At 45.5% G+C, this 246,420-nt stretch overlaps 2 protein-coding genes and 1 long non-coding RNA gene across 4 annotated transcripts; 2 read left to right on the top strand and 1 right to left on the bottom strand.

The window, feature by feature from the left end:
- The first annotated feature begins 28,119 nt into the window (after positions 1 to 28,119).
- Positions 28,120 to 223,171, top strand: LOC143764989 (uncharacterized). Its single transcript, XR_013213308.1, has 4 exons — positions 28,120 to 28,243; positions 29,069 to 29,151; positions 211,901 to 212,113; positions 219,492 to 223,171. It is a non-coding gene; the product is annotated as an uncharacterized LOC143764989 (long non-coding RNA).
- LOC143768964 (uncharacterized) lies at positions 197,229 to 201,083 on the bottom strand. Its single transcript, XM_077257573.1, has 3 exons — positions 199,601 to 201,083; positions 197,867 to 197,915; positions 197,229 to 197,454 (listed from the first exon to the last, which is right to left on the bottom strand). Exon 1 carries the CDS (start codon positions 201,019 to 201,021, stop codon positions 199,816 to 199,818), a length of 1,206 nt encoding a protein of 401 aa, XP_077113688.1. The 5' UTR covers positions 201,022 to 201,083; the 3' UTR covers positions 197,229 to 197,454; positions 197,867 to 197,915; positions 199,601 to 199,815.
- LOC143768963 (uncharacterized) lies at positions 205,890 to 209,692 on the top strand. Of its 2 annotated transcripts, none has more exons than XM_077257572.1 (3): positions 205,890 to 207,379; positions 209,071 to 209,114; positions 209,532 to 209,692. In XM_077257572.1, the coding sequence occupies exon 1, from the start codon at positions 205,959 to 205,961 to the stop codon at positions 207,162 to 207,164; it is 1,206 nt and encodes a 401-aa protein (XP_077113687.1). In that variant the 5' UTR covers positions 205,890 to 205,958; the 3' UTR covers positions 207,165 to 207,379; positions 209,071 to 209,114; positions 209,532 to 209,692. The 2 variants fall into 2 exon arrangements, with proteins under 2 accessions (XP_077113687.1, XP_077113686.1); XM_077257571.1 differs by having other exon boundaries at positions 209,071 to 209,119.
- Positions 223,172 to 246,420: the final 23,249 nt, after the last annotated feature.

Raw genomic sequence — 246,420 nt, 5'->3', positions numbered from 1 at the left:
TGTGTCATCAAACTATTAGTCTTCACAGAACACCGGTATCTGAGGTTAGATAATTCAGTAGACAAACACTGCGTAATACAGGCACTTTATATTAGTACTACTACGGTATGTATTGAGGTACTATATAATAGGCATCTTATGGTCTCTATCTATCTATCTATCTATCTATCTATCTATCTATCTATGTATATAAAATATAGACAGAGGGTTTTTAGTTTTGAGAACACCCCTGTTCTTCAGCTGCAGTTCTGTTTTAACCACAAAGCTGTGCCTTACTCACCCTTACTGGGTCCAGTGCTTATACTTCATTGCCACTTCCAGTGTCAGTTATAGCTTACAGCGCTAACATCACATTACTTTAACAATGCTGCGGGCAATCAATGGCTCATGCCGTCTACTCGGGCAGAGCTGCTGAGCTCACTGATTGGCCGCAGCGCCATTGACTTTATGTCAGCTCTCTAAGCAATAACAGACCCCGGGAGTTGCATCGTAAACTCATCGGTGGACTCAGAGACGTGAAGAAAACATAGCTTGTATGTTGTTTTAAACAAACCGCGCCTGGGGAGTGAACGTCTCAGAAAACAGACAATCCCTCTAACTTGAAATTCAATGGCTTGTGCTGGGATGAGATTTAGTTTCATTCTTACTAATTTTCCCTACATAGTGTAGCTAAAAAATATTAACAGAGAATGCTCGTACAATACCGATATCCACTGTCCAAGCAAAGCTCCCATTTAGTGCCTAAAAATAGTGCCATACAACGCCTGAAATAATACCGCCATACCGGGCCCATACTGCCATACATAAAGCAGGTTACGGCCTTGAGCAGTTTTCCAACCTCTAAAACTGACCTCGCATGACTTGTCTTCTTGTAAAATATCCACATTATGGCCACATAGGAAAATCTGTGATAGGACATTTTGCTACATTTGCCGAATTTGGCTCTGGTGCACATGTAGCAGCGGCTGGCAATCTTTGGTTTTGGAGGCAGAGATGAAAAACTGAAGGGTATGAGGATATAAGAGGGCTGAGGTCAGTGCTTAGAGAGCAAAGAAAGAGACCAGATTTCTTCTGAGCGAGGAGCAGAGGAGTGCAGCCTAGTGGTTCACCACCGATGGTCGCGAGACTCGTTTTGGAGGCATTAATGTGATTAGTCTTTTTGAAAATACTTTTGTTCCCCAACGTTCGCAGATTTTGGCAAAGCAAATTCTGTGCATGGAGTGGGCAAATGGCAACTAAACAGTTGCTGAGGCTTCTTAGATTTAATCCAAGATGTAGCCGAAAGCCACCGAGTGGGATGACAAAATCTCTACCAAAATCCCTTGTGCCCAGGAGACATGTGTCACGCGACAGCAATTCCTAGATAGTCAGACAAGAAAAACATCTGTGCAGCTTCTCTGCAACTACAGTTGGCGACTATCCTAGAGCTCTGATTTTGCTGTAAATAAATTGCACGGGAGTCACATGTCTCCTGCATTGAAGCCTATGGTAAGTGTGCCACATGTGACTTGTGACCAGCCATAGAAAACATTTGGAAACATTCACAACTTTGTGTATGTTGCAGGTCACAACGCGGCACTGTGTCACCATATTAAATGTTGCAATGTGTCAATGGGAATTTGTCATATCCAGAAATGGATCTAAGGGTAATCTGCAAGTAAATAGAGTTTAAACCCTGTGTAACCGGCTTACTGGAGCAGCGGCTATAGGAAGAAAGTGAAGTTCTATTCTCCCTGCGGCCACCCATATCCAGTCATCAGGGTGGTGCAGGGAGTGGTTACAGTCAACACTCACTACATAGTGAGCGCGGGTATAATCAATCTGGCACTTTGACTGGCAGTGTGCTCTGCAAACTCACTATCACAGGCTGCAGGGCTGGCTGGCAGTCAATCACTGTGCCGGGGAGGGATTACAGAGACTCACTGTGTAGTGAGCAGTGACTGTATCCGCTCCATGCACCGCTCCAATGACTGGAAGTGAGCTGCTGCAGGGAGAGTAAAACTTCATTTTTTTCCCTGTAGGCGCTGCTCCAGTAAGCCAGCTCGATAGGAATGAAATGCTATTTACCTGCTATTATGCCTATATCTGCGGGAAATTAGAATTTCTAGACATGACAGATTCTCTTCAATAGCTAAGCCATAAAGGGATACTTTTAGCTTAACTCTCTCCAGTATCTACAGAGGTTAAATAGGATTCATCGTAGGTTGGCTACTGACTTTTGCTTAAAATGAATTGACCTAAAAAGGCAAATATGAGCCTAGAGAGTCAGACTTCCTACAACAGCAAAGCCTACCTTGCTTCACACGGCTGCACCAGCCACTTGTATACGATGCCCTGTCGTCTCCAAACTTGTCTGCAACTGCTAAGTCACTAATGACAATAAACCTGGCAACTGACCATGCGTTCTTTGTAGCATCCATTTACACTAAGGAGCATCCGTTATTCTCATAGTCCAAGACCAAAGTTCTCAGTGTGACACTTAAGCAGGTCATACTCAAAAGGTAGCTGTCAGCCAAACGTTCTTGAGCAGACAGCTATCTCTACTGATTCTTGAAAACAAAATGATCAAGAGCTTGAATTCCAAGTTCTCACCATGAATCGGTGGACTTTCATCTAATATGTATAGGCAGGGGCTTATGATCATAGTCACAAAGAAAGATCGCAAATGTGACCAGGCCCATGCAGGTGGCGGCCAGTGCAGGTGAGCGGGCTGCCGACACCACCAGAAACTTCAACTGGATGTGCGTCCTTAAACCCACAACCAGTTGAAGTTTATTGCTTTGCTCAGACCTGATGGGTCTGTGCATGGCAATACACGCTGCGGCCAATCAGAGGCTATCAGCTGACGTGCACGTGACTGGGGGCGCATGGCAGTGACGTCATTCACTCCCGTCGCTTGCACGCTAAAGTCAGCTGCTGGTATGAGAAGAGAATGAACGGAGGGTAGGTGAGTATAATGGTTTATTTTTTTTCAATGTATTACAGAACAGCGTCAGAACGGGGAACATATACCAGCATGGGGACCAGGATCAGGGACATATACCAGGATAAAGGACATATTACCAGGATGGGGCCCAGGATAAGGGACATATACCAGGATAAGAAACATATTACCAGGATGGGGAATTTATATATATCAGAATGGGGCCTGGGATAATGGACATATAAAGGAGGAATGGGGATATACAGTATATATATACCAGGCTGGAGGATGTATATACTGTACATATCAGGATGAGGGGGCAAGTCCAAATCCTGCACTGGGGCTTCTATTAGATCAGGGCGCCTGCCCAGCGCTAACCAAATGCACCCCATGTGAACAGACACCACAGTTTACAGATTTTTGGAGGATCTCCGAATCCTCTTTTTGTGCTCTTGCTATTTAGAATTAGGACTCATGAGCGTGGGGACCCTTGACGCGGGTCATGAGCTTCCGTATTTTGGCCAAAATATCAACTAATACCTCACATAAAAAAAAAAATTTATGTGTTTTTTGCACTTTTTTCCGGGGTGCAGTTGGGCCCATTTTTGTCTTGTAAACTGTGGTGTCTGTGCACATGGGGTGCATTTGGTTAGCGCTGGGCAGGCCCGCCTGATCTAATAGAACGGTGTCACTACTAGACCTGCCTGGATGCTGTGCATCTCCATTGTGTGAACAGCGCCACATACAAGTCATACAAGTCTCTTATGTGCAGCAATGTGCCAGCAATGTGCCAGGCAGCCACCCCCTCCATTAGTTTGGCAGGTCGTGAGTGGCTGCCTCATCGGTTATGCTACACCTGTGTTTTTTCTATCTTAACCACATGGGTCCACTGCATCCTGATAGTGCATTTGTTTGGAGGCCTAGGCAGGTAAGCATCTCTGCCTTGTTTTGCTGTTTTTTCTAATTTTTGGAGGATCTCTGAATCCTCTTTTTGTGCTCTTGCAAAGGAGAAGTAAGGTAACATTTTATAATGTAGGATCCCATTAATGGGTGTTGACTTGTAGTGGCAGACGGAAACACCCAAATTTGCTAGTTTGTGCGCAAAATACCTCAATTCTATGAATATAATCTATATAGCAGTAATTCAGTTCAAAATTGATATATTCAGATTGTATAAACCTAAAACCTACACGACTCGAGTAACCAGTTTTCAGCAGGCTCCTTATTATCAGAGGCAGGATTATAATGACAGGTAATATCTCTATACACAGCTAATAATGCAGAATACACCATTTATAAAACAGTGCCTTGCGAAAGTATTTGGCCCCCTGGAACTTTTCATCCTTTTCCCACATATCATGCTTCAAACATAAAGATACCAAATGTAAATTTTTGTTGAAGAATCAACAACAAGTGGAACACAGTTGTGAAGTTGAATGAAATGTATTGGTTACTTAAAATTTTTGAGAAAATTCAAAAACTGAAAAGTGGGGCGTGCAATATTATTCGGCCCCTTTACTTTCAGTGCAGCAAACTCACTCCAGAAGTTCATTGTGGATCTCTGAATGATCCTATGTTGTCCTAAATGCCTAATGATGATAAATATAATCCACCTGTGTGTAATAAAGTCTCCGTATAAATGCACCTGCTCTGTGATAGTCTCAGGGTTTAGAGCATCATGAAGACCAAGGAACACAACAGGCAGGTCCGTGATACTGTTATGGAGAAGTTTAAAGCCGGATTTGGATACAAAATTATTTCCAAAACTTTAAACATCCCAAGGAGCACTGTGCAAGCGATCATATTGAAATGGAAGGAGTATCATGCCACTGCAAATCTACCAAGACCCGGCCGTCCCTCTAAACTTTCATCGCAAACAATGAGAAGACTGATCAGAGATGCAGCCAAGAGGCCCATGATCACTCTGGATGAACTGCTGAGATCTACAGCTGAGGTGGGACAGTCTGTCCATCGGACAACAATCAGTCATACAATGCACAAATCTGGCCTTTATGGAAGATTGGAAGAAGAAAGCTATTTCTCAAAGATATTCATAAAAAGTGTCCCTTAGAGTTTGCAACAAGCCACCTTGGAGACACACCAAACATGTGGAAGAAGGTGCTCTGGTCAGATGACACCATAATCGAACTTTTTGGCAACAATGCCAAACGATATGTTTGGCATAAAGGCAACACAGCTCATCAACCTGAACACACCATCCCCACTGTCAAACATGGTGGTGGCAGCATCATGGTTTGGGCCTGCTTTTCGTCAGCAGGGACGAAGATGGTTAAAATTGATGGGAAGATGGATGGAGCTAAAATACAGGACCAGTCTTGAAGATAACCTGTTGGAGTCTGCAAAAGACCTGAGACTGGGACGGAGATTTGTCTTCCAACAAGACAATAATTCCAAACATAAAGCAAAATCTACAATGGAATGGTTCACAAAAAAACGTATCCAGGTGTTAGAATGGCCAAGTCAAAGTCCAGACCTCAATCCAATCGAGAATCTGTGGAAAGAGCTGAAAACTGCTATTCACAAACGATCTCCATCAAACCTCACTGAGCTTGAGCTGTTTGCCAAGGAAGAATGGGCAAGAATTTCAGTCTCTCAATGTACAAAACTGATAGAGACATACCCCAAGTGACTTGCAGCTGTAATTGCAGCAAAAGGTGGCGCAACAAAGTATTAAGTTAAAGGGGCCGAATAATATTGCACGTCCCTTTTCAGTTTTTGAATTTCCACAAAAATTTAAAATAACCAATAAATTTAGTTCAACTTCACAATTGTGTTCCACTTGTTGTTGATTCTTCACCAAAAATTTACATTTGGTATCTTTTTGTTTGAAGCATGATATGTGGGAAAAGGTTGAAAAGTTCCAGGGGGCCGAATACTTTCGCAAGACACTGTAGGTGATGTCACATCTGACCCCACTCTTCCACCCTTCACAAGGACCATTACATTCCATCATTAGATGTTTCACTCCAAAAGATAGAATCTGAGTCAGCCTATTGTTAGTAATATACAGTACAGACCAAAAGTTTGGACACACCTTCTCATTTAACGATTTTTCTGTATTTTCATGACTATGAAAATTGTACATTCACACTGAAGGCATCAAAACAATGAATTAACACATGTGGAATTATATACAATTATATGAAAAAGTTTGGGCACCCCTATTAATCTTAAGCTTAATGTTTTATAAAAATTGTTTTTTTTTTGCAACAGCTATTTCAGTTTCATATATCTAATAACTGTTGGTGTTCTGTCTCCGCCATCTAATTTGTTACCTCCAATTATCTGTTTGCATAATTTGCAGTTTCTCAGCCAGTATACAGGACTTGATATATTCATACCTTTATTTGTAGTGCTTTGGCTCCCTCTAGCGGTCAGAGTCATGTTGACAGTTGTATTTTTCTGTTATGTATTTTTTATGTCTGATTCTCCTCCTCCTTTGCAATGCATTATGGTAGCTCAGCCTACATTTCCCTCCATTATCATTTCACTTCCAGTTTGCCTTCCAGGAAAGAAGCTTACACTTCATCCCCCTTGCAATTGCATTGCCGGTATGTCTTTATGCTCTCTGTAGATATTTCTGCTCTATATTAGCCTAGCTTAACCAGTTGCACTCCTAGTTCAGTTACTAGCCTTCTAAATGTAATGCATAACGTTTATCATGTGTAGTATGTATTTGTTCCCTACCATGCACTGATTCTATGTATATCATTGTTCACAGTTTCACCGCATCAATATACCACTACGTTTAATAAAGCACAGACTCAACCACAGTCTCCTTATTGGACCCCGGTATAGCGGTTTAGCTGACTGGATAGCTACTTGGGCCTGTCTCATTTAGTGAGGACAGAACAGTTGGACACAGTAATGTTTCTGCCTTGAAATGAGGTTAATTGTACTAACAGAAAATGTGCAATCTGCATTCAAACAAAATTTGACAGGTGCATAAGTATGGGCACTCTTATCATTTTCTTGTTTTAAATACTCCTACCTACTTTTTACTGACTTACTAAAGCACTTTTTTTGGTTTTGTAACCCCATTGAGCTTTGAACTTCATAGCCAGGTGTATGCAATCATGAGAAAAGCTACTTAAAGTGGCCACTTGCAAGTTGTTCTCCTGTTTGAATCTCCTCTGAGGAGTGGCATCATGGGCTCCTCAAAACAACTGTCAAATGATGTGAAAACAAAGATTAGTCAACATAGTTGTTCAGGGGAAGGATACAAAAAGCTGTCTCAGATTTAACCTGTCAATTTCCACTGTGAGGAACATAGTAAGGAAATGGAAGAACACAGGTACAGTCCTTGTTAAGGCCAGAAGTGGCAGGCCAAGAAAAACATCAGAAAGGCAGAGAAGAAGAATGGTGAGATCAGTCAAGGACAATCCTCAGACCACCTCCAGAGAGCTGCAGCATCAACTTGCTTCAGATGGTGTCACTGTGCATTGGTCAACTATACAACGCACTTTGCACAAGGAGAAGCTGTATGGGAGAGTGATGCGAAAGAAGCCGTTTCTGCAAGCACGCCACAAACAGAGTCGGCTGAGGTATGCAAAAGCACATTTGGAGAAGCCAATTTCTTTTTGGAAGAAGGTCCTGTGGACTGATGAAACCAAGATTGAGTTGTTTGGTCATACAAAAAGGCGTTATGCATGGCGGCCAAAAAACACAGCATTCCAAGAAAAACACTTGCTACCCACAGTAAAATTTGGTGGAGGTTCCATCATGCTTTGGGGCTGTGTGGCCAATGCCAGCACCGGGAATCTTGTTAAAGTTGAGGGATGCATGGATTCCTCTCAGTACCAGCAGATTCTTGACAATAATGTTCATGAATCAGTGACAAAGTTGAAGTTACGCAGGGGATGGATCTTTCAGCAAGACAATGATCCAAAACACCGCTCCAAATCTACTCAGGCATTCATGCAGAGGAACAATTACACTGTTCTGGAATGGCCATCCCAGTCCCCAGACCTGAATATCATTGAACATCTGTGGGATCATTTGAAGAGGGCTGTCCATGCTCGGCGACCATCAAACTTAACTGAACTGGACTTGTTTTGTAAAGAGGAATGGTCAAAAATACCTTCATCCAGGATCCAGGAACTCATTAAAAGCTACAGGAAGCGACTAGAGGCTGTTATTTTTGCAAAAGGAGGATCTACTAAACATTAATGTCACTTTTCTGGTGAGGTGCCCATACTTATGCACCTGTCAAATTTTATTTGAATGCAGATTGCACATTCTCTGTTAGCACAATAAACCTCATTTCAAGGCAGAAACATTACTTTGTCCAACAGTTATTAGATATATGAAACTGAAATAGCTGTTGCAAAAAAAACAATTTTTATAAAACATTAAGCTTAAGATTAATAGGGGTGCCCAAACTTTTTCATATAACTGTACTTAACAAAAAAATGTGAAACAACTGAAATTATGTCTTACATTCTAGGTTCTTCAAAGTAGCCACCTTTTGCTTTGATGACGGCTTCGCACACTCTTGGCATTCTCTTGATGAGCTTCAAGAGGTAGTCACCGGGAATGGTTTTCATTTCACAGCTGTGCCCTATCAGGTTTAATTAGTGGGATTTCTTGCCTTATAAATGGGGTTGGGACCATCAGTTGTGTTGTGCAGAAGTCTGGTGGATAAACAGCTGATAGTCCTACTGAATAGACTGTTAGAATTTGTATTATGGCAAGAAAAAAGCAGCTAAGTAAATAAAAACGAGTGGCCATCATTACTTTAAGAAATGAAGGTCAGTCCGAAAAATTGGGCAAACTTTGAAAGTGTCTCCTAGTGCAGTGGCAAAAAACATCAAGCGCTACAAAGAAACTGGCTCACATGAGGACCGCCCTAGGAAAGGAAGACCAAGAATCACCTCTGCTTCTGAGGATACGTTTATCCGAGTCACCAGCCTCAGAAATCACAGGTTAACAGCAGCTCAGATTAGAGACCAGGTCAATGCCACACAGAGTTCTAGCAGCAGACACATCTCTACAACAACTGTTAAGAGGAGACTTTGTGCAGCAGGCCTTCATGGTAAAATAGCTGCTAGGAAACCACTGCTAAGGACAGGCAACAAGCAGAAAAGACTTGTTTGGGTTAAAGAACACAAGGAATGGACATTAGACCAGTGGAAATCTGTGCTTTGGTCTGATGAGTCCAAATTTGAGATCTTTGGTTCCAACCACCATGTCTTTGTGCGATGCAGAAAAGGTGAACGGATGGACTCTACATGCCTGGTTCCCACCGTGAAGCATGGAGGAGGAGGTGTGATGGTGTGGGGGTGCTTTGCTGGTGACACTGTCAGGGATTTATTCCAAATTGAAGGCATACTGAACCAGCATGGCTACAACAGCAACTTGCAGCGGCATGCTATTCCATCCGGTTTGCGTTTACAGTAGTTGGACCATCATTTATTTTTCAACAGGACAATGACCCCAAACACACCTCCAGGCTGTGTAAAGGCGATTTGACCAAGAAGGAGAGTGATGGGGTGCTACGCCACATGACCTGGCCTCCACAGTCACCAGACCTGAACCCAATCGAGATGGTTTGGGGTGAGCTGGACCGCAGAGTGAAGGCAAAAGGGCCAACAAGTGCTAAGCATCTCTGGGAACTCCTTAAAGATTGTTGGAAGACCATTCCCGGTGACTACCTCTTAAAGCTCATCAAGTGAATGCCAAGAGTGTGCAAAGCAGTCATCAAAGCAAAAGGTGGCTACTTTGAAGAACCTAGAATATAAGACATAATTTCAGTTGTTTCACACTTTTTGTTAAGTATATAATTCCACATGTGTTAATTCATAGTTTTGATGCCTTCAGTGTGAATGTACAATTTTCATAGTCATAAAAATACAGAAAAATCTTTAACCCCTTCGCGCCATGCGCCGTACTAGTAATGCGCTGCCGGCACTGCATTTGTGCCAGCCGCAGTACTAGTACGGCGCACCGATCACCGCGGCCTCGCGCTGAGCGCCGCGGTGATCGGCTGCGGGTGTCAGCTGTATATGACAGCTGACACCCCGCAGCAAAGCCCACGATCGGCGCTAGCGCCGATCGCGGGCATTTAACACCTCTGATGCCGCTGTCAGTAGTGACAGCGGCATAGAGGGGGATCGTGCAGGGACGGGGGCTCCCTGCGCTCTCCCACTGGAGCAATGCGATGAGATCGCATTGCTCCGGTGATCCGGAAGGAGTCCCCGGATCCAAGATGGCCGCGAGACTCCTTCCGGGTCATGAAATGACCTGGCTAGCCGGCGCCTGCTGAGAGTTGCTAAGAGCAGGCGCCGGAAAGCCTCCTGATCTTGCCTGTCAGATCGCTGATCTGACAGAGTGCTATGCACACTGTCAGATCAGCGATCTGATCTAATACAGTGATGTCCCACCCTGGGACAATGGTAGAAATTAAAAAAAAAAAAATAGAATGTATAAAAAAAAAAAAAATCCCCAAATAAAGAAAAAAAAACATTTCACAGTAAATCCATTTATTTATGTAAATTAAAAAAAATAATAAAAGTACACATATTTGGTATCACCGCGTCCGTAAAGACCCGCTCTATAAAACTATCCCACTAGTTAACCCCTTCAGTGAACACCGCAAAAAAAAAAAAAAAAAAACAAGGCAAAAAACAACGCTTTATTATCATACAGGCGAACAAAAAGTGGAATAACACGCGATCAAAATGACGGATATAAAAAACCATGGTACCGCTGAAAACGTCATCTTGTCCCGCAAAAAAAAAGCCACCATACAGCATCATCAGAAGAAAAATAAAAAAGTTATAGCTCTCAGAATAAAGCGATGCAAAAACAATTATTTTTTTATATAAAATAGTTTTTATTGTGCAAAAGCGCCAAAACATAAAAAAATTACATAAATGAAGTATCACTGTAATCGTACTGACCTGAAGAATAAAGCTACTTTGTCAATTTTACCACACATGGAAAGGTATAAACGCCCCCCCTAAAAGAATTTCAGGAATTGCTGGTTTTTGTTCATTCCGCCTCCCAAAAATCAGAATAAAAAGCGATCAAAAAATGTCATGTGCCTGAAAATGGGACCAATAAAAATGTCAACTCGTCCCGCAAAAAATAAGATCTCACATGACTGTGAGCCAAAATATGGATAAATTATAGCTCTCAAAATGTGGTGATGCAAAAACTATTTTTTGCAATAAAAAGCGTCTTTTAGTGTGTGATGGCTGCCAACCATAAAAATCCGCCAAAAAAACGCTATAAAAGTAAATCAAACCCCCCTTCATCACCCCCTTAGTTAGGGAAAAATAATAACATTTTAAAAAATGTATTTATTTCCATTTTCCCATTAGGGATAGGGTTAGGGCTAGGGTTAGGGTTAGGGTTGGGGTTAGGGCTAGGGTTAGGGCTGGGGTTAGGGTTGGGGTTAGGGTTTCAGTTTGGGGGAGTTTCCACTGTTTAGGTACATCAGGGGCTCTCCAAACGCAACATGGCGTCCGATCTCAATTCCAGCCAATTCTGCTTTGAAAAGCTAAAACAGTGATCCTTCCCTTCCAAGTTCTCCTGTGCGCCCAAACAGTGGTTCCCCCCAACATATGGGGTATCAGCGTTCTCAGGACAAGTTGGACAACAACTTTTGGGGTCCAATTTGTCCTGTTACCCTTGGGAAAATAAAAACGTGGGGGCTAAAATATCATTTTGGTGGGAAAAAAATATTTTTTATTTTCACGGCTCTGCGTTATAAACTGTAGTGAAACACTTGTTGGTTCAAAGTTCTCACAACACATCTAGATAAGTTCCTTGGGGGGTCTAGTTTCCAATATGGGGTCACTTGTGGGGGGTTTCTACTGTTTAGGTACATCAGGGGCTCTGCAAATGCAACATGACACCTGCAGACCAATCCATCTAAGTCTGCATTTCAAACGGCGCTCCTTCCCTTCCGAGCTCTGCCGTGCGCCCAAACAGTGGTTCCCCCCATGTATGGGGTATCAGCGTACTCAGGACAAATTGGACAATAACTTTTGTGGTCAAATTTCTCCTGTTACCCTTGGGAAAAAAAAATTGCGGGCTAAAACATCATTTTGTGGAAAGAAAAAAAGATGTTTTAATTTTCACAGCGCTACATTCTAAACTTTAGTGAATCAATTGGGGGTTAAAAGTGCTCAAGTCACCGCACATCTAGATAAGTTCCTTAGGGGGTCTTCTTTCCAAAATGGGGTCACTTGTGGGGGCTTTCCACTGTTTAGGCACGTCAGGGGCTCTCCAAACGCGACATGGGTTCCGATCTCAATTCCAGCCAATTTTGCATTGAAAAGTCAAACTGCGCTCCTTCCCTTCCGAGCTCTTCCATGCGCTCAAACAGTGGTTTATCCCCATATATGAAGTATCAGCGTACTCAGGACAAATTGCACAACGACTTTTGGGGTCCAATTTATCCTGTTACCCTTGGTAAAATAAAACAAATTGGATCTGAAGTAAAAATTTTGTGAAATAAAATAGAGACATCACTGTATCAGAAGCCAATCGACCGTCCAACATACCTTAAATGGGACAGTTTCCATCCAAAACACATAAAAAACTCCATTGTCTACAGCCAAGCCATCAGATACAATCATATATGTTCCAACCCAATGGATAGAGATGAACCATTTGGTCACCTCAGAAAGACCTTTTTGAATCAGGGCTACCATCCAAGAACAATTGAAAATCAGATCACAAGAGCCACCAGAATATCAAGGAATCGCCTGCTACATTACAAAACTAAAGAAGAAAATAACCGGGTACCTCTAGTAGTTACCTACAATCCAAATCTGGAGGCGCTAAGGGGAGCTGCACGGAAATTACAACCTTTACTGCAAAAAGATGCCCGACTACAAGCAATTTTTCCAGACCCCCCACTACTGTGTTTTAGGCAGCCCCCAAATCTAAGAAGCATCATTGTCAAGAGCTCCCTGTCCTCTCCAACAGCTGCAGGTACCTTTCCTTGCAACCAGAAAAAATGTAAAACCTGTCCATTTATAATGACCACGGACAAGATAAAGATCCCCAATTCACATCAGGACTACAAGATACCAGGTACATTCAGCTGCGTCACTTCTAATGTGGTGTACTTAATTATTTGTACTAAATGTCCAACTGGAGGTCTGTATGTAGGGGAGACAGGGCAGAAACTGAGATCAAGGATGAACTCTCATCGCCATACAATAAGAGAAAAAAGAATGGATATACCTGTGGCAATACATTTCTGTCTCCCAAATCATAACATCATGGACATGAAATTTCTTGTATTAAATGGTAACTTCAAATCGCAGAAAGACAGGAGAGTCTGGGAATATAAACTGATGACGACCTTTGAAACTCTAAATGCAGGAATGAATGTGTCACACGGATTTATGTCTTTTTACATCAACTAATGAACTTGCCCATCAGACCATGTGGGGTCATCACAACAGAACCAGACCCTAATCACAGGACAATAAAACAATCCTTATCTAAGAATTGGCCCAATATTTATGGACGTAACTGTTTATCACCCATGGTAATTCTGCTTCATGTCACCTGGCTTATCCATGGTTTTTTTCCCCTCTCCCTTTTTTTTTTCTATACTATGTTGTGCATAAATATGTGATTCTTCAGAATTTGTTTTAGTCTTTGCCTGATGAAGAGACCTGTGTAGTCTTGAAAGCTTGCAATTTGTTACCATCTTTTCAGTTAGCCATTAAAAGGTATCAACCACTGAGGACTCTCAATTCTAAACAATTTTTTTTAAACATTCCAAAAATTCCTGTGAAGCACCTGAAGGGTTAATAAACTTTTTGAATGTGGTTTTGAGTACCTTGAGGGGTGCAGTTTTTAGAATGGTGTCACTTTTGGGCATTTTCTGTCATATAGACCCCTCAAAGTCACTTCAAGTGTGAGGTGGTTCGTAAAAAAAAATGGTTTTGCAAATTTTGTTGCAAAAATGAGAAATCGCTGGTCAACTTTTAACCCTTATAACTCCCTAACAAAAAAAAATTATGTTTCCAAAATTGTGCTGATGTAAAGCAGACATGTGGGAAATGTTGTTTATTAACTATATTATGTGATATAACTCTCTAATTTAAGGGCATAAAAACTAAAAGTTTGAAAATTGCTAAATTTTCATAATTTTCGACAAATTTTTTGTTTTTTTCACAAATAAATGCAAGTCATATCGAAGAAGTTTTACCACTATCATGAAGTACAATATGTCACGAGAAAACAATGTCAGAATCACCGGGATCCGTTGAAGCGTTTCAGAGTTATGACCTCATAAAGTGACAGTGGTCAGAATTGTAAAAATTGGCCCTGTCACTTAGGTGAAAACAGGCTTCGGGGTGAAGGGGTTAAATGAGAAGGTGTGTCCAAACTTTTGGTCTGTACTGTACATGTCAATCTCCTGAAACAACAAATAAATATGGACTAAAATATTCCCAGTGGTCAGTGTTAAAATTGCAAGATTTCTCATTTTCATGTTTCATACCGATTGTGATATGTAAACAAAATGTTGCCAAAAATACATTTAACACAAAAAAAGCTGATTTAAACCAAAAAACATTTTCAGATGGCACATTCCCTTTAAATCACTTGTCCTTGAAACAGTAAAGATTTAGAGTGATTTTTACATAATCCTTGAGAAATTTTAAAATAACCTTGGTGACCAAATTATTCAAAAAGACAACACCAAAGAAGTTAAGTAACATAAATTATTGTGAAAATGGCAAATATTGGCCAACATACATTTTAGAATCTCTCTTAATTAAGAGGTCTCCTAGCTCGATTGTCCAGGAAACCTTTAATATATCCATGGGAACCTCCAGACTGTCTTAGTGGCTACAAAGAGCCTCTATATTTCACTTGTAATGCCTTGAGCATTGCAGCTGAGTTCCACAGAAGTAAATTATGTTAAAATCATTTTATTGAATCTTTAATCTTTTGATTAAAGCTCTTTTGAATTGATATTTTCCGTCTTTTAGTGTCAGCAGGCATTTTTATACATTGAGGAAATACCCCTTTTATCTTTTGGAAATGTAGTACTCCTATCTTACCTGCACTTGCCGCGGTATTGAGCAATTGCCCTCATTAATAATGTCTGCACTAGTGTTTGCCCAGATCTATGATGGTGCCATCCGGGCTGGTGCGCATGCGTGGTGTGTGCGGCAGCGGTCACGTCACTGAAGGTCTCTTTATCTGTTGCCGTGGTAACTGACGTCACTGGGGATTTCTCCTCACGGCGGTATCAGAGTGAGGCCAGATGTGACGCGTCTCTCCTGCAGGTGATCCACCGATCAATAATTGTTGATTGGGACCCTTTTTAAAGACAGGACAATGCACATTTCTTTAAGGCCCCCTGATGAAGCCCACGCGAAACGCGCGTTGGGGCTGCGCAAACGGTATCCTCCAGTGGAGATCATGGGTAAGAGCAGCTGTTAGCATTCATCAGTACGCACTCGTTCCCTTAAAGCGGTACACACATGTTTCACTTGAATTGAATACTATGCTTAGGTGATTCTCTTTGCCTCTTTTCACTTTCTTCCCCCATCTCTTGGCAGCACCCTATATGATTTAGTATTTTTCAATTAATTTAGTAAAGATTTTTTGGTGGCTAGCTTGAGGTGGTATATTTTTTTAAATTTTTGGGGCACATTGAATTCTTTACAGACTTCTGGGTGAACAAAATATTTACCATTAGCAATTGCTTTGTTCTCCTACTGCTATCTTCTGCTTCTTCCCACCACCTAACGTAGGTGGACACCGTGTTTTACACCTAAAATGTCATTTATTCCACTTTTTCTTTGACTTGCCTATGAATTTATTTTTGTTATGTTTTACATGTTTTTTTAATAAAATTTGATACCTTTTTATGTTATGGGATGTTTTTGTGCTCCTTTCTTCCTTTTGGTTATGTCGTACATTTTATTGAAAGTCTATCCTTTGGATAGGCCATCAATATCTCACTGGGGAGGGTGCAACTCTGGGCACCCCTATGAATCCTATGTTACTGGCACTGGATGCACCTGGTAGTTCTCGGATGCATGCAGAAGACAGGAGTTCCATAATTTCCATGGTGGCAATGGCTGGGTAGTGCAGACCCACCCCCTATTATGATTATTAAGGAGTTAATGTGTAGCACCCGGACACTGCAACCCCAGTTTTGATGTAGCTTCTGTGTTCCCGCAGCATCCAAAAGCTCCATGTGAAGTGGGCAGGCGCTGTTTGTTGTCTCTATCAAAGACTGCCATAAACCATTGGTGTTATCCTAGACAATTTCGAGCCTAGTATGTCTGAATTGGACAGTATGGTATTTGGGTTTTATATTTTTATCTGAAGAACACTTCTGCATTTTTTAGCACCACTCACCATTGCCTCTGTAACTGCCATGGGTTTACCACAACACAGTGGAACCAGAAGACTGCAGCATCTGATTTCTTCTACTCCTGCACTGTTTAGAAGCACTTCACCTTCATATTAAACTGTGCAGGTTTCTTTTAGCAGTGTAGGGGTTAATCTCCTCAGTTGAGAGCTCTTGGAATCTTTCCTACATTAAAGCTCTTAGCTGTTCACTGTTAGCCACTCCCATCTCCTATATAATCTGGGCCCTGGTTAGGGCCAGGAGATGGTTTGGGAAGGCGTTTGGTGGATTTATCTTAGACTGTTGCTAGGGTTTGTGTGTGTGCTAATTCCCCTCCTCCTACTTTGGTTTTACCCCATCCTCCACTCCTCGGTCTTTACTTCTGTTATGTGTGTGTGTATATTTGTGTGATTGGCATTTTCCTTTATCCCTGTTTGTATTACCTTGTTAGTCTGTTTGATGTTTTACTTTACACTACTACTCCCCTCTTCCTTGGGTGGGGGAATGGTAGAGACGGAGGGCAGATTCAGGAGCTAAGACAAAGTACGTAGTAACTTCACCATCAGAAGTTATCCAGGGAACAGGGCGAGTTATGATGCCCCAAGCGTTAGGGTCAGGGAAGGAGCCCCTGGTCCCGGGACACCCAACAACAGAGTCGTCACAGTACCCATCTCAGCTTCACATATACCTTGGAGTGTGAATTATACCTCGGATTTTGATGAGCTATTGCACTTTCAGTGGCTCAGGTTCAGGTTAAGAAGAACCAGAGGTGGAGCTCAAGGGGAGAAGAATGATCTTTTTGGTGCATTTTCCAGTTGTATTTCAATATCAGGGCTGGTCCAGAAATTATTAGTTGGTTTAGAAAGGTGCTTAAAAACAATTCACAATGGGTGTCAACACTGGCCAACAGTGAAAATGTTTCTGAAATGAAAATAGCTGGTTTGTAATAATTTTAGCATCCTAAAAACGAATATGTTACTTAAAAATCATTATTAGCTCTTGTTGCTGAGATACAGGTCATTTAAGATTATTATGCAGGAAAATAGGGAAATTTTGAATTTTCAACAAATGTGTATTGGTAAACCTGATTACAGACCTGTTGAACCAATGTCAGCCATTTTATAAATTGTGTCTGCATAGTTTGTACTAATTGAAGTCTCTTTCTCTTGTTGCAGTAATTTTGTGGAGAGAATTTACACTTTGAAAATGCCTCGTAAATGTGCAAATATTGTTAACAATTTTTGTTACGTGTGTGGTTATGTGACATTTGCCAACCAAAGAAGACCAATTACTCCACTTGTGAAGACTGCTTACCATCATTACTTTGCTTATACGTGGCACTTAAATACGTGGCACTTATACGTGGCACTTAAATACGTGGCACTTATATACGTGGCATTTTGAGACCTATAATTTTTCCACATTTTGGTCCACAGAGTCATGTGAGGTCTTGTTTTTTGCGGGACGAGTTGACGTTTTTATTGGTAACATTTTCGGACACGTGACCATTTTTTATCACTTTTTATTCCGTTTTTTGTGAGGCAGAATAACCAAAAACCAGCTATTCATGAATTTCTTTATACCGTTCTGCGTTTGGTAAAATTGATAAAGCAGTTTTATTCGTCGGGTCAGTACGATTACAGCGATACCTCATTTATATCATTTTTTAATGTTTTGGCGCTTTTATACGATAAAAACTATTTTATAGAAAAAATAATTATTTTGGCATCGCTTTATTCTGAGGACTATAACTTTTTTATTTTTTTGCTGATGATGCTGTATGGCGGCTTGTTTTTTGCGGGACAAGATGACGTTTTCAGCGGTACCATGGTTATTTATATCCATCTTTTTGATCGCGTGTTATTCCACTTTTTGTTCGGCGGTATGGTAATAAAGCGTTGTTTTTTGCCTCGTTTTTTTTTTTTTTTTCTTACGGTGTTTACTGAAGGGGTTAACTAGTGGGACAGTTTTATAGGTTGGGTCGTTACGGACGCGGCGATACTAAATATGTGTACTGTACTGTGCAATTTATACTCTTGTAATGAATTCTTCTCGCTACCTACAGCACATACTTCCATGGCGTGTATCTAAAAAACGAGAGCTAATTAAACAATTCTGTGGGTATATTTGAGTTTCTCGACCCAAAATTAGTAATATTTGCCTATTTTCATCAAAGAAACATAAAAAAAGTTGTTTTTTGTTGGCCTGTGTTATTGGATGGTCAGGATCTCATGGGGAGGTTCAACTGTTGGCTCGCCCTGATATTACCAAGTCTTTCGAATTCTATAGGCCATGAAATGTTTGACAGAGAAGTCTTTAGATTCAAGATGGCCAAACACATTGGTTCTGTTGTGAAGTATCATTCAGGATTTACAGTTAGTGTTTTCTTCTAGCTATGAGACTAAACTGTTTACTGCTGTCATTTCTTTTGACGTTTTTAAATCAAAGGGCATAGACTTTTTGGGACTCTTTCCAGCACTGCCTAGGAACAACATTCTTAGTGCCAGCCCTACACATCTTAACTCTAATATCTCTTAACTACACATGAGTTAATTTTGGCCCATTATTTATTCACGCTGGCAGCACCCTCCTCACCTGATTTCTACCTTTCATGGTGCTTAGGAAACAATTATTTTGAGGGTGCCACAATTACAGACTTTGCGATCCATTCTTTCAGAATCTGTGCCACTCCAGAAAGCTACTAGCTGTCCTTGGGGTATTGGAGAGTTGTTAGCCACATTGGATTTCAGCACCTATAAACATGTTTACGTGAATATGAATTGCAGTTAATCTCAGTGTTTGTTGACTGTTCTGCATTTTTAATGTTGGCCTTCCTTTGTGCTTCTCTAAGATGTATTTCACAGCCTGAAAATACAATTTATTTTTCTACTTGGTGCAAAGGAGAGCTGCAGTGGCATGGGATGACCAGTGGCTGGCCTCTAGAGTTGAGCTGGACATCTACTACATGTTGGGTGTCAATTGTGGGGAAGTTAGTGGGCATCTTGAACACTGCAGATGACCTTTTCCTCCATGCTATAAAAAAATGATTTGGGGTAAGTCACAAATGGACTTGATTAAAGAATAAAGATGTTAAGCTAACATTGGCAGAACCTACCTATCGATGGGCATGCCAAACAGTCTAATGTATGGGAAGGCCTCCCAACTCATCTCTGACAGCTGATGATGTGGGAGATAATTATCTAGCAAGTCTAGAACTGACAATCCCTTTGTTATTGGCAAGATAAGCAGCCAGATTCCACAGAAGCTTTTAACAGAGCAAGCAATCAGCCCAACCATCCTTTGGCCAAGAGCTATCTATTTGGACTCCTAAAGGTACCTTCACACTCAGCAACTTTACAAGGAGAACGACAACGATCCGTGACGTTGCAGCGTCCTGGTTAGCGATCTCATTGTGTTTGACATGCAGCAGCGATCTGGATCCCGCTGTGATATCGCTGGTCGGAGCTAGAAGGCCAGAACTTTATTTTGTCGTCAGGTCGGTGTGTATCGTCGTGTTTGACAGCAAAAGCAACGACGCCAGCAATGTTTTACATGGAGCTAACGACCTGTGAGAACGATAAGTGAGTCACCGTTACGTCACAGGATCGCTCCTGCATCGTTCTGGAGCTGCTGTGTTTGACGTCTCTACAGCGACCTAAACAGCGACGCTGCAGCGATCGGCTCGTTGTCTATATCGCTGCAGCGTCGCTGAGTGTGACGGTACCTTAAGACTTGGAATGTTTGGTGGCACTCTTGCTTAGAGCCTGACTGATGTGGAAGTAAATAGTTCCATGTATGGTCTAGTAGTAGTTTGACCAATAATACTAATTCAGCTCCAAGGCAAGGTGAATAAAAAGTTGTCTTTTAATATTTAAATCTATGACGTCAATTGACAAGAATGATGCAACTGAGCAATTTCATTACAATGTGCTTTATCTGACTGAATTTGGTTTGGACATTTTTATGTAAAGGTTAGAGTTTGTTCAAATCGACTAGGAGGACTACATCCAGTGGCCACAACAGTAATGTTGTAGCTATGTGAGGACTTGAGGATATTGAGCTACGTGAGGACTTGTATTTTGCGTGGCATACTAACAGCGTTATTTTTACCAATTTGGGGTACAATGTTTTGATTGTGTGTTATATCATTTGGTGGTGTGATGATCAAAAAGCCAGAATTCTGTAATTTTGAATTTTTGTTTCTTCACATCATTTACTGCATAGTTTATTGGATTTTATATTTTGATAGATTAGACTTTAATGGATGCAACAATACCAAATATGTTTTTTTTTGTATTGCCGAAAAAGGCAATGTTTCAAAATTTTATATTTTTTAAGTTTTTTTTTTGCTTTTTAAAACTTTTTTGCATTATACTTTATTTTTTAGTCCTGTTAGATACTGTAGCTCAAACCTGCAATTGTCTGATTGTTTATATAGCAATGCCACAGTATTGCAGTACATAGTGTAAATTGAGGTTCTTCTATGAAGATCAGCCTGTGGCTAAGCTGTACAAGAGTATCAGGATGGCAATGCCATGGTAACCTATCGATGCCCTAGGATCACATAGCTGATGGGCCGATACACGCTTCCTGCAACTGCCACATATAAATTCAGCTGTCAGAGAAGGCATGTATAGTGGTAGCAGGAGCGATCGGAGTTCAGCTCTGGCTGCTGATGTAAGAGACAGATGCCCGCTATCTATTTATATAATTGCCTTGTAATGTTGTCATTTCCTGTTCTGTCCAGATGCCACCATATCCCAGAATTCCAAGCGGAGGAAGTTCACCGACCGCCATATTGGGACACCCAAGTGATGGGTGCCTCAATATGGAAACTGCTGCTGGTACCAACCTATTGCGCGGTACCACCAGCGGAACACCGTCGCACCACACACACTCTATATGCCGTACGCACCACACACACACACACACTCACTCACACTCACACAGCCTCTTGCGCGGTACCACCAGCGGAACACAGTCGCGAACACGCCACCGCTGGGATAAGCCGAATGATTCACTGACTGCCGCCATCTTTGTACAGGAGGAGCGCATGCACAGTTTTAATGTGACCGCTGCTATCTGTCTGCACAAAGATGGCGGCGGTCTGATTTACTTTGCAAATTACGAGCAAGTGCAGTGAATCATTTGGCTGATCCCAGCGGCAGATGCACGACATGTCTACAAGCAGAAGTCGGTCACATTAAAGTGGTTTTCCCATGAACAAAAGTTAATTTTAAAAATTGACTGTGTCTGACCGTGTACGGAGCATACCACATCTCCTGGGCAGAAGAGGAAGCAAAAGACAATACTGACATTACAGCAGGGGATCACAGTGGATTCATTTTGTGAGGTAAAGTATTTCACTGACAGTTTAAAAAAAATATTTTACCTCACAAAATGTATCCTCTGCGATCTCCTGCTGTAATGTCAGTATTGTCTTTTGCTTTCTCCCCTGCCCAGGAGATGTGGTATGCTCCGTACACGGTCAGACACAGTCAATTTTTAAAATTAACTTTTGTTTGTGGGAAAACCCCTTTAAAAAGCAAATATCAGACAATGACAATGAAAGGAAAGCAGCAAAAGCAGAACGTCGAAGACAACAACGGGAAAATGAGACTCTTGAAGAGCAACAGCATCACTGGGACAAAAACAATGCATATAAGCATAGACATCAAGCAGATGAGTCCCCGATGCAAAAGTCATTCGATTATCACAAGATGCCATTAGGCAACAACAGCGCCGCATGCCTGCCCCCATCATGACATTACCACTCTCCCGATGCGATAGCATCAGGCCTCCATCTAGTTTAATATATATGTCATCCTATCTCATCTCTTAAAGGGAACCTGTCACCCCCCCAGGCGTTTGTAACTAAAAGAGCTACCTTGTGCGGTACTAATGCTGCATTCTGACAAGGTGGCTCTTTTAGTTCTTGTTCCTGCCACTGCTGAAATAATTGTTTATGAAATTTGTCCCTCATACCTTGAAATCGTGTGGGGGGCAGGTCTTTCCCCCCTAATACAGACACACCACAGCCGTCAGTTACGTCCTCATTTATTCTGGGTGCCGCCTCCTCAGCATTATTGAATTGTCCCGGGGCCTGTGCTGTGATCTTAGGCCTTGGGCATGCGCAGTTAGCACTGCCCGTCCACTGACATCACTTGATGTCTTTCTTATTGCGCCTGCGTGAACCCCGCCCCGCAGTCTCATCTGATTTATTCACACTGCGGGGCGGGATCTCAGGCCGCGCGTCCACGCAGGCGCAATAAGAAAGACAACAAGTGATGTCAGTGGATGGGCAGCGCTAACTGCGCATGCATGCCCAAGGCCTAAGATCACAGCGCAGGCGCTGGGACAATTCAATAACGCTGAGGAGGCGGCGCCCAGAATAAATGAGGAAGTAACTGATGGCTGTGGTGCGTCTGTGTTAGGGGGGAAAGACCTGCCCCCTGGACGATTTCAAGGTATGAGGGACAAATTTCATAAACGATTATTTCAGCAGTGGCAGGAACAAGAACTAAAAGAGCCACCTTGTCAGAATGCAGCATTAGTGCTGCACAAGTTGGCTCTTTTAGTTACAAACACCTGGGGGGTGACAGGTTCCCTTTAAGCCCCCTCCACACATGCTGACCCCAGCACTGACTTTCAGATCATAGATAGATAGATAGATAGATAGATAGATAGATAGATAGATAGATAGATAGATAATACAGGTCCTTCTCAAAAAATTAGCATATAGTGTTAAATTTCATTATTTACCATAATGTAATGATTACAATTAAACTTTCATATATTATAGATTCATTATCCACCAACTGAAATTTGTCAGGTCTTTTATTGTTTTAATACTGATGATTTTGGCATACAACTCCTGATAACCCAAAAAACCTGTCTCAATAAATTAGCATATCAAGAAAAGGTTCTCTAAACGACCTATTACCCTAATCTTCTGAATCAACTAATTAACTCTAAACACATGCAAAAGATACCTGAGGCTTTTAAAAACTCCCTGCCTGGTTCATTACTCAAAACCCCCATCATGGGTAAGACTAGCGACCTGACAGATGTCAAGAAGGCCATCATTGACACCCTCAAGCAAGAGGGTAAGATCCAGAAAGAAATTTCTCAACAAATAGGCTGTTCCCAGAGTGCTGTATCAAGGCACCTCAATGGTAAGTCTGTTGGAAGGAAAAAATGTGGCAGAAAACGCTGTACAACGAGAAGAGGTGACCGGACCCTGATGAAGATTGTGGAGAAGGACCGATTCCAGACCTTGGGGAACCTGAGGAAGCAGTGGACTGAGTCTGGTGTTGAAACATCCAGAGCCACCGTGCACAGGCGTGTGCAGGAAATGGGCTACAGGTGCCGCATTCCCCAGGTAAAGCCACTTTTGAACCATAAACAGTGGCAGAAGCGCCTGACCTGGGCTACAGAGAAGCAGCACTGGACTGTTGCTAAGTGGTCCCAAGTACTTTTTTCTGATGAAAGCAAATTTTGCATGTCATTCGGAAATCAAGGTGCCAGAGTCTGGAGGAAGACTGGGGAGAAGGAAATGCCAAAATGCCTGAAGTCCAGTGTCAAGTACCCACAGTCAGTGATGGTGTGGGGTGCCATTTCAGCTGCTGGTGTTGGTCCACTGTGTTTCATCAAGGGCAGGGTCAATGCAGCTAGCTATCAGGAGATTTTGGAGCACTTCATGCTTCCATCGGCTGAAATGCTTTATGGAGATGAAGATTTCATTTTTCAGCACGACCTGGCACCTGCTCACAGTGCCAAAACCACTGGTAAATGGTTTACTGACCATGGTATTACTGTGCTCAATTGGCCTGCCAACTCTCCTGACCTGAACCCCATAGAGAATCTGTGGGATATTGTGAAGAGAAAGTTGAGAGACGCAAGACCCAACACTCTGGATGAGCTTAAGGCCGCTATTGAAGCATCCTGGGCCTCCATAACATCTCAGCAGTGTCACAGGCTGATTGCCTCCATGCCACGCCGCATTGAAGCAGTCATTTCTGCCAAAGGATTCCCGACCAAGTATTGAGTGCATAACTGAACATTATTATTTGATGGTTTTTTTGTTTGTTATTAAAAAACACTTTTATTTGATTGGACGGGTGAAATATGCTAATTTATTGAGACAGGTTTTTTGGGTTATCAGGAGTTGTATGCCAAAATCATCAGTATTAAAACAATAAAAGACCTGACAAATTTCAGTTGGTGGATAATGAATCTATAATATATGAAAGTTTAATTGTAATCATTACATTATGGTAAATAATGAAATTTAACACTATATGCTAATTTTTTGAGAAGGACCTGTAGATGGAGAGATAGATAAGTGGATGGAGAGATAGATATGTGATATGTGATAGATAGATACTAAATAGATGGATAGATATAGATTATAGATGATAGATTGATAGATAAATAGATGACAGAAAGATAGATAGATAGATAGATAACAGATAGATAGATAGATAAACAGATAGATAATGGATGGAGATATATATATATATATATATATATATATATATATATATATATATATATATATATATATACCAGAGGTGTGTCTAGGGTTTCTGGCACCCGGGGCAAGAATTCATTTTAATGCCCCCCCCCCCAAGGACATGTGCGATTTTCACACTTAGTCATGTACCCACAATCTCCTCTCCCTAATGCTCTCAATATTCAGTGAAAAACTGGGAGAAGCAAGAGGAGAAGCTTGTTGTCACAGGACCATAAGTATGAAAGTCACATATGAGTGAAGTGTCCATGTGACGGCTACTGGAACCTGCAGAGCTGAATCCTGACATTGCAGGCTTCTGAATTCTCACAACTAATGCACTGCACACTTTTAGGATTCTCCCTGGCCGGTGGACAGTCATGTCAGCACAAGCATGTGATTTGTATACCTCTGACCACGTTCTCACTAGACGTGCCCGGCCTCACTCAGTTCATTTTCATTGAGTGAGGCCACACATGTCTAGTCAGCGCATGGCCGCATGTATGTAAATCGCAAGCACGAGAGAATTCTGACAGTGTGCAGTGCACACTGTGAGAATTCAGAAGTCTGCAGTCACAAAGAATGACTGCAGACTCATTACAAACCTGGACATTCCCTTTAATGCTACTAACATAAATAAAAACATGAGAGTTAGTCAGTATCACAAATAACATTTATTCCAGGTACCTTATAGATGATGTCGTCTCTGGAGGCGTTCTCCTTCTTTTCTTCATCTTGTCCAGACCCCATGATGAGGTTTCTCATCCACAGCTCATCTCTGCAGACTTCCATCTTCTCTGCTCTTTTGCAGAAAATTTCCACATGATGCCCTTAAAGATACAAGTGTCATTATAATGTTCCTGAATAAAAAATTGCCCCTCACTATATTGTCTGTACAAAATATGACCCCCGCACTGTCCCTCTTATGGTATATGCTCTTCACACTGACCTCTCCTTTCCATACCGGCCCCCTCTTCACACTGTCCTCTCATACTGTGTCCCCCCTATAGGGCCCAGTATTTATACTGTACTCTCTCATCACACTCCCCCTCCTTGGTATACTGTCCCCTCCTGGCTGTGCCCTTACACTGTCCCTCCATGCTACGCCCCCACTACTCAGTTTCTATTCTTTGCCCACTCACTTTTCTCCCCCCTTACTGTCTCCTCACACTATTCCCCTCCCTCCTCATACTGTCTCCTCTCACATCCCCCTGTTCATCATACTGTCTCCTCATATATTTCCCCCCTCACTTTCTATACTGCCTGCTCACCTGACTCCCCATACTGTGTCTTCACACATCCCATCACCTTCACTCCCCGTACTCTGTCCACATACATTTTTCACCTTGTTACTCATACTGTGTCTGCATACATTCCCCTGTTCGCTCCTCATACTGTCTGCCCCATCCCCAATACTGTTTCCTCATATATGCCCCCCATTCCCCCATACTGTTTCCTCAGATATGCCCCCCATTCACCCATACTGTTTCAGATATGCCCCCATTCCTCTGTACTGTTTCCTCATACATGCCCTCATTCTCCCATATTGTTTCCTCATACATGCCCCCATTTCCCAGTACTGTTTCCTCATACATGCCCCCCATTCCCTTGTACTGTTTCCTCATACATGCCCTCATTCTCCCATATTGTTTCCTCATACATGCCCCCCATTCCCCGCTACTGTTTCCTCATACATGCCCCCAATTCCCCCATACTGTTTCCTCTTACATACCCCCATTCCCCAGTACTGTTTCCTCATACATGCCCCCCATTCCCCTATACTGTTTCCTCATACATGCCCCCAATTTCCCTGTACTGTTTCCTCATACATGCCCCCATTCCCCTGTACTATTTCCTCATACATGCCCCCAATTCCCCCGTACTGTTTCCTCATACATGTCCCCCATTCCCCTGTACTGTTTCCTCATACATGTCCCCCATTCCCCTGTACTGTTTCCTCATACATGCCCCCAATTCCCCAGTACTGTTTCCTCATACATGCCCCCCATTCCCCTGTACTGTTTCCTCATACATGACCCCCATCTCCCCCTTTGCTCTTCATTTTGTGTCCTCAAATCTCCCACACACATTATATCCCCCAATCTCCACTACAAATCTGCCCACACACAATAAATAACCACATCCCTACTCCAAATCTCACCCCACACATAATGTCCTGATTTCTGCCCCCATAATGTCCTGATTTCTGCCCCCATAATGTCCTCAGATTTCTGCCCCCATCTCCCCCATATGTTCCTCAGAATTCTCCACCACATGCAACTGCACCCATCCTGCCCCCTGGCCTTGCTTCAGTCCTCACACACTGTCAATTTACTCCCCCTGCTCCCTCCCTATCCTTGTGTCTGCAGCCATATAGTGTCCCTGACCCCAAACATCTCTTCCTATCCCCCTTAAATTTCCACCATTAATCTTCGGTGTCTTCAGCTCCATTACCCCACCGTGTGGAGCTGGAGCACTTACCACCAACCGAAACGCTGCCTGCGCCCTGTGTCTTCGCCTCTGAAGAGCCGGCGAGTGACGTCAGCAGCGTGATCATGTGACCTGATCACGCTGCTGGTGCTTCACTGATGCGGAAGTGCCGGCGGTGGTCAGGGCTTAGATCAAGGGTACTAGCATCTGAAGACGCTAGTACATCCTTGGGAACCAATGCGCAGCACTTTCTGTGAGCCGGCTGTCAATTTGACAGCCGGCTCAGAGAACGGGAGAATCCCAGTGTGGGGGCGGCAGAATGCCGCAGACGGGGAGCCCCCTCCTTGGACCGCCGCATCAGGCGGCCCGCTGGCGCCCCCCTGTCGGCTGCACCCGAGGCACATGCCCCAGCTCCCCCTCCTGGATACGCCACTGATATATGCAATAGAGGGATGATAGATAGATAGATAGATAGATAGATAGATAGATAGATAGATAGAGATAGATAATGGAGAGATAGATAAATAGATAGATAGATAATGGATGGAGAGATAGATATATGGATATGTGATAGATGATAAATAGATGATAGATAGATAGATAGATAGATAGATAGATAGATAGATAGATAGATAGATAGATAGATAGATAGAAGGTGTAACACAACCACACCTCCCATCAGTCTGCATGCTCAAATAATCCTTTGGGATTTTTAGCGTTTCTGACTAAGCGTGCCTGAAAGATGAGAGTAGGGAATGGGAGGAGGGAGTCTCTCTGCCACGTATATAAGATCTGGAATCTGCATATCCAGAAGTCCCTTTTGCCCAAGCACAGATGGTATGATCCAGGGAGCTGCAGTCTGATTATTATTATGAGCCTGTAGTTGTCCTGGCATGTTCCTCCAGCCCACATTCGCCAGTGGTAGAAGATGTCTTTGCATTTTACATCTCCTATGATTTCTTCTACTTTTATGCTACATAATTTAACCCTTTGTACCACAAGAAATTGAAAACAGGTTTGTGTTTAAATCCTTTTATTTAATTCAGAAATCATAATATAGCTTTGGGCTTGTGCTCTGTGTCTTCTTCAAGACAGAATCTCAGGAGAATCGTCCGCATTGGGAAGCTAATGCCGTCAGTGTTTGAGCACTTGGATGCTTTTCTTCATATGGGTGAAACATTGATGAAAGGCTCCAGGCTGACTGCAGTGTCTGATGGAAGTCTGAGGTGGTATGAGCTGCATGTCTAGTCTGATCAGAGTGATTTTTACCATTAAAACAAAAAATGAATCACATAAACTAAAAGCAACAACACCATCACACATCTACAAAATCCTTAGAGGGCTTTTTATTTTTTTGTAAAACACCTTGGCTGCTTTTTGTTTTGAAAAAAACAAACTGTACTTTTAGCGTGGAGTCCCCACAACTGCTCCCAGTGTCTGTTATTGTCTGCAGCGCTGATGTCATGTTGACAGCACTGCAGCCAAACAGTGACCTCAGTGGCTCTGTGTGGCTTGTGCCACCTACTCAAGCAGAATGGTAGAGTAAGTGACCCACAGGTTTTTAATAAATGAATTGCAGCCGGGGACAGAGGTTTTCTTAAACAGGAAATCTTGTAAATTGGTTCAAGATCAGACTGGCCGCGGCTCTTCCGACCCGAATCTGACAGCTTCATAGGAATATATGTAGCTGTCACGCTCGGGTCTGGGGTCCCTCAGCCAGTCTGTGTATTGAGATCCAATCTCGGACCGATTTGTACAGACTGAATGCACCCTTAGACTCAATCTGTGAATTTCTTCAACGTACACTATAGATATTGTCCATGTATTTTCTTGTTTATAGGGAAGTCCTAATTCTGCATAGTACTGGCCCTATACAATTGGACGTTTTTCAGTCTTCCCCTTAAAGGATAGACAGCTGCCAAGGTAAGGTCTACTATCATCTTGTTGCACTATTCAAAGGGGTTTTCTGCATTGGGCAATTACTGCTATGATAGATACCTGAACTATACACATCTCAAAGTGTCAACTCTCAGCGATCATCTGTAATCTGCACCACCAACACAGGTGAAATAAGGTATTACACTATGCCTTTTCACATTGACGGGTTGTCTGTGTGGCGCCCCAGGGTCCTGGTCATCACAGTAGCATTGCTTTCCTCTCGGGGAGAGTGATGTTACGTTTGGAAGCGATGAAGGATAACTCTTATCAGGTAACTACCATACACACAACATGTTCACATTCCAGGCCACAAGGGGGAGCTTTTGATCCTATTTCATAGGTGACTCCCCTATATATATTGTGGTTTGGAGGGAAAGAAAGTGTCATACAGAGAACAGACCGACATAGAGTGTCAGAAGGTCTGAAGTACTACAGCTCCTGGATAGAGACATACAGAAAGCCGAACATTGTTCAGTGAGCATGCAGGAGAGTGAAGCACAGGAGAGGAACATCAGGGGAGACCAGCTAAGAGCAGGCTGCCTCCCTCTGAGGCGCAGATAACCGGTAGCCGGACCACCGAGGTTGTAAAGGACTCTATGACTTACAGCAGAAACCTGCAGGACAGCTGAACCGCAAGTTACCTGTCCGCCACACACACTTGAGACACAGTAACACATAGAGCTCAGGGAGTGCTAGAGTCCTTGTAAACAGGCTCGCGTTACCTGTCATGCAGGTATTGTCCTATCCTATAAGGGGGACAGAGAGAAGAACTGTGAGGACCTTATCTGAAGCCATAGGCAGAAAGGGACTACAACACCACCGCACTAGAGAAAGGCTTTTAACTCCACCTGGTAAAGGGGACTCTGGATTCGCTTCCAAGCCGGCCGGACCCTGCCTACCCTGTGATCTGGTGCCCTGGACTGTGGCTGCCTGAAGTCTTCAGTAAACCAGGTAACGTGACGTCACAGAAGGAAGGAAAAGCGCGCATTTTAAGCAAAGAACGCTGCCGGTTCCCTCGGTGAGGTCCAGGCTGCGTCGGAGAGGTGAGTATAGCAATATTTTTTATTTTAATTCTTTATTTTACACATTAATATGGTTCCCAGGGCCTGAAGGAGAGTTTCCTCTCCTTCAGACCCTGGGAACCATCAGGGATACCGTCCGATACATGAGTCCCATTGACTTGTATTGGTATCGGGTATCGGTATCGGATTAGATCCGATACTTTGCCGGTATCGGCCGATACTTTCCGATTCCGATACTTTCAAGTATCGGACGGTATCGCTCAACACTACAGATGAGCCATTAGCGATAAATCACTTAATGTAAATATGTATTCTATCTAGTAGAAATAGAAGAAAATACTTAACTGCATCAAAAATTATATTTTAAAAAGTGGATATCCTTGAGAGAAAGTTTATTACCGGGTGTAAAACTGGGCAACGGCCGTTCTGCGTTCAAACATTATTGCATATAAAGGAAGACGTTTTTAGACAGTTTGCTGAGTGTCGTATTTTCTTCTATTCATTTTGGACTTTATTGCTTTCTTCAAACAGTTATAGAGCACCACCATGACTGTTATCTCCTCAGCCCCAGTTTATATTTTGTTTGCTGAATGCTATAGTAACCGGTGCCAATCGCTATTTTCTTTTGATGAATATTTATTCTATATCTATATTGTATGATTTTCAGGAAAATTATTGTTTTGTTAAACTACCTTCCTTATTATGAATAGTGTCGTCACTTATTATATAAGGTCCCCTCTTATGTATAGCACCATCATCTTAGTATATAGTGTACTTTCTTTTTATGTATAGTGCCATCTCTCCATCTCTTATTACAAAGTGTTCTCTTTTATTGGGTATATCACCGTCACATATAACATAACGTCCTGTATTACATGTATAGCATCGTCCCTTATTACATAGCGTCTTCCCTTTTTATTTATATCTTAACAATGCCCCATTATTACACAGCATCCTCACTAATTACAGTGAAGGAAATAATTATTTGATCCCTTGCTGATTTTGTAAGTTCGCCCACTGACAAATACATGAACAGTCTGTAATTTTAAGGGTAGGTTAATTTTAACATTGAGAGATAGAATATCAAAAATGAAATCCAGAAAATCACAGAAATTATATAAATGTAATCACATTTTTCAGTGAAAAATAAGTATTTGATCCCTCTGGCCAAAAAGACATAATACTTGGTGGCAAAAAACTTGTTGGCAAGCACAGTAGTCAGACATTTTTGTAGTTGATGATGAGGTTTGCGCACATGTCAGGAGAAATTTTGGTCCACTCCTCTTTGCAGATCATCTCTAACTCATTATGATTTTGAGGCTGTCACTTGGCAACTCGGAGCTTCACCCCCACTCTATAAATTTCTGTCTCATCTGACCACAGCACCTTCTCCCAATCACTCACAGAATCATCCAGGTGTTCATTGGCAAACTTCAGATGGGCCTGCATATGTGCCTTCTTGAGCAGTGGGACCTTGCAGGTACTGCAGGATTTTAAACCTTTATGGCGTAATGTGTTACCAATAGTGTTGAGCATTCCGATACCGCAAGTATCGGGTATCGGCCGATACTTGCGGGTATCGGAATTCCGATACCGAGATCCGATACTTTTGTGGTATCGGGTATTGGTATCGAAACAACATTAATGTAAAAATGTGTAAAAGAGAGAATTAAAATAAAAAATATTGCTATACTCACCTCTCCGACGCAGCCTGCACCTTACCGAGGGAAGCGGCAGCGTTCTTTGTTTAAAATTCGCGCTTTTCTTTCCTTACGTGAAGTCCCGGCTTGTGATTGGTCGCATGCCGCCCATGTGGCGGCGACGCAACCAATCACAGCAAGCCGTGACGTAATTTCAGGTCATTCAGTATTTTAAAATTACGCTCCGGCTTTGTGATTGGTTGCGTCGCAGTCACATGGGCGACGCAACCAATCACAGCAAGCCGTGACGTAATTTCAGGTCCTTAAGGATTTTAAAATTACGTCCCGGCTTTGTGATTGGTTGCGTCGCAGTCACATGGGCGCCGCAACCAATCACAAGCCGTGACGTCACGGGAGGCTGGACACGCGCGCATTTTAAAATGGGCGCGTGTCCAGCCTCCCGTGACGAACCGGCTTGTGATTGGTTGCGGCGCGGTCAACCAATCACAAGCCGGGAGGCTGGACACGCGCGCATTTTAAAATGGGCGCGTGTCCAGCCTCCCGTGACGTCCCGGCTTGTGATTGGTTGCGGCGCGGTCAACCAATCACAAGCCGGGAGGCTGGACACGCGCGCATTTTAAAATGGGCGCGTGTCCAGCCTCCCGTGACGTCCCGGCTTGTGATTGGTTGCGGCGCGGTCAACCAATCACAAGCCGGGAGGCTGGACACGCGCGCATTTTAAAATGGGCGCGTGTCCAGCCTCCCGTGACGTCCCGGCTTGTGATTGGTTGCGGCGCGGTCAACCAATCACAAGCCGGGACGTCACGGGAGGCTGGACACGCGCCCATTTTAAAATGCGCGCGTGTCCAGCCTCCCGTGACGTCACGGCTTGTGATTGGTTGCGGCGCCCATGTGACTGCGACGCAACCAATCACAAAGCCGGGACGTAATTTTAAAATCCTTAAGGACCTGAAATTACGTCACGGCTTGCTGTGATTGGTTGCGTCGCTCATGTGACTGCGACGCAACCAATCACAAAGCCGGAGCGTAATTTTAAAATACTGAATGACCTGAAATTACATCACGGCTTGCTGTGATTGGTTGCGTTGCCGCCACATGGGCGGCATGCGACCAATCACAAGCCGGGACTTCACGTAAGGAAAGAAAAGCGCGAATTTTAAACAAAGAACGCTGCCGCTTCCCTCGGTAAGGTGCAGGCTGCGTCGGAGAGGTGAGTATAGCAATATTTTTTATTTTAATTCTTTCTTTTACACATTAAAATGGATCCCAGGGCCTGAAGGAGAGTTTCCTCTCCTTCAGACCCTGAGAACCATCAGGAATACCGTCCGATACTTGAGTCCCATTGACTTGTATTGGTATCGGGTATCGGTATCGGATTGGATCCGATACTTTGCCGGTATCGGCCGATACTTTCCGATACCGATACTTTCAAGTATCGGACGGTATCGCTCAACACTAGTTACCAATGGTTTTCTTGGTGACTGTGCTCCCAGCTGCCTTGAGATCATTAACAAGTTCCCCCCGTGTAGTTTTAGGCTGATCTCTCACCTTAATATTTCAGCAAGGGCCTTATTGTAAATCCGAAAAATTATATATAGGAGTAGCAACGGATCTTATTTCAAATATTAAAACATAACTTTTACTAGATTATTTTAAAATATCTAACCTAAGGTGCATGTAAACCGTGCAGTAAAAGGGTGCTAAGTGCAACACAAATACACAAGTGAAATAAAAAGGCAGTATAAAAAGATGGATACCACTAATATGTTATAAGTTATGTCATAGAGGACTTATTTTTACCAGAGTATCCCTCAAATAATCCAGGTGAATGGGACACTTAGTCAAATATATAAAGTCCTTTTAATAGTTGCTGTATATATCAGGGTTTATTGTGTTTCATTAGGTGTATAACCAGTATACCATCAAAACCTGGTCACTGCAAACCACCCTTTTTATCAGAATTATTCAACTTCGGTGTACAATTCACCTGAAAATCCTCTCCTTTGATCCTGATATATCAGCACAGCTCCAATGCTTTATGTAGCTAGTCCCATATCGGGGAGGGATTGATCGCTATCTTCGATCTAGTATATATATAGTATTCATAAGCTATAAACATTTAGTGGTATAATTGACATGCTCGTCTGCATATTGTTACAGAGATGTACCATCATTCACATCTCAATCGCGCAATCTTTGTTCACTATATATATGAATACATCAAATGCCAGTACATATAGCATGGGTTCAGATAGTGGACCAAAGTTTTTGCGTTATCAATATACTCATCTGGGTTCGCAAAGTTACTTGCTGAGAAACCCTTAGGTACAAATAGGATCATCACCGGCCATATTCATTATGGTATTGCTACACGGTTCTCTTGTACCGCAATGTCTCCCTGATCTCTCACCTTCCTCATGATCAGGGATAGCCTACGAGGTGAGATTTTGCATGATGCCCCAGTTCGATGTCAATTGACAGTCATTTTGTATTTCTTCCATTTTCTTACTATGGCACCAAAAGTTATCTCCATCTCACCCAGTGTCTTACTTTTGGTTTTGTAGCCCATTCCAACTTTGTGCAGGTCTATGATCTTGTCTCTGACATCCTTATAAAGCTCTTTGGTCTTGCCCATGTTGTAGAGGTTAGATTCTGACTGATTAATTGAGTCTGTGGACAGTAGTCTTTTATAAAGGTGACTATGTAAGACAGCAGTCTTTAATACAGGTAACGAGTTGATTAGGAGCATCTAACTGGTCTGTAGGAGCCAGAATTCTTAATAGTTGGTAGGAGATCAAATACATCTCACTGCAAAATGCAAATAAATTTATATAATTTATTCAATGTGATTTTCTGGATATTATTTTTGATATTCTATCTTTCAATGTTAAAATTAACCTCAAGGTTCTATTCTAGGACCCCTACTCTTCTCCATCTACACCTTCGGCCTGGGACAGCTCATAGAATCCCACGGTATGCAGGGCCGCGCTTAGTAACCTGATGTTTACCCTGGTTACCAGCGTAAAAGTAAAAATCAAACAAACCGTACATACTCACATTCCGGTGTCCTTCAGGTCCCTTGCCGTCTGCTTCCCGCTCTGACTGACTGCCGCCGTAAAGTGAAAGCAGATCACAGCGGTGACGTCACCGCTGTGCTCTGTACTGCCTTACGGCCGGGAGTCAGTCAGAGCGGGAAGCAGACTGCAAGGGACCTGACGGACACCGGAATGTGAGTATGTACGGTTTGTTTGTTTTTTTACTTTTACGCTGGTAACCAGGGTAAACATCGGGTTACTAAGCGCGGCCCTGCGCTTAGTAACCCGATGTTTACCCTGGTTACAAGCGAACGCATCGCTGGATCGCTGTCACACACAACGATCCAGCGATGACAGCGGGAGATCCAGCGACTAAATAAAGTTCCAAACGATCTGCTATGACGTACAATTCTCAGCAGGGTCCCTGATCGCTGCTGCGTGTCAGACACAGCGATATCGTATGGATATCACTGGAACCTCACAGATCGTACCGTCATAGCGATCAAAGTGCCACTGTGTGACAGTACCCTAAGTCTGTAATAGTGACTGTACATAGGGTGTGTTAAGCTTTGTTTATTGATGTGTGCTGATATGCTAATAGCGCATTATATTCTGGAACCAGCTTGGTGACTTCAAAAGCAAAGAGGGAAAGACTGTACAAATAGATTGAATGGTCAAATAGTGCTACTTGATCCCATCACCATTGTTTACCTTATCTTGATGTTGGACTGAAGGACCCTGGGTAATTCTAAAAATAACTTACAGGCCTCTGGTATAAAAGAGACTTCTTTTCTTCTGGTAGGAGACTCTTCAGGATCTTAGCCGAGGGTCTGTCAGACCCGGCTGAAGAACACAGGACTGCTCTCGGATATCTCCCTACGCTTGACATTACCTCCTCTCTGCGTGCATACCACATGTGGAATAGCAACCCTGGGAGCTCTGACATCATGTCAACTGGCTTTTGACCTTCTACGGACTCTATGGACTGTTCTCTGTCATCTTCCTACGCTTGTCGATATCTCTTTTCTGTGTGTATATCACAGGTGAAATAGCGACCCTGGGAGCTCTGATATAACCTCTACCATTATCCCGGCGAGACAACGGAAGAGTAAGACCCTGTCATGTGCACTATGTTGGGGTAATTGCTGAGATTGTTCTGTTTGCCATTGTGTGTTGTGGTTCAATAAAGTATTGCCACACTGTTTTACATTAACCCTGTGTTGTCTGTGTAGTGTACTGCCCACCGGGAGATAGAGCAGATGTTCAGTGGTATGAGCCCTAGTCCATGCAGTCTTGCTAAAGACAGCCGGGCCAGCGAACGAGAGCACCCACTGACCTCGTTTCTCCACAATTGGTGGCAGCAGTGGGACACTACTCAGCCTGGGGGAACCGGGGGAGCTGCAGGGGACTGGTGTTCGTAGACACCATCCAGGGCTTCACAACCAGGGAGCCATACAGACAGACCCAGCAGACCATTGATGAGGCATACATAGTAGGTTTCAGACGCCACCATGTCCAACCCCACCAACTCGGCCTTGGGAAGATGACCAGAGTGGATTTATAGCCGTAACAAGAAACGACAACTACAGGAGCTGTGTGTTATGATCCCAATGGCAGAGGATCTCAGAGATTACAGCAAAGTCTGCAAACATAAATACCAGCTCATAGGGAAGTGGTAACTAGGCTGACCATATACCTGATCCTAGCACAAACAACTAACAGTAGCCGGGGAACGTGCCTACGTCGATTCTAGATGTCTCGCGCCAGCCGGAGAACTAACTAACCCTATCAGGGAAAATAAGACCTCTCTTGCCTCCAGAGAAAAGACCCCAAAGTTATAATACAAGCCCCCAACAAATAATAACGGTGAGGTAAGAAGAAAAGACAAACGTAAGAATGAACTAGATTTTAGCAAAGAGAGGCCCACTGACTAATAGCAGAAGATAGTAAGATGACTTATATGGTCAGCAAAAAACCCTGCAAAATATCCACGCTGAATATCCAAGAACCCCCGAACCGACTAACGGTGAGGGGGGAGAATATCAGCCCCCTAGAGCTTCCAGCGATATCAGGAATCACATTTAGTACAAGCTGGACAAAAATATGAACAATGCAAATAAACAAAAATAAGAAAGCAGGACTTAGCTTATCTTGCAAAGAACCAGGACCTGAAGACAGGAGCAAACAGAAATGAACTGATTACAACGATGCCAGGCACTGGACTGAGAATCCAGGAAGTTTAAATAGCAACACCCCAGGCCTAACGAACCAGGTGAGTACCAACCTGGGAAAAGACAATCCAAGTGCCAAACCACTAGTGACCACAAGAGGGAGCCAAGAAGTATAGTTCACAACAGCTGTGCCAGCTTCGACCGATTGAATACCAGACCACAGACTCTAGCTCGGATTTGATGAAGGAACTAGTTTGTTGGGATGCCCAGAATGTTGTGGAGGATGATGAAGACTCTGCTAAGATGGACCCAGTGGAATTACCAGAGCCAGAACCCTGTGCCGGTCTGGAATCTACCCAGTCACCTGCAGCCCAAATCCAGGAGTTGTTGGTTGTATTGGGACATGGAGCCTCAAGTGGTGTAAGAGCTTGTATTATGGAATCAGTTTTGGGAGTTCCAGTACCCCTACAGCCAGCATCGGACCCTAACCCCATGGTAATCTCCCAACAAGGAACACAGCTCCGCTACAGAGATGTGCCAGTGTTTAATGAGTCCAATACCGAAGTCGATGAACATTTTGCAAGATTTTGAGACTTTAATGCTGATGCACCAGGTGCCCATAGCTGACTGGGCTAAATACATGTGGATTAGTTTGACTGGTCGGGCACGGGATGCTGCCCGGTCACTTGGGCCTCAATACTGCCAGGATTATGGAACTATTAAGGACAACCGGCTGGCACTTTTTACCATCACCCCCGAGAGGTATCGCACCAAGTTCCGGACATTGTCTCGCCAGGGGGTCTCCTATATAGAATTTGGCAGTCAACTCCAGAGACACTGCAACCGCTGGCTTGACAGTAGGGCTGCCCACTCTGTTGCTGCCCTTCGGGACGTGATCATGCTTGAGCAACTTACGGAGAAGATGGCCCCAGAAATTCCAGAGTGGGTAGCCGACCGGAAGCCTGAAACTCCAGAGCAAGCAGCCTGATTGGCTGATGAATTTGCAGCCAACTGACCCCGCTGGAGACCCAATATGTCCACCAATCCAAGAAGACCCTTCAACCAAAGTTTTGACCGACAACCAGAACCAAGGGTTACCAACAGTACCCGTGAGTTGCCCAACCCACTGCGCTGCTATGCATGTGGGCGCCTTGGACACACTGCCAAAGATTGTTCCCAGGGCTGGGGCCCCGCCTAGAGCCCGATTGCCAGCACAACTGGTCAACATCTGCCAACACGAGCCAGCAAGTTTGGAGGGATGCTATTCCCAGGATACACCAGCAACAGTGATATATCCTGTCCATACTACACAGCGGGTTGGCCAGCCTACACCAGCCAACCTCCTACGCCACATCCAGCCAGTCAAGGTTGGTGATATCCAGGCCCTGGGACTTCGGGACACTGGGTCCTCCATCACACTGGTTAGCCCAGATATTGTCCCACCTGAACACCATTTACCAGGTCGCCAAGTGACCATCTCCCTGGCTGGAGGTCAGCGCTCGGACATCCCTCTAGCCCGTGTGCAGCTGGACTGGGGTACTGACCAGGGAGAGGTTGAAGTGGGACTCATGGATGGCCTCCCCACACCTTTTATTTTGGGGAATGACCTCGGACAAGGACTGTCCAGCCAATTTGTTACTGTCATCACCCGAAGGCAAGCCAAGAAACACCCTGATGTGGATCCTTCTGCCATCCATCCAGAAGATACCCAACACTCCAAGCCCCCATCAACCCCCTCTGAGCCGACGGCGGTAAGTACACTTGACCAGACTCTTGTCATTGACTGGGGTGAGACAGATCGCAAAGAGTTTAGGGAAGCCAAACTCACAGACCCCACCCTAGAATTTGCCCGCAGTACAGCTGCTCGACCTGGGGAAACAAATCAGGGAGAGATGTATAGATGGGAATATGGACTGCTACATAGGGAAAAGCCCGTATCATGCCCAGAGAAACCCTGGACCCATGTCCATCAGCTCTTGGTGCCTCAGCAGTATCGGCCCCAACTCCTACGCTTGACACATGACGTTTCTGCAGCTGGGCACATGGGGGTGAGAAAGACCCGGGCTTGACTACTGCATAGTTTCTTTTGGCCAAAGGTTGCTCAAGAGGTGTGGAAATACCAAGCCTCTTGTCCAATTTGTCAACGGATAGGGGGAGCACCCTGTTGTGCCCTGCTCCAATCCATGCCCTTGATAGGTGAACCGTTCCAGAGGGTTGCCATCGATTTAGTGGGTCCTTTAGCTATCCCCAGCCGCAGCGGAAAGAGGTTCATCCTCACCCTGGTTGACTTTGCCGCCCGCTATCCGGAGGCCGTTGCCCTGTCATCCATAGATGCAGAGCACGTGGCTCAAGCTCTACTGGACATTTTTAGTCGAGTAGGGTTTCCACAGGAGGTATTGACTGACCAGGGGACCCAGTTCCAAAGTGAGCTGATTCAGACCCTCTGGGAGAAACATGGTGTCCGCCCCATGTGTACCACCCCCTACCACCCCGAAACTAATGGGCTGTGTGAACATTTCAATGGAACGCTCAAGCAGCTCATTAGTCGGTATGTGGAATCCGAGGGAGGGGACTGGGAGAAAAACCTGCAGCAGCTCCTGTTCGCCTACCGGGAGGTGCCGCAGGATTCTACCGGGTTCTCTCCTTTTGAATTGCTGTATGGCCGAAAAGTACGAGGGCCGTTAGAGCTAGTAAGAGAGAGTTGGGAGGGCACTTTTCCCACAGAAGAGGTTCCCATTCTGGAGTATGTTCAAAATTTTAGGGAGAAGATGAGGTACCTCATGGCCTTAGCCAATGGGAATTTAGAAATAGCTCAGGAAAGACAACAACGGTATTACAACCATACTGCCAGAGTGCGAGAATTTACCTGTGGTCAGAAAGTTCTAGTACTAGATCCAGTACACAAAAACAAGCTGCAAGCCATGTGGGCAAGTCCGTTCACCATCACCAGAAAATGCGGGGAGACTAACGACACTGTAGCTTTGGATCGAGCGAGTGTTCGTGACCCATCATGTTAACAGGCTAGAAGCTTATGAGGAAAGGGAAGTTACCAATCTAGTAGTTTGTTGTCCTCATTTAGATGACCCAGATCTGGACCAGATCCCTGGCTTATTGGTGGAATCCAAAAGAGGAATGGGGGTAGCGGATGTCCCATTGGGGGAGTGGCTTGGTCCATCACAGAAGCAAGAAATAACAGAACTGCTTGGAACATATGGCTCCCTGTTCACGAGTCAGCCTGGTCGAACTCTCTTGGTCCAGCATCATGTCAACACTGAGGCAGCCACACCACTCAGACAACCGGCCTACCGGGTGACACCTCCAGTGTTAGCAATGATAAAGGCCGAAGTGGATGACATATTGAATATGGGGGTCATAGTTCCATCCCATAGCCCATGGGCAGCCAGTGTAGTGTTGGTGCCTAAGAAAGACAAGAGTAGTCGCTTCTGTGTGGACTATAGGCGACTCAATGAGGTCACCGTTACTGATGCGTACCCCATGCCTTGGGTGGATGAACTACTAGACAGATTAGGTGGATCTCGGTTCATATCTACCATCGATTTGAGCAAGGGATACTGGCAGATACCACTCACAAAGAAGGCTCAAGAGAAGTCGGCATTCATCACCCCTTTTGGCCTCTATGAATTTACCAGCATGCCCTTTGGGATGAAGAATGCCCCGGCTACCTTCCAAAGGATGGTGGATCAGTTACTAGAGGGATGTCAGGGGTATGCCCAAGCCTACCTGTCATGATCTCTGCAGGCAGAGATCATAGCAAGCCTATAGAGGGACAAGCTCTCGGAAGATGGAACTATACTGACCATGAACTAAGCCTGCCGCGCAACTAGAAATAGCCAGGTAGCATATCCTATTTATCGCTAGATGCCCAGCTCTGGCCTAAGACCTAAATAGCTAGCAGAGGGAAATATAAGACCTGGCTCACCTCTAGAGAAATATTCCAAAGAAGACAGTAGCCCCCCACATATAATGACGGTGAGTTCAGATGAAACAACAAACGCAGCAGGAAAATAGTCTTAGCAAATTTGAGGTCCGCTTACTAGATAGCAGAAGACAGATAGTATACTTTCATGGTCAGCAGAAAAACACTAACAAAACACCATCCAAAGATTACCTTAAACTCTGGCATTAACTCATAACGCCAGAGTAGCAATCCCTGATCAACGAGAGCTTTCCAGACACAGTAACAAAACTTCAGCTGTGAACTGGAACAAATAGGCAAAACAAAACATGGACAAAAGTCCAACTTATCTAGTAGTTGTCTAGCAGCAGGAACAAGCACTGAGAGGCATCAGATAACATTGTTGACCGGCAAGAAACCACCAGAGAAATGAGCTTAAATAGCGACACCCACTACTGATGGAACCAGGTGAAACAGGAAAGAGGATGACAAGTCCAATTCCACAAGCGGCCACCGGGGGAGCCCAGAATCCAAATTCACAACAGTACCCCCCCCTCAAGGAGGGGGCACCGAACCCTCACCAGATCCACCAGGGCGACCAGGATGAGCCCTATGGAAGGCACGAACAAGATCAGAAGCATGAACATCAGATGCATTGACCCAAGAATTATCCTCCTGGCCGTAACCCTTCCAGTTGACCAGATACTGGAGTCTCCGTCTGGAAACACGAGAGTCCAAAATTTTCTCCACAACGTACTCCAACTCACCCTCAACCAACACCGGAGCAGGAGGCTCAACTGAAGGTACAACAGGTACCTCATACCTGCGCAATAACGACCGATGAAAAACGTTATGAATGGAAAAGGACGCAGGGAGGTCCAAACGGAAAGAAACAGGATTAAGAATCTCCAATATTCTATAAGGGCCGATGAACCGAGGTTTAAACTTAGGAGAAGAGACCCTCATAGGGACAAAACGAGAAGACAACCACACCAAATCTCCAACACAAAGCCGAGAACCAACACGACGATGACGGTTGGCAAAACGCTGAGTCTTCTCCTGGGACAACTTCAAATTGTCCATAACCTGCCCCCAGATGTGATGCAATCTCTCCACCACCGCATCCACTCCAGGACAATCCGAGGATTCCACCTGACCGGAGGAAAATCGAGGGTGAAACCCCGAATTACAGAAAAACGGGGACACCAAGGTGGAAGAGCTGGCCCGATTATTGAGGGCGAACTCTGCCAATGGCAAAAAAGCAACCCAATCATCCTGGTCAGCAGAGACAAAACACCTCAGATATGTCTCCAGGGTCTGATTAGTCCGCTCGGTCTGGCCATTAGTCTGAGGGTGAAAAGCAGACGAAAAAGACAAATCTATGCCCATCCTAGCACAGAATGCCCGCCAAAATCTAGACACAAATTGGGTACCTCTGTCAGAAACAATATTCTCAGGAATACCGTGCAATCGGACAACATTCTGAAAAAACAGAGGAACCAACTCAGAAGAAGAAGGCAACTTGGGCAGAGGAACCAAATGGACCATTTTAGAGAAACGGTCACAGACCACCCAGATGACAGACATCTTCTGGGAAACAGGCAGATCTGAAATAAAATCCATCGAGATGTGTGTCCAAGGCCTCTTAGGAATAGGCAAGGGCAACAGCAGTCCGCTAGCCCGAGAACTACAAGACTTGGCCCGAGCACAAATGTCACATGACTGCACAAAGACTCGCACATCTCGTGACAGGGAAGGCCACCAGAAGGATCTTGCCACCAAATCCCTGGTACCAAAAATTCCGGGATGACCTGCCAATGCAGAAGAATGTACCTCAGAGATGACTCTGCTGGTCCAATCATCCGGAACAAACAGTCTATCAGGCGGACAACGATCCGGTCTATCCGCCTGAAACTCTTGCAAGGACCGCCGCAGATCAGGAGAAACGGCCGACAAAATTACTCCCTCCCTAAGGATACCTGTGGGTTCAGAATTACCAGGAGAGTCCGGGTCAAAACTCCTAGAAAGGGCATCTGCCTTAACATTCTTAGAACCCGGTATGTATGACACCACAAAATTAAAGCGAGAAAAAAATAAAGACCAGCGCGCCTGTCTAGGATTCAGGCGTCTGGCAGTCTCAAGATAAATCAAATTTTTGTGGTCAGTCAATACCACCACCTGATGCCTAGCCCCCTCGAGCCAATGGCGCCACTCCTCAAACGCCCACTTCATGGCCAAAAGCTCCCGATTCCCAACATCATAATTCCGCTCTGCGGGCGAAAATTTGCGAGAAAAGAAGGCACAAGGCCTAATGACGGAGCAGTCGGAACCTTTCTGCGACAACACTGCCCCAGCTCCGATCTCCGAAGCGTCAACCTCAACCTGAAAAGGCAGATTCACATCAGGCTGACGCAACACAGGGGCAGAGGCAAAACGGTGCTTAAGCTCCTGAAAGGCCTCCACAGCATGAGGGGACCAATTAGCAACATCAGCGCCTTGTCTGGTCAAATCAGTCAGTGGTTTAACGACATCCGAAAAACCAGCAATAAATCGGCGGTAAAAGTTGGCAAAGCCCAAAAATCTCTGAAGACCCTTAAGAGAGGAGGGCTGAGTCCAGTCACAAATAGCTTGCACCTTGACGGGATCCATCTCAATGGAAGAGGGAGAAAAAATATACCCCAAAAAGGAAATTTTCTGGACCCCAAAAACGCACTTAGACCCCTTCACACATAAAGAATTAGACCGCAGAACCTGAAAAACTCTCCTGACCTGCTGGACATGAGAGTCCCAGTCATCAGAAAAAATAAGAATATCATCCAGATATATTATCATAAATTTATCCAGAAAATCGCGGAAAATATCATGCATAAAAGACTGGAAAACTGAAGGGGCATTAGAAAGACCAAAAGGCATGACCAAATACTCAAAGTGGCCCTCGGGCGTATTAAATGCGGTCTTCCACTCATCCCCCTGCCTGATCCGCACCAAATTATACGCCCCACGAAGATCAATTTTAGAGAACCACTTAGCACCCTCTATACGAGCAAACAAATCAGTAAGCAATGGCAATGGGTATTGATACTTAACAGTGATCTTATTCAGAAGCCGATAATCAATACATGGTCTCAAAGAGCCGTCTTTTTTTGAGACAAAGAAAAACCCAGCTCCCAAGGGAGAAGAAGATGGACGAATATGTCCCTTTTCCAAAGACTCCTTTATATATTCCCGCATAGCAGCATGTTCCGGCACAGACAGATTAAACAAACGACCCTTTGGATATTTACAACCCGGTATCAAATCTATGGCACAATCGCACTCACGGTGCGGAGGTAACGACCCAAGCTTGGGTTCGTCAAAGACGTCTTGATAATCAGAGAGGAACTCAGGGACTTCAGAGGGAATGGACGACGAAATAGAAACCAAAGGTAAGTCCCCATGAATACCCTTACATCCCCAGCTCAACACAGACATTGCTCTCCAGTCCAAGACTGGGTTGTGAGACTGCAACCATGGCAATCCCAGTACCAAATCGTCATGTAAATTATACAGCACCAGGAAACGAATAATCTCCCGGTGATCCGGATTGATACGCATGGTTACTTGTGTCCAGTATTGTGGTTTATTATTAGCCAATGGGGTGGAGTCAATCCCCTTCAGAGGAATAAGAGTCTCCAAAGGCTCTAAATCAAAACCACAACGATTGGCAAAGGACCAATCCATAAGACTCAGAGCGGCGCCAGAGTCAACATAGGCGTCCGTGGCAATGGATGACAAAGAGCAAATCAGGGTTACAGACAAAATAAACTTAGACTGAATGGTGCCAATGGAAACAGACTTATCAAGCTTCTTTGTACGCCTAGAGCATGCTGATATAACATGAGTAGAATCCCCACAATAGAAACACAATCCATTCTTCCGTCTAAAATTCTGTCGCTCGCTCCTGGACAGAATTCTATCACACTGCATACTTTCTGGCGTCTTTTCCATAGACACCGCCAGATGGTGCACCGGTTTGCGCTCCCGCAGACGCCTATCAATCTGAATAGCCATTGTCATGGACTCATTCAGACCTGCAGGCACAGGGAACCCCACCATAACATCCTTAACGGCATCAGAGAGTCCTTCTCTGAAAGTTGCCGCCAAGGCGCACTCATTCCACTGAGTAAGCACAGACCATTTACGGAATTTTTGGCAGTAAACTTCAGCTTCGTCTTGCCCCTGAGATAGTGCCATCAAAGTTTTTTCCGCCTGAAGTTCCAAATGAGGTTCCTCATAAAGCAAGCCCAAGGCCAGAAAAAACGCATCCACATCGCGTAACGCAGGATCCCCTGCTGGCAATGAGAAGGCCCAATCTTGAGGGTCACCCCTGAGCAAGGAAATCACAATCCTAACCTGCTGAGCAGGGTCTCCAGCTGAACGAGACTTCAGGGACAAATAAAGCTTACAATTATTTCGGAAATTCTGGAAGCTAGCTCTATTCCCTGTGAAGAACTCCGGCCAAGGAATTCTCGGCTCAGATACCGGAGCATGTACCACAAAATCTTGTAAATTTTGTACTTTCGTGATGAGATTATTCAAACCCGCAGTTACACTCTGAAGATCCATTATTGTCAGGTGCACACAGAGCCATACAGAGATTAGGAGGAGAGAGAGAAAAAAGACTGCAGCAAGGCAGACTGGAGGAAAAAAAAAAAAAAAAAAATTCCAGCAGACTTCTTATAACTCTCCTTTCTCAACCTGGGTCTTTAACACTTTATTGGCCGGTCAAACTGTCATGATCTCTGCAGGCAGAGATCATAGCAAGCCTATAGAGGGACAAGCTCTCGGAAGATGGAACTATACTGACCATGAACTAAGCCTGCCGCGCAACTAGAAATAGCCAGGTAGCATATCCTATTTATCGCTAGATGCCCAGCTCTGGCCTAAGACCTAAATAGCTAGCAGAGGGAAATATAAGACCTGGCTCACCTCTAGAGAAATATTCCAAAGAAGACAGTAGCCCCCCACATATAATGACGGTGAGTTCAGATGAAACAACAAACGCAGCAGGAAAATAGTCTTAGCAAATTTGAGGTCCGCTTACTAGATAGCAGAAGACAGATAGTATACTTTCATGGTCAGCAGAAAAACACTAACAAAACACCATCCAAAGATTACCTTAAACTCTGGCATTAACTCATAACGCCAGAGTAGCAATCCCTGATCAACGAGAGCTTTCCAGACACAGTAACAAAACTTCAGCTGTGAACTGGAACAAATAGGCAAAACAAAACATGGACAAAAGTCCAACTTATCTAGTAGTTGTCTAGCAGCAGGAACAAGCACTGAGAGGCATCAGATAACATTGTTGACCGGCAAGAAACCACCAGAGAAATGAGCTTAAATAGCGACACCCACTACTGATGGAACCAGGTGAAACAGGAAAGAGGATGACAAGTCCAATTCCACAAGCGGCCACCGGGGGAGCCCAGAATCCAAATTCACAACACCTACCTGGATGACATCGCTATCTTCAGAGATACCTGGGAAGAGCATCTTCAACATGTGTCATAGGTGCTGCAAAGGGTAGCAAAAGCCCATCTTACATCCGACCTGACAAGTGCCAAGTGGGGTTGGCCGAGGTACTATACCTTGGACATCGGGTAGGAAGTGGGTGCATTCATCCTGAACCTGCAAAAGTAGAAGCCATTACCCAGTGGCCTCGCCTCGCCCAGCCAACCAAAAACAGGTACAAGCCTTTCTAGGGACCGCAAACCATTATCGAAAGTTTATCCCCAATTACAGTACAGTAGCAAAACCTCTCACAGACCTAACCACCAAACGATATGCCCGCAATCTCATCTGGACCCCAGAGTGCGAGTCTGCATTCCTCCATTTGAAAACCCAGCTAGCCCAAAGCCCAGTCCTGACTGCTCCTGACTTCCGTCGTCGGTTCATTGTCCAAACAGATGCATCGGACACCGGATTGGGAGCCTTACTCAGTCAAGTGGGGACAATGGTCAGGAACACCCGGCTGTTTACGTTTCCCAGAAACTGTTGGACCGGGAGAAAGCATATGCCACAGTAGAAAAAGGCTGCTTGGCCATAATCTGGGCCTTAAAGAAATTGCAGCCCTACCTATATGGCAAGGAATTCACGGTCATAACTGACCATAATCCTTTAAGTTGGCTAAATCGGACTGCTGGGGACAATGGACGTTTACTCAGGTGGAGTTTAGCCTTACAGTCCTATAATTTTTCTGTCTCCCATAAAAAGGGCAAAGATCATAGAAATGCCGATGGACTGTCCCGACAAGTAGAGAAGGATGACTGGAAGCCTATCATGTCTGGTTAATTAAGATGGGGGAGCAATGTGAAGAAACCAGATTGAATCTAAATTTCCCAGGCAACCATGTTTTTGTAAACCAAAAAGAACTGACTTTTTATCTGTATATTGGCTTGTAAATTTAAGTGTTTATGGCTGGTGGGTCAAGAAGACAGACTTGCCAACTGATATACTATCTAACATACTGTGTAAGTCTGTAATAGTGACTGTACATAGGGTGTGTTAAGCTTTGTTTATTGATGTGTGCTGATATGCTAATAGTGCATTATATTCCGAAACCAGTTTGGTGACTTCGAAAGCAGAGAGGCAAAGACTGTACAAATAGATTGAATGGTCAAATAGTGCTACTTGATCCCATCACCATTGTTTACCTTATCTTGATGTTAGACTGAAGGACCCTGGGTAATTCTAAAAATAGCTTACAGGCCCCAGTTTACTACTCCACACTGATGAGGGGCAATACCCTGAAACAGCTGTCTGTGGATGGATACCATGTTTTGGCATAGGTGGTTTTCCTTTATTGGATGCTGCCCTTCCCGTGGTTGTTCCTTCCCGGTGAAAGACCTGGCTACTCATTGCTTGCATTGAGAAACACGTGATGGTGTCTCCGCGGCTTTTCTACATGCATTCAGGTATAAAAGAGACTTCTTTTCTTCTAGTAGGAGACTCTTCAGGATCTTAGCTGAGGGTCTGTCAGAACCGGCTGAAGAACACAGGACTGCTCTCGGATATCTCCCTACGCTTGGCGTTACCTCCTCTCTGCGTGCATACCACAGGTGGAATAGCGGCCCCGGGAGCTCTGACATCATATCAACTGGCTTTGGCCTTGTACGTACTCTATGGACCGTTCTCTGTCATCTTCCTACGCTTGTCGATATCTCTTCTCTGTGTGTATATCACAGGTGGAATAGTGACCCTGGGAGCTCTGATATAACCTCTACCATTATCGCGGCGAGACAACGGAAGAGTAAGACCCTGTCATGTGCACTATGTTGGGGTAATTGCTGAGATTGTTCTGTTTGCTATTGTGTGTTGTGGTTCAATAAAGTATTGCCATACTGTTTTACCTTAGCCCTGTGTTGTCTGTGTAGTGTATTGCCCGCCGGGAGATAGAGCGGGTGTTCAGTGGTATGAGCCATGGTCCATGCAGTCTTGCTAAAGACAGCCGGACCAGCGGACGAGAGCACCCACTGACCTTGTTTCTCCACACCTCCTCTTTAGTTATGTATAGCGCCATCTCTTATTACACATTGTCCTTTCTTGTTATTTATAGCACCCTCCCTTTATGTATAGTGTCCTCTCTTGTAATATGTAAAATAAAATGACTGCTGATGGAGGATCATGTGACCAACCGAGGCCATCATCCTTTGCAAAACTAGCACTTTACTGGAAAACCTTGCTTCATTTTGCAAAACCTTGCTTGCATACTCTGCTGCCTGTAGTTCAAGCAGCTATAATCTATGATAGATCATGACAGTAAGTGTTCAATTTTCCTGCAGCACCAGCACAGCTCATGTTTACATCCTTACCGTTAACAACAATGGGATGTCCATGTAATGGAGAAAGAGCTTCTCTATTTAGCTGCTCACTGTAAATAAAGAGGGTGGGTAGCAAATGAGAGTGTTGACTTAGTCAGCCTCCCCACTACTAACTCAAAATCTCTTTATAAATTTCTTTATAAGGCATATGGACACAGAGGGATTTTCCATGTTTAAAAAAGTAGACTCCAACCGATTAGATAGCAGTAAAAAAAAAAAAAAAATGAAATAATATTCACTCTCTCTTAGTCAAGCACTGGTTACCAGCTACTGTTCTGGTGTAAGTGATTTGGCTGCAGCACTAAAGTTATGACTACAGTGTACATAACCACTGCAGTATTTCACTAAGCTCAGCAGCTGTCCTATTGATGGCATGAGTCAATGAGCTCAGTAATTGACTGTAGTAGCATTGATGTGCGTCGTAGTAGTGACATCATCACTACTGCCAAAACACATACACCAAAGCAATGGCAGGGAACTGTTACTGAACTGAGGGAGTGTAAGTATTATCTCTGTATGTTTTTTACTATTTGACTAGGGTATTGAAAAGCGTCTACAACATTAACAAATATGACAAATGTGACTTAACACTGATTGACGTGAAAATATATGGCCACTAGTGCGTGCGTGCTCTCCACTGGTCTATACTCGATTGAGATTATGGGTGCTTGGGTATACTTGTTACTCCTACAAGTATTGTGGGTTCTCGAGCTCCATGCACAAGTCTCTACTCCGCATGTTACGTGCCTGTTAGACAGCCAATAAACATGCAGCATAACTCCCAACCGTTTCTTATACTGTGGGACTGTCCCGATTTAGAAGCTGTGCCCCGCAGTCCAGCACGGGACTCTACTTCCCCCGCACAGCCAGCAGGAGAAGCAGCCGACACCCCCCTCTTGTATTAGGCCACGTCCCTCAGTATATTCGTATATTCTTCCGGGGCGGTGGTTCAGAGAGGGAGAGAGGACATTCTGAGGTACGTGTGTGTGTGTGTGTGTACTGCACACATACATACAGCTGGCCCTGCTCTACTGTGCTTACAGTACAAGGCATTATAATCAGGAATAGTGGCAGCAGTTAGAGCAATCCAGTGCAGCCTGTTAGTCATAGGCACAGTATATATACAGGGTGGGCTATTTATATGGATACACCTAAATAAAATGGGAATGGTTAGTGATATCAACTTCCTGTTTGTGTCACATTAGTATATGGGAGGGGGAAAACTTTTCAAGATGGGTGGTGACCATGGCGGCCATTTTGAAGTTGGCCATTTTGGATCCAACTTTATTTTTTTCAATGGGAAGAGGGTCATGTGACACATCAAACATATTGAGAATTTCACAAGAAAAAAAATGGTGTGCTTAGTTTTAAAGTAAATTTATTCTTTCATGAGTTATTTACAAGTTTATGACAACTTATAAAATGTGTTCAAAGTGCTGCCCATTGTGTTGGATTGTCAATGCAACCCTCTTCTCCCACTCTTGACACACTGATAGCAACACCACAGAAGAAATGCTAGCACAGGCTTCCAGTATCTGTTGTTTCAGATGCTGCACATCTCGTATTTTCACAGCATAGACACTTGCCTTCAGATGACCCGAAAGATAAAAGTCTAAGGGGGTCAGATCGGGTGACCTTGGTGGCTATTCAACTGGCCCACGATGACCAATCCACTTTCCAGGAAACTGTTCATGTAGGAATGCTCAGACCTGACACCCAAGTTGGTGCACCACGACATTATGGGTGTCGGGTCCAAGCATTCCTACATGAACAGTTATGGTTATCAGTTCCTATATGACCCTCGTCCAGCAGCATCCCGGGACACCAAAGCGGGAAGGACAAGGTGAGTAGCGGGGGACCGAGCAACCACAGTCCTAGCAGTACCCCATCTCTTACATCCCCCTTTCCTAAGATCTCTTTAGAATACAGAGTGCATCAATGTTCTCCCATGGCTCCAAAGATCTCTCTTCACGACCAAAACCCTTCCAATCAATCAAGAAGAACGTTTTTCCCCTAACCTTCTTAATGGCAAGTATATCCCTTACCTCAAAAACGTTATCAGTACTAACCAGTTGAGGAACTAAGCCGGGTGAAGAATGGAATCGATTAAGTACCACGGGTTTAAGGAGAGACACATGGAAGGTGTTGGGAACACGGAGCGAGGCAGGCAACTTCAATTTATAGGCAATGTCCTTGATACATCTTAGGATCTCGAAGGGACCGATGTATTGGGGACCCAATTTGTAGGAGGGAATCTTCAGTCTGACATACCTGGAAGAGAGCCAAACCTTATCGCCAGGGACGTAAGGAGGAGAGTCCAAGCGCCTTTTATCAGCATGTCTTTTCATCCCTCTCAAGCGCTCCCTTGGTCTCATTCCAAATCTTGGAAAATTCCACAGATAAAGAGTCGGCTGCTGGCACACCGGACATTGAGGACATGGGAAGAGGCATACCAGAATGTTGCCCAAATATGATGAAAAAAGGTGACTTAATAGAACACTTATTATAAGCAAATTTTGCCCAGGGAAGAAGGTCGACCCAATCATCTTGATGAGCATTGGAAAAATGTTGAATGTAAGACATTAGAACCTGGTTAGTTCGCTCTACTTGAACGTTGGTCTGAGGATGATAAGCAGAGGAGAAATCCAAAGACACATCCATAAGCCTGCAAAGAGCTCTCCAGAACCGGGAAGTGAACTGAACTCCTTGGTCAGACACGATGTGTCGAGGGAATCTGTGGAGTCTGAAGATATGATGAATAAAAATCTTCGATAATGAGCTGAAGGCAGACCAGGTAGAGGAACAAAATGAGCCATTTTAGAGAAATGGTCCACGACCACCAAAATAACTGAGCAACCAGAGGAACGGGGAAGGTCGGTGATAAAATTCATGGCTATATGTTGCCAGGGAACCGATGGAACCAGAAGAGGAAGCAGAAGACCAGAGGGTAAATGTCTAGGAACTTTATTCTTGGCACTGGAGGGACAAGAAGCAGTGAATTCTTCAACATCTTGGCAAAGAGAGGGCCACCAGTAGAAGCGAGAGATAAGGGAGAGTCTTCTTAGTCGCGGCATGACCAGCGACTTTAGAGGAATGTCCCAAACGTAACACTCTTCCTCTGTCACCCTCAGACACAAAGGTCTTACCCTGTGGTACAGAAACGAGATTTAAGTGAGCCTCAGTTATGATTTTGGTAGGATCAATAATATGCAAGGGTCTTCTACTGCATCGGATAGCTGAAAGGACCTAGACAGCGATCAGCCTTGACATTTTTATTGTCAGGCCGGAAATGGAGCTCGAAGTCAAAACAGGCAAAAAATAGTGACAACCTGGCTTGCCGGGGGTTGAGCCTCTGTACAGATCAGATATAGGCCAAGTTCTTATGGTCAGTGAAGATTATAAAGGGGTGAACAACTCCCTTGAGAAGATATCACCACTCCTCTAGAGCCAACTTTATGGCCAATAGCTCACAGTCTCCGATAGAGTAATATCATTCTGATGTAGAAAACGCTTTGGAGAAAAATCTACAGGTGACTAACTGACCAGACGAAGACCTTTGAGAAAGTACTGAACCGGCTCCCGTGGAAGAGGCATCCACCTCGAGATTGAATGGTTTGCTAGCCTGTGGTCAATGTAGCACTGGAGCTGCCACAAAGGATTGCTTCAGGGTCAGAAATGCGTTCTCGGCCTCCGAGGTCCAGACATTGGGATTAGCTCCTTTTCAGATGAGAGAAGAGATGGGCTTGGTTACCGAGGAAAAGTGAGGAATGAATTGCCTGTAATAATTTGCAAAGCCAAGGAACCGTTGGATGGACTTAACTCCAACAGGATGCGGCAATTTGAGAATGGTGGACAGTTTCTCGGGATCCATCCTCAATCCAGAGTCGGAGATAATACACCCTAAAAAGGGTAAGGAAGTCTGTTAAAAAATGTACTTCTCGATCTTGGCATAAAGGCGATTCTCCCGCAAATGTTGTAGTACTTCTATGGGAAGAAAGATCAGAAGAGAAAACGAGGATGTCCTCCAGGTACACCACGACACAAGAATATAGCAGGACCCAGAAGATATCGTTAAGAAACTCCTGAAAAACTGCGGAGCATTGCAGAGGCTGAAGGGCATGACCAAATACTCGTAGTGGCCATCCAGTGTGTTAAAGACGGTCTTCCACTTGTCCCCGAAGCGATTACGGATCAGATTGTAAGCACCACGAAGATCCAGTTTGGAAAAAATATGGGCCCCTCTTAAATAGTCAAAGAGCTCTGGAATGAGCGGCAGAGGATACTTGTTTTTGACCGTGATGTCATTCAGACCTCTGTAGTCTATACAAGGACGAAGAGATCTGTCCTTCTTTTTGACAAAGAAAAATCCGGCGCCTGCAGGAGAAGAAGACTTCCGTATAAACCCCTTGGTCAGATTCTCCTGGATATAATCAGACATGGCCATGGTTTCAGCAGGAGTCAACGGATAGATTCTACCCCTAGGTGGAGTAGTACCGGGTATTAGCTCAATCGGGCAGTCATATGGTCGATGCGGAGGAAGGCTCTCTGCCTCCTTCTTGTCAAAGACATCTGCAAATGTCCAATAGGTGGAAGGCAGCCCAATGGGAACAGAAGAAGGCCATAGAAATCTTGGTGGGTGAACTGACTGCAGACATCGTTCATGACAAGAGTGTCCCCCAACGAAGGACCTCACCTGAGCGCCAATCGAGGACTGGCTCATGTGCCCTTAACCAGGGAACACTGAGAAGCAGTGTGTGAGACAGGTTAGGCAGCACGTAAAGGCTATCTCCTCCATTTGCAGGGCTCCCACTTGCAGCACCACCTCCTCTGTAACCATAGTGACGGTCTCTTGCAGGGTTTTACTATCCACTGAGGCAATCAGACATGGACTCTTCAGGGTTATAACAGGAATCCGATGTCTATTAACCTCTTCGAGCCTGATAAAGTTCCCTGCCGTGTCCAAATCCACATAAGCCACCTCAGAGCAGCGTCTCTGACCAAGAATCACAAGGACAGAAAAAGTAAGGGGTAGAGAGTAGTGTTGAGCATTCCGATACCGCAAGTATCGGGTATCGGCCGATACTTGCGGTATCGGAATTCCGATACCGGGATTCCGATACTTGCCGCGTATCGGATACCGGAATCGGAAGTTCTAAGATTCAAAAAGCAGAAATTCAGCCAATGAGATTGATTCCAAGTGTGGGCACATCCTGTTTAGCATGGAGGGCATGAAACTACTGGCAAGGCTGTGATTGGCTGGTGTAATGATGTCATGATGCAGTTTAAAAGTCGCTGGCGCCATTTTGCGATCACTCTGCTGTGAATTCAGTTAGTGACAGGACGCTGTTTGCTGACTGAGGGACAGTTTAGAGATAGCGATTTGCTTCTTTGTGCTTTCCAAAGGCTAATTTAGCAACCGCTGTGTTCACCTACTATTCACCTTGCTTTTGCCTTGTAGCGCTGTTTTCACAGCGATCTGCAGGGTCTGTGTGTGTGTGTGTGTGAGTGCAGCCCAGTCTCCAGTCTGAGTGCAGCCACATAGGCCATCCATAGTTGGTTGTATTCAGTTCAGGGAGGGTGGTTCATTGCCTCATACTGTTCCTTTTTTTTTTTTTTTCCCAAGTAGTGTAGTCTGCTGCTAATTTATTCAAAAAAATCCTATTAGTGTCTTTCCACCCGTCTCCAGCTAATTTGTGGAAAAACACTACATAGGATAAAGTAGAGGAGGGTTTTTGGGCCTTGCAGCGCCGTTTACGGCTGTCTGCACGGTCTCCGTGTGACTGCAGCTCGCCCTGTAGTCTGTGAGCAGCCGTAGCCTGGTTGTCTCCAGCTCAGGGTTTTTCACTGCGTCATACCGCCAAATCAATTTTCTTTTTTTTCAAAGTAGTGTAGTCTGCTGCTAATTAATTTTAAAAAATCCTATTAGTGTCTTTCCACCCGTCTACAGCTAATTTGTGGAAAAACACTACATAGGATAAAGTAGAGGAGGGTTTTTGGGCCTTGCAGCGCCGTTTACGGCTGTCTGCACGGTCTCCGTGTGACTGCAGCTCGCCCTGTAATCTGTGAGCAGCTGTAGCCTGGTTGTCTCCAGCTCAGGGTTTTTCACTGCGTCATACCGCCAAATCAATTTTCTTTTTTTTCAAAGTAGTGTAGTCTGCTGCTAATTAATTTAAAAAAATCCTATTAGTGTCTTTCCACCCGTCTCCAGCTAATTTGTGGAAAAACACTACATAGGATAAAGTAGAGGAGGGTTTTTGGGCCTTGCAGCGCCGTTTACGGCTGTCTGCACGGTCTCCGTGTGACTGCAGCTCGCCCTGTAATCTGTGAGCAGCTATAGCCTGGTTGTCTCCAGCTCAGGGTTTTTCACTGCGTCATACTGCCAAATCAATTTTCTTTTTTTTCAAAGTAGTGTAGTCTGCTGCTAATTAATTTAAAAAAATCCTATTAGTGTCTTTCCACCCGTCTCCAGCTAATTTGTGGAAAAACACTACATAGGATAAAGTAGAGGAGGGTTTTTGGGCCTTGCAGCGCCGTTTACGGCTGTCTGCACGGTCTCCGTGTGACTGCAGCTCGCCCTGTAATCTGTGAGCAGCTATAGCCTGGTTGTCTCCAGCTCAGGGTTTTTCACTGCGTCATACCGCCAAATCAATTTTCTTTTTTTTCCAAATAGTGTAGTCTGCTGCTAATTTATTCAAAAAAATCCTATTAGTGTCTTTCCACCCGTCTCCAGCTAATTTGTGGAAAAACACTACATAGGATAAAGTAGAGGAGGGTTTTTGGGCCTTGTAGCGCCGTTTACGTCTGTCTGCACGGTCTCCGTGTGACTGCAGCTCTATCTGTTGTCAGTTCAGCCCCCAAAAAATAAATAAATAATAAAGTTCACCAAACACACCAGTTACACCACTTTACATTTCTGTAGGCCACATTAGCTCATATTAAAGTCTAGTCCACACTTTAGATAATTAGTGCTTCTTATACCTGTTAGGAGGAGTTGCTCAGGAATAAGCACACAAATCCGTTAGTACTTTTCTGCTTATCTTTATCAGTCAACCAAGATGAAGAAGGCAGTGAGTAAGGCACGTGGGCGTGGGCGTGGGCGCGGAGCAGGGAGGGGACGTGGGGATTCTGTGCCTACTGCGGGCACCGGTGACTCATCAGCACCCACTTTCACCAGGCAACAGTCGTTCATGCGAAGCTTTGTGTCCGAGCGCCGTACACCGCTGCTGCGTGAAGAACAAATTGAAGCTGTTGTCGGATGGATGGCAGCTAATGCATCAACTTCCATTAGTGCCACATCCTCTCAGACACAGAGCACTGGAGAGCAGCCATCTGTCTCTTCACCACCTGCCAAATTGCCCAGGCAGACAGAGAGCCCAGGACAGGAGCCGTCTCTACTTCTGTTCTCTGAATCTCTTGGCTTGGAAACAGGGGGCCAGCCAAGCAGCATTGGAGAAATGGAAGAAGAGGCAGGGTGCAGTGATGCCCAACAGCTTTTTCTGTCTTCCTCTGAAGAGGCGGGTGGGCCAGTGGCTCCGGTCACCACATCGCAGGCCGCATCAGCTGATGATGACACTCAGGTGCCACTTACTGGTGCGTGCTCTGCTGCTGAGACTACCCAGGAGGAGCAGTTGGGGGCAGAGGGTAGTGTAGATGATGAGGTCCTCGACCCATCTTGGCGTGAGGGACAGGAAGGTGGTGGGAGCAGCTCTGAGGAAGAGATTCCCCGTACGGCCCAAAGAGGGAGAGGGAGGGGGAAGACTGCGGATCCTGCAGCCTCCGCTTTGGCACCCGTTAGGAGCATGTCTCTTCCAAAAGCCAAAAAGGGCGCTCCCAAGACTTGCAGTGCCTGGTCCTTTTTTGACACAGTTGCAGATGACATTTGCTATGTCAGATGCAACGTGTGTCATCAAAAAGTCAAAAGAGGGAAAAATGTCAGCAACCTCAATACCTCCAACATGTGGAAACATGTGCGCAACAGGCACCCGGCGGAGTTAGAAAAACACACTGAAGAGGTAGGCCAACCAACAGCGGCAGCTACCACCTCTTCAGCTCGTGTTGCCTCTTCCTCTAGCTCACACGCAGCTGGTTCGGCTTCCTCCCAGGATCGCCGTGGAAGAACCTCTGCCCCTGTTGTCCAGAGACCCGCTGTCATTCCACCCGCAGCGCCACTTTCCCAGTCATCCACACACTCCCAGCCCAGTCTACAGCCATCGGTAGTACAGGCATGGGAGAAAAGGCGGCCTTTCTCGTCAAACCACCCACGAGCACAGGCTCTGACTGCAGGCATTGCCAAACTTCTGTCACTGGAAATGCTGTCATTCAGGCTGGTGGAGACTGACAGCTTCCGTGACTTGATGTCATTGGCAGTCCCACAGTACAATGTGCCCAGCCGCTTTTACTTCAGCAGGCAAGCCGTCCCTGCCCTGCAGAAGCATGTGGAGGGACACATAAAACACGCGCTACTGAACGCCGTCAGTAGCAAGGTCCACCTCACCACCGATGCGTGGACCAGTCAACATGGACAGGGGCGATACCTTTCCCTCACTGCCCATTGGGTTAATGTCGTTGAGCCGGGTACAGACCGTGCGAGTGGCGCAGGACGTGTCCTGCCCACTCCAAGGATTGCAGGAATCCATTCTGTACGCATTGACTCCTCCTCTTACACCAGTTCCTCAGAATCATCGCTGCAGGAGCCGTCACAGTCCACCTCCACATGGACCCGTGATGAACGTGTACCTGTTACGACCGACATGAGCACAGCCGTGGCCAAACGTCAACAGGCCGTCTTGAAATTAATTTTCTTGGGGAATCGTAGCCACACAGCGCAGGAGCTCTGGAATGCCATCAAGCAGGAGAGCGATGTGTGGTTTGTGCCAGCGAATCTCCAGCCAGGCATGGTAGTGTGTGATAATGGCCGAAATCTGGTGGCAGCTCTGGGCCTCGGCAACCTCACTCACATCCCATGTCTGGCACATGTGCTCAATTTGGTCGTGCAGAGCTTTTTGAGGGACTATCCGGATCTTGATGCACTGCTGCACAAGGTCCGCCTAGAGTGTGCTCACTTGCGGCGTTCCAGCACGGCAAAAGCGCGCATTGCGGCTCTGCAGCGCCGACACCGCCTGCCGGAACATCGCATCATATGTGACCTACCTACCAGGTGGAATTCCACGTTACATATGTTGGAGCGGTTGTGTGAGCAGCAGCAAGCTGTTATGGAGTACCAGCTGCTTCAGGCGCAAAAAAGTCGCAGTCAGCGCCGTACAGACTTCACAACCACAGAGTGGGCCACTATGAATGACGTCTGCCAGGTTTTGCGTCCCTTTGATTATTCCACGCGGATGGCGAGTGCAGATGATGCACTAGTCAGCATGACTGTCCCCCTTATCTGCCTGCTTGAAAAATCACTGCAAGCGCTAAGGGATGATGTTGTGGAAGAGGTGGAGGATGAGGATTCACCATTTCCATCATCTTCTGGACAGTCAGCGCCACGTGGTTCCTCACAAACGCGTAGGCAGGGGACCGTTTGTGAGGAGGATGAGGAGGAGTCAATGGAGGAGGAAGACATCCGTCCAGAGGAGGGAGTTACACAATTGTCCAGTAGTCAGTGTGTACAGCGAGGGTGGGGTGATGACGAGCGGGCAGAGATCACGCCTCCAGCAGGGGACAGCGTTTCTTGGGCAGTTGGCAGTCTGCAGCACATGGTGGATTACATGCTGCAGTGCCTGAGAAACGACCGCCGCATCGCCCACATTCTCAACATGTCTGATTATTGGGTGTTCACCCTCCTCGATCCTCGCTACCGGGACAACGTAGAAAGCCTCATCACACCGTTGAACCGGGAGCGAAAAATGCGGGAGTACCAAGACACACTGGTCAATTCCATCATCTTCTCCATTCCAACTGAGAGAAGTGCTGCTAGTGCATTCCAAAGCAGCTCAGTGCGTCCAGGCCGTGGTGGAGGCTCTGCACAAAGAGGGAGCAGAAGCAGTGCCTCTGCCCAAGGCAAGACCAGTATGGCCGAACTGTGGCACAGTTTTCTGTGCCCGCCACAAAAGTCTACACCATCACAGACGGCTCCAGTCAGCAGGAGGCAACGGTTCCGTCAGATGGTGACAGACTACATGTCTTGCCCTCTTGCTGTACTCCCAGACGGCTCTTCCCCTTTCAAGTTTTGGGTCTCAAAGCTGGATACATGGCCAGAGCTAAGCCAGTATGCATTGGAGGTGCTGTCTTGCCCTGCGGCCAGTGTATTATCGGAACGTGTCTTTAGTGCTGCAGGTGGTGTACTAACTGACCGTCGCATGCGACTATCCTCCGATAACGTTGACCGGCTTACTTTCCTGAAAATGAACAAGGCCTGGATCTCGCCGGAATTTGCCACTCCTCCTCCTGATTGAATAATTAGGTCACTGTATACGTTATCCAGGTCTCCTGTTGTGTTCATCTTTCTACCACCTGAACTTAAATTCCTGGGCTCCAACACCGCCAGTTGAGGCTCAGACGTGCCGTCTGCACAGTCAAAACATACGACCCAGTGTTATTGGGTTTCAGTAACGTCAGCTGATCCCCAGCTGTGTAGCCGGCAATGTGTCATGCGACCGCCACGCTGACACAACAACTGAAATGTAAGGGAATCTGTCCCCCCCCCCCCAAGGCGTTTGTTACTGAAAGAGCCACCTTGTGCAGCAGTAATGCTGCCCAAGGAAAAGGTAGCTATTTTTGTTTAGCTCCTTGCACACGCAGAACTTAACACTTATAAAATGTGTCCACTGATACCGTAAAACCGTCCCGGAGGTGGGACTTTCCTTCGTAATGTGACGCAGCCCAGCCGTCATTCCTACCCCCCCGGCGCCGCGCACCGGCTCCTCAGCGTTGTTTTATTCCGTCCAGGAGCCTGCGCTGTTATGTTATCCCGTGGCCAGGCACACTTAGCGCTGCCCGTCTTCTGGCATCATTTGGTGTCTGGATGGCTGCGCCTGTGCGGCCGCGCTGGCAGAGAGCCCGCCTCGCAGTGTCTTCTGATTTAATCCCACTGGGGGCCTGGGATCCATGGACATGCGCAGTGCATATCTGAACCTCCACCTCTCACTCATTTCCCTATGGCTTCTTCAGACTGTTCGGTGTCAGCTGGTCCCTAACAGCATGCCACGGCCGTGACACCGCACAGTCTGAAGAAGCCATAGGGAGATGAGTGAGAGGTGGAGGTTCAGATATGCACTGCGCATGTCCATGGATCCCAGGCCCCCAGTGGGATTAAATCAGAAGACACTGCGAGGCGGGCTCTCTGCCAGCGCGGCCGCACAGGCGCAGCCATCCAGACACCAAATGATGCCAGAAGACGGGCAGCGCTAAGTGTGCCTGGCCACGGGATAACATAACAGCGCAGGCTCCTGGACGGAATAAAACAACGCTGAGGAGCCGGTGCGCGGCGCCGGGGGGGTAGGAATGACGGCTGGGCTGCGTCACATTACGAAGGAAAGTCCCACCTCCGGGACGGTTTTACGGTTGCAGGGGACACATTTTATAAGTGTTTAGTTCTGTGTTTGCAAGGAGCATGATGAAAAGAGCCACCTTTTCCTTTTGCATCTTTTGTGCTGCACAAGCTGGCTCTTTCAGCTACAAACGCCTTGGGGGGGGGTTAAAGGTTCCCTTTCGACTTTCTCAGGCTTCGGCCTACATTGTGTTCCTCTGCTTTTCCACCTGTCCCTGGGCTCCAACACCGCTAGTTGTTGCCTGGTAGTGCTGTACGCACAGTCCCAACAGTCGCTCCTCTGTTATTGGGGTTCAGTAACGTCAGCTGTTCCCCTGCTGTGTGTGTGGCAATCCCTCCTACCTCCTCCAACCTCCTCCTCCTCCACCTGTCCCTGGGCTCCAACACCGCCAGTTGCCGTCCAGAAGTGCTGTACGCACAGTCAACAGTCGCTCCTCTGTTATTGGGGTTCAGTAACGTCAGCTGTTCCCCTGCTGTGTGTGTGGCAATCCCTCCTACCTCCTCCTACCTCCTCCAACCTCCTCCTCCTGTCCCTGGGCTCCAACACCGCCAGTTGCCGTCCAGAAGTGCTGTACGCACAGTCAACAGTCCCTCCTCTGTTATTGGGGTTCAGTAACGTCAGCTGTTCCCCTGCTGTGTGTGTGGCAATCCCTCCTACCTCCTCCTACCTCCTCCAACGTCCTCCTCCTCCACCTGTCCCTGGGCTCCAACACCGCCAGTTGCCGTCCAGAAGTGCTGTACGCACAGTCAACAGTCGCTCCTCTGTTATTGGGGTTCAGTAACGTCAGCTGTTCCCCTGCTGTGTGTGTGGCAATCCCTCCTACCTCCTCCAACCTCCTCCTCCTCCACCTGTCCCTGGGCTCCAACACCGCCAGTTGCCGTCCAGAAGTGCTGTACGCACAGTCAACAGTCCCTCCTCTGTTATTGGGGTTCAGTAACGTCAGCTGTTCCCCTGCTGTGTGTGTGGCAATCCCTCCTACCTCCTCCAACCTCCTCCTCCTCCACCTGTCCCTGGGCTCCAACACCGCCAGTTGCCGTCCAGAAGTGCTGTACGCACAGTCAACAGTCCCTCCTCTGTTATTGGGGTTCAGTAACGTCAGCTGTTCCCCTGCTGTGTGTGTGGCAATCCCTCCTACCTCCTCCAACCTCCTCCTCCTCCACCTGTCCCTGGGCTCCAACACCGCCAGTTGCCGTCCAGAAGTGCTGTACGCACAGTCAACAGTCCCTCCTCTGTTATTGGGGTTCAGTAACGTCAGCTGTTCCCCTGCTGTGTGTGTGGCAATCCCTCCTACCTCCTCCAACCTCCTCCTCCTCCACCTGTCCCTGGGCTCCAACACCGCCAGTTGCCGTCCAGAAGTGCTGTACGCACAGTCAACAGTCCCTCCTCTGTTATTGGGGTTCAGTAACGTCAGCTGTTCCCCTGCTGTGTGTGTGGCAATCCCTCCTACCTCCTCCAACCTCCTCCTCCTCCACCTGTCCCTGGGCTCCAACACCGCCAGTTGCCGTCCAGAAGTGCTGTACGCACAGTCAACAGTCCCTCCTCTGTTATTGGGGTTCAGTAACGTCAGCTGTTCCCCTGCTGTGTGTGTGGCAATCCCTCCTACCTCCTCCAACCTCCTCCTCCTCCACCTGTCCCTGGGCTCCAACACCGCCAGTTGCCGTCCAGAAGTGCTGTACGCACAGTCAACAGTCCCTCCTCTGTTATTGGGGTTCAGTAACGTCAGCTGTTCCCCTGCTGTGTGTGTGGCAATCCCTCCTACCTCCTCCTACCTCCTCCAACCTCCTCCTCCTCCACCTGTCCCTGGGCTCCAACACCGCCAGTTGCCGTCCAGAAGTGCTGTACGCACAGTCAACAGTCGCTCCTCTGTTATTGGGGTTCAGTAACGTCAGCTGTTCCCCTGCTGTGTGTGTGGCAATCCCTCCTACCTCCTCCTACCTCCTCCAACCTCCTCCTCCTCCACCTGTCCCTGGGCTCCAACACCGCCAGTTGCCGTCCAGAAGTGCTGTACGCACAGTCAACAGTCCCTCCTCTGTTATTGGGGTTCAGTAACGTCAGCTGTTCCCCTGCTGTGTGTGTGGCAATCCCTCCTACCTCCTCCTACCTCCTCCAACGTCCTCCTCCTCCACCTGTCCCTGGGCTCCAACACCGCCAGTTGCCGTCCAGAAGTGCTGTACGCACAGTCAACAGTCGCTCCTCTGTTATTGGGGTTCAGTAACGTCAGCTGTTCCCCTGCTGTGTGTGTGGCAATCCCTCCTACCTCCTCCAACCTCCTCCTCCTCCACCTGTCCCTGGGCTCCAACACCGCCAGTTGCCGTCCAGAAGTGCTGTACGCACAGTCAACAGTCCCTCCTCTGTTATTGGGGTTCAGTAACGTCAGCTGTTCCCCTGCTGTGTGTGTGGCAATCCCTCCTACCTCCTCCAACCTCCTCCTCCTCCACCTGTCCCTGGGCTCCAACACCGCCAGTTGCCGTCCAGAAGTGCTGTACGCACAGTCAACAGTCCCTCCTCTGTTATTGGGGTTCAGTAACGTCAGCTGTTCCCCTGCTGTGTGTGTGGCAATCCCTCCTACCTCCTCCAACCTCCTCCTCCTCCACCTGTCCCTGGGCTCCAACACCGCCAGTTGCCGTCCAGAAGTGCTGTACGCACAGTCAACAGTCCCTCCTCTGTTATTGGGGTTCAGTAACGTCAGCTGTTCCCCTGCTGTGTGTGTGGCAATCCCTCCTACCTCCTCCAACCTCCTCCTCCTCCACCTGTCCCTGGGCTCCAACACCGCCAGTTGCCGTCCAGAAGTGCTGTACGCACAGTCAACAGTCCCTCCTCTGTTATTGGGGTTCAGTAACGTCAGCTGTTCCCCTGCTGTGTGTGTGGCAATCCCTCCTACCTCCTCCAACCTCCTCCTCCTCCACCTGTCCCTGGGCTCCAACACCGCCAGTTGCCGTCCAGAAGTGCTGTACGCACAGTCAACAGTCCCTCCTCTGTTATTGGGGTTCAGTAACGTCAGCTGTTCCCCTGCTGTGTGTGTGGCAATCCCTCCTACCTCCTCCAACCTCCTCCTCCTCCACCTGTCCCTGGGCTCCAACACCGCCAGTTGCCGTCCAGAAGTGCTGTACGCACAGTCAACAGTCCCTCCTCTGTTATTGGGGTTCAGTAACGTCAGCTGTTCCCCTGCTGTGTGTGTGGCAATCCCTCCTACCTCCTCCTACCTCCTCCAACCTCCTCCTCCTCCACCTGTCCCTGGGCTCCAACACCGCCAGTTGCCGTCCAGAAGTGCTGTACGCACAGTCAACAGTCCCTCCTCTGTTATTGGGGTTCAGTAACGTCAGCTGTTCCCCTGCTGTGTGTGTGGCAATCCCTCCTACCTCCTCCTACCTCCTCCAACCTCCTCCTCCTCCACCTGTCCCTGGGCTCCAACACCGCCAGTTGCCGTCCAGAAGTGCTGTACGCACAGAGCCAAACACCTCGCCAATGTGTTAGTGGGGTTCAGCACCGCCAGCTGTTCCCCTGCTGTGTATACGGCAACGTGTACTGCGACCGCCACGCAGACACAACAAGTTAAATGTAAGGGAACCTGACACCCCCCCCCCCAGGCGTTTGTTACTGAAGGAGCCACCTTGTGCAGCAGTAATGATGATGCAAAGGGAAAAAGTGCCTCTTTTCGTGATGCTCCTTGCACATGCTGAACCAAACACTTATGAAATGTGTCCCCACACAGCGTTACACCGTCCGGTAGGTGGAACTTTCCTTTGTCGTGTGACGCAGCACAGCCATCATTTTTACCCCCTTGGCGCCGTGCGCCCCGTCCTCAGCGTTGTTTGAATCTGTCCCGGAGCCTGCGCTGTTAGGTTAGCCCTTGGCCATGCACACATGTTGCGCTGCCCGTCTTCTGACCTCATTTGGTGTCAGGCTGGCTGCGCCTGTGCGGGTGCGCTGGCCGAGATCCCGCCTCGCAGTGTCGTCTAATGTAATCCCACCGCGGGCCTGTGATCCGTGCCCGTGCGCAGTGCATATCCTCTCCTCTCACTCCCCTCCCTACGGCTTCTTCAGACTGTGCGATGTCAGCTGGTCCCTAATAGCATGCCACGGCCGTGACACCGCACAGTCTGAAAAAGCCGTAGGGAGGGGAGTGAGAGGAGAGGATATGCACTGCGCACGGGCACGGATCACAGGCCCGCGGTGGGATTACATGAGACGACACTGCGAGGCGGGATCTCGGCCAGCGCACCCGCACAGGCGCAGCCAGCCTGACACCAAATGAGGTCAGAAGACGGGCAGCGCAACATGTGTGCATAGCCATGGGCTAACCTAACAGCGCAGGCTCCGGGACAGATTCAAACAACGCTGAGGAGGGGGCGAACGGCGACAAGGGGGTAAAAATGATGGCTGTGCTGCGTCACACGACAAAGGAAAGTTCCACCTATCGGACGGTTTAACGCTGTGTGGGGACACATTTCATAAATGTTAGGTTCCGCATGTACAAGGACCATAATTAAAAGAGCTAAGTTTACCTTTTCCAGCATTAGTGCTGTACACAATGGCTCTTTCAGCTACAAACGCCTGGGGGGGGGGGGGGTTAAAGGTTTCCTTTCAACTTGCTCGAGTGCAGGCTTCGGCCTACACTCCGCTCCCCCTGCTCCTCCTGCTGACCCTGGGCTCTAACACCGCCAGTTTTTGCCCAGATGTGCTAGCTGCACAGAGAAAAACACCAGCCAATGTGTCAGTGGGGTCCAGCACCGCCAGCTCTTCCCCTGCTGTGTAGCCGGCAACGTGTCCTGCGACCGCCACGCAGACACAAGAACTGAAATTGAAGGGAACCTGTCCCCCCTCCCCCAGGTGTTTCTATGTTTTACAGCTACCTTGAACAGCAGTAATGCTGCATGTGTTCAAGGTGGCTCAGAAACTTATTCTCCTTGCCCATGTTGAAGTGAACACGTCTAAAATGTGTCCTCTGTGACCATTAAAACGTCCCTCAGGTGTGATTTGACTTTGTATTGACACACGCAACAAGCTCCTTGGTAACGCTGCCCGTCTTCTGGCATCATTGTTTGGCTGGCTGCGCTTCTGCGGCCGCCCTGACCCACACAACAGCCCTCGTTGTCTTATTTAATGGGACTGCGAGGGTGTGATTGATGGGCAGGATCAGTGCATCAGTTCGCCTGTCCCTCCTCTCCTTCCGCCTTCTTCGGACTGTGCGGCTTCATGGCCGTGGCATGCGATAAGGGATCAGATGACGCCGCACAGTCTGAAGCGGGTGTAAGGACCCGAGTGTGAGAGGCGAACATATGTGCTGCGCCAGGCCCTGAATCCCAGCCCCGCAGTGTTTTAACAATGTTAAGACACTGCGGGGCTGGGATTCATGGTCATCGCGAACCGCACCGGCCGACATTACATGATGCCAGAAGATGGGCAGCGCTAACGGCGCTAGGCCAGGGGATAACACGACAGCGCAGACTCCTGTACAGCAAATAACAACGCTCGGGAGGCTGCACCCAGCACCAAGGTGGGATTCTTGACACCTGTGCTGCGTCTCATTACAAAGGGAACTCTCGCCTCCATTACACAGTTTGACTGTATAAAGGGCTAAATGTTATACGTGTTCCATTCAGCGTGTGCAAGGAGAGAAATTACAAGAGCAACCTTTGACTTGCGCAGCACTGCTGCTGCATAAGCTGTGGCTCTTCTACTTTCTAACCCCTGAGGGGGGGTTAAAGGTGACTTTTGAAATCGGTTCAATTAGGCTTCGGCCTACACTCTGCTCCACCTGCAGAGCCCGGGCTCCAACAACGCTAGTTGCTGTCCGGAAGTGCTGGCTGCACAGAGCCAAACACCTCGCCAATGTGTCAGTGGGGTCCAGCACCGCCAGCTGTTCCCCTGCTGTGTAGCCGGCAACGTGTCCTGCAAAAGCCACGCAGACACAACACACCCAAAGCTGCCGCCTGTGCAGGCTTCGGCCTACACTCCCCTCCCCCTGCTCCTCCTCCTCCTGCTCCTCCTCCTGCTGTCCCTGGGCTCTAACACACCGCCAGTTTTTGCCCAGATGTGCTAGCTGCACAGAGAAAAACACCAGCCAATGTGTCAGTGGGGTCCAGCACCGCCAGCTGTTCCCCTGCTGTGCAGCCGGCAACGTGTCCTGCAAAAGCCACGCAGACACAAGAACTGAAATTGAAGGGAACCTGTCCCCCCTCCCCCAGGCGTTTTTACGTTATCCAGCCACCTTGTACAGCGGTAATGCTGCATGTGTGCAAGGTGGCTCAGAAACGTATTCTCCTCGCACATGTGGAACTGAAAACACGTCTAAAATGTGTCCTCTGTGTGACCATTTAACCGTCCCGGTGGTGTGACTTTCCTTTGTAATGACACGCTGCAACCCCCTTGGTAGCGCTGCCCGTCTTCTGGCATCATGGTTTGGCTGCCTGCGCCTCTGCGGCCGCCCTGACCCACACAACGCCCCTCGGTGTCTTATTTATTGGGACTGCGAGGGTGTGATTGATGGGCAGGATCAGTGCATCAGTTCGCCTGTCCCTCCTCTCCTTCCGCCTTCTTCGGACTGTGCGGCTTCATGGCCGTGGCATGCGATAAGGGATCAGATGACGCCGCACAGTCTGAAGCGGGTGTAAGGACCCGAGTGTGAGAGGCGAACATATGTGCTGCGCCAGGCCCTGAATCCCAGCCCCGCAGTGTTTTAACAATGTTAAGACACTGCGGGGCTGGGATTCATGGTCATCGCGAACTGCACCGGCCGACATTACATGATGCCAGAAGATGGGCAGCGCTAACGGCGCTAGGCCAGGGGATAACACGACAGCGCAGACTCCTGTACAGCAAATAACAACGCTCGGGAGGCTGCACCCAGCACCAAGGTGGGATTCTTGACACCTGTGCTGCGTCTCATTACAAAGGGAACTCTCGCCTCCATTACACAGTTTGACTGTATAAAGGGCTAAATGTTATACGTGTTTCATTCAGCGTGTGCAAGGAGCGAAATTAAAAGAGCAACCTTTGACTTGTGCAGCACTACTGCTGCATAAGCTGTGGCTCTTCTACTTTCTAACCCCTGAGGGGGGGTTAAAGGTTACCTTTGAAATTGGTTCAAGTAGGCTTCGGCCTACACTCTGCTCCCCCTGCAGAGCCCGGGCTACAACACCGCTCGTTGCTGTCCGGAAGTGCTGGCTGCACAGAGCCAAACACCTCGCCAATGTGTCAGTGGGGTCCAGCACCGCCAGCTGTTCCCCTGCTGTGCAGCCGGCAACGTGTCCTGCAAAAGCCACGCAGACACTTGCTCTTGTACCTTCTGCTCCCCATCCTGGTTCCAGTACCGTCAGCTGGTTCCGGGCAGAGCCTTTGGCTTAGGTGCCTCCCTCTGGGTATCCGAGTTCCACCAACGTCAGGTGGTCCTTGGTAGTGCTTTCAGGCACGGGTACCTCCTGCTTAGTAACCGGGTTCCAGTAACGTCAGCTGGTCCTCGGTAGTTCCATTGGCTCTTGGACCTTCGGCTACCCATCCGGGTTCCAGCACCGTCAGCTGGTTCTCGGCAGTGTCTTTTGCTCTTGTACCTTCTGCTCCCCATCCTGGTTCCAGTACCGTCAGCTGGTTCCGGGCAGAGCCTTTGGCTTAGGTGCCTCCCTCTGGGTATCCGAGTTCCACCAACGTCAGGTGGTCCTTGGTAGTGCTTTCAGGCACGGGTACCTCCTGCTTAGTAACCGGGTTCCAGTAACGTCAGCTGGTCCTCGGTAGTTCCATTGGCTCTTGGACCTTCGGGTAGCCATCCGAGTTCCAGTTCCATCAGCTGGTTCTCGGCATTTTCTCAGCCTTCTTGTACCTTCTGCTACATTTCCAAGTTCAAGAGACTAAACACGATGACCCGGAAGAACACCCCTAAGATGACGACGACACCAGAGACGACAACCACCGTGATGACGACGACCCTGGAGACGATGACCCTGAAGACCACCCCGATGACGACGACCCCGGAGACCACCCCGATGACGACGACCCCGGAGACGACGACCCTGGAGACGACGACGACCTGGAAGACCGAGAAGCAGAAGAACAAGAGGCTGCAGAACAAAGAGCAGAAGGACATTAAGCATAACACAAAATATCAGAGCAAAAAAATATTATGTAAATTATAAGCAGAAGAAGACTAAGCAGTGTATGGGGGTGAGTCCGTTCCTCCTCGTGGTGCCCCTGGATAAAGCCTGATGCTGCAGGCCAAACTGAACGCGGACAAATGTAACTGGTTTGTGACAGGCAGAACGGAAGGTGTAATCTTCAAACTTTTATAGATAACAACTACAGGAATGCCTGTCACAAATAAGAATATGATGAAGAAGTTGAATATGATGAAGATAATAGTAAAATAAAAAGAATATGAACAATGTAACCCAAAAAATAATAGGTAGAAGATGAAGAAGAAGATGAATAAGGTGAAGAAGTTGATGTCAAAGAAGCTGATGATGAGGATAATTAAGAAGAAAGCGTGGGAGAAGTAAAAAAGAAGGTGAAGGGCGTGGAAGTAGTGAAACATCAATATCTGACATAAAAAAAAAAAAAAATAACATAGTCAAATTCTTTCTAACGCCGAACTTCATAAAAAAAAATTAAAAATCCTGCTATTCTATTACATTGGGCTAAACCTCTGTCCCTTTAATATCTCCGCCACGTCCCCCAATACATCCTACATTATTCTTAGTTGTTTTCCTTCATGTAGAATGAACCTACAAGTTTATAAAGGGTTTATTTTAATTCCGATATTTTCGTCCCATTGACTTGCATTGGGATCGGGTATCGGTATCGGATTGGATCCGATATTTTGACGGTATCGGCCGATACTTTCCGATACCGATACTTTCCGATATCGGAAAGTATCGCTCAACACTAGTAGAGAGGAGTCAAACACACCAAGGAAGACTTCACTTACCTGCCCTAGGTGGAAGAGTCTCCTGGCCTCTCAGGACAGGAACGAAGGAGTAAATGAGAAGCTCCTCCGCAATAGAAGCACAAGCCTTGCACAAGTCTCTGTCTCCGCGGTTGATCCGCTATTTTGAGCCGATCCACTTGCATCGGCTCTGGTGCGGAACCCGAGTGTCACGGTCAGCTGCAGCCGCTGATGCGGCCCAGGCCATGGATGCCCCCAAGCCGACCAACCTCAGAAGGCACGGGGACGCAATATGGACCCTTTATACCGTATGATCGAAAAAAGGATGTGGAAACCACAAACAAACACGTGACCATATAGTCCAATAAATAAAATATAAACTTTATTAGGAACATTCAATTATAGGTGTATGACAAGGACAGTACAGCATGGAGTGCTAACATCAAAAAACGTGCAATATTAAAAAGGATACCCCAGCCCATAACATTATCATGACATGTGTCTGATGCAATCCAATATATATGTAAATAGAGTCAGATAGCCCCTATAAACGGGCTTAACAAATGCTCTCAAAGTAATATAAAAATATCAGGGTCCATGAGGCCCACACGGCGCCACAGAATCCATGGAGGATATATAGTAAACAGCGGTATTTGATTATTTACCTCCTTAGTGTGGCACACCGGGATTGCAGGGCAAGCGCATCACCCCGACTCGCGTTTCGGATGTCCTTCGTCAGGGACAATGACAAATGGAGCAAAACCGGGGATATAAATATCCGCCGGACCGGAAATAGTATGGCCGTGGACCGGAAGTGATGCATCCACAAGCATAGCAACCCGAGACTCCACGCTGCGTCGACTTCATGTGCAGGCGGGGCACGGTGAAAACACCATAACAACCGCCCACACATATAGATGCCGAAGGCAGCAAGGAGTCCCGGAGCAAGGCGTGCATGCGTACAGGGCCGCGGCACTGTAGCAGGAGCTATATAGGATTTATTGATTAGTAGTATTTTGTCCTTGATATAATCCAAGATCATATATTTACACTAAACTAGCAGTGCAATCCAGCACAAGTGATAATGGCCATTATAAAAGACTAATTGAATTAGTTTAATGGATTTATTATGACTATAAAAATACATATAATTCAATAGCCACCATCACAAATGCGATCACACTGCTATGCATCAGTCATCCAGCACATAAGCTGGAATAGTAGACATGTTAATGACACTGTAGTCAAAAAAGTGTATAATCACTATATATTCAAATTGCCTCTTCTGAGAAAAAGAGGACTTAAACTCTATAGCTATAGACACTTTTTGTCTTCGTATTATGTGTTTACTCATCGTCCAGACCGTGATGCTGTGTTTGTTCTTTGATATTTCTTCAGGGCATCACTGCATTTCATATATGCAAAATGATCCATTTGATATGACACTATGTATATTCTTTTCAGTGTAATGTTGTGATATGATTTGTAGTCATGTGTGGATATATATTTAAAAATTGTTATTAAGGTGAATAAGTTTTGAGATATTGGTGTACATGCATCTATAGTGAGTATACACTTTTTTGACTACAGTGTCACTAACATTAAAGACTCCAGTAGCGCTTCAGAAACTGTGAATCCTGCATCAGATACAAATACAGTGCCACCCTTCTGTATTAGTAGCTATAAACAGGTATATATATAAAAATGATCCGCGCTGGGTTCTCCAGTTTTGTAGCCACTAGATACCTCCAAAAAACAATAAGTATTTGCACCTTTTATATGACTTTAAAAACTATTAAAAAATATATTTGTGTTGTGTTTTAAAATAACTCCACCGTGGAGCACGACATTACCATAAGAAAATTCTGAGCAAGATAATAAATTGAATTTTTACCTGGTGCGGTACAGTCGATAATGTCCACAGTTCCCTTTAATCGGTCTTTGTAAAAGTCCAAATGTGGAAAAATGCGGCTTCGGTGGAGTTTTTTTTCTTTTTTCTCTTTTGCTTTCACTTGAGCGGGCTCCAGGCAGTGCCCCGGCCGGCGGCAAAACAGCCCTATGCTCGCTCACTGCTAGTAGCGACTATGCGCTGTTGTGCAGCTCTCGGTTCTCTGCCTCTGCAGGACCTTGCGTGACGTCACGGTCATGTGATTGCTCACGTGACTTGCTACAGATAGCACAGTGGACCAATTTCCTACTAGTTTCGGAATAGGACGTATTCCTTCATCAGGGATGGTCCGTTCTAGATGTCCTCCACCTATATAGCCCGCATTGGTCATGTGTCCACATCATATATTAAAGGCAAAAAGCTCAATCTCACTATTCAAGCCCTTCGGTACTAGAGTGTCCAGTTGAAATATCATTTTTGTTTCCTCCCTGGACATCTGCTGAATATAATTTCCTCTCCGCCAGCTTTTATTAACGACTTTAAGGCCTGTGATTAGAATATCCACACTTGCGCCATTATGATGAGTGAAAAAATGTTTCGACAGCGGGTGGCCTTGAAATTTTTTATTAATGTTTCTCAAATGTTCATTGATCCTTATTTTCAAAGGTCGTTTAGTTCGACCTATATATAATTTGTTGCAGGGGCATTTAATAGAGTAAATAACCCCTGTCGTATTGCAAGATATAAAATCTTTTATTCGCCACTCCGTGCTTCCATTAGTAAGTGAGAGTTGTTTTTTTGTTCTTAATAATTTACACGCTTTACACTTCATGCAGGGATAGAACCCATGACCTCTGGACATGTGAGGATATTTGTTTGCACCATGGACGTGTGGAACCGTAGGAGCTATTGTATTTCCCAGATTGCTAGCCTTTCTGTAGATAAACAGAGGGTGCTCAGGAAGTTTGTCCCCCAAAATTTTATCTTCTTTAACCCCTTCACCCCCGGAGCTTTTTCCGTTTTTCCGTTTTCGTTTTTCGCTCCCTTCCTTCCCAGAGCCATAACTTTTTTATTTTTTCGTCAATTTGGCCATGTGAGGGCTTATTTTTTGCGGGACGAGTTGTACTTTTGAACGACATCATTGGTTTTAGCATGTCGTGTACTAGAAAACGGGAAAAAAATTCCAAGTGCAGTGAAATTGCAAAAAAAGTGCAATCCCACACTTGTTTTTTGCTTGCCTATTTTGCTAGGTTCACTAAATGCTAAAACTGACCTGCCATTATGATTCTCCAGGTCACTACGAGTTCATAGACACCTAACATGACTAGGTTATTTTTCACCTAAGTGGTGAAAAAAAATTCCAAACTTTGCAAAAAACAAAACAAAACAAAATTGCGCCATTTTCCGATACTCGTAGCGTCTCCATTTTTCGTGATCTGGGGTCAGGTGAGGGCTTATTTTTTGCGCGCCGAGCTGGCGTTTTTAATGATAGCATTTTGGTGTAGATACGTTCTTTTGATCGCCCGTTATTGCATTTTAATGCAATGTCGTGGCGACCAAAAAAACGTAAATCTGGCGTTTCGAATTTTTTTCTCATTACGCCATTTAGCGATCAGGTTAATGCTTTTTTTTAATTGATAGATCGGGCGATTCTGAACGCGGCGATACCAAATATGTGTAGGTTTTTTTTTTTTTTAATTGATTTATTTTGATTGGGGCGAAAGGGGGGTGATTTAAACTTTTATGTTTTTTTTATTTTTTTCACATTTTTAAAAACTTTTTTTTTTTACTTTTGCCATGCTTCTATAGCCTCCATGGGAGGCTAGAAGCAGGCACAGCCCGATCGGCTCTGCTACATAACAGCGATCATCAGATCGCTGTTATGTAGCTAAAATGCAGGTGTGCTGTGAGCGCCGACCACAGGGGGGCGCTCACAGCCACCGGCAATCAGTAACCATAGAGGTCTCAAGGACCTCTATGGTTACAATGGAGGAGCATCGCCGACCCCCGATCATGTGACAGGGGTCGGCGATGCGCTCATATCCGGCCGCACGGCCGGATGCGGTAGTTAAATGCCGCTGTCTGCGTTTGACAGCGGCATTTAACTAGTTAATAGCGGCGGGTGATCGCGATTTCACCCGCCGCTATTGCGCGCACATGTCAGCTGTAAAAAACAGCTGACATGTCGCGACTTTGATGTGCGCTCACCGCCGGAGCGCACATCAAAGCGGGGGTCCCGACATGTGACGTACTATACCGTCACATGTCGGGAAGGGGTTAAGAATGTCCCAATGTCTTTTTACTATCTTCCTAAGAAGATGCGTATTTGCATTATACTGTGTAATAATGGGGACTGTTTCTAGAGGTGACTGTTTTTCACTTCTTCCTTTTATTTGAAGTAGTTTTGATCTGGGTATCTCCTCCACTGTGTTTTTTGCCAAAGATAAGGAGCACGGAGAGTAGCCTTTTTTCATGAATTTATTGGTGAGAAATTCTGCTTCTTGATTAAAATCATGAGTTTGAGAACAATTCCTATGTGCCCTAATTAGCTGGCTCTTGGGTATATTCAAAAGCCAGCTAGGAAGATGACAGCTGTCTAGCGAAATGTAATTATTAGTGTCCGTGGGCTTGTGAAAAATCTTGGTATGAATTTTCCCATTGCTAATAAAAATATTAAGATCTAAAAAATTTATGGATTCAGTACTGGTGGTACCAGAAAATTTTAAAAAATATGAATTTTTATTTAAATTAGCAATAAAATCTAGTAATAAATTTGGACCACCAGACCAGATAAAAACAATATCGTCGATAAATCTTTGCCAGAGTACCAGATTCGCACCAAGATGCCCCCTATCATAGATGGCATGATGTTCCCATCTACCTACGTATAGATTAGCATAACTTGGCGCGAACCTGGTACCCATAGCAGTACCCCACTGCTGGGAGTAGTAGTTCGCTTCATATTTAAAATAATTGTGAGTCAATATAAAGTGCATACATTCTAAAATAAAAGAGACCTGTTTTTTGGGGAGAATTCCCTGTTGTTCCATAAAGAATTTTGCCGCCTCACACCCTTTCTCATGTTGAATGACGGTATACAAAGAAGTAATGTCCAATGTACCCATGATGTAATGCTCTTTCCATTCTATCTCATCCAGAATTTTCAAAATATGTGTACTATCTTTCAGGTAAGATGGAAGTCCCGGGACCAATTTTTGTAGATGACAGTCTACATATTTTGACATATTTGCTGTCAAACAACCTATACCTGATATAATAGGTCTCCCGGGGGGATTGGTTTGATTTTTATGAATTTTAGGAAGATAATAGAAGTAGGGTATCCTTGGATGCTCTGTATTTATAAAAGTGAACTCTTGTTTATTAAGGATACCTTGTTCCCGACCTCTTTTAGTCAAATCCTTCAATTCTTGGATGTACCTATTTGTTGGATCTCTTGGTAAGAGGCTATAGGTCTGCTGATCACCAAGTAGGCGTAGGGATTCTTTCGTATAGTCTACCGAATTTAGAATGACTATACTTCCCCCTTTGTCGGCTGGTATAATTGTTATTGCCTTATTGTCTTGAATTTGTTTTAAAGCCTTACGTTCATTATATGTTAGGTTATTTCTAAAATTTGAGCACCTCTTGTCTGAAATTTTTCTAATATCTCGTATGACGTTCTTTTGAAATGCTTCAAAAGATTCAGAGTACTCTTGAACTGGGTTGAAATTCGATTTAACCCTTAATGAAGTGTGTATGGAGCGCCCCCACACCGCCGCAGGGCCGAGTGGTACCCGGAGCCGGGCCTCTAGTTCTCAGTCTCGGGGTTGTCACGGTGGCTAGGCCCGGTCCGTGGCCCTGTCCGTCAGTGGGGGACGTCCGGTGAGATAGGTGATAGTAATGGTAGCGATGTAGCGGTGCGGTTGTGGGGTGTAAGTCGCGGTAAATAACGAGGACACCAGGTTGCAGTCTCTTTACCTCTTTACTGGAGATCTCTGAGTCCTCAGTCCAGAACACGGTTCACCAGGCTACGCAAGTCCGGCCGGTCCAATGGCACCTCCAGAGTTCTCCTCTCAGGTGGAAATCTGTGCCTTCCTTCTAGCGCTATGTGTTGTAGTCCTTCCCTGCTGTGCTTACGGAAAGTAACCCCACAACGGTTGTGTCTGTTTCTTAAGTTCCCTCACAACTCGATTTGATGTTCCTCTGTAATCCACCCCTTCCCTGTATTCAGGTTGGAATGGCACCCGTTTGTCAGGTAGGCCTGGAGTTCTTCCGGGACCCTAGAGTCGCCCCTCTCCCGCAATTGCCCCCCAAGACTTCATAGGTGATATGTGGTAGACAGCCCGCCTGAGACCGACTGTCCTGCTGCTGTTTGGAGTATGGCTTGAAGCTGTATTCTAATCCACTCCCTCGGCGTTCCGGCCACCGGTATTGCGCCTCAGCAGGGTGCTGCCTCTTTCAACAAAACCCCTGCTGGTATTCTCCTTCTGCTTGATCTCGTTTCTCACTCAGCACAATCTATCTCGCTTCTAGTCCTTTCCTGAGTCCCGCCGCTTCCAGGAGCCTGCGCGGACCCGTTACGTTCTTTCAATGCCAAGCCTCTGCCAGGATCCCACCCCTGGCAGAGACCCTACAGTCTCTCCCTTCACAACACCCCCTGCCACAGGGTGTTGCTCCGTTCAATCCCGTCAGCGTTCTCAACTAACTTCCTGCCTGACCCCCAGTTTACCCACTATGGTGGGGAGTGGCCTAATGAATAGCACCCTTAGCTCCCCCCGGAGGCCCAGCTGTGAAACATATTGGTGTCTGTGATACCTGATTGGAGGAACTCCTTCGGTGCCATCGAACGTACCATGGCTCCCCTTAGCGGCGAAGCCACAGCACTGCAACGACCAGGACTCTGGGGCGCTGCACTCCCCCCTGGTTAAACACAGTACTCCGGGACTGGGAAGAAAAACAACAATACAGATTAGCAAAAAGACATACAATTTTGTTGAGTGCAAAACAATAAGTATACTTGAACAGGCTTCCCTTTATGGGAGGTGAGGACACTTTTAACGTTACAAACATAGTCAACATTATAAATTACAGGCTATACATAACTCCTGTTACCCAACCGGGTATTCTACTTAGTGCAAATTCTGGAACAATAAATTAACATTGCCTTTAAGAAACATACACTCTTAGTTTACCAAAGGCCTTCCTATAATCACATTACAGGGTAAGGTAACTTCACATTCTCCTACTTTGAACCTGCAGGACCGCCTGTCCCTATGGCACCAGACCTACTGCCTCTCCTTTCTTTTACAGGACCGCCCCGTTCAGCCAGGGCCTACTGCCTTTCGCTACTATACATAGTATAGACATAACATTCCTTTCGTTTAAAGAACTCTGAGCCCGCTCTTCTCGGCTCCTTTAAGGACTCACTCTCTAACCCCTACGGGTTCACTTTCTGTCCTTAGTAACAAAGTAACTTTCTATGGGGACGCAGGGTTTACCTTCTATCCTCACCTTCATCATTACTTCTTTACTTTCAACTATGCAGATCTCTACTTCTACCCCTACGGGCTCTCTGCACCTTTCAAAACATTATTCAGGTTTCACATTTCAAACAATTTAAACACATATAACTTTTCATGTAAAACAGTTACATTTCTTTTCAAAGCATTATTATAGCTTTACTGTTCTGCAACAGTATCTCTCTCAAGTTCAATTCTTCACATCCCCTTTAAGAGGGGACCAAGTCTCTCTGAGGTAGCTCGTTCTCTCAGCCTACCAGCCCACGCAAAGGTTCCAGTATGGTATCTTCGCAAAGTGTCTTTAACTAGAACCGGTAGAAAAGGTATCTTCACAAAGTGTCTCTGGCTCAAACCAATAGGGCAAATATCTTCGCAAAGTGTCTTTGGCTAAAACCAGTAGGAAGCACCTTTAAGAAGGTGCAAACTATTTACAAAGGAAGTTCGAATCATGCACAGTCCATGATTTCTGCAGTTCTTTAAACTTGTGCAAAATTTCAGAAAAAGGAAAACAAACAAAGGGGATCCCGGATCAACAGAGGGATCCATTAACCCTGGACGGGTTTTAGCAGCAAACAGGAACAGTTAAAGGAAAACTATTTACATCTTTCAGGTTTCCGAGGTTTACTCTTTTTCAGGCGGCTCGGGCTCCTGCCCCCCAGCCACCGTGGTGCCAGCGTCCGCGGTTCGAACGTGAAGATGAACTCGACTGGCCAACTCGGTGGCCGCAACCAGGCGCACCGTTGCAATGGCGACAAGATCGGGTGCTCCTGGGACCAGGTCCGAGGCGGTAAGGGTCGCGGCTCCAGACATACACCGCCGAACATTCCGTGCATACCACCCGAGCGGGTTCTGGTGGCGGCTGTAGGTCACCGAATCCCCCTTTTGCAATGGTTCTCCACTTCGGCCACAGCAGGGAGCCCTCACGTTACAGTGCGCAACAAAAACGTCAGTATCCAATCCTGGCTCGTGTATGAGGCCCCAACCTCTTCTTGCATGGTAGGCCAACACAGTGCCCCGCCTTGTCACGTCTCTGTCATCCCATGCCGGAGGGAATTGTTGTATTCTCGATGGACCCATCGGCTCGGCCTCTTTCCGGCCTTTCCACTGTAGAATCAAGCACTGTCTATATTGTTCCCACGTAAGCACCGCAAGAGTGGTCCCGTTCTCCTGGGATCCATCTGTCCCAACCCAGGGGCTGTCCCACCGAAGAACTACTCCATCTAGACTCACATCCATGGGCTCTCCCACTCTAGTCGACAGCGGTGGCACCATCCTCCCCAGGTCACCAGGGGATAACACCATTAACCCTGCCGAGAAGGGTCGCCCTTTACTAAGATGGAGGTGGGTCGTGGAAGCGGACTCGTGAGGGGGAGCAGGGGCGTCTTCCGTACCTACGCCTGATGTGGTTCCACCGATGTCGATCCGGTCCGCTGACAAGAACGCTGGAGTCGGCTGCTGCTCGGACCGCGGCTCTTCCAATGCGGCCCCCAAACGCTGCTCCGCTCGCTGTGGTTCCTCCTCCTCTAACTCCGAGGTCGGGATTGGTGGACGTAGCTCCGCTGTCAGGTCCGCAGGCTCCCGGTCCGTCTCTGGTGAAGGAGAGCAGGCCGGGATCGCTCCTTCCTTGCTCAGGCACTCGCTGCTCATCATCGCTGCCTGATAGTCGGTGGCAGTGCATGCACCTGACTCCGCCATTTCTCCGAGGTCGGGCTTCTCCGTCCCCAGCCCCTCGCTGTTGCATATCAAGGGGTGTTTCTCTTCTGCTTTGGGGCAGGTCATTCCTCTGCAGCCAGAAGTGCAGGGGGCGGTAGCCATTTCTCGCGCCACACTGGGAGTCTCCGCCCATAACACGCCCTCCTTCCCCTTGGGTGTAGCAATGGCGGCGCCTTTTGGCGGGAACTTTTGGCGGCTAATGGCGCAGCACAGTCTTACAATAAAGTACAATCCAAGCACAACAAATCACAGTCTCTAGGCACACATGACCTGATTCTTCAGGCTTAAGTAGATCCTGTTCGTGACGCCAAGTTGGAGCGCCCCCACACCGCCGCAGGGCCGAGGGGTACCCGGAGCCGGGCCTCTAGTTCTCAGTCTCGGGGTTGTCACGGTGGCTAGGCCTGGTCCGTGGCCCTGTCCGTCAGTGGGGGACGTCCGGTGAGATAGGTGATAGTAATGGTAGCGATGTAGCGGTGCGGTTGTGGGGTGTAAGTCGCGGTAAATAACGAGGACACCAGGTTGCAGTCTCTTTACCTCTTTACTGGAGATCTCTGAGTCCTCAGTCCAGAACACGGTTCACCAGGCTACGCAAGTCCGGCCGGTCCAATGGCACCTCCAGAGTTCTCCTCTCAGGTGGAAATCTGTGCCTTCCTTCTAGCGCTATGTGTTGTAGTCCTTCCCTGCTGTGCTTACGGAAAGTAACCCCACAACGGTTGTGTCTGTTTCTTAAGTTCCCTCACAACTCGATTTGATGTTCCTCTGTAATCCACCCCTTCCCTGTATTCAGGTTGGAATGGCACCCGTTTGTCAGGTAGGCCTGGAGTTCTTCCGGGACCCTAGAGTCGCCCCTCTCCCGCAATTGCCCCCCAAGACTTCATAGGTGATATGTGGTAGACAGCCCGCCTGAGACCGACTGTCCTGCCGCTGTTTGGAGTATGGCTTGAAGCTGTATTCTAATCCACTCCCTCGGCGTTCCGGCCACCGGTATTGCGCCTCAGCAGGGTGCTGCCTCTTTCAACAAAACCCCTGCTGGTATTCTCCTTCTGCTTGATCTCGTTTCTCACTCAGCACAATCTATCTCGCTTCTAGTCCTTTCCTGAGTCCCGCCGCTTCCAGGAGCCTGCGCGGACCCGTTACGTTCTTTCAATGCCAAGCCTCTGCCAGGATCCCACCCCTGGCAGAGACCCTACAGTCTCTCCCTTCACAACACCCCCTGCCACAGGGTGTTGCTCCGTTCAATCCCGTCAGCGTTCTCAACTAACTTCCTGCCTGACCCCCAGTTTACCCACTATGGTGGGGAGTGGCCTAATGAATAGCACCCTTAGCTCCCCCCGGAGGCCCAGCTGTGAAACATATTGGTGTCTGTGATACCTGATTGGAGGAACTCCTTCGGTGCCATCGAACGTACCATGGCTCCCCTTAGCGGCGAAGCCACAGCACTGCAACGACCAGGACTCTGGGGCGCTGCATGTACAATGGGGTCCACCTGGAAAGAGGGAGGACTAGTAGCACTACTACTGGTATCTTTAGTTTTTAAAAAATGTTTTTTAATGGCTAGTTGCCTCATAAATAATTTAATGCCAATGAAGGCCTGGAATTTGTCAAATTTTGTGTTTGGAGCATACTTCAATCCTTTGTTTAATAGAGAGATTTCATTTTTCTCCAATCTATGTTTACTTAGATTGAATATTTTTTGTTGTTGTTCCTCCTCCCCTTTGTCTAGTTCTTTTTTGTTGTTCTGTTTTTTCTCTTTTGCTTTCACTTGAGCGGGCTCCGGGCAGTGCCCCGGCCGGCGGCAAAACAGCCCTATGCTCGCTCACTGCTAGTAGCGACTATGCGCTGTTGTGCAGCTCTCGGTTCTCTGCCTCTGCAGGACCTTGCGTGACGTCACGGTCATGTGATTGCTCACGTGACTTGCTACAGATAGCACAGTGGACCAATTTACAAGTGGGCAGGAGACCCTGCATCAAAACAACGAGACCAATTCCCCCATATCAACTCCCTTTAGGAAAAATTTGAGAAAAACTTCAAAAAAAACATTAACAAAATCAAATATACACACCCGCTCCTCTGATCAAATTTTACCTAAAAATAAACGTGACAATCACCCTTTTTTTCAATTAGGTCAAAAAAAAGTAGGAAAAGAGGCTGTAGGGGCGGGAAACTTACCCAAAAAAAGAGGGAACAGAACAACAAAAAAGAACTAGACAAAGGGGAGGAGGAACAACAACAAAAAATATTCAATCTAAGTAAACATAGATTGGAGAAAAATGAAATCTCTCTATTAAACAAAGGATTGAAGTATGCTCCAAACACAAAATTTGACAAATTCCAGGCCTTCATTGGCATTAAATTATTTATGAGGCAACTAGCCATTAAAAAACATTTTTTAAAAACTAAAGATACCAGTAGTAGTGCTACTAGTCCTCCCTCTTTCCAGGTGGACCCCATTGTACACACTTCATTAAGGGTTAAATCGAATTTCAACCCAGTTCAAGAGTACTCTGAATCTTTTGAAGCATTTCAAAAGAACGTCATACGAGATATTAGAAAAATTTCAGACAAGAGGTGCTCAAATTTTAGAAATAACCTAACATATAATGAACGTAAGGCTTTAAAACAAATTCAAGACAATAAGGCAATAACAATTATACCAGCCGACAAAGGGGGAAGTATAGTCATTCTAAATTCGGTAGACTATACGAAAGAATCCCTACGCCTACTTGGTGATCAGCAGACCTATAGCCTCTTACCAAGAGATCCAACAAATAGGTACATCCAAGAATTGAAGGATTTGACTAAAAGAGGTCGGGAACAAGGTATCCTTAATAAACAAGAGTTCACTTTTATAAATACAGAGCATCCAAGGATACCCTACTTCTATTATCTTCCTAAAATTCATAAAAATCAAACCAATCCCCCCGGGAGACCTATTATATCAGGTATAGGTTGTTTGACAGCAAATATGTCAAAATATGTAGACTGTCATCTACAAAAATTGGTCCCGGGACTTCCATCTTACCTGAAAGATAGTACACATATTTTGAAAATTCTGGATGAGATAGAATGGAAAGAGCATTACATCATGGGTACATTGGACATTACTTCTTTGTATACCGTCATTCAACATGAGAAAGGGTGTGAGGCGGCAAAATTCTTTATGGAACAACAGGGAATTCTCCCCAAAAAACAGGTCTCTTTTATTTTAGAATGTATGCACTTTATATTGACTCACAATTATTTTAAATATGAAGCGAACTACTACTCCCAGCAGTGGGGTACTGCTATGGGTACCAGGTTCGCGCCAAGTTATGCTAATCTATACGTAGGTAGATGGGAACATCATGCCATCTATGATAGGGGGCATCTTGGTGCGAATCTGGTACTCTGGCAAAGATTTATCGACGATATTGTTTTTATCTGGTCTGGTGGTCCAAATTTATTACTAGATTTTATTGCTAATTTAAATAAAAATTCATATTTTTTAAAATTTTCTGGTACCACCAGTACTGAATCCATAAATTTTTTAGATCTTAATATTTTTATTAGCAATGGGAAAATTCATACCAAGACTTTTCACAAGCCCACGGACACTAATAATTACATTTCGCTAGACAGCTGTCATCTTCCTAGCTGGCTTTTGAATATACCCAAGAGCCAGCTAATTAGGGCACATAGGAATTGTTCTCAAACTCATGATTTTAATCAAGAAGCAGAATTTCTCACCAATAAATTCATGAAAAAAGGCTACTCTCCGTGCTCCTTATCTTTGGCAAAAAACACAGTGGAGGAGATACCCAGATCAAAACTACTTCAAATAAAAGGAAGAAGTGAAAAACAGTCACCTCTAGAAACAGTCCCCATTATTACACAGTATAATGCAAATACGCATCTTCTTAGGAAGATAGTAAAAAGACATTGGGACATTCTTAAAGAAGATAAAATTTTGGGGGACAAACTTCCTGAGCACCCTCTGTTTATCTACAGAAAGGCTAGCAATCTGGGAAATACAATAGCTCCTACGGTTCCACACGTCCATGGTGCAAACAAATATCCTCACATGTCCAGAGGTCATGGGTTCTATCCCTGCATGAAGTGTAAAGCGTGTAAATTATTAAAAACAAAAAAACAACTCTCACTTACTAATGGAAGCACGGAGTGGCGAATAAAAGATTTTATATCTTGCAATACGACAGGGGTTATTTACTCTATTAAATGCCCCTGCAACAAATTATATATAGGTCGAACTAAACGACCTTTGAAAATAAGGATCAATGAACATTTGAGAAACATTAATAAAAAATTTCAAGGCCACCCGCTGTCGAAACATTTTTTCACTCATCATAATGGCGCAAGTGTGGATATTCTAATCACAGGCCTTAAAGTCGTTAATAAAAGCTGGCGGAGAGGAAATTATATTCAGCAGATGTCCAGGGAGGAAACAAAAATGATATTTCAACTGGACACTCTAGTACCGAAGGGCTTGAATAGTGAGATTGAGCTTTTTGCCTTTAATATATGATGTGGACACATGACCAATGCGGGCTATATAGGTGGAGGACATCTAGAACGGACCATCCCTGATGAAGGAATACGTCCTATTCCGAAACTAGTAGGAAATTGGTCCACTGTGCTATCTGTAGCAAGTCACGTGAGCAATCACATGACCGTGACGTCACGCAAGGTCCTGCAGAGGCAGAGAACCGAGAGCTGCACAACAGCGCATAGTCGCTACTAGCAGTGAGCGAGCATAGGGCTGTTTTGCCGCCGGCCGGGGCACTGCCTGGAGCCCGCTCAAGTGAAAGCAAAAGAGAAAAAAGAAAAAAAACTCCACCGAAGCCGCATTTTTCCACATTTGGACTTTTACAAAGACCGATTAAAGGGAACTGTGGACATTATCGACTGTACCGCACCAGGTAAAAATTCAATTTATTATCTTGCTCAGAATTTTCTTATGGTAATGTCGTGCTCCACGGTGGAGTTATTTTAAAACACAACACAAATATATTTTTTAATAGTTTTTAAAGTCATATAAAAGGTGCAAATACTTATTGTTTTTTGGAGGTATCTAGTGGCTACAAAACTGGAGAACCCAGCGCGGATCATTTTTATATATATACCAGTGTCACTAACATGTCTACTATTCCAGCTTATGTGCTGGATGACTGATGCATAGCAGTGTGATCGCATTTGTGATGGTGGCCATTGAATTATATGTATTTTTATAGTGATAATAAATCCATTAAACTAATTCAATTAGTCTTTTATGATGACCATTATCACTTGTGCAGCATCGCACTGCTAGTTTAGTGTAAATATATGATCTTGGATTATATCAAGGATATAAGCGTCTATATGTGTGGGCGGTTGTCATGGTGTTTTCACCATGCTCCGTCTGCACATGACGTCGACGTAGTGTGGAGTCCCGGGTTGCTATGGCTGTGGATGTGTCACTTCCGGTCCACGGCCATACTACTTCCGGTCTGGCAGGTATTTATAGTCCCAGTTTTGCTCCATTTGTCATACCTCCTGACAAAGGTTACAAGAGACTCAAAGTCACAGGGTGTGAGGCTCCAGATGCAGAGGGATTCCAGGAATATAATCACAGCAGACACAGTTCAGACAGATTCAGGTACAGGATCATTGATTCGGGCCTGGATATACCGCCTCTCGGACAGGCGCCAGAACAGGACAAAACAGGAATCAAGGCAAGGACTTTGGTACCAAAACATAGACAGGAGAGGTGCAGGAACACAAACACACATAGCAAAGTTCAGGAGCTTTGTGAGTAGCTCAGGCCCCGCCCATAGGGCAGGGGATCTTTATATAGGAGCTGCCCCTCAGCAATTGGCTGGGGACAGCATTTCAAGTACACACACTAACCCTGATAAAAGCAGGGAAGGTGTGTCCGCACACGCCCTTAGCACAAACAGAAACCATTACAGCACAATCAGTGCAGGAACTTGGCTTAGGGCACCTGGCTGTGACTGCACGCACTGACACACGTGGAAAGTCCTGCACCAGCTTCAAATGACCTCGCAACCCACGGACAGCTTCCACAGCGGCAACTAGAGACCGCACAAGCGGATGGTCATGCAGAAGAGCAAAGACCCAACCACCCATGTACAGCTACGCAACAAAGCAGGGAACTGAGAAGGCTCCATACAAGTAACAGCCAACAGTATTCAAGCTCAATTAGGGGAAAGGAGCAAAGGGTTAAAGCAAAGACATGCATTGTCATGCCGAAAACCAGATACAGACAGAACGGCGTGACACCGAGGGTGCTATGATTGGTCTCGGACTGGGTGGCGTGTGAATGGAAGGAGACGGTCTGAAAGATTTCCTCTCTCTAGCTGACTTGCAAGAGCTCTCCTGGAAATGCACGTGGCTAAGAGATTAGATCCTCCAAAGAAGCTGAGGTATCACGACCTGCAAGTTCATCCTTTATTTTCCTTTATTTTGCCTGGAAGTCCACACCAAAAAGCTCTGACCAATGCCTCATTATTCCACCCCAACTTGGAGGACAAAGTACAGAAGCAAGTTGCGTACTGGCCGACCGTGATACCACCCTGGTGAAGATTAAAGAGTGACTCAGTAGTGGAAGCCAGACGACCCGGTTCATCAAAAACTCTATGAAAAGTATCCAATAAGGTCGGCAGCCGAGAAACTATGGGGTCATCACGGTGCCATAGAGGATTTACCCAAGTCAGGGCCTCACCCTCCAGGTGAGAGACTATGAATGCCACCCTAACTTGGTTGGTGGGGTTTTGCTGGGATAGCAGTTCAAAGTGAAGGTGGCACTGGTTCAGGAAGCCTCTACAAAGTTTGGGTTCACACTATACCTTGGTGGTTTCCCAAGGCGTGGTGGAGGATGCAGAACAGAGACAGAATCTGGATCATGGGATAGAGCCTGAGCAGAAGCAGTTGCAGCAGACTGTAGATTATACAAACGGTCGTCCACATAAGCCATATAGCTCAGCATGCGTGATGATAGCATGTCTCGCTGCTGAGAAAGCTCCTACTGAAGGCTAGCAAGCTAAATGGCCTTTAACGGGTCAGAGGCCTGTAAAGAAGATAGTCTAGACTCCATAGACTGCATAAAGGACATTATACGATTTTCATTCTCGCGCAAAAAGGTCAATTCTTTCTCAGCGGAGAAAGCTGCATTGGTGGGGTTCATGGCCTGATTATACTGTAATGCCTTGGAGACCTTCCTAGAGTGGACCTCTGGGTCAAAATCTCCAACCTCCTCTGGGTGAACTTTTCAGGTGAAACTGACCCCTATACAGGGATCGTTAGGAGCAGGCCCAGAGAAACGGGAAAGAACAAAAGTACATAGAACCGCGAAAACTAAAGATCTAAGAAAAAAGATTCGGACGGGAAGAAGACAGATTACTATGAGCTACTGGAGAGGAGCAGAAGAAAGAGGACAGGATCCAAGGACCGAGGAACCAATGGGAGTAAGCGGATACAGGAGACCACCAGGGACAGGTAGTGAGACAGGAGCTGTAGGAGAGACAAGGGGGGAAAAAACGGGTAATCACGGGATAGACTATGGCACAGGGAAATGCACAGAGGGGAGCCTAAGTACTGGTACAAGGTAATACACAATAATCAGGCGCTTCCACTAAGAGGAGATGCCTGATATACCTGGTGCCCCTGCCCCATTGACTGAGCGGTGCTTCCGCGTCAGGACACCGCTGATCCACGAAGTGTGGGCGACGCACACAGCCACATCCTAAGGCACATGCGGGAAGAGTGAAGTCCCACCGCCTATCGCGAGACCGGCGGCCCTGGAGAGATGCGCCGCGACCCTCATCCAGCAGCATGCTGGGACACCAAAGCGGGAAGGACAAGGTGAGTAGCGGGGGACCGGGCGGCCACAGTCCTAGCACTTATTTCCAATGACATAAGTCTTTCCTGCAAATGACATGGTATGAGAAAGGAATGCACATGGATGAAACTGCATCTTCTACTTATCTCCCAGACAAAATTTGTGTGAGATTGTAAGCCCCTCTTAGATCGAATTTGGTAAAAATCTTGGCAGAAAGCAGTCTCTCCAGCATCTCAGGAATTAAGAGGAGTGGGTAGTGATTTTTAATGGTAATTTTATTAATTTCCCTGTAATCAATACATGGCCGCAGTGTCGAGTCCTTCTTTTTTACATAAGGGTACTGTCACACAGTGCCATTTTGATCGCTACGACGGCACGATCCGTGACGTCGCAGCGATCGTATGATTATCGCTCCAGCGTCGTAGACTGCGGTCACACGTTGCAATCACGGCGCTGGAGCAATGCCGAAGTCCCCGGGTAACCAGGGTAAACATCGGGTTACTAAGCGCAGGGCCGCGCTTAGTAACCCGATGTTTACCCTGGTTACCAGTGTAAACGTAAAAAAAACAAACAGTACATACTCACATTCCGGTGTCTGTCCCCCGGCGTCTCAGCTTCTCTGCACTGTGTAAGCACAGCGGCCGGAAAGCAGAGCGGTGATGTCAGACGTCACCGCTGTGCTCGCTTTCTGGCTGGCCGGCGCTCACAGTGCAGAGAAGCTGAGACGCCGGAGGACAGACACCGGAATGTGAGTATGTACTGTTTGGTTTTTTTACGTTTACACTGGTAACCACGGTAAACATCGGGTTACTAAGTGCGGCCCTGCGCTTAGTTACCCGATGTTTACCCTGGTTACAAGCGAACACATCGCTGGATCGCTGTCACACACAACGATCCAGCGATGTCAGCGGGAGATCAAGCGACGAAAGAAAGTTCCAAACGATCTGCTATGACGTACGATTCTCAGCAGGGTCCCTGATCGCTGCTGCGTGTCAGACACTGCGATATCGTAACGATATCGCTAGAACGTCACGAATCGTACCGTCGTAGCGATCAAAATTGCACTGTGTGACAGTACCCTAAGGTGAGGTCCATGCAAGAGCCTTATCAGTCAGGAGAGTAACAATGGAAAGAACCTTTTTACTGTCACTGGTAAATGGAGAAGGTTGTATCTGGAAATAAATACGACATTAAGGAATCCACGATAATGATAACGATCCCCACTGCATTTTTCTGGGCAGCATCATGCATGCATTTGATTCCGAGCCGGAGTAGAGCGAATCCAGAAGTTGCCTCTGCAACTCAAATTTCCTTTTGGTGACCCAACACTTGTGTTTGCAACTTAGAAAATTTTTCTTGGTATGTGGCACCAAAATTTTGAAGTTCAGCGACTTTTACCTCAGTTGGGCTGCAACAGATTCCATTTTGTGTGCGAGATTATTCTGTTAAGGACTGACCTGAGTTTGAGTAGTAATATTGCAACCAGAAGGGGCAGCACAGGCAGGATATAACCAGAGGTCAGTACACGGAGCAGCAGTGTAGTTGGAAGGATAAGCAGTAATCATAGTCAGGATATAGCCAGAGGTCAGTACACGGAGCAACAATAGGATCTTGAGGATAAGCGGTAATCGGAGTCAGGATATAGCCAGAGGTTGGTACACGGAGCAGCAACAGGATCTTGAGAATAAGCAGTAGGTGGGAAGAAGCTAGACTACAGGCTGAAAGCTCAATAATTTTGCAATGAAGGAAGTGCCAGGTATAAGTAGGGTGCTCAATATGGAGATCACAAGGGTGAGCTAATCAGGAACTTGGGGTGGAGACATCAGGAACTCTGGTTGGAAACACAGGTACTAGTATCTGAAGGTGCTGTCCAGCAAGCTGAATAGCTCAGAGGGAAGAGCTGCTGCCTGGTGCACAAGTTGCTGGGTTTGAATTCTGACACCCACTCTGTAAAATGGGAAGACATGTTTTCTGAGGCCCTCCTCTTCATGTCTTCCAGGGTGTATTGCAGTGCCCCCTTTCAATTTTTGACAGCCGTTTCACTTAGTGCATAGCCTTTATGAGTCTAGTTGTCCAATCTGCAATGTTCACAGCAGGAACTAAACCACAACTCAATAATGAGAGGTCACCATATCTCCCATGTGACCACAACCTCATTAATCAAGGCCATATCTGACCTACTGACTCCCAGCTGCAAAGACATAGCTATGACATAATTCAAAAAAAATCACACTATTGCAAGAATTTTTTTTTTTACAAAAAACATAAGGGCAGGTAGGCAGTTTTTTTCACTGGTCCTGAATCCGCAGGGAATACAATGGTCCATTGCTCCTCCTATTATTTTTTATGGCACCATCTGATTCCCCACCCCTCAAAACTTACTACCTAATTCTAAACTAAATACCACCCCACCCCACCCCATGTGATGTATAACTCTGACCCACACTTTCTTTTGTGAATGTGCCAAACTTGTTATTAATAGTGATGAGCATGAATATATTCGTTACCCGAGATTTCTCGAGCACGCCCGGGGGTCCTCCGAGTATTTTTTAGTGCTCGGAGATTTAGTTTTTCTTGCTGCAGCTGAATGATTTACATCTGTTATCCAGCATAAGTACATGTGGGGGTTGCCTGGTTGCTAGGGAATCCCCACATGTACTTATGTTGGCTGACAGATGTAAATCATTCAGCTGTGGCAAGAAAAACTAAATCTCCAAGCACTAAAAAATACTCGGAGGACCCCCGAGCTTGCTCGAGAAAACTCGAGTAACGAGAATATTCGCTCATCACTAGCTATTAACCCTTTTGTGGACTCCTCCTTCCATGTCCAGGCCTACACTCCAGCTACACCAACACTCCAGCTACATCTACACTCCAGCTATACCTTCACTCTGTGAATGCCTGTTGCTGCCTTAGCTATCTGGTAGGTTGGGATCCACTTTTCTTAGGGTATGTGCACACGATCATTAAATGTTGCGTACTTGTGCAGCGTCCAACCGGCAGCATCCAGATGTTACAGCATAGTGGATGGGATTTTAAGAAAACCCATGTCCACTATGTGTCCACAGATGCCCGCTGTTCACCCGCCGAGTTGGACATGCGGCACGTCTTTCCTGACCTCAGCATGTCAGTTTCTCTTGCAAAGACGCAATTCTCCACTGGAGAAATTCCACAAATACAATCTATTGAACGCGGAGAATCCGCACGGTTCAGTGAACACATGCGGATTCACCTGCGTTCAATAGATGGCAGCGCTTTGGATGCAGCGAACATGCGTGGCAAACTTGTTTTAGTACAGAAGTGAAAATATGTTATCTGAAATTAACCTAAACTGAGAGGCTAGATGGATGGCAAGGTCATGTAAATAAGAAAGAGGATGAAATTCACAAAATATATTTCCCAAATGACAAGTATAATGCTTATTATGCAAATTATTGTATAACAAATAAGGAAGTTGGGGGTGGCGGTGGCATGGGGGGGGGGGTTAGAACAATTAATAATTTAAGAAAGAATAGAGGTGCAGAGAGATACATAAAGTGCATGTATACTAATGCCAGAAGCCTCGCCAACAAAATGGACGAATTAGAATTAATGTTGCTGGAGCATAATTATGACATGGTGGGGATATCTGAGACGTGGCTGGATGAGAGCCATCACTGGGCTGTTAACTTGCAGGGTTATAGTCTGATCAGAAATGACTGAAAGGATAAGCGAGGGGGAGGTGTGTGCCTATATGTAAAATCATCCTTAAAACCCACCCTGCATGATAATATAGGTGAATCTATTGAAAATGTAGAGTCCCTGTGGGTGGAGATAAGGGGAGGGGGAAAATATAATAAATTACTGATAGAGGTTTGTTATAAGTCTCCAAAAATAATGGAAGCAACGGAGAATATCCTCGTAAAGAAAGTAGATGAAGCTGCGACTCAAGGAGAAGTCATTATTATGGGGGACTTCAACTACCCTGAAATAGATTGGGGAACAGAAACCTGCAGTTCCAGCAAAGGTAATCGGTTTTTGACAACTATGAGAGACAATTACCTTTCACAACTGGTTCAGGACCCAACAAGAAGGGGGGCACTGCTAGACCTAGTATTAACCAACAGACCAGACCGCATATCAAATATAAGGGTTGGGGGTCACTTGGGGAATAGTGATCACAAAATAATAAGTTTTCATGTATCCTTTAATAAGATGTGTAGTAGAGGGTTGACAAGGACACTAAACTTCAGGAGGGCAAATTTGCAACGGATGAGAGAGGATCTTGGTGCAATTAACTGGGACGATATCCTGAGACATAAAAATACACAAAGAAAGTGGGAGACATTTATTAGCATCCTGGATAGGACCCTTGCACAGTATATACCGTATGGGAATAAACATACTAGAAATAGGAGGAAACCAATATGGCTAAATAGAGCTGTAAGGGGCGCAATAAGTGACAAAAAGAAAGCATTTAGAGAATTAAAGGAAGAAGGTAGTGATGAGGCATTAAATAAATACAGACAATTAAATAAATCCTGTAATAAATCCACCTCTTCCGACAAGCCTACAACCTGCAGTAACCACCGATCAACCAACCGCTACATGATCAGCTCTATCCTCACCTACTGTATTCTCACTCATCCCTTGTAGATTGTGAGCCTTCGCGGGCAGGGTCCTCACTCCTCCTGTACCAGTTATGACTTGTATTGTTTAAGATTATTGTACTTGTTTTTATTATGTATACCCCTCCTCACTTGTAAAGCGCCATGGAATAAATGGCGCTATAACAATAAATAATAATAATAATAATAATAAAAAGCAAATCAAGGCCGCAAAAATTGAGACAGAGAGACTCATTGCCAGAGAGAGTAAAAATAATCCCCAAATATTCTTTAACTACGTAAATAGTAAGGCCATGTTCACACTTTGCGGCGTCCCTCTGCGGGTTCTCCCGCAGTGAAATTGATAAATCTGCAGGGCAAAACCACTGCGGTTATCCCTGCAGATTTATCGCGGTTTGTTCCGTGATTTCCGCTGTGGGATTACTCCTATACTATTGATGCTGCATATGCAGCAATATGCAGCATCAATGGTAATATTAAAAATAATAAAATTTGGCTATACTCACCCTCTGATGTCCGGATCTCCTGGGCGCTGCACCCGGCGCTCCGGTTCCAAAGATGCTGTGCCGAGAAGGACCCTTCGTGACGTCACGGTCATGTGACCGCGACGTCACCGCAGGTCCTGTTCGCACAGCCACTCTGACCGGACGGCCGCGTGCAGCGCTGAGAGGTGAGTATAACATGATTTTTTATTTTTATTCTTTTTTTTTACCCCAAATATGGTTCCCAGGGCCTGGAGGAGTGTCTCCTCTCCTCCACCCCGGGTACCACCCGCACATTAACCGCTTACTTCCCGCAACGTGGGCACAGCCCCATGCGGGAAGTAAGCGGTTCAATGCATTTCTATGTGTGCAGAATCGCTGCGATTCTGCACAAAGAAGTGACATGCTGCAGGTTTTAAACCGCTGCGTTTCTGCGCGGTTTTTCCCGCAGCATGTGCACAGCGGTTTGCGGTTTCCATAGGGTTTACATGTAAATGGAAACGCTATGGAAACTGCTGCGGACCCGCAGCATCAAAATCGCCGCGGATCCGCGGTAAAAACCGCTATGTGTGAACATGGCCTAAGAAACTAAGAAATGATAGTGCTGGCCCCCTTAAAAATAGTCTGGGTGAAATGGTGGATGAGGATGAGGAAAAAGCCAATATGCTAAATGACTTTTTTTCATCAGTATTTACACAAGAAAATCCCATGGCAGACAAAATGACTAGTGATTAGTGTTGAGCGATACCGTCCGATACTTGAAAGTATCGGTATCGGAAAGTATCGGCCGATACCGGCAAAGTATCGGATCTGATCCGATACCGATACCCGATACCAATACAAGTGAATGGGACTCAAGTACTGGAAGGTATCCCTGATGGTTCCCAGGGTCTGAAGGAGAGGAAACTCTCCTTCAGGCCCTGGGATCCATATTAATGTGTAAAATAAAGAATTAAAATAAAAAATATTGATATACTCACCTCTCCGATGCAGCCTGGACCTTACCGCTGTGAACCGGCAGCCTTCTTGGCTTAAAATGAGCGCGTTTATGGCCTTCCATGACGTCATGGCTTCTGATTGGTCGCGTGCCGCTCATGTGACCGCCACGCGACCAATCACAAGCCGTGACGTTATTCTCAGGTCCTAAATTACTAGAATTAGGAATTTAGGACCTGAGAATTACGTCACGGCTTGTGATTGGTCGCGTGGCGGTCACATGAGCGGCACGCGACCAATCAGAAACCATGACGTCATGGAAGGCCATAAACGCGCTCATTTTAAGCAAAGAAGGCTGCCGGTTACCAGCGGTGATGTCCAGGGGCCTCCGGACAGGTGAGTATATAAATATTTTTTATTTTAATTCTTTATTTTACACATTAATGTTGTTTCGATACCGATTCCCGATACCACAAAAGTATCAGATCTCGGTATCGGAATTCCGATACCGCAAGTATCGGCCGATACCCGATACTTGCGGTATCGGAATGCTCAACACTACTAGTGATAAAAATTCCCAATTAAATGTCACATGCTTAACCCAGCAGGAAGTATGGCGGCATCTAAAAATCACTAAAATTGACAAATCTCCGGGCCCGGATGGGATACACCCCCGAGTACTGCAGGAATTAAGTACAGTCATTGATAGACCATTATTTTTAATCTTTAAAGACTCCATAATAACAGGGTCTGTACCAAAGGACTGGCGTATAGCAAATGTGGTGCCAATATTCAAAAAAGGGACAAAAACTGAGCTCAGAAATTATACACCAGGAAGCTTAACCCCTACTGTGGGTAAAATCCTGGAGGGCATTCTAAGGGATGCTATGCTGGAGTATCTGAAGAGGAATAACCTCATGACCCAATATGAACATGGGTTTACTAGGGACCGTTCCTGTTAGACTAATCTGATCAATTTCTATGAAGAGGTAAGTTCCGGACTGGACCAAGGTAACCCAGTGGACATAGTGTATATGGACTTTTCAAAAGCTTTTGATACGGTGCCACACAAAAGGTTGATACATAAAATGAGAATAATGGGGATAGGGGAAAATATGTGGAAGTGGGTTAAAAGCTGGCTCAGGGATAGGAAACAAAGGGTGCTTATTAATGGAGCACACCCGGACTGGGTCACGGTTAGCAATGGGATACCACAGGGGTCAGTATTGGGCCCTCTTCTTTTTAACATATTTATTAATGATCTTGTAGGGGGCATACAGAGTAAAATTTCAATATTTGCAGATGACACTAAACTCTGCAAGGGTAATCAATACAGTGGAGGATGATTTATGTAAACTAGAAGCTTGGGCTGACCAATGGCAAATGAGCTTTAATGGGGATAAATGTAAGGTCATGCACTTGGGTAGAAGTAAAAAGATTTATAACTATGCTTAATTCTAAAACTCTGGGCAAAACCGTCAATGAAAAAGATCTGGGTGTATGGGTGGATGACAAACTCATATTCAGTGGCCAGAGTCAGGCAGCTGCTACAAAGGCAAATAAAATAATGGGATGCATTAAAAGAGGCATAGATGCTCATGAGGAGAACATAATTTTACCTCTATACAAGTCACTAGTGCGACCACACTTAGAATACTGTGCACAGTTCTGGTCTCCGGTGTATAAGAAAGACATAGCTGAACTAGAGCGGGTGCAGAGAAGAGCGACCAAGGTTATTAGAGGACTGGGTGGTCTGCAATACCAAGATAGGTTATTACACTTGGGGCTATTTAGTTTGGAAAAACGAAGGCTAAGGGGTGATGTTATTTTAATGTATAAATATATGAGGGGACAGTACAAAGACCTTTCTGATGATCTTTTTAATCATGGACCTGAGACAGGGACAAGGGGGCATCCTCTACGTCTGGAGGAAATAAGGTTTAAGCATAATAGCAGACGCGGATTCTTTACTGTAAGAGCAGTGAGACTATGGAACTCTCTGCCGTATGATGTTGCAATGAGTGATTAATTACTTAAATTTAAGAGGGGACTGGATACCTTTCTGGAAAAGTATAATGTTACAGGTTATACAGTATATACTAGATTCCTTGATAGGGCGTTGATCCAGGGAACTAGTCTGATTGCCTTTTTTGGGTCGGGAAGGAAATTTTTTCCCTAATGTGGAGCTTACTCTTTTCCACATGGGTTTTTTTTTGCCTTCCTCTGGATCAACATGTTAGGGCATGTTAGGTTAGGCTATGGGTTGAACTAGATGGACTTAAAGTCTTCCTTCAACCTTAATAACTATGTTACTATGTTAACATCCTCATAAATATATCTTGTGACGTTCGTAATAATGATATGACAGCAAAAATGTAACAGCTCCAGATATATATTTTCCAAAACATAAAGAGCCCCTCTCATTAAGTTTTTAATTCATTAAATGTGTGTACATGTACAATTGCAAAAATTACTACATTTCTGGGTTTTTTTTCAGTCAAGATGGGGTGCAGAGTGTACATTAATGAGAAAAAAATGAACTTTGTTTCATTGCAGCAATTTGGTAAATTAAAAAAAGAGTAAAAAATGTAAAGAGGTCTGAATACGTTCCGTACCCACTGTATGTAATGCAATGTAGTGTAAGTGTATTAATATACTCACCTACTGCTGCTCTCTCCAGTATCCAGCGCTGCTCTTCTCCTCTTCTCTGGGACATCACCACTCTACAGATTGTCCGGGTCACACTGCACTCTGTGTGACCCAGAAGTGGCTTTTACAATATTAAGCCAGTTTACAAATTGATAGACCGAGACCCAATAGGATTTTATTGTAAAAGGGACTTCCTGCTCACGCCTAGAGTATAGAGGGAGTCGGCTAGCCTGTGGTGATGTCACTGAGAAAAAGAGCAGAATGGCGGTGGATCCAGAAGACAGTAGCGGTAGGCGAGTATATTAATACAGTCACACTACATTACATGCACATACACACATATTTAATGAATAAAATACCTATCAGGAGTGTTTCTTTAATAAAGAGTTAACCGGCGCCAAACAATGATACAAATTCTGAAAAGAAAAATGTTAATGGTACATAAAAGTTTTTTTGTGTCATTGTTTTGCAGTATTATTTAGATTTTTTTAATGGTTGTGTGATTTTTCCAGTATATTATTGGCAAAGTATGGAGATATTAGTTGAGATGTGTATTATTTTATTCATTGTATGGTGGTATTATTTGAGAAGAGTTTGATGGTATCATTTTGAGCTAAATATGACAGTATTTTTTTCCAGCAGTCTGATGAAAATTGCTTTGCTGTGATTAGATCTTTTACTATCCAATATAGAATCAATAAAGAAACCCCCCAAAAATGGTCAATAATCCCAGATGAACGTATCTACCAAAACGCACATCGGGATGAGCCCCACACTTGTGGAATAGAGATGTACTGTACATAGACTGGAAGGTACACTTTCAGCACTCTATTTTTCTAGCTATGTTGCTTTAATAGATACTTTCAATGTGTCTTTATGGTCAGTACTAACAGTGTACTTTTATACCTTATTGGCTCCCCTTGCATATGTCATTTTATGTACCTGTTTTTTAATTGTTTTTAATCTAGTTTTAGTTGTATATTATTTTACTATCCAAGCAGTTTCCCTGGTGGATAATTGTAATTCTAATAAAAATTATTATTATCTTTATAGCGCCAACATAATTCGCAGCACTTTACATTACAGAGGGTAAAATAATCTTAGGATGCATACTCCTGTAGTGATCGCGTTGAGTTGTTCTTGTTTTTTTTTTTCAGAAAAATCACCACGTTTTTGACACAATTTTCGAATATTGTGACAAATGGCACAGTTTTTTTGGCATGGCTATAGCTAAAAAAAAGTACCGCTACTGTAATGTGTTAACACAGCCTGAACTTTTAGCTATGTTTAGAATTAGATAACCCATTAGAAAATAAACTTTTTCACAGGCCAAAGCAAATATATAAAATAACTCTAATGTATATAAGTAAACACAAATAAATATTAAAAGCATATGTATATGACAAAATAACATAGATGAGGCTAATGATGGGTACACCTGGAAAGAGGGTGTATATATCCTACACAGTCATAGTGTATACGGTATAATAAATTCTGCAAATCAATAATAAAAATAATAATAACAACCCATAAATCACCTGGACGAAGCATTTCAGAGCAAAGTGCGCATTGGGTTCCCAGGACATATAATACCCCAAAGGTAATATTTCTCTGCTTTTACTCTGCATCAATGGATATTTAATATCAAATATACTTGAGAATTTAATTCACTGGATGACCTTGGATGGTTTTGGTGCATATACTGTATGCATACATTTTCCGATTTCGAAGCTGTTTATGAATGGCATATTCAATTTAGTACTTGCCATAATTCTCATTTTTTTGCTCTGTCTATGGAAATGTTGAGTCCTTATCCGTCCCTGGCTTTCTGATGTAGAGAGATCCAAGTAATAACACACAGCACAAGAGATGTGTATTCATATGCAGGGATCGCCCAGGAGCTCGCCTCTGACTCACTGGGACTCACCCCTCCTTTTTATATAGCAAAGAGATAAGCATTTACAGACATGCGTACAAGCGCTCATATTCTCTAACAAAGAGTATCTATTCTACTGATAACGTTCACTTCTGGAATGTAAGTTACAATATCACAAAGGAATGCGTCCATAAAAGGAAATGTCTATTTTGCTCAAGTCTTCCTCATATTAAGCCAGACGTCTCTGAAAAGGAAGACAAAATGGATTCTTCAATCTGATCTCCACAATTCCCCCCTTTGACATATTCCTTTTATGATCTATCACAAATCCCCTTTAACATATCCATATTTTAGATTACCACAGGGCCAAAGACAAAGCCTTTATTTTTGGTATTACACATGTACACGCTTATATCATTAATAAGAGAATCAAATCTAGTATCAATTCTTCCGTTTAACTCTCACAACCTTTTCTTTGTTTTGCAATAAGTATATATTCGGGTCTATATAATGACATCAGGTGGGTCCGTCAAATCTTGGTTCAAGAGCCTTTCTGGTGTGTCTTTTTACATAGACTTGATCACCTGGTTCCAACTTGTGACTTCCTTCAGTGTTGTCAGGATCTGGAAGAGAAGCAAAAACTTGTGCATGCACCTTAGTTAATTGTTTCTGAAGATTTTGCACATAAGAAGTCAATGACTCAATATTTAACACAAGTTGCTGTGGAAAATAACATCCTAAATTGGCAGTCCTGCCAAACAAAATTTCATATGGAGACAGTTTAGTCTTACCCCTTGGGGTATTGCGTATTGAGTAAAGGGCCAGTGGAAGGCATTCTGTCCAAGGCTTTCCTGTTTCAGCCATGGCTTTCTGTATTTTTAATTTTAAAGTTCCATTCATGCGTTCCACCTTACCAGAACTTTGAGGATGGTACGGAGTGTGTAACTGACTTTCAACACCCAACATTTTCAGTACATTTTGAAATATTTCTCCAGTGAAATGAGTACCCCTATCTGACTCGATCACTTCAGGGAGACCGTAACGGGGTATCAGTTCGGCAACTAGCTTTACAGCAGTGTTTTTAGCTGAAGCCTTCCGAACTGGATAGGCCTCTGGCCACCCTGAGAACATGTCCACACACACCAACACATACTCATACCCATTACTTTTTGGCAGCTGGATAAAGTCTATCTGTAATCGCTGGAACGGATAGAGAGGTCGGACGTGATACTTCATAGGGGTCTTTGTTGTCTGTCCGGGATTATGTGCCAGGCATATGACGCATGCAGCACAATAGTCTCTTGCATAGTTGCCAAAACCTGGAGCCAACCAGACTTGCTTTGCCAGTAGTGTCATTGCATTTGCAGACACATGAGTAGGGTGGTGCAGTCCACCAACTACAATCGGGTACCAGGCTCTAGGTAGACATATTAGTCCATCTTTCTTCCAAATTCCTGCTTGTTCTTCTGCCCCTTCCTTTTTCCACCTGTCCCTCTCCTCTTCTCCTGCATCTTCCTGTGCTTGTCTCAGTCTATCTTCAGTATTTTCTGTGGGGTTTACAGTATGAACCTGCTGTAAGGGTTTGACCGCTGCTGCCTTGGCTGCTTTATCAGCCCTATCATTTCCCCTAGATTCCCTAGTGTCGAGTCTCACATGTGCAGCTACCTTAATTACTGCTACTTCTTTTGTTTCTTGTGCAGCCTCTAAGATCTGTTTGATCAGAGAAGCATGTTTTACAGGTTATCCTGACGCTGTCATGTAACCTCTAGCTCTCCAGATTACTCCAAAGTCAAACACAATACCATGTGCATACCTAGAATCAGTGTATATATTAGCTGTCTGATTCTCAGCTATTTTTAGCGCTTCAATCAATGCTGTTAGTTCTGCTTCTTGTGCAGACTGTTTCGGTGGAAGAGGTTCTGCTTTGAGAGTTTCAGATTCTGACACAACTGCATACCCTGTATGGAAGTTACCTGTGTCATCTGCAAACCTACTACCATCTATAAACAGCTCTAAATCTGGATTTTGAAGTGGTGTTTCGGATACATTGGGTAAGCCTGCCGTTTCTTGTAAAATGAGCTCTGTACAATCATGTGTGTCTGTAGGGAAAAAATTTGCATGTGGATCAGTGTCCTTATTCCCCCCTTCAGACTCGAGAGGTAGCAGTGTTGCTAAATTAAGAGTCTGAAGCCTTACAAATGTGATAGTCTGGTAGCCCTAACGCTGGAGCTGAAACAAGGGCATCTTTTAATTGTTGAAACGAAATCTGACCTTCTTTTGTCAACAAATAAGGTTCACTTTTTACACAGTCATACAGTGGTTGCATTAGTTGACTGGCATGTATAATCCATTGTCTACAATGAGACACTATTCCTAAAAATGCTCGTAGCTGTTTATGATTTCTAGGCTCATTCATTTGTCTTATTGCTTCAGTTCTTTGAGGTGTAAGATGCTTTTTACCTTGAGAAATGCAATGACCTAGAAAGACCACTTTGATCTGACAAACTTGTAGCTTTTGTCTATTCACTTTACACCCTTCTTTTTCTAGAAAACATAGTAAACTCACAGTAGACCTTTCTGCGGTTTTTAGATCTGGGCAGCAAAGTAGTATGTCATCCACATACTGCAAAATTACTACCTGTGTTTCAGGTCCAAACCTTTGAAGAACTGTTTGTAGGGCATTTGAATAAAGAGTAGGGGAGTGTATCATTCCCTGTGGAAGGCGTGTCCACGCCAACTGTTTGCCCTTAAATGTAAATGCAAACAAATGCCAACTATCTTGGTGTAAAGGAACCGAGAAAAATGCATTTGAAAGATCTATTACAGTAAACACTTGAGAACTGGCTGGTATCTGTGATAGTAACGTATGAGGATTGGGTACAACTGGGGTGATAGGATCTAGAACTTTGTTTATTTCTCTTAGATCATGTACCATACGATATTTGGGCATAGAACTCTTATCAAGAGTTCTCTTTTTGACTGGATACAGAGGGGTGTTAGCAGGTGATTGTATCTCTACCAAAACTCCTTTCTCTCTATATCCCTCTATCTGTTTTGTAATTGCTAATTCCTGCTGGGCACTCACAGGGTATTGTCTGAGCTGTGGGAGAACAGCTCCTGGTTGCACAGATAATTTTACAGGAGAAATATGCAATAATCCCACATCAGTGTCACCCTGTGCCCACAGTGTTTCTGGGACCGTTGAGAGATCTAGATCTGTGGTGTACTCTTTTTCTTCAGTATAATCCTCAAAAGCCTGAATTCTGACATATTGTTCTAATGATTCTGCATCATCAGGGATAGTCAACATAACTGTGCCATCTTCCCTAAAATTGATGTTAGCTTCTAATTTCTTTAGTACATCAGTTCCTAACAGACATGTTGGGGCACCTCTGGCATACAAAAATCTGGATGCAAAACATTTAGGTCCTAATGAGACCTCTAGGGGCACAGTATATGGCAGTGTTCGAATTACCCCATCATAACCCTCAGCAAAAGTTGTTTGTTCTGAAATATCTTCCGGATTCGGAAGAAAATCTTGATTCAAAATTGAGGAAGTTGCACCTGTATCTATCAAAAATGGAATCTCTCTCCCCCCCCACATTCACCTGTATCATAGGTCTCCTAGCTGGTAGGGAAGTTTGTAACACATCGAGTCAATCTGAATCTGGTATGGGACCATCTACGATAGTAGATTTCTGCTGGTTGTCCGTTTGGAGAGGGTTATTTCTGGGAACAAATTTGCCTGACTTTATATCTGCCAACTTCTTCCTGCACTCTTTTTGGAAATGACCTGGCTTTTTACAGTAGTGGCAAGGAAAATTGTGTCTCACTCTTCCTCCTGTATTAGCTTGTGCTATTCTAACAGGCTTACGATTCTCTCTCATATCCATGGCTATTCCTAAACATCGTTGTTTCACAATATTTGGTTGTTCAATTGTTCTCCAATCTGGAGTAGAGGATTTAAATTTTTCTCTGATTTTCGGATCTAGCCCCTCTATTAATTGTTTTGTAAAAAGTCTCCTTACTGAAGCATCAGTCAAATCCAATCCTTCATCCCTAAAGCTATTTTCTAGTTCTTGACTATATTCTTCAATACTTTGCCCAAATTTCTGCATAATCACACCTGTTGACCCCCTTTCCCTCTGTTTTCCTCCTTCTGTTCTTCCAGATGGTACAAATGATTGGGCTTTTGGATCTAGGTAAGGTGGTGGGATTATGTCACAACTTTTTCCCTTTCCCATGATCCATTTGGAAGTGTCTGGATCATACTTCCAATTCTCCTCTTTAGCTGTTTTTGAGACCTCTATCATACAGTGTATGATTTCTTCCCACCCATTGTCTTTAATAATTCCACCTCGTTCTTTACTCAGTCTTTCCCATTCTGTACTGAACATAAGTGCTTCTGAAATTCCCAATTTTTCTCTCACTCTTCTAATCTGACTTCTGACTGCCTTTCCACATCTTTCCTGTATGATATCTGCTGCTTCCACTTGTCCTAAGACGGTTTTGGTCTGTTTATTTCTCATTTTAGCTATTTCTACCCCAGGTGACGTTTGGACAATCACTGTGGTGATGTCTCGTTGCCTTCTCTCCTAGGGAGCTAAAATATCCTTTCAATATTTGCTATTTCTACCCCAGGTGACGTTTGGACAACCACTTCCTCTGTTGGTGGCGTCTCGTTGCCTTCTCTCCTAGGGAGCTAAAATATTGAAGGGCTTGTCTGCTCTGTTTCTTCTAATATGCAGGACGTACTTAAGTGCTATTATGCACACAGACCCAGCAACACCATACAGATCACAAAACTTTCTGTGTCAGTTAGCATACTTGTCCCAGGCTCATGAAAACCGCGTCCTGGGCTCATTCTATCACACCTTATCCAGGGAATGTAGAAACAAGTTCTATAGGAGAGTCAAGCATGGGCGGAGGTCTCCCAGAAGGACGCAACCACATGACCCAGTTAGGCTGACTTCACCAATAACCTTGTTCTAACAATCGTGGCTTATTGTTCTACGTACTTCTATTCTTCTTTCACAACATGTCACAACCTTCACACTGCTCACACACTGTTCACACACTGTTCACACACTGTTCACACACTGCCAGGGACTAGACTCATAAATCTATACAATATGGTAACCCGAGTTCTATAGGTATCTACTCACTACTAGACTAACCCAGCATGACACGGCTCATAGAGATCTTTCGGATAATACAGGGCAGATAAAAGAGAACTAATAATGTCTCTTACCTAGCCAGGTTTTTTTCATTTGCCGTCCATTATCCCAGATCTCCGTTGTCCGTATCCGCAGGTAAATCTTGAGTAAATACTCTCGCCTCGGGTCCCTGTTCGGGCGGCCAGAAATGTTGAGTCCTTATCCGTCCCTGGCTTTCTGATGTAGAGAGATCCAAGTAATAACACACAGCACAAGAGATGTGTATTCATATGCAGGGATCGCCCAGGAGCTCGCCTCTGACTCACTGGGACTCACCCCTCCTTTATATATAGCAAAGAGATAAGCATTTACAGACATGCGTACAAGCGCTCATATTCTCTAACAAAGAGTATCTATTCTACTGATAACGTTCACTTCTGGAATGTAAGTTACAATATCACAAAGGAATGCGTCCATAAAAGGAAATGTCTATTTTGCTCAAGTCTTCCTCATATTAAGCCAGACGTCTCTGAAAAGGAAGACAAAATGGATTCTTCAATCTGATCTCCACAAGAATATAATGCTTTATGTACGGTGTGCGGTATAGATTATTTTATCGGTTAATATATTGATTTTTGATTTGTCATATATACTATGACTGTCTTTGTAGGATATATACACTCTCTTTCCAGGTGTACCTGTAAGGGGTGTACAAAGACTGGTTTGCACCCCACTCCCGTTGCCCGGGTTTCTATGTCCCTGAGAAGCTGGTATTTTTAATATGTCCTAAAATGCTGCTATATTGTGTATGCCAGATATGTGGTATATGTATTATAAATAATATTGCTATACTGTGTAATGTATTGCATATATATATATATATATATATATATATATATATATATATATATATATATATATATATTCTTAGTATTGTGTAAACATAGGGGAAGTATAGGATTCAGATTAGCCCGCTAGAGGGGGCACAAGAGAATAGAGTAAGTGAGGAATTAGATAGAAGAATAGGATTTCGTTAACTAGGAGGGGCCAACTAAAAGTAAGTTAGGGTACTGTCACACAGTGCAATTTTGATCGCTACGACGGTACGATTCGTGACGTTCTAGCGATATCCATACGATATCGCAGTGTCTGACACGCAGCAGCGATCAGGGACCCTGCTGAGAATCGTACGTCGTAGCAGATCGTTTGGAACTTTCTTTCGTCGCTTGATCACCCGCTGACATCGCTGGATCGTTGTGTGTGACAGCGATCCAGCGATGTGTTCGCTTGTAACCAGGGTAAACATCGGGTAACTAAGCGCAGGGCCGCGCTTAGTAACCCGATGTTTACCGTGGTTACCAGCGTAAACGTAAAAAAACCAAACAGTACATACTCACATTCCGGTGTCTGTTCTCCGGCGTCTCAGCTTCTCTGCACTGTGAGCGCCGGCCAGCCAGAAAGCGAGCACAGCGGTGACGTCTGACGTCACCGCTCTGCTTTCCGGCCGCTGTGCTTACACAGTGCAGAGAAGCTGAGACGCCGGGGGACAGACACCGGAATGTGAGTATGTAGTGTTTGTTTTTTTTACGTTTACGCTGGTAACCAGGGTAAACATCGGGTTACTAAGCGCGGCCCTGCGCTTAGTAACCCGATGTTTACCCTGGTTACCCGGGGACTTCGGCATCGCTCCAGCGCCGTGATTGCACCGTGTGACCGCAGTCTACGACGCTGGAGCGATAATCATACGACGCTGCGACGTCACGGATCGTGCCGTCGTAGCGATCAAAATGGCACTGTGTGACAGTACCCTTAGGGAGCTTCCTGGAGTTAGTCAGAGAAGGCTGGGAGCCAGGACAGAACAGTTGTGTCCCATAACGTTGAAGCTGGGGAGCCCAGCTGTCCAGGGCCTATGGGCTGATAGTCACATGGTGGTGGAGGAATACAGGGCAGCATAAAAATGGTAGCAGTTAATTTCATGGGAACTATCCTAAATGTCCAGGGCAAAAGGGATGGAGAACTCCAGAAGCGAGTTAGGCTGGCCAGTCAGGAAGCTGTGGTACTGAAGGCGAAGGTACGACCCTGCGATATTCCTGGAGAAGTGAGGGACAGTACAGGGAATGGAAGATTAATGATCTGTAAGGAACCTTGTGCTGTTTCTGTGACTGAACTGGATGGACTGAGTAAAGTTGTTTTGTTGAAACTGGAATTGGACTCTGCCTGTCAGTACCTGGTGCTTAAAGGAAATGACCTCCAGCAGACCGAGAAGGACCCTAATGTTTAAGTAAGTGGACCACCAAATGTACCACAGAAGGGACAATATTTTAATGAGATGGAGGGCCAGGGTATGCCAGTACTGCCACCCTCTGCCACGACTACCCCCTGGCCTCCGTTTCATTTGGTGTAGTATGGCACGATTTGGAAAATTTGCAATGTGAAGATGCCTTTAATGTGACAAAGAAACGTGCTCGAGATGTGATAGATTTCCTGAATGTGACAGGTACCCTGAATGTAGTAGCGTAGATGATCAGCACAGCCCAAGGTGGAGGTGCATGAAAATAGGTGCCCAGACCTTAAGAAGTAATATAGAAATATATTCAGCACATTCCGAAAGATGTCTGATTCCATGGACCTGCGGTGGATGCCGCGTCCTCTACCCCTGGATTCTGAGTGTTTATGACCTGCTATTTTTAGCCCTCTCTTCAGGAGCCTGAGATATCTCCTGTGTTGGACCGGCTAGTGTCAGCCCTCCATGTATAAACTGCATTCCTTGCTACAATTAACATTTTGATGCAAAACTGTATAATTTTTACGGCTGTACAATAGAGCATACTGATGAAGGTCTTTTGTTGACCGAAACGTTTGTAACTGTGAATACTGTATGTATTAAAACACCCTCTTTTGCATCAGACATCTTTCGGAGTGTGCTGAATATATTTCTATATTAGGTACCCTGAATGTGGCACATAGTCTGAATGTGACAAAGATGGCAGAAAATGGTACGAAAACTGAAGACAACTCCAACCCCACCCCTCGTAGGCGTTCTGACCTGTAAATGGCACAACATTCCGTCTGGCAGAGACAGTGGCCCAAGCCTGAGATGCAACCTCCAGTGAGTGGTGCCCACTCATGGTGGGAGCGATGGAAGAAAAGAAAGCCTCGCCCCTTGCAGCAGATTCCCGAAGAAGGGGTGGAGTCCGAGACCGAATGGGTGGATACGGCTCCACCCTGGAACGGGTGGGGTCTGGAAGAAAATCCCGTGTGCAGCTGCGCAGCACCATTGCAGGATACGGCACCGGCAGCAATGGCACACTCCTGTACCCATTGCTGTGGTGGCATCGGCCTCATCGAGTGGAAATAAGACCCAATGCGGAAGGCTGTGGGGAGTTGCCGATGAGTATTGGCTCACCGGGTTCCTCGTACCTGTGGAGGAGCGGTGCTGGCGGCTGCCAGAACCGGAGCACTGTCATAGCAAGATGGAGGTGGCAGGTGAACCAGAAACAGAACCTCACCTGGAGGTGCCAGAGCCAAAAGTGGAGGAGCCTGAACTGGAGGGCACAGCAGCTATGGCTGAGGAATCGGACGGTCGCAAAATCATCGCGGCAGGGATACTGGAGTGGCAGGAGCAGGATAACGGGCAGATGATAGTGATTGAACTCTGGTCCCAAGCTCCGGAGTATCGGTTTGTGTTCAGTGGCGCCCAATCCATCGGTCTGTCCCTTTACCTTTCCGGAGCAGAGGGTCCCTTCCCATCCCCTGGGCAGGCAGCATGGATTGTGGGGGTAATTGAGTGAAAGAAACAATGGAAGAAGGAGACCTGGGTGGAACTGCGCCGACCAGGAGGGGGCGCAATGGCTGGATGGCGTACCCGCGGCCTGCTCGTATATACTAACCTATCACATGGATACGGTTTCATCTGCGAGGTGGGTACAGATGACAAAATATATGTTAATGCCAGTTCCATAAAGTTTGAGAGACCACTGAAGGAAGGAGACTGGGTCTCTTTTATTAAAGAGGATGGACCTCGTGGGTATTTTGCTGTGGCCATCAGTTTGTGACAGGAGGATGACCTGGAGATATATGCGGGCCCAGAACAGGCGCAGTTGGCCCCCCGTTCATTGAACAACCAAGTCCTGCCCCTCCCCTGCGGCTGGGTAATGTGACACCTGTGGCTGCAGAGTTGTCATTGTAGGATGCTAGCAGGTGCGTAGGATGCAGTGACACACAGGGGGCAGAGCAAGGGTTAACAGGTTCTTTATATATAGAAACAGTAATGGTACAAGCAGGAGGGTAAAGGATGTAGACTGGAGGATATGGGAAAGTCAAATGCAAGAGTATAACAGGTTAACTTATCAGTCTCTGTGCGGTGGAGGAAGGTGGCTGGAAGATCCCTCGGCGGCGCCGCAGGTGGCGTGAGATGTATCCGATCCGGTCCCGCAGATGAGCGATGCACTTTCTCCTTGGATGACGAATCCTCTGGGTTTTTCGGCACGTGATCTCCTGATCCAGGCACACGATGGGGTAGAGGTGATGGTCAGCAGCACAGAAGAAGAAGCAGAAAGTTCAGTAGGCAAGGCCGCAGTAGAAGCACAAAGTCCAGTGGACACAGCCACAGGCACGGGCCGATCCTTAGCAGGCACCGCAAGGATAGGACTAAGCTGTGCCTCCGCGGTGGTGAGCGGAGCCAAGGTATGCACTACATCTTGGTCACTACCCGGTGCGGATGTCTCGCTAGGCTCAGGGTGGTCTGTATCACTAGCCGGGTGTGCAGTCACAGCTAGCTGGCATGGGTGCGTCGAAAGGGAGTTAACTGTCTCACTGCTCTCAGGCTCGTTCCCCACCAAGAGTCCCGTCTTCCCGCTCAGACTGCTATTTATATCGGACCCGCCCCAATCAGTCAGGTGTCCTGAACTGCTCCGGTCAGAAATCTGTTCCCCCTGAAATAACGGTGACAGCCCCGACAGTTCCGGCCCAGACATGCAAAGGGAGCCATTAGCCTGGTTCTCCTCCCTACATCATCATCTACTGGAGCATGGGCGTGGAGCCCGATGTGGGATAGAGTGGCACGGGACACGTGCCGCTTGGACAATATATGACATTGTCCTCTGAAAAAAAAGTGTTGTGCTTGTTGCACCAGATCAAAAAAGAATGGGACTGTTCCGCACCCTATGGATAGAGGAGCCCTGCAGCATCGGAGTCGGGTGCAGTGTGGCCCGTACGGGCCACTGTTGAACATTGTTTTTCTTTCCCTCACCAAGTTTTGTTGTGCATGTTGCGCTTTCCCTGCTGGATTGCAGGACTTTAACCCTGCGGGGCGTTGGGCCCTTAGACTGTAAACGGACTGTGTGTGACTGCAGCACAGGTGTGTATTTTAAAAGTTGATATGCGCAACCTGCATATATATTTCTAGGAAAGCGCAGCATACATGTGTTTAGAGGGCCATATTCTGTGCAAAGGAGGGAGAGGGAAGACCTCCAAAAAATTGAGAACCTGTTAAAGCTGGTTAGAACAATTTAATATGGACTGTAATTGCTGAAACTGTGTACATGCTCGGGTTCTGAAACTAAAAGAGACAGGTGTCATTTGAACTTGGTGCTAGCTGGACGACTGTAACCAGGCACCTGTGTCAAGGTGCTAAAGAAAAAACAACAAAAAACGGACTCTTACTTAGAGCCAAAAGACTTTCTCCAGATGTAAAAAGTTTTGTAAGAATTAAAATGTGTGTTTTATGGACTCTCCTGTTGAGCTGAAAGACTTACCTCATATATCCCTGCATAGAATATTCCTATTGTAAAATAAAAGTTGTATTCTGCCAGCACTGCATGGTCGGGGATGACCACATTTAAAGGAGGGAGGTGTGTAAGGGGTGTACAAGGACTGGTTTGTGCCCCTCTCCCGTGTTTCTACATCTCTGAGAAGCTGGTACTTTTAATATGTCCTATAATGCTGCTATATTATGTATGTATGATATGTGGTATGTGTATTATAATATTGCTATACTGTGTAATGTGTTGCACATACCGTATGTATATATACTGTATATATATAGATTTATATTCCTTGTATTGTATAAACGTAGGGAAAGTATAGGATTCAGATTAGCCCACTAAAGAGGGCACAAGAGAATAGAGTAAGTGAGGAATTAGATAGAAGAATAGGATTTAGTTAACTACAGTAGGAGGGGCCAACTGAGAATAAGTTAGGGAGCTTCCTGGAGTTAGCCAGGATGTGTCCCGTAACTTTCAAGCTGGGGAGCCCAGCCGTCCAGGACCTATGGCGAGTTAGGCTGGCTAGTCAGGAAGCTGTGGAACCGAAGGCAATGGTACAACCCTGCGATATTCCTGGAGAAGTGAGGGACAGTACAGGGAACGGAAGATTGATGATCTGTAAGGAACCTTGTGCTGTTTCTGTGACTGAACTGGACGGACCGAGTAAAGTTGTTTTGTTGAAACTGGAATTGGACTCTGCCTGTCATTACCTGGTGCTTAAAGGAAAGGACCCCCAGCAGACCGAGAAGGACCTTAATGTTCAAGTAAGTGGACAACTAAGTGTACCACAGAAGGGACAATATGTTTGAAATGGAGGGCCAGGGTGTGCCAGTACTGCCACCCTTTGCCATGACTAACCCCTGACCTCTGTTTCATACCCATCATCAGCCTCATCTATGGTGACTTGCTATACACATATGTTTTTAATATTTGCTTATGTTTACTTGTATAAATAAAGGTATACAGATGATTATCACAAAATTAGAATATCATCAAAAAGTTAATTTATTTGAGTTCTTCAACGCAAAAAGTGAAACTCATATATTATATAGATTCATTACAGAGGGATCTATTTCAAGTGTTTATTTCTGTTAATGTTGATGATTATGGCTTACATCCAATGAAAACCCAGAAGTCATTATCTCAGTAAATTAGAATGATTAACAAAAAACACCTGCAAAGGCTTCCCAAGAGTTTAAAAAGGTCCCTTAGCCTGTTTCAGTAGGCTCCACAATCATGGGGAAGACTGCTGACTTGACAGATGTCTGACAGTCATTGACACACTCTTCAAGGAGGGTAAGCCACAAAAGGTCATTGCTCAAAAAGCTGGCTGTTCACAGAGTGCTGTATCCAAGCATATTAATGGAAAGTTGAGTGGTAGGAAAAAGTGTAGTAGAAAAAGTTGCACAATTAACCCAGATAAACGCAGCCTTGAAAGTATTGTTAAGATAAGGCCATTCAAAAATTTGGAGGTGATTCACAAGGAGTGGACTGCTGCTGGAGTCATTGCTTCAAGAGCCACCACACACAGACGTATCCAGGACATGGGCTACAAGTGTCACATTCCTTGTGTCCAGCCACTCATGACCAAAAGGCAATGCCAGAAGCATCTTACCTGGGCCAAGGAGAAAAAGAACTGGACTGCTGCTCAGTGGTCCAAGGTGTTGTTTTCAGATTAAAGCAAATTTTTCATTTCATTTGGAAATCAAGGTCCCAGAGTCAGGAGGATGAGTGGAGAGGCACAAAATCCAAGCTAGTGAGGTCTAGTGTGAAGTTTCCACAATCAGTTTGGGGAGCCATGTCATCTGCGGGTGTGTGTGTTTATATATATACAGTATATATTAATAATAATTTGGCCTGTGAAAAAGTTTAATTTCTATTGATGTTGTATATAGTTATGCTTTTTGGCCCAGTTGTATGAATTGTGGCTTTAAGAGTTTTTTTATGTTTAGAATTAGGAAAAAAATCCCAATTAATATTTAAGAACTGGTCCAGAATTAGGCATCAGGTTTGCACTTCAAATTATATTTTTTAGCCTTTTATAAAGCAATTTGCTTAAATTGTCATTTATTCCCAATGCAACAATCAAATCCAATCACCTGTGCACAATTCTGCTCCGTCCCAGTGAACATTTGGCCTCTGGGCACATTGAGGAGGAACATGAATGTTCTGCGTGCGTAGAACGGAGATGTCGTGACTGCATTATGCTTCTTTCTGCATTGATGTGGAAAACAGGTCGCCTGGACTGTTGGCGGGTAGAGATTATGTCCAAAGGTAGCTCTGCATTCTAGTTTGTACACATTATTTTATTAAATGCATATGGTAAAAGTGTTTTAGTCCAATTTTTTAAGGTCTGGAAATCCTAATAATACAGTAAGCAATAAACTAAATCTGGTCTTACACAATAGATAGCTGCTGGACTAACTATTCTTGGCTTCACCACTATCTGTCACTGTAGGGGCACAGTGGAGGTCCCTTACACATTAGATGTTTGGTTACCTTTTTCCAATGTGCAAGGGGCCCTTTAATTCAATAACAGATTGACAAAAATTAACTTAAAATGGAACTGTACTTTTAACAAATTTTTCATGAGTCAATAGTACAGGAGAACCCCACCAAAGGACTGAAACATAATGCATATTCTGTGAGAGGATCTTTTGTTAAATAAATCACCAGTATTTCTTCATTTACTACGAGTGCCAAATTCTATGTCTATTGCATACAGGAAAAACTGACAATTAGGAGAATAGGACTGCCCACTATACTCATATTCATACAGTCACCTGGGATTTCAAGGTGACTATATGCATAATGTATGTCAACTGCTCTACAACATCGTGCCTGCAGATCAGTTACAATTGTCAACATGACAGGTTCCCCTTAAAACAGATCATCTGACGCTTTTGACTGAATCCATATCCATCCTACACAGATATATTTGAATACTGTGAATGAGCAAAGAGCCGCTGGCTTTCTTCCCCGCCATTTGCTCTTGTAGAACACTTGACACTGATATTGTCGATCTTCCGGTGAAATAACCGCATGGCGGCCATTAACGCCCCCAACCCACGCCCCCCCAAAATGTGATTTTCCAATAAAAACTGTGACACTGTAGTTTGGATAATTTTGGCCACAAGAGCCTTTATTTAAACAAACAGATAATAAATTTAATTTTTATATAATAATGGTAGGGTCCTTGAAGCTCCCAAAATCTGGTGATTACCAAAAGCGAAACCATAAACCTTAATTACTCCCAGCCATTACCCCACTGGCTCGGGAACACCATAACTCAAAGAGTTCCTTTGTACATTTAAACTTCCAGGTGACCTGACATTCCATTGCCATAAGTCCCCCCAAAATTCTCCAGATCAACAACCATCTTTTTCCAATTGAGGAAACCATATCTTAATGGATCTCCCAGTCCAATTTAGAACCAACTTCAAAGACCTCCCAACCGCCACAATGAGGGGACTTTGAATATCTCAAATGCCCGAGACCCCCTTACATCGAAATGCTATGGCCCTTTCAATCCCTTCCTGCAAACCCAATGCCCAAGGGTTACTGCCTACCCCTTTCAAGTAAACAACATCCGCTAACCAAAAATCATCCTCCCTTTTTCCAAATCAAAATGGCAAACAACAACACCCTCATTTTGATTATCAAAATTAGACACTGCCCTATTCACTTTTATCTGTGCCTTATTAATCTTTTTGACTGACTGAGCGTTCCGCCAGCACTTTCGTGGCATGATCTCAGACCAAACTGTAATTGTCTCCAAAAAATGACATCCAAAGGTGTATCAAGTCATGTTTAATATCCTTGATCAAGTCTCTAAAAGGGCGCACTCCGAGGTTGTTACCCCCCACCTGTAACACCAAAATATCAGAAGCCCTATCCAATTGAGTGCTGCGATGCACTTCTTGTAAAACTCTGCTCCAACACATGCCCCTGAAACCAAGCCATCTGATCAACGCCGTGTTCCTGGAAAACCTTAGCTGTCTAACCTCCTTCCTCACATCAGCCCGCAGCGCTCCCCAATGGATGTATGAATGGCCCAGGATCAATATCAAAAGAAGATTGGAACCTGAAATGAAACACAATCTTTTAACAACATTAAACGAACCATTAAGTCCAACCGTCGCTGCACCCTAATGAGGTAGCTTCAAAACAAAACCATGAGGTCAAATGTATTCCTGATGACACTTGGTCTCCCAGTGGCAGATGCACTGTACTCAGGGCCGTATTTAGAGTTTCTGCTGCCCTAGGCACTTTTAGTGCTGCCTCCCCCTTTGGTGAGTATGACACTATCGGCAGTGACTTTGGCAAGAATCGCTGATGTGAAAGTCACCTTTTGCAGCAGATCCGGCAGTTTTTCTGCTTGTGCCGCGTAACGGATCACTTACAGCAACACTGCGTTCGGCCTCATTCATTCCCTATGGGATTTACGGCACTTGCCGTGATCTGTCAAATGCGGTACCATACCTCCCAACTTTTGAAGAAGGGAAGGAGGTATAAAGTTTGCGGCGCGCGTAGTGCGCTGCTGCAAATTTTAGGCCACACCTCTGACCACACCCATTTCACAACTAGTCACACCCATATCCACGTCCCAACCACAGCCATTTAGCAATGCTGATCACACTGTTTTATATACAATAATTATAAACAAAAAAATATGGCGACATAGTGCTCCATACTGTATAATGGCCACACATGATGCTCAATACTGTATAATGGCCACATATGATGCTCCATAGTGTATAATGGCCACACATGATGCTCCTTAATGTATAATGGCCACACAGTGCTCCATACTGTATAATGGCCACACATAGTGCTCCATACTGTATAATGGCCACACATAGTGCTCCATACTGTATAATGGCCACACATAGTGCTCCATACTGTATAATGGCCACACACAGTTCTCCATACTGTATAATGATCCCACATGATGCTCAATACTGTATAATGGCTGCACATGATGCTCCATACTGTATAACGGCCACACATGATGCTCCATACTGTATAATGGACATTGGCCACACATGATGCTCCATACTGTATAACGGCCACACATGATGCTCAATACTGTATAATGGCCACACACAGTTCTCCATACTGTATAATGATCCCACATGATGCTCAATACTGTATAATGACCCCCCTCCTGTATGCATGGCTCATCTCCCTCCCATCCCATATGCATGGCTCATATCCCCCCCTCCTGTATGCATGGCTCATATTCCCCCTCCTGTATGCATGGCTCATATTCCCCCCCTGTATGCATGGCTTATATTCCCCCCCTGTATGCATGGCTCATATTCCCCCCCTGTATGCATGGCTCATATTCCCCTCCTGTATGCATGGCTCATATTCCCCCCTGTATGCATGGATCATATTCCCCCTGTATGCATGGCTCATATCCCCCCTGAATGCATGGCTCATATTTCCCCCCTGTATACATGGCTCATATTCCCCCCGTATGCATGGCTCATATTCCCCCCCTGTATGAATGGCTCATATTCCCCCCCTGTATGCATGGCTCATCTCTCCACCCCCCTGCTCCCATCTTGCATGGCGTGGCTTACCGTCCTCCTTCATCCCCCCTCCCTTGTCCCCCTGTCCCTCATACTCACCTGTCCCACACTGCACGGCGGTGCCGACATCCCTCTGGCTTTGTCCCGACTCTCGGTGCAGCACCTTCTTCCTGCGTGAGCGGTCATGTGATACTGCTCATTAAGGTCATGAATATGCACATATTCATGACCTTAATGAGCGGTACCACGTGACCGCTCATTCAGGACGAGCTGCAGACGCCGAGACCAGGCATCGCTGGAGCAGGGTGAGTATTGTCTTCAAAGAGGGTGGGTGGGAGGCGGGCGGGCGGCCGGGGGGGGGCAGTCGGTTGGGAGGTGACGCAGCCCAGGACTTATAAAAAAAGAACAAAAAAAACAAACCTTGCTCAGGTGCCGCCCCCTGCATTGTCCCCACCCTAGGCACGTGCCCTCAAGTGCCTAGTGGCAAATACGGCCCTGACTGTACTGTTTCAGTGCTAAGCTCACACACTGCTGCTTCTGTCACTGCCCCGATATGAAATGAGTGTGGCTCAAGACGAGATAAATCCAGACCCCAAAACTGTAAACACTTACAAAACACTGCAGTAAACCAGTATTTAGACAACAAGGACCCATCTGCGTGACACCCAGACACCCAAACTAGGCTTGAAACCATTGAAAAGCTGCAAAACAACATAATGGACACATCGCGGATTCCGGAACCGCTCCTAAAACTATCCATTTTACCCTTCCTTCTTGATCATTTTTTTATTTTTGGATGCAGAATTCTATCCCCTGCATTGTAGCAACAATATCCACAGCTAAAATCCCCCAATCACTTTTTTGCTATGAGACACAATATCCCTCCCCCTTAGTGCACCAAAGAAAGCAAGCGAAAAAGTTAAAAAGTTAAATGAAAAAGACAGACCTCAAACTCTGAACTACAAATAGAACCCAGTACCCCACCTAACCTTTCCAGGATCCCAAATTAAACCGGACATCTAGTATCCTTGCGACCACTCCACCTATGAAACCCCTTCAATGCATGTTTAATTAAAAAACATTTTGTAAAATCTCTCTGACCACGCAACTTGAAGCCGAAAGCCAATGCTGCAGTAACCAGAGAAACCTTTGCTGATGACCATCCTACAGACGCTCCCTGACTTAGCCACATCAACAGCATGCTTACTTGATCCTCGTCATTTAAACTATAACCAAAAGGGGCCAATCAACCCTTCCATAAGAACCATACTGACTGATAAGCAGCCCACGTGCCAGCGGCCAAGGAAGACCTAATCAGAGATTCTGTAGCTTGGAGACCATGATCCAAAGGTCCGACGGGCAATCCAACCCCTTGTCCTTCGCTTCCGGGCCAACAGCCAAAAGTGCTTCCACTGAAAATGAGAAAGTAAGTCAGCAATGGAATTCTGCACACCTGTCACGTGAGATGCTGAAACATAAGCATTTATGGAGAGACATGTCAACACTAACTGCCGGAGTGTGCAAATCACCAAAGGTGAAGATGCAGTAATACTGTTAATTGTACAAACTACTCCCATATTATCACGGTTGAAACATACCCTCCTATTCGGAAGCTACTGTCTCCATAAATAAACTGCCACCAAAATGGGGAAAATCTCCAGCAACAAAATATTTTTTACCAGGCCTGATGAAAACTTTTCCTTTGGCCATTTAGATGCACACCACTGACCCTAAAAGTAGGCTCTGAAACCAAAACTACCCGCAGCATCTGTGTACAAATCAAACGCACAATTATCCACCACTAGTGTTGAGCGATACCTTCCGATATTCAAAAGTATCGGTATCGGATTGGATCGGCCGATAGCCAAAAAATATCGGATATCGCCGATACCGATACCCGATACCAATACAAGTCAATGGGACACAAATATCGGAAGGTATCCTGGATGGTTCCCAGGGTCTGAAGGAGAGGAAACTCTCCTTCAGGCCCTGGGATCCATATTCATGTAAAAAATAAAGAATAAAAATAAAAAATATGGATATACTCACCCCTCCGACGGACCCTGGACCTTAGCGGTGCAACCGGCAGCCTCCTTTCCTAAGAATGCAGTGAGTGAAGGACCTTCGATGACATCGCGGTCATGTGAGCGGTCACATGAGCGGTCACGCGACCAATCACAAGACCGCGACGTCATCGCAGGTCCTGTACACTCACTGCATTCTTAGGAACGGAGGCTGCCGGTTGCACCGCTAAGGTCCAGGGTCCGTCGGAGGGGTGAGTATATCCATATTTTTTATTTTTATTCTTTATTATTACATGAATATGGATCCCAGGGCCTGAAGTAGAGTCTCCTCTCCTCCAGACCCTGGTAACCATACACTGGGAACTTCCGATTCCGATTTCCGATATCACAAAAATATCGGAACTCGGTATCAGAATTCCGATACAGCGAATATCGGCCGATACCCGATATTTGCAGTATTGGAATGCTCAACATTATCCACCACTTCTTCCATAAGCAACGATCGGCCTTTATATATTGCTTTAAAAAGTTCCTCCACACTACCAGATCTGCCCTGTGTCCTGCAGACATCTGAACATAATGATGGGGAGCTCACACTCCAGTGGTAGCAATCATCAACAACAGTCTAGAAAAAACCCTCTCCGTAAGGATGCGGCACTCGAAGTTAAGTTTTCCAAGAAGCGACTATAGTTCCCTCAACGTCAATTACTTCACCTACTGAGCCCTGGCTACCTCTTCCCTCAACACTACCACCTTCGCTTCTGGCAGCCGAAATTCCTATTTCAGAGAGTCAATACCAATTCCCCCAAAAAACAAATACTTGTGGTCAAACCCTTCATTTTACCTGGTGCTAAAGGGACCCTGATATGCTCCACCATTCACTCAATTGCTCTAAGAATGGTTTCACAACAAGCAGAATTATTGGAGCTGATACGTAAAAAATCATCCCGTCTTAGCCATGAATGCTCCCCTCCCACAACTCCTAACCCAACATGCTGCTTCATCAAATGAAGTATAGACCATGGAACAAAGCTCTAGGAAAATCTAATCATTTACAGACTTCCCCCAAGGATAAAACAGATGGTGAATGAGCCGAAACACTCTCTGGATGAACTGCCAATAACGAAAATGCAGATCCAATGTCCATCTTAGCCATCAATGCTTCCCTCCTACAACTACTAACTCAACATCCTGCTTCATCAAATGAAGTATAGACCATGGAATAAATGTCTGGGTAAATCCTGTCATTTACAGACATTCCCCGAGAATAAGACAGATGGTGAAGGAGCAGAACTTTATTCAGCTCTTTCTTAGGTACAATCCCGAAAGAAGAAACCACAAGGTCAGCAAAAGGAGGTTCTCAAAACGGCCCAGACATATGTCCCAAAGCTACTTCCTTACCCAACTTTTCAGAGATCACTGCCATTTACTGGTCTGCTGATTTAAGATTCTTAAGTACACGGGTAATTTTGAATAGAGGAGAAGGAATTTTAAAATCTTCCTCAAAATCAGAGAACAACAATACAACCTTTTTCCTATTGGGAAATATATCTAGATAAGGTAGTCAGTCTCCCTGGTGTCTTCCCCATGGTATTACTGATAACTGACTTTGCCTTATTCTTTTTGAAGCACTTGGCAGCACCGTAGGAAGAACCACTGCAATAAGAGCAGAGATGCTTGAATTTGCATTTAGCACCAAGCATTTACTCTGACTTTTCTTGAATTGCCAGCATAAACCTGTCTTTTGTAATTCCGGCTGACCTGATTGGCCCCCTGCGTTCCTGACTAGCTAATGAACTGTCTGGCAGCACCGCCCTCCCCGTGAAAGAAATGACTGAATCTGGCGGGAGCCATCACCCGTAACCAGAGAGATCGATGTCCTTTTGATCCCACCTTATAGTGGGACGAATAGCTTTCGGTTGACGGAACTGCTCGTTATAGCGAAACCATGCTTGTCCCTCATAAATCCTATGGGCCTCACTAATGGAGCCCATATAGCAGAATAGAGGAGAGCAGTTCCCCAGAGCTTTTTCCCCTATAACACTAGCTAAAACAGCAAACGCCTAAAGTCAGTTAACAAGCGTTTGAGGAATCAAGCCTCATCTTCACTTCTCCTCATCCTCCTTCTTTCTGTCATCCTTTTCACTTTTGTCCAAATTAAATTTTTCTAATGGTAAAAGGGAAAAAATTTCGACGTACTCGTCCTTCCAAATTTTTTCCCTTATTCCTTTTTTAAGATGGGCTCCTAGGGGACCTTTAAAACACACATTCACTTCTCCATGTGCCCTGTTATCTAAATGAATCCTATGCTCCATCTCCTTTTCACAGATAATGGGTCAGACACCCGACAAAATCCTTATCCCGCTAAGCAAATCACTCTAACCTGTGGACTGATCCAGGAGGCTAAATGCCCCGGAGTCGACACGCCCCCTTCTAAACGAATCAATAAATTCCAGCACATCTCTAACCCCATCACTGACCATATCTGACAGACCCTTAAATACCTGACCCGATGTTAACGAGCCTACCCCCTGACTATCCCTCATTCCTGAAGACATAAAATTAGGAGGAAACGGATACAGGTTGGTGGCTACTCACTCACTTCTTTCCAAGCGCCATGCCTGGAGGGTCCAGGGAGGAGCTCCTGCACGGGTGCTGAGTCTGGGGAGCAAAGTCGGGCGACAGCCTAGATGGAGGCCGTGACCAACAGGAACGCCACTCTAGCATGGATGACCCCACCATCAATCCCCGCTCCCCCTCTAATGATGCCAACCACCTGTGCCTCCAGCCAGCCAGGTGGCTGAGACTCCACTGTGGCCCTCAAACTTTCCAGGAGCTGGACTGTGGAATCCATCCTGAAGTAAGCTCCTATACTATGCAGGGGAACTGTTCTTGATCCCTGAGAGTGGGATAAAGCAGGACCCCTCCCCTTCTTGTCCGTACAAATCCTCCAAATGTGGGCCCTCCATCTAACTGAAACACTCCCACTCTCTCCTACCCTTTATCATGCCAGTCTCCATCAACACTGGAGGGGGTTTCGGCTGTACTCTGGCCTCTCCTTTTACTGTGTTAAGGTTTACTTAGGGGACATTCAAAGAGCACTTTTACAGTATTGGGATTTGCTAAAGGGACAAAATATCTTTGGGAAATGTTAAAATGCACTTTTATTTTGTAGGTAGTGCAATGGGAAATGTTTTACCAAGTGGGAGCACTAAGAATGCATTATTACTATATAGGGGCAGTAAGGGAACACAAATCGCACTAAGGGGACACCAAAACTGAACTGAGTCTACTCAGGGTGCACTGTTAATGTACTGAGCACAAAGACAGGTATATTTTGTGTGGAGAACGGTGAGAGTATAAAATGTCTGGTTCTGTTCTTTTTTATTCCTTTTTAGGTAACCATAGTTATAATACCAAGAATTCATTTGATGATTACATGGTGATATTATTTATTTGCCCATTGTACAGTGGTATTACATGGTAACTACATGACTGTATTTGTAGAGGTTACCGTTATACTGTCGACTGAATAGTTTTTGTGACACGGCAAATTGTTTGGGGGCAGGTAGTAATGATCGAGTACTAAAAGGCTTGAGAGTACAGCACTCGATTCAAGCAGGTCGGACGATCAGACCAGCTCGACTCGAGTAACGAGTATAAATGAAGTCAATGGGAAACGCAAGCATTTTTCCGGAAGACTCTAACAGGAGGACTGGGAGGGCAGGAAGATCGCTGAAATGGATCAACACAGGGCTCAAATAGAATGCAGCATAGAACAGAATGGGGAAGACACCTTAAAGCATCTATGACTGCCATCTCGCTGCTGGGAACAATTCTGTCAGCGTATTATTCCACTTTTACGGACTGACAATAACACATACAAAGCCAAAGATAAAAATGGATTTTACAGGGAAAAATGTCAGGAAACATTCTTTCCTCTGTAATGACTTGTATATAAGACAAAATTAAAAAGAAAAAAAGCCACCTCCACCCCTTAATAGCCGGGCCATCTGTCACCGTATTTCTCGTCACCTATGACTACAATAGATGACATAAAGAAATTAAACTACACCCACCAGTAGTCACCGATAGCCACCGGTAAATGTGATTTTAAAATTTTACTACTTTATCTGGACATGTGGTATATATGACACGGTCAGATAGATTCTGTTTAATTTATGAAGGAAGGACTCTGAAATTCACAAAGCCTATGCGGACAATGCAAGAACTGCCAAAAAATTTAAGGAAGAGGGACTTCAATACACCCTGTATTAGTCATAATGGACTGTCTCATACACATTCTGTTGAAATTGTTATGCAGTGGGACCCCTAGACTCATAAAGCCTATGCACTAAGTGACAAGAATTAGAAGGAGGGACTGCAATACTCCCTGGTGCATGGGCTGAAAAGCATTTAGCCCGAGGAGATATATATATATATGCAGCGCCCCAGAGTCCTGGTCGTTGCAGTACTGTGGCTCCGCCACTATGGGGAGCCATGGTGCGTCCGATGGCACTGAAGGAGTTCATCTGATCAGGTATCACAGACACCAATACATTTCACCGCAGGGCCTCCGGGGGGAGCTAAGGGTTCTATTCATTAGGCCACTCCCCACCATAGTGGGTAAACTGGGGGTCAGGCAGGAAGTTAGAAGAGAAGGCTGACTGGATTGAACGAAGCAACACCTTGTGGCAGAGGGTGTTGTGGAGGAAGAGACAGTAGGGTCTCTGCCAGGGGTGGGATCCTGGCAGAGGCTTGGCATTGGAAAGAACGTAACGGGTCCGCGCCAGCTCCGGGAAGCGGCGGGATTCAAGAAAGGACTAGAAGCGAGATAGATTGTGCTGAGTGAGAAACGAGATCAAGCAATAGGAGAATTCCAGTAGGGGTCGTGCTGTAAGACCGAAGCAACACCCTACTGAGGCGCACTACCGGTGGCCGGAACGCCGAGGGAGTATTATAACATTCAGCTTCAAGCAATACTCTAAACAGCGGCAGGACAGTCAGTTTAAGGCGGGCTGTCTAACACATATCACCTATGAAGTCTTGGGAGGCAATTGCGGGAGAGGGGCGTCTCTAGGGTCCCGGAAGAACTCCAGGCCTACCCGACAAACGGGTGCCGTTCTAACCGTAACATCAGGGAGGGACGGACGATTAGAAGAACATCATTTAATCGAGTTGTGAGGGAACTTAAGAAACAGACACAACAGTTGTGGGGTACTTTCCGTAAGCACAGCAGGGGAGGACTACAACACATAGCGCTAAGAAGGAAGGCACCGATTTCCACCTGTGAAGAGAACTCTGGAAGTGCCATTGGACCGGCCGGACTTGCGCAGCCTGGTGAACCGTATTCTGGACTGAGGACTCAGAGATCTCCAGTAAAGAGGTAAAGAGACTGCAACCTGGTTTCCTCGTTATTTACCGCGACCTGCACCCCACAACTGCACCGTTACAACACCACTTATTGCACCGGACGTCCCCCACTGACAGACAGGGCCACGGACCGGGTCTAGACACCGTGACAACCCCAGGACTGAGACCTAGAGGCCCGGCTCCGGGTACCCCTCGGCCCTGCGGCGGTGTGGGGGCGCTCCAAATCTTGGCGTCACGAACAGGATCTACTTAAGCCTGAAGAATCAGGTCATGTGTGCCTAGAGACTGTGATTTGTTGTGCTTGAACTGTACTTTATTGCAAAGACTGTGTGCTACCATTGACCAAGAGAAGTTCCCGCCAAAAGCCGCCGCCATTGCTACTTCGGAGAAGAAGGAGGGCGTGCTATGGGAGGAGACTACCAGAATGGCGCGAGAAATGGGTACCGCCCCCTGCGCTTCTGGCTGCAAGGAGATGACCTGCCCCAAAGCAGAGGACAACCCCCTGATTTGCAACGGCGGGAAGCGGGTGATGGAGAGGCCCGACCTCGGAGAAATGGCGGAGTCAGATGCATGCATTGCCACCGATCAACAGATCATGATGAAGAACAGCGAGTGCCGGAACGGGGAAGGAGCAGTCCCGGCTTACCCTCGTTCACTAGAGGTGGACCCGTGTCCTCTACAGCCGGCAGATCCGAAGCATTTGGAACAGATAGCGGAGCCGAGTCACCCAATCCTGGCCTCGGAGTCAGCGGAGGAGGAACCACAGCGAGCGGAGCCGCGTCCGAGGACCGCATTGGAAGAGCCGCGGACCGAGCAGCAGCCGACTCCAGCGTTCTTGTCAGCGGACCGATTCGACACCAGTGGAACCACATCAGGCCCAGGTACGACAGATATCCCTGCCCCCACGCTCGGTACGGCTCCCGCGACCGATCTTCCCCGCAGCAGTAATCATTCGTTCACTATTGAGCGGGTGGTCCTCGGCCCCAGTGCGATCGGGAAGTTGTTACCGCCATTACCAACTAAGTGGGGAGAGCCCATAGAAATGGACCCCGGCGGAGTGATGTTTCGGTGGGATACCCCTTGGGTCAAGCAGGATGGGGTTCCAGTGGATGGTCTCACTATTGCGATACTTACCTGGGACCAGTACAAACAATGCGTGCTCCAGCACTGGGGGCAGCGCAACGAAGTTGAAAAACGGGAATTGCAAAGCAAGAAGTTGATATATGGTGGAATGGATGTGGTAAGACGAGGAATTGTGTCGGCCTTCCACCCCAAGAAAGGATGGGGCTCCATTTGGGAGTCGGGTCTACCTACTGGCATCTTCATTGCTGGCTACGACGTGGAAACTCCCTGCTGTGATCGAGAAGGCGAGCCACTACGGGAGGGAGATCAGGTGACGTACACCCGTCACCAGAATGCGCAAGGATGGCGTGCCCGGAAGGTACAGCGATGTGAGTCTGAGAGAGTCTCACCTGTGGCCCCAACTACGGTTGGTCCAGAGTTGCCGGATCTTGTTACTGTCTCCACTGTGCGCTTTGTAGTAGCTCCCGAGCTTGCCCGCCGGGTTAATCTTCAAATCCAGACACCGAGTGACCTGGTGGCCCCTGCGGGGCTTGCCGCTGGAATCCGTGCCACCGTGGACGGGGCCCAGGGGCCAAGGCCGCCTGAATAAGGATAAACCTCGGAAACCTGAAAATGTAAATAGTTTTCCCGTTAACTGTTTGTGAACTGTTTGCTGTTAAACCCGTCCAGGGTTAACAATTTATGGATCCCTTAGTTGACCCGGGATCCTTATTGTTTGTTTTTCTACAGTTTTGCACGAGTTTTACAAACTGAGAAATCATGAACAGTGCATGATCCAAACTTTCTTGTAAATAGTTTGCACCTTATTAAAGGCGCTTCCTACTGGTTTTGTTTAAAGACTCTTTGCGAAGATACCGTTCTGGAACCTTTGCTGAACAAAGACTGGTAGGCTGAGAAGACGAGCTACCTCAGAAAGACTTGATCCTCTTTTAAAGGGGATGTCCAACAGCGTACTTACGAGAGATACTGTTTTAAGAACAGTAATGCCATGGTAATGTTGGAATGAGAAAAGTTGTGTGTGTTTTAACTAGTTAAATGTAAAGAAATACTGATGATGATGCTCTGGAAGAAATGTAACTGTTTTGCATATAGGAAAGTTATGTGAGTTCAATTTGTTTAAAATGTGAAATCTAGATAATGTTCTTTGAAAAAGAAAGATGCAGAAAGCCCGTAGGGGTAGATTTAGAGTTCTGCTTAAGTGAAAGTAAGAAAGTAATAATGAAGGTGAGGATAGAAGGTAAACCCTGAGTCCCCATAGAAAGTTAATAATGTGTTACTAAGGACAGAAAGTGAACCCGTAGGGGTTAGTGAGTGAGTCCTAATAGGAGCCAAGTAGAGCCGGCTCCATGTTCTCTAATTGAAAGGAATGTTATGTCTATACCATGTATAGTAGAGAAAGGCAGTAGGCCCTGGCTGAACGGGGTGGTCCTGTAAAAGAAAGGAGAGGCAGTAGGTCTGGTGCCATAGGGACAGGCGGTCCTGCAGGTTCAAAGTAGGAGAATGAAAAGTTAACTTGCCCTGTAATGTGATTATGGGAAGGCCTTTAGCGAGCTAAGAGTGTATGTTCCTTGAAGGCAATGTTAAATTATTGTTTATCAAAGTGCACTTAGTAGAATACCCGGTTGGGTAATGAGAGTTAATTGTAGCCTGTTGCTATGATATTTAATTATGTTTGTAACGTTAAAGTGTCCTCACCTCCCATAAAGGGAAGCCTGTTCAAGTATACTTATTGTTTTGCACTCAACAAAATTGTATGTCTTTTTGCTAACCTGTATTGTTGTTTTCTTCCCAGTCCCGGAGTACTGTGTTTAACCAGGGGGGAGTGCAGCGCCCCAGAGTCCTGGTCGTTGCAGTACTGTGGCTCCGCCACTATGGGGAGCCATGGTGCGTCCGATGGCACTGAAGGAGTTCATCTGATCAGGTATCACAGACACCAATACATTTCACCGCAGGGCCTCCGGGGGGAGCTAAGGGTTCTATTCATTAGGCCACTCCCCACCATAGTGGGTAAACTGGGGGTCAGGCAGGAAGTTAGAAGAGAAGGCTGACTGGATTGAACGAAGCAACACCTTGTGGCAGAGGGTGTTGTGGAGGAAGAGACAGTAGGGTCTCTGCCAGGGGTGGGATCCTGGCAGAGGCTTGGCATTGGAAAGAACGTAACGGGTCCGCGCCAGCTCCGGGAAGCGGCGGGATTCAAGAAAGGACTAGAAGCGAGATAGATTGTGCTGAGTGAGAAACGAGATCAAGCAATAGGAGAATTCCAGTAGGGGTCGTGCTGTAAGACCGAAGCAACACCCTACTGAGGCGCACTACCGGTGGCCGGAACGCCGAGGGAGTATTATAACATTCAGCTTCAAGCAATACTCTAAGCAGCAGCAGCGGAAACACATATCACCTATGAAGTCTTGGGAGGCAATTGCGGGAGAGGGGCGTCTCTAGGGTCCCGGAAGAACTCCAGGCCTACCCGACAAACGGGTGCCGTTTAGTGTTGAGCATTCCGATGCTGCAAGTATCGGGTATCGGCCGATACTTGCTGTATCGGAATTTCCGATACCGAGATCCGATATTTTTGTGATATCGGGTATCGGTATCGAAACAACATTAATGTAAAAATGTGTAAAAGAAAGAATTAAAATAAAAAATATCGCTATACTCACCTGTCCGACGCAGCCTGGACCTCAGCGAAGGAACCGGCAGCGTTGTTTGTTTAAAATTCGCGCTTTTACTTGGTTACGTGAATTCCCGGCTTGTGATTGGTCAGGGCGGCCATGTTGCCGGGACGCGGACCAATCACAGCAAGCCGTGACGAAATTACGTCACGGCTTGCTGTGATTGGTCCGCGTCCCGGCAACATGGCCGCCATTAACCAATCACAAGCCGTGACGTCACGGGAGGCTGGACTTGCGCGTTTTTTTAAAAAGCGCGCGTGTCCAGCCTCCAGTGACGTCCCGGCTTATGATTGGTCACGGCGCCATGTTGCCGGGACGCGGACCAATCACAGCAAGCCGTGATGAAATTACGTCACGGCTTGCTGTGATTGGTCCGCGTCCCGGCAACATGGCCGCCATTAACCAATCACAAGCCGTGACGTCACGGGAGGCTGGACTTGCGCACTTTTTAAAAAACGCGCGTGTCCAGCCTCCAGTGACGTCCCGGCTTGTGATTGGTCAGGGCGGCCATGTTGCCGGGACGCGGACCAATCACAGCAAGCCGTGACGAAATTACGTCACGGCTTGCTGTGATTGGTCCGCGTCCCGGCAACATGGACGCCATTAACCAATCACAAGCCGTGACGTCACTGGAGGCTGGACACGCGCGTTTTTTAAAAAGTGCGCAAGTCCAGCCTCCCGTGACGTCACGGCTTGTGATTGGTTAATGGCGGCCATGTTGCCGGGACGCGGACCAATCACAGCAAGCCGTGACGTAATTTCGTCACGGCTTGCTGTGATTGGTCCGCGTCCCGGCAACATGGCCGCCCTGACCAATCACAAGCCGGGAATTCACGTAACCAAGTAAAAGCGCGAATTTTAAACAAACAACGCTGCCGGTTCCCTCGCTGAGGTCCCGGCTGCGTCGGACAGGTGAGTATAGCGATATTTTTTATTTTAATTCTTTCTTTTACACATTTATATGGTTCCCAGGGCCTGAAGGAGAGTTTCCTCTCCTTCAGACCCTGGGAACCATCAGGAATACCGTCCGATACTTGAGTCCCATTGACTTGTATTGGTATCGGGTATCGGTATCGGATTGGATCCGATACTTTGCCGGTATCGGCCGATACTTTCCGATACCGATACTTTCAAGTATCGGACGGTATCGCTCAACACTAGGGTTGAGCGACTTTCATTTTTTTCAGATCGAGTAGGGTTTTGGGAAACCCGATTTTGTCCAGAGTCGAGTCGAGTGCATTCGGCCGATTATCGCTAAAAGTCGGGGATCGACCGAAACACGAAACCCAATGCAAGTCAATGGGGAAGCATAGTCGGCAGTGAGTGGAGGCCAGGAAAACACCTACAGTGCCCATTTTAATGCCAAAAACATCCATTCTTGTTTCTGAAGCTTGCCAATCGTAATTAACTTTATAATAATAGTTGGGCATAGGGAATTGGGGGTCATTTGGCAAAAGTTGTGGGGGGAGTAGGGCTGGCTCAATTTTTTCGTGGGCCCAGGAAATGCGGACTACGTCACGGCGGTGTTGCAGGGAAAGGTAAGTATTTAAACGTTGCAAGTGCTGTGATCCTGAGCAAGCAGGGGGGGGCCCACTCGTTCGCATTGGCACTGGCACAGGGCCCCTCAAAGTACGGCGGTGTTTGCATGGCGGGGGCGCCTCCCACCAGCAGCGACACTTTTGCGTACTCTGAGGGGCCCTGTGCCAGTGACGTCGCCAACGAGTATGCCCCCCCCACCTGATGAAGGAACCTGCACTTTCATCTGCACCTTCCTCTTTGTCCCTGTGTAAGGTGGTATAACATGCGAGAAGGGGAACCTTACTTTCAGCAGGGTCAGATTCTGGCTGTGTAGAGTACAAGGGGAATGTAGTGGTCTAGGTCAATGTACCAGCAGACTCATTTAGCAGTGGCTGGGCAATGGGCAGGATGAGGAGGAAACAGATATAGGGCCAAAGAATAAAGTAGGCTAAATGCAGTTCAAAATTGGTAACAGGACTAAACAGGCGGCATTGCTTTGTTCAGTGGAGTAGCAAACCCAAGAGCAGCAGACACTGTTTCAAGGGCCTAACCACACTAGTAGGCCAAATGCAGTTTAATATCTGATAGTATAGGGCGAAAGGCAGAATGTGGAAGCTCAGCTTTGTTCAGTTGAGGACAACACCAGGGAGGGGCAGAAGCCGTTAGTAGGCCCTAACCACCATTTTGTTTTTTCAAAACCACTTAATGAGAGCCGGAAGGTTGAAGCTCAGCTTTATTTAGTTGTGGGCAACACCAGGGAGGGGCAGAAGCCGTTAGTAGGCCCTATCCACCATTTTGTTTTTTCAAAACCACTTAATGAGAGCCGGAAGGTTGAAGCTCAGCTTTATTTAGTTGTGGGCAACACCAGGGAGGGGCAGAAGCCGTTAGTAGGCCCTATCCACCATTTTGTTTTTTCAAAACCACTTAATGAGAGCCGGAAGGTTGAAGCTCAGCTTTATTTAGTTGAGGGCAACACCAGGGAGGGGCAGAAGCCGTTAGTAGGCCCTATCCACCATTTTGTTTTTTCAAAACCACTTAATGAGAGCCGGAAGGTTGAAGCTCAGCTTTATTTAGTTGAGGGCAACACCAGGGAGGGGCAGAAGCCGTTAGTAGGCCCTATCCACCATTTTGTTTTTTCAAAACCACTTAATGAGAGCCGGAAGGTTGAAGCTCAGCTTTATTTAGTTGTGGGCAACACCAGGGAGGGGCAGAAGCCGTTAGTAGGCCCTATCCACCATTTTGTTTTTTCAAAACCACTTAATGAGAGCCGGAAGGTTGAAGCTCAGCTTTATTTAGTTGAGGGCAACACCAGGGAGGGGCAGAAGCCGTTAGTAGGCCCTATCCACCATTTTGTTTTTTCAAAACCACTTAATGAGAGCCGGAAGGTTGAAGCTCAGCTTTATTTAGTTGTGGGCAACACCAGGGAGGGGCAGAAGCCGTTAGTAGGCCCTATCCACCATTTTGTTTTTTCAAAACCACTTAATGAGAGCCGGAAGGTTGAAGCTCAGCTTTATTTAGTTGAGGGCAACACCAGGGAGGGGCAGAAGCCGTTAGTAGGCCCTATCCACCATTTTGTTTTTTCAAAACCACTTAATGAGAGCCGGAAGGTTGAAGCTCAGCTTTATTTAGTTGTGGGCAACACCAGGGAGGGGCAGAAGCCGTTAGTAGGCCCTATCCACCATTTTGTTTTTTCAAAACCACTTAATGAGAGCCGGAAGGTTGAAGCTCAGCTTTATTTAGTTGTGGGCAACACCAGGGAGGGGCAGAAGCCGTTAGTAGGCCCTATCCACCATTTTGTTTTTTCAAAACCACTTAATGAGAGCCGGAAGGTTGAAGCTCAGCTTTATTTAGTTGTGGGCAACACCAGGGAGGGGCAGAAGCCGTTAGTAGGCCCTATCCACCATTTTGTTTTTTCAAAACCACTTAATGAGAGCCGGAAGGTTGAAGCTCAGCTTTATTTAGTTGAGGGCAACACCACGGAGGGGCAGAAGCCGTTAGTAGGCCCTATCCACCATTTTGTTTTTTCAAAACCACTTAATGATAGCCGGAAGGTTGAAGCTCAGCTTTATTTAGTTGAGGGCAACACCAGGGAGGGGAAGAAGCCGTTAGTAGGCCCTATCCACCATTTTTTTTTTTCAAAACCACTTAATGAGAGCCGGAAGGTTGAAGCTCAGCTTTATTTAGTTGAGGGCAACACCAGGGAGGGGCAGAAGCCGTTAGTAGGCCCTATCCACCATTTTGTTTTTTCAAAACCACTTAATGAGAGCCGGAAGGTTGAAGCTCAGCTTTATTTAGTTGTGGGCAACACCAGGGAGGGGCAGAAGCCGTTAGTAGGCCCTATCCACCATTTTGTTTTTTCAAAACCACTTAATGAGAGCCGGAAGGTTGAAGCTCAGCTTTATTTAGTTGAGGGCAACACCACGGAGGGGCAGAAGCCGTTAGTAGGCCCTATCCACCATTTTGTTTTTTCAAAACCACTTAATGATAGCCGGAAGGTTGAAGCTCAGCTTTATTTAGTTGAGGGCAACACCAGGGAGGGGAAGAAGCCGTTAGTAGGCCCTATCCACCATTTTTTTTTTTCAAAACCACTTAATGAGAGCCGGAAGGTTGAAGCTCAGCTTTATTTAGTTGAGGGCAACACCAGGGAGGGGCAGAAGCCGTTAGTAGGCCCTATCCACCATTTTGTTTTTTCAAAACCACTTAATGATAGCCGGAAGGTTGAAGCTCAGCTTTATTTAGTTGAGGGCAACACCAGGGAGGGGAAGAAGCCGTTAGTAGGCCCTATCCACCATTTTGTTTTTTCAAAACCACTTAATGATAGCCGGAAGGTTGAAGCTCAGCTTTATTTAGTTGAGGGCAACACCAGGGAGGGGAAGAAGCCGTTAGTAGGCCCTATCCACCATTTTGTTTTTTCAAAACCACTTAATGAGAGCCGGAAGGTTGAAGCTCAGCTTTATTTAGTTGAGGGCAACACCAGGGAGGGGCAGAAGCCGTTAGTAGGCCCTATCCACCATTTTGTTTTTTCAAAACCACTTAATGAGAGCCGGAAGGTTGAAGCTCAGCTTTATTTAGTTGTGGGCAACACCAGGGAGGGGCAGAAGCCGTTAGTAGGCCCTATCCACCATTTTGTTTTTTCAAAACCACTTAATGAGAGCCGGAAGGTTGAAGCTCAGCTTTATTTAGTTGTGGGCAACACCAGGGAGGGGCAGAAGCCGTTAGTAGGCCCTATCCACCATTTTGTTTTTTCAAAACCACTTAATGAGAGCCGGAAGGTTGAAGCTCAGCTTTATTTAGTTGAGGGCAACACCAGGGAGGGGCAGAAGCCGTTAGTAGGCCCTATCCACCATTTTGTTTTTTCAAAACCACTTAATGAGAGCCGGAAGGTTGAAGCTCAGCTTTATTTAGTTGTGGGCAACACCAGGGAGGGGCAGAAGCCGTTAGTAGGCCCTATCCACCATTTTGTTTTTTCAAAACCACTTAATGAGAGCCGGAAGGTTGAAGCTCAGCTTTATTTAGTTGTGGGCAACACCAGGGAGGGGCAGAAGCCGTTAGTAGGCCCTATCCACCATTTTGTTTTTTCAAAACCACTTAATGAGAGCAGGAAGGTTGAAGCTCAGCTTTATTTAGTTGTGGGCAACACCAGGGAGGGGCAGAAGCCGTTAGTAGGCCCTATCCACCATTTTGTTTTTTCAAAACCACTTAATGATAGCCGGAAGGTTGAAGCTCAGCTTTATTTAGTTGAGGGCAACACCAGGGAGGGGAAGAAGCCGTTAGTAGGCCCTATCCACCATTTTTTTTTTTCAAAACCACTTAATGAGAGCCGGAAGGTTGAAGCTCAGCTTTATTTAGTTGAGGGCAACACCAGGGAGGGGCAGAAGCCGTTAGTAGGCCCTATCCACCATTTTGTTTTTTCAAAACCACTTAATGAGAGCCGGAAGGTTGAAGCTCAGCTTTATTTAGTTGTGGGCAACACCAGGGAGGGGCAGAAGCCGTTAGTAGGCCCTATCCACCATTTTGTTTTTTCAAAACCACTTAATGAGAGCCGGAAGGTTGAAGCTCAGCTTTATTTAGTTGTGGGCAACACCAGGGAGGGGCAGAAGCCGTTAGTAGGCCCTATCCACCATTTTGTTTTTTCAAAACCACTTAATGAGAGCCGGAAGGTTGAAGCTCAGCTTTATTTAGTTGAGGGCAACACCACGGAGGGGCAGAAGCCGTTAGTAGGCCCTATCCACCATTTTGTTTTTTCAAAACCACTTAATGATAGCCGGAAGGTTGAAGCTCAGCTTTATTTAGTTGAGGGCAACACCAGGGAGGGGAAGAAGCCGTTAGTAGGCCCTATCCACCATTTTTTTTTTTCAAAACCACTTAATGAGAGCCGGAAGGTTGAAGCTCAGCTTTATTTAGTTGAGGGCAACACCAGGGAGGGGCAGAAGCCGTTAGTAGGCCCTATCCACCATTTTGTTTTTTCAAAACCACTTAATGATAGCCGGAAGGTTGAAGCTCAACTTTATTTAGTTGAGGGCAACACCAGGGAGGGGAAGAAGCCGTTAGTAGGCCCTATCCACCATTTTGTTTTTTCAAAACCACTTAATGATAGCCGGAAGGTTGAAGCTCAGCTTTATTTAGTTGAGGGCAACACCAGGGAGGGGAAGAAGCCGTTAGTAGGCCCTATCCACCATTTTGTTTTTTCAAAACCACTTAATGATAGCCGGAAGGTTGAAGCTCAGCTTTATTTAGTTGAGGGCAACACCAGGGAGGGGAAGAAGCCGTTAGTAGGCCCTATCCACCATTTTGTTTTTTCAAAACCACTTAATGAGAGCCGGAAGGTTGAAGCTCAGCTTTATTTAGTTGTGGGCAACACCAGGGAGGGGCAGAAGCCGTTAGTAGGCCCTATCCACCATTTTGTTTTTTCAAAACCACTTAATGAGAGCCGGAAGGTTGAAGCTCAGCTTTATTTAGTTGAGGGCAACACCACGGAGGGGCAGAAGCCGTTAGTAGGCCCTATCCACCATTTTGTTTTTTCAAAACCACTTAATGAGAGCCGGAAGGTTGAAGCTCAGCTTTATTTAGTTGTGGGCAACACCAGGGAGGGGCAGAAGCCGTTAGTAGGCCGTAACCAAAGTACAATTACCAGAGGACAATTTGAATTATGGACTGCAGACATACTTAGTAGGCTGTCCTCTGTGGACCATGCATCCAACACATTAACCCATTGTGCCGTAATGGACACGTAATCTTCCGTGGCCATGCCTACAGGTCCATGCGTCTGTTGTCAGGTGCACCTTTGTACTCACAGATTGCCAGAGTGCATGGACAATGCGGTCTTCTACAAGCTGGTGGAGGGTTGGGATGGCTTTTCTCGCAAAAGAAGTGTCGACTGGTTAGCTTGTAGCGTGGTACAGCGTAGTCCATCATGGCCTTATTAATAGTAAATAAAATATATAACTAGGCTCTATGAACTTTTAAATAGGTTCCAGGGGTACACGGGCAGCATTGGTGTGGTCAGTGGAGGAGTATTGCAAGTAGGGGCCGCAGACAGGCTCACAAAGGCCTAAAATAACAAACAGTAGGCAGTCATGGCAGTTTGAAATCGGTTACATGGATACACAGGCAGGCACTCCAGGCAGCATTGTGGTCAGTGGAGGAGTATTGCAAGTAGGGGCCGCAGACAGGCTCACAAAGGCCTAAAATAACAAACAGTAGGCAGTCATGGCAGTTTGAAATCGGTTACATGGATACACGGGCAGGCAGCTTGGTGGTGAGTGGAGGAGTATTTAAAGTAGGGACCGCAGACAGGCTTCAAAGGCCTAACATAATAAAATGGGCTGGCTGTAGGCACTTTATAATTGGTTCCAGGGGTACACAGGCAGCAGTGGTCTGGTCAGTGGAGGACTAGTGGAAGGAGGGAGCGCAGAAAGGCTTCAAAGGCCTAAAATAACAAACAATAGGCTCATGGCAGTTTTACAGCGGTTACATGGATACACGGGCAGGCAGCTTGGTGGTCAGTGGAGGAGTAGGGACCGCAGACAGGCTATCAAAGGCCTAAAATAACAAACAATAGGCTCATGGCAGTTTTACAGCGGTTACATGGATACACGGGCAGGCAGCTTGGTGGTGAGTGGAGGAGTATTTAAAGTATGGACCGCAGACAGGCTTCGAAGGCCTAACACAATAAAATGGGCTGGCTGTAGGCACTTTAAAATTGGTTCCAGGGGTACACGGGCAGCAGTGGTCTGGTCAGTGGAGGACTAGTGGAAGGAGGGAGCGCAGAAAGGCTTCAAAGGCCTAAAATAACAAACAATAGGCTCATGGCAGTTTTACAGCGGTTACATGGATACACGGGCAGGCAGCTTGGTGGTCAGTGGAGGAGTAGGGACCGCAGACAGGCTATCAAAGGCCTAAAATAACAAACAATAGGCTCATGGCAGTTTTACAGCGGTTACATGGATACACGGGCAGGCAGCTTGGTGGTGAGTGGAGGAGTATTTAAAGTATGGACCGCAGACAGGCTTCGAAGGCCTAACACAATAAAATGGGCTGGCTGTAGGCACTTTAAAATTGGTTCCAGGGGTACACGGGCAGCAGTGGTCTGGTCAGTGGAGGCCTAGTGGAAGGAGGGACCGCAGACAGGCTTCGAAGGCCTAACACAATAAAATGGGCTGGCTGTAGGCACTTTAAAATTGGTTCCAGGGGTACACGGGCAGCAGTGGTCTGGTCAGTGGAGGACTAGTGGAAGGAGGGAGCGCAGAAAGGCTTCAAAGGCCTAAAATAACAAACAATAGGCTCATGGCAGTTTTACAGCGGTTACATGGATACACGGGCAGGCAGCTTGGTGCTGAGTGGAGGAGTAGGGACCGCAGACAGGCTATCAAAGGCCTAAAATAACAAACAATAGGCTCATGGCAGTTTTACAGCGGTTACATGGATACACGGGCAGGCAGCTTGGTGGTGAGTGGAGGAGTATTTAAAGTATGGACCGCAGACAGGCTTCGAAGGCCTAACACAATAAAATGGGCTGGCTGTAGGCACTTTAAAATTGGTTCCAGGGGTACACGGGCAGCAGTGGTCTGGTCAGTGGAGGCCTAGTGGAAGGAGGGACCGCAGACAGGCTTCGAAGGCCTAACACAATAAAATGGGCTGGCTGTAGGCACTTTAAAATTGGTTCCAGGGGTACACGGGCAGCAGTGGTCTGGTCAGTGGAGGACTAGTGGAAGGAGGGAGCGCAGAAAGGCTTCAAAGGCCTAAAATAACAAACAATAGGCTCATGGCAGTTTTACAGCGGTTACATGGATACACGGGCAGGCAGCTTGGTGGTCAGTGGAGGAGTAGGGACCGCAGACAGGCTATCAAAGGCCTAAAATAACAAACAATAGGCTCATGGCAGTTTTACAGCGGTTACATGGATACACGGGCAGGCAGCTTGGTGGTGAGTGGAGGAGTATTTAAAGTATGGACCGCAGACAGGCTTCGAAGGCCTAACACAATAAAATGGGCTGGCTGTAGGCACTTTAAAATTGGTTCCAGGGGTACACGGGCAGCAGTGGTCTGGTCAGTGGAGGCCTAGTGGAAGGAGGGACCGCAGACAGGCTTCGAAGGCCTAACACAATAAAATGGGCTGGCTGTAGGCACTTTAAAATTGGTTCCAGGGGTACACGGGCAGCAGTGGTCTGGTCAGTGGAGGACTAGTGGAAGGAGGGAGCGCAGAAAGGCTTCAAAGGCCTAAAATAACAAACAATAGGCTCATGGCAGTTTTACAGCGGTTACATGGATACACGGGCAGGCAGCTTGGTGGTCAGTGGAGGAGTAGGGACCGCAGACAGGCTATCAAAGGCCTAAAATAACAAACAATAGGCTCATGGCAGTTTTACAGCGGTTACATGGATACACGGGCAGGCAGCTTGGTGGTGAGTGGAGGAGTATTTAAAGTATGGACCGCAGACAGGCTTCGAAGGCCTAACACAATAAAATGGGCTGGCTGTAGGCACTTTAAAATTGGTTCCAGGGGTACACGGGCAGCAGTGGTCTGGTCAGTGGAGGCCTAGTGGAAGGAGGGACCGCAGACAGGCTTCGAAGGCCTAACACAATAAAATGGGCTGGCTGTAGGCACTTTAAAATTGGTTCCAGGGGTACACGGGCAGCAGTGGTCTGGTCAGTGGAGGCCTAGTGGAAGGAGGGACCGCAGACAGGCTTCGAAGGCCTAACACAATAAAATGGGCTGGCTGTAGGCACTTTAAAATTGGTTCCAGGGGTACACGGGCAGCAGTGGTCTGGTCAGTGGAGGACTAGTGGAAGGAGGGAGCGCAGAAAGGCTTCAAAGGCCTAAAATAACAAACAATAGGCTCATGGCAGTTTTACAGCGGTTACATGGATACACGGGCAGGCAGCTTGGTGCTGAGTGGAGGAGTAGTGCAAGGAGTGTCTGTCCCAGTACTCCCAAAATATAAATAGATGTTAATGTCTCGCAAAACAACCAAAATAAAAAAAAAGGTGGCATACTTAGGTACAGGGGTGGGCTCATCTGCTGTGTTTCTGACATAGTAATTTGGCAGTAACTATTTAATGGTGCCAATATAGGACACAGACACAGACTACTTTAAGTTGCATCATAGATGTCTACAAATTTGTATTGTCAGTGCCAGACATTGAATGATGTCAGCGAATAGACTAAAGATTGGTGGAGCTGTGCGACATAATTTTGCACGTGGTAGAGCCCAGTTTGAGCTGGGGTAGGGGGGAACTCTCTTGAGGCCGGCGGGACCGCCCCAGGGCCACTCATGTTACAACGGTGTGTCTGACGTTGGGTGCGCACCACCACCGCCAGAGACACTACATTGTACTATGAGGGACCCAGTAGCAATGCCGTCAACCAAAAGCGAGCACACCCACCTCTTCAGACAAACAGCAGTCTCACGGGTGCTTGCGCCAAGTCGCGATACCACGGCCCCGTGTGGGGAGTTTGGCCATTTAGGGAGGTGTAAACATGTCGTATGCTGTACAATCTGCAGCAGCAAATTAGACATTAGAAAAGTAATTCACAGGCAAGAGCTTTTCATAGGAAAGCTAGGTGTCGGCCGGGCAAGGTGGGGCAAAAGATTTTGAAATCCAGTTGTGGTTCATTTTAATGAATGTTAGATCGTCAACATTTTGGGTAGCCAGACGAGTCCTTTTTTCGGTTAATATTGACCCTGCAGCACTGAATACTCTTTCTGATAGGACACTTGCTGCCGGGCAAGCAAGCTCCTGCAATGCATATTCTGCCAATTCTGGCCAGGTGTCTAATTTGGAGGCCCAGTAATCAAATGGGAATGACGGTTGAGGGAGAACATCGATAAGGGATGAAAAATAGTTAGTAACCATACTGGACAAATGTTGTCTCCTGTCACTTTCAATTGATGCAGCAGTACCTGTCCTGTCTGCGGTCATAGCAAAATCACTCCACAACCTGGTCAGAAAACCCCTCTGTCCAACGCCACTTCTGATGTGTGCACCCCTAACACTCCTAGTCTGCTGCCCCCTGGAGCTCGTGTGAGAACGATCACGTGCGCTGTGTGCTGGGAATGCCTGAAGCAAACGGTCAACAAGAGTTGATTGTTTGGTTGCTAATATTAGTTCCAAGTTCTCATGTGGCATAATATTTTGCAATTTGCCTTTATAGCGTGGATCAAGGAGGCAGGCCAACCAGTAATCGTCATCGTTCATCATTTTCGTAATGCGTGTGTCCCTTTTTAGGATACGTAAGGCATAATCCGCCATGTGGGCCAAAGTTCCAGTTGTCAAATCTCCGGTTGTGATTGGTTGAGGGGCAGTTGCAGGCAAATCTACGTCACTTGTGTCCCTCAAAAAACCAGAACCCGGCCGTGACACGCAACCAATTTCCTGTGCCCCCGTGAAAGTTTCCGCATTAAAAATATACTCATCCCCATCATCCTCCTCGTCCTCCACCTCCTCTTCGCCCGCTACCTCGTCCTGTACACTGCCCTGACCAGACAATGGCTGACTGTCATCAAGGCTTCCCTCTTCCTCTGGTGCAGACGCCTGCTCCTTTATGTGCGTCAAACTTTGCATCAGCAGACGCATTAGGGGGATGCTCATGCTTATTACGGCGTTGTCTGCACTAACCAGCCGTGTGCATTCCTCAAAACACTGAAGGACTTGACACATGTCTTGTATCTTCGACCACTGCACACCTGACAACTCCATGTCTGCCATCCTACTGCCTGCCCGTGTATCCTCCCACAAATAAATAACAGCACGCCTCTGTTCGCACAGTCTCTGAAGCATGTGCAGTGTTGAGTTCCACCTTGTTGCAACGTCTATGATTAGGCGATGCTGGGGAAGGTTCAAAGACCGCTGATAGGTCTGCATACGGCTGGCGTGTACAGGCGAACGTCGGATATGTGAGCAAAGTGCACGCACTTTGAGGAGCAGGTCGGAGAACCCAGGATAAGTTTTCAATAAGCACTGCACCACCAGGTTTAAGGTGTGAGCCAGGCAAGGAATGTGTTTCAGTTGGGAAAGGGAGATGGCAGCCATGAAATTCCTTCCGTTATCACTCACTACCTTGCCTGCCTCAAGATCTACTGTGCCCAGCCACGACTGCGTTTCTTGTTGCAAGAACTCGGACAGAACTTCCGCGGTGTGTCTGTTGTCGCCCAAACACTTCATAGCCAATACAGCCTGCTGACGCTTGGCAGTAGCTGGCCCATAATGGGACAACTGGTGTGCAACAGTGTCATCTGCCGATGGAGTGGTTGGCCGACTGCGTTCTGTGGAAGAGCTGTAGCTTCTGCAGGAGGACGAGGAGGAGGAGGAGGGGGTGCGAACGCCTACAGCCAACTGTTTCCTAGACCGTGGGCTAGGCACAACTGTCCCTAAATTGATGTCGCCTGTGGACCCTGCATCCACCACATTCACCCAGTGTGCCGTGATGGACACATAACGTCCCTGGCCATGCCTACTGGTCCATGCATCTGTAGTCAGGTGCACCTTTGTACTCACAGATTGCCTAAGTGCATGGACGATGCGCTGTTTAACATGCTGGTGCAGGGCTGGGATGGCTTTTCTGGAAAAAAAGTGTCGACTAGGTAGCTCGTATCGTGGTTCAGCGTACTCCATCAGGGCTTTAAAAGCTTCGCTTTCAACTAAACGGTAGGGCATCATCTCTAACGAGATTAGTCTAGCTATGTGGGCGTTAAAACCCTGTGTACGCGGATGCGAGGATAAGTACTTCCTTTTTCTAACCAGAGTCTCATGTAGGGTGAGCTGGACTGGAGAGCAGGAGATCGTGGAACTTTCGGGTGTGCCGGTGTACATGGCAGACTGAGAGACGGTTGGAGACGGTATTGTTTCCGCCGGTGCCCTAGATGCAATATTTCCTCCTACTAAACTGGTGATTCCCTGACCCTGACTGCTTTTGGCTGGCAAAGAAACCTGCACAGATACTGCCGGTGGTGCGGAAAATGGTGGCCTTACAGTGACGGAAGGGATGTTGCGTTGCTGACTAGCTTCATTGGCCGAGGGTGCTACAACCTTAAGGGACGTTTGGTAGTTAGTCCAGGCTTGAAAATGCATGGTGGTTAAGTGTCTATGCATGCAACTAGTATTTAGACTTTTCAGATTCTGACCTCTGCTTAAGCTAGTTGAACATTTTTGACAGATGACTTTGCGCTGATCATTTGGATGTTGTTTAAAAAAATGCCAGACTGCACTCTTCCTAGACTCGGATCCCTTTTCAGGGATTGCAGACTGAGCTTTAACCGGATGGCCACGCTGTCCTCCAACAGGTTTTGGCTTTGACACGCGTTTTGGGCCAGATACGGGCCCGGCAGATGGAACCTGTTGCGATGTTGATGCCTGCTGCGGCCCCTCCTCCACCTCCGCTTCTGAACTACTGCCGCCTGCACCCTGTTCCCCCAATGGCTGCCAATCGGGGTCAATAACTGGGTCATCTATTACCTCCTCTTCGAGCTCGTGTGCAACTTCGTCTGTGTCACTGTGTCGGTCGGTGGTATAGCGTTCGTGGCGGGGCAACATAGTCTCATCAGGGTCTGATTGTGGATCTGTACCCTGAGAGGGCAATGTGGTGGTCTGAGTCAAAGGAGCAGCATAGTACTCTGGCTGTGGCTGTGCATCAGTGCACTCCATGTCAGAATCTACTTGTAATGGGCATGGCCTGTTAAATGTTTCACTTTCTAAGCCAGGGACGGTATGTGTAAAGAGCTCCATGGAGTGACCCGTTGTGTCGCCTGCTGCATCCTTCTCTCTTGTTGTAGTTTTTGCTGAGGAGGACAAGGAAGCGACTTGTCCCTGACCGTGAACATCCACAAGCGACGCGCTGCTTTTACATTTACCAGTTTCGGAAGAGGAGGCAAAAGAGCTAGAGGCTGAGTCTGCAATGTAAGCCAAAACTTGCTGTTGCTGCTCCGCCTTTAAAAGCGGTTTTCCTACTCCCAGAAAAGAGAGCGTTCGAGGCCTTGTGTAGCCTGACGACGAAACTGGCTCCACAGCTCCAGACTTAGGTGGAATATTTTTATCCCCACGACCACCTGATGCTCCACTACCACTACCATCATTACCAGCTGACAATGAACGCCCACGACGACCTCTTGCACCAGACTTCCTCATTGTTTAAAAATCGTAACCAAACTAACTTTATTTGTTGCTGTCAAACAACTTACACGGTGAGCTATAACTTCAGTATGATTTCAATATCCCTTAACAGGTTGGTGAGACCACAAGGAAAATCAGGCACAATGTTACACACTCTGTTTTCTGTGACACCAAATCACAGAGATGACACACACGCAGGACTGTCACTCAAGCACTAATGTCAATATTAATCTCCCACCTAATTTATTTATTTTTTTTTCTCTGTGAGACTTTAGAAACCAAATAATATTTAAAAAAAAAACAAAAAAACAAGGCTTTCTATGGCCCACTGAATGAGAGATGGCACGCACAGGAGTGGCACACAAGCCCTGACTGAGGCCAATATTTTTCTCCCACTGATTGATGTAGTGTTTTTGTGTTGAGGTTGATTTTAAAACACAAATGAAGGAAAAAAATAAAAAGGCTTTCTATGGCCCACAATTAGAGAGAGAGGTGGCACACCCAGGAGTCAAGACTGGCACACAAGCTGAAATGGCAATATTACTCTCCCACTGTTTTTTTATGTATTTTTTTTTTTTTTTCAGGGAGACTTTAGAAACCAAATAATATTAAAAAAAAAACAAAAAAACAAGGCTTTCTATGGCCCACTGAATGAGAGGGACAGAGGTGGCACACCCAGGAGTGAAGACTGGCACACAAGCTGAAAGGGCAATATTACTCTCCCACTGTTTTTTTAGGTATTTTTTTTGTTTCAGGGAGACTTTAGAAACCAAATAATATTTAAAAAAAAAAAATAAATAAATAGGCTTTCTATAGCCCACTGAATGAGAGATAGCACACACAGCAGTGGCACACAAGCCCTGACTGAGGCCAATATTTTTCTCCCACTGATTGATGTAGTGTTTTTGTGTTGAGGTAGATTTTAGAACACAAATGAAGGAAAAAATAAATAGGCTTTCTATGGCCCACTGAATGAGAGGGACAGAGGTGGCACACCCAGGAGTCAAGACTGGCACACAAGCTGAAATGGCAATATTACTCTCCCACTGTTTTTTTATGTATTTTTTTTTTTATTTTCAGGGAGACTTTAGAAACCAAATAATATTAAAAAAAAAAAAAAAAACAAGGCTTTCTATGGCCCACTGAATGAGAGGGACAGAGGTGGCACACCCAGGAGTGAAGACTGGCACACAAGCTGAAAGGGCAATATTACTCTCCCACTGTTTTTTTAGGTATTTTTTTTTTTATTTTCAGGGAGACTTTAGAAACCAAATAATATTAAAAAAAAAAAAAAAAAAACAAGGCTTTCTATGGCCCACTGAATGAGAGATGGCACGCACAGGAGTGGCACACAAGCCCTGACTGAGGCCAATATTTTTCGCCCACTGATTGATGTAGTGTTTTTGTGTTGAGGTTGATTTTAAAACACAAATGAAGGAAAAAAATAAAAAGGCTTTCTATGGCCCACAATTAGAGAGAGAGGTGGCACACCCAGGAGTCAAGACTGGCACACAAGCTGAAATGGCAATATTACTCTCCCACGGTTTTTTTATGTATTTTTTTTTTTATTTTCAGGGAGACTTTAGAAACCAAATAATATTAAAAAAAAAAAAAAAAAAAAGGCTTTCTATGGCCCACTGAATGAGAGGGACAGAGGTGGCACACCCAGGAGTCAAGACTGGCACACAAGCTGAAAGGGCAATATTACTCTCCCACTGTTTTTTTAGGTATTTTTTTTGTTTCAGGGAGACTTTAGAAACCAAATAATATTTAAAAAAAATAAATAAATAAATAGGCTTTCTATAGCCCACTGAATGAGAGATAGCACACACAGCAGTGGCACACAAGCCCTGACTGAGGCCAATATTTTTCTCCCACTGATTGATGTAGTGTTTTTGTGTTGAGGTAGATTTTAGAACACAAATGAAGGAAAAAATAAATAGGCTTTCTATGGCCCACTCAGTGAGAGATGGCACACACAGGGATGGCACTGTAGCAGAAATGCCAATCTTAATCTCCCACAAAAAAAAAAAAAAAAAAAAAAAACAGGGACTGTCCTACAATTACTATCTCCCCTGCAGTAATCTCAGCCAGGTATGGCAGGCAGCAATAGGAGTGGACTGATGCACAAATTAAATAAAAAGTGTGGACAAACAAAAAAGATAGCTGTGCAGAAAGGAAGGAACAAGAGGATATGTGCTTTGATAAAAGCAGTTGGTTTCCACAGTGGCGTACACACAGGAATACAGCTATCAGGGAGCCTTCTAGGGCAGCCCAATGAGCTACAGCGCTGAGGGGAAAAAAAAAAAAAAATAGCTTCCACTGTCCCTGCACACCGAAGGTGGTGTTGGACAGTGGAAATCGCTGCAGCACAAGCGGTTTGGTGGTTAGTGGACCCTGCCTAACGCTCTCCCTGATTCTGACGAAGCGGCAGCAACCTCTCCCTAAGCTCAGATCAGCAGCAGTAAGATGGCGGTCGGCGGGAACGCCCCTTTATAGCCCCTGTGACGCCGCAGACAGCAAGCCAATCACTGCAATGCCCTTCTCTAAGATGGTGGGGACCAGGACCTATGTCATCACGCTGCCCACACTCTGCGTTCACCTTCATTGGCTGAGAAATGGCGCTTTTCGCGTCATTGAAACGCGACTTTGGCGCGAAAGTCGCGTACCGCATGGCCGACAAGCACAGGGGTCGGATCGGGTTTCATGAGACGCCGACTTAGCCAAAAGTCAGCGACTTTTGAAAATGATCGACCCGTTTCGCTCAACCCTACTCAACACTAGTGCCGTTCTAACCGTAACATCAGGGAGGGACGGACGATTAGAAGAACATCATTTAATCGAGTTGTGAGGGAACTTAAGAAACAGACACAACAGTTGTGGGGTACTTTCCGTAAGCACAGCAGGGGAGGACTACAACACATAGCGCTAAGAAGGAAGGCACCGATTTCCACCTGTGAAGAGAACTCTGGAAGTGCCATTGGACCGGCCGGACTTGCGCAGCCTGGTGAACCGTATTCTGGACTGAGGACTCAGAGATCTCCAGTAAAGAGGTAAAGAGACTGCAACCTGGTGTCCTCGTTATTTACCGCGACCTGCACCCCACAACTGCACCGTTACAACACCACTTATTGCACCGGACGTCCCCCACTGACAGACAGGGCCACGGACCGGGTCTAGCCACCGTGACAACCCCAGGACTGAGACCTAGAGGCCCGGCTCCGGGTACCCCTCGGCCCTGCGGCGGTGTGGGGGCGCTCCATATATATATATATATATATATATATATATATATATATATATATATATATATATATATATATATATATATACTGTATATATATATATAAGTTTCTGTTCTCTTGCTGACTTTGTAAGTTTGCCCACTGACAAAGACATGAACAGTCTATAATTTTAAAGGGACTCTGTCACCTGAATTTGACGGGCTCTGTTTACGGTCCGATGGGCGGTGTTTTCTGTTATTTCATGCACCCCTTCCTTTCCCGCTGGCCGCAATATTGTCTCTAATTTGATTCGGTTTCCTCCGTAGTACACGCGTGCGCAATGCAATCTTGCCTTGCACACGCGCAGTATGCTTTGCCCAACTGCGGGCAACGCCGAAAAGCATTAGTGCGCATGCGCCAGCGCACTATGTCCCGGAAGTATTTTGCTGTGTTCCGGGTGATACATCCTGTAAAAATTATGAATTCGGGCATCCTACGCACCCTGGAAAAATTAAGAGTGAGGGTCGCCTGATGACTCTCTAAAGATTTTGAGTGAGGGCCACCTACAGTATATTTGGACAGGCTTTATGTTCTGCTCCAGTCATCCGGTGGGGTTGAGAAGTCTGTGCCAATCCAGGACTTGTTAATTTTGACAAGAGTCAGCGTTTTCAGTTGACAGGCAGATGCACCTATCAGTTATTATGCCCCCGGTGCACTAAAAACCTGATTTAACAAAATGCTAGCAGCAGAGCAGGCCAGCACCTCCAAGGCATAGAGGGAAAGTTCATTCCATGCGTCTTGCTTGGATACACAATAGTCGTACAGCACAGATGAACCATGGAGGAGCTGGTACTGTCGACTAGGTACTCCATCATCTTCAAAAACATTTCCCTCCTTGTCTAACTACTCCTCACATCAGGGCTTGGGCATTGGGAGGGTCTAATTAAACTGTCCCAGAGATTTTATTATGTTCCCCTGTTTAACCCGGTGTGTCTTCTTCGTCTCTTCTCCTTGGTTAGTTAAAGCAGATGACCGGCGAAAACAGACTCCTCATAAACAGTGAAACAAGATTCCCAAATAAATACAGAAACCAGATCAGACTCCCTAAACTATTTCAGACCACAGACCAGAAAGCGAATCTTTAGTGGCTGTGTGGTCTTTCATGCGATTTACAGACTGGCACAGAACCTTTACCCACAGTACCACACAGTATTGCAACCCACCATTTGGCTAATCTATAAAGAATCAGCATTACGTACACAGCATAACATAACATGAATTACATATATTACAGACGGGCAGGAACAAATAACCGATCAGTGTCATAAAAATGTCAATGAGTACATTTAAAAACCCAAAATAAAAACAAAAGCAAATAAAAAGATAAACTGCAATGGTTCATGAGCATAATATAGGATGCTCAGTTAAAACAATTTTGATAAAAAATGTAAAAGTCATCCCACCTCGTTACGGTGATCCAATTTGGGATGGTCCTAACCTGTAATATTAAAACCTTACCTTTTGTCAAGTGCATGTAGATATGGACTGAGAAGGATGGAAACCCGACTAGTGGACACACAGCTATGGGGAACCACATGAATGTAATGTCCAGCTCAAAGAAAAGGCAGGCCACTACTATTTTATATATAGAATGTAAACAAGAAGACACCGGAGGCAAACTTGAAGCAAAAGACACTTCGGGAAATACAGTGACGACGTTGAAGTGTCTTCTGATTCAAAATCAATGCAGGCATGCCGATGTCAATTAGATGTCGTGCACTTTCTCTAATAAAGGGTTTTAAATATAAAATTAGCACCAGTCCGCACTACGCTTTATCATTGGGCAGTGGTGGCAAACCTTTTTTTATAGTGTGCCTAATTCAAAAAGAAATTAAGATAAACTATCACAAATCGTTATTAACTGAAAGTAAATCCAATGTCATTTTACTTTCATTTTTCTCAAATTTACCAATATTTTTGGTCCTGATGTAGACGGAGTAACAAAGGCCCTACAAACCAGTGACAGCAAAACAAAACCAGCAAATGCAATTTCACTCACTAGACCTAAGGACCCAATAAAGGGAGTTTGCAATCCCCAAAATGCTAAGTAAATTACTTAAACATTTATGTAGGGGACTTAGACCCTGTAAAATCTTGCCAGCAGTATAGCTTTTAGGGTATATGAGGGGGCCTCAGTGGACACTTGGCATTGCCAAAAGCTCACTGCACTGAGGCCCCTTTCACACATCAGTTTTTTTCCATCAGTCAGAATCCATTGGCTCGACGAATCAACGATCCGTCGCAGATTGAGAAAAACTGATGCGACAGATTCGTTTTTTCGACGTATCCGACTAGCGGATCTGGTTAATTGGATCTTAAATAAATCAGAGCATGCTCAGTTAAAAAAACGGAATCCATCACCGGATTCCATCATTTGACGGATCCGGCGCCCATAGGCTTCCATTCGAGCAAACGACGGACAGAGATGAATCCGACGCTGTCCAATTCTTTGACGTACACAAAAAACGTTACTTTGTCCATCGTCTCCGGCCACCGGACAAACAATTTTCGATGGATCCGGCGAACGATGGATGAAATGTGAGGCCATCCGTCGCAATTTGCTAATACAAGTCTATGAGAAAAAAGCAGATCCGGATTCATTTTTTTCAAAATTCGACGGATTGCGGCTGATAGCAAAAATCTGATGTGTGAAATGGGCCTAACTCCCAATTTGCATTTCTAGCACTATCTCTGATCCTGATTGATATCGTTTCCCCAGAGGGAGCATTGGGTGATCCCAATCTGCACCCCAGCATGTGCTTACTGACACTGCAGGATCAAAGCCATCCCCACATCGTGGATCTAGGTGCCGCTTGCCACACTGGTACACCTGGAAGTGTAGTGAGCATCTTCAGAGAGGGTGGAAAACATCTATTTTGCACGGCTCCTGATGTCATTCCATTAATGCTGAAGGAAACAGATTGGGTTCAGGGTAGCACTCGCGTTGCGAAAGTGAGTGCTGTGAATCAGGATCAGGGACCATGATAAAAATGCAAATTAGGGATTGTAATCGAGCACTGTGCCATGCCAAACACACTAATAATGTTTAACTAGTTTATTTTGTATTTTGGGGGCAACAGACTCCCTTTAACACTAATTACCACAGGACAATCATAACAGTGACAGCTTAAGAAAGTGAGAATAGGAGGTTCAGAATAAAGAATGCTAACATGAAAGGAACCCCCCAAAATATAGTAATAAGATATAATATAGGGCAGAGAGGGACAGCCACTGAAGAGCGTGGGCACCAATTGCATAGTAATTGATGTAGAGTGCCAACCTCCGATGGCAGTCAGGTGTTGAAACGAAGGCATTTATCTCAAGGTGAACCTACAGTGCACTTTTTAGTGAGGTGTTTGTATTGGTTAGTTGCTGTTAGGGTATGTGCACACGTCAGGATTTCTTGCAGAAATTTCCTGAAGAAAACCGGAAATTTTCTGCAAGAAATCCGCATTTTTTTTTTGCATTTTATTTCCCAGCTTTTTCGCGTTTTTTTAGCATTTTGCAAGCGAAATTAGCTTGCAGAATGCTAAAGTTTTCCAAGCGATCTGTAGCATCGCTTGGAAAACTGACAGGTTGGTCACACTTGTCAAACATAGTGTTTGACAAGTGTGACCAACTTTTTACTATAGATGCTGCCTATGCAGCATCTATAGTAATAGATAGAATGTTTAAAAATAATAAAAAAAAATAAAAAAATGGTTATACTCACCTGCAGACAGCGGATCTCCTCAGCGGCGTCCGTTCCTATAGATGCTGTGTGTGTGCAGGACCTTCCATGACGTCGCGGTCACATGACCGGTCTCGCGACCAATCACAAGACCGCGACGTCATCGCAGGTCCTTCACCGCACACCAGCTATAGGAACACATTGTAGTTAAAGCAGATGACCCTCGAAAACAGTTCTTTACATAGACTCCTCATAAACAGTAAAACAAGTAACTCACAAACAGGAAGGCTGCACAAGACCCCAGCATGTTGTATGTCCACCTGTCATGATCCAGCTGTTGGGTGACCTAGGACCAGGGGTTCCTTCCCTGTCCCCACCGCTAGGAGACACCATAGCTTGCCCTATTTCAGAGGATACTTCTGAAGGTGAAGATGCCGAGACCACCACCCTTGCCTTATCTCCTGAAGCATCCCTCTGTCTGTTCTCTTCCCCCACCCAGTGAAGAGGGGTGCTACTGTGCACAAGGGTAAACTGAAAATACCAAGCATACAAATATTCACTCACATATAACAGAGGAATGCACCGGGGTGTGGTGGATGGGAGTAATTATCACACTTACAAACCACGCAACAGTCACAGATAACTCCTCAAAAACTCCTTTTCATATGAAAAGCTCTCCTCCAATCCTCCAAGCCATGCAGCATAAGCTAGCTCTGACATGGGTTTGAATCAGGACCCAGATTATAAAGATGATGGGAGTGGCTAACCGAGCTCAGCTGAGAGCTCAGACTCCCAGAGCTCTCAACATAAACACCATTTAAAAATAAGTTCTTCTTTTCAGCGCAGGAGTAGGAGAAATCAGATGCTGCGGTCTTCTGGCTCCTCTCTGTAATCCCGTGACACCGCCACTCAGTATTTGGAGGCTGGGCAAAGGTTGGACACAGGTCTACCTTTACTTCTTTCATGTCCATTGTGTTCTGTGCTTTCTTTAACCCACGAATCACATTTTCTGTCACCGTGTTGAGTATGGCAAACGATGGGGCTAAAGCATCCATCATGAGGGTCACTGATTTGTGTTTCTTGATAACCCCACTGACTCATGTTGAAATTAGTTGAAATGTCATTTCCACCCAGCTTACAAAAGGGATTTTTGATTGACAGCTTTGCTGTGGAGTTACACCTCTCCTATGAGTTCTTTTAGTGGACGAAGTCAGGTATTTGGCAGATGGCACGTCTCCATTCTTCATTTAGGAGGCTCGCTTGGGCACTTGTGTCCCACAGCGCTTTCACAAAGAGTCCATCTATCTTGCACTATATGAAGCACCTTTCACTGATTAGGCTGACAAGGCTATCCTTACTGACCGAGGAATCCTCTTGTTCCAGGAATGCATAGTCTGACTCCTATGTAAGGGGTCATAGAGATTGGAATATGCCCCTACCCCTTTAAGTACGTCCCGGTTGCTGCACTGTGTAAGGATAACTTTTTTTGCTATGTATTTGGTGTATTCTAAACGTTTGCTGTTATATGAACGTGTTATACTACTGTGTATAGTGTTTTTCCATAATTATATAGGGACAGTGTAGTACCTTAGTTGGGCCACAAGATGGGTACATAAAAAATAGTGGATTATAGGAGGAGTTTACTGGGGTAAGGCAGGAAGAGTTTCCTGGTTAGAGTCAGAGGGGCTAGGGAGCCCAAACAGCTTGGGTGGGCCTTAGAGCCCGAGATGCCCAGTAGCTCCGTAACATTAAGAATGAGAAGCCCAGCCACCCAGGGCCTGGGGGGGGGGGGGGGCAGAAGTACTGCTTGAGCAGCAGTGTGCCAGCAGTGGTGGAGAAGAGGTTACAGCAGCGGTCATAGCAGTACAGGTGGCTCTATAATGTGGCAGCTTACTGCATGGGCTGATGCCCTCAGATCCAGGGTGAAACTGACGAGGGATTCCTGAGCATAGTGAGTCTGAACAGGGAGGATGCTGTGTTACCACAAGAGACGGTAGGACCCATTCATGTACTGAAGACCGTAGGAAGAGGTGCAGGGAAAGTGGAGAATAAGGACTGTATGGAACCCTATACCATTGTTGTATCAAATAAGGATGTGCTGCGAAGAGAAACAAGTAAAGTTTTGCATTTTAAGTTACAACTGGACGATGTCTCTGTGCGCAAACGTATGGAGAAAACTTTCAGCAGCCTGGAGGAAAATCTGAAGAGATGGAGAACAGAAAGACAGGTACACTGATTAAAGGACAGTCTTTCCATGTGAAGGGAGACCAGAGCACGCAAGATCTATTATTCTCAGCCACAGTAGGATGCTAGCAGGTGCATAGGATGCAGTGACGCACAGGAGACAGAGCAAGGTTTAACAGGGATTTTATATAACACAACAATAGATCAAACAGAGGGGTATTATAATAAAAGTAACAACTGCTCAACTTATCAGTCTCTGGGCCTTGGTAGGATATGGCTGGAAGATCCCTCGGTGGCGCCCCAGGCCGCACGAAAAGTCTCCAATCTGGTCCCACAGAAAGGTGATGCACTGTTTCCTTGTGGTGGTGAATCCTCCAGGTCCTTCGGCATGTGATCTCCTGGCATGGGCATGAGATGTTGTAGAGGTGTAGATCTGCAGCACAGCAGAGGTAGCAAGCAGTTCAGCATACAAGGCTGCAGAAGTAGTTTGCTGTCCAGTGGTTACGGACTTAGGAGCAGGCCGGCACTCAGTTGGCACCACAAGTATAGGACTCAGTGGTGCTCCGCGGTGGTGAGCGGAACGATGCTCTGAAGTCCGTGCTGGTCACTGTGCGGTGTGGGGATCTCTCTGGGCTCTGTGTCCTCAGTTGGGATGGCACTGCTAACCGAGTGGGAAGGCACAGATAGCTGGAATGGGTAAGTTGAGAGTGAGTCAACCACTTGTTCCCCACCAAAAGCCCTGTCTTCCCGCGCACACCGCTATTTAAGTCAGACCTGCCCCCATCAGTCAGGTGTCCTGAACTAATCCGGTCAGAAATCTCTTCCCACCGAATAATGGTGACAGCCCCGACAGTTCCAGCCCAGACACGCAAGAAGGACTGTTAGCTTGGCTCTCCTCCCTACACTCCCCCACTCTTTTTCCTCACCATTCCACAGGCAAGACTCTTCGAGGAGTGTGTGACTATCCCTTCTTCTTCTGTGTGGATTATTCCCAGATGAAATTTTCTTGTTCGTAGCGATTGGGGCGCTTGCCAGCTGTTGTTCGTTCGGAGCGTCTCAGATCAGGAAAAGTAGTGGAGCTCTCATGTGGGGCAGAATCCGGCTGTGAGGGCAGAGCCATGGGTGAGGCTGTATTCTCTGGTTCTATCCTCTCAAAGCCCTTGGAGCTCAACTCTTCACCCCCTTTTTGTCCTTTTCCACTACTGGCGTCTGGATCGTTTCGGAAGCCTCGGGCTCCTCTTTAGATAAGTAGAGTCGGAGCATATTCCAGTGAAGAGATCGAGTGGGGGCATCCTCTTTTCCCTTAGGCTGAACTTCGTACATGGGTCCCTCAGGACTAACTCTTCTCTTTACCCGATACGGGTCTTTCTCCCAATGGTTTTTAAGCTTGTCCCAAGGACACTTCTCCTGCACTAAGACATGGTCTCCAAATTGAAACTCTTGCTCCAGATGGGGTTTTCTCTGCATATTCTAGCTCCTGCAGTCTAGTCTGAACCAATCAATGTAAGGTTTGTAGGTGATGTCAGTGTTCCCAAACCCAGGAGGAAACCCCGTCCACGGGTAGTCCTCTTCTGGATCCAATGCCACCTCAGAGATTCCCTTTCCATCTCAACCAAACAGGAGGAAGTAAGGCATATATCCTGTGGCTCTATGTACTCGATTATTAAATATCCACACCAGTTCGGGAACATATTCAGGCCACCGGGCCTTTCGCTCTTCTTCTATAGTTTTTAGCATCTGAATTAGAGTACAATTAAATTGTTCACAGGCACCATTACCCTGAGGGTGGTATGGAATAGTACGAGACTTGTTGATCCGGTATAGGCAATGGAGCTATTCCATGACTCTTCCTAAAAAAACAGGCTCCTTGATCAGAGTGAATCCGCTTAGGACAGCCATAGGGTTGGATGGAGTACTTGGAGATTGCGTATGCAGGGGACTCTGCGGTCTGGTTTCAGTTGGAGTCACCACAGCAAACTTTGTAAAGTGATCCACCATCACCAGGCAATGCTCATAGCCCTGATGGGCTGGGCCAATGGTCAGATAGTCTATTGTCAAGAGTTCTAGAGGAGCGGAGGTTGCGATGGACTGGACAGGAGCCCTCTGCTCCAGCGGCTTAGTCAGTTCACATGTTCGACAGGCCTCTTCCACTTTTGTTTTCAACTGGAGGTGGTAAATGAACCGTTGTAACCATTGGAAGTTTTTTCTGGGCCAAAGTGGCCTCCTTGCTCATGTGCAGTAACAGCAATCTCGGGTAACAACGTTGTCGGGATTATTACTTGCCAGGTCGCACTCAGCTCAGTCCGCAATTGTGCTTTCCGATACAGTAGGCCGTTCTTCATCCGAAGCTATTCCCACTGCCGAAGGATTCGTAACACCTCTGGAGACATAGTACTTCTTTCTGACGAGCTGGGGAGTCTTTGAGCAGCCACACACTGTCTCAACAATCCCAGTTCACTATCTTCCTGTTGAAGTTGAACCCTCTCATCCCGGGATCATCCCAGTATGCCTTCCTGGGAGAGGTGTGTATTTGCTCCTGCATTGCAACCACCATACTGGAGGGTCTCAGAAACTTTGGGATTTCTTCATCATCCAGCTCCGCATCTCTGTCCCACTCTGGATTAGTACTTCTCCTCCTAGACAGGGCATCAGCATGAGTGTTCTCTGCTCCCCTCGTATAGGCAATCTTATAGCAAAACTTCACCATTCTGGCCACCCATCGTTGTTCCAGAGCCCCCAGTCTCGCATTCTCCAGGTGTGCTAGTGGGTTGTTGTCAGTGCACACTAATACTTTGGGGCTAGATAGATATTCCGCAAATCTCTCCATCATAGCCCACACCAACGCCCGAAGATTCAACTTTAAAGAGCTGTAGTTGTCCAGATTGTGTTCAGAATTGTGAAGGGACCGGCTAGCGTACGCAATCACTCTCTCTCTCCCGGCCTGCATTTGTGATAACTCAGCCCAAGTCCCAGCAGACTCCCATCGGTGTGGAGAACAAACGGTTGCGAGAAATCTGCATAAGCCAAGACAGGCGCTTCTGTGACTGCTCTCTTTAGATCCTGAAAGGCCTCTTCTTGGGACTCCTTCCAGCAGATTTTCCAGTTTTTTGCACCGGAAGGTACCTTTTTCAACACCTCCAGTAAAGGCTTTGCCCGTCGAGCGAAGTTCTTCACAAAGCGCCTGTAATATCCGGTCAGTCCCAGGAGTGCTTGACATCCTTTACGGTCTCTGGAGTGGGCCAGTCTTGAATCACAGCAATCTTTTCTCTGGAGGGCTCTACTCCTTCAGTGGAAACAAAGTGGCCCAAATAGTCAATCTGTGTGCGAAACAAATGGCATTTTTGGGGCTTCACTTTTAGTCCGTGTCTCTGAAGGTGGGCCAACACTTGTTCTAAGCGCTGCAGGTATTCCTCGAATGAAGCCACATAGACTATAATGTCATCCAGGTAGATGAGCGTGGATTCAAAATTCAAGTCTCCTAGGCACCTTTCCATGAGACATTGAAAAGTCCCGGGAGCGTTGGCTAAGCCGAACGGCATTTGATTGAACTCTTACAAACTCATGGGAAGAATAAAGGCTGTCTTTGCTCGATCTTGTTCAGACATGGGTACTTGCCAGTAGCCGCTGGCGAGGTCCAATATAGAGAAGAACCTGGCTTTTCCCAGAGCGGATAGGGACTCTTCAATCCTGGGCAATGGGTATAAGGCTCTCATGGTACAGGTGTTGAGTTTTTGGTAATCCACACAAAAACGTAGGGTACCATCCTTCTTCCACACTAACACAATTGGGGCAGCCCACGGACTCTAGCTCTCCCTAATGACGCCTACCTGCAACATCTGGTTCAACATGCTCTTCACCTCCTCGTATCATTGTGGGGGAATCTGTCTGTCATGCTCTCTTATAGGTGTGGTGCTTGCAGTTGATATCTCTTGTGTAATGGCCGTGGTGCAGCCAAAATCATCTTCGTGGAGATTAAAAACATCTTTATACCTCCCCAGCATAGCTTCTACCTGTTGTATCTGAGTGGGTGTGAGTTCGGTCAACTCGGCCCGCATTCGCTCCAGTATGGGTCTGCCCTCTTTGATGTAATGAGGTTCTGGTACTGAGATGGAGTTCACTGCCACAGTCCAAGGGTCTCCAGGTTGTATTTCCAGTTGTACTGCTTGGGAGGGTATTACTTCTTCAGGTGGATTCATAACTCGGGCCACCACACTTCTGGGAACAACGGTGATGTCCTGATCTCCTAAATTAATACACCGTACAGGAACAGTCCCTTCTCGTACAATGGCTAAAGTACTGTATGTGCCACTAGGAGTCCCGTGAGTAATTGTTCTGAAGAAGATGATTCAATTTGGATCTCAACCCCCTCCAAGGGGACACAGGCATGGATGGGCAGAGACAGCACTGTTTGTCCCAGTGGAAGAACAAGTTTGGTGGAAGCGGGGATGATCACACTCTTCCCAACACTCCTCCCTCACAGCTAGACTTTTGTGCTTGTACCACCCGAGCCAGTTGTGGAAAAATTCTTCTTTGGGGGGTATGTGGGCCCCACTGTTTTAGAATCTCATTAGAGGGCTCCCTGATGAGAAGACTTCCGAACTCTTTCAGCATGTTCATTCCCAAGGTGACGGCGGGTCCATTACTTACTTCTCCCTGGGTCAGTATCACACCTTTCCGCCCCAAGTCTCTCCCGCAGATAGACACTTGCATCCATACCACCCCTGTGACTGGGATGGGCAGTTGGTTGGCTACCATTAACTTTATCACAGGGCCCCATTCAGGATGCTTTGTTCCCGGAAAATGAAGTAAGCCTTTGGCATCGTTGTGACCTGTGATTCCATGTCTACTAGGTATCGCACTGCACGTCCGTCTATCTCTGCCCATATCAGGGGGCAGGTTGACACTAAACTTGTGGGACTTCCACTACTCTTCCTCACCTGTTTTGGCTCCGAGCGGCATCCCCCCGGCTTGGAGCCCTTCAGTTTAACGGGCGGCGAGATGTCACTTTTCCTCGGTGGGTGCACTCCCATGCAATGTGTCCGCTCTCTCTGCAGTAGGGTTGAGCGAAACGGATCGGTCATTTTCATAAGTCGACGACTTTTGGCAAAGTCGGGTTTCATGAAACCCGACCCGATCCCAGGGTGGGATCGGCCATGTGGTACACGATCTTCGCGCCAAAGTCGCGTTTCATATGATGCTTAAAGCGCCATTTCTCAGCCAATGAAGGTGCACGCAGAGTGTGGGCAGCGTGATGACAGTAGGTCCTGGTCCCCACCATCTTAGAGATGGGCATGGCAGTGATTGGCTTGCTTTCTGCGGCGTCACAGGGGCTATAAAGGGGCATTCCCGCCGACCGCTGTCTTACTGCTGCTGATCTGAGCGTAGGGAGAGGTTGCTGCCGCTTCGTCAGAAGCAGGGATAGCGTTAGGCAGGGTACATAAAGCCCCAAACCGCTTGTGCTGTAGCGATTTCCACTGTCCAACACCACCTTTTCTTTTTGGGACAGTGGAGACTCGATTTCTGTGCAACAGCTCTGTAGGTTATAAGGCTGTGTGTACGCCGCTGTGCAAACCAACTGCTTTTTTCAAAGCACAAATCCTGTTGCTCCTTCATCTCTGCACAGCTATCTATCTTGTTTGTTTGTCCACACTTTTGACTTTTGTGTGCAGCAGTCCTTTTTATTGCTGCCTGACATACTTTTCAGAGATAACTGTAGGGAGATAGTAATTGTAGTACAGTCCCTTTTTTTTTTTTTTTTGGTTATATCTCTTCAAGCCACTTTTTGCTACAGAAAATATACTCTAATACAGTGGCCCCGATTTATTCACAATTCTCCCAGAAAAAAAAAAATAAAAGTGGGAGATTAAGATTGGCAAATCTGCATCAGTGCCAGTCCTGTGTGTGGCGTCTGTCTTTGTTTTTCTGCCACAGAAAACCTACTATTTTAACAGTGGGCCTGATTTCTTCACAATTCTCCCAGAAAAAAAAATAAAAGTGGGAGATTAAGATTGGCAAATCTGCATTAGTGCCAGTCCTGTGTGTGACATCTGTGTTTGTTTTTCTGCCACAGAAAACCTACTGTATAACTGTGTGCCTGATTTCTTACTAATTCTCCCAGAAAAAAAAATAAAAGTGGGAGATTAGGATTGGCAAATCTGCATTAGTGCCAGTCCTGTGTGTGGCATCTGTGTTTGTTTTTCTGCCACAGAAAACCTACTGTGTAGCAGTGGGCCTGATTTCTTACTAATTCTCCCAGAAAAAAAAATAAAAGTGGGAGATTAAGATTGGCAAATCTGCATTAGTGCCAGTCCTGTGTGTGGCATCTTTTTTTTTTTTAATTTTCTGCAACAGAAAACCTACTGTGTAGCAGTGGGCCTGATTTCTTACTAATTCTCCCAGAAAAAAAAATAAAAGTGGGAGATTAAGATTGGCAAATCTGCATTAGTGCCAGTCCTGTGTGTGGCTTTTTTTTTTTTTTTAATTTTCTGCACCAGAAAACCTACTGTGTAACAGTGGGCCTGATTAAATCACTTGTCTCTCATATCCCCCCCAAAAAATAAAATAAAGGGATAATAATCTTGCCAAACCTGTGCATCTGTGCGAGTGCTGTCTGTGGTATCTGTCAGTCATTTTGTGCCACAGGAACTATACCGTGATATAGTGGGCCTGATTCCATCCCTTGTCTCCCATATCCAAAAAAAGAGGGACATTTCTATTGCCAGTGGGTGCATCTGCGTCATTCCGGCTAGTGCCATATCTGCCACCCTCTTTCTGCAAATCAAACTGTGTTGTTGTGTAATACCGTGGGCCTGATTTTTCCCTGGATTCTCCCACACATAAATAGGGACATTTCTATTGCCAGTGTTTTTATCTGTGTCACTCCTGTTACTGCCATATCTGCCAGCCTCTTTCTGCCAACCAAACTGTGTTGTTGTGTAATTCAGTGGGCCTGATTTTTCCCTGGATTCTCCCACACATAAATAGGGACATTTCTATTGCCAGTGTTTTTGTCTGTGTCACTCCTGTTACTGCCATATCTGCCAGCCTCTTTCTGCCAACCAAACTGTGTTGTTGTGTAATACAGTGGGCCTGATTTTTCCCTGGATTCTCCCACACATAAATAGGGACATTTCTATTGCCAGTGTTTTTATCTGTGTCACTCCTGTTACTGCCATATCTGCCAGCCTCTTTCTGCCAACCAAACTGTGTTGTTGTGTAATACAGTGGGCCTGATTTTTCCCTGGATTCTCCCACACATAAATAGGGACATTTCTATTGCCAGTGTTTTTATCTGTGTCACTCCTGTTACTGCCATATCTGCCAGCCTCTTTCTGCCAACCAAACTGTGTTGTTGTGTAATACAGTGGGCCTGATTTTTCCCTGGATTCTCCCACACATAAAAAAGGGAGATTTAAATTCACAACCAGTTCACGTACACCTTCTTCCTGTTTTACTGGACCACATAACGGTTGATAGTTTGATTACATTTTTCCAATAATGAGGAAGTCTGGTGGAAGAGGTCGTGGCCGTGGGCATTCATTGCCAGCTGGTAATGATGTTAGTGGTGGTGGTCGTGGTCGTGGAGCATCAGGTGGTCGTGGGAAAAGCAATATAGCCCCTAAGTCTCGAGTTGTTGAGCCAGCGTCATCGTCTGGCTACACAAGGCCTCGAAGGCTCCCTTTTCTGGGAGTAGGAAAACCGCTTTTGAAGCCGGAGCAGCAGGAACAAGTATTGGCTTTCATTGCTGACTCTGCCTCTACTTCTTTCTCCTCCTCCTCGGAAAGTGCCAAATGTCAGAGCAGTGTGTCGTCAGTGGATGCTCCCGCTCAGGAACAAGTCGCTTCCTTGCGTCCTTCACCCAGAACAACAGTGAAGGATGCGTCAGGCGACACAACTGGTTACTCCATGGAGCTCTTTACACATACCGTGCCTGGGTTCGAAAGTGAAATTGTTAACAGGCCATGCCCATTACAAGATGAATCGGACATGGAGTGCACAGATGCACAGCCACAGCCAGATTATAATGCTGTTTCTTTGACTCAGATCAGAACATTGCCCTCGCAGTGTACTGATCCAGACTCTGACCCCGAGGAGACTATGGATCTCTGTCACGAACGCTATAGCACCGGCTTACACGGTGACCCAGAGGAAGGTGCACAGAACATAGAAGAGGAGGTCATAGATGACCCAGTTGTTGACAGCGATTGGCAGCCATTGGGGGAACAGGGTGCAGGCGGCAGTAGCTCTGAAGCGGAGGAGGAGGAGCCGCAGCAGACATCAACATCGCAATAGGTTCCATCTGGCAGGCCCGTATCTGTCCAAAAACGTGTGGCAAAACCAAAACCAGTTGTAGGACAGCGTGGCCATCAGGTTCAAGTAGCTCAGTGTGCAATGCCTGAAAAGGTATCCGATAGGAAGAGTGCAGTGTGGAATTTTTTTAACCAAGATCCCAATGATCAGCGCAAAGTCATCTGTAAGAAATGCTCCAGGACCTTCAGCAGAGGTCAGAATGTTAAAAATTTAAATACAAGTTGCATGCATCGACATTTAACCACCATGCACTTGCAAGCCTGGACACACTACCAAACGTCCCTTAATGTTGTAGCACCCTCTCACAATGAAGCTAATCAGCAAGGCGACATCCCTTCCCTCACTGTAAGACCGCCGTTTACCACACCACCTGCAGGTAATGTGGCGGTTTTGTCGCAAGGCCAAAGCAGTCAGGGAATCACCAGGTTCGTGGTCGGAATAACTGTATGTAGGGCACCATCAAGAATACAGTCACCAACCCTCTCACAGTCACCCATGTCCACCGGCACCCCCGCTAGTTCCACGGTATGCAGCTCTCCAGTCCAGCTCACCCTACATGAGACTCTCGTTAGGAAAAGGAAGTACTCATCCTCGCATCCGCGTACACAGGGTTTGAACGCCCACATTGCTAGACTAATCTCATTTGAGATGATGCCCTACCGGTTAGTTGAAACCGAAGCTTTCAAAGCCCTGATGGACTACGCTGTACCACGCTACGAGCTACCCAGTCAACACTTCTTTTCGAGAAAAGCCATCCCAGCCCTCCACCAGCATGTAAAAGACCGCATTGTCCATGCGCTCAGGCAATCTGTGAGTAGAAAGGTGCACCTGACAACAGATGCATGGACCAGTAGGCATGGCCAGGGGCGTTACGTCTCCATCACGGCACACTGGGTTAATATGGTGGATGCAGGGTCCAGAGGGGACAGTAATATTGGGACAGTTATGCCTAGCCCACGGTGTAGGAAACAGTTGGCTGTAGGCGTTCGTCCCCCCTCCTCCTCCTCGTCCTCCAGCAGAAGCGAGAGCTCGTCCACAGACCGCAGTCGCACGACCACTCCATCCGCAGCTGCCACTGTTGCACACGAGGTGTCCAATTATGGAACAGCTTGTGGCAAGCGTCAGCAGGCTGTATTGGCAATGAAGTGTTTGGGCAACAACAGACACACTGCGGAAGTTCTGTCCGAGTTCTTGCAGCAAGAAACTCAGTCATGGCTGGGCACTGTACATCTTGAGGCAGGCAAGGTAGTCAGTGACAACGGAAGGAATTTTATGGCTGCCATAGCCCTTTCACAACTGAAACACATTCCTTGCCTGGCTCACACCTTAAACCTGGTGGTGCAGTGCTTCCTGAAAAGTTATCCGGGGTTACCCGACCTGCTGCTGAAAGTGCGCAGACTTTGCTCCCACATCCGCCGTTCGCCCGTACACTCCAGCCGTATGCATAACCATCAGCGGGCTTTGAACCTTCCACAGCATCGCCTAATCATCGACGTTGCAACAAGGTGGAACTCCACGCTGCACAAGCTTCAAAGACTGTGCGAACAGAGGCGTGCTGTTATGTATTTGTGGGAGGATACACATACACGGGCAGGCAGTTGGATGGCAGACATGGAGTTGTCAGCTGTGCAGTGGTCGAAGCTCCAAGACCTGTGTCAAGTCCTTCAGTGTTTTGAGGAATGCACACGGCTGGTTAGTGCAGACAACGCCATAATAAGCATGAGCATCCCCCTAATGCGTCTGCTGATGCAAAGTTTGACGCACATAAAGGAACAGGCGTCTGCAGCCGAGGACGAGGGAAGCCTTGATGACAGTCAGCCATTGTCTGCTCAGGGAAGTCTACAGGACGAGGTGGCGGGCGAAGAGGAGGAGGACGAGGAGGATGATGGGGATGACTATTTGTTGGATGAGGAAGCTTCTCAGGGGGCAATAGAAACTGCTGGCGGTGCAAGGCTGGGTTCTGGGTTTTTGAGGAAGACAAGTAAAGTGGATTTGCCAGAAAGTGCTCCTCAACCCAGCATAAGCACTGACTTGACAACTGGAACATTGGCCCACATGGCGGATTATGCCTTGCGTATCCTCAAAAGGGACCCACGCATTTTAAAAATGATGACAGATGACGATTACTGGTTGGCCTGCCTCCTTGATCCTCGCTATAAAGGAAAATTGCAAAATATCATGCCACATGAGAACCTCGAACAGATATTGGCAACCAAACAAGCTACTCTTGTAGACCGTTTGATGCAGGCATTTCCAGCACACAGCGCCGGTGATGGTTCTCACACAAGCCGCAGGGGGCAACAGGGCAGAGGTGTTAGAGGTGCACAAATCAGAAGTGGCGTAGGACAGAGGGGTTTTCTGACAAGGTTGTGGAGTGATTTCGCAATGACCGCAGACACGACAGGTACAGCAGCATCCATTCAAAGTGACAGGAGACAACATTTGTCCAGTATGGTTACTAACTATTTTTCCTCCATTACCGATGTTCTCCCTCAACCATCATTCCCCTTTGATTACTGGGCATCCAAAATAGACACCTGGCCTGAATTGGCTGAATATGCATTGCAGGAGCTTGCTTGCCCAGCAGCTAGTGTGCTATCAGAAAGAGTATTCAGTGCTGCTGGTTCAATACTGACCGAAAAAAGGACTCGTCTGGCTACCCAAAATGTTGATGAGCTAACCTTCATAAAAATGAACCACTCATGGATTTCAAATTATTTTGCCTCACCTTTCCCGGCTGACACCTAGCTTTCCTGTAAAAAGGTCTTGCTTTGGGAATGGTGTTACTGACTGTTCCAATCTCTTAATTTGCAGCTGCTGTTTGTCCAGAATACGACATGTTTTCACCTCCCTAAATGCACTAACTCCCCCCACGGGGCCGTGGTCTCGCCACTTGTCGCAAGCACCTGTCAGAGTGCCGTTTGTCTGAAGAGGTGCGTGTGCCCACTTTTGGTCGACGGGACTGGCACTGGGTCCCTCATAGTACAATGAAGTGTCTCTGGCGGTGGTGGCGCGCACCCAACGTCAGACACACCGTTGTAACATGAGGGGCCCTGGGCTTGTACCATCGGCCAGGAGAGAGTGTCCCCCCCCAAGGTCAAACAGTGCTCTACCACTTGCTAAATTATCTGTCGCTGCTCCACCACTGTTTAGTATAGGCGCTGAAATCCTTCCATGCCTGGCACAGACAAGAACAGTTTGATGACATGTGTGATGCTAGTTAAAATAGTCAGGGGCCCTGTCGTACATTTGCACCAGTAAATACTTTGCGCCAAATTACAATGTCTGAAAGTCAGCATAGGAGCACACCCCTGTACCTAAGCATGCCACCCTTTTTTTTTTGGGGGGGGGGGTTATTTTTGTTTTGGATACACTAACATCACTTTAGGTTTTGGGACTCGGAGTACTTACTGTGTCAGACACTCCTTCCAATTGTCCTCCACTGACCACACCAATGCTGCCTGTGTACCCCTGCCACATCATGGAAGCTGCATCGAGCCTATGTTATTATTTTAGGCCTAGGAAGTCTGTCTGCGGTCCCTCCTTCCAATTGTCCTCCACTGACCACACCAATGCTGCCTGTGTACCCCTGTTGCCAAATTTATGCTGCATCAAGCCTATGTTATTATTTTAGGCCTAGGAAGTCTGTCTGCGGTCCCTCCTTCCAATTGTCCTCCACTGACCACACCAATGCTGCCTGTGTACCCCTGTTGCCAAATTTATGCTGCATAGAGCCTATGTTATTATTTTAGGCCTAGGAAGTCTGTCTGCGGTCCCTCCTTCCAATTGTCCTCCACTGACCAAACCAATGCTGCCTGTGTACCCCTGCCACATCATGGAAACTGCATAGAGCCTATGTTATTATTTTAGGCCTAGGAAGTCTGTCTGCGGTCCCTCCTTCCAATTGTCCTCCACTGACCACACCAATGCTGCCTGTGTACCCCTGCCACATCATGGAAGCTGCATAGAGCCTATGTTATTATTTTAGGCCTAGGAAGTCTGTCTGCGGTCCCTCCTTCCAATTGTCCTCCACTGACCACACCAATGCTGCCTGTGTACCCCTGTTGCCAAATTTATGCTGCATAGAGCCTATGTTATTATTTTAGGCCTAGGAAGTCTGTCTGCGGTCCCTCCTTCCAATTGTCCTCCACTGACCAAACCAATGCTGCCTGTGTACCCCTGCCACATCATGGAAGCTGCATAGAGCCTATGTTATTATTTTAGGCCTAGGAAGTCTGTCTGCGGTCCCTCCTTCCAATTGTCCTCCACTGACCACACCAATGCTGCCTATGTACCCCTGTTGCCAAATTTATGCTGCATAGAGCCTATGTTATTATTTTAGGCCTAGGAAGTCTGTCTGCGGTCCCTCCTTCCAATTGTCCTCCACTGACCACACCAATGCTGCCTGTGTACCCCTGTTGCCAAATTTATGCTGCATAGAGCCTATGTTATTATTTTAGGCCTAGGAAGTCTGTCTGCGGTCCCTCCTTCCAATTGTTCTCCACTGACCACACCAATGCTGCCTGTGTACCCCTGTAACCAATTTAAAACTGCATAGAGCCTATGTTATTATTTTAGGCCTAGGAAGTCTGTCTGCGGTCCCTCCTTCCAATTGTCCTCCACTGACCAAACCAATGCTGCCTGTGTACCCCTGCCACATCATGGAAGCTGCATAGAGCCTATGTTATTATTTTAGGCCTAGGAAGTCTGTCTGCGGTCCCTCCTTCCAATTGTCCTCTGTTGTGAACTCTATTTTTGGGCTCCCTCTAGTGGTCACACGCGGTACTGTGTAGTGTTGTCTTTCTGCAGGTTGCAGCATCAGCTGGTTCGTTATCCTTGGTTGGTTTCCTATTTAGCTCACCTGGATACTCAGTTCCTTGCCTGCTATCAATGTATTCAGTGCTCTTCAGATTCCTTGTGGCTACCTTGCTCCCAGTCTCTCCAAGACAAGCTAAGTTTTTGTTTGATCATTTTTTGATTATCAGCGTTCATTATGTTTTTAGTCCAGCTCGCTAAAATATGATTTCCTCGCTTGCTGGTTGCTGGTTGTGTTTCTCCCCCCACACCGTTAGTTGGTGTGGGGGTTCTTGAAATCTCAGTGTGGATATTTTGTAAGGGTTTTTTACTGACCGCATAGATTCCCTTTTCTATTTTCTGCTATCTAGTATTAGTCGGCCTCATTTGCTGAATCTGCTTTCACCCCTGTGTATGTGCCTTCCTCTTACCTCACCGTTATTATTTGTCGGGGGCTTCTATATCTTTGGGGATTATTTCTCTGGAGGCAAGAGTGGTTTTTCTTTCTCTCTAGGGGTAGTTAGTTCCTCAGGCTGGCTCGAGACGTCTAGGATTTTTAGGCACGTTCACCGGCTACTTCTAGTGTGTTTGGATAGGTTCAGATTTGCGGTCAGTCCAGTTTGCCACCTCCCTAGAGCTTGTCCTATGTTTGTTACTTAGCTGGAGAAATTTGTGATCCTCAACCACTAAGGATCATAACAGTATAGCAGGCCAAAAGTGTTTAATGCATCACAGAAGTGGGATAAAAAGAAGACCTGAGTACATTTTTTTTTCCTCCCGCTTTTCCTTTGCTGCAGTCTGTTTAGCTTCTTTCATCCCCTTGAACTCTGGGTGGTTTTGAGCTCAGCTGCAGACATGAATGTTCAGACTCTGACTTCTAATGTGGATCATCTTACTGCACGGGTGCAAAGTATTCAGGATTTTGTTATTCGTAGCCCTATGTCAGAACCAAAGATACCCATTCCTGAGTTGTTTTCTGGAGATAGATCTAGGTTTCAAAATTTTAAGAATAATTGTAAGTTATTTCTATCTCTGAGACCTCGTTCCTCTGGTGATTCCGCTCACAAGTTAAAATTGTTATCTCCTTGTTGCGTGGTGACCCTCAAGATTGGGCTTTCTCTCTGGCGCCAGGAGATCCTGCATTGCTTAATGTAGATGCATTTTTTCTGGCTCTTGGACTGCTTTATGAGGAGCCTAATCTTGAGAATCAGGCAGAAAAAGCGTCGCTGGCTATCTCTCAAGGTCGGGATGAAGCAGAGGTGTATTGTCAGAAATTTCGGAAATGGTCGGTGCTTACTCAATGGAATGAGTGTGCCCTGGCTGCACATTTCAGAGAAGGTCTTTCTGAGGCCGTTAAGAATGTTATGGTGGGGTTTCCCACCCCTACAAGTCTGGGTGATTCTATGGCTTTAGCCATTCAGGTTGATCGGCGTTTGCGGGAGCGCAAATCTGCTCATCCTTTGGCGGTATTTTCTGGACAGAGACCTGAGTCTATGCAATGTGACCGAACTCTGACCAGAATTGAGCGACAAAGTCATAGATGTCAAAATGGGTTGTGCTTTTACTGTGGTGAGTCTACTCATGTTATCTCAGCATGCTCTAAACGCTTAAAAAAAATCGCTAAACCTGTCACCATTGGTACTATACAGCCTAAATTTATTTTGTCTGTTACTTTGATTTGTTCTTTGTCGTCCTACCCGGTTATGGCTTTTGTGGATTCGGGTGCTGCCCTGAATCTGATGGATTTGTCGTTTGCCAGGCGCTGTGGTTTTGTCCTGGAGCCTTTGGAATTTCCTATTCCTCTGAGGGGAATTGATGCTACGCCATTGGCTGAGAATAAGCCTCAGTATTGGACGCAAATGACCATGTGCATGACTCCCGTACATCAGGAGGTGATTCGCTTTCTCGTTCTGCATAATTTGCATGATGTTGTCGTTTTGGGTCTGCCTTGGCTGCAAGCTCATAATCCAGTTTTAGATTGGAAAGCTATGTCTGTGTCAAGTTGGGGTTGTCAGGGAATTCATGGCGATACTCCGTTGGTGTCTATTGCTTCTTCCACTCCTTCTGAGGTCCCTGAGTTTTTGTCTGACTACCAGGATGTATTTGATGAGCCCAGGTCCAGTGCCCTGCCCCCTCATAGGGATTGTGACTGTGCTATAAATTTAATTCCTGGTAGTAAATTCCCTAAGGGACGACTTTTTAATTTGTCTATACCAGAGCATGCCACGATGCGGAGTTATATAAAGGAGTCTTCGGAGAAGGGACATATTCGCCCATCCTCTTCCCCTCTTGGTGCAGGATTTTTTTTTGTGGCCAAGAAGGACGGTTCTTTGAGACCTTGTATAGATTATCGTCTTCTGAATAAAATTACAGTCAAATTTCAGTATCCTTTGCCACTATTGTCTGATTTGTTTGCTCGGATTAAGGGTGCCAGTTGGTTCACCAAGATAGATCTCTGTGGTGCGTATAACCTTGTGCGCATTAAGCAGGGAGATGAATGGAAAACAGCATTTAATACGCCCGAAGGCCATTTTGAGTACTTAGTGATGCCTTTTGGACTCTCTAATGCTCCTTCTGTGTTTCAGTCCTTCATTCATGACATCTTCCGAGAATATCTGGATAAATTTATGATTGTTTATTTGGATGACATTTTGGTCTTTTCTGATAATTGGGAGTCCCATGTGAAGCAGGTCAGGATGGTGTTTCAGGTCCTGCGTGTTAATGCTTTATTTGTGAAGGGCTCAAAATGCCTCTTTGGAGTACAGAAGGTCTCCTTTTTGGGTTTTATTTTTTCTCCTTCTACTGTGGAGATGGACCCAGTCAAGGTCCAGGCTATTCATGACTGGACTCAGCCCACGTCTGTTAAGAGTCTTCAGAAGTTCTTGGGTTTTGCTAATTTTTACCGTCGTTTCATCGCTAATTTTTCTAGCGTGGTTAAACCTTTGACGGATTTGACCAAGAAGGGTTCTGATGTGACTAATTGGTCTCCTGCGGCCGTGGAGGCCTTTCGGGAGCTGAAGCACCGGTTTTCTTCAGCTCCAGTCTTATGTCAACCAGATGTCTCTCTTCCCTTCCAGGTCGAGGTTGATGCTTCTGAGATTGGAGCAGGGGCTGTCTTGTCGCAGAGAAGCTCTGATGGCTCTGTGATGAAGCCATGTGCTTCCTTTTCAAGAAAGTTTTCGCTTGCCGAGGGGAATTATGATGTTGGTAATCGGGAGTTGTTGGCTATGAAGTGGGCATTTGAAGAGTGGCGACATTGGCTCGAAAGAGCTAAACATCGTGTGGTGGTCTTGACTGATCACAAAAATCTGATTTACCTTGAATCTGCCAAGCGCCTGAATCCTAGACAGGCTCGTTGGTCGTTGTTTTTCTCCCGTTTCAACTTCGTGGTCTCATACCTGCCTGGTCCGAAGAACGTGAAAGCTGATGCACTTTCTAGGAGTTTTGTGCCTGACTCTCCGGGAGTTTCTGAGCCGGCTGGTATTCTCAGAGAGGGAGTGATTTTGTCTGCCATTTCCCCAGATTTGCGACGAGTGCTGCAGAAATTTCAGGCGGATAGACCTGACCGTTGTCCACCAGAGAGACTGTTTGTCCCGGATAGATGGACCAGCAGAGTTATTTCCGAGGTTCATTCTTCGGTGTTGGTGGGTCATCCTGGGATTTTTGGTACCAGAGATTTGGTGGCTAGGTCCTTCTGGTGGCCTTCCTTGTCGCGGGATGTGCGTTCCTTTGTGCAGTCTTGTGGGATTTGTGCTCGGGCTAAGCCTTGCTGTTCTCGTGCCAGCGGTTTGCTTTTGCCTTTGCCTGTTCCGAAAAGGCCTTGGACGCACATTTCCATGGATTTTATTTCGGATCTTCCAGTATCTCAGAAAATGTCTGTCATCTGGGTGGTGTGTGATCGTTTTTCCAAGATGGTCCATTTGGTGCCCTTGCCTAAGTTGCCTTCTTCCTCCGATTTGGTTCCTCTATTTTTTCAGAATGTGGTTCGCTTGCACGGCATTCCTGAAAATATTGTGTCTGATAGAGGATTCCAGTTTGTGTCCAGGTTTTGGCTGACTTTTTGTGCTAAGATGGGCATTGATTTGTCTTTTTCGTCGGCCTTCCATCCTCAGACTAATGGCCAAACCGAGCGAACTAATCAGACGTTGGAAACTTATTTGAGATGTTTTGTTTCTGCTGATCAGGATGATTGGGTTACTTTTTTGCCTTTGGCCGAGTTTGCCCTTAATAATCGGGCTACTTCTGCTACTTTGGTTTCACCTTTTTTCTGCAATTCTGGTTTCCATCCTCGTTTTTCCTCGGGTCAGATTGAGTCTTCTGACTGTCCTGGGGTGGATTCTGTGGTGGATAGGTTGCAGCAGATTTGGAACCATGTGGTGGACAATTTGAGGTTGTCACAGGAGAAGGCTCAGCGCTTTGCCAACCGCCGCCGCGGTGTGGGTCCCCGACTTCGTGTTGGGGATTTGGTGTGGCTGTCTTCTCGGTATGTTCCTATGAAGGTCTCCTCTCCTAAATTCAAGCCCGCTTCATCGGTCCTTATAAGATCTTGGAAATCCTTAACCCGGTGTCTTTTCGTTTGGATCTCCCAGCATCGTTTGCCATTCATAATGTGTTCCATAGGTCTTTGTTGCGGAGGTATGTGGTACCTGTGGTTCCTTCTGTTGAGCCTCCTGCTCCGGTGCTGGTCGAGGGCGAATTGGAGTACGTGGTGGAGAAGATTTTGGATTCTCGTATCTCTAGACGGAGGCTTCAGTATTTGGTTAAGTGGAAGGGCTATGGTCAGGAGGATAATTCCTGGGTTGTCGCCTCTGATGTTCATGCGGCCGATTTGGTTCGTGCCTTCCACGCGGCTCATCCTGATCGCCCTGGGGGTCTTGATGAGGGTTCGGTGACCCCTCCTCAAGGGGGGGGTACTGTTGTGAACTCTATTTTTGGGCTCCCTCTAGTGGTCACAAGCGGTACTGTGTAGTGTTGTCTTTCTGCAGGTTGCAGCATCAGCTGTTTCGTTATCCTTGGTTGGTTTCCTATTTAGCTCACCTGGATACTCAGTTCCTTGCCTGCTATCAATGTATTCAGTGCTCTTCAGATTCCTTGTGGCTACCTTGCTCCCAGTCTCTCCAAGACAAGCTAAGTTTTTGTTTGATCATTTTTTGATTATCAGCGTTCATTATGTTTTTAGTCCAGCTCGCTAAAATATGATTTCCTCGCTTGCTGGTTGCTCTAGGGGACTGAGTTTCTCCCCCCACACCGTTAGTTGGTGTGGGGGTTCTTGAAATCTCAGTGTGGATATTTTGTAAGGGTTTTTTACTGACCGCATAGATTCCCTTTTCTATTTTCTGCTATCTAGTATTAGTGGGCCTCATTTGCTGAATCTGCTTTCACCCCTGTGTATGTGCCTTCCTCTTACCTCACCGTTATTATTTGTTGGGGGCTTCTATATCTTTGGGATTATTTCTCTGGAGGCAAGAGAGGTCTTTCTTTCTCTCTAGGGGTAGTTAGTTCCTCAGGCTGGCTCGAGACGTCTAGGATTTTTAGGCACGTTCACTGGCTACTTCTAGTGTGTTTGGATAGGTTCAGATTTGCGGTCAGTCCAGTTTGCCACCTCCCTAGAGCTTGTCCTATGTTTGTTACTTAGCTGGAGAAATTTGTGATCCTCAACCACTAAGGATCATAACAGTCCTCCACTGACCACACCAATGCTGCCTGTGTACCCCTGTTGCCAAATTTATGCTGCATAGAGCCTATGTTATTATTTTAGGCCTAGGAAGTCTGTCTGTTGTCCCTCCTTCCAATTGTCCTCCACTGACCACACCAATGCTGCCTGTGTACCCCTGTTGCCAAATTTATGCTGCATAGAGCCTATGTTATTATTTTAGGCCTAGGAAGTCTGTGTGCGGTCCCTCTTTCCAATTGTCCTCCACTGACCACACCAATGCTGCCTGTGTACCCCTGTAACCAATTTAAAACTGCATAGAGCCAACTTTTTTAGTTAATACATACTACCTTTGTCTGTCTGCGCCCCTAAATCACGCTGTCCTCCACTGAAAAAGCTGAGCTTCAACCTTCAGGCTCTCATTGAGTATTTTTTAATGTCACACTGCAGTTGGCCTACTACTTTTGTTGGGGCCTAGTAACGGTGTCTGCCGCTCCCTGGTGTTGTCCTCCACTGAAAAAGCTGAGCTTCAACCTTCAGGCTCTCATTGAGTATTTTTTAATGTCACACTGCAGTTGCCCTACCACTTTGGTTGGGGCCTAGTAACGGTGTCTGCCGCTCCCTGGTGTTGTCCTCCACTGAAAAAGCTGAGCTTCAACCTTCAGGCTCTCATTGAGTATTTTTTAATGTCACACTGCAGTTGCCCTACTACTTTGGTTGGGGCCTAGTAACGGTGTCTGCCGCTCCTTGGTGTTCTCCTCCTCCTTGGTGTTCTTCTCCAGGTTTCCTTGTCTGAGCTTCAACCTTCAGGCTCTCATTGAGTATTTTTTAATGTCACACTGCAGTTAGCCTACTACTTTGGTTGGGGCCTAGTAACGGTGTCTGCCGCTCCTTGGTGTTCTCCTCCACTGAACAAAGCAGTGCCGCCTGTTTACTCCTGTTACCAATTTTGAACTTCATTTGGCCCACTTAATTACTTGGGCCTACTAACTCTGTCAGCCTCTCATTACAGTTGTCCTCTACTGAACAAAGCAATGCCGCCTGGTTAGTCCTGTTACCAATTTTGAACTGCATTTAGTCTACTTTATTCTTTGGCCCTATATCTGTGTTTCCTCCTCATCCTGCCCATTGCCCAGCCACTGCTAGATGAGTCTGCTGGTACATTGACCCGGACCACTACATTCCCCTTGCACTCTACACAGCCAGAATCTGACCCTGTTGAAAGTAAGGTTCCCCTTCCCGCATGCTATACCACCTTACACAGGGACAAAGAGGAAGGTGCAGATGAAAGTGCAGGTTCCTTCATAAGGTTGGGGGCATACTCGTTGGCGACGTCACTGGCACAGGGCCCCTCATAGTACGCAAAAGTGTCGCTGCCGGTGGGAGGCGCCTCCGCCGTGCAAACACACCGCCGTACTGTGAGGGGCCCTGTGCCAGTGCCAATGCGAACGAGTGGGCCCCCCTGCTTGCTCAGGATCACAGCACTTGCAACGTTGAAATACTTACCTCTCCCTGCTCCACCGCCGTAACGTAGTCCACGTTTCCTGGGCCCACTAAAAACTTTAACCAGCCCTACCCCCCACAACTTTAGCCAAATGACCCCCAATTTCCAATGCCTAACTATTATTATAAAGTAAATTAATATTGACAAGCTTCAGTAACAAGAATGGATGTTTTTGCCATTAAAATGGGCACTGTAGGCGTTTTACTGGCCTCCACTCACTGCCAACTATGCTTCCCCTTTGACTTGCATTAGGTTTCGTGTTTCGGCCGATCCACGACCCCGACTTTGCAAGAAGATCGGCCGATTTCACTCGACTCGACTTTTGACAAAGTCGGGTTTCGCAAAACCCGACTCGACCCCAAAAAAGTAAAAGTCACTCAACCCTACTCTGCATTTGTAACAAGTGATGAGCCTCAGCCGATGAAACATTCTGGAGTCCCTGCAGGACTCCGGGCCTACTCTGCTCTCTGAACAATTACTGGTAACCTCTGTTTTCTTCTTTATGTCAGCCAGTTCTACCTTCACATTCATAAGTTCTCTCCTCAGTTCTTCCACACATTGAAGTTCAGCAATGGCGTTTACAGACACCTCCATGCTCTGGACCTTCCCCACTGGGACTGTCACCCCCAGCTCCTGCTCAGGGAAAGTCATTTGGGGGTTCACCTGTAAATGTTCTTGCAGGGCTTGTTTTGCCAGCACGTCCCGCAAACCCATCACTAGGAGATCTTGTAACATTATGTCTCTGTGTCCTACTCCCATGCCGTCTTTTCTAATAATCGCAGTGTGTAGCTCTTGCAATGCATTCATATATTAGGTTACGGTCTCCCCCTCCCTCTGCATTCTACTAAAAAGACATGTTCTCAATTCCCCCTCCTGTGGGGTCTCCGTGAGTCTCCTCCAAGAACTGCAACACCTTATTAAAGGTATCTCGGTCTTGGGGTGTCCGTAACATCACTGAGTCCCTGGCTTCTCCATCCAGTGCCATAATGGCCACCTCAGCCTCCAGCGCAGGGATCATGGGGTGCATTCTCATCATGCCTCTAAGGCGTTCAGTCCCGCCCCACAGCATAGTGTTGCTCCCTGTGATTTTGGGGAAATTGCTCAGCATGGCCCCCAGGAAAAGGCTAGCCCTGGGGCCACCCCCAACTGCTTGGTCTGCCGCCTGCATGCTATTGGACTGCATCCTGCCGACTACGCCAAGTGTAGGATGCTAGCAGGTGCATAGGATGCAGTGACATACAGCAGACTGAGCAAGGGTTAACAGGGATTTTCTATAACACAACAATAGATCAAGCAGGGGGGTATTATAATAAAAGTAAAAACAGTTCAACTTATCAGTCTCTGGGCCTTGGTAGGAGGTGGCTGGAAGATCCCTCGGTGGCGCTGCAGGCAGCGTGAGAAGTCTCCAATCCAATCCCTCAGAAAAGCGATGCACTGTCTCCTTGTGGCAGTGAATCCTCTGGGTCCTTCGGCACATGGCTTCCTGGCACAGGCACGAGATGTTGTAAAGGTGTAGGTCCGCGGCACAGCGGACGTAGCAAACAGTTCAGCTGACAAGGCCACAGAAGTAGTATGCAGTCCAGCGGATATGGCCACAGGAGCAGGTCGGCATTCAGTTGGCACCACAGGGATAGGACTCAGTGGTGCCTCTGCGGTGGTGAGCGGAACGATGCTCTAAAGTCCGTACTGGTCACTGTGCGGTGTGGGGATCTCTCAGGGCTCTGTGTCGTCAGTCGAGATGGCACTGCTAACCGAATGGGAGGGCACAGATAGCTGGCATGGGTAAGTCGAGAGGGAGTCAACCGTCTGTGCTCTCACACTGGTTCCCCGCCAAAAGCCCTGTTTTCCCGCGCACACCGCTATTTAAGTCGGACCCACCCCCATCAGTCAGGTGTCCTTAACTGCTCCGGTCAGAAATCTTTTCCCCCCGGAATAATGGTGACAGCCCCGACAGTTCCAGCCCAGACATGCAAGAGGGACCTTTAGCCTGGCTCTCCTCCTTACACCACGACTACGGCTTTGGTGCTCCCTTACACCTACACTGGGTATTAAGTAGTTCATGCCCCTCTCTCTCTTGCAGCTGTTGATGATGGTTACACACCTGGGAATGGTGCTGATGCAGCCATTTTACCTCCAAAGCCATTCTGGGGGTTGGTGTTTGTTTCTGGGGCCTCATCCGTGTCGTGGTTACCGGAATAATATCATATACGATAGTAATAGACAGAGACATATGGCCAAACGTAGGTATCTGCAATGATAACAGAACACAACTAACAACCCTTATATAATCTATTACAGACAGATCCACACAGTTATGATCCTACATGGAGCTGTGTACAGTAATTACCATACTAAAACCAGCAGGGTGTTGTTTAATAATCTGCTATCAAGTGACATCTGTCAGCACACATTACATTCATGCAGAAGGCACATGTCATGAAACACTGTATGCCCCAATAATTTTCAGGACTTATAACATCAGCGGTATGTGCTAAGAAATAGTTACTCTTGCTGTCACTGTTATGGTAGTACTTTGCTTGTCACAATTTGGGGCTCTTGTGGTTGGCACTGTTATAGTATATCTACGGAATATGTTGTGTTAAAGAAGCACTCCTCCCATCAAAGTTTTTATCCTATTAATATACTGTAGTGCAGACATCATACTATATTTCACTACGTACTTACAATTACTCATTTTACCTTTCTACCTAGAAGTCTCTTTTCCCTGCATTTACAATTCCCCTCTTCAACTCCTGGCCCAGCTGCTCCGCTCCACCTCTTTCATAGACTTTTCCAGTGATTTGTGAGTCATACAGGGAAAACTGACCTCCTGTTTCTACATAGAGCTTAGAAGGATTCAGCTACTCAGTTTGTAATCATGTGATGCCATCGACCTAATGGAAAACAAATGAATTAACCTGATAGAACGGAAAAATTAGCCAACTGTAAGCACGCAGAGCAATATAATATGATGACTGCAACATATTAAGAGGATGAAAACTTTGATGGGAGTGCTTCTTTAAAGCTCAATTTACTGTCCTAGTCTTGTTGGCATCTTGGCTCCTCAGATAATTTCCCTAAAAAATAATAGCATTTCAGCGTTAATAGCAATTTGCGCACACTCTAAAAAAACAAAAAAAAAACCCTACCACAACCAGTGAATAATAGAATATTCGATATATCATCATGACCTAGAATTGTTTTAACCATACAAATTTGGCAAGGCATAGAGATAGATTTAATGCAAATGTTTAAGTTTACCGTATTTTTTGGACAATAAGACGCACAATTTACCCCCCAAATTTTGGGGAAAATGGGGTGCGTTTTATAGTCGGAATATACTTACAAATACCCTGGTCTGACGCTGCAACCTCCCTTCTCAGGCTGGTCCGGCACTCTGTTGTGGCGTGGCCTGTTGGGCAACAGTGTCAGTGCTCTGTGGGATGGGGCAGTAGTGGCGGTGGTCTGTGGGGCGGCAGGGCTCCAACGGCATTTCGGGAATGCCCTGAGGCTCAGATCCATTTCTGTGATGCGGTGGCCCCCGGGAAAATGGCAGCTGGGGGCAGCGCATGCTCAGATTCAGATCTCAGCACCGCATCTCAGGAATGGATCTGCACAGGCCTCCGAGTATTCCCGAAATGCCGGCAGAGCCCCGCCGCCCCACAGACCACCGCCGCCTCCGTCCTACAGAGTGTGACCACCGCCGCCCCACAGGCCACCACCACCCCTGCCCCACAGGCCACCCCAGCCCCACAGGCCACCCCAGCCCCACAGGCCACCACTGCCCCACAGAGCACCTGTCACAAAATGCCGGTGGAACCTCGCCACACCACAGAGTAGCACTACAGAGCAGCACCACCGCACCAGCCTGGAATGGGATTTCCCGGAGGCCACCACACCATCCTGGGCCACTGAACAACCCCTGTGACAACTTCTCTATCTGTGGCGAAACCCCTCCCCGGTAAGCTGAGTTCCGACTGTAAGACGGAGCCCCATTTGACATGTTTGTTTTCCATATTTTCCTTCTGAAAATTTGGGGTGCGTCTTATGGTCCGGTGCGTCTTATAGTCCGAAAAATACGGTAATTTAGGCATGGTGAATATTGATACCAATGCACTGATGAGTTTTGGGATAACAATTCACTATGGCAGTAGTAGTTACAACATTCCTTAGGGAGAAACATTAGAAACAATGGAAAACCACTGGAAATATAATAATAATAATTTTTATTTATATAGCGCCAACATATTCCGCAGCACTTTACAATTAAGCGGGGACATGTACAGACAAATTTAATACAAGTTAAGACAATTTAAACAGTGACATTAGGAGTGAGGTCCCTGCTCGCAAGCTTACAATCTACAAGGAAATGGGGGGGATACAATAGGTGTAAAATGCTTGTTATTTCAGGTCTGGCTATTATAATAAATAGGGATTTTCATATAAAGCTGCATGATCCGGTCATCAGCCCGTGTGTTTAAGTGCAATAGTCAAGTATCAAGTGCAGTTATCATGTGCATGGAGGGTGTGGAGACAGATGAATAGTAGGGTGCAGATTTAGAATAATATTTGGATGGAGGGAACAGGGCAAAGTTAGTTTACTGAGTAGTTGATGTGGTAGGCTTGTTTGAAGAGATGGGTTTTTAAAGCGCGCTTGAATAGGTCGGGGCTAGGTATCAGTCTGATTGTCTGGGGAAGTGCATTCCAGAGAGCTGGTGCAGCACGAGAGAAGTCTTGGAGACGGAGGTGCGAGGTTCGGATTACGGGGGATGTTAGCCTTAGGTCATTTGTAGAACAGAGGCATACCTCCCAACTTTTGAAGATGGGAAAGAGGGACAAAGTTAGCGGCCACTGACCACACCCATTCATAACTAGCCACACCCATATCCACGTCCCAACCACACCCATTTAGCACTGCTGATCACACTGTTTCAAATACAATAATTATAAACAAAAAAATATGGCCACACAGTGTTCCATACTGTATAATGGCCACACATGATGCTCCATACTGTATAATGACCGCACATGATGCTCCATACTGTATAATGACCACACATGATGCTCCATACTGAAAAATGACCGCACATGATGCTCCATACTGTATAATGACCCCACATGATGCTCCATACTGTATAATGACCGCACATGATGCTCCATACTGTATAATGACCCCACATGATGCTCCATACTGTATAATTACCCCACATGATGCTCCATACTGTATAATGACCGCACATGACGCTCCATACTGTATATTGGCCGCACATGATGCTCCATACTGTATAATGACCCCACATGATGCTCCATACTGTATAATGGCCACACATGATGCTGCATACTGTATAATGACCGCACATGATGCTGCATACTGTATAATGACCCCACATGATGCTCCATACTGTATAATGAACACACATGATGCTCCATACTGTATAATGACCGCGCATGATGCTCCATACTGTATAATGACCGCACATGATGCTGCATACTGTATAATGACCGCACATGATGCTGCATACTGTATAATGACCCCACATGATGCTCCATACTGTATAATGACCGCACATGATGCTCCATACTGTATAATGACCGCACATGATGTTCCATACTGTATAATGACCACACATGATGCTCTATACTGTATATTGGCCGCACATGATGCTCCATACTGTATATTGGCTGCACATGATGCTCCATACTGTATATTGGCTGCACATGATGCTCCATACTGTATATTGGCTGCACATGATACTTCGTACCATATAATGGCCACACATAGCTACTCCTACACACGCGGCTGCGCTCCTTACACTTTGCACACACGGCTCCGCTCCATACACCTCATACACATTTAGCTCCGCTCCATGCACCTCGTGCACACACACGGCTCCTCTCCATACACCTCGCACAGACACGGCTCCGCTCCATACAGCTCGCACACACACGGCTCCGCTAAATACACCTCGCACACACACGGCTCCGCTCCATACGCCTCGCACACACGGCTCCACTCCGTACACCTCGTACACACATGGCTCCGCTCTGTACACCTCGTACACATGGCTCCGCTCCATACACCTCGCACACACACGGCTCCGCTCCATACACCTCGCACACACGCGGCTCCGCTCCGTACACCTCGTACACACACGGCTCTGCTCCATACACTTCGTACACACACGGCTCCGCTCCATACACCTCATACACACACGGTTCCGCTCCATACACCTTGCACACACACCTTAATTGTGCCATGATTTGCTGTCTCATTATAGCACATGATGATAGTGTCAGACTGTCACAGGGGCTTTGGCTTTGCCCTTTTTTGCGTGGGGAAAAAAAGCAGCCACAATAGCGTCGTCACCCTCTCCTCCTCTGAAATGCACTGACTGGAGTGTCAGTGAGTCATCGATCTGTGAGCACTGAGCAGCCGAGGCAAACAGGGAGGCTGTGAGTGTGTCCATCCCTCCCTGCTCAGCCCCAGACTCATTCCACGCACGATTTATACTAGCAGGCATGATCAGCCTGGGATCCATATTAATGTGTAAAATAAAGAATTAAAATAAAAAATATTGATATACTCACCCTCCGACGCAGCCTGCACCTTATCGAGGGAACCGGCAGCCTTCTTTGCTTAAAATGCGCGCATTTACTGCCTTCCGTGATGTCACTGGAGCGCCCCCACACCGCCGCAGGGCCGAGGGGTACCCGGAGCCGGGCCTCTAGTTCTCAGTCTCGGGGTTGTCACGGTGGCTAGACCCGGTCCGTGGCCCTGTCTGTCAGTGGGGGACGTCCGGTGCAATAAGTGATGTTGTAGCGGTGCAGTTGTGGGGTGCAGGTCGCGGTAAATAACGAGGACACCAGGTTGCAGTCTCTTTACCTCTTTACTGAAGCTCTCTGGGTCCTCAGTCCGGAATACGGCTCACCAGGCTGCGCAAGTCCGGCCGGTCCAATGGCACTTCCAGAGCTCTCCTTGCAGGTGGAAATCGGTGCCTTCCTTCTAGCGCTATGTGTTGCAGTCCTTCCCTGCTGTGCTTACGGAAAGTACCCCACAACTGTTGTGTCTGTTTCTCGTGTTCCCTCACAACAACTTAATTCGCAATGATCTTTCTCGTCCCTCCAGATACTATGGTAGGAACGCACCCGTATGACGGGGAGGCTCGGAGATCTTCCGGGACTCTATCTGCGCCCCTCTCCTGTTGGTACCCCCCTTTGCCTTCCTGGGTGATGCGTGAGACAGTCCGCCTCAAGCTAACTGCCCTGCCGTAGGTCTGAGGTATGGCTTGAAACTCTTTACCTCCTCGGCGTTCCGGCCACCGGTAGTGCGCCTCAGTAAGGTGCTGCCTCTTTCAGCACAACCCTCACTGGTATCTCCTTTCGCTTGATTTCGTTTCTCACTCAGCACAATCTATCTCGCTTCTTAGTCCTTCCTTGGGCACCGCCGCTATGCTGAGCAGGCACGGTCCCTTTACGTTCTTTCCATGCCAAGCCTCTGCCAGGATCCCACCCCTGGCAGAGACCCTACAGTCTCTCCCTTCACAACACCCTCTGCCACCAGGTGTTACTCCGTTCAATCCCGTCAGCGTTCTCTCTAACTTTCTGCCTGACCCCCAGTTTACCCACTATGGTGGGGAGTGGCCTAATGAATAGCACCCTTAGCTCCCCCCGGAGGCCCAGCTGTGAAATGTCTTGGTGACTGTGATACCTGCTCAGAGAACTCCTTCCGTGCCATCGAACGCAGCATGGCCCCCCTTAGTGGCTGAACCATGCTACTGCAACGACCAGGACTCTGGGGCGCTGCACTCCCCCCTGGTTAAACACAGTACTCCGGGACTGGGAAGAAAAACAACAATACAGGTTAGCAAAAAGACATACAATTTTGTTGAGTGCAAATAACAATAAGTATACTTAAGTAGGCTTCCCTTTATGGGAGGTGAGGACACTTGTAACGTTACAAACACAATTAACCTTATAATTTACAGAGTATAAATAACTTCTGTTACCCAACCGGGTATTCTATTTAGTGCAATTTTTGAAATAATAACTTAACATTGCCTTTAAGAAACTCACACTCTTAGTCTATCAAAGGCCTTCCTATAATCACATTATAAGGCATTTCAACTTTACATTCTCCTTCTTGTGAACCTGCAGGACCGCCTGTCCCTACGGCACCAGACCTACTGCCTCTCCTTTCTTCTACAGGACCGCCCTGTTCAGCCAGGGCCTACTGCCTTTCGCTACTATACACAGTATAGACATAACATTCCTTTCGGTTGAAGAACTCTGAGCCAGCTCTACTCGGCCCCTTTAAGGACTCACTCTCTAACCCCTACGGGTTCACTCTCTGTCCTTAGTAACAAAGTAACTTTTCAATGGGGACGCAGGGTTTACCTTCTATCCTCACCCTCATTATTACTTCTCTTACTTTCAACTATGCAGACCTCCACTTCTACCCCTACGGGCTCTCTGCATCCTTCCTGTCTTCAAAACATTATTCAAATTTCACATTTTAACAACTTCAACACATATAACTCGGCATGTAAAACAGTTACATTTTCTTTTCAAGGCATCATTACCACATTACTGTTCTGTAACAGTATCGCTTTTAAGTACAATTCTTCACATCCCCTTTAAGAGGGGACCAGGTCTCTCTGAGGTAGCTCGTCTTCTCAGCCTACCAGTCTCATGCAAAGTTCCGGTCCGGTATCTTCACAAAGTGTCTTTAACTAGGACCAGTAGGAACGGTTTCTTCGCAAAGTGTCTTTTGACTAAAACCAGTAGGGAGCACCTTTAAGAAAGTGCAAACTATTTACAAGGGAAAGTTTGAATCATGCACAGTTCATGATTTCTGCAGTTCTCTTTTCTTAAAACTGTATAAACTTCAGGAAAACAACAGTGACCCCGGGTCAACAAAGGGGTCACCTTTAACCCTAGACGGGTTTAGCAGCAAACAGGAACAGTTAAAGGAATGAACAGTTAACTATTTACATTTTCCATCCAATGATAGTACTTTCAAAACTTTCCACGAGGCGCCACCCGGCAGGTGGATCCCTGCTGTTCAGGGTTCAGATCCACTCCTACTGCCAGGTACACCCCATGTGTTCGGGTCTGTTGTATGACCAGATCGTGCGCAGCGATGAAGGTCTGGGTTCCCACTGCTCTCTGCGCTGGCTCCTCAGGAGTCTCAACCACCCGAAGAGGCACTCCCTTGGCCACTGCTGTGGTGGCGGTGATCAACCTGCGGGCTCCAGGTTCCGCAGCCAGGCAGGTGGAGGCGACCGGAGTGGCTTCAGATCGATCACACGGTGACACCTTGGCTACAGGGGCTGGCCTCTCCTGCTTGTGCACATTCAGAGCAAACCACCCCTTTTCTCCAAAGTGCCGGGTGTAGGTAACGCTGTCCCCCGGGTAGAGGTCCCGATCCGGGTGACCTTCTCTGAGGTGCGACTCCACATCCCGGCGATTGACAAAGACCTCCGCATACAGCCCCGGTTCCTTGATAAAGCCCCAGCCTCCTCGGAGCTTGAAGATGGTGACAATGCCCTGCCTGCGCGGGGCCTGATGGGTGGTGGGGTCCTTGCGGGCCCGATCCTTAACCGCCAAATCTTTTTGATGGTAGGCCTCCCGTTTGGCCTGATGTATTCTCTCTTCCTCTTGCCACCGCTGTTCTAGCTGGGTCTGATATTCTTCCCAGCTTAGGGCCTGTACCATTTCTCCCTTCTGGGTCTCCACCCCGGGGAACCCCATGAGATTGGATCCAGGGTTCACCCAGCGGCACACCGTGCGCTCCGCACTGACCTCACACGGCAAGGGAGTAGGGGTGATAGGGGCTCGCATACGGTGTTCCATGCCCGTGGCTTCCTCCCATGGTAACAGGCGCTGAAGTCTATGGGTCCCCGGGAGAGGCGGTGCTGCTACGGGACCCACTAACACACCCTCGGCTGGTGGGGCAGGACCGGGGGACTCACCCACCGGTACGAATCCACTTTCCGCGACAGGTTCCGCTGGTTCCTCCGATGTCCGGGAACCCGCTGCCGGCACCGCCTGATGCGGGGCCTGGATTCTCACATTCAGTTGGAGGAGCCGGGTATATAAATCCTCCATCTCGGCTCTCAGGAATTTGGTGTTATCCACAGAGGACAGGCTGCTGGGCTCGTCCGGGTAGTCAGGGGAGACTTCCACTTCAACCCCGCTGTCGGGTTCGGAGCTGCTGGCCATAGCGTCCTCCACGTGGGTCGCTTCCTGGTCTTTTTCCCGCTCTCTCCTGCGTGAGCAGTTTCGTTTTCTCTGCCTCCGCCCCCCATTAAGGATCAGGAGGCGGATCTCTGCTGCTGACGGACACGTCCTCACTGCACAGAAATATTTAGACTGGGCGGCCATTATTCTTCGCGCTCTCCAGCTTGTCTACGCCCACTCCACGCCCCTCTTCTCTTCCTGCGCTCTCCTAAGCGCTGCAATGGCGGCGGATTTTGGCGGCAACTGGCACAGCACACAGTCTTGCAATAAAGTTCAGTCCACACACAATAAATCACAGTCTCTAGGCACACATGACCTGATTCTTCAGGCTTAAGTAGATCCTGTTCGTGACGCCAAAATTGGAGCGCCCCCACACCGCCGCAGGGCCGAGGGGTACCCGGAGCCGGGCCTCTAGTTCTCAGTCTCGGGGTTGTCACGGTGGCTAGACCCGGTCCGTGGCCCTGTCTGTCAGTGGGGGACGTCCGGTGCAATAAGTGATGTTGTAGCGGTGCAGTTGTGGGGTGCAGGTCGCGGTAAATAACGAGGACACCAGGTTGCAGTCTCTTTACCTCTTTACTGAAGCTCTCTGGGTCCTCAGTCCGGAATACGGCTCACCAGGCTGCGCAAGTCCGGCCGGTCCAATGGCACTTCCAGAGCTCTCCTTGCAGGTGGAAATCGGTGCCTTCCTTCTAGCGCTATGTGTTGCAGTCCTTCCCTGCTGTGCTTACGGAAAGTACCCCACAACTGTTGTGTCTGTTTCTCGTGTTCCCTCACAACAACTTAATTCGCAATGATCTTTCTCGTCCCTCCAGATACTATGGTAGGAACGCACCCGTATGACGGGGAGGCTCGGAGATCTTCCGGGACTCTATCTGCGCCCCTCTCCTGTTGGTACCCCCCTTTGCCTTCCTGGGTGATGCGTGAGACAGTCCGCCTCAAGCTAACTGCCCTGCCGTAGGTCTGAGGTATGGCTTGAAACTCTTTACCTCCTCGGCGTTCCGGCCACCGGTAGTGCGCCTCAGTAAGGTGCTGCCTCTTTCAGCACAACCCTCACTGGTATCTCCTTTCGCTTGATTTCGTTTCTCACTCAGCACAATCTATCTCGCTTCTTAGTCCTTCCTTGGGCACCGCCGCTATGCTGAGCAGGCACGGTCCCTTTACGTTCTTTCCATGCCAAGCCTCTGCCAGGATCCCACCCCTGGCAGAGACCCTACAGTCTCTCCCTTCACAACACCCTCTGCCACCAGGTGTTACTCCGTTCAATCCCGTCAGCGTTCTCTCTAACTTTCTGCCTGACCCCCAGTTTACCCACTATGGTGGGGAGTGGCCTAATGAATAGCACCCTTAGCTCCCCCCGGAGGCCCAGCTGTGAAATGTCTTGGTGACTGTGATACCTGCTCAGAGAACTCCTTCCGTGCCATCGAACGCAGCATGGCCCCCCTTAGTGGCTGAACCATGCTACTGCAACGACCAGGACTCTGGGGCGCTGCATCACGGCTTCTGATTGGTCGCGTGCCGATGTGACCGCGACGCGACCAATCACAACAAGCCGTGACGTAATTTTCAGGTCCTGAATGCCTAATTCTAGAATTAGGCATTCAGGACCTGAATGCCTAATTCTAGAATTAGGCATTCAGGACCTGAAAATTACGTCACGGCGCATTTTAAGCAAAGAAGGCTGCCGGTTCCCTCGGTAAGGTGCAGGCTGCGTCGGAGAGGTGAGTATATCCCTATTTTTTATTTTAATTCTTTCTTTTACACATTGATATTAATCCCGATACCGATTCCCGATATCACAAAAGTATCGGATCTCGGTATCGGAATTCCGATACCCGCAAGTATCGGCCGATACCCGATACTTGCGGTATCAGAATGCTCAACACTAGTTATGATTGAACCCTCCAGGGTAATTTCGATGTTGGGAAGAGTGAGGTTACTAGAAGGGAGAAACACACGAAGTTCCGTTTTGGAGAGATTTAGTTTCAGATAGAGGGAGGACATGATGTTAGAAACAGCAGACAGACAATCCTTGGTATTTTGAATTAGGGTAGGGGTGATGACAGGGGAAGAAGTGTATAATTGGGTGTCATCAGCATAGAGATGATACTGGAACCCAAATCTGCTGATTGTTTGTCCAATAGGGGCCGTGTATAGAGAGAAGAGGAGGGGGCCTAGGACTGAGCCCTGCGGAACCCCGATAGTAAGGGGACAAGGAGAGGAATAGGAGCCGGCAAAGGATACAGTGAAGGAGTGGTCAGAGAGGTAGGAGGAGAACCAGGAGAGGGCTGTGTCCTTGAGGCCTATGGAGCGGAGCATAGCGAGAAGGAGCTGGTGATCCACAGTGTCAAATGCGGCAGAGAGATCCAGGAGAATCAGCAGAGAGCAATGACCTTTGGATTTAGCTGTTATTAGATCATTAGAGACTTTAGTGAGGGCAGTTTCAGTGGAGTGTAAAGAGCGGAAACCAGATTGTAAGGGGTATAGAAGAGTTATCCAAGAGATAGCGGATTAGACGGAAGTGGACAAAGCGTTCCAGGAGTTTAGAGATGAAGGAAAGGTCAGAGACAGGTCTGTAGTTAGCATTGCAGTTCTGGTCCAGGGATGGGTTTTTAAGTAAAGGGGTTATGATGGCATGTTTAAATGAGGAGGGAAAGATACCTGAAGAAAGAGAGAGGTTAAATATTTTAGTCAGGTGAGTGGTGACCACTGGTGAGAGAGACTGCAGGAGAGGTGAAGGAATGGGGTCACTGTTGCAGGTTGTAGGCCGAGCAGAAGCGAGGAGCTTGGAAACTTCTTCTGAAACAGGCTCAAAGATGTCTAGTGAGCTTGAGGTGCGGCAGGGAAGGGGATCCAGGCACTGAGGAGATTGGGCTGAGATATCCTGATGGATGTGGTTGATTTTTTCTAGGAAGTAAGTGGCCAGATCCTCACCACTGAGATTGGTGATGGGGGCCTGTACTTTAGGTTTCAGGAGGGAGTTTAAGGTTTCAAAAAGTCGTTTTGGGTTGTTGGATAGTGAGGTGATGAGGGTGGTGAAGTAGGATTGTTTGGCCAGATAAAGGGCAGAGTTATAGGTTTTGAGCATTATAATAATGATAATAAATCGGCCAGACGGTAAGACTAATCACTGTATCCTAATTTTACTTGCATCTCCTTTCTTCCCCTGCTATTTAACCATACTCACTAGGGTTGAGCGAAACGGATTGGACATTTTTAAAAATCGCCGACTTTCGGCAAAGTCGGGTTTCGTGAAACCCGACCCGATCCCACTGTGGGATCGGCCATGAGGTCGGCGATCTTCGCACCAAAGTCGCGTTTCGTATGACGCTTTCAGCACCATTTCTCAGCCAATGAAGGTGGACGCAGAGTGTGGGCAGCGTGATGACATAGGTCTCTGTCCCCACCATCTTAGAGAAGGGCATGACAGTGATTTGCTTGCTTTCTGCGGCATCATAGGGGTTATAAAGGGGCGTGCACGCCGACCGCCATCTTACTTCTGCCGATCTGAGCATAGGGAGAGGTTGCTGCAGCTTCGTCAGAAGCAGGGATATTGTTAGGGAGTAAATATTGTGAAGGAGAAAATGTCTAATGAAATCAATTATTAAACCTTATATAAGTCAGTTCAGATATGGTATAGCAAGATGGCGATTGTGTCTTTGAAGCTGTCTTGGAGATCCTTGAAACTGACCTGGAAGGAATCTTTGGAATGCAGGAGTGAAGGCACTGGAATACACCGTATTTGGAAATGAAGCTTGGAATGAACCAATCAGAGTGACACTAACTATTCAGAAGTTGTGCGACCTCCCCATTTCCTTTGTTCAGAATAAAGCAGTTGTGAGTAAGCCATGACTGAGAGAGGAGTGTGTGTATCGTCTCTGTGAATCTGATACATTCTGGGCCTCTAAGCTAGCACTCAGCTTATATTTGGTCAGGTACAAGCAATCATATTGATCTCCCTTTAAGAGATCACCCTCGCAATATTAACCCCCAAACCCCTTGTGCTGTAGCGATTTCCACTGTCCAACACCACCTTTTCTTTGCAGGGACAGTGGAGGCTAGATTTCTGTTCATCAGCTCTGTAGCTTATAAGGCTCCCTGATAGCTGCATTGCTGTTTGTATGCCGCTGTGCAAACCAACTGCTTTTTTAAAAGCAAAAGTCCTGTTGCTCCTTTCTGCACAGTTCTATTGTTTATTTGTCCACACTTTTGTGTGCAGCAGTCCTTTTTATTGCTGACTGCCATACTTGTCCTGAGATCATTGTAGGGAGATTGTTATTGTAGTACAGTCCCTTTTTTTTATATATATATCTTCCAGCCACTTTCTGCCACTTATACTGTGTAGTGTAATACGCCACGTCACTGACCACCCAAGCTGCCGCCACGTCACCGACCACCCTAGCTGCCGCCACGACCACCCGAGCTACTGCCACGACCACCCGAGCTGCCGCCTCACCACCACCAGTGCTGCAGCACACCAACCTCCTTTCTCTTCCCCACTATCCCGAAGAATGTAAGTCCGCAAGGACAGGGTCCTCTCCCCTCTGTACCAGTCTGTCACTGTAAATTTGTTTACTGTTAGCGATATCTATAACCCTGTATGTAACCCCTTTTCACATGTACAGCACCATGGAATTAATGGTGCTATATAAATAATAATAATAATAAGGCATAGCCAAGTTTTTTTGTCCTTGACTAACTTAATGGGAATCTGTCAGCAATGTTTTGCAGTGTTATCTGAGGGCAGCATGAGGTAAGGGCTGAAACACAGATTTAAGGGATGTTATTAGGCAGTGTGCTGTTGTTTCAATACAATGAATCAATGAATATTTTATCTCCAGGAAATTATCACTGCCTGGACTACAGTAGATGTGAGCCCTGGTCAAACCATGCCTACAGCAGTAATTAGCAGACTACAGTTAATAGACAATATACCCAGAGAGTTGTGATGTGGCGGGGGCAGCTTTCTGAGCCCTGCTGCATGGTACATCTAAAAACTCTGATTGTGTTACAACTGCAGTACCCAGTGAACTAACTGATACATCACAGGAATCATGGTCTCTTTTTCTACATTATACTGCTCTCAGATAAGGTATTAAAAATCTTCTGACAGATTCCCTTTAAATAGTGAAAACTGGCTGACAGATTCCCTTTAAAACCCTAGGGTATTCTACATTATGCTACTCTCAGAGGAGGTAACGAAAACCTGGTGACAGATTCCCTTCAAAGGGAATCCATCACCAGGTTTTTGCAACCTAATATGTGAGTAGTAAGATAACTTAGAGACAGAGACCCTGATTCCACCAATATATTACTTACTGGGCTGCTTGCTGCAGTTTTCATAAAATCACTGTTTTATGAGCAGGAGATTATCACTATAGGAGAGGATTAGTAAACCTGCTGCCATGTAGTCCTTTATATTCATAAGCTCTGTATAACCCCACACTCCCCACCGATTGACAGCTTTCTGCCTATACACAGCGTACAAAGAAACCTGCCAACCAATGGTGTGGGGTTCAGAGAACTGCTAGATCTACAGCAGAGAAAATGGTGGTGATTTTATCAAAACTGCAGCGATCAGACAGCCCAGTAAGGGATATATCGCTGTAATCAGGGTCTCTACCTCTAGATCATGATGCTCTCAGATAAGGTAGCAAAATCCTAGCGATAGATTCCCTTTAAGGGCTCATTCAGATGAGCGCATGATGTGGACATGTGGTGTCCGAGTAAAAATCGGACAGTACACTGACCAATGTAACTCAACCGAGCTATTCAGATGACAGTGTACATGTAAATATAATTGACGCATGTACTACTTTCTTCTGAGCCTTTGATGAGACTTGAATGACCATTAGTTATTCAAATTTGTGGATACTAAAAATAATTGGGTCCCATACAGAACATCTCCCTTGATTTTTACAGATACATTTCCACTATAAACATAGATGTATGAAGACGGAGCACATGATATCACCAGGACGTAAAAAATGGACAACCAGATTGCACATGTATGACAATACGGAGGAAAGTCCTTTGAGTTTTCTACATGAAACTTGAATAATATTTCATATGCTCTTTTAACCACGGTCTAATTTTGAGCTAAAGAACTAAAGGATTTATAATCAAGATTGAAAAACATTTTCTAAACTTTCCCTATTATTGAACATGATAATAAGGTTAAATGTGTCCCCACCCAGATGCCCTTCAGGGCTTTCAGGTCTGTAACCCCATTGTCTTCTCATCATCCCTTCATGACTGGCTGTTCCTAACATCCCCCTCCCGCCCCGTCTCTCTTTTATTCCTTCTATCTGTGTCAGTGTCACAGTCTTGTCTGTTGCCTCCCGTAAGCAGATGAAGGTCAGGATCACAGGAACCTTCTGCTAGTGAAGACCAGCAGCTGAGCAGAACCGTCTGGTTGGGTGAGGAGATTTTGTGATTTTTAGCATCCTAAAATGTAGAGGGCTACATTAGCCACATAAAGGGCATGGTTACATTTAGTGATGGCACAGGTCAATGGTTAAATAATTGGGAAGCCACATCTCACTATTGACCTTTGTAGAAGATTATGAGTTGTAGATAGGTCCTTCATCACCTGGGGCAAAGATTCCACTTAGTGTGATTACCTTCTATCTAAATACATTGGCCATGGCACATTGGCTTGTTGGCACTCTCTCTGTATCTTGCACCCTATTCATGGCACATACCCCCCAATTTTGATTATAGGACAAGTGCTTGTTGTTTCTACTGCCTACCTGCCAGCCATAAGGAGCATTTGCTCTGTATGGGTCTAGGATCTCTGAGTGTTCGCAATAATTTTTCCATTCTATAACAGCAAGCATGGATTTGAATTAATTGTGAGGAATTTATTAAAAAATTGTATAATTTATGGCAAATTTTTAGTGTTCTCACTTCAACTCCGCCACCTTACATGGATCAAATACTGCACTTTAATAATAAATTTGATGTAAATTATGCCAGTGTAACTTTTTAAGCATGACAGTATAATGTTAGATATGAGTGGGAGTTCAATGTGTCAAATTTTGCATGTAAATGATGAATTTTACAACATTTAAATATGCTAATCAACAGAAGAAAATGTTGCACCGAAATATAGAATTTTGAACAAATTAATTTTTTTAAGGCATATTAAAAATGGCTACAACATAAATGTATTTGTTCCATGTATTTTTAAGACGATTAGGACCGATTTATAATAACTTTGTAACTTTTAAGGAGAAATGCATTTATAAATATCCAGGAAATAGAAAAATAGAGGGCACTCACCGGTCTTCATATTCAGTCTTTATTAGCAATACATATGGATAAAATTCATGGCCGGGAACGTCGGAGCCGAAGCTCGTGTGAGCAGGGAAGGAAGGAGACGACGATCGTTTCGCGCTGTGCTTTGCGCTTCTACGGGTCCCGTAGAAGCGCAAAGCACAGCGCGAAACGATCGATATGAAGACCGGTGAGTGCCCTCTATTTTTCTATTTCCTGGATTATTATCATAGTCGCATTTTCTGGAGGAGCACCCGACGTTTGGTTCAGTGAATATTGCAAGAGTTATTTGTTAAGCACTCCCTCAGGGATATACCGACTTGTATAGAACCTTAGCAGAGATTGTGCCGCCTACTGAACTCTTTTATGGTGGGCATTTATAAATATGTTGAACCAAAAGGTTAACGATACCAATTTGTTTGTCATTTTTATGTTTCATTGTAGTTACTAAAAATGACATAATAAAAGGCGTAAAAGATTAATAAATTGATGACAATCTTTTTATTGAAGAATAATTGCATTTTATTTAAAGTTAAACTCCTCCATAGAATTTGAGGTGACCCCGTAGAGGACCAGAGGTCTACTGCTGGATCCTGGCTCTGCCACAAGTATGGTCCCTCCAACAGAAGACAGTTTAACAGGAGATGTTCGTAGAGCCACTTACCCCTGTGGTCTGTTTTTTATAGGATGATGAATAACTCATCAGATCCTATTAATGATATGTCCTGAGTGTACAATGATATCATAGAATGTCAAAGTTGGAAGGGACCTCCTGGGTCATCTGGTCCAACCCCCTGCTCAATGCAGGATTCACTAAACCATTTCAGACTGATGTGTGTCCAGGCTCTATTTGAAGAGGCTCAAACAATATCAATAAAGATGTTTTGTACAGATAGATGGTGGACCCTCTATTATTTCCTTTGGTGTCCCAGAAAAGCCCAGGCTGATATTGATGGTCCTAAGGCTTAGCCAAGATAGATATAGTTGACTGCAACCTTACAGAACAACAGAGCCAGTTCTTGAGGCTGATATGGGGTCAATGAGGTAGGGAAGCTAGGTCATGAAGACACTGTCCTGTCCCGTGTGTGAGCTGGACTTGGCCCAAAGTAGGACTTTATTTTTACTAAGTAACCAGTACACTGTGGTATGGTATAAAGCTTGCCTGATAATTGTAGGTGTAGGTGTAAGCACCTGAAGACATAGGAGAAACAAGCTGGACCCATACAGAGAATCTGGTGACATGACAGGGCACATGTTGCTATACAATGTCGGTGCATGTTTGGAATGCTAGCTGTGGCTCAGCTATACTTAGCTCCTGCTTTGGAAAGTAAAACAATGTCTGGAAGTCATCTATCATTTCAGGAAGTAACTAAGATTTCTAACTACAAGGCATCGGAAGTTATTAACACTGGTTACAATTTTTCATTTAATAAAGCGGTATTATGGACAAACATACTGTATATCACCGGGTGCAACTGCACTTTCTGTCTTAGTAGCGAATGGGCTCTCTATGGACTTAGGATTCAATTCATTGTTTGTAGGAGGCTTTATATGTCACTTTTCTTTTTTTTGTTTTGTGATATTCACTGGATTTTTTTAATACAAAATTCATCAAAATTGGCTCAAAGTCAAAAATTGTATTTTTCACTATCTTCAACTTTTTTTAGTGCAAAAGTTACATGTTTCCGAGCATAAAATTATCTGCAGCACATTGAATTATGACGGGGTGGGGGCAAGGGGATGAATGGAGTACATTTGTGACAAATTTTGCAGCTTTTTGATAAGTTGTTAAATCAGGTGAAATTATGTGTAAACCCTAAACTCCGCCCATGATGTTAAAGTAGGAAAAATAAAGGTCCCGATGCATCAATGTGATTATGCCAGTGTTTTATACTAAATCGCTTTCAAAAGTAGTAACATTTTGCGCAATGCGGAGTTGCACAAAAATGTCTTGACTTTTGGTGTTTTCAAGCCAGTTTTGTTAAGGTAGGTGGGGTGGGGTGAGGGCTGAACAGGAAGGTGACGTCACGTCACAGCACATCTAATCCATGACTGTGCCTAAAATGTTACTCCATTTCCCGACCAGTTACATACAGTATGATCTATCGCTAGACTATCTATAAACCCACAATGCCATTAGTTGTGAGAAAAGTACAGTGGGTAAGGAAAGTATTCAGACCCCTTTAAATTTTTCACTCTTTGTTTCATTGCAGCCATTTGGTAAACTCAAGAAAGATCATTTTTTTCTCATTAAGGTACACACTGCACCCCATCTTGACTGTAAAAAATAGAAATTTAGTAGCTTTTGCAAATTTATTAAAAATTGAGTGAAAAATTTAAAGGGGTCTAAATACTTTCCGTTCCCACTGTATATAGCCTTTATTTAAACTCTGATATACTGTCTACTATTACTACCTCTTGTGGTCGGGCATTCCGCAGTCTGACTACTCTAACTGTAAAAAAGCCTTTCTTGTTTAGATGCCGCAATCATCTTTCTAGTGATTTTTGTGGTGGAGGTTCCTTGAAAGTTTGGGGCTGCATTTCAGCAAATAGAGCTAGGAAATTGGCCAATATTAAACCGCTATGGACAACCGCCATACATGTATGGTGCAAGTCAGTAGCAGGTGTATGAAGCGGGCATTCCAGGTGAGCTCAACCCATACTAGGCAAATAATGGCTGTAACACACAGCCAGGACCTGCCTCCAACAGCCACGGGTGGAGTGTGCTGGCATTGGGGTGCATCATTTTACACGACAACCAATCCATTTTCCAGGAAACTGTTCATGTAGGAATGCTCGGACCTGACACCTATAATGTGGTGGTGCAACATCTTGCTGGAAAAACTCAGGAAACATGCCATCTTCAGTGAATAAAGAGGGCAACACATCATCATGATGTTCGTCGTGGGTCAGTTGAATGGCCATCAAGGTCTTCCAATCTGACCCCCTTAGACTTTTTTCTTTGGGGTCATCTGAAGGCAATTGTCTATGCTGTGAAGATACGAGATGTGCAGCATCTGAAACAACGGAGACTGGAAGCCCGTGCTAGCATTTCTTCTGCGTTGTTGCTATCAGTGTGAAGAGTGGGAGAAGAGGGTTACATTGACAATCCAACACAATGGGCAGCTCTTTGAACACATTTTATGAGTGGTCACAAACTTGTAAATAACTCATGAAAGAATAAAGTTACGTTAAAACTAAGCACACCATTGTTTTTCATGTGAAATTATCAATAAGTTTGATGTGTCACATGACCCTCTTCCCATTGGAAAAAATAAAGTTGGATCCAAAATGGCCAACTTCAAAATGGCTGCCATGGTCACCACCCATCTTGAAAAGTTTTCCCCCTCCCATATACTAATGTGCCACAAACAGGAAGTGGATATCACCATCCATTCCCATTTTATTTAGGTGTATCCATATAAATGGCCCACCCTGTACATCCACAAAAGGTCTGTGGTTAGTTCTTCAAGATGTTTGGAACAATATTCCTGCCAAGTTCCTTCTAAAACTGTGTATAAGTATACCTAGAGGATTTGATGCTGTTTTGAAGGCAACGTGCAGTCGCATCAAATATTAATTTGATTAAGATTTCTCTTTAGTCCATTAGTTTTGCCTTCTTTTCATGTGATTTGCATACTTCCAGCCACATTCCATTAAACTGTGTCCGGCCTCGTTGAATTCACTTGTATTGAGTGAGGCAGCGAATGTCTTGTCAGCATGTGACTTCATGTATGCAAATCACATACTTGCAGTCGCACGCCCGCCTTCTCCCAGAGCAAGCACTTGAGTATCCTGACAGTGTGAGCACTGTGTACTGTGAGGATTCACAAGTCTGCAGTTACCCCAAGTCTGGACCCCTTTAACGTTCCTACTTTTACTTTGGGGCGGACACCGGGACTCTGCACCTGCCAAATACCATAACTCTGGGGTGATGTATTAACTATTTCTATCGCTCTCTTTTTTTCTGCATTATGCTGTATTAGACTGTATGTTAATTGTGGCATTGTATAGGACATAGCGATTTCCTACATGGGCCTTTGTGATATAGGCTGAGTCCCCCTATTGGTTTCGCAATTTTGACCCAATATATTGATAGTTCCAATAAGAATCTTTTGATATGGGTCAGCAGGCGGATTTCCCGGTGTTCTGTTTGTATTAGTTGTTTTTATATTCTTGTTGGGCGACTATGTTGTCACCATTGCCCTCTTGCCTTGCACTGTTAATAAAGCAATTTTATTAAAAAGACATAAGGTTATCTTTTTGGATTTATTTCCTCCCCCTCGCTTGTATATTGTCTGGATAACTGTCTTGATCCAATACTAGGGCAAAAATAATTCCATCTGTGAGTTATTGTTATTTAATATATATTTTTTGTTTATTATAATTTTTCCAGATGGTACATTATAGATATTGTTTGCCTTTGGTTACCCCTATTCTTTTTCTACTTTTTACTTTGCATCCTTTCTTCCACAACTATTTCTAACTTTTCCACAATACTGCAAATGGTGGGCATGTTAAAAAAAAATTAATTGCACAATAACTCATTCATAGTTCACAAGTAATACGTCCCCTACTTCTCAAATAATAGCATCTCCAAATGGGTTAAATAAGTAAAAGACATCATTTTCGAGCAGTGAATGAGGAATATAAGTAAATCCCATGTCATTTAGCAGTTTGACTGCATTGCTCCTGTCTTGGATGTCATTATTTATCTGTCTTGTACGTACCAACCTCAGGGCACTGCCAGCATCACCCGGCCTCTTCTGCAACTTGACAAGAAAGCTCAAGAATTCTTGGAATCAGGTTGACAGAAAAAATACCAACATGTATTGTAAAAATAGAAATAACTGCTACTTAAACAGAGCAAGAGCTGGGAGTGGATGTGTTGGATGAAATATCTTGTGATTTTCTTTTATATACACTACTCAGAAAACAGAAAATTGTAATATTTTATCTTTTATTTCTGCTATTATAACAATAGCAAATGTGACTTTTTATGTAGGGTTTTGTGGGATAGAATTTATCTTTGCCATGACACAGTGCAGTTTATTTATTTATTTTACTCACTTATATAGCACCATTAATAACACAGCGCTTTACAGACATTATCGGCACTGTCCCCATTGGGGCTCAGTATGTCTTTGGAATGTGAGAATGTGAGAGGAAACCCAGAAAACACAGGGAGAACATACAAACTCCTTGCAGATGTTGCCCTTGGTGGGATTTGAACCCAGGACCCCAGTGCTGCAGTGCTAACCACTGAGCCACCGTGCTGCCAGCCTGTTTTAAGGAGTTTTCCTGGATTTAGGACCCTTGGCTCCTCCACTAAGGCTACGTTCACATTAGCGTTAAGCTAATGTGCGTCGGGTTTGCGTCGGCGACGCAGCGGCGACGCATGCGTCATGCGCCCCCTATACTTAACATGGGGGACGCATGCGTTTTTTTTTGTTGCGTTGTGCCACACATGCGTCTTTTTTGCCGCAAGCGTCGGACCAAGAAAACGCAACAAGTTGCATTTTTCTTGCGTCCGATTTTCGGCAAAAACCGACGCATGCGTCGCAAAACGCAGCGTTTTTGCGTGCGTTTTGCCGCGTTTATGCGTGCGTTGTGCGTTGCGTCGCCGACGCAGCGGCGCACAACGCTAGTGTGAACGTAGCCTTAGCAACATTGGGGTGTCCAAAGCAGAATCTGCTTTAAAAACCCAAGCTCTACCCAAAAATAAAAGTAATTTGGAGAAAACATGTGAATGTTTTGTCTCCAAGAAATCACAGCACCTAAGAGCTGACTGCAGAATTTGGAAAGTTAGAAGAAATCAGCCAAAAAAGAAACATAATGAAGGGTTAAAAATGTAATTGCTGAAAAATATGAAACTTCAAGCACTGAAGGTGCATTTACTGTTAATGCAAGTACATCAAAGCATGCATGGTGTATAGACTTTGGAGCAACTAGTCATATGACTAATGACAAAGGCTTCTTCTCTAACCTTAGCTAAAGTCAGAGAAAGTGATCTTGGCTAATGGTCAGTATATGAATTCAAAGGAATTAGTGTCACAGTTCCACCATTTCAGTGTGTCTGGGATACAGTTACTGGCAGCTCAGTCATCCAGGCTGATGCAGGGGCATGCTTAGCTGTCAGCGTGTAGATTGACAGCTTGGCTGTCCAACCTGAGACTGGGAGGCACTGGCTGTTTCCAAGTGTTGATTATCCAAGGTGATTGCCAGGCTACTTAACTGAGCTGTTTCTCCCAGACCTCTGCCAGATGTACATTCTGCTATTTGTGGTTTGTTCTCTTTGTGCCTTGCGTTCTGTATGTTGATCTTTCATTGCCTGACCTTGGACTTTGTTCTGATCCTCCGTTTGTTTAACCCCTTCTGTTCTGACCCGCTATCCTTCTGGTATTCTGACCTTGGAAAGTTACCAGACTAGGTTTTGTCTCTTCCTTCTGTATATGGCATACCCTCCTGGCTTCTGACCTTGGACTCCTTGATTATCCTGACTCACAGCGTGGCCATGATAAGTGACCAGCGTCACTTTATGTATGGCAGATTCGTTTTTCTTTTTTCACCAGCATGGATCCTGTTCACACACTTTTTGACCAGGTGACAAATTTGACGCAGATGACTCAGGATCTGGTTAAGGAAGGCCAGAGTCTGGAATCATTGCAATAACAATCGCGGGGTCAGATAAATAATTTAATGAAGACCCCCTATAGCCCTCTACTGCTGGCAGTGGCAGTGACCTCAGTACCCTCTAATGTACAGTTGGTCTTTCCCAAACCTGTAATGGCCCTCCCAGATAAATTTTTGGTAGAGGAAGACTAGTTTAGGGTATTTAGAGAGAAATGTAGGTTATTTTTCACCCTGCGCCCGCGGTCGTCAGAGGAGGAGTTCCAGCAGATGGGAATAATGTCCCTACTGCGAGGGGGTCCTCAGACCTGGGCATTTTCTTTGTCCCCACAAGACCCAGAGAAGGTTTCTGTTGATGCTTTTTATGACAGTTTAGGTTTGATATATGACGAACCTGACAGGATCAAGGTCTCTGAGCCTAAGATCATGAACCTGGCACAGAGGTAAGTCACACCAATGAGGACTACTGTACTGAGTTCTGGCAATGGTCCACTAAAGTTCTATAGAATGATGCTGCTTTCAGGTGCCAGTTCCTAAAAGGCCTTTTCAAAACCCTCAAGAATGTCGCTTCATGATGATCCTTGTTCTATGGTGGAAGCCATGACTCAGGCCATACAAATGGATCGCAGAAACCGTGAGAGACGTGGTGAACAGTAGGCTTCTTGTTATACTTCCCTGAAGCAGGTCAATTTACCAGAGATGGAGCCATTGGAGGTTTGAGTTGTCAGTCTTTGTGTTGCAGAAAGAAGATGTAGACAAGATATCCGACTCTGTCTATACTGTGGTCTCTATGGACATTTTCTTAAGAATTGCTCAACTTGTCTTCAAGCTAGCAAACCATCGGGAGAACATCTGAGTCTGGGTGACAGCCAAGGAGGTAACCCATACTCCCAGGTACCTCTGTCTTCCTCTGATAAAGTACTGATAAATATGTTATCCTTCAAGAACCAGGTGTTATCAACATTGGCGTTTATTGACTGTGGGTCTGCTTCTAACTTTATTGATTTTGGACTGGTTCTGAAGTCAGGGTTAGGGACAGTTAGTTTAGAAAGAACCATTCAAATCTTCACCCTTGACATGACAGCAACTTATTCAGCGACATGGTCGTATCTACCCGAACAAACTCCCGCTGAATCATTTGAATAAGAGAGGAACATGGTATCTAGCATACATTGTCCTCTGAATTGGATGACACCTCTCCTTTTTGAGTGATTTAATATTGAATGTCGTTCTGACCTTAAACTTCTATATTGGGAAGGGGATTCAGTAGGAGCTCTGGCCACCGTGTGTCTGTAGGAGATATAAGCTTGCAATGTGCAACGTCTCACCACATTAGCGAGACCTCCTCTGACTTGCCTGCGTCATATTTCAACCACTATTTTTTTTTTTTTTATATGGTGTTATGCCCCATTGGAAATATATATGGGATATACCAAAACAAAGGGGCATATCTAAAGGCATGTAGAGCTGTTTGCATGGCAAGCCAACTCGCGCAAACACCTTCAATATATCTATTTGTATGCAAATACATGAGGCTGATGCATTGATTTATTTTTCTGTGAAAGTGAAAGCACTGATTTATGCCATTCCACTAAGGCTGCCGTCACACTATCAGTATTTGGTCAGTATTTTATATCAGTATTTGTAAGCCAAATACTAGGATTAGTTCTGAATTTCCTGGTATGGAGGTTTCTTTACAGAGACTCGGGGATGTCTGGAGGGAGGGTCAAAAGAATATTTGGACTGCTCAGAGTTGCAAAAAACGGAAGGCCGATAGATGACATTCGATGGATCCTGTTTCTAAGATTGGGGACAAGGTTTGGTTTTCATCTAGGAACATTAAACTTAAAGTGCCATCGCCAAAGTTGGGTCCAAAGTTTATTGGTTCATATATATTATAGGTGGTCAATCCTGTGGCATTTAGATTAAAGTTTCCTCCATCCCTTCGCATCCCTAATGTGTTCAATAAATCCTTATTGAAGGAGTTTGTCCTTTCTCTATTGTCTCCCTCATCCCCGCCTCCGGTTTCAGTACACAGTGACCTGCAGTATGAGGTTCAGAGGGTTGTCCCTGCTCGAGATGTGAAAGCCGATCGGTTAGTCAGTGCCTCCCATCTAAAATTTCCTGGGAAGCCTGTGGGTCCAGTGCCCCCCTAGAAGAGGGGGTACTGTCACGGTTCCACCACTCAGTTACTGACAGCTCAGCAATCCAATCTGGTACAGAGGCATGCTGAAGCTTTCGGTGGTTTGATTAACAGCTCAGTCATCCAGTCTGGAGCAGTAGCATGCTTAGCTGTCAGTGTGTTGATTGACAGCTCATCTGTCCAATCTGATACTGGGAGGCACTGGCTGTCTCCAAGTGTTCATTATCCCATATGATTGCCAGGCTACTTAACTGAGCTGTTTCTCCCAGACTTCTGCCAAACGTACGTTCAGCTAAGTGTGGTTTGTTCTATCTGTGTCTTGCGTTCTGTATGTTGATCTTTAGTTGCCTGATCTTGGACCTCGTTCTGACCATCTGTCTGTTTAACCCCTTCTGTTCTGATCCGCTATCCTTCTGGTATACTGACCTAGTTACTTGACTACACTTTACCCTCCTGGCTTCTGACCTTGGACTCCTTGACTATCCTGACTCACAGCGTGACCGTGAGAAGTAACTAGCATCACAAATAGGAGATGGTTACATTAAATAGTCAAGTCTCCCCAACACAAAGCAGAAGGATCCCAGTAAAGGATGTTCTCTATGTCCCTAGCCTTGAAAGCAATATATTATTATCTGTGAAGAAACTCACAAGACAATTAAATGAAGTTACATTTAAAGATGACTGCTATATCATCTCAAAAGAAGGTCACACACTTGCAAAAGGAAAAATCAAAGATGAGTTGTACTAGCCAAAATGCAAGAAAAGTGTATACACTACAAAAAACTTAATACACACAGATTTTTGTGGTCCAATGAGTACTCATACTACTGGATATAAGAGATATTTTCTCACAGTTATATATGATTTTTCAAGATGTACAATTGTCTATCTGCTTCGCAGCAAATATGAAGTTCCAGAAAAACTTTAAATATATCTCTACGAATTGATGCAAAATGAGCCCCAACCAAGAATTGAGTGCATTTACTGAATATACATTTCAGTAGATTAACATTTCAGATTAAACGATCATTTTTCAAGCTGGTGTTATAAAGTATTTTAATTTACTGAGATAATGACTTTTGGGTTTTCATTGGCTGTAAGCCATAATCAACATTAACAGAAATAAACACTTGAAATAGATCACTCTGCTTGTAGTGACTCTATCTAATATATGAGTTTCACTCTTTGTATTGAAGAACTGAAATATCATCAAAAAGTTAATGTATTCTAATTTTGCAATAAGTACCTGTATATAACAAATTTGAGAAAATGCCAACATTTTTTCCTGCAGTTAATGGAACTGAATATACAAGTAATGAAATGCAGAATGTTTTAAGGAAAAATGGAATTGTGTTTCAGACCACTGTACCATACAACCCTGAACAAAATGGCATAGCGGAAGGAAGGAATCAGACACTTTGTCAAAGATGCAGAAATATGCTATTTGATGCTGATTTGCCAACAACATATTGGGGAGAAGCAATCATGATAGCTTGCTATATTCAAAACAGACTACCAGGTAAATCTACCGAGAAAACTCTATTTGAGCAATGCAAAAGCAAGAAGCCTGAACTACAACACATAAGAAAATTCAAAAGTACATTATTTCTATACATTCTCAAAGAAAAACATACCAAGTGTTAATCTCATGCAAAAGAAGATATCCTGGTGGGCTAAAGTGAAACCCAGAAAGGATATAGAATCCTCCACCCAGAAACCAACAAGGTCACAATAAGCAGAGATGTAATGATTGATGATAACTTTATGTTGCTCAAGTTTCCTGACATCATACCAGTAGTCCAGCTGAAGCAACAACAATATCAGTCACAATTTCAAAATAACAGGAAATAGGATGTAGTTTAGGTTCCTCGACCACTGAAAAAGCAACAGAATAATCAGGTAAACCTGAAGTCGGGAGATCATCAAGATCAAACAAGGGTATACCAGCTAAGCATCTATCCTACTTTGTCAAAACACTACTTGAGTCAGAGCCACAGTCATGGGATGAGATGTAATAACTATCTGTCCATGAAAAACTGAAATGGATTAAAGCTGCTAATGAGGAAATTAAGTCCCTTCATCAAATTCGAACTTGGAAACTCAAACTACCAAGGCAGGAAAGCAACCATATGCAAAAAGGTTTTTAAGACCAAGTATGACTCTGGTTTACAAATTTAAAGCAAGATTAGTCACAAAAGGATATTTTCAGAAATATGGTCAAGATTATGATGCCACATTTTCTACAGTTGCTAAGCAGACCACATTCAGGATTCTAATGGCTATAGCTGATGATGACTCAACCTGAGGGTTACATAAAAGAAGGTATAAAAGAAGGTGAAGAGAATCTCATCTGCAAACTACAACAATCTCTCTATCTTAAGCAATTGGCAAGAGTGTGGAACACCAAAATCAACAAAGTCTTATTAGAAAAAGCATTTAAAATAGGTCAAACAAATCCGAGTTTATGCATAAAATGTACAGACGGAAAGTGGATGTATGTTCTCTTATATGTGGATGATATGAAAATGGTTCATCAAGAGGAAACAGAAATTGCAAAGATGACTAAAATCCCGAATCAGCATTTTGAAACTAAAGACCTTGGAAATGTGACATCTAGAAATCCAAGTCCAAAGAGAAGAAGATGGAAGCTTTCTTCTAAATCAAAGTTCAAAACTCAACTTCATTCCAAATCAAATTGGAATGTCAGAAGCCAAGGTATATCAACTCCAATGGAATCATCCTACTTTTAGGCCTCTTTCACACTTCCACCTTTTAGCTCCCATCGAAATCCATAGATTTTTTAAAAAACAGGATCCAGCAAATTTTTCTGCAGGATCCTGTTTTTTTCTCATAGACTTGTATTAGCAACAGATTGTGACGGATGGCCATCCGTTTCATCCGTCGTGCACTGGATCCATCGGAAAATAGTGGTCCTTCGGGCGGAGAAAACGTTCAGAGGAACGTTTTTTCTGCACGTCGGATAATCGCTCAGCGATGGATCCTGCGCTGCCCGTCGTTGGCTATAATGGAAGCGTATGGACACAGGATCCGTCGCTGACTGTGAAAAGCAGGAATCCAGCAACTGATGCCATCTTTTCAAACTGATAAAGAAACAAGACGTGCACTCTGGAAGTCGTATGGTAGGTGCTGGTTGAACCCGGAGGGATAACTTTAGAAGAAAACAACCGCACTCAAAATGTAGATTTGCGTCATAAGTGTAAAGAGTTTAATGGGGACACCACAGTGATACAATCAATTGTTCAAGTATTGCAGAGGTAGGTATTGTAGAGGTAACGTTTCGACCCTTACGTGGGCCTTTGTCAAACCTCACTGAAAGGTACAGAAACAAAAATTAGAAACATGCATGAAACAAAAAAACAGAAACTATATATATGTAACTGGTCAGATAAGAAAATATACAGAAATTAAATACAAAAATATACATGAAACAAAGACATACATATGTGGCTAGTCAAATAAGAAAAATATACACAAGAGAGCCCCATACATTATTGCAATATATACAATATATACATAATATGTACACAAGGAGCCCCGTAGGGTGTGGGAGCAATGGCGGAAAGATACTACACAGCAAGGGGGCAGAAGCCAAGAGGGAGGGCAACGTTGTCAAATAAGATTTATGGATAAACATAATCTGGTGGAGACAATGTAAATCTAAATATAAGACAATACATGATTACATATTCTAGACAGTATAAATGCAGCGTGTAACGCATACCTGACCTTCAGGAAGGAAGAGAAGAGAGCAACGCGGAACGCGATGGCTCCTGAGGAAAGCAAAGAAACTAGTAAGAAAGCAATAATAGTAAGTAGGAAGGGCTAAAAATATGGGTACAGCAGCACAATGATGGAAAAGCTGGATAGCAGAACAGTCAGCGATACACAGTGAAGTGCACATGTCACTGAGGCTGGAGGGCACGGGAATCAGAAAGGAGAAGCAGGGAGGGAAAGGGAGGGATAAAAATAAGGGCACTGCAGCACAATAGTAGAATACTGGATAATAGCAGAGAGTCAAAGTAAACATACCAATGAAACAGGAAAACTTAGAAAATCCGGAACGGCACGGATAAAGGGTAAGGTCCCTGGAAGAGCTGGAGCACAAAAGAAAAGGGAGGAAGCTGTTGGAAATGGCAATAAACTGGACAGATTGTAGAAAAACGTCTGTGCATATGTGGTACCTGTGGGTCCAACGTCCAGGAGTGGCGGCAAGGGTGTGTGCTGAAAGCCAGTGGCTGTGGGTGTTATAGGTCCGGTACAGGAAATGGAAAGGCGTGGGAGGAGGAACGGCAGTGGCGTACAGGGCGGCAAACTATGGTGGAGCGCATGGTGGAGCGCAAGAAGCGAGCGCATGCGCAGTGCGGTGTAGATAGTGTGTGGTAACTGAGGGAATGACCGGGCAGTGAGGACGCACAGGGGAGGGGCCGAGGTGGAACGCAGAATGGAGCGCAGAAGCATGCGCAGTGCAGCGTAGTAGGAGATGTGCGGCGCCTATGTAACGGTGCTGGGCCAGGCAATGATGACGTATCAGGGGGAGGGGGCCAGCGTTGAAAGCATAGAATGCGTGATGTGGAGAAAGGAAATGGAAGGGGTGAATGGAGTAAAAGTAAATGAAAAAGAATAAGGTGATAGAACTAGAGGATGGGTATGGGGTAGAACGGAGAAAAAAAACATGAGGATGAATGTAAAAATAATAGAGAAGAGAAGAAGAGAGCATAATGGGGAGAGAGAGAAAAGAGAGGGGGGTAAACAAGGAGGAGAGGGGGGTAAAAAAGGGAAAGAGGGGGTATAAAATTTAAGCCATGGAATGAATGAATGAAATTGAAAGGATCAAGATGAGATGGAAGGGGAAGATAAAGGTCCAAAAATGGCCCAAGTAGAAGAAATAGAGGATAAAAAAGGAAATATAGATATCTCAAGAGATGAAGAACAAGAATAAAGAAGTAAAGAGTAAAAAGTAAAAAGATAAGAATGAAAAGTGATGAAATAAACAGAAAAAAATGAAAAAATATGAAATAAAAATATAGAATAAAAAATAAAAATAAAAATAAAAATAAACAGTAAACAAATGAAGAAGAAAAAATAATGCATAATAAGGATGCATGATGAAAAATAACTAATGAATGAAAATAAAAATTAAAAATAAGTAATAAATGGCCAACAAAAATAACGTAAAATAAAAAATGGTGGGTGAAAAATATGAGATAACCATGAAATAATGATAATGAAATTACTAATAAAAATAATGAAGAAAAAATAAAAAAATGAATGAAAACAAAAATGAAAAGGTGAAAAGTAAAAAATGATGAAAAAAATAAAATAAAAATGATAATGATGATAAGAAAATAAAAAAATAAAAAAATTAAAAAATAAAATATAAAAAAATAATAAAAAAATAAAAAATAAAAACTAAAAAATAAAAGTAAAAATGAAAATAAAGAATCTGGGTACTTACCCCAGTAGAATACCGTAGAGCAATATTCAAGCTACCTGCAAGTAGGGGATAGGTTAATGAGGTCAGAATAGAGAAGGTCGGCATACTCACACCTGCAAAAGATAGTTGAACATAGTGAACAAAATGTACAGTATACACAAGCGTCATATAGACCAGCAGAAGACTCAGCAGGTGAACAGGGGGTCACCTTATGCAGAAGTATTGGATGAAACAGGTCAGATTAGATCAAGTTCCCTATTGAGACCTTTAGGTGTTAATGTCTGTAAGGTAAAGATCCAGTAGGATTCACGTTGGCGTAGTAGTTTTATGTGGTCACCACCACGTCTGGGGCGCTCAACCTGCTCTAACACCTGAAAACGTAGCTGGGATACTGAGTGGTTAGCTGCTACGAAGTGATATGGGAGAGGGAGCCAAGTTTTTTTGCACCTAATGGTGGACTTGTGACTAGAGATACGTTCACGAATATGCTGCGTGGTTTCACCCACGTAGAGAAGCCCACATGGGCATTTAACGGTATAAACCACGTTCTTAGATTCACAGGTGAAAAACCCTCTAATAGGGATTTGTTTGCCAGACTGTGGATGGGTGATAGTATTGGATTTAATCACATTAGAGCAGCATGCACAATTAAGGCATGGATACGTGCCACGCCTCTCGGTGCCCAAGAAGGTCTGGCGTGGTGGCCTAAGGGAGCTACCTATGTCTGCCTTTACAACCTGGTCCCTGATATTGTTAGGCCTGCGTTTGCACATAAGTGGCGGTATTTGGAATGCCTCGATGTGTGGGTATGCATCGTGCAAGAGGGGCCAGTGGCTGCGAATGATGTTGTAGATCAAGGGCATGACAGGATGGTGGGTGTGTACAAAGGGAACCCGCTCTGGTTTAGTTGTTTTTATAAAATTCAAGGGTGGATCAAGGGCTAACTGTTTCTCTTTGGCAAGTAGACTGCTAGGGTAATGTCTGGCTGCAAACTTGAGGGACATGTCATCCAGACGGGTAGGTAATACATCTGGATTAGACACAATCCGTGCCACTCGTTTAAACTGTGACCGAGGTAGGCTGTTTTTAGTTGATAGTGGGTGACAGCTCTGATAATGTAAAAGGCTGTTGGTATCGGTAGGTTTGGAAAACAGATCCGTGCTGAGTTTACCCGTAGGACTTCTGATGATCATGGTATCTAGAAATGAAATTTGAGATGTGCTGAAGTTCAATGTGAACTGGAGTTCAGCACGGACTGAGTTAAGCTGTTCGGAAAAAGCAATAAGGGAATCCTGTGGGCCAGTCCATAGACAAAAAACGTCATCTATGTAACGGAGCCAGCAGAGACTGTGCGACTGAAACAGAAAGTTATTGTACACATACTCCTTTTCAAAAGAATCCATATAGGTGTTGGCGTAGGCAGGGGCCACGTTGGCACCCATGGCTGTACCTTGGGTTTGGAGATAAAATTGATCACCAAATAGAAAGAAATTGTTGTGTAGAATCAAAGATAATAGGTCAATGTAAAGCTGTTTAGAGTGGTGTGGAAATGCAGATTGCTCGAGAAGATCATTAACTGCTGCTATACCTAGATCGTGTTTAATGGAGGTATAAAGGCTCTTTACGTCAAATGTGACCAAAATACAATCTGGCGGGGTGGTGGCAAACTGCTTTAGAATTTGAAGGAAATGGCCCGTATCAAGGATGAAGGATCTCATATTTTTGGTGAGAGGGGTGAGGATTTTCTCCAAATAGATTGAAATAGGAGCCAATATGGAATCAGTTGACGCGACTATTGGTCGGCCAGGTGGATTGAGGAGTGATTTGTGTATTTTGGGTAATGTATAAATGACTGGAGTGACCGGATGAGGATTGGTGAGAAAACGGCTAGTTTTGGAGTCAAGGATGTTAAGAGCCTGATACTTTTGAAGAATATTATTGATCTGTAGTTTAATGTTGGGGGTTGGATCAGAGGAAATTCTTTGATATGTGGTGGTATCTGATAGTTGTCTCAGTATTTCAGCCGAATAGTCAGCTGTGTTCTGAACGACAATAGCCCCACCCTTATCGGCCTGCTTGATGGTAATTTTTTTATTAGACTTGAGTGACTCAATGGCCTGTTTCTCAACTGGGGAAATATTGCTGTGGGTAGGAAGACTACCCAGGCGGTGTTGCTCTAATATGATATTGATATCCCATTGGATCAGGTCAATATAGGCCTCAGTGGCATGATTAGTGCGTGGTGGGTTAAAGGTACTGGTAGAACGCAGTCCCAAATTGGTGATACTTAGTTCGGGAATAGGATCCGCCACTGTCGTGGAGGTCCTATTTCCAGCAGAGTCCTGTGGCAGTCCAAAGTGAGTCTTAAGACGGAGACTACGGTAGAACCGTTGCAAATCCTGGGTCAATTTGAATTTGTCCCATGTTGGAGTAGGGCAAAAGGATAAGCCCTTTTGTAAAACTAATAGTTCGGCGGGACTCAGGGTGTAGGATGAAATGTTGATGACTGAGTTGGGGGCCTTACCTGTGACCTCGTAGTCATGCGAGGAGGTGGCCCTCCTTGTCGGTCGCCTCCGGGGCGGGTGTTGGGTCTCGAGCTGGGTCGTCCGAATAAAAAACGATTCTGTGGACCACTTGTGGAACTGTCGCTGTCTGAGCTGTAGGGCCCATATTGTCGAGGACCACTGTAACCTCGCCTGGTGTACGTAGATACGGAGTCGTTCCATCTATAGACCCGGCCTGAGGCGTAGTCTTCCGAGTCCCGTTGGAACTTAGATCTTTTTTTGTCTTGTAGGTACTTGCGATGTTCGTCTATCGTTTTGTCGGTTTTAGTCTTCAGGGAGCTCCAGTCTGTGGCTGTAAGTGTAGTGGATAACTGTTCCTCAATGGCAGTCAACTTTGCTTCAGATTCGATGATAGCTGTTTGAAGGAAGTCGATGGTTAGTAGGATAATGTCCAATGAGCACTTATTCAGGATCTTCTGAAATTTTTCACAAAAATCCGGTTTATCAGAAAATAGTGTGGGTCTAAGATGGCTGCGGAGACCACGTGGGATCCTGCTGAGTCTATAATATTCAGCTAATGTGACTGAATGTAAATCAAACGAAGTCAACCTCCTTCGCTCACGCTCGTAATCCTTGGTACGAAGTTCTTGGGGTGGAGTCTTCAGGAATTCACCTGAGCTGGTCACTTTGCCGAGTATCCTGGTAGCGGCAGTATCATCAAAGGCAAAGGTATCAGTAGACATTGGGGGCGCAGGTGCGAACGTCCACAGGATAAAGCAATAAAGAAACAAGACGTGCACTCTGGAAGTCGTATGGTAGGTGCTGGTTGAACCCGGAGGGATAACTTTAGAAGAAAACAACCGCACTCAAAATGTAGATTTGCGTCATAAGTGTAAAGAGTTTAATGGGGACACCACAGTGATACAATCAATTGTTCAAGTATTGCAGAGGTAGGTATTGTAGAGGTAACATTTCGACCCTTACGTGGGCCTTTGTCAAACCTCACTGAAAGGTACAGAAACAAAAATTAGAAACATGCATGAAACAAAAAAACAGAAACTATATATATGTAACTGGTCAGATAAGAAAATATACAGAAATTAAATACAAAAATATACATGAAACAAAGACATACATATGTGGCTAGTCAAATAAGAAAAATATACACAAGAGAGCCCCATACATTATTGCAATATATACAATATATACATAATATGTACACAAGGAGCCCCGTAGGGTGTGGGAGCAATGGCGGAAAGATACTACACAGCAAGGGGGCAGAAGCCAAGAGGGAGGGCAACGTTGTCAAATAAGATTTATGGATAAACATAATCTGGTGGAGACAATGTAAATCTAAATATAAGACAATACATGATTACATATTCTAGACAGTATAAATGCAGCGTGTAACGCATACCTGACCTTCAGGAAGGAAGAGAAGAGAGCAACGCGGAACGCGATGGCTCCTGAGGAAAGCAAAGAAACTAGTAAGAAAGCAATAATAGTAAGTAGGAAGGGCTAAAAATATGGGTACAGCAGCACAATGATGGAAAAGCTGGATAGCAGAACAGTCAGCGATACACAGTGAAGTGCACATGTCACTGAGGCTGGAGGGCACGGGAATCAGAAAGGAGAAGCAGGGAGGGAAAGGGAGGGATAAAAATAAGGGCACTGCAGCACAATAGTAGAATACTGGATAATAGCAGAGAGTCAAAGTAAACATACCAATGAAACAGGAAAACTTAGAAAATCCGGAACGGCACGGATAAAGGGTAAGGTCCCTGGAAGAGCTGGAGCGCAAAAGAAAAGGGAGGAAGCTGTTGGAAATGGCAATAAACTGGACAGATTGTAGAAAAACGTCTGTGCATATGTGGTACCTGTGGGTCCAACGTCCAGGAGTGGCGGCAAGGGTGTGTGCTGAAAGCCAGTGGCTGTGGGTGTTATAGGTCCGGTACAGGAAATGGAAAGGCGTGGGAGGAGGAACGGCAGTGGCGTACAGGGCGGCAAACTATGGTGGAGCGCATGGTGGAGCGCAAGAAGCGAGCGCATGCGCAGTGCGGTGTAGATAGTGTGTGGTAACTGAGGGAATGACCGGGCAGTGAGGACGCACAGGGGAGGGGCCGAGGTGGAACGCAGAATGGAGCGCAGAAGCATGCGCAGTGCAGCGTAGTAGGAGATGTGCGGCGCCTATGTAACGGTGCTGGGCCAGGCAATGATGACGTATCAGGGGGAGGGGGCCAGCGTTGAAAGCATAGAATGCGTGATGTGGAGAAAGGAAATGGAAGGGGTGAATGGAGTAAAAGTAAATGAAAAAGAATAAGGTGATAGAACTAGAGGATGGGTATGGGGTAGAACGGAGAAAAGAACATGAGGATGAATGTAAAAATAATAGAGAAGAGAAGAAGAGAGCATAATGGGGAGAGAGAGAAAAGAGAGGGGGGTAAACAAGGAGGAGAGGGGGGTAAAAAAGGGAAAGAGGGGGTATAAAATTTAAGCCATGGAATGAATGAATGAAATTGAAAGGATCAAGATGAGATGGAAGGGGAAGATAAAGGTCCAAAAATGGCCCAAGTAGAAGAAATAGAGGATAAAAAAGGAAATATAGATATCTCAAGAGATGAAGAACAAGAATAAAGAAGTAAAGAGTAAAAAGTAAAAAGATAAGAATGAAAAGTGATGAAATAAACAGAAAAAAATGAAAAAATATGAAATAAAAATATAGAATAAAAAATAAAAATAAAAATAAAAATAAACAGTAAACAAATGAAGAAGAAAAAATAATGCATAATAAGGATGCATGATGAAAAATAACTAATGAATGAAAATAAAAATTAAAAATAAGTAATAAATGGCCAACAAAAATAACGTAAAATAAAAAATGGTGGGTGAAAAATATGAGATAACCATGAAATAATGATAATGAAATTACTAATAAAAATAATGAAGAAAAAATAAAAAAATGAATGAAAACAAAAATGAAAAGGTGAAAAGTAAAAAATGATGAAAAAAATAAAATAAAAATGATAATGATGATAAGAAAATAAAAAAATAAAAAAATTAAAAAATAAAATATAAAAAAATAATAAAAAAATAAAAAATAAAAACTAAAAAATAAAAGTAAAAATGAAAATAAAGAATCTGGGTACTTACCCCAGTAGAATACCGTAGAGCAATATTCAAGCTACCTGCAAGTAGGGGATAGGTTAATGAGGTCAGAATAGAGAAGGTCGGCATACTCACACCTGCAAAAGATAGTTGAACATAGTGAACAAAATGTACAGTATACACAAGCGTCATATAGACCAGCAGAAGACTCAGCAGGTGAACAGGGGGTCACCTTATGCAGAAGTATTGGATGAAACAGGTCAGATTAGATCAAGTTCCCTATTGAGACCTTTAGGTGTTAATGTCTGTAAGGTAAAGATCCAGTAGGATTCACGTTGGCGTAGTAGTTTTATGTGGTCACCACCACGTCTGGGGCGCTCAACCTGCTCTAACACCTGAAAACGTAGCTGGGATACTGAGTGGTTAGCTGCTACGAAGTGATATGGGAGAGGGAGCCAAGTTTGGACAAAATCCTCACTCCTCTCACCAAAAATATGAGATCCTTCATCCTTGATACGGGCCATTTCCTTCAAATTCTAAAGCAGTTTGCCACCACCCCGCCAGATTGTATTTTGGTCACATTTGACGTAAAGAGCCTTTATACCTCCATTAAACACGATCTAGGTATAGCAGCAGTTAATGATCTTCTCGAGCAATCTGCATTTCCACACCACTCTAAACAGCTTTGCATTGACCTATTATCTTTGATTCTACACAACAATTTCTTTCTATTTGGTGATCAATTTTATCTCCAAACCCAAGGTACAGCCATGGGTGCCAACGTGGCCCCTGCCTACGCCAACACCTATATGGATTCTTTTGAAAAGGAGTATGTGTACAATAACTTTCTGTTTCAGTCGCACAGTCTCTGCTGGCTCCGTTACATAGATGACGTTTTTTGTCTATGGACTGGCCCACAGGATTCCCTTATTGCTTTTTCCGAACAGCTTAACTCAGTCCATGCTGAACTCCAGTTCACATTGAACTTCAGCACATCTCAAATTTCATTTCTAGATACCATGATCATCAGAAGTCCTACGGGTAAACTCAGCACGGATCTGTTTTCCAAACCTACCGATACCAACAGCCTTTTACATTATCAGAGCTGTCACCCACTATCAACTAAAAACAGCCTACCTTGGTCACAGTTTAAACGAGTGGCACGGATTGTGTCTAATCCAGATGTATTACCTACCCGTCTGGATGACATGTCCCTCAAGTTTGCAGCCAGACATTACCCTAGCAGTCTACTTGCCAAAGAGAAACAGTTAGCCCTTGATCCACCCTTGAATTTTATAAAAACAACTAAACCAGAGCGGGTTCCCTTTGTACACACCCACCATCCTGTCATGCCCTTGATCTACAACATCATTCGCAGCCACTGGCCCCTCTTGCACGATGCATACCCACACATCGAGGCATTCCAAATACCGCCACTTATGTGCAAACGCAGGCCTAACAATATCAGGGACCAGGTTGTAAAGGCAGACATAGGTAGCTCCCTTAGGCCACCACGCCAGACCTTCTTGGGCACCGAGAGGCGTGGCACGTATCCATGCCTTAATTGTGCATGCTGCTCTAATGTGATTAAATCCAATACTATCACCCATCCACAGTCTGGCAAACAAATCCCTATTAGAGGGTTTTTCACCTGTGAATCTAAGAACGTGGTTTATACCGTTAAATGCCCATGTGGGCTTCTCTACGTGGGTGAAACCACGCAGCATATTCGTGAACGTATCTCTAGTCACAAGTCCACCATTAGGTGCAAAAAAACTTGGCTCCCTCTCCCATATCACTTCGTAGCAGCTAACCACTCAGTATCCCAGCTACGTTTTCAGGTGTTAGAGCAGGTTGAGCGCCCCAGACGTGGTGGTGACCACATAAAACTACTACGCCAACGTGAATCCTACTGGATCTTTACCTTACAGACATTAACACCTAAAGGTCTCAATAGGGAACTTGATCTAATCTGACCTGTTTCATCCAATACTTCTGCATAAGGTGACCCCCTGTTCACCTGCTGAGTCTTCTGCTGGTCTATATGACGCTTGTGTATACTGTACATTTTGTTCACTATGTTCAACTATCTTTTGCAGGTGTGAGTATGCCGACCTTCTCTATTCTGACCTCATTAACCTATCCCCTACTTGCAGGTAGCTTGAATATTGCTCTACGGTATTCTACTGGGGTAAGTACCCAGATTCTTTATTTTCATTTTTACTTTTATTTTTTAGTTTTTATTTTTTATTTTTTTATTATTTTTTTATATTTTATTTTTTAATTTTTTTATTTTTTTATTTTCTTATCATCATTATCATTTTTATTTTATTTTTTTCATCATTTTTTACTTTTCACCTTTTCATTTTTGTTTTCATTCATTTTTTTATTTTTTCTTCATTATTTTTATTAGTAATTTCATTATCATTATTTCATGGTTATCTCATATTTTTCACCCACCATTTTTTATTTTACGTTATTTTTGTTGGCCATTTATTACTTATTTTTAATTTTTATTTTCATTCATTAGTTATTTTTCATCATGCATCCTTATTATGCATTATTTTTTCTTCTTCATTTGTTTACTGTTTATTTTTATTTTTATTTTTATTTTTATTTTTTATTCTATATTTTTATTTCATATTTTTTCATTTTTTTCTGTTTATTTCATCACTTTTCATTCTTATCTTTTTACTTTTTACTCTTTACTTCTTTATTCTTGTTCTTCATCTCTTGAGATATCTATATTTCCTTTTTTATCCTCTATTTCTTCTACTTGGGCCATTTTTGGACCTTTATCTTCCCCTTCCATCTCATCTTGATCCTTTCAATTTCATTCATTCATTCCATGGCTTAAATTTTATACCCCCTCTTTCCCTTTTTTACCCCCCTCTCCTCCTTGTTTACCCCCCTCTCTTTTCTCTCTCTCCCCATTATGCTCTCTTCTTCTCTTCTCTATTATTTTTACATTCATCCTCATGTTTTTTTTCTCCGTTCTACCCCATACCCATCCTCTAGTTCTATCACCTTATTCTTTTTCATTTACTTTTACTCCATTCACCCCTTCCATTTCCTTTCTCCACATCACGCATTCTATGCTTTCAACGCTGGCCCCCTCCCCCTGATACGTCATCATTGCCTGGCCCAGCACCGTTACATAGGCGCCGCACATCTCCTACTACGCTGCACTGCGCATGCTTCTGCGCTCCATTCTGCGTTCCACCTCGGCCCCTCCCCTGTGCGTCCTCACTGCCCGGTCATTCCCTCAGTTACCACACACTATCTACACCGCACTGCGCATGCGCTCGCTTCTTGCGCTCCACCATGCGCTCCACCATAGTTTGCCGCCCTGTACGCCACTGCCGTTCCTCCTCCCACGCCTTTCCATTTCCTGTACCGGACCTATAACACCCACAGCCACTGGCTTTCAGCACACACCCTTGCCGCCACTCCTGGACGTTGGACCCACAGGTACCACATATGCACAGACGTTTTTCTACAATCTGTCCAGTTTATTGCCATTTCCAACAGCTTCCTCCCTTTTCTTTTGTGCTCCAGCTCTTCCAGGGACCTTACCCTTTATCCGTGCCGTTCCGGATTTTCTAAGTTTTCCTGTTTCATTGGTATGTTTACTTTGACTCTCTGCTATTATCCAGTATTCTACTATTGTGCTGCAGTGCCCTTATTTTTATCCCTCCCTTTCCCTCCCTGCTTCTCCTTTCTGATTCCCGTGCCCTCCAGCCTCAGTGACATGTGCACTTCACTGTGTATCGCTGACTGTTCTGCTATCCAGCTTTTCCATCATTGTGCTGCTGTACCCATATTTTTAGCCCTTCCTACTTACTATTATTGCTTTCTTACTAGTTTCTTTGCTTTCCTCAGGAGCCATCGCGTTCCGCGTTGCTCTCTTCTCTTCCTTCCTGAAGGTCAGGTATGCGTTACACGCTGCATTTATACTGTCTAGAATATGTAATCATGTATTGTCTTATATTTAGATTTACATTGTCTCCACCAGATTATGTTTATCCATAAATCTTATTTGACAACGTTGCCCTCCCTCTTGGCTTCTGCCCCCTTGCTGTGTAGTATCTTTCCGCCATTGCTCCCACACCCTACGGGGCTCCTTGTGTACATATTATGTATATATTGTATATATTGCAATAATGTATGGGGCTCTCTTGTGTATATTTTTCTTATTTGACTAGCCACATATGTATGTCTTTGTTTCATGTATATTTTTGTATTTAATTTCTGTATATTTTCTTATCTGACCAGTTACATATATATAGTTTCTGTTTTTTTGTTTCATGCATGTTTCTAATTTTTGTTTCTGTACCTTTCAGTGAGGTTTGACAAAGGCCCACGTAAGGGTCGAAACGTTACCTCTACAATACCTACCTCTGCAATACTTGAACAATTGATTGTATCACTGTGGTGTCCCCATTAAACTCTTTACACTTATGACGCAAATCTACATTTTGAGTGCGGTTGTTTTCTTCTAAAGTTATCTTTTCAAACTGAGCATGCGCGGAAGAATTTCCCGTCAGGAAAATTCTCTCTCGCTCTCTCTCTTGTTACTATTGATGCTGCCTATGAAGCATCAATAGTAACAAGATATAATGTTAAAAATAAAAAAATCTAAAAATAAAAAATAAAAAAATCGCAATATTCTTACCTTCCGGCGTCCTGTGCAGTGTTACCGATGCTCGTGATGATCCCGGCAGCTAGCGTTCCCAGTAATACATTGCGAAATGACCCGATGATGTCACGGTCTCGTGAGACCACAGGTCATTGCACGCAGCAGCCCACTGGAATTGAACTTGGACTTGTTACTACAATTCTCAATCTCCTTGACCATCAAGAAGTGCTCACCTTTTATTCACACTATCCTATAGACTAAACCTATTGTATTTATCCTAAGGGTACCGTCACACAGTGCCATTTTCATTGCTACGACGGCACGATTCGTGACGTTCTAGCGATATCGTTACGATATCGCTGTGTCTGACACGCTACTGCGATCCGGAACCCCGCTGAGAATCGTACGTCGTAGCAGATAGTTTGAAACTTTCTTTCGTCGTCTAGTGTCCCGCTGTGGCGGTATGATTGCATCGTGTGACACAGGTTGTATACGATGTGCGCACAGTAACCAACGGCTTCTACATCGCAAATGCGTCATGAAATTATCGCTCCAGCGCCGTGTATTGCAACGTGTGACCGCAGTCTACGACGCTGTAGCGATAATCATACGACGCTGCAACGTCACGAATCGTGCCGTCGTAGCGATGAAAATGCCACTGTGTGACGGTACCCTATGTCCTATACCTTTGCTAAACCACTTGCTAAATAAACAGTACTTATCTTATCCCTAATCCAATTCTGTACTTACCCTGCACCCTGCACTACTCACATTACATTAACACTTTAAATTACTTACATGCTGTACATCAGGGGTGTCAAACTGCATTCCTCGAGGGCCGCAACCAGGTCATGTTTTCAGGATTTCCTTGTATTGCACAGGTGATAATTTAACCACCTGCACAGATAATGATTCCTGCACCTTGTGCAATGCTAAGGAAATCTTAAAAACACGCATGGTTTGAGGCCCTCGAGGAATGCAGCTTGACACCCCTGCTGTACATTACCATAACACATTATATAAGACGCACATCACCATTCGCATTACATGTAAAACCGCATGACACTATACGCATAGGGTGATTGTTGTCTTCAGGGGCAGAAACGCAGCAAAACAGTCCATCATTATTACAGAGACTTATGTATCATATACTAGTAGAATTACCTGGCTTCACAGAGTTCTGCTTGGTTTAACTGTTTGTGTATGTTTAAAAACTTTGTTTGCTACTGAACTGAAATGAAGCCAGAATTTTTGAGCTACTATCCACTTTGCTGGAACTGTAAGACGCTTTGTTTATTAAAGCAGGGAAAATACCCAACATCAAAAAAGTTGTTAAAGCTCATCTTGGGAACGTAGCCCTAGAGAGCTGAAACCTGATGTAAAGCTTTACAAAGCACCTGATTTACCTATGACCCAAATTTTCAGTAGATTAGTCTAGTGGTTTAGCCGTAAATTATTACTTGCTTACTTGTTCCATTTTTTTGACGAACATCTTTTAGAATACTTTTGTCTTCCTTTTTTGTCAAATATGTCAATAACGTTAGGTCCTACTGAACTGTAACCTGGTGTAAAACCTTCCGAAGTTCTTGATTTACCTATGTGGCAAATTTGGGACAGATTGGTCCAGTTAATGGACTGTAAATTAATATACAGTATTATATAATGTAGGGTACATTAAATTCTTCATCACCCTAAGACACCAGGAAATTACATGCCACCACCTAACCCACTTTTGACCACAACCATTGCTACATGTTATTGCCATCTATGTAAGGCCGCGTTCACGCATGCAGCATTTGGTCAGTATTTTACATCAGTATTTCTTAAGCCAAAATTGGGAGTGGCTGATAAATGTAGAAGTGGTGACGTGTTTCTATTTTTCTTCTGATTTTTCCACTCCAGGTTTTGGCTGACAAATACTAATCTGAAATACTAACCAAATACTAAAAGTGTGAACATGGTCTAATGGGCAGTAATTCAATTTGAAACCCTCATGTAAATGTCCTCAGTTTGCATAGATAGATTTGACTTGTGAAAGCATACTTGTTCTTTAACCATATATTTCCCCAGTAGACAAACCAGAGGATCCTGATGTCACATTGCTACAACTACTCCCAGTCTCACCTGGTGGTTCCATGGACAATAGTTTGAAAGACTTTAGTCAAGAAGGTGTGAGTCCACCTAGAGTCTCGCACAACTTCCAAAACGGGGAACCGCGATTAGTTCTTTATTATGGACAATTATCCAGGATGCTAGGTCTTCAAGAGCTGCGGTCTCTTCATAATGGTAAGAAAATGCTATATCTTAATGAGTAGAAATTCCAATTTGAAATGACATCTTATTGTATGTTCTAGGGTGCAACAGTCATATGAAAAAGTAAGCAGTAAGCATATGCAGTTCTTCTTATTTTTTACCTTGTGGCATAATGACATTTGTTATTTATTCAAACAGGATATATAGATGGTGGAACTAAACAAAATTAAGTGAAATGACTTCTCAATATTTATTAAGTTATTAAGCCTTTCACGACATTCGTCACACATGTACGGCACTGCGGGAGGTCACTCTGAGTGCCGGTGTGATCAAAAGCGGATGTCAGCACTACAGTTGTGGCCAAAAGTATTGACACCCCTGCAATTCTGTCAGATAATACTCAGTTTCTTCCTGAAAATGATTGCAATCACAAATTCTTTGGTATTATTATCTTCATTTAATTTGTCTTAAATGAAAAAACACAAAAGAGAATGAAGCAAAAAGCAAAACATTGATCATTTCACACAAAACTCCAAAAATGGGCCAGACAAAAGTATTGGCACCCTCAGCCTAATACTTGGTTGCGCAACCATTAGCCAAAATAACTGCGACCAACCGCTTCCGGTAACCATCAATGAGTTTCTTACAATTCTCTGCTGGAATTTTAGACCATTCTTCTTTGGCAAACTGCTCCAGGTCCCTGATATTTTAAGGGTGCCTTCTCCAAACTGCCATTTTTAGATCTCTCCACAGGTGTTCTATGGGATTCAGGTCTGGACTCATTGCTGGCCACCTTAGAAGTCTCCAGTGCTTTCTCTCAAACCATTTTCTAGTGCTTTTTGAAGTGTGTTTTGGGTCATTGTCCTGCTGGAAGACCCATGATCTCTGAGGGAGACCCAGCTTTCTCACACTGGGCCCTACATTATGCTGCAAAATTTGTTGGTAGTCTTCAGACTTTATAATGCCATGCACACTGTCAAGCAGTCCAGTGCCAGAGGCAGCAAAGCAACCCCTAAACATCAGGGAACCTCCGCCATGTTTGACTGTAGGGACCATGTTCTTTTCTTTGAATGCCTCTTTTATTCTCCTGTAAACTCTATGTTGATGCCTTTGCCCAAAAAGCTCTACTTTTGTCTCATCTGACCAGAGAACATTCTTCCAAAACGTTTTAGGCTTTTTCAGGTAAGTGTTGGCAAACTCCAGCCTGGCTTTTTTATGTCTCGGGGTAAGAAGTGGGGTCTTCCTGGGTCTCCTACTATACAGTCCCTTTTCATTCAGATGCCGACAGATAGTACCGGTTGACACTGTTGTACCCTCGGACTGCAGGGCAGCTTGAACTTGTTTGGATGTTAGTCGAGGTTCTTTATCCAACATCCGCACAATCTTGCGTTGAAATCTCTTGTCAATTTTTCTTTTCCGTCCACATCTAGGAAGGTTAGCCACAGTGCCATGAGCTTTAAACTTCTTGATGACACTGCGCACGGTAGACACAGGAACATTCAGGTCTTTGGAGATGGACATGTAGCCTTGAGATTGCTCATGCTTCCTCACAATTTGGTTTCTCAAGTCCTCAGACAGTTCTTTGGTCTTCTTTCTTTTCTCCATGCTCAATGTGGTACCCACAAGGACACAGGACAGAGGTTGAGTCAACTTTAATCCATGTCAACTGGCTGCAAGTGTGATTTAGTTATTGCCAACACCTGTTAGGTGCCACAGGTAAGTTACAAGGGCTGTTAATTACACAAATTAGAGAAGCATCACATGATTTTTCAAACAGTGCCAATACTTTTGTCCACCCCCTTTTTTATGTTTGGTGTGGAATTATATGCAATTTGGCTTTAGAACAATTCTTTTTGTGTTTTTTTTTAAGACAAATTAAATGAAGATAATAATACCAAAGAATTTGTGTTTGCAATCATTTTCAGGAAGAAGCTGAGTATTATCTGACAGAATTGCAGGGGTGTCAATACTTTTGGCCACAACTGTATGAGGTATCGGCGTACTCAGGAGAAATTGCACAACAATTGTATGGTTTATTATCTCCTGTTACCCTTCTAAAAATTAAACATTGGGGCGAAATGAACATTTTTGTGGGAAAAAAAAAAATATTCATTTTTTTCCTTCCACGTTGCTTTAATTCCTGTAAAGCATCTTAAGGGTTAATAAACTTCTTGAGTGTGGTTCTGAGCACTTTGAGGAGTGCAATTTTTCAAATGGTGTCATATAGCCCTCTCAAAATTACTTCAAATGTGATGTGGTCCCTAAGAAGAAAATGGTTTTGTAATTTTTGGGGGAAAAATGAGAAATTGCTGATAAACTTTTAACCCCTCGGAAAAAAAATAAAGATATAAAAATTGAAAGTTTGAAAATTGCTAAATTTTCTAAATTATCGCCAAAAATTCCAATATTTTCACAAATAATCGCAAAAAAATTCAACCTAAATTTACCTCTAACATAAAGTGCAATGGGTCACGAAAAAATAATCTCAGAATCATTGGGATTCGTTGAAGTGTTTCAGTGTTATTACCACATAAATTGATAAGCAATGTACACTGTGGTGTGAATGGGGTTAGCTTTTTGAGCTCTGCTTCTGATTGTGTCTCAACTGCTCCACCCAATAATCTAAGTGATATATCTCTGGAGTCAGGGTCTCTTTTCCTATATTACCCTACTCTCAGATGAGGTAGTAAAAACCGTCTGACAGATTCCCTTTAAAACCCTATAACTATCATAAATCCAAATTATTCTCTAAAGATTTCACGGAACTGCCAAATGGCCGAGGTCAGACCAACACAGTAAGGTCAGAACAGGACTAGAATGCAGGATGATGAAAGAAGTGTTCAATAATTCCAGAAATTCATTACAGGTCCTAGAAGTAACTCTCAACACTGTTAGACTATATTCGCACAATGCATTTTTTCCCTCAATTTTCCAAACTCTTAGTAAAATCACAGCGCATTTACAGTGTTAATAAAGCATCACAAATGCATCAGTGAACACAACCTTATTGTCACAGTGCATTTGAATGCTGAGATTTGTATAACCCCACCCATGCCACAGATTGACAGCTTTTTGTGTACACTGTGCATTGTTCATAGGCATAAAGAAAGCTGCAATCTGTGGTGGGGTGGGGTTATACAGCGCTCATCAATATGGAGGACTACATGGCAGCAGGTTGACTAATCCTCTAATGATAATCTTCTGCTGATAAAATAGCGATTTTATCAAAACTACAGCAAGCAGCCCAGTAAGGAGCTCAGGGTCTTTGTCTCTATATAATGATGCTCTCTGATTAGGTGACAAATTTCCATTAGAAGGGTTGACGCAAATTCATAAATTGGCTGTTTGTTTTGATAAACTGTGAAGAATATTGGAGATATAATTTCATGTCAATCATTTCTATCCTATTTGGCAAGGGATTATAAAACTCCCTCAGGATGTGCAGCTGTAACGGAACACCTTGCTCAGCAGAGAGTCAAGCTTCAAAATGCTGTGAGTGACAGATCTCACACCTTGACCCAGCTAAGGTCAGAACAAAAGGCTTGCTTGCAAAAAAGATACTATGCAGTATAACTGCTTTGTTGAGTCAGCTATGATTTCATAAGCAGAATATAGACTTATTGTACATCCTGGTTACACACCGGTTACATTTTTGAAATTTCTGGACCAGACTGAATGCCTTCCAGAGTCTCGATCTGTTCTAGCACCACAGGGTGGGGTGATACGTAGAAAGGCTAGTAGGACCCAGGTAGCAAAGTTGTGTTTGGTCTCAACAGTTGTCAGGAGCCTGGCTCCATCCAGTGGAGCCAAAACCACCTCCCTAGGACAGTCTATTAGAGAGTCAAAGGGAGGTGATTTAAGTTCAGCCCAGAGAGCATGAAGGGAGTGAGCTAAAGGGGATAAAGGCTAGCGTAAGGGTACCGTCACACAGTGCAATTTTGATCGCTACAACGGCACGATTTGTGACGTTCCAGCGATGCATTTACGATATCGCTGTGTCTGACACGCTACTGCGATCCGGATCCCCGCTGAGAATCGTACGTCGTAGCAGATCGTTTGAAACTTTCTTTCGTCGTCTAGTGTCCCGCTGTGGCGGCATGATTGCATCGTGTGACACAGGTTGTATACGATGTGCGCACAGTAACCAACGGCTTCTACATCGCAAATACGTCATGAAATTATCGCTCCAGCGCCGTGTATTGCAACGTGTAACCGCAGTATACGACGCTGGAGCGATACTTATACGACGCTGCAACGTCACGAATCGTGCCGTCGTAGCGATGAAAATGGCACTGTGTGACGGTACCCTAAGGCCATGTGTCCTCTCTCTCTGTTGTGCTTTGAAAGTGGGGTCCTTGTCGAGTAATGTGCTGTGAAGGAACAAGGAACTTCTGGCAGCCCATTCCCACTGCATCCCAGTGCACATATCATCTAACATCAAACCAGCAATTGACATAATTCTTCTGCTTATATCTTTTTTACTGCCACTGTTTGTAATTGCATATCTGACCATTGTATATGTATAACCATCATGTATATAGTGTATTGTCTAGTGCCCTTAAGGCGACTAAATATGTAATTTAACCTTGGACTGCTCTTTTATCTCAATGTACAAGTCTGTTTCTTGATTAAACTTTCCATGTTACCAGGACCAGCTTCTAGCCCAATATAATCCTGTTAACGGACCGGGCTTATATATCGAGGAACTGATGGCAGTCCGGGCTGGCAGTGCTCTGTTTCACTGTTGCTAGTGAAAGCCTTTCAGGGTTGTAGAGAGTATGGTCCCACGTCATGCTAGTCTCAGCCTTTCAGGGTTGTAGAGAGTATGGTCCTACATCAGCGACTGCGTGGGCCACATCCTCTCACTCACCGTACCTCCATAGTCCCATGTGAACAGGGGGTGTCTGTGTAAAACTGAGCCAAGCTGACCTTCCATGTCCCCAGGGGGTGCGGGAAGTCACGTTGGTGCAAGTGGAGAGGCCACACTATGCGATCCTTCTGATGTAATAGTGACATCAGGCAGGGTCTTGCGGTGTGGGTTCATCACACAAGCACTTTACAATTTACTTATTAAAAATCCTCTCGAAGAATGGAGATTTTTTGTAATTTTTAAAAGTGTACAACTTGTTCACTAGTTTGCTGGACATCCTCCTGTGCCAGCCTGGCCAGTTACCTAGGCAGGGAGTGCACAAAATGAGCAGGCTCCATGCTTTAGAGGATTCTTCCTTGCTTCACTCTTAAAAGGGAACCTATCACCCCCAAAATGGCTGGTGAGGTAAGCTCACCGGCATCAGGGGCTTATCTACAGCATTCTGTAATGCTGTAGATAAGCCCCCGATGTTACCTGAAAGAGGAGAAAAAGATGTTAGATTATACTCACCCAGGGGCAGTCCCGGTGCGGTCAGGTCGGATGGGTGTCTCCGGTCCGCTCCGGCGCCTCCCATCTTCATTCCATGACGTCCTCTTCGGGTCTTTATGCCGCGGCTCCGGCGCAGGCGTACTTTGTCTGCCCTGTTGAGGGCACAGCAAAGTACTGCAGTGCGCAGGCGCCGGAAAGGTCAGAAAGGCCCGGCGCCTGCGCACTGCAGTACTTTGCTCTGCCCTGAGGGCAGACAAAGTACGCCTGCGCCAGAGCCGTGGCGTAAAGACCCGAAGAGGACGTCATGGAATGAAGATGGGAGGCGCCGGAGCGGACCGGAGACACCCATCCGACCTGACCGCACGGGACCGCCCCTGGGTGAGTATAATCTAACATCTTTTTCTCCTCTTTCAAGTAACATCGGGGGCTTATCTACAGCATTACAGAATGCTGTAGATAAGCCCCTGATGCCGGTGAGCTTACCTCACCAGCCATTTTGGGGGTGATAGGTTCCCTTTAACCTAACAGGATTACAAGCTAAAGCCAGCTTCAGTCCCCCTATGCATTTCCCATGCTCCAGGGGCAAAGTTGGCAAAGAGCACAGTTGGGACCAGCAGTACAATCATGCCTCTGTTCCAAACTGTCAATTTTCAGGTTTACCCCACTTCTGGCAAAGCATGAAGTCTGGAGCGGTGAGCTCCTGAAAGTGCATCCTGAAACAACACCAAGTCTACTCAAATTATGTATTTATGGGAGGTATAGAAGCAGGAGGGAAGGAAGTGAGTTTTGCATGCAAATAAACTTGATAGCACAGATGAAAAAAAATTCTATGGAGGAGTGGCAAAAAAAACCCCCATTCGGTGTGGGATAAAAGATAGCAATATATGATAGACTGATAAGTTATATACTATAGACACGTATAAGAAGCGCACACTTAAAGCTCTTTCTGCTTGAGGAGGTAGAAACAACCAGGTGTTAAAAGGTTTTAGATATTGTAGGTGAAATTAGTATGTTCATAAAAACAAAAAATGGAATGTCAGTGATTTGTTTGATTAGTAAAGCCTAGTTGTTGCCATATTTTTAACTACTCTTTAATCTTTATATCCTTTATTCTTTTAAGTCAAATATTAATATGTCTACATATGTTAAACATAAAAATGTACTTACTTAATCATTTGACTGTATATATTTTAAATAGAGCCTTTCATCAGTTTTAGCATGTTCTACTGGCTGCATCATATTTTAATAGCAACAGGGCTCAATAAAACATCTTATTTTTTTATATTTCTTATCTCTCTCTGTTGCGGAGATATTAGCTTGTAAAGTTTAGGTTATTATTTATGATTACCCTATTGTGGCCTTACCACAGATTCTTCTCTAAAAGTTCAGGAAAGCCAAGTTACCAAAACAGCAGATTCTTGATAAAAAAAACTTGTTCTTTATTTCGTGTCAGTTAAGGGTTGAATGAAATCTTTGAGGTCTTGGAAAAGGCCAGCTATGGCCGAAACGTTGCCTGCTGTGTCCTCCTGTGATGTTTTTAACTGACATGGAATAAAGAACAAGTTTTTTTTATCAAGATCCTGCTGTTTTGGTGCCTCGGCTTTGCTGCACTTTTGGTACTCAGCTCTACTGCACTCTGCACAGTAGCTGCTGAGATCATGGCTGAGAGCTTGGTTGTCTATCATTACAAATAGAAGAAAAAAGTATAATCTGCTAACATTCTAGGAATGTGTTCTTTTCCCCCCACCTTCCTCTTTTTTGACACCTCCTGCTTATGATTGGTCAACATCATGCAGGGGGAAAAGTACACCTCCCCCAGAAACGAATCTCTGGTAACACTCCGTTGAGCTTATCATGAATTATAAACTAAACTTTACAAGCTAATATCCCCACAGCAGAGAAGAGAAATGGAAATATATATATATATATATATATATATATATATATATATATATAACTCAGCTCTGCAGCCACTACTCCTGTTTATTATGCTAATATCTAATGTGATATTTTTAATTTATAATTTTCTTCTCTATTGTTTGTGTTTGACAGAAAAGGATGGAGTGTCAAGTAAACGGATAAAACATGGCACCAATTTTCATAGCTTGGCAAGGGATTTAGAGGAAAGGGGGACCAGACTTTCAGAAGAAGAAAAATCAAGACTAGTTGACAAAACTGACAATGAAGCTGATAAGAAAGATTTCTTGTTGGGAATGACCTCTGGATTTAGAAATGTGGTATGGAAAAGGGTAAAGGCTGAATTACAAGAGGCCAAGAGGAGCGCATTTACAGAAGTGAACAGAATGAGGGGTGCTGGAGATCGAAGAGGTAGTGCCTTCTCACCTGTGCCTAGTAGAATGGGATGTAAAATAAACACCACATTCAGGTCTGGAAAGAGTTTTAGAATCAATGACTTAAGAAATTCTGAGGATATACCAGTGGGCCATGGATATAATAACTTTTTAACACAACATGAATACGCAGCATTTCCTAATTCTTTGGCCATCCTTCCTCTTTCGGAGTTGTGGCCTAAATGTGAAACACCATCATCACCACAGGTCCTGCCACCAACATTCACAACCCTAGGATCTACAGCACAGATCTGGTGTGCCAAATGCAGACTCTCTTTCCACATGACCTCAGATTTGGTCCTACACATGAGATTGCGACATAAGAAGGAGGCAGGATTTGAAATCCAAAGCAAAAGACCAAGAGAACTACAATTATCGTGTCCCGTTTGTTATGCCTACTTCAGGGAGCGCCATCACTTGTCCCGTCACATGACCTCCCATTGCTAATACTAGTATTATAAAAGGAACATCCATAAATTCTTTGTCTTATGTTGATGCTGGCTTTTAGACAAGTGTTAACATGTATTGCCCTGTTTATTTTTAGGCTATATTCACACGATAGGTTCCAGATGCGATTATTTTATGCAGTAAAATTGCAGCGCTACTTTAAAATTTAGTCCTTGGTTACAATGTGAGTATCATCCCCTTTTCCTATTTAAACATGTGGCCTATTTAGGGTCCTCAGGACACAGCTTTTGTATTATTTTGCATGAACATCGCCTGATCACAGCACTTAAATGACCACTGAATGGCTGTATACAAGCCGATTGGTTGTTGTTTCATGGCCTGTTTAAATAGGGTGACCAGACTTCTATGTGCACAGAACATCAGGTTATCACACCAGGACAATATGCTGCAGATACCAATGATTTTACACTTGCTCAAAATTTGTAATCCGTAATCCATCCAAATTATGTGTAATGACACCAATAGTGTCACTGGAGAAGCCTAGAGGCACTATCAGTGGGCACGGGAATGAGCGCAGGGAGTGGAGGAACAAGGCATGCAGTGCGCAAGGACCTGAGACTAAGCAGTGAACACAGGACCTGGAACTAACCAGTCACGTGATAACAGGGGGTGGAGTCACCGCGCATGCGGCCAGGGAAAGCAGCTGGGAGCGTGGAGTACAGGGCACAAAACGTAAACGTAATCAAAGGAGAGCCGAGGATCAAAAGCCAGATGAGAGCGTGGTACCTAGGGATAAGACAGAGAGTAAACCGAGATGAGCCAAAGGGGTCAGATAACCAGGAAGGACAGGGCAGTACAAATGCAGGATACAGAGGCAAAAGACAGGAGGCAAACCAGATTATACACAGCAAAAGCTCACATGCACAGAGGCACAACGATTACGGACGAGTAACCTGGGTCAGCAACCACAAACCGAGTATACGGAAGTATAACCGACACCAAACCCAGGAACTACCAACATTAAATAGCTGCCCCAGAACTAAAGAGAGGCGGACTAGAATTAACCCTGACCTGAGCAGGATGGAGGCAGAGTCAGAGTCATGACATTATGTCAATGTTTTAAAATACTTACCGATCGCAGACTAACCCAACTTTCAGGCCTGCTCCTGTCCTCTTCTGGTCCTAGTCTGAAATCAGACTAGCAGGGTCAAACAGAAGATTGTCTGGACCCAAAATTGTTTTCTCAATATAGCTCTAAGGAGTCTCAATCTTAGTCTCATAGATTTAGGTCTCATGCAGATGATGGTGCAAAACGGTTCGATCTTGGACTGGCCATGGCCCTCACGACCCGAGCATAACAGGCTCATAGAAATACGTAAAGCTGTCATGCTCCGGTCAGAAGACGATGGGCAGTCCGTGAATTAAGGTTCAATGTTGGACCAATTTGCACAGACATCTGCATGAGCCCATACACTGGGAAAACAGTTACTGCTCCACACAGTAGACTCTGTATGAAGTAGCAAAACTACAGAATGGTCACATAGGACCAGAGCAGTACTGGAAACTGGAAAGGATGGTCATTAGTAAGTCTTAATAGACTTACACACCATTACACAGCCACATTGTCGATGTGATGTCAGTGCCACAACCAATGCCAGAAACAGGAACTGCTCCATAGACGGACCCGAGGATGGTTAGTAAAGCTCTTTTTGTTTTATAACAAACTGCATCTGGGATGCAACATTTTCTGAAAGAGCACAACCTCTTTAAAGGGAACCTGTCACCCCCAAAATCGAGGGTGAGGTAAGCCCACCAGCATCAGGGGCTTATCTACAGCATTGTGGAATGCTGTAGATAAACCCTCGATGAACCCTAAAAGATGAGAAAAAGAGGTTAGATTATACTCACCCAGGGGCCGTCCTGCTGCGGTCCGATCCGGCATTCCAAAATGCTGTAGATAAGCCCCTGATGCCAGTGGGCTTAGCTCACCATCGATTTTGGGGGTGACAGGTTCCCTTTAAGGGATATTCCAGTGTACAAGCAAGAAACTTAAAAGAAGGCTGCATGGTCAAAACACGCAGCATAAGTGTACAAGACTAATATTATATCCAAAACATGACTTTTTTGTCACACTGTTACTCCATGTATTCTGTATCTCAGAGCAGCAAGAGTTGGTTTGGCTACAGCAGCAGCTCGTGTGGGTACTAATCCACAGTTCCCATCAGGCATTTCTGATATTTATTGCAGGATGTTCTTCTCCTGTAGCTGCTGAAGAGCAATCCCTACCATCTTGTGCATTTCATATTGTCTTTCCTACAATTCCACCCTCCTATAACTCCTAAATTGAGCATCCTCGACCAGCAAATTAAAGTGAAAGGTCGTAACCCTATGCATGTAGTTATAAACATATTGTGGGCCAGTTAGTGGTAACAATAAGGTGCACACTGTCCCAGACATGCTATAGTGCCCCAAAACAACAGTGAAACTAGGATTTGATAATCTTGAATTGTATTGCTGGCACTGAACCCAGAAACAGATGATGCAGGTACATAGAGATATATCTGTACTTAGCAGTTTATTTCAATGTTTCTGTATTCTAGATGTGAAGAAAACGTCAGATTGTTTTGTTCCTTTAAAACTAAGAAAAAATAATAAAGAAACAATTACAAAGATGTAATTTTCTCTTTGTGAGTCTCCCAGAAAATTAAACTCAAAACCTCTATAATTCAATACAACGGCTAAAGTTTTGAGCCACAGGCTGCAGTGATGTCACAAGAGAATCTTGTATACTTTGAACTGCATTGCACAGAGATACATCTGTTCATAGCACTGAACTTCTATGTCCCTGTATTCTAGAGGGACCAGGTACGGACTGGGGCTGAAATTCAGCCCTGGCATTTGAAAACACACAGGCCCGTGCCATCCCCGTCCCTAAGCACCAGATGGGATATATTACTAATATTACCCTGGATGGAGGAGAGGAAGGTTTACTACATGACCAATGTTTATAATGATACCCGTGGCTGACTGGGGTAAGTGACGGAGTCAGCAACTTTGTGCTCCATCACAACTCAGTATGGGAACACTGATTCTTTTAACATCATAGCAGACAAGGCAGCCCACAACCAGACAGGCCCTTCTGGCATTTGCCAGAATTGCCAAATGGCCAGTCCGGCCCTGAGAGGGACAATAAAGGAAATATATTGTTTTCTTGCTATAAAATAACTAAATAACTAAAAAATAAAAAAACAATAATGTCATATTTACTGTGCTTTTTTAAAAAATAACAAACATCACAAATCAGCAAATAACATGTGCATATTTGATGTCTCTCTAATTGTAATGACCCACAAAACACAGCAATTTGATTATTTATGGTGATTGGTAAATGGTGTGAAAAAGGCTTGATTGTTTTTTTCTTTATTAAACCCATAAAGGACGTGATAACGTAAAAGCTGCATTTTTTTCTGCTGCTTTTTTCTGTATGTGTCCACATCACATGACGCAATAACAATCTCCTTTGATTTAATAAATGTTTCTTTTATGCATTTTCTCCCTTATTTGATGTGTTTTTGGTGCAAATCTGAATCTGTGTATTCAATGCTTTTTTAATACTTAAAGCTTTTAAAGCTGTGATTCTGCGCTTAAAAATGCAATGGCTTTTTATTTTTTAACCTGCGTTTTTTTCAGGCTCTCTATAGAGGCATATAGAGGACAAATACTCTAATACCACACAGTTCAGCAGCATCTTTGATGCACCAAGGAGGATGTTCTCATTGAATCAGAAGATCCACTTTACTTGGACATTTAGGCTGTGTTCACATGTAGCGAAAGTGCTTCTTTTTTATGCTGGGTTTTTTTTGCACAGAAATTCTGCTGTGGAGCCTAATAAAAACCACATGTTTAAAACTGAAGTTACATTTTTAAGTACAGAATCAAAGCTTTTCTAAACTTTAAAAATCACTTAAAAACGCAGCTTCACGTCTGTACTAGAAACTCAATAAATAAGAGGAAAAAGGCATAGAAAATGCAGCAGTAATCAAAAAAGATTGTTATTGTGTAGTTTGGTGTGGACACCTGCAGAAAACAAAAAAACACAGTTTATGCAACATGTGAACACGGCCTTACAGACAAAAACAAGCCAGATATCGTATAGAGAAGCTCACATCAAAATGAGAAAGTTCTGGATGCTACGACTATGATAGAATGAACAAATATTAAATCCATATGTCCCAATTTCTGACTACTGATGAGCATGACGTAGAGATGACTGTGTGTCATCCCTGGCTAATAAAAAGCCTTTCCAGTGACGTTGGAAGTTAAGAGATTTGTGCGTCTCCTGTCAAGCCACTGGGTACCCTGATGCTGGACTGGAGTCCCATAAACTGATTCGCTCATGTCTAGTCCCAACTATCATAGATACATCGTACAGTCCTGGATTTGGGTCTTCGGCCTGCAGTCTCGGGCGACTGCTGAATGTCCCTCACTGCCACCAACCCTCCAACATCTCCTCCTGCCAGGGTAGAAAGTAATGGTAAATGGACATGGATTCGGGTGTGGCCAGTGGTGTGGCCAAAATTTGCTGTGGCATGCTATGTTTGCTGCATAATTCATCCATCTGTCTGTTCTTCAAAAGTTGGGAGGTAAGGATAAGCAGTTAATCTGCAGGTTAATAGAATTTTAAACCCATGTGGTTGTGGCACCCCAGGAGTTTGGGTACCACAGTGGCGCTGCCCTCCTCTCGGGGAGGGTAATGCCATGCCTGGAGACAGGAGGGATCCCTTTGACAGGTATTCAGCACATACAACACTGTTCTGACTCCAGGCCAGAAGGGGGATCTCTACACCGGACTTCAGGAGAGCTGCTCTCTCTGGTCAGGAGGAGGAGTCAGTTGCTAGGCAGTTGCTAGGCAGTTGGAGTTAGACAGTTGGCATTTGGTAGCAGACAGTCAAGGAGGACGGAGGAACTTAAGAACTAGATGTGTGCTGCTATTGAGTCCCTCTGAGCTACAGCGCAGGAGCCAGGCACCGGGAGCCCAAGGTCGTGAGGAACTACAGGTCCCAGAGCAGAACCGGAGGGCAGGAAGCTAAAAGTGACCTGCCCACATAATACCTGAGGTACAGCAACAATTAGAGCCCGGAGTCACTGGATACAGCGACCCCAAGAGATGGCTCAAGTTGTCTACCATGCAGGGACTGTCCCAGGACAGGGAGTAACCGAGACCTTGTTAGACAACCACAGGCAGCAAGTGACTAGAGAGCAGCGCATAGTGGAAGACTCCCAAACTGACCTGACAAAGGGATTTCCACGTGTCTACAGGATGCCTGGACTCCATCAACACCTGTTGCCGGTACCCTGGACTGAGGCTATCTAACACCAGTAAGCCAGGTAAAGACTGCAACCCTGTGTCCTCCGTTTATTTGCTGCCAATCACCATCCCTGCCAAATACACCGGGAGCCCTGGGGACCCCGCTTCACCTGTGGGAAGCGACACCATCTTTGCTGCAGCACCATCACCCCCAGAGGACCCCTTTAAGCAGCTTCGGTCACCTCTGACTGAAAACAACAGGTGGCATCACGAACTTTCATTATTTCCACAACCCCTTTAAAGACCGTCCCTTTTTACTTGGGCGCCCAGGGCCACGGACCCGGTCGCTGCCACTGTGACCACCCCTTTAAGGCCGGGATCACACATACGCGAGATACGGTCGAGTCTCGCAGGTGAAAACCCTCCTCTGGCACCAGCACTTGGGAGCGGAGCGTGCAGCTCCATGTATTGCTGTGCGGCTGCACGCTCCGCTCCGGAGTGCCGGCGCCAGAGGAGGGTTTTCACCTTTGAGACTCGGCCGTATCTCGCGTATGTGTGATCCCAGCCTAATTGCGACCGGACCCGGTACCGACTATCCCCACTTCCCTGGTGGGCGACTCATGGCCACTGCACTGAAAGCCCAGCTACTAGGAGGGAATGAGCTATGACTGGAAGCCGAAAGTTGACTGGAGGAACAAAGCTAATTTCCTCCTGGTAGCTGGGCTTTCAGTGCAGTGCCCGCAAAGGTTTACAATGCTATTAACCTGCAGATTAGCCCCATATATGCAGGTTAATAGTGTTTTTTTACATGACAGGTTCCTTTTAACTTTTTCCACACCTTGGACGTATTGAGTATGTCCTGGATGGGAAGTGCATCCAGTCGATTTTGTGTGCACAGCAGCTCTGTGTATGCGATCGCCTGCGGGTGTTCAGGTAATATAGCTGACACCCGGCACTCACTGAAAGGAGCAGTGCCCACACCATTCCGGGCAATTTAACCCCCTAAATACTGGAAACGATATCGATCTCAGCATGTGGAAGGCAGAGGGAAGGAGCCCCCTCTGCCCTCCAATCGAGGGGGCCTGATTGTTGCCATGATGACCCAATGTCGTCATGAAAATAAAATACACTTTGCTATCACCATGTCTGGAATCACAAGTCCCATAAAACTTTCACACTAGTTAATCCCTTCAGTGAAAAGCGTAAAAAAAAAAATGAGCAGCATAAAACGAGATCAAAAAGACAAATGTAAATAAAAATGGTATCACTAGAAATGTCATCTTGTCCTGTAAAAAACAAGCCGCAGTACAGCTTCATCAGCAGAAAAATAGTTAGTTTTCAGATTAGTGCTGCTAAAGTACCGTAATTATTTTTTTCTATAAAGTACTTTTTGTGTAAAAGCAACAAAACATTAAAAAATGACATAAATGTGGTATCGCTGTAATCGTACTGACCCGAAGAACAAAACTGTCTTATCAATTTTACCACATCTGGAATGGCATAAATCCCCCCTCCCCCCAAAAAAACAATTCCTGAATTGCTTGTTTTTGTTCATTCTGCCTTGCAAAAATCGGAATAGAAAGCGATAAAAAAAAGTCATGTGCAACAATAAAGTCGTATAATCTCTTAAACCGCACGAGGAAGAGCATAAAAATAAATAAAACCAATTCTGCACATGCTGTTGATTTTTTCAATTTGCCTTCCAAAGATCGCAGTAAGGCTTGGCGCACATTTATCCTGTGCTCTACGCTGTTACGTAAAAATCTCTGAAATATGTGATTCAGACAGAACCCTCGGCGAAAGATGCCCTGAGCCAGTTGGAGACACTGTGGACATTGTCTGTCCTAATCAGTGTCCGTCTTCTTAGGCATGCATAAAGGTGCAATAGGCCACAGCTCTATGCACCTCTGAAAAAAACGACAACACTGATTAGAGGCCAGACGGAGTCCAGAATAATGTTGCTGCCTCATTATAGTGAATGGATCCATCGTGGGTTTCATCTGAATCATGTCACTCAAAAATTTACATGGAAACCCCAAAGTAAGTGGTCAGCGTAGAGCGCCGGATAAATGTGATCCCAAACGTTATGTAAAATGTTCCCAATAAAAGCTTCAACTTAATATACAAAAAAAGCACGTCCCAACTTAGGTTTGTCATCTGTTAACGGAAATATAGGGGGCTTCTACATTACTGATAGTACAAAGGCTCTGGACAAGCACTATGGCTCCTTGCCCCCCAAAAAGAAATCCAACAAATTCTGTGCTCGCAAATCCAAATGCCCCCCTCCCTTCTGAGCCCCATAATATGCCTAAACCACATTTAGCGTCCACATGTTTGACATTTCTGTAGTGATGAGAGCCCGCCTAATTTATGGGTGTATGTCTCCAAAAGCATGAGCTGGGCACTACCACGTACTAGTCAGTACAGTGTACTTGACACTACAACGTACTTGGGACTAAAATGTACAGGGGACTACAACATACTGGGGACTGCAATGTGCTGGGCACTACAAGAGCAGTTTGTAATTTTCACTCAGCAACATTCACTGCTGCTTGTTTTTGGAAAACACCCATGGGAGTCAAAATCGTTCGTCACTATACCTATAGAAAAATTCCAAAATAACTTCAAAAATGGGGTCACTTGAGGGGATATTTTGCTCTTCTAGCACTTAGGATCGCTGTATATGACATTTCTGTAGCGATGAGAGCCCACCTACTTTACGGGTGCATGTTCCCAAAAGCATGAGCTGGGCACTACCACGTACTAGTCAGTACAACGTACTGGACACTACAACGTACTGGGGACTGAAATGTACAAGGGACTACATCATACTGGGCGCTACAGTGTGCTGGGCACTACAAGAGCAGTTTGTAATTTTCACTCAGCAACATTCACTGCTGCTTGTTTTTGGAAAACACCCATTGGAGTCAAAATCGTCACTATACCTGTAGAAAAATTATGAAATAACTTCCAAAATGGGGTCACTTGAGGGGATATTTTGCTTTTCTAGCGCTTAGGATCGCTGTATATGGAGTCCGCAAACTATTCTAGAAAAATCTGTTCTCGAGGAGGCAAATAGCTCTCCGTCCCTCCCGAGTGTTGCCGTATGACTAAGCAGTGCTGTACAGCCACATATGGAATATTGCCACATTCAGTAGAAATTGTGGGACACATTTTGGTACCATTTTTACCCACTTCCCCTTGTAAAAATGTAAAATCTGGGGCTAAAAGTACATTTTAATGGTAAAACTGTAATTATTTTTTCTTCACTTCCCATTCGTATAAAATTCTGTGACACACACGTGGTGTCAATATGATCACTGCATCCCTAGATGAATTCATTGAGAGGCGTAGTTTGTAAAATGGGGTCACTTATGGGGGGTTCTGTTGTTCTAGTACCTCAGGGGCTCTACCCGTGGGTTGTGGCACACTCAAACTATAACAGTAAAATCTGCACTATAATATGTCGCTATTTCCCTTCTGAGCTTTGCACTGTGCTTGAAAAGTATTTCCCTATTTTTACAGAAAACTGAGGTCCATTTTTTCTTATGAGCTGTTAGAAAAATTAAAAACGTGGGGCTAAAAGAACATTTTAGTGGTAAAAATATAATTTATTCTTTTTTCACCGTCAAATGGAATTTAAATTCTGTGAGGCACATGTGGTGTCAATGTAAGAGGGTGGTGCTGTTATGCATAATAAGAAACACGCTGTCACTTTAAGAGGCTGCACCCCCCTTTGTCTATGTGATGGTATGTTCTGTGGTTCTCCCCTGCTCTTGTTTTGCTATGGACTGCTCAGGGCTGAGTGAAGAGGTGGAGCTGTAGCAGCGTGCAGGAAGAAGTCTCCAGAGGGAAGATAGAAAGACTGTGTGTTGTGTTCCGTCCTGTTTTGCAAGGAAGAGACTTTGGCTGCAAGAAAGATTACACAGCTTGAGATGAACTGTGTTTGTCAGATAGACTTTCCCGTTTACAGCAAAGAGTGGCTGTTCTGCGCTGGTTGGTGAAGCCACGAAGATACTTGAAAGGGGACTTAAGGTACCGTCACATTAAGCGACGCTGCAGCGATAGCGACAGTGATGCCGATCGCTGCAGCGTCGCTGTTTGGTCGCTGGAGAGCTGTCACACAGACCGCTCTCCAGCGACCAACGATGCCGAGGTCCCCGGGTAACCAGGGTAAGCATCGGGTTGCTAAGCGCAGGGCCGCGCTTAGTAACCCGATGTTTACCCTGGTTACCAGCGTAAAAGTTAAAAAAACAAACAGCACATACTCACCAGCGCGTCCCCCAGCCTCTGCTTCCTGACACTGACTGAGCTCCGGCCCTAACAGCACAGCGGTGACGTCACCGTTGTGCTTTCACTTTCACTTTAGGGCCGGCGCTCAGTAAGTGTCAGGAAGCAGACGCTGGGGGACGCGCTGGTGAGTATGTGCTGTTTGTTTTTTTAACTTTTACGCTGGTAACCAGGGTAAACATCGGGTTACTAAGCGCGGCCCTGCGCTTAGTAACCCGATGTTTACCCTGGTTACCAGTGTAAAATATCGCTGGTATCCTTGCTTTTGCTGTCAAACACGGCGATACACGGCGACCTAGCGACCAAATAAAGTGCAGACTTTCTAGCAGCGACCAGCAATTTCACAGCGGGATCCAGATCGCTGCTGCGTGTCAAATACAGCGATATCGCTATCCAGATCGCTGCAACGTCACGGATCGCTTGCGATATCGCCTAGTGTGACGGTACCTTTACAGTTTCCAGGAGCAAGGAGAAGACCACGCTTAGCAGAGCTGATAGGAATCCGTGCGCACCACCGTTGTGGACTTTTGGGGGCCCCCTGGGACTGGACCTGTGTCCCCAACATCACCGTGAGTCTGTTCCTGCCTGGTGCACCAGTTAGGGTCTAGTGCAGGCTACAGTAGCTAGAGCATGGTATCCGTGTGGCCTGCTTAGTAGAGGCCAGGGAGGTTATATGCAGAGTAGCATTGAGATATATATGTTTTATTGTGTAAAGTTGCTGGTGAGATAGATTCTGAGTTTATGATTGTTGAAGCACTGTGCGGTTATATAGACAAGTTGACTCATGTGCATTATCTTTTGCTATTGTAAATCCGCTTTTGCATCTTCCATGTCCCCTCCATTCCCTGTCTCCCAATAAATCTATCCTTTGTTGATTGCACCTCGTCTTGTGTACAGTAGTCTCCTGCACCGTGGTGGTCCCCGGGCCATCGCTTCAAGTGGCGCTGCGAGCAGGGTCCTGTCACTAAGATGGAGGCAGCAGACAGCAATGGCGGGAATGCTAACATTAATGGGGATGCTGTGGGCATTGGTGGAACCCCTGCAAGGACACTCCCTATGGGCACCATATTTAGTGTGCTCCCAAAATTTGACGGCAAGAATATGCCACTGTCCGACTGGGTGTCTCGGCTGCAATGCACCCTGAAGATTTATAACATAAGCCCAGTCCTTGAAGTGGACATTGCTTTAACTGCCTTAGAGGGGGAAGCCCGCAGAAACGTCTGCCTACAACCAGAACTCACCCGCAGTACCCTGAAGGAGCTAGTGAAGTTCTTGGAAGAGATCTACGGTGAGACCGCTAGCGCGGGACATCTTCGCGCCAAATTTTTCTCTAGGCTGCAGCGGGAAGAAGAAGGAATTTCTCAGTATGCAACAGTACTGCAAGAAGTGTTCGAAGAGGTGCAGAGAAAGGAGGCAGATGGACTTGGCGGCATGGGCTCTAAACACCGGATACTCCGGGAGCAATTCATTCTGGGACTACACAGTACATCCTTGAGGAGAGCACTGTCAGAACGGGTCCGGGCAGACCCGGCCCTTACGTTTCGTCAAGTCCTGGCGGAAACAGTGGCCCGAAGTAAAGAAGAAAGCTATGCGTCTGGAGTGATGCGTGTCCAGAGCACCAATGCCAGAGGGGACCCAAACCCTCAAGAAGTGCTGGTCCAGGTAGTGCAAGATTTGCAGCGGTCCCTTGTGAACGTACAAGAGAAACTGACCCAGATGGAGCGGAGAGTGGGGGAACTACAAGAAACTGGCCCACCATACTCATACAACCATTCTTCGGCCCGATCGACAAGGGATCAGTGGGAACAAGCCCCCTCCCGTCAGACATCGGCGGCCCGAGGACAGGCTGGAAGTACCCCTCGGCGAGGGGGAGGCGTTCAATGCTGGGAGTGTAGAGGACGGGGGCACCTCGCCAGAGACTGTCGGAACTATACTCAAGGCCAGTGGAAGCCGCCGTTAAACTACCAACCCCCGCAGTAGTGCGGCACTCTGCGGGGGAGGCGAGAAGAGAGGCCGCTCCATATCATAACGAACACTTGATCGCTGGGAGCCCCATCCTACGTGCTGAATTTGAAGGAGTTCTGGTGGATTGCCTGGTAGATACCGGGTCACAAGTGACAACGATGCCAGAAGCATACTTCAAGCAGCATTTCCAGGACCTGGCCAAGCCAGAGAAAGAGACATTGATCCGGTTGTTTGCTGCCAACCAACAACCGATCCCGGTCACAGGGGTCGTGTGGATGAATATTCGAATCTGTGGCCAAGAAGTTGGGAGAAAAGGGATCCTGCTAGTCCCTGAGCCTATCAAGAAAGATGTGCCTGTAGTACTGGGAATGAATATCCTACGTGAACTCGATCAGATTATGTTTACCAAGCGGGGACCTGGATATTGGAAGAAGGCTACCCCACATAAGCCTACTCAAGAAGCCCTTCAACGACTGATCCGCGTCTGTGGGACGCAGAAGAGTGTGCCATCTTATCAGACGGTAGGGGTCATCCGGGCTCCTGGGAAAGAACCTGTAATCCTACCTCCCGAGCAAGAAACTATAGTGTACCTCCCAGTGGGGACTCACCGCAACCTTGATGGGTTGGAAGTGGTTGTTCAGCCTGTGGTAGGCGGAGGAGTGGATCAAGAAGTCATGATAGCTCGTACGATAGCTGTGGTCCAGCGAGGACATGTCCCCATAAGAGCTTTGAATGTGAGCCCCAGGGAGGTCGCCTTGCCACGAGGGACAGATCTGGCCCTGGTGTACCTGCATAAGGGTGAAGTGGTGAGTCAGAAGGAGATGTCTTTATCACCGAAAGAAGGTGTGGGGTGGGCCCTGGCAGTTGCTGCGGAAGACGAAGAGACACCATCCCCGGAGTGGAGTGGACGGGTCATCCTTGAGCAAATGGAAGTGGATGTGAAGGCTATGGGCCCTGAGCGTGTGCAAGCAATAGAAACTATGCTGTGGAAGAATCAGGCCGCATTCGCCCGTCATGCCGAAGATTTCGGCTGTACTGAAGCCATAACGCATGAGATCCCGACTGGGGAAGCTCGTCCAATTCGAGAACGATACCGGCAGATCCCGCCCAAAATGTACCAAGAGGTGAAAACATTACTGAGGCAGATGCTGGATTCTGGAGTGGTGCAGAGTAGTCAGAGCCCTTGGGCAGCCCCGGTGGTGCTCGTCAAGAAAAAGGACGGGACCATCCGGTTCTGTGTAGATTACAGAAAACTCAATGCCTGCACTGTTCGAGACTCGTATCCGTTGCCCCGCATCGAGGAATCCTTGACAGCGTTGGGGAAAGCCAAGTACTTCTCCACCCTGGACCTAGCAAGCGGATATTGGCAAGTAGCCGTGGCAGAGAAAGACAGAGAGAAAACTGCCTTCATTCTCCCTATGGGACTGTTCGAGTTTAACCGGATGCCCGTCGGGCTCTCCAATGCTCCAGGCACCTTTCAATGGCTGATGGAAAAGTGTTTGGGAGATCTAAATTTCGAGGCTACCCTGATCTATCTGGATGACATCATTGTGTTTTCGTCCTCTTTCGAAGACCACCTTGCCCGGCTTGGACAGGTACTCGGAAGATTGCGTGCTCATAACCTGAAGTTGAAGCCAAAGAAATGCCACCTCTTCAAGAGGGAGATCGAGTACCTGGGTCACATTGTGTCACAAGATGGAGTTCTACCCTCGCCAGAAAAAGTGGCTGCTATCCAGAAGTGGCCAGTCCCTCAAACAGTGAGAGAACTCCAGGCCTTCCTGGGACTCGCGGGTTACTACCGTCGGTTTGTTAAAGACTTCGCGAAGATGGCCGGTCCTCTCAATGAGTTGCTGAGGGGGACCGCTGGAGTGCCGAAGACCCAGCGCATCCCCTGGGCACAGGGACAACACGAGGCCTTCCAGGCTATAAAGAGTGCCCTTACTTCGGCCCCGATTTTGGCCTACGCAGACTTCGATCAACCGTTCTTGTTGTACACCGATGGTAGCCTACATGGACTCGGTGCCGTACTTTCTCAGATACAGGATGGACATGAGAGAGTCATCGGGTATGCTAGCAGGTCCCTGCGAGACAGCGAAAGAAACCCTCACAATTACAGCTCCTTCCGGTTAGAGCTCCTGGCTCTGGTGTGGGCCATGACAGAAAAGTTTGCAGGCTTCCTGACAGGTACAAAAATTCAAGTTCGAACAGACAATAATCCCCTGGCCCACCTTGAGAATGCTAAACTGGGGGCCTTAGAACAACGGTGGATGGCTCGCCTGGCCAAGTTCGACTTTACTATCCGCTATCGCTCTGCTACCGAAAACGCAAATGCGGATGGGCTGTCCAGAGTGCCTGTGGAGACTCCAGTGGGGGATCTTGATGAACAACTTGAAGAGGAGGAAACCCCAGACTTTAATAAGTTCAAGCCCCCGATGGTTGTGGCCCAGTCAAGAAGGGAGGCCTGCGCCTTACCTCGGTCCCTGGGAAGAACCAATGAAGAATGGGGACACGTTCAGGATGAAGACGAAGGGCTGAGACAGATGAAATGGTGGGTAACGCAAAAGCGGAAGCCTGGCAAACAAGAAAGAGATGATCTGGACTCTGAAATGAGGAATGTGTTGCACCAGTGGGATAGACTGGAAGTGAGAGAGTCAGTACTATATCGTAAGAAGCAACAGCCAAAAGATATGGAAGTAAGGTGGCAAGTGGTCATCCCAGGAAGAATGGCTCAAGAAATAGCTAAAGAAGCCAATGAATTCGGAGCGCACTTTGGCTCCACAAAGACCTACCAATGGTTGCAGCGGCATGTCTATTGTCCTCGGTTGGAGCTTGTGGTGGAAGAGGTTTGCCGGCAGTGTCGAGTATGTGACCTCATTAAGAGTACTGAACAGAGGGCACCCGTCCAGACCATACAAACTAAGGAGCCATTGGAAGTCTTGATGATCGACTATCTCCTCGTGGGACACTCGGCCCGGGGGCTGCAATATTGTTTGGTGATGACCGATCATTTTTCTAAGTTCGCAGTAGTAACCCCGACTAGAGACCAGACTGCGGAATCGGCGGCGCGAGCCATCTGCCAAGACTTCATCCGGGTGTATGGGTGCCCAAAGCGCATCCACTCCGACCAAGGCGCGTGTTTCCAAGGCAAGGTGATGGAAGAATTGTATCGCATGTATGGCATCGAGCGGTCCCGGACCACCCCTTATCATCCTCAAGGCAATGGAGCTTGCGAACGCTTTAACAGAACCTTGCTTCAGATGCTGAGAACATTGAAAGAGGATAAGAAGGTGTGTTGGCCAGACTATCTGCCGGAATTGGTCTGGACCTACAACAATCGGGTCCACTCCACCACGGGTTACACCCCCTATCTACTGTTGTTTGGAAGAGCTGGACGAGAGATCATTGAGCTGAATCTGGAACAGCCAGAGGAGCTGATGGAGCGAAATGTCACCTCATGGGTGAAAGAGCATCGACAACGTTTGCAAACGATACGGCGGTTGGCGGGTCAGCAACTGCAAGAAAAAGAACATACGGCCCGCAAACCGACTCAAGAATTACCGCTCCAACCTGGAGACCGAGTGTTGGTCAGAGAGAAACGCCCCAAGGGAAAACTAAGTGAGAGATGGGAAGTACAGCCGTACAAGGTTATCGAGAGAGTGTATGCTAACGGCCCTGTCTACAAGGTACAGATTGAGAATGGGGCATCCGCCCCTAGAGTACTTCACAGAAATATGCTGCGGCCTTGCCGGTCTGAGGTCTGTTCTACGCCATTGTCGCCTGAAGGCGCCACTCCACCTCCTGAATCTGTCATGCCTGATGGCCAAATCGATGAGGAGTGGTGGACCGTCCCTGACACAGTAGGGGGTCCTCAGCCGCCCAGAAACGGTAATCCCATGGATGTACCAGTACCGCCATGTGAAGATGAAACCAGACAAGAGCTCACAGTGTCCCCTGCAACAAGTGTTCCTCTGGAAGATAGTCAAGCCTTGCCTGACAGCCAAGAGCTTCGGAGATCCCAGAGGTCTAATGCAGGGGTTCCACCAGTCCGATATGTAGAACAGTGTGCTCTGTCTGTTTGTATACCTTTGTTGTCTCCTTCATTATACTTTTACCATGAAGCTGTGATGGCCGAGGACGACCATCATTAAGAAGGGAGGCATGTAAGAGGGTGGTGCTGTTATGCATAATAAGAAACACGCTGTCACTTTAAGAGGCTGCACCCCCCTTTGTCTATGTGATGGTATGTTCTGTGGTTCTCCCCTGCTCTTGTTTTGCTATGGACTGCTCAAGGCTGAGTGAAGAGGTGGAGCTGTAGCAGCGTGCAGGAAGAAGTCTCCAGAGGGAAGATAGAAAGACTGTGTGTTGTGTTCCGTCCTGTTTTGCAAGGAAGAGACTTTGGCTGCAAGAAAGATTACACAGCTTGAGATGAACTGTGTTTGTCAGATAGACTTTCCCGTTTACAGCAAAGAGTGGCTGTTCTGCGCTGGTTGGTGAAGCCACGAAGATACTTGAAAGGGGACTTACAGTTTCCAGGAGCAAGGAGAAGACCACGCTTAGCAGAGCTGATAGGAATCCGTGCGCACCACCGTTGTGGACTTTTGGGGGCCCCCTGGGACTGGACCTGTGTCCCCAACATCACCGTGAGTCTGTTCCTGCCTGGTGCACCAGTTAGGGTCTAGTGCAGGCTACAGTAGCTAGAGCACGGTATCCGTGTGGCCTGCTTAGTAGAGGCCAGGGAGGATATATGCAGAGTAGCATTGAGATATATATGTTTTATTGTGTAAAGTTGCTGGTGAGATAGATTCTGAGTTTATGATTGTTGAAGCACTGTGCGGTTATATAGACAAGTTGACTCATGTGCATTATCTTTTGCTATTGTAAATCCGCTTTTGCATCTTCCATGTCCCCTCCATTCCCTGTCTCCCAATAAATCTATCCTTTGTTGATTGCACCTCGTCTTGTGTACAGTAGTCTCCTGCACCGTGGTGGTCCCCGGGCCATCGCTTCATCAACATGCCCACTGCACCCCTAGATGAATTCATTGAGGGCTGTACTTTGTAAAATTGGGTCACTTATGGGGGCTTTCTGCTGTTCTGACACGTTAGGGGCTCTGCCAATGTGATATGGCACCCTCAAACCATTCAGCAAAATCTGAACTCCAATATGGCGCCTCTTCCCTTCTGAGCATTGCACTCTGATTCAAAAGTAGGTTTCTACTGCATATGAGACATCACTGTACTCAGGACAAACTGCACAACAAATTTTGGGGTCCATTTTATCCTGATATTCTGTGAAAATGAAATTTGGGGCTAAAAAAACATTTTTGTTGGAAAAATTTATATTTTTTCATTTTCAAAGAACAACTTTGCAAAATACCGTGAGCACCTGGGGGTTCAATGTGCTCACCACCACACATCTAGATAAATTCATTGAGTGGTCTAGTTTCCAAAATGAGGTAACTTGTGTGGTGTTTCCACAGTGTAGGCACATAGGGGCTCTCCAACCATGACATGACACCTGCAGACAATTCCATCAAAGTCACTCTTTCCTTTCTGAGCCCTGCTGTGCACCCAAACAGTAATATTTACCCAAGTATGGGGTATTGGCATACTCAAGAAAATTCACACAACACATTTTGCGTTCCATTTTCTCTGTTAGGGTATGTCCACACGTCCGGATTTCTTGCAGAAATTTCCTGAAGAAAACCGGAAATTTTCTGCAAGAAATCCGCATTTTTTTTTGCGTTTTTTTTCCGTTTTTTTCACGGTTTTTTTAGCATTCTGCAAGCGTAATTAGCTTGCAGAATGCTAAAGTTTTCCAAGCGATCTGTAGCATCGCTTGAAAAACTGACTGACAAGTTGGTCACACTTGTCAAACATACTGTTTGACAAGTGTGACCAACTTTTTACTATAGATGCTGCTTATGCAGCACCTATAGTAAAAGATAGAATGTTTAAAAATAATAAAAAAAATAAAAAAATGGTTATACTCACCCTCTGCAGACAGCCAATCTCCTCAGCGGCGTCCGTTCCTATAGATGCCGATGTGGTTCAGGACCTTCGATGACGTCGCGGCTTGTGATTGGTCGCGTGAGTCACATGAGCGGTCACGCGACCAATCACAAGACAGCGACGTCATCACAGGTCCTGAACCACACCATCTATAGGAACGGAAGAGAGAGCATGCACCGGAGAGGCGGGAACACTTCGGGGGCCATCAGAGGGTGAGTATATCACTATTTTTTATTTTAATTCTTTTTTTTTTACCAATTATATGGTGCCCAGTCCGTGGAGGAGAGTCTCCTCTCCTCCACCCTGGGTACCAACCGCACATAATCTGCTTACTTCCCGCATGGTGTGCACAGCCCCGTGCAGGAAGTAATCAGATCAATGCACTCCTAGGTGTGCGGAATCCCCGCAATTCCGCATTTTTAATGAACATGTTGCTTTTTTTTCCACGATGCGATTTTTTCGCGGAAAAAAATGCAACATTTGCACAAAAAATGCGGAATACCCTGTAAATAGGAGGCATATGTAAGCGGTTTTTTTCGCATTTTTATGACGTTTTTATAGCGAAAAAAACGTGAAAAATCCTGAACGTGTGCACATGGCCTTACCCTAGTGAAAATAAAAAAATTGGGGCTAAAATAAAATTTTTGTTTTTAAAAAATGTTTTTTTTTACTTTCACAGCTCATTGATATAACTTTCTGTGAAGCAACTGGGGGTTCAAGGTGCTCACCACACATCTAAATACATTCTTTGAGGGGGTTTCGACTGGTTAGGCACATCTGGAGCCCCTTTGTGTTCACGATAATATCACAGTTCTATATAACTTCTGAACTGTGCCGGTCCATAAAACAGTACCCAAAAAAATGTATGGATGCTTACTGTACCCCCATTCCCCATATGCCTCCAATTTTTTACACAACGAAAATTATGGCATCTTCAACTGATTTATATACAGTATGTACAGAGATAGTTTTGCATATACTGTATTTAATGGAGCATAGTATGGCATCAGAAAGACAATGTCATGAAATTCTACCCTACACCCTCTATCTAAAGATGGAATGGATCAGCTCACAATGCCCTGCCATAGGTAGAAAATCACAGTTGTCATCACATGTGGAAAATGTATTGAAGAACTTCTGTTGAATCTGGTTCTGCTGAATTCTATAGATATATTAGTCAGATATACCCTGGACACCTTTTCTGTAATGTATAAGAAATAGCCCTTGAAATTGGGCAGAAGGGTGCAGAGGTCCTTCATCTGTGCCCACTCAGCAACGTGATTTGCACCACGTCCGATCTGCGTTGGCCCAGGCTATGCAAAAGGATTTTACTGCAACAGGGCTCATCACTGCTGCCACATTTGCTGCAACATGTACAGAGTGGAATACCACCGTGTCGGAACATCGCAAATCAAATGGTTAACTGGTGGGCCAAAAGACCTCTGTAGGGATGCAAATTGATGATCTGCAGAGCGCAATCATCAGAAGTGAGCACACAGCGACTGTGCTTTCTGCAGCAGTGCATCCAGGCTGTATCATCAGGTTGAGGAACTGAGCCATGCAAGGCACGTATGTGAGGTTGCCCCGACATAGGACAGCCACCATGTTTGCACAGTTATATCACACGGCCTTCCCTGGCTCCAGGTTCAGTTGAGACAGCCATTGCTCCAACTCGGCCTGAATAGCTGTCCACAGCTCTTGAGCTGTGTGACTGTGTGGCACCCCAGGAGTTCGGGTACCACAGTGGTATTGCCTTCCTCTCCGGGAGGGTAATGCCATGCCTAGAAGTAACAAGGATCCCTTTGACAGGTAACACATACTGTACATGCAACATGTTCTGACTCCAGGCCAGAAGGGGGAGCTCTAGATCTGGTTTCAGGGGAGCTTCCCTATATGTGTTCTGGCTTGGAGGAAGAGTTAGTTTAGTCTAGAGAAGAACTGGAGCCATGCAGACACGAGGTTCTGCAGATCCTGACAGGACAGTGTGTAGGAAAGTGTGAGGGGAGAAGGAGCACAGGAGAAGTGAGGAGCTGGAGGGGAGCTGCGACTGAGCTCCCTCCACGCTGAAACGCAGGAACCGGACACCGGGAGTCCGATGCTGCGTGGGACTGTATGCCCCACAGCAGAAACCGGAGGGCAGGGGATTTCAAGTCGCCTGTCCACAACTACACCCGAAGGCACAGCAGCATATAGAGCCCGGAGTCGTCGCAAGTAGGGACACCTGTAAAAAGGCTTGAGTTGCCTGCCATGTAGGTACTGTACTACATATAGGATAGAGAGAGAGGACCTTGTGTGAAGCCTCAGGAAGCAAGGGACGCACACTACAGCGCAAAAGGAAGGCTTCCAACCCCACCTGGCTAAGGGGACTACAAATCGCTTACAGGCTGGCCGGACCTCACCATCACCTGTTACCGATACCCTGGACTGTGCTTGCATGCTACCAGTAAAAGGTAAATAGACTGCAACCTTGTGTCCTTCACTTCTTTCTGGCACTACACCATCTATCATCTTTGCCACTACACCAGGAGCCCTTGTGACTAAGCTTCACCTGTGGGAAGCCATACCATCCCTGCTGCAATAACATCATCCCCAGTGGACCGCTTTAAGCAGCGTCGGTCATCCCTTACCGAATACCACAGATGGCGTCATGAACATTCTTTATTTTTCTTTCAAAACAACCCCTTTAAAGACCTTCCCTTTAACTTGGACGTCCAAGGCCATGGACCAGGTCACCACCACATGACTACCCCTTTAATGACCACCGGACCTGGCCCGAGTACCCCACGGTCCTAGAGGGCGCTCCAACTTGGGGTCACGAACAGGATGGACTGACCCCGAAATATCAGGTCCTGTGCGCTATGGAGTATGTTGAATTGTTTTATGGCCGCCATTGTTGCACCATGTGGCGGGTGAGGAAATGAGATGTGCTGTCACGGGTGGAGCCCGAGGACGGGTGCGAAAGCTGGACTTGCCCACTGCAGAGACTTTAAAGTGAAAAGAACTTGTCCGTCAGGAAGACGGATCCGCCCCCAGAGATGGCTGGTGAGAAAGTGGAGCAAGAACCGCCCAAGAAAGAGAGAGAAGGAGGAATGTGCAGGAAAGCGTGGCCGCAGCATGGATGCTATGGCTAGTGGCGGTGAGGAGCCGCAGCAGCAGGTGGAAAGAGACGTGGACCTACCGGACTGACAGGATTAAACCCCTGACCAGATTACAGCATTTGATCCGGAGCTCCATTACGCTGAGATGGAGGAGCTGGCCTGATAGCTCCTGCGGTCTCAGCTGGCAGCGGTGATCGTGTGAAAGGAGACGCTGCTGAAGAGAATGACGACACCTAAGAAACAGACCCTGCCATTGGCACTCCCGACTCCAGCGGAGCCCGAGGAGGAGACCGGAACAGCAGGTATGAACGCTGCCCCGGTAGTGGAAGAGACCCTGGTGGGACCTTTAAAACCCCTACAAACCCTAACGCCTGGCCAGGTAGACAGAATGGCAGACCTGGGGAGTGTGCTAGACGATCCGCTGTTACCTGACACCTTGTCCCTGAGGGCATGCAGGAAGGAGGAGGCAATACACTGGAGGCACCCAGAGACAGATCTAATGGGATTCCCAGAGGAGGCCCAAGCAGGGGCAAGCCAAGTGGAGATTGTGGAGAAAGAAGACTACTGCCGGCATCAGATACTGAAATTAAAAGCAGAGGAACTGGAGCACAGGGCTCAGTGGGAGGCAATGGAACAACACAATATGCAGGCCAAAACCCAGACCCGCAAAGCCAGACCCACTGATAGGGGTCCAATCAGACAAGGGACTGTAGTCTCCTTTAACCTGGATAGGGGATGGGGATTTATCCATGAACCAGGAGTACCTACAGAACTGTTTGTAAACCGTAGAGATGTAGAGTCCTTAAAGGACTCCTTAAAGGACACCCGTACCATGACCTATACCAAGGAGATCAAGTAACGTTCAACACGCACCAAGGTGAAAGAGGATACTATGCCCTAGATGTGAAGAAATGCCCAGGAAAGCATGCTGAGTCAGATAAAGCAGCAAAAATTGCAGTGCAAACTCAAGCAACACAAACCCCAGTTGCTGGACCAGCCCCATTTGAGTCACCTGTTGTGACATCCAGAGAGCACTATTACAAACCAGGAGGTTACAGACCTGACGACCTGCCCTGGAAGAGAAAGTAAAAGAAAGAACACTAAAATGTAAGATGTTAATAATTGTTATTACCTGTTTAAAAAAATATTTGATTTTGCTTATTGACAGTTTAAATGGACAACAGGGTAATGGACGGTGAATTACTTGAAAACTTTCCTTGTAAATAGATGGAACCTCTTAAGGTGCATCATATTGGTTTTACCACACACTGGCAGCGTGAGTACAACTTTGTTTGTTTCAAAGGACCAGAACAAAAACAGTTTGGCATAGCCGAAGAAAGGTCTGGATGTTTACTAGTGATGAGCGAGCACTAAAATGTTCAGGTGCTCGTTGCTCAGGTCGAGCAAATTGGAATACTCGGGTACTCGGCCAGAACAACGAGCCCAATGTAAGTCTATGGGAGACCCGAGTATTTTTACCGTGATCCCCCCGGGGGTGCTTTTAAGGTCTAAAAATGTCTGAAAATGATGGAAACACTGCTCAAATGACACAGGGACATCATGGGGATCGCCCCTGGAAGCATTCCTGACTCCTAGTTCACAGCTTTAATCAATTTTTTCCGAGATTCATGCCATTTTTCCCGGTTCCACAAAAAACACATTAAAACGAAACCAAAACGGGTTTGCAGACTAATGACTTACCTGTAAGGCCAAATATTTAACCCCAGACCGAAAATTTTCTCCCCCACTTAGGCTTAGTTCAGACGCAGCGTTTTTGAAGCGTTTTTCAACTTTAACATTGCTTTCAACCACTACAAATGCATTCACTGGGAAATGTCATTGTAACATTTAACACCCTTAGCTGGCCATGTGGTGTGTGACACATACGCAGACCCACCTTGTTTCATTTATGAAGGAGGGACTCTTAAAGTCACAGAGCCTATTTTTACTGGTGCATCTTCTTAAACGGCCATTATGAAACAGTGGGTCTCCTAAGCTGTTGTAGCCTATGCTGTGAGTGGATGGGCTGCCAAGAATTACAACGCACCACAATACCCCTGTCATAAAATGTCCAGGGGGGACTCCTGAAAAAGTGTTGCATTGAATTCAAGGCCTGCCCTGCTACAAATTCATATGCACCCCAATAAGCCTTTGAATCCACATACTGGATGGGCCCAGGAAAATCCACTTCACAATATGCATTTTGTACTCCCATACTCCTTTGTTTTAGACATTGGCAGCAAGGCCAGCCCTGCTGCATAGTCAGTCATATGCACCCCATTACGCCTTTGAACCCACATAACGGATGGGTCCATGAAAATCCACTCGTATTTTTTAATGGTATGATGGTTCCCTCTTTACACAATTATTTACAGGAGAATTTGGCAATTTTATTTGCCATGTTGTTAACACTAAGGTTCAGATACGGCTTTAAAAAAGGATAATACTTGCAATACAAAGCAACTTTATTGCAAGCTACAAAATTCAAGGAATAGTATGATTGAATAGTGTGAGTGCGTACACTTTTGTATATGTTAACATACACAGGTTAATAAGTACATCTAAGGATTAAATAAATATAGTGATTACGTATATATGAAGATTAACTACATACAGTATACTTAGATCATCACCAAGAGGCTTTTAAACATCATCCGTCTGGAATATCAGAGAAGCAACACCAAGACAGAGAACCCCCTAAGGAACTTATCTAGGTGTGTGGTGAGCACTTTGACCCACCAACTGCTTCACAGAAGTTTATAATGCAGAGCCGTAAAAATAAAAAATCATATTATTTCACAAAAATGATATTTTCGCCCCCAATTTTTTATTTTCCCAAGGGTAACAGAAGAAATTGGACCCCAAAAGTTGTTATGCAATTTGTCTTGAGTACGCTGATACCCCATATGTGGGGGTAAACCACTGTTTGGGCGCACGGCAGAGCTCGGAAGGGAAGCCATTTGACTTTTCAATGCAAAATTGACTGGAATTAAGATAGGACGCCATGTCACTTTTGGAGAGCCACTGATATGCCTAAACACTGAAACCCCCACAAGTGACACCATTTTGGAAAGTAGACCCCCTAAGGAACTTATCTTGATGTGTGGTAAGCACTTTGACCCACCAAGTGCTTCACAGAAATTTATAACGCAAGGCCGTGAAAATACGTTTTTTTTTCCACAAAAATTATTTTTTAGCCCCCAGTTTTTTATTTTCCCAAGGGTAACAGGAGAAATTGGACCCTAAACGTTGTTTTCCAATTTGTCCTGCGTACGCTGATACCCCATATGTGGGGGGGAACCACCGTTTGGGCTCATGGCAGAGCTCGGAAGGGAAGGAGTGCCGTTTGGAATGCAGACTTAGATGGATTGGTCTGCAGGCGTCACACTGCATTTGCAGAGCCCCTGATGTACCTAAACAGTAGAAACCCCCCATATGTGACCCCATTTTGGAAACTAGACCCCCCAAGAAACTTATGTAGATGTGTTGTGAGAACTTTGAACCCCCAAATGTTTCACTACAGTTAATAACGCAGAGCCGTGAAAATAAAAAATCTTTTTTTTCCACAAAAATTATATTTTAGCCCCCAGTTTTGTATTTTCTCAGGGGTAAGAGGAGAAATTGGACCACAAAAGTTGTTGTCCAATTTGTCCTGAGTACGCTGATACCCCATATGTTCGGGTAAACCCCTGTTTGGGCACACCGGAGAGCTCGGAAGGGAAGGAGCAATGTTTTACTTTTTCAACGCAGAATTGGCTGGAATTGAGATCAGATGCCATGTTGCGTTTGGAGAGCCCCTGATGTGCCCTAAACAGTGGAAACCCCCCAATTCTAACTGAAACCCTAATCCAAACACACCCCTAACCCTAATCCCAACGGTAACCCTAACCACACCCCTAACCCTGACACACCCCTAACCCTAATCCCAATCCTAATCCCAACTGTAAATGTAATCCAAACCCTAACTTTAGCCCCAGCCCTAACCCTAACTTTAGCCCCAACGGTAACCCTAACTTTAGCCCCAACCCTAACTGTAGCCCTAACCCTAGCCCCAACCCTAACTTTAGCCCAACCCTAACCCTAGCCCTAACCCTAACCCTAACCCTAATGGGAAAATGGAAATAAATACATTTTCAAAATTTTATTATTTTTCCCTAACTAAGGTCGTGATGAAGGGGGGTTTGATTTACTTTTATAGTGGGTTTTTTAGCGGATTTTTATGATTGGCAGCTGTCACACACTAAAAGATGCTTTTTATTGCAAAAATATTTTTTTGCGTTACCAAATTTTGAGAGCTATAATTTTTCCATATTTTGGTCCACAGAGTCATGTGAGGTCTTGTTTTTTGCGGGACGAGTTGACGTTTTTATTGGTTACATTTTCGGGCACGTGACATTTTTTGATCGTTTTTTATTCCGATTTTTGTGAGGCAGTATGACCAAAAACCAGCTATTCATGAATTTCTTTTGGGGGGAGGGGGCGTTTATACCGTTTCGCGTTTGGTAAAATGGATAAAGCAGTTTTATTCTTCGGGTCAGTATGATTACAGCGATACCTCATTTAGATTTTTTTTTATGTTTTGGCGCTTTTACATGATAAAAACTATTTTATAGAAAAAATAATTATTTTTGCATTGCTTTATTCTGAGGGCTATAACTTTTTTATTTTTTCACTGATGACGCTGTATGGTGGCTCGTTTTTTGCAAGACAAGATGACGTTTTCAGTACCATGGTTATTTATATCTGTCTTTTTGATTTCGTGCTATTCCACTTTTTGTTCGTCAGTATGATTATAAAGCGTTGTTTTCGCCTCGTTTTTTTTTTTTTTTTAACGGTGTTCACTGAAGGGGTTAACTAGTGGGACAGTTTAATAGGTCGGGTCGTTACGGACGCAGCGATACTAAATATGTGTACTTTTATTGTTTTTTTTTATTTAGATAATGGAATGTATTTATTGGAACAATATGTTTTGTTTTGTTTTTTTTATTTAGGAATTATTATTATTATTTTTTTTTACACATGTAAAAAATTTTTTTTTAACTTTTTTACTTTACTCCAGGGGGGCATCACATTATATTGACAGATCGCTGATCTGACACTTTGCTGTGCACTGTGTCAGATCAGCGATCACACAGGCACAGCTCTGAGCAGGCGCTTGGTAAGCCACTGCAGGGCCCGGATGCAGCCCCGTGGCCATTTTGGATCCGGGCCTGCAGGGAGTAGGAGGTAAGAGACCTGTCATGGTTCCCAATGGCAAGGGAACGTAAAAAACACATAAGTAACGAACGAGCTCTCGGGTGATGGAAACTCGAGTTGACCGTGAGCTAAATCTACCACACAACTAACAGTAACCAGGGAGCATACCTACGGCTTCCTATATGCCACGCGCCAGCCGGAGGACTAACTACGCCTGGTAGAGGAAGAAACAGACCTGGCTTACCTCTAGGGAAATACCCCAAAAGATGATAGCAGCCCCCCACATGTAATAACGGTGAATTAAGAGGAAAAGACATACACAGTATGAAAGTAGATTTAGCAAAGAGAGGTCCA

Source organism: Ranitomeya variabilis, chromosome 4 (genome assembly GCF_051348905.1).
Source record: "Ranitomeya variabilis isolate aRanVar5 chromosome 4, aRanVar5.hap1, whole genome shotgun sequence".
NCBI lineage: Eukaryota > Metazoa > Chordata > Amphibia > Anura > Dendrobatidae > Ranitomeya > Ranitomeya variabilis.
The sequence above is the reverse complement of the archived record's forward strand: the minus strand, read 5'-3'. Positions and strand labels throughout refer to the sequence as shown.

Bases quoted from the DNA above. Each gene is read 5' to 3' on its own strand.
- LOC143768964 (XM_077257573.1), bottom strand. From the start codon at position 201,021: ATGGGTGCCAACGTGGCCCCTGCCTACGCCAACACCTATATGGATTCT.
- LOC143768963 (XM_077257572.1), top strand. From the start codon at position 205,959: ATGGGTGCCAACGTGGCCCCTGCCTACGCCAACACCTATATGGATTCT.